Source organism: Sebastes umbrosus, chromosome 9 (assembly GCF_015220745.1).
Source record: "Sebastes umbrosus isolate fSebUmb1 chromosome 9, fSebUmb1.pri, whole genome shotgun sequence".
In the NCBI taxonomy this organism is placed as follows: Eukaryota; Metazoa; Chordata; class Actinopteri; order Perciformes; family Sebastidae; genus Sebastes; species Sebastes umbrosus.
Window position 1 is genome coordinate 27,674,079 of NC_051277.1, and position 276,638 is coordinate 27,950,716.

Here is a 276,638-nt window from a genome sequence, read left to right on the forward strand (position 1 = left end):
GAGCCGATTGCTGCGGCATCAGAGATGTTCTCACAATTTATTAGGCATTGTTTAGGACAAGACTGGACAATTTTTTGAGTGGGTTTTCACTCACAGAAAGACTGTTTTCAGACAGAAGTAAAGAAAGACCCCAATTTTAAAAATAGAATAGCATAGACTGATACAAAAATAATCCCTCTGAATCATCACATCTGACCCACTAGCAGTGTGGTGCCTGGACTTTCTCTTTTCTTCTTATTTTGCTGTGTTCAGAACGTTCCTGAGTTTCAGCAATAACCCTTTATTTTTCTGATTCACTGCTTTGTTCTCACTATGGCCGCTCCCTCTCTTCATTCACCCTATAGCTCGCTCCACCATTGCTGCTCTCTCTCTCTCTCGTTGAGCCGAGGAGGAGGAACTTTGAATGCTGTGTGTTTACACAGATCAACCGACAACGGTTACATATTATACCTTTAAATAGGAGGAGAGAGGCACTGTGTCAAACCACTGTGTTTTCCACTATCAGGAGAATTTGTCCTCATATTTAAGCAGCGTACATAGTTCGGGACTGAATCAGACTTCAGTAGAATGCTGGTTTCCCCTCAGGCCCGGTTGACTGATGAAATTTTTTAAACAACAGATATTGAGTCAAATTAAATGAATACATTAATCAATGAAATATCTGCAGAAATAAGTACTCGAGGAATAACTCAATAGGTGATCATAATTCATTCGTCTCATGAACATTCATCATATATTGTATCAATAATGGTAGATGCACTGTATTATTAATAACCACATACATACATATTGAGATCCAATAATAGAAGTTAAATCAACACTCTCTCTTAATGTGCTGCATGACTCATATTTAGATGTATGTGAATTACAACCCATTTGTTAATGATAATATTAATGCTGAACATGAAATATAATGTATTTTTTTTTAGACCTATTATTTATTTATTTATTATTAATTTGTTATTGTGTTGAGGATACATGTCAACTGATTCATTATTATTATTATTATTATTATTATTATTATTATTATTGTTATCCGATTCAACCACCATCCCACCCAGATGACCATGTCCTTGTTCATTCTTCTGGGCTCTTATGTAACCTTCTGTTTCTGTTCATGTTTTGTGAATCACTTTGTCAACTCTTGCTTAGTGCCACATCAATAAAAATTATTATTGTCATTAATCCAGTGTGTTGGTTTGTTTGTATAATCCGTTCTTACCCTAACTAGAATTTATATGACAAAGGAGACTATTATAGCTGCTCTCAGAATGCAGTGATTAATGTCACTAAAAAGAAGAGACAATAATCCAGACCAAACGGGAAAAGTCAGGATCTTTTCAGATTAGGTAGAATTCTTAGATTAAAGCTACTATATGTATATTTTATGCAATAATTCATGGTAGTTGAATAATAGTGATCATTCTGATTGAGACAACCCCGTAGGTCGTTTGTGCAAGCAGCGTATTACGACCCATATTTACTTTTATTGGTACGTGGCGACCTCTAGTGGGCGTAGTAATTATGATGGGAGCAAAGGAAGAAGTCAGGTGACGTAGTATAAAAAGCGACAATGTCCGCATAGGGAGGAGGTCGGGGTCAAATAAACACAGGACTTCGATCCAGGAGACCGCTGTCCTGTGTGTCCTGTCAAAGTCTTTTTAACTCAACGTTGACGTTGACGTATGTCAGTTAAGTTACGTAACAAACGTACTTATTTTAACCCAAACCATGATCTCTTCCTATACCTAACATAGTAGTTTCGTTGCTTAAACCTAAACAAACTGCGACTGTTTCAGGACGGGAACCACGTGTTTAAAACTGCAGGAACAAACAACCTATGTAGTAATATGGGTTGGAGGACTTGTTGTCCTGCTGGTATACAGGGTGGGTATAGATGGTGTGATAATGCGTCCCTTTCACAGCGTTTCACATTGCACACAGAGTTAGGATTCTGACAATAATATCAGATCTTGTGATTTAAATATATTACAGTGAAATATATCACATAGTTCTGACTATATGTGATATAAAGTCAGAACTATGTGATCTACAGTATGGTCTATGGCAGCTATTCTCAACCACTGGCCCGGGGCCCACCTGTGGGCCTCAGAGCACCACCTAGCGGGCTGCGGAGGTACTGTAAAGTTCACCAAAGTTGAACTGCAAGCAAATTATTTGCTTCGCAACCGGAAGCAAATGTTTTTTCGCCCCTTCGCTTGCGGAAAATGAAAGTGAGTGGGAGGCGAATGTTGATTTCACACGTGTGCCTTAAGGCAGTAAGTGGAACGCATAGAGTAGAAGAAGCTGTCAGTATGGGATGACAGAAAGCGCTTCTGACTTCAGCTGTATTTTCATATTTCCAACAGAAATTAAATGTGTTGCACCAGAGTGAGCTTTGTGTCATTCCTGCCTGCGTAACAGTATAATTGATTCTTCTGTATTGTCATACAGTAAATGATCAAACTGTGACTGGTATGGATCAGTATTGCCATCTGAAATAGTCACACGCCATATCATTGCTAAAGGGCATAATGAAATGTAATCCATTTATCCAATTCACTTCTAAAAGTTATTTATACATCACTGCCCCATCTAGACGACTATATCTGATTTTTGAGTATTCTGTTAAATTCACACATCAGCAGTTTTTTCTTTTGCCAGCTGTCTTTCCTGCATTTGGCAGCTTCAGCTGTGTTACTTCTAGCTTGAATTATGTGTTTAACTTCTTCGTATTTGTCTAATATAGTTTGCTCTTCCTTTGTAAAATGTGCCGCTCTGCTTGTCTGTCTGCAAGTCAGTAGACTTGTCCATGTTTGTGATTGGTCAGATGCTGCACACACCGGCCCTTTCATGTGAACGCGCTCACAGCCAGACTGAGAAACCCTGGGTTGACTTACGGAGTTGATAACCAGCGTTGTAGGACTGCTTAGCGGGATCTCGTTTGTTAGGGTAAGTCAGATAACGAGAAGATACCCTGGGTATGTTGAACTCGCTTCGTGGTACAGGCCTCTGGTCTAGGGCTCAATATCTCATTAGAGTTGTTTATTTTGGGTCCTAAGTAGAACGCAGAGCAAAGATTCCTCCATGTGTTGTTGATATTGAAAACTTACAACTGGGGCTGTTCTATAGAGAAAGGTGGTGCATTAAATGATAGCTTTACATGAAACTCGTGCCACTGTAGAGGGAAACTAACACAAAGTGAACATTTGGTACCAAAAAGTAACTTTTTAAACTGTAACTGTGGAAGAACACACTTGATTTGTCGAAGTCACACTGCTGAAGCCTTGTATTAGCTTCAGCTGAACTTCTTCTGAAGGACTGCAGATTTTGTCCCCAATCACTTACATAGGAATTGCTTTAAGGGGGTCTTTGTGGCCGGTATGACCACAAGAAACAATTACAGCAAACAAAAACTCTGTCATGGGCATGTGAATATTGTTGTAGGACAGACATGAAAAAATGTGGCCACAACCTTTAAACAAGTGCTGTGTTCTGTTCAAAGCAACATGGTGACTTGACCTATTCTCTAATGATAGAGCCACTGGACTGTGCTGCCCTCTGTAGGCTGCTTTATCCAAGACAGCACCACAGTGTGAGAGAGAGAGAGAGAGAGAGAGAGAGAGAGAGAGAGAGATGCACATGTGCATGGAGCATGTGAAGATATTGAGGAAGTAGCAGTACAGTAAGGTAACATATTAACAGAGACAACAACGGACACTATATCAGCATCCAGCTATGCAGCCACCTCCCAGAAAGGTAAGGTACTGTAGTCTACTGTGGAAGAAGAGTTCATGTTAATGTTGAGAGTGTTTAAAGCTGACTGCTTTTGTGTCTGTACTTCTCTGCTACCTTCTTTCTGTTTCTCTTGCACAGTTTTTAAAGTTAATACTTCTTCCAAATATATGATAATAAATGCATTTTTCATAGTATGCTTCCAAATATGTCTGAGAGATACAGTAGGTGAGATAGGTTGGATGGTGGATGCATTTTCTATGAAAAGTAGCTATTTGTCTGCAAGTATTGAAAATGCACTGACTCTTAAAGGTTTTTGTTATATGTTGTAAATAAATGTACTGTAGAAGCTCATTTAGTGCATACTGTATATTGTAAGTTAGCTATTTTAGGCCTTGCAGACTTTTGATACGTTGCATTTTGCACTCCAGTCAGAGTTGGACTTAATATTATTCCCTTAAGAGCAAATATTTTATCTGTTATAATAACCCATAACTCTTTTTACAATTTATGACTGGAAACATTTGTCATTTAGCTGCAACGTGTATGACTTTGATTTAGAATAATCAATTTAAAGATGGTTTTCCACTTGGTTGTGTTACTGGTGACCAATTTCAGTCAGGTCCAGTATAGACAGAGAAACGTTTCTTTGTTGTTGTTTGTTTGTTTGAAATGATGAAAAAGGAAAACTGTTAAAGACTGATGATATGAATTTGTTAGAACATCTATTTACTCTCTGCAAATGTAAATCTGTGGTGTGTGAGGGTTCGTCTTTGACTTCTACCATCAACTAATACAACTATCTATTACCTAAATGAAGACTACATCCGAGCCAGGTGTTCAGGTTCAACCCTACAAAGTCTCCTACAAAATTACGTTCCCATACGACTACACTGCATTCTCAATTATGTTTCGAGGGAAGCGTATTTTCTCCCGGGTTATGGTTGCAGTTTCAAACATGTGATTAATGTTGTAAAGTGAAACGAAACAAAATTGCAACAAAATTACTTGTTTATGTTTAGGCAACAAAAGTCCTTGGGTATAGGTTTAGTAAAACATGGTTTGGGTTCAAATAAGTTTGTTACATTACGGATGTAAATTAAAATGATGAAATATAAAATAATAAAATATAATAAATAAAGTCTACGTCATTTTATATTTTACTACCAGCATCAAGATATACTTAAAGTACCAAGTAAAGCAGTCATTATGCAGAATGGCTTATTTCAGAATTATATATATACACTGTTTGTATATATATATATATACACCACTGATCAGCCGTAACATTATGACCACCGACAGGTGAAGTGAATAACATTGATTATCTCGTTACAATGGCACCTGGCAGTAAGTGGGATATATTAGACAGCAAGTGAACATTTTGAACTTTGAACTTTGTGTTGGAAGAAGAAAAAATGGGCCAGCGTAACGATGTGAGCGACTTTGACAAGGGTCAAGTTGTGATGGCTAGACGACTGGGTCAGAGCATCTCCAGAACTGCATCTCTTGTGGGATGTTCCCGGTCTGCAGTGGTCAGGAACTACCAAAAGTGGTCCAAGGAAGGAAAACCAGTGAACCGGCGACAGGGTCAGACCCGAGGCTCATTGATGCACGTGGCGAGCGAAGGCTGGCCCGTGTTGTCAGATCCAATAGAAGAGCTACTGCAGCTCAAATTGCTGAAAAAGTTAATGCTGGTTCTGATATAAAGGTGTCAGAACACACAGTACATCGCAGTTTGTTGCGTATGTGGCTGCGTAGCCGCAGACCTGTCAGGGTGCCCATGCTGACCCGTGTCTACCGCCAAAAGCGCCTACAATGGGCATGTGAGCATCAGAACTGGACCATAGAGCAATGGAAGAAGGTGGCCCGGTCTGATGAATCATGTTTTCTTTTACATCATGTGGATGGCAACAAGTTCGAGATGTTGACTCGGCCTCCAAATTCTCCAGATCTCAATCCAATGGAGCATCTGTTGGATGTGCTGGACAAACAAGTCCGATCCATGGAGGCCCCACCTCGCAACCTACAGAACTTAAAGGATCTGCTACTGACGGCTTGGTGCCAGATACCACAGCAGACCTTCAGAGGTCTAGTGGAGTCCATGCATCGACGGGTCAGGGCTGTTTTGGCGGCAAAAGGGGGACCTACTCAATATTAAGCAGGTGGTCATAATGTTATGGCTGATCGGTGTATATACATTTATGAATTATTGATGCATTAATATGTCCATCACTATAATGTTACAGCTGATAAATGTGGTGTAAAGTGTAGTGCAATAAAGTGACTGTTACAATAATATAATATAATAATATAACATTGATGAAATGCTCCCTTGTGTGTGTGTGTGTGTGTGTGTGTGTGTGTGTGTGTGTGTGCGTGCATGCGTGTGTGCAGGTAAAGGAGAGCCAGCAGGTGAAACTGGTGTTCTCAGAGCAGCTCAGCAAATTGCAGACCAAACAACATCAGGACACTGAACTGCTGGAGGAGATCAGGTACAGTTCTCACCAGACTGTGGATATCTGCATGAAATCCTCCCATTCAATGAGACAGAGGGTGATAGGCAGAGAGATCAATACAGAAGCGGAGAGTGAAAGCATGTTAAATTACATGTCTGTTGATGTTGTGTTGTCCTGTGTTGTGTTAATCTGTCTTCCCCAAGGACCTTCAGTAAGCAGCGAGCAGCTATAGAGAAAGAGTACGGTCAGGTGAGTACACATAAGCTATTCCAGTCCACTATTAGTCCTTTTACTGGAACTTTTCATTTTGTTTTTTACTGGAAATGCTCATCATTTATTGATTTGAGATCCTATATCAGTACCTGAGTGCTGTGTTGTTGTTGTTTGCCGCCTCTTGTGACTCTGTGTGTGCAGCATGTGTGTGTCGGTATGTTTCAACACAGATGCCTTCCTAGATAGAGACTGATTTGGATTTGTGTTGTGAAGTCACTTGGTGGACCGAAGCGCAGGACACTGACACAGAGGTATAGGTCAAGTTTAAGAAGATTTCATTGTAGGACAACAGAGAATGGAGGGGCGATGGTGGATGGCAGACTATAGGCATGACGGGTGGATGAGGGCGAGTGGCGTGGTCAGGCTGAAGTTGCTTGAGGGTTTGCAGGCATCAGTGGAAAAGACCGATAATGTCGAGCTAGAAAAACAACACAAGTAAGACATCAGTAGAGTGGGCAATCCTTAATGTGGCCCAGGACACATTTGCGTACACACTGCTAAAAGAATGTGATCATATGTGGCCCAGACCACATTTTTGTGTCTTCATATTGACAGAATAAGAAATAGATAGATAGTTTTGTGGTCTTTTTATTTACTTATAGCCTAATGATATCGCACACTCTGTCCACACACAGTTAAATATGCACTTCTGTTACGCCATCTAAACAAACCACATGGCATCAGCTGTGAGCTCCAGATCAGACTAGAGATGTAACCACTTTAAAGATGGGTGAGTAGTACTTGCTATCTTCTGAAGTTTGTGTTTTTTAAACAGAAAACACAGGTTTTGTACTGCGATATTTACTGAAAATGACAAACAACACAGCCAGTAGCCTCAGTAAACTTTCAGCTGATCTCCCTCCAGCCTGCTGTCACCTTATTTAGGTGTTTGTAGTGAAATGAGGAAGATATCATACGGATAACTCCTCATTTCAACTTCACCAATCAGCCGTTCCTCGTCCATTGCGGCGCTTCCAAAGCGAGTGACAGGAATAGATAGAAACATGGCGTCTGGCAAAAGTTCAGCTCAAAACGGCGCGCTGCTCAGCACTATGGAACCAGGGCGATGCTAACTTCCTGGTTGGCCGCAAGGCCTATAGAAAGGAGACTGGGTCACGGGCATGTGTTGTTTGCACCATGGTGGAGAATGTGTCATATTTGTGTGATCATCTGTGTGTGTGTGTGTGTCCAGTCCACACTAATACTTACAAATCATTTCAATGAACTAACTGATTCATGAAAATGTCTGACACTTGAAATCCTTTGCATTGAAATACTGGTATCACTAATTTCAGATTTCATTTTTGTTGTTTGTTACAAGCAGACAGATCTAACCAGTGCCAAAAGAGGAATATATATAAGACAAATTGGGAGGTACTTTTAAGCAAGTCTACAGCCACGCTAGCCATTCTGTGAGGCTGGACTTCGGCACCTTTGTGATTTGAGCTAAATGCTAATTAACTCATTTGGACTAGTGGAAATGTCAGGTTTTGGTATTTGGTCATGAAACAAAATATTGAATGATAATGAAATTTTGATCTGATAATGGTGTGTGGCTACAAAAATCTGTTAACATCATATTAAGGCAAAGTCAACAAGGCAAACAATAGCAAGTCAAAGAAGTAACAAATAATACAAATAGAAAACAAAAAACGATGCAGACAGCTTAATGCCAGTTTAGAGACAAAGAGGTCAGAATGAAATAACATGAAAACCAAATATTCTCCATCATGAGACCTTGCAAGATGTTGGATGTAATCTTAGACTGCATATAAGGATGGAGGACGCGTCTCCACTTCCTTCCACTGTACTACAATTTTCTTGGGGTTGTGATCTGTGCATCTTCAGGCTCTTCAGAGGTTAGCTGTCCAGTACCAGAAAAGAGACTGGCAGAGAGGAAATACAGATGCTATCACTTCTGGGTAACTACACACACACACACACACACACACACACACGCACACACACACACACACACACACACACACACGCACACACACACACATAACTGTACACAGCCTTCTCATCAGCAACCACTAGACGGGTATTTCTGGCTGCTCTGATGTCATTTTCATTAAATACGAAAAGTTGCGTTAGCCAATGTACACTTAGTATTGATTTAATAGGTTTGCTAAGAACAATGGTTGATGTTGAGATTACATAATTGTTTAAGCAAATACAACATGTTGCTTTAAGGTGATAATGCATGACAGTGTCTAACTCCATGACACTGAGTTTTTTGGACACCTTGGAGGACATTCTTGAACATCTGCAATGTCATCTTACTTAGGACATAAACAGTAGAGAAGGTTGTGTTTAAAAAGCTATAGCGCAAGACAAATAACTGAACATAGATGCATGACTTCAATATTTATCCTTGTTGCAGGTCAAAACTACAGCAGGATGGTCATAGCCAAATCTTTAGAAGACTACTAACAAAAATAAAGACGTTCCTCATGAGGTCAGGACCATAGGAGGGCAAACAGGGCCCTACTTAGCTAACTCAAAGCACAACCCGATCTCATGGAAAGGCCATGAGATGCAGCAGTTCACGCCAGTTTTGTGTCCTGTGCTGTGTGTGCCATATCAGGACTACACAGGCAGGGTTTATTGTTTTCCTATAACCTCCTCAAATTCAGCCATCGACAGGAGTTATAAAGCGTGAGACAGGCAGTGTAGCACATGTCAGTGTCACACCTCTTAATCTGTAGACTACATCAGAGATGCGCCGTTTGAGAGAGACCGCAACCAGGCTACTTACTGTATAAAGAGAACAAACAGAAGTTATATTAGATGGATCATCATTAAATATGTCTGATTTGTCTTTTAGTAATTGAGTTGGAGCAAGGGCCTTTTCCTTGACAAATTTAGCAAATGCATGGTTCACATTATCAGGTGTACAAATTGAAGTATACATAGATTATGAGCAAGAATATGTCCAAATGTGCATTGTGGCTATTTACATTATAATATACTAGGAATATAATACAGGGGTCTGTCTTTATGGCACATATTAGAATTAGTATTATGTTGATTATGATCAGTTTCAAACATATTTACAGAAAGGTACTTAGATGTGCACTGTTAGCTTTTAGAGAGAAGAAGTGTAAAATACACTTAATCAGTGATTGTCAGTCCATTGGTGTGTGTGTGTGTTTGTTTTCAGGAGTGTGTTTGGTGTGTGGCGGTCAGTGGTAGATGCTACAGCTCAGTCTGCCGCATCACGACTAGCCGCTGCAGAGGGATACCGGCGACTGATTGGACAAGCCTCCACAAGTCTTCGCAATGCAAAGGACGTCCGAGCTAAGAAAGTGAGAGAGCTGCACACAGTATACACACACAATGCTCAACACTTAGGAGCTCATTGGATGTTTTATCATCATTGTGTGTGTGTGTGTGTGTGTGTGTGTGTGTGTGCGTGTGTCTGCGTGTGTGTGTGTGTGTGCGTGTGTGTGTGTGTGTGTGTGTGTGTGTGTGTGTGTGTGTGTGTGTGTGTGTGTGTGTGTGTGTGTGTGCGTGCGTGCGTGCGTGCGTGCGTGTGCGTGTTAGGGCCTGGATCAGCTCCAGAGGGTGCAGGGGGAGGTGGTGGATGCTCTGCGGGAGCTTCACAGGATCAAGAAGAGCTACCACCAACTCAGTCACATCGCCGGTGTGGCCAGAGAGAAAGCTGCTGATGCACAGACCAGGTTGCTGTGTGATGATACTAACCCATGAAAAAGATCAGTGGCTTCATTTAAGGAGAGGCAACATCCATTTTGTACACACAAGCAATATGTGAGCCACTGCTGTCTGTATGCTGAAAAAAGGGAGAGTTAAAGAGGTCTGTAGATCTCAAGCCATACATTAGAGATGTACAGTAAATTCTGTAAAAAGCCCAAAAGTCACCAGTGCGATGCTAAAATGCGGTGTGTGGGAATACAGAAAATCTGCATTCAAATATTCCCACGACAACTATGCACACCCGGTCCAGTTCAAATTATCCGCATTGCCGTGTTCCATTTTCATCACAAAAAACAAAAATCCCTTATTTTGTATAGTGCCTGTGTCCATTCCACAATTACACTGTACATAAAGTAATCAGACCCCAAATACTAGCTGTTGTATTTCTAACTAATTTACAGCTACATTAAAATCTCAGGCCATATATTGTTCTTTATTAGGTAGCCGTCGCGTTGTTTCTCGTACAATATCGGGTGTTGAGAAACTAAATTGATAAGACGTTCCTCCATTTTGGCAGCAAGCTACCTGGAGCTATAGAGGTATGACATCACTTGGAACAAAGGATTTCATTGGTCAAACATACAGTATATTTCCGCAGGCGGAAATCCGCTGAAATCGAGGTCTGTCCGAATATTTCTAGTTCTGCAGGTGTGTGCAAATATTCATAAGAACCCACAACATTATTTTCGCAAATTTCCATGCCAATTTTTTTGGATGAAAATCTGTGCTTGGTGTGAAATTTTTCAAAACATTTCTAAAAGTGTGTGTGAACAGAAACAAATAAAGACATCATGTCTGGTGCCTTTACTGTACATTCTAAATAAGCTAGAGAGGTTAACTGGAGGAACGTTTTTCGACTGGATGGTAAACACTATTTATAACTAATGAGGACATGTGGGCAATAAAAAACATTGATATGCCCTGATCTGTTCGGTGACACCAAAATATGTGAGCTTTGCATCACATGCTACCTACCACTGAAAATATGCATGACAGGGTTCAACTGTTTATTCAGGGCCAACACCTTGTTTGTGTCTTTGGCAGTGGGGCAACCTGCGGGTCTGAGATGCGAAGCCAATTCACCATATTCACACAGCGGCCATTTTGCTCAGGGCGGGAAGGAAACTCCCGGAAACTAGTGGGACTGATGTAGCTGTGGTGAAGTGGTCCAAACATCTGTGTACTTGTGTACCGCAGCAAAGTGTTGAAACAATCAAACGTAAACAGCCCCAAAAGAATACAAAGAGATACAGCGACTGGATTGAAGTTTTCATCCAAGATGTTGAAGGAGAGACCGCCAAGTATTGCTTTTTAAAAATCAGCAAACTGATTACTGTGTTGTACCTGTGGGCAACATTGCCAGAGAAATTGTGAAGTTAAATGTTATCTAAGGTTAACAAAGTTTATACAGAATAGAGCTATCGCATTATGTGAAATGGCAACACTCTTTATGTCTTTTGTTATTGTATGTTATTTTATTTATGTCTTATATGTTTTATCTGTCTTCCAGAGCCAGAAAGAGTGAGCATGGGCTCTTCCACTTTAAATCAGGACTACACAAGATGACCACCAAGGTATGAATCTGAAATGAACTATGTTAGATCGTGTATGTAACAGAAATGAGCTACAGACACAGACCAGTAAGAAAATCTTGTTTTTTGCAAAGACCATTTTGTCCTGTTTGTCCCCTTAATCAGATGTTTGAGTATTTCCACCGTCATGTGAAATGGAAATTACAGTAATACCCTCCTGTCTCACGTGACATGAACTCAACATATGGCATGATATCAATATTTCATTTTTAAACATCACGGTTATCGTCAATACCAGTATATCTGCTGTAGCTGCGAGTTAACCGTTAGCTCAGTCACAATAGCTCTCTGCATTTTATCCGCCATTGCTCATCATTTTGTCGAAGGCAAAGTTATGGTAGAGGTCAAATAAAGCTCTCTGAGCTGATATTGCCAACTGTCAGGAAACTTTTTAGCTTGTTTGCTATTGGGACAATAATTTCAGTTTTTTTCAAAAGACGTATTTGTGCCATTGACTCCTATCTCACAAGTGTCTGCAAACCATTGCTGTTTGGTGGAGCAGTTTCTACCCCAACACCTACCTCTACCTCTTCCCTACTTTGATTAAAACATATTTCTGTTGAACCTGGGGAGTTGTGTGTCCACCACCGGAAAGGATCCTAATGGACTTTCCATTGGCATTGTTTCATTGTAATGCACTGTTAAGAGGGCATAATGGTCATTTCACATATTTTTGTGAGATCAGGCTGGTCCCGGCCTTTAGGACAAAACAATAAGCTAAAAGAGGCTACATTTGCTGTCAGAGCCAGATATGTTTCAATTATGTGGCAGCTTAATACATTGCATTCACACATTTTTTTCCCCATTAGTAATTATCCCACTGTAAGATTTATAGAGGTTTAGTTTTTAGTTTACAGTGGTCTATACTCTATTTGTTCCCTTTTTCAAGCCAAAGTCTGGGATCTTTTTTGCATGTTTCACTTGAACTGAAAACTATAATGTTGTGTGTACAGCTCAGCGCCAGGTTGAGAGAGTGTGACGACCGTTTGACTGAAGTTCGTAATGAGTATCTGCTGGCATTATCAGCAGTCAACGGCCATCACCAACACTACTACACTAACGACTTACCACATATTATGGAGGTAAAACACACACACACGCACGCACGCACACACACACACACACACATTGATAACTTGGCACATAGAAACTAGAGAAAAGGAAGCTAAAAGCAGTTTGAGTAATGAGATCTGATAAAACGCTAACCACATCATTTCCTGACATCTAACAGAATGATGGTGTGTTGAGTTTGCTCTGCACAGTGTGCACACAGCCGACTCTCCTTATTCTCTCAATCTGTACATTTCTGTTGCAAAAAATCAAATAGCTGTCAGCATGTCTTCCTTCTTGATGTTAAATTTTCAAAACAAACAAAAAACAAATCCCTATAATTAGCTGTCACCCACTAACTAAAGGTTGAACTAAAATGTAACCTGTATTAACCCTGATAGTTGAGATCATGGCATCTTTGGAGAATCTTCTCCGAAATGTTTTACAGACAATAGAAACAACACTATAGAACAAACAGTAAAAATAGCAGACACACCACCATTGTGTGAACTAACCAAAAAAGGACAATATACAATAACAGGTTAACCCAAGATGCCCTCACCACAAAAATGTCCCTATAGGTCGCCTGTGCAAGCAGCTTTTTATGACCCATATTCATGATTGTTGTTAGGCGGCGACCTCTACTGGCCGTAGCAATTATGACGGGAGCAAAGGAAGAAGTCGAGTGACGTAGTATATAAAACGATAAAGTCAGCGTAAGGGAGGAGTTTTGGGTTGGATGGATGGGTCAAACAAACACAGGACTTTGACCCAGGAGGCCGCTGTACGCATCCCGAAGTCCAAAGTCAACAAGTTATTTTAAGTTATGTACGTAAGTTAGTAACCACTAAAGTAACCATGTCGTACGTCGTAACAAACAGTTATTTTAACCCACACCATCTTTTCCTAAACCTAACCAAGTTGTGCCATTTCACAAAGTTAAACAGAACGGTCATATACACCGATCAGTCATAACATTATGACCACCTGCCTAATATTGAGTAGGAGCCCCTTTTTGCCGCCAAAAAAGCCCTGACCCATCGATGCATGGACTCCACCAGACCTCTGAAGGTCTGCTGTGGTATCTGGCACCAAGCCGTCAGTAGCAGATCCTTTAAGTCCTGTAAGTTGCGAGGTGGGGCCTCCTCGGATCCGACTTGTTTGTCCAGCACATCCCACAGATGCTCGATTGGATTGAGATCTGGAGAATTTGGAGGCCGAGTCAACACCTCGAACTCGTTGCCATCCACATGATGTAAAAGAAAACGTGATTCATCAGAACGGGCCACCTTCTGCCATTGATCCGTGGTCCATTTCTGATGCTCACGTGTCCATTGTAGGCGCTTTTGACGGTGGACACAGGTCAGCACGGGCACCCTGACCGGTCTGCGGCTACGCAGCCCCATAAGCAACAAACTGCGATGCACTGTGTGTTCTGACACCTTTCTATCAGAACCAGCATTAACTTTTTCAGCAATTTGAGCTACAGTAGCTCTTCTATTGGATCGGACAACACGGGCCAGCCTTCACTCCCCACGTGCATCAATGAGCCTCCGGTCTGACCCTGTCGCCGGTTTACCGGTTTTCCTTCCTTGGACCACTTTTGGTAGGTCCTGACCACTGCAGACCGGGAACCTGCTCGTCTAGCCATCACAATTTGGCTCTTGTCAAAGTCGCTCACATCCTTACGCTGGCCCATTTTTTCTGCTTCCAACACAAAGTTCAAAGTTCCAAATGTTCACTTGCTGCCTAATATATCCCACACACTGCCAGGTGCCATTGTAACGAGATAGTCAATGTTATTTTCTTCACCTGTCAGTGATCATAATGTTCTGGCTGATCAGTGTATAGTCTGCTGTGTGTATATAGATAATGAACATAATGCACTGAGGACTGTAGATCAGGGAATAAGGGGTTGGGGGTTCAATAGGGGCCTCCAATTATATTCCGGTCATGCATTATTGGATAAAAGCTTTTGAAAATGGTGGTAAAACAATTTGAAATAATGAAAACTGACACCTGTACTCTCATCTCTCTCATCAGCAAATGGACGGTGATGTTTATGATGATTTGAGAAGACATTTTACCCTGCTGTGTGGGACAGAGATGGACACCTGTCTGGCCACACACAAACAGTATGGCACAATATGGGAGAGTGTTGCTAAGGTATGTGGAGTAGAGTTATCGTAAACACCAGTTCAATAACACAAACTGCTGACAGTCATATTGGAGGTTCTTGATTCAAAAGTATCAGAGTTTATTTCAATATCTTTCCAAACCTTTTGTTGACTTTGTTGAGTTTTATCCATGCAGAGTATCCCACGGTGGCTCCTGAGAAACCAGACATAAGGCATTTCTCACCTTGTCTCTTGAAAAGATGGGGGTGGAGGGGTTACAGGGAGGTTGGCAGATGGGGAGGAAACAGGAACAGGGAAAGGTAGAAATTAAGAAACAAATTAAATATGGGCAAAAAGGTCAAAATAAGAGCATGTTTGAAAGTAAGGACAAAGGGAGATGCAAGAAAAGTTGGAAGACAGTAGCAGAGAGATACGTGTTTTGAATGTTCAGGGAAAAGAGAGCTAAAAGGCTTACTGAGGTTCTACTGTAATTTTACAAGGAACAGAAGTTTACAGAAGGAAATTCAACACATACACACAAAATGTCTGAACTAATGTAGCAACTCAGTGAAATCTGTGGAGGGTCAATCTCATAAGTTGAGTGGGTAGAAAGCATTTTAACACCAAGGTCTTTATTTGTTTGATGTTACAACAGTTACAGATGAAAACACTGGGATTGTGTTCACCCACACCCAAACTGTTCCGGCATTACCATGCATGGAGGCGTGCTGATTTGGTGGTCTTGAAAATGATAGGATCTGTTTGCTCCTGGTTAACATTGATTGGTTGCTGTACCGTCAGGTGACCAGAGAGAGAAATGTTCTGCAGTTTATTCAAGAATCCGTCTCCTTCAGCAAAACACCTGTATTCAGCTTCCAGCCAGCTCCACGTGACAAGGTTTGTTTCCATGTGTTGTAATATTGTAATATCTTAATATTATAAAGTCAGTAACAAACACTAAAGGACAAACTCACAGGAATGTTCATCATTAAGTCAAAACAATAAATACGTGTGTGTGTGTGTGTGTGTGTGTGTGTGTGTGCGTGTTTGACTGTACAGATTAAATACACATTTGTTTGGGTCTATGCATCGTATAAGTCCAATATAAACTGAGCTATTAAAGGTATTACTACCACATTTAGACACAGGGCCTCTTTACTAGACAGAGCCTAATCAATAAACCAATTAATCAACATATAAAAAACAATAATGCACATGGACCAGGGGTTTCCTGTGAACATGGGGTAGTTCCCCGCTTTGCCCAGTAAGCAATCCAGCACTCTCTGTGATCAGTGTTTGCTAGGTCCTCACTATAGATGGGGAGATAGATATATACTGTATATAGATATATACAGGTAGGTAGCAGGTTGCCTTTGGGGTGGAAGTTTTATTGATTTTTATAACTGTCTGCAAAGCATTGGTGTTTGGTGGAGCAGATTTTATCATGTGGGCAGCTGTGGCTCAGAGGGTAGAGCAGGTTGTCCACCAATCGGATGGTCGATGGTGAATGAGTATTTAGATTAGATCCTGATGGGCAAAGTTGGCACCTTAGTAGCCTCTGCCATCAGTGTATGAATGTGTGTGTGAATGGGTGAATGCTGACATGTAGTGTAAAGCGCTTTGAGTGGTCGGAAGACTAGAAAAGCGATATATAAGTCCAAGTCCATTTATCATCATCGTGCTGACTTCGATGTTTCAGAGTAAATATAAAACAAGTAAGAATCAATTGCTCTGTGTTGATGAAATCAGCATACAGTGTGATGATTGATCAGTCATTGTTACCTGTTTAATCAGAGCATCTCGTCCGGTGGTTATTTTAGTTTCTGTTTGACCGTACAACTGCTATTTTGTTCCTGAATTAATAATAATGTAGCTTGTGAAAAAATTCAGAGAGACCTGAAAGACGAGATGTTATTGCAGGGTTGAGCCATGCTCTTACATAAGGGAAATATTGTGTTAGTTACTTCCTCACAAGCAACTATACATCTGTGGAATCCAGGATATAAATATTTAGTGGACATAATAACATTTATACTATAACCATATAATACAATGTATGTCAGTGTAACAACACCTGTGTCTTTGAAAATGTGACCCGATCATCTTCACTCAGGGCTGTTTGTTGTATTGAGTTTGTATTGAGTTACATGTTGCTGATGTATACGAGAATGAAGAACAGAGGGACGCTTGTCTCTGGTTTGTGCAGGTGTCGGCTCTACAGGAGGTCTGTGCTTCAGAAGCAGAGGGCTGTCTGGTTAAGGAGGCCAAGAAATGGGCTACAAAAGCTGCTAAAGACTACAAGATCGTCACCCACGGAGAGAGGGTGAGACTCTGACTTCAATGTTGGAAAGTCAAGATACTCCTGAGCTAATGAATGCTTGAAGCACTGGCCCTCAGTCTTTCTGTTATTCAGGATCTTATCTTAAATAAATAAATACAGCTTTCTCAAAAAGTTAATATTATTATTATTATTATTTCTGGATTGATGTTCTTTGAGCAGATCATAAAATAGGAATGCATTGTTTATCTCTGTCTATGTTTCTGTGTCAGGCTCTGCAGACGTTAGAGAGTCGGTTGAAGCTCTTGTCGGGGGAGACGGGGCTCAGTGTGGAGCAGAAGATAGCAGAGGTGCAGGACAGTGTCAGGAAAGCCAAGGTACTTATTTTAACCAAAGGTAAAAAAAAAATCCAATATGTGAGTTAGTTAGCCACAACTCCGATCGAACCACCGACCTTCCGATTGGTGGACAACCTGCTCTACCCTCTGAGCCGCCCCACAATGCATTTCCCACATTTACACAGTCACTGCAGCTCCTAATCTGTCACTGCAGCTTTCGTTTTAGTATAGAAGTAGAAGTATTGTCAGGTTAAATCATATCCAGCTACAATCTGGATATGAGACTGAGAAGAGTAATTTTTTTTAATGGTAAAACCCCAGGCTTAATGCAACCATGCTCATTTAGTAATTTAGTTTTTATTCAAGTTAAAATCTGACGCAAATATAGACTGTAGTGCTCAGCTGTGGTGATGTTTCCTTAAAGCAGAGAGGACACAGTTGGAATAGAAGTTCACCAGAAAAATGGAAGAAAGTAAAAAGTTTATATACTGTAGTATTGGACAAGTGCTAATATGACATATCAAAATGTTAAGCACAGCTGCTGTCTGTGTGTGTGTGTCTTGTTTTCTTCCTGTCTCAGCTCAGCAGGGTGAAAGCAGAAGCCCGTCTGGCTCTGTTGTCAGACAGCGTTACAGGAATTGAACTGTGGCTTCACAACGCCATGAACCAGGCGGAGGAGGAGCTGGAGAGAGAGAGACGCCTCAGTGAACAGAGGAAGTCTACTGAGGACTTTTCAGTATGCAAACACGCACACACACACACACACACACACACACACACACACACACACACGCGCACACACACACACACACACACACACACACACACACACACACACACACACAAACATGCACACACACGTGCACACTACACACACATACACACATCTGCACACACACACTAAGGTCTCGTTTGGGCCCTAACTTCATTATAAAATAAAAGCACAACATCAACATAATCACTTCCTGTATCAGATGGTTTTGTCCACCTTTACACCGTCACTGTGTGTGCTCCCTCCACCTTGAGTGATGGAGATGCTTTCCAGCTCTCTCACAGTCACTTGTTGACCTGGTAAACTCACCTGAACCTGTCTGCAGAATGTGGACAGCCGTGGTGTCCCCCACATTTATAGACTTATTGAATGAACTAATGTATGAGTTATCTTTACACTTAAAAACACACGTCCCCTTAAAATAACCTCATTTATTGTCATTGAATAAGAGTGCATTTATGTTTCTAGTAAAACAATACACCATCATTGTGATATGTCTTGATACACCTTACAGTGAAGGTGTCAGTAAATAAATATATAAACATAATAAATAAGGTTTAATGATCTTTAATTACAACAGTTCTGATCGGTCAGGAATAGACGTGGTTTTAAATATTAATAGCTATTTCCAGACTGTGTGAGCTAATACAGACAAGAAACCTGATTCTCCTTTACAATAACTCTCTACATGTTTACAGTCAGGCAGGTAAACTCATTAAAATTAGCAATAATTAAGATTAGTGTATATGATGGAAGAGACTTTGTACTTCATTTTTGCACTTTATAAAAATTCACTGAATCAGCAGAACTTCAGTCTGAGTTGAATATTTACAGCAAATGATGAGAGAAATGAGCAGAAATTAATTCATATTATTTATTTATATTATTATTTATTGTATTTAATTAGATGTCCATTATTATGCACTGATTGTGGGAGAACTGGATCACCCAGATCGAACCCGTGCGTAACACAACAGTAGACAACACTGACTACTGAGGTGGCGCTGAGAGCTCAAGCCCTCGCATTCATTCAGAAGGAAAAAGTCAATTTTTCCTTCAGGATGAATGACACATTGAAGACGTTTTTTATATATATATATATAAAATATATATATGTGGGATAAACCGGAGCCCCCGGAGAAAACCCCATAAACCACCTTAACGCCTCGTCACGGCGGCAAACATAGAAGAGAAGAACCTGCACATGCAGGACCTCTGTCTCGGTGGTGCCATCAGGTGACCTTTGACGGCGGAGGCGATACGCTCTCCAAGTGCCGGTTTACCCCCTTTCAAGGACACCAGCACCCACATCGCATTGCCCCACGTCTTAATCAGGTCCCGGTAAATTGCCTTTTCGAGGTTTTCCCATGTTTCCGAGCTGGAATCGAAATCGAGACCCTCGACTTCGGCCCACGTTTGTTCAAAAAGGCGCTGGATGATGTCCTGGACATTTGAAAGGGTCCAGGTCACTTTTGCCTTCTTGAAGATGCGCGTGACCAGCCTCTCCAAGAGCACCTCTACGCAGTTTTTCTTTTGTTCGTTCCGCGCTAGCCGTGCAGAGTCATCACGACTCTTCGTCACGGATACCGGGGCAGGCGATGCAGCGATTGCCAAAGGTTTCTTGGCCCTGGGCTTAGTCCCCAGTATGGCGTGTCTCATATTGTCGACGAGGTCGTCGGACTGAAAGATCTGCCACCATCTGGCCAGACACAGGAAACCGAGCACCTTCCGCTGCAAGTCGGCGCGCATGTTGGCACGTATCACCGGCTCGGGGATGATCTCTGGCCCATGTGTGATGTGTGTGTAGAGGATATCACTTAAGACCTTTGTGAACTCCAAGACTCGACCGGGGGGAATGTTTATGAGTGGAGCGCCGAGTCCCAGAAGATCGCGGTTTTCTGGTTGTTTCATCAGATCGTTAATCTTCTTTGTGAGACACTTTGCCGACTCCCGGCTGTGAACTTTGGAGCCCCGGTTGAATCTTTTCCTCATCTGTGCCACGATGCGATGGATGCACGATTTGGCAAAGCACTTTGCCAAAAGCTTCTTAATTTTGCTTTTGATGCTTTTCTTGGAGCGTTTGCTCTTCTGCGCCGACGGAGTCGTTCTTACAGCATCTTCGGCGATACTCCGAGCAATTTCTTCCGCGACGTCTTCAATCTCCCGAGAGTTTTGAGACTGCAGCAGCGTGTACTCGGAGTCCGGCACGTCAACCAAGAGAGGTTCGGTGATGTCGTTCAACTGCTTCTTGATGATGATTGTGACATTCATGATGTCTTTCATCTCAATCACGACGTCCGACGAAGGCGTTGCCGCATGGCGGTCTTCGGTGTCTGAGGGTTCCGGTTCCACATCTGATTGTTCGCAGATGGTCCTCTGCTTGCGCGGTCGAGCCAAGAACACTGACTTCATCTTGCCGATGAACGCCTGGCACATTTTGCAGGCATGCAGAATCATGTTGTTGAGTCTGCTGGGAGGAGTGAGGCGCTGAACTATGCCCTCGGGGCTGGAGAGGGCACTTCGGACGCTCTCCGAAACCTCTGCAGAGATCAATGTCGTCAAGCTTTTGGAGCTCGGACACTGAACCGAGACGTCGACGCCCAGAGCTTCGGCAAAACCCTGAGAGATTGTGTCGCCCAGATTGATTTGGACGTCGTCCTCAGACGCCAGGGTCGTGCTCCCGAGATATTTCAGGAAAGCTTTTGTCAAGGCCGCTGTGATGTCCAACAGCAACTCTCCCATCATGGTCATAGTGGCGTCGTCAGGGCTGCCGGATTTCAAAAATCCCCACTGATCCGCCGTCATCCCCTTAAAGAAGGAGTTGAGCAGCTTGGAAACAATGCGACTGACGTTGAACTCGGGCATGATGGCTTCTGGCTGGGAAGTTCTTGATGATACCATAATGATGATTTACGGTCAATTCTTGTCGATGCTTCGTGGTTTTTGGAGAGAAATTCACTGCTTCTCTCAGTAGATAGTCTGATGAGTGAAAATAATCGTTAGTTGCAGCCCTAATTATTATTAACTAACATGTAAGCTGCATTTAAATGTTGAGGCTCATTTTAACTGCTTCATATACTGTTGGGAGGTTTAATCTAAAGCAATGCATTCATAAAATTCATACCTCTTTCTCTTGAGACAACTGCTTCTCTCAGTCGATGTGTTTCGTCTGATCGAGTCTTCAGATTCAACTACAGTTATGTCATTCTGGGACTCTCTCCTGAATGTCACTCCTTTATGATGTCACTGCTCCTTTAAGATGTCACAACTGATGTCACCACTCCTTTAATTCATCACAGTGTTCCATCTGGTGATGTCACCATGCAGTGATGATGTCACCACTGCTGTGATGTCACCACTGCTGTGATGTCACCCAAACACACAAACACACACCTGCACACACACGTGCACACTGAACACACACACACACACACACGCACACACACACACACACACACACACACACACAGAGACACAAAACCAACTTCCTTGAATTTCTTAGTGAAAAGGTGGAGAGCTCGGTGGTCCAAGGTCGAGCTTATCAGGGCCTACATGGACCTCTTTCACATAATTTTCCACGGTTGGCTTATCTTCATCTCCATAAATGAATATGCACATCTGTACATACATATTGTACATTGCTAGGCCATCAGTTCCCCACTGGGGCTCCGCTAAGATGAGGAGCTCAGAAGGAAAATGCTCCTCTGCCTGTCAACTTGTTCTTGATTCTCAGGCCAGTAAGGGACATTAAAGCATATATTCTGAGTAACAGGCCATATATATATAATATAATATCGTCTGTCAATTCAGTGATTTATAAAAGGAGCGGGTGACTTTGTCAATATTCTCTATTTATATTATTGTCCATAAAAGTAGCCGGTCTGTGGCTTTCAGCCCCAAGCCCATTGGTTCCTACTGGAGACATGAATCTTTAAACATGGTTCACAAATATATAGTTTCATATTTTTTTTTAAGAAAGGCACAGTAGTGTCCTAAAACAGGTGGAAATAGTTCATTTGTTGGGGACTATTTTCAGCAGCGGATTAATCCAAATTTGGTGCTCTAGTGAGTATAAGTGGCAGCAGGACGGTGCGTGTAGGGTCGAGTCAAAATAAACTACAGTGTGTGTGTTCATGGCGATGAAGGAACATGTCACCCAGTGACACAGTGAGGCTCACTGTTTTTAATGGAGCTCTATGGCTCTATGGTATCTATTAGATACACACTTAATACTTGTTAGTTAACGGGTGATTTGTTGATAATAAGAAACAGAATTTCACCACCAGACATATCCTTTAAAAGTCTGATCTGTCAAGAGCTGATCCAGTCTGAAGACACATACAAGTCATGGAGGCATGAAATATTATGATTGTTGGATAAATTAGACTCTGTGACATTTGGAGCATGAACCATATTGAGAAGTATATGTGAGAAATCTTACCTACTCATGTCACACTGATGTGTTTCTTTTTAGGAGGATGAGTTTGAGCTGACTGACTTTGAGGACTACGATGATGAGAACGGAGATATCTTTGCAGATCCAGTGTCAGCATCTGGAGTGTGTATTTACCCTGCGGCCTGCAGAGTTATCTACAGCTATCAGGTAGAGATCACTGAAATGTACACGTGTATAGTTTGAGAGGTGGTTTAGAGTTTTCCTGCAAAAGTATGACAAAAAACCTTTTCTAATCTTGGGGTCAGGGCTTCACATGGTGCCATTCAGAACTTCCTCCATGCTTTTGAAATAAACCAAGCAATTCTCAAATATGTCAACATGACAACTTGACAACTCTTTAGTCGTTGTGGTCATGAGCTGTTTGGGGAAGTAAAGTGAAGTGAACAGGCCAGACAATGTTGAGAAACGCTGTGTTACACATTGACAAATGAATTAGGAGGAAGAGGACGAAGTCAAAATCAGCATCTGCCAGCAGTTTTAAAATCCTGCATGGTAGTTTGATCTGTCTAAATATATATTGTCCAGATAACTAGGTAATTCAATAACGTAAATGGACAGTTATATCCTGTGTATAGTACTGCAGTTAGATCATGTTTGAAGAATTCATAATGACAAAAGCATGTTACTTCCTGTCCAGGCTGGCCAGTCAGATGAGCTGTCAATCATGGAAGGAGAGGAGCTTCAAGTGATTGAGGATGGAGACATGGAGGACTGGCTGAAGGTAACGTCTGGTTACATTATAACCTTTGTTCTCTGAGCAAAGAGACTATAGCTCTCCACTCCGTTACATATTCCATATGTACGGGGAATGATATGGCGTTTTATTAGTATCAAAACCCGCGCGCGCACAGAACAGTATCCGCGAGCGAAGAAGCATCCTCGCGAGGGAGCATTTCTGCTCCACGTGCACAAATGCAGTCCCGCGAGCAGATGTATCCCAGATACAACATTGTGATATTTGGAGGAATGGATGGTCACGTGTTCTGTGCTCTATGATTGATTGGACAACGGTGTCACGTGTTCATGAATCATTCATGTTCTGCCTTCGCCGTCAGAAGCTGTTCTGTGCGCCCGTGGGTTTTGATACTAATTAAACGCAATAGAATGATCCCCTGCTGTCAGGGTACGTGGATACTTCTTTAATACGCACTGACTTGTCCAGCCACACCCTACAGTTTACCCATAAGGCACCTGTGCTGGTGTGGAATCACTGATAGTTTGATCGTAATCTGTCTCAGAGCGGCCTGGAAAGTGGAGAGATTCTCTATCATATCAAGACTATCTCTCCACTCCGTTTCATATTTCATATGTAGGCCTACGAGGTTACACTTTAAGAGTCCCTTAAGAGTACTAGGTCAAGGCCTCGCAGACGCAAAGACCAAACTTTACTGCCTGCCTCGTGGGGATGAGCTCAGCGTGCCGATACAGCTAGCAGACAACTTTATTAATGGGAGAGAGGAGAGGCATCCACTGTTAGCCGACTTGGCCTGCGCTCAACACAGACTACAACTGAGCATGTTAGGTTGCGAGAACCGCAAAGCATCAACCAGACATATGGAATATGCAACGAAGTGGAGACATGTTGACATATCAGGACGTTATCAACCTTTTTTGGGGGTTTTGAAGAATGCGTTAAAGAGTTAATAATCCCTGTCTATACCGAGCATGTTTTCCAATGTCTCGTCTGTATCTCCATATACCTGTTCATGTCTCTGTCCAGGTGTGTAACTCGTGTGGTCAGGTGGGGTATGTCCCTGAGCGTTATGTGCAGTATGTGTGTCTACCAGCAGAGGATTCCACTCAGCTAGACAGTTCTTTCAGCTCCACCTCATCCATCGGAAATAAAGAGAGGGCAGGGAGCAGAGGTCAGTTGTGTGTGCATGTTATTTACGGTACCACTGTAGCGTCTCGTGAGTGTCTCTGAAATCCCGTTCTATCATCAATGTGTAGTGCTGTTAGCTAAAGTTAGTGGTTTTAGTGGATAACTCTGTGCGGCCCTCTAACATATGGAGGCTCCCTAAATTGGCTCTCGGTCATCAAAACTTTGAGAACCCCTGATGTAATGTGTATGCACAAATGATTGATAATAAGGTGACGTCGTGTCATGTGAGTGTGTGTGGTAATAATCCATCTTGAATTGAATCCCGTGACAGGTGTAGCCAGAGCTCTGTACTCCTACCAGGCCCAGAGTGCAGAGGAGCTTTCCTTCCAGGAGGGGGCACTAATTCACCTGATCCGCTGTAGACACGCAGAGGTGTGTATTAGAGACGACCTATTGTGATTATTTTCAGGTGCATACTTGTATTTTTTGGGGTTTCTACTAGAACATGTTTACATGCTTTAATGTTCTAAAAATGCTTCACTTTTCTCATACTGGCTGTGCTGCAGCACCTCTTTACACCCTCTGTCTGAAACGCTCTGTTTGAGCTCCAGGTCAGCTGGCCCTCTGTTTTGATTGGTTCAACCAAACCCAACTCTTTGGACTCCACTCTAACTAACTTAGTTCGAGGGCGTGCCAAACTAGCCGCTGGGCAAAGTGTGTTACTTGGTGACATCACCACGTTACGGAAGAAAAGGCGGGACTTGAAGCAAGGTGTTTCAGGCAGTTCGGGAGCAGTGTTTCTGTGGAGGAGAGTAACTCCCTTTGGTCTGGATTTTTGGCTTTTTGACTTTGCAGACCTTTTACATGCACAAGTAAGGGATAATGTACAGCAAGTCGGTCGTTTTTGTGGTAGAAACCCCGACAGCCGCTTATTACACGGCTACTTACTGAAGAAATCAATAATTTGACACAAAAACTGTCCCCCAGAGTCCGACATAAGAACTGCACCCATAGCAACGGTCTGTTATACATAGCAACGGTCTGCTATAAAGAAATAACAGACTGAACGTTGTGATTGACCAATCAGAATTGAGTATTCAACACAGCCATGTAATAAAACACTATATAACACACTAAAGTAAAGGGAACAAGCACAAAGGCATAGTGGGTCCCCTCTAACTGTACCATAAGAGCTGAAGCCTCAGAGAAGTGCAGTCTTCTGTTGCCTAAAGGACACAACAAATCTTTACGGACTTCAAAATCACACAACCCATTGTGCTCCGGTAAATTGTAAAGACGTAAAATGACTTATCAAGCTACAGTGGCCTGTCAGGTTCAGCTGTTCTGAACCCGGATTCACTTCGGCTCTCTATAGCTGTACTTAGACTGAGCTCCACTTTCACCAGTTTCAGCTTGACTTCAGTATTCTGGCTAACCGGGATAATTTATAGTGTATTATTACACGGCTTTGTTGAATACTCAATTCTGATTGGTCAATCACAGCGTTCTACAGTCTGATATTTCTTTATAGTAGACCGTTGCTGTGTATAACAGACCGTTTTTATGGACGCATGCTGATGTTGGACTCTGGAGGACCTTTTTTTGAGTCAAATAATTTATTGTCTTAAGTAAGTAGCCTTGTAATAAGTAGCTAGCGGGTCATTGTTGTGATATAAACCCATTCAGGGTGATGCAAGACCTTGCGTTTTGCGTAATTGTTCATATTTCAAACCTGTTCTATTCTTACTTTGTTATTGTATCTCACTACATTATCTAGGGGAATGCTTTGTTTTACAGGTGGATGATGGCTTTTGGGAGGGAGAGTTGAATGGACGGATCGGGGTCTTCCCGTCGTTGGTGGTAGAGCTCGTCAATGATGAAGGAGAGGGGGAGGATCGGGAGGAGGAGGTGAGTATTTTCCGGATCATTACATGAATAATCCTGTTAATCATGAATTCTCTAGATGATGTTACAAATATCATCATAAAAGTTTTATCCCAGTTACTCTTTGACATCTGTCCAACTCATCTTACTGTTTACTTCATTTCTGATTGACTTTGTCACTCTTCTTTTATTTTCTTCCAGCCTCTCCCCACCCAAACCACACCTCCCTTTTCTGCCTCCATCCCAATCCCTTCCAAACCCGCCTGTAGTTCAGCCTTTAGTGCTACTCCCCCTAGCTGTGTGGAGGACAAACAGCAGGTCTTGCCTCCGAGGTTCGCGGACAACACAGTAGGTGAGTGGTGTCAAACTTTACTCCAGCTTGAGCCGAGTTTTTGTCTCTTTAACTGCTTCCATTCTAATGTCAGTTTTTCCTTCATGAAATGTGTTATAAGTTAAGATGCTAATGTCTGTTGTCCCATCAGAGACTGCAGGCAGCAGCCACAATTCTCCAGACTTCTCCAGCAGTCGACTAAGACCAGTATGTGCCCTTTGAAAAAAGAATATTCTCTGTATTTATGAATAGTTTTGGGCATAACAGCATGCCTTCAATGACAAAATGGATAAATAAGGATTGGTGAATGCTGATTATAATTTTAGAAATCATCTTTGAACCGACAGGATCAGTGATAATCAATACATCTCTCTCCTCCATCTGTACTGTTTCAGTGTCGAGCGCCTCCTCCTCCTCCAACACAGAAGCCTTCACCTCAGCCTTGAGACAAACGCTGGAGTCACTGTCAGTGTTCACAAGAATACATGACCTGTCAGGACCAAAGGAACTCTGGTTTTGTGCCTTTTATTGTAGTATTAAACAAATAACTTGTATTTGTTAGGTTTTCCCATTGGTGGACTTAGTCGTAAGGTGATGTGAACTTACAAGCAGATCATAATCACTCATGTGAGCAAACACAAACTGTAGTTGCTTATACAAATGTATTACCCTGCTGTGTTGAATACTCGATTCTGATTGGTCAATCACAGCGTTCTGCAGTCTGTTATTTCTTTATAACAGACCGTTGCTATGTATAACAGACCGTTGCTATGGGTATGGGTGCAGTTCTGATGGCGGACTCTGGAGGACCATCATTATTGTGACAGAAGCATTGCAGCATCACCCTGTCTGGGTTTCTTTCACAACAATGACTGGCTCGCTGTGCATTATCCCTTACATGTGCACCAACATTCAATGCAACAGCGATATAGCATTTAACATTTAAGTAGAATTCTAATTAATTTCTTATATTAATATCTCATAATTGGAGGAAAAAATAATGAATATTTTCAATTATAGCACATAAGAAAGTCAAGTGTTGTGTAGCTTCAGCTTTACAGGCAACTGAGCATTTACTAATTTAAATGTGCTATATAAATAAAGTCTTACTTACTATGTAAGCTCTCAGCATATGACCCCTGAGGTTAAATAGCAGCCGGCACAGCTCAGATCCTAACAGTTAAGTATGTTAACAACATTCATGTTGTTAACATACTTAATTCATATAACTTAACCCTTGAGCATCCCTTTGCTCTGATGACACAGCTTTGTTGAATACTCAATTCTGATTGGTCAATTATGGCATTCTGTTATTTCTTTATAGCAGACCGTTGCTATGTATAGCAAACTGTTGCTATGTATAACAGACGGTTGCTATGTATAGCAGACCGTTGCTAGGGGCGGATTTGGCGGACCGATTTTGTGTTAAATTATCGATTTCTTGTGTAAGTAGCCGTGTAATAAGCGGGATAATGTACAGCGATTATCTCTTCCATATTATTTTCCACTTCCACTGAGTTAAATCTTTTAACCAACATCAGTCTTGATCATAACTACCAAATATTCATTCATTTTCAGAATGTTTGTTTACATAATGCCACTGTTTTGTTTGTTTTTTTATGAAAACACAAAAAATGAATTATTTTCTATAGACTTAATGCTAGGTGTTTTTCACAGTCTGGGTTATGTCAATGATTAGCAACATTGATTCTGATACATTGCATCAAACCCTGCAGTGCTCCATAATACAGCAGTAATGCCCCTAGTGGAAATCGGGAGAATAGCATGTATTTGCCCCATAGAGCAAACAGGAGAAAATGAATCACTGTGGCAGGAAACAGTAAAAACTACAATTTTGTCAGGGCTCTAGATTGAGAACCTGATATAACAGAATGCATGATTTTTCTGTAGTGGTCGCGGGATCAAGCATTGTGGTTTTAATGGGTTTCAATGGAGAGATTTTTGTCTGTATTTTGGCTACCTAGTTTATTATTATTATAATATATAATATATTATATATTATATATATTATAATATATAATATATTATAATATATATAATATATAATATAATATATAATATAATATATAATATAATATAATATATAATATATAATATATATATAAACAAAACAAACAAAAACCCTTGCCAAAATGTATTATCATTATTTATTTTTCATTATTATATTTAACCCCATTGCACAATGTTTGAAATAAAATGTTTGTGAATGTTTCTTTAAATTTTGTGGCTTTGGAAAAATTGCTAAAATACTATCTTAAGGAATATTGAAAGAATAGTACAGTAAAGAAAACATGTAGAACACACCAGTTCACACATTAATATTCTCATTTTGTGAGGGTCACTTTCCACTCAGCAGGCTGGTTGGGTTCATTATCTCTGAGCAGAGGCAGCTGTGGAGCCTAATTGTCCCTGATGAGGATCAGGTTGTTGAAGCCTTTATCTACTCCTAGTAGCGATTTAAAGGGAGAGGGGAAACACCAAATGAAAACGGGCCAAAAAGGAAGGCTCCCTACACTTAATATATCTTGAAAGAAGACTAAAACTAAAACACCGCTGCAGAGCAGCTGACTAGAACATAACTGAAATAAAAGAACCAGCGAAGGCAGGCCACACAGACCTAACCCACTCTAAGAGACACCAGCGCTGAGAAGAAGCTAAATGGTGAATCCCACAGATAGGTTCACATGGTACTTCTGCAGATTCACACACCCCTATACAGCTGGAGCAAAAACAGGACAGCACTCTCACTACCTCTGACAATGAGTCAGCCCCTGAGCACTGAAACCATAGGTAGGTATAGGCTTCAACCACCTGATCCTCATCAGGGACAATTAGGCTCCACAGCTGCCTCTCCTCAGAGATAATGAACCCAACCAGCCTGCTGAGTGGCAAGTGACCCTCACACATTTCTTGCAGAATAATATATAAGTATGTATTCAATTCTGACTTTAACAGTAAAAGTGCCAATCCAAATAAACTGTACATTACATTACAACATGAGAATAAATGTTATGATGTGCCTGCAGGGAAATCCAAGGTCTGTTGATAGTCCATCTCTACAGAGATAGAAGTATTATTTTGCATTTTAGTCAAATTGAACCATTTACCGGTAATCTTTTTTTGTGTTATTATACCCCGTGACAACGTAGTCGGGGGTATAGCGCTGCGCGTGTCCGTCATTCTGTCCGTTCACGTGTCACACTTTTATTTGTAAGCAGAGCAGAACTCTGAAACTATTTAACTTAGGAACTTAAAATTTGGTATGATGGTTGACAGTGTGTTCTAGTTGTGCCTTTTGGGGGTCCAGGGTGCCCAATACTTAATTAGTTAATGCCCATTAATTCCATTAGTTCCAAAAGGGCAAAACCTTTAGCCCTACTTCAGTAGGGGTTAAGCACTGAGCGGGGGTATTTGAGCCATGCTCACTTTTGCCTTGTTTTATCGTTATGGATTTAATTAAGCAAGCTTTATAGTGCATTATACCAATAGTACGGCTATTAATGTAACATGTTGGTGTGATATAGTGCTAATGATCCAGGTGGTAATGATCCTTGACTGATGTCATGTTGTGATGACATAAAGGACCCACAACACGCACTCGCACAGGTTTGAAAAGCATAGTTTGGTATTTATTTTATTAGAGTAAATGATGATACATGTGCATATTTACTGGAGCGATGGTGGGTGATGTGTGAAGTGTTTGGTGACCAGCAGAGGGAGACACACAATCTATCTGCATCACACTTTCCCAAACATTCCTAAGAAAAATGTACAAACATGAACAGATCATGAAACTATCTAAAAGTACTGCAGAGGTCTGGATACAGGTAATGTACTGTGGTTTACCCTTTATTGGATGGAGACATTCTGTCCACACATTAGCTTGAGAAGAAAAGAAAAACAGGTCACACGGTCAAACAGAAAATGGTTGAAATGAAAATTTGGGGGCAAAAGAAAGACATGCAGTGAGAGGAAAACTGGATGAACAGACTCCAGACCTCCTGGTTGCTTTCCCATAAAGGCCAGGAAATGACGCTGACCTCTGACCCGAAACCTTTGAACTGTGTCTGATAAACTCCTTCTGTTTTAACCAGTCTCTGGAGAGGGAGTCTTCAGGGCCAGAGGCTCGGTTGTACTCTACACTGGGCTGAGTGCCAGCCAATATTAATAAACACAGATTCCCTATAGGGTTTAATAATATCACCATGTTGTTTCTTGTGAAAAACAAGAGAGACGCCTATACTCCCAGTCCCAAAGGTTCAGTTCCGTCAAATTATATAGATTACATATTTTCTCACTTAACCCTACGGTTATCTGGTGATAGCAGGGCGGTTAAACATAACAATTGTGCATTTTGCGATAAACGCAACAAATTTGGCACAGATGTAGGTTTATATGTTATGAAAAGATATAGATATCGGGGCGCCGCTAATTTGGCCGCCTGGGGGCCATGGCAGCCATTTTTCCACATGGCCACCAAATAGGCGCTAAATATTCCAAAATGTTGCAGAAAACAGATTTTACGACTCTTGATGATTTCCAAGATGTGTTCCAAGATGTCTAGATCAGATGTTAGAAGATCAAAGACATTTTTTTTAACCTTTTTTAAGGGTGTTTTTTAAAAGCTTTTAACCTGAGAAAAACACGAAAACCGAATAAAAGGAGCATGGTCACTTCAGGGTCAATCTTCACCCCCTTGCCCTTCATGATAGAATGACAACCACCGTTAGAACGGCAAGATCTTCAGCTTTCCATCAGTGTGTTTCTCTTTTCATTAGCAGTAAAATTGAAGTGTGTGAAGTTTGACCCTGAAGTGACCATGCTCCTTTTATTCGGTTTTCAAGTTTTTCTCAGGTTAAAAGCTCTTAAAAAGCACCCTTAAAAAAATAAAGAGGTAAAACAAAACATGTCTGTGATCTTCTTATATCTGATCTAATCAGCTTGAACACATCTTGGAAATCATCAAGAGTCATAAAATCTGTTTTCTGCAACATTTTGGAATATTTAGCGCCTATTTGGCGGCCATTTTGAAAAATGGCTGCCATGGCCCCCAGGCGGCCAAATTAGCGGCGCCCCGATATCTATATCTTTTCATAACATATAAACCTACATCTGTGCCAAATTTGTTGCTTTTATCGCAAAATGCACAATTGTTCTGAATATTTCAGCTTAGCTGCCCCACTATGAGGACATTTCATTGGCCTTCACTATTTGGGTGGATACAAGTTCAGAGGAAGATATCTCAAAACCTGAGCACATATAAAACCCAAACTATCTGCATGGCCAACCACAGAGGCTCAGCTATTGTCAGTGACACATTGGTTTTTTTTAATGCGTGAACAGATCGACCCGTTAAGAATTGCCATCATGCAGGAGGTAAAAGTGTCCATCTTGTCTATATATTGTAATCCTCAAAATCATTTATTGCTTTTTCTTCCTCTGTTTCTAAGTGCTCCTTTTTGTTGATGTTTTGCACTGCGGTGCCTGGGTCAGTACTGTGATTTCTTATTGTTTTGGACTTTTTGCGGATCAAGTTCACATCTCTTTAGCTGTTTTCTTCAGTCATGGTGGCTCACTCCCAGTAATTACCTAGCTCCTCCTTTTCTATGTATTCCAAACAAAACACACACACTTTATGAACTCCTTATGAAGTCTTCTGATACCAATTTTTGTGTAATTACTATTTCTCTGTCCACACATTTCATCCTTATTTCAGTTGGAAGTATAAAAATTAAACCAAGGTTGTAAAAAAAAATTGTATTTCCCTAAATTTAAAAAAAAAAATGGTCACCATGGAACACGCCTTTAGATGTTGGTATATAACGGCCATTGTTGTAGTTTTGTATTTAGAGAGTACAGAAACACAGTAAAGGTGAAAGGTGGAGTTTTCTATATATACTTTATGTATAACATGGTACACCTGTAACTATGATAGAAACCACAGCTCTTACTGCCTGTAACCAGGCTGCTCCAATGTTGGAATTAGTAGATTTGAAAAAAACAACAACTATAGAATGAATAGTTTCGCAGGTATGATGGATATAATGTTGTGTCTCAGTGAGTTCTATTGTATAATCACATGAGGGAGAACAAAATGCATAATATCAGTGGAGAGTTCCACAAGTCACCAATGTATAATATTGCTTGTCTCTTATCTGCTGTAGAAGGTTTACAAGTTAGACTTTAAAATACTCTGTTATACTTCAAAATACACATCATACTTTAAAATGCATTATCTTTAAGTTTCACAGCTTTAAGAACAGCAGAGTTTATTAGTAAGTAAGTAAGTTTCACGTCTCTGTAGTCTGAGAGCTTATCTCACATATGGGGCTCCCACACTGTCATGCCTTGGCATGTACTGCTTGATAATACAATCATCAGCACGGAGTACAAAGTCTATGGCTGTTCTCGCCATTGTAGCTATCATTTGCTGTTGTTTTATTTTACTTTCCTGGTTTAATTCATGTTGAGCACATTACAAAATGGCATAAGCAGAATAAGAGTATTGTGAATAAAAAGACAAAAAAAAGCCAACCTTTTACTGGATATTAATTTCACAATTCCAGAAAACTAGTCTGTGACTGGAGTGACTGGTACACAGGAAATGTAGTATATTTAGCAGTGGAAGTGCCGGGTTACGCTAGTATAAGAACTTATTACTACTATACTGGTATTAGTGGTGTGACTTCTCTATATGGTCACATCAATGACTGCTGACAGGGTGTTAGGTGGTGGCCACCACCACGTAAGACCCATGTTCAAAACAACTGTTAATGTTTGTGTGGTGGGAAGCCAGTGAGGGATCAAGTCCTTATTTCTTCACTAGCACTAACAGGGTACCTGTGCAGGGGAGGGTGGATCTGTAGGGGGCAGTGTGAACATTGATAAGGGTTAAACTCTCATGGGCAACACATTCTCCCTCCCAACTTGTGAAATACCGGCAGCTTGGTCAGTGGCCCTACGCTTCAAACTATGACGCTCTAGGTAACCCTCTAGCATTAGTTTTGGATGTGTCAGTTTCCGCTTGTTACCTACTGTAACATGCATATGCAGTGAGAGTTAAGTATGTAAGTTACGTAACAAAAGTAAGGTCAAATAAGTCAACGTTGACTTGGTTTCAAACGGGACATGAAGAGCAGTCTCCTGGGTGAAAGTCCTGTGTTTGTTTGACCCGTTCCACCCCGACTTCCTCCCTAGGTGGACTTTCTCGCTCTTTATACTACATCCGTTACTCTGACTGTCTAATAATGCTGCGTGTGGGTTTACATTGCAGTTAGTTGAAAGCACGATGCGTCTCATTCAGACGCTTAAGGGTGCCTCGGTATCCGACGCAGAGGATCACTGACCAAGCGTCGAGTTGGGAGTGTGAACAGGTCGTCGTGGGAGAGATGGCCGCTCCAAATTTAGAGAAAAATGGAATAGACTGATTTATGCACCTGGCAAAATACTGTGCTTTCCAAAAGCTGCCCACTACAGCATGGAGTCAAACATAATCACATTAACTTGTTGCACTAAACTGATATATCTCCGTTGGATAAGCTGCCCATCCAGCGACTGTTGCTCCCCTGTGCTTGGGCTGTTAATCTTGATTCACAATCAGCAGGATCAATAGATGAGATTAGAGGTTGCCAGCCCTTAGCACATTCATACATCAATAAATAATCATGATGGTTACCAAATCAATAAATTAATCACACAGCTCTGGTCAAAGACTCAAAGGTGATCAGTCCATTAGCAGGTCAATTAACCACCTGGACACTAACTAATCCATCAGCACTGTCACAAAACAATTTAGTCAAAGGAAAACTCAACTCTGACACGCCCCCAAAAGTAGGAAAAAACATTCAAAAATCGAAAACACAAAGGCATGGTTTGCAAAACGGTTAGCCATGATGTAAAGTATATGTGATCTGTGGTGAAAAGGCTAAAACATGCAACATCCATCGTATCATCCTTTTAAATCTAGCAGTGGAAGAGCATCTGATCATTCTCCATTGGTCAACCAGCTCGTCAGTTGTTCATGATTACTTCAACACTCAACACTTCTCGATATGAGACTCCACCATCAGTCCAGTGTAGACTAAATGTTCACATTCTTCTCCAACTCCTCCTCCACCCTCCCTGCTTCCTCCGCCTGCGTCACTTTGCAGTCCCTAATATCTTCCATCTGCACCATATCATCCTTCTCTTGGCTCACCCTCGGCCCAACCTCTGCTCCAGGAGTCTCTCCACTTTGACTTTCAGTTTGTCCAACACCTGAAACATAAACCTCTCCTCCCTGACCAACTGCTGGAATAGTTCCTGCTATTTCTGATTCAACCCTGAGTTCAGAAGTCGCCCCTTTGTGGTCTTTTATTGAAGTAGAGGATTCTTTCTCCTCCACCATGGTGGCAACAGAAAACTCTCTCTTGCTGTCAGGGCTGGCTTTGACGATGGTCACGCTACTTATTCTGCTCCCTATAGGTGAGGAAGGGGACAGTGGACTGGAAGGTGACAGAGGCAAACTGCTCAGTTTGTCTTTAGAAAGCTGATCAGTGGGAGAGTAAAGCGTGGAGCCTTTAGAATCTCCGTTAGCTGGTGAAAGTTTAGCTGTTTTGAGAATCCCCACCCTCATTGTTTCTGTCTTTTCTTCTGTCTTCGGGATTCTGGCTCCTTCCAGCTCTTGTTCCTTTAGAGATAATGGGCTTGAAATCACATCCCCTTTGGTCATAGATGTTACAGACGTCACACTTCCTGACTTCAAAGTCAGACGAGGTGAACTTCTGAAGGTCAGGTTTTGGTCAGCTGGAGAAGAAGAGGGGGTTTGTGGTGATGTTGGCATGGTGTCAAGTTTGGGGCTAGCAGGTGAGGGACTTGGGGCTTGTAATGGACTAGCACTTCTTCCAAAGGATGAAGATGGAATAGGGGATTGACTGGACATTGCTCGGCCTGATGGGAGTTTGGGGCTTGGAGTGGCCGCCATGGGTGAGATAGGAGTTTTTAATGAAGAGGATGAAGATGACTGTAGGCTTATCAAAGCTAAGCTAGCACCAAAACCTGATTCCAGATCTGGGCTGGAGCCTGGGTCAGGGGGAGTTTGGGTAACTGGAAAAGCTGTGCTAGAACAGGGTTCAGGTTGAACAGCAGGAATGACAGAAGTGAAACCTGGAATGGATCCATTCATGGGGGCAATGGGTGTAGAGGTCTGGACCGGCCCAGGATCAAATGCCTCTTCTCCTTGTTTCTCAGTTGACTTTAATGTCTGTCCAGAAGAAGCAGGACATGGAATGGGAAGAGAGCTGGGGGCGGTAGCTGCTGTAGTCCCAACGGAAGGTTTGATCGTACGAGGTTCAGGACTGGGCCCATGTTTAGAGCCGTCCTCATGTGCAGGATTAGAGCCATGGGCCCGATCCTTACTTTGGGAAGATGGAGAATTAACAGCACCTGAGGTTTTAACCTCACGTCGAGGTGAAACAGGCATTTGATTCTTTGAGGGCTCGCTTTCAGGTTTGATACCAGGTTTAGTACGATGTTCGGGAGCGACTTCAATGTTCTCTGCCTGCAACAGTTCCTCGAGCACTACAGGTTGCTTCTGAATAGCGAATCTAACACCTGCTGATTCCCGACCAGTCCCCTCTCTTACTTTCAAGCCAACGGGATCGCTGCCCCGCCTCAGCCCGAATATAGTTGAACTCTTCCTGCGTTTCCCTACATTCGGAGCGACCCCATTGGAGCCCTCTGAAGGCGCTCGGACATCCTTGAACATGCTTCTCAGATTGTACCCGCCCTCCTTCCGCTCCTCGCTGTCCAGTGATTGGTCCAGCTGGTCCCCTGAACCGACCAACGGATTAGGACCTCCATGGGGCTTCTTATCACTGTGCGTCACCCGGAACCTGAAGGGATAATGATTCAGGATTAAATATTTCTGCTGCTCTATCCCAACATGCACTCAACAGAGGTTCAATGGTTTGTTACCTGCCAACAGAGAAGACAGTCTGCTCTCCAGGTCGATGTTTAGAGCGGGGGGTTCGGCTTTGTCGTCGGCCCTTCTTGGATCGGACCTGTGCACAGAGGTGGCAGGAGTTGTGGTCGGCGCCTGAGTGGACTGTGTGGTGATGGGGAGGAACACCACCGATGGACTCCTTACGCAGCCTGGACATCAACATTATTATTAGTATTATCATCAACATTATTCTTACTATAGTGGCAGGTGTGTAGTACATTACTCACTATAGTTTGGTTCAATAAAATGTCTATGAGAAAACAATTATGCATTGTCAATAAAAGGCCTAATATTAATCATAAAAACAGTAGTAATAATAATGTCATTATTATTTTAATGAGTTCAAAATTGAACCCCGATCCCAACAAAGTGGTTCCTTGAAGTACCTTCCTGAGGGGTTCCTCAAGGAACCTTTTTGAACTGAAAAGGTTCCTCCACAGAAGCAATGGTGAGGAACCCCAAAAAGGTTCCTCGAGGCTCTTCTACTTCTAACAGTGTGTGTAATGTTGCTGCTAGTTTGACTGTCTTTTTCCATTTTGAAGTGGAGGCTGGCATCTTCCATCACCTTTTCCGACCTCAACATGTAAACTAACTTTGACGGCCGGCTCTTCACTTCTTTCGCTCTCTCTCCAGGCTCTTTCCCTGTTCCCTGCTTCCCTCCAGATACAAAAACACAGACCTCACACACCTCATTTGTACTCAATATTCGCGCCATTTACTACATCCCACGTAGAACAAGCCACAACACATTGGTTATATTCGATATATCACCCACCTCTAATTTGTTTGTGTTGTTGGGTACATTGAGAACATAATTTTTGCAACGTTAAACAAATCAAGATAGAACATCAATCGGCTTAGTTTGTCAGATGAAATCAGTGATTAGACTACATCAGTATTGTTTACCCTTGACATTGTTTGGATTCATGAACATGCAAAGTCCTTGAGTGCTGGTTTTAAAACGGCCAACTATATTGCATGCAGTAGTTACGTAGTGTGACTGCTCTGTGACATTCAAAATACACTGTTCATTTCAGGGGATTCCAGAATTTGTGAAGCTCAAAAAAAAAATGAGAAAAAAATGAATATATTGTTTTCTTGTGTCAGATTCATACAGACTCTGTTGGATGAGCTCACCTGGGGTCATGGCGCACACAGACATTCTGGTTTCCAAACATCTCATTGAAGGCTTCCATATTAGCTAGAGGAGACAACAGGAAGAACCCATATAAGAGACGCACTAATTGAGTACCGGTAGATGGATTTGCTGAGACATACTGATCTTATCTGATAATACATTTGCAAGGTATATATTTGTGTCATTTTCAACCATCACATGTATCAACACAGTGAAGGAGGAAAATAAACCAAACGATTAGAATAGATTCATGTTGATGAGTTTTAACTTTAACTTGAAGTAAATTAAACAGAATTCAATCAGCAGTTCTTTTGTCACCTTCATTTTCAATAATGCATTTGAGAATCTGCTCCACTGTGTCCTGGTTCTCCTCATCCGCATCTGAAACGCAGCAGAACAACAAACAGATTAAACCCACAACTTTTAAATATTGCAGTACTATTCAGCTATTTTTAAAATAGTTATTATGCCCCTCAAAGAAGTCCATGTTCCACCATAGACAGTTTTATGTATCACAGTGAGTGTATGTTTGAATAATTTTGAGCGTGTGAGAGTAACTGTAACACAGAGTTCAAAGAAGACCACATAGGTTTGTGAGTGTCTCATTGTACGGAGAATTCACAGCGAGCGAGTAGGCGTGTTGATGACATTTCTGTCATGCGGCGTGAAACCAGAAGAATACAAACACCCGAGGGTGAAGAAGAGGGGTCATTTACATGAAGACGCCAACCAAAATGTCAAACTGGAGAGACGCCGACATTCTGGGACTTGGTTGTTTATGACCAAATTACGAACCGGCTACGTGGCCACAGTGTTTTTACTTAATTTCCTGCCTCCTGCATGCTCAAACCAGGCGACACCCCTCGCCTAACCCAAACGCAGTATTCTCAGTAGCTGAGAAAGCGTCTGACACGGACAATCTCCTGTTGGCTGCTACATGTGTGAAGGGGCAACTCTGGACAATGTCCGGACCCGATTCTCTGGAAACTGTCTGCATAATGAAAAAATGGCTTACGATGACAAATGGTCAAAATGTTGAGGATCAAAACTGCTAAGTATTTTTACTTAGCAGTTTTGATCCTCAACATGTAGTTTTCACTAATTCTGTAAGAAAATGTATGTATATGTCTCTTTGTCTCTGACTTTGTGCGGGATGTTGAACAAGTGACTGTCCAGTACAGCCTCTGACCAATCAGTGATCACTGTAGTGTTTCAACTCCATCTTGGAACCTCGACCGAGATGATACCAAAAAAAGTACCAGGCACTACCCACAACTTTTGTCAATGGAAAACCCCCCAAAAATGGTTCCTAGAGTAGTGCCGTAACATTCAGTGGAAATGCAGCATGTGTTTGAGGAGAAGCCAGTATTTTCTTTGACCATGGTATAAATACCGTATTTGTATTTTAGTTCATGTTACAGTAACATGCATCCTCCCTGCCTGGTAGCCTAACTGCCCATTCCTTTCAACACGCAGACTTTCTGCTATGAAGTCCAAGATAACCCTGATGACATCACCAGGGTTATTTTTGACATTACAAAGCTCCTCCAGAGCCCAGAAAACAGCAGATGGTTTCGCAGGCTGAACATCACTCCCCAAGACGAGTAAACTGATGTATGTGTGACATCTGTTGGGTGCCCCTTTACTGTAGATACTTATGATCTCCTCGTCTATTCTCAACCCACCGTCTGTATTTCCCTCAAGCTTCTCCTCCTCCTCCTCTTCATCGTCCATGTCTCCAGTGCGGCAGCGGTATCCATTCTTCTTCAGCAGGTGGCAGACGAGGAAGCCAAGCAGTCCGGTGACGAAGAAGAGAAAGACCACCACAAAGATCATGTAGGGCGGGGTATGTTCCCCCTCCATAGAGGCTTCTGATTCAGTCATAGCGGAGGTTCAATCTGAGTCATGGAGAGAGAAGATTTAATCATTTCTGGGTACTTTCAGGATTTTTAATGAGAACACTGACTCCTTTAAGAGGATTTTTAAGGGCTACAACTTGGATTCAGGGATTAGGTTAGAATACAGTTTAGGTAAATACAATAATAATACTATAAACTGAGACATTAGAGAGAGAAAAAACACATTTGTGCCATGTGTCTCATCTGTATCTGTTATTGCAATGTTGCTTGGCTCTATAAAAGTTGAGAATGACAGCCACTCCCATTATACAGCAGCTAATACCATCCACATGTTACAGACACATTATATTTACTGAGATATAGAAAATGGGAAATGTTGTGTAAGATTTTTAATAACCAGATAAAAGCTATAGTGACCGAGTGATGATGAATGTCGCTGTTGTCTTTACGGGTTTGAGTCAGTGTGAGGATGAAAGAAACAAGAATGATAAGGAAGATTAAAGCTAGCTTACTTATAGTAATACCTCCCATCCTAACCTCAATTAAAAGACAAAGAAACACAGTGTGAGTTAACAAATATATATAAATATACAAGCCTCAAATCATCTCTGATGAAGTCTTCTGTTGCAGACTGATAAACATCAAGAGTCAGTCTGGGAAACAGAGAAAGGGAGGAAGATAAATCCATATGAACTAACCTGTCACTTCTGTATCTTTCTTCTATCTTTCTATCTTTCTAACTTCCTTCTTCTTTTCAGTCAGTTTGAAATGTTTGAAAAGAGGAAGAAATAGATTTCTTTTGAATAAATTGTGTAAATTGTTCTGTTAGATAAAAGCCAACAAGTCTGTTCCACTTGTCTGTGAACCGTGAGTGGTGCAACCATAGACTGTATATAAGAAGTGGACGTAGTCAATGTGACAACACCACAGTGGTTTGTGGACTACAGTTTTGAAGCCTCGAGTTCGACATTTAGGCCGTCACCATCTTGGTCTTTTGCAACCAGAAGTGACATGAGAGGGTGGAGCTAGGTACAACTGAACACTGAATAAGACATTTTTAGGCGACCATCATGTTACAATTAACTTTGATGACCTGAAAACACACTGTGAAAGGGTTAAAGTTGTAAGACGAAAACACAGAAAAAGCTCCAGACCGGACGACGCCGTGGTAGCGACCTGTCAATCACAAAGTAGCACCGCTCTAAAGCATCCCCTACTTTATCTTCTATTTGACTCTAAATGGGACCATAATTTACTAAATGAACATCATGCTGTTTTGAAGAAGATTAGAGATTGAGACCATAAACTCATGTTTACAATGTTTACTGAGGTAATTAATCAAGTAAGAAGTAGGCTCATTTTCTCATAGACTTCTATACAATCAGACTTCTTTTTGCAACCACAGGAGTCGCCCCCTGCTGGCTGTTAGAAAGAATGCAGGGTTAAGGAACTTCTAAATTGACTTCACTTTTCAGAACCAGAGGTTGCCCACTGATACCCCCAAGGTGTTCCACAGAGCAGCATGGGAGACCACCCCCCCCCTCGCTTGCTCATAATTACAATGTTAATGAAATGATGTGAATTAGCTGTTAATGTGAAAGCAGCATTAGCTTTGTAATGGTTGTATTAAAGTAGAATATTAACATGTGACATTTGGTAGCTCAAGTTAACGTTTCAGAATGCAGCAGTGTGTGTGTTTATCTTATTTTCTTCTTCATTGGGTTGTTTTTAAATTTTCTCATGCACTTCTATTCCTTCTGTAAAGCACTTGGAGTGACCTGTTTTTAGGATGGTAAGAAATTTTAGCAAACTTTCATGAGGTAATATTTCATCTTTTAGCACACAAGAATACAAAATAGAATATTAGTGTGCTAAGTAAGGGATAATGTACAGCGAGCCGGTCATTGGTGTGAAAGAATCCCCTTCAGGGCGATGCTGCACCCTGACGCAAAGCGGAGGTCTCTTATCGCCCTGAAGGGGATTCTTTCACAACAATGACCCGCTAGCTGTACATTATCCCGCCTATTACACGGCTACTTACTGAAGAAATCAATATTTTGACACAAAAACGGAACTCCAGAGTCCGAAGTCAGAGCTGCGCCAATAGCAACGGTCTGTTATACACAAATAACAGAACGCAGAACGTCGTGATTGACCAATCAGAATCGAGTATTCAACACAGCCGTGTAATAATATGATATATAGCTGCTTTAAATGAAAAGGGTTAGTTGAAACATTGATCATCCCAAAGCTCTGCTGACTCACTTTCTGTATTGAAAAGGTGGAAATGCCCCATCAAGGTATATGTCCCACTGTGGCTGCAATCAGACCCTGCTGAGCCAGTTCATGGTTCATGGTTACGACCGTGAGTCCAACAGCTCAGGGGTCTGTAGCAGAGAGGGAGACAAGGACAGCCCACGTTGAATGACAGAAACATAACCGTAAGTGACTCCCAAACACTATCTCACGGCAAAGTCAGAGACGCGGCGTGGTCAAGACGAGATTATCAACCAGGTCAAAGCAGGCGGCTGCCCCGGGGGCCCCAGCAGGCCAACACGGTGGCAGTTTGATTAAATGCAAGTTATTAGTTATTACTTAACTTCATAGCCCTGTGTCAAATGTAATTTCAAGAACTTAAATAAATGGTGCATATTCGTAAGTAAATGAGTTGTGTTCAATTATCAAAAAACGAATTTGACACACAGCAAACCCAGGTTCAGGTACTGACAGCAGTATTGACCAGCATCTAGGCAAAATACTGTAGAACACAGGAAACAGTTGTTAGCCTATCGATGGGCCAAACAGCATGAAGATCATCACATTAAAAAACGAAAATGAAAGAAAAAGACAACAGAGAAAATGAACTGATACCACACTATCAACAGACAACCATTCCTGAACACATCTGCAGACATCTGAACCACGTTTGAGCTTTAATTTCTTTATATTTTACACTTTTTTGGTGTTCGGCTTTTTACAAAAAATGAACTTCATGCATGTTAATGCAAATATGCACAGACCTGTATAGCCCATTTATCTTGTTGTGATACTTAAAGACCTATTTAAATATGCAATTTTTGTAATTTTGCCCAAGCTATATAATCTATAAATGCACAAGCTTTGCAAAACACAGTAACCTTGCATCTAACCTTGCTAACCTAACATATTTCTTTAGCTGACAAATAGTTAGTTCTTACCATTTTCCTGCCAGTCAATGGTGGACACATCCAAACATGTTAAGGTCAAAGTAGTGTGCCAACAAAAATTGCACAAAAAAAGCTGTTGAGATTTGGTTGATAAACAATGTAAAAATGTGTGCGCTGGATAAGAAGCTAAAAGCAGCAGACATACAGTGTGTGCCCCTCCTGTACCGTACGGGTTCCCCTTAGCCCCACCTTTCCTGTCTATCTACACAGAGGCACCTCATCCTCAATAGCTCAGCAATGAAAAAACACACTAGTTTACACCTGTAATACATTCTGTGCTCTACTTATGAGTACTGTACACTATACTATATGATATAGGTTCATATTTGCATATAATTATGTGTATATCACGTCATGATATTACGTATGTACATAATATGTAATGTAATCTACGTATGTACGTAGATTACGTATGTCACGTAACAGAGACTATGACTTAACATATGACATATAGCAGCTTATCAGTGTTGCCCTCCCGCTGGCTTATCAGCATCCATTAACGCCCCTCACGCAGGCACGCACGCATGCACGCATGCACGGACGCACGCACACACACACACACTTATCAGCACTTGATCCCTCTGAAATGTTTTAGGGTGGTTAGGCATTGATAGTACATACTGTAACATTAGCACTCACCACTAAACATCTGTAAAATAGCTTATTTTTACTTCACCATCTTTGAGTGCAAATACATTTTTGTGGATAATTCACCGTACAGCAAGTGGTATAATGATATATGAATAAAATTAAACACTCAGCTCCATTTATCCACAGTACAGTATGTCTGTAAGCGGTTACAGATAATGGATGGATGGATATATATATATATGGCCCCTACAACCTCCACCAAATCAGAGGCAACATGCGTGTATCTTGAGAGTCGAAACCCAGGGCAAATAAAGCCCACTGCGCTGCTGAGTGTATTTTTAGCCAATATAACAGCATGGCTCTAGGATCCACCACTTTGGTCAAGACTGAAATATCCCAAAAAATATTTGGTTGATTACGGCTAGGGCAGCTGTGGCTCAGAGGTAATCGGTGGTTCGATCCCCGGCTCCTCCGGTCACATGTCGAAGTGTCCTTGAGCAAGATACTTTACCCCGAATTACTCCTGAAGGCTGAGCCATCGGTGTGTGAATGAGTATTTAGATTAGATCCTGATGGGCAGGTTGGCACCTTGCATGGTAGCCTCTGTCATCAGTGTATGTATGTGTGTGTGAATGGGTGAATGATGACAGTGTAAAGCGCTTTGAGTGGTCAGAAGACTATAAGGAGCTATATAAATGCAAGTCCATTTACCATTGCCATGAAATTTATTTTTTCATGATACCAAGAGGACCAATCTGAATCATAGCACCACCAGCAGGTTGACATTTTTGGCTTTAAGTGAAATATCTTGACAACTATCACATAGATTGCCTTGAAATGGTTCATATATCCATGATGCCTAGAGGATGAACCCTCATAACTCTGGGGATCCTCTGACTTTACCTCTAGCACCATCAGAAGTTTTCACTTATCCTGGGAAATATCTCAACATCTACTGGATGTATTGGCACAAAGGCATTCGTGGTCCCCAGATGATGTCTGCTACTGATTTTTCTCTAGCGCCAACATAAAGTTGACATGTAGTTTTGAGTGAAATGTCTCAATACTTAACGAGCTAAATGACTAACTCAATTGAACTCCCAAGCCAACGCCCACACAGACACCACCGACACTCTACGGTGGGCAGTCATCTCTCAGCGGTGCGACGACCAGGGGACCCCCGCCCACACCGCCCGGAGCTCAGCCACCGAGTCGGTGGTGTCCGTGTGGGCGTCGGCTTGGGAGTATAACCGAGTTAGTTAGTTAGTTAGTTAGATAGTTCGGCTTGGGAGTATAAGTGAGCTAGTCATTTAGTTCGTTAGTTAAAGGAGAACACAGGTAACATTAGGCCAATAATGTTTGCTTTTAGTGGTGCTTATTTTCTTAGCAACCCTGTCTTTGAACGGTCTGAATGAGACAGCGGAGGAGGAGAGATAGGTGATCAGAGAGGAGAGAGGACGGGAGATGGGGAGACAGTCAGCTGCAGCTGGACTTAGTGCCTGTCGGAGAAGTTCTTTTAAATGCTGACATTTGTCCTGTTTGTTATATAATTGTTCATTAGATTGGAAATCCATTTAGTGAACCAGCTTGTTTGTGGTGTGTGTGGACTAGTAGCTATGTGTATTGCCACTTATATTGCCGATATATGTTTATTTATATTAAGTTATGATTGTTATCATTGCTAATAATCTGAGTTGAGGGAGCTACAGCATCGATTCATTTTGACAGCATTGAGCTATTTTGTACCTGATTTCTTGGTACATAAAATAAAGTAAAAAAATATATATTTCCTGTATATTATGTGTGTTAAAAAACGCAGGATTCACAGAACCACAAAAACTAAAATACTCTTTTCTCTCCCAAACCCCATTTTTAGCTCCAGTTTTATCTCTGTCCCACCCTCCCTTCCTCCCCTTCTCATGTAAGATTACTTCATGTTTGCTTTTCAGACTATACCTCAGGGAGAGAGGATACATGAGGAAGAATAGTTTAACTGTTTTGTTTCTCTCTTTATATATATATATACAGTATATATATGTATATTTCTATATGTGTATGTATATACATATATACACATACACATATATATATGTATATATATGTGTGTGTGTGTGTGTGTGAAATGAGCATGATGCTTTGAAATAATAATAATAAATAATTAAAATGCATGAATAGTAATAAAAGTCTGTTTTCCCACAATGAAGGGGTTATATTGAGAAGAAAAGACTATAAATGGAACATAAATAGTGGTTTGACATTGAATTAGTAATGGAACATTCCCGAGGGTGGAGATAATTTTTTTCCACTTGTCCCAACTCGAGGTTTTCTAACAACAAGTTTGCATCTTCTTATCTAACCATGAACAAAACCTTCAACTACTCTCAACTGTGTTGTTCTAACCTCGCTGGCCAAAGCTTCACTGTCACCTTATTTTTCACATGAGCTTCATGTAGAAATGCCTCGGCCTGTTGTTATATAGGATAGATTTATGTTCATGAGACCATTCAGTGCAAATACGTTATGCATTCATGTATCCCTGCTGTCACTGACAACCACAGTAAAAAAAACATTTCCTGTTTACTTTAAGAGAATAAAGGCTCTTTAAGAGAGCCATATGACTGAGCTGCTCTCAACCCCTAAGTGCAGCTCACCAACAGGCCTACACACACACACACACAGCATATTTTAGTATCTCACTCTAATTCATTTACTCGTAGTAAGAATGTGAAACCTTCTCTAGCAGGAACTACCACAGAAGAGGTTTACAGTACTTTACCTGGTGTTTAGAGGTCTGTCTGTCTGTCTGTGGACAGAATTTGTCACCGTGATAGCGTCACAACTGTGTAAGATGCAGTCACGAAACTTTACAGGTGTGTAGTTGAGATCAAAATGAAGGTCGAGTTTAAAAATGTTGGTGGTCCAAGCAAGGGAGCCGGAAGTAGGTGGGTAGGAAGTGGGCGAAGTGGGACCACTTTATGCCCCTGGTCTAATTTGGCGTTGTGGCTGGTGTGACCCCGTCACATGATGATCTCTAGTTAGTTATACTTTAAGCGGACATATCATGATAAACTCACTTTGTCAGTGCTTGTGTGCATACATTTAGGTTTATCTGGAGTACCAACCTACAAACTGTGAACTAAGACAACCCAGTCAGTTTTTTTTTGGGCTACGTAGATTAGAAACAACCCTGTCTCGTACCCTATCTACTCTATAATTTAGAGACCCAACAAGAGACCCCCCATGAGCATGCGCTAGGTGCAACGGTGGCAAGAAAAAACTCCCCTTTAAAAGGACTCTACGTAAGAATCAGAAACTGCTTGTTAACAGTGACACCTGTGGCCGTTAAGTCAACGAAGGTCAGCGTCCTGCTGCTCGCGCTTGTGCTCGCTCTACATAGACATGAACGAGCATCGGTCAAAACAGTGAGGCGACACACGTCAGCTAAAACCACAATATCACTCTATATTTCACCTGCTTGGCAGTAATGTTAGCTGACCAGATGAAGGTCTCTCCATGAATCAATGCTGTTCCTGTGTTTTCCTGCTGCGGCCTCCCGACCGCGGTCGGTGTAGGGACTGGGGAGACACCGCAGCCTCGGTCGGAGACGATAACGTTACTCGCTCCAGAGCCCTGTCCATTCACTCAGCAGCAGGAAACGGCACAGGAAACATCTGCTGGTCTGGAGGAGCTGCAGCATTCATTTCTGCACAAACTTTGCGGTTTTGCTGCTTCCGTGCAGTTTGTGTTAGAGTCTGGGTCTGAACAGCGTAGCCACACATGAGACACCGTGGGGAGTGGGACTCTGACCCGCAATGATTTATACATGATAGAAGTTACAAACAGTTCCTTTAACGGGTAGAAACCTTGGGCAGAACCATGCTCTGGGTGGGCGGACCTCTGCCTCGACCGGTTGGGTTGCACATACATAACAAACAGTTAGGAGGAAGAACAGACTAGCCATTAAAATAGAAGACAAAGTGTTGCCTCTTCTTTGGAAAGTGATCCTCAAAGCGTAAACTTTATCTTTTCTAGATGCAAAAACGACATCATATCTTTCAGCCAGGCAGAGATTGGAGGCACAGTAGACGACTTCCAGGTTAGGAGTATTCTCCGCCTGGCTAGAAGTGTTGCGAAAGCAATCATGTCAACCTCGTTGGAGTTGTAAGGGAAAGGCTCCGCTGGCGCCCCAAAAATGGCCAGTAACGGACAAGGCTGTAAACTGTTATTCAACTGTGTCAAAAAATACGCCAAAGATCGAAGACCAATATGTTCCAAGCTTCAGGCATGATCAGAACACACAGTATGTGAGAGGTCTGCCTGTAGACTGCCGCAACAATCACATCTGGGATCGGAATCGGAGTCAATTTCATGCAATTTAGATTGTTTGAAGTGAGCTCGGTGCACCACCTTTAGCTGGATCAATGAGCACAGGATGATGAAGAATCCACCCCGTCTAATGCTACCTCCTACCAGTCCTCCGCCAGTTCCGCTCCCAGTCCCCCATCCCATCTGGACTTTGATTGGGAGACTGTGTTGCTGTTCAGAGACAAGGTTTTTAGATACATTTCAGATATAAGCCCCGTCTGAGTCGGAGATAGCTTAAAAAGGCTCTCCCATAATGATTCTTTGTGCGTATACTAAGAGATGGACCTGAAGATAGCGGAACAGATTTGAACATGGCAGAATAAATTTAGGACATAAAGAGTCAAAGCTAGAAAAAAAAGTATCACCATTATAGAGGTCTTTGAAACAATTGATACCTTCCAAACGTGGAAGTGGACAGTTTTGGGTGCAATCCCAGCAAACCGGTAACCTTCCTGGAACATTCTCTAAAGGTTCCCGTTTGGTTATATTTATATTTTTTATTTCCACGGTTACTTTTGTAAAACCTTTACAGAGCCCCTGAGGAACGGTCCCTGCAATTTATTCTGATTGCTCTTATTGTTGTTTTCTCACACTGAGGGCACTTTACGTTGCGAGCGTGGGGCACATATAGGCCTCAGCCACTGACATTAAATTACAGAATAATGATAAATAACAGCAACAACCGAGGATGTTTTATGTTATGCATTAAAGTTACTCAGTACCACTAAAACCACACTTGTTTCTGCTGCCAGCAGGTTGGGCTTTTTTGCCCCAGTGGTTACAAACGACCCGTCGCCTCTACATGAATATCATAAAACTACAACACGTGGATAATATCAGTTCTTGTTATATCCAACTGACTGTGTGAAAGATACAGATGCAGGAAGAAACAAGACAGGTGTGATGCTGTGAGGAAGGTCCTTGATGTGAAGCTCAGCCTCTCTCTCCCTGACACACACTCACAGCTTAAAGAGGCACAGAGCTGAAAGAAGCAGAGAGAGAGATGACTCAGCATCATCATGACCTCGAACAGAATCATCTCCCAGTGACGTGTGTGTGTGCGTGTTCTGTGCTTTACGACTGCATTGTGCTGCTCAGCATATATACCGTGAACGGGTGTGTCATTACGTCAGAGAACTCTGACATCCCAGAGAGCTATAATAGTCTGCAGAGGAGAGAGGGTGGGATGGCTGAACACCATTGGCTGTAGTGATGCAGCAAACCCCTCCCGTAAATAAGAATGTTAAAAATAGAAAAGTTGATTAAAAGTGAATTTATCTTCCATTTCAACAAGGGACGTGCCACTGATTTACATTATGATGCTCCGGTTCAGACTCTATTTATAACCTTGTCATGGTGTGTTCAAATGTAATCTTATAAAGTAGTTTTTGTCGACAAACTTGAATAAATCCAGTTGTTTGAAGAAGATGTTTTCACAGCAATATAAAATCGATAATAGTGAATTATGACCTGTTTAACTTCCTAACAAAAAACAGTATGCAAATGGTAATAAATGAGTGGATGTTCATTGAATTTATTGTTTTACTTTTGTTTTTTACCGAGGCATTGAATTAGTATTTAGAGTTATGTGTGTATTGGTATCGACTACTAAGTTTCTGGTATCGTGACCTCCTTAATGGCCATATAGGCGTCTGAGCAATGCAGCAAGCGAAGCAGCTGCTAGGGTGAGGAAACATGTGTTTTTGCATCCCCCCTTTTTTATCATACAACTTTGCTATTTTTAAACATTTGAGCTAGTTTAGATCAATACTAGTTATATCTGTCTGTTTAAAATGTAGTTGGCTATATGAATTAAAAATTACATTGCTGGGTTTTTCCTGCATAGAAGAATTTTTGGCGACCCCCAAACAGGTTTTAGACGGCACCAAAGGAAAATCACTGGCGCCAAAATGAAAAACATTGAGAGTAAAGATAGCAAATTCTCTCTGAACCCCTTAACACTCCGACACTATTCTGTCTTTCAGAGGTTGTAGCGAGCTGAGTTTTCAAGCTAAAGTTAAGATACTCGAAGCTTGAAAACCTAAAGAATCCATTGGTACCAATCAAGTCATGCTTGTCAGGAAGATCGCTAAATAACGCTACGAAGTTACGCTAAATTTTGGAGAGGAAAAACTGGCATGGCGATCCGTCCCGAGTCCCGTCTTGATACACAGACCCCATCTCGTTTGCCATGCTTTGAGTGGGACTTTTTTTACTGTGCCAACACCATTCATGTCACGATGCCATCTTAGTGACATTTTCTTTCTGTCTGTGCGAGTTGTCCTGCCTGTCTGTGGCAAACAGGATCATCAACGAGGGGAGACGGTAAATATAAAACATTGATCCACAACATTTACGTTACTCAAACAGCTTTTTCTGTAACAGAAACAAAACAGTGGACTGATCTCCCTCCAGATATCAGAGGAATGTTAAAAAGGGTCATGTTGTCTCAGCAGGTGTCTCTCTGCTCCGTCAGAGGCTGCTCTTTCCCTCGCCACTCTGCTGCTCTCTAGCCGGTCTGTGAGCGTCAGTGGCCGGCTGGCGAGCGAGCTATGCCCGCAGGCGATTGTGGAGCTTTTCAACTCCAAAAACGCAGATAAACAAAGATTCCTGTTAATTTAGGATGAACATTTATGTTGTGATATTTAAACAAAATAAATAAATCTACACAGTTGATTTCTCAACTCAAAAATGTTCAGTAGTGAATTTAGTGATGAAATAGAAATGAAAAATGTAAAAAACGAGCCGTTTTTGGCTGCTGTTAGTTGTTGTAACCGTAGCCTGTAGCGTGGTCCAGCGCTTTGCATTGTGGGATACAGTAGGCAAGGTGGACTGGTCCAATGCATACTGGAGATTTTTTTCCGAATCAGTACGACATCTGGGTATTTTTGGCACACTGTCAATTTTGCTTTTGTTCGCATACTGCATACTACATACTACATTTTGGCCAAATCAGTACGTACTACTTGTATAGTATGAGGTTTGAATATAGCCTGAGTGTGCTTGTCTGTCTGTGTTCCTGCTGGTCTCCGCCGCTGCACTCTGTCATCAATCTGGTCTGCTTGCCTGCAGCGATCCACACCTGCTCTGCCTCAGCACTCAAGCTCACCTGGTCGTCATCAGTTCTTCACCACACAGTATATCTGCACTGCACTGATCTTCAGTCTCTGCCGGATCGTCTCTCTGTACAACTGTCTAAACTTTTGTCTCTGTCTGCACAGTTTGACCAGCCACGCCAAACCTCAAGCCTGCCAGCAGCTCACAAACCTGGACCTTCTCTCCTGCCATCAGCCTCTCCCTGGATGATCTCCCACCCCTCATCATTACCGCTCCTGTTCACTAATAAATATTGTTCATCTTTTGTCAAGTCGGAGCCTGCTTTCTGGGTTCTCCTGCAGAATCGTGACACTTCATATCTATACAACCAATGTGATTAAATTGTCTACTAGAGCACAAAGTTCTTCGTAGATCTCTAGAGCCTCATTATTTGGCTTTCAAAGTGCATTTGATGCATTTAACTTTTACAAAATATTCTTCCACCTACCACTGTCTCACTGGGAACCATACAGTATATAGGGCAATATAAACTGAGGTTATAGTGAAAGAACAGCTTTATTGGTCATGATTGAAGGCTCTATATTGCAGGAAATTACACTTTCAGGTGTTAATTAAATGAAAATGTTCCCCTTGCCTGTCACTAATCTTGCACCCCCACTTAAGTAGGCACCCACGAACATGGCTATTGTTAGTACTCGCAGCTGTCAAGATAGCATGTTAGTATTTGGACATTTTGGGAACTTTTGTTTGCCTGAGTGCACGGGCTAGGTGCGCAGGTGGACAGGTAGGTAGGACGGGCTTATTACAGTTCTGCCACAGCCACAAATACCAGATTGTTTTTCCTTTTTTTTTGTCAGATCATTTGATTTATTGAATGCTGTCTGGATGTGATGAGAATTTCAACAAATGTAACAAAAAATACATCTAAAAGAAGCAGCTCAAAGTGAGCTGTGACTCACAGTAGCCTATGTTTCTTTCTCATTGAAAGCTTATTTAAAGACTATCATCTATCTATCTACTGTATCTGCAGTAGGCTAGGGTATAGTATGTTTTGGCTAATTCCTATATTTTTAGATGGGATGTTTGGTGTGGAACTATGTAAAGCAGCACTTTTATAAACATTAAAGACTGATGATCACTTTTTAGAATATAACTTTTATAAACAACTGGACAGAATTACTACAGCAAAACTTCTGCTGCACAGCGTGAGCTGGCTATATCAGCAACAGCATGAGTGCCATGTGATGAATATTTGACTAACTTCCCATGGGAGGGCTGGGAACTTTGCAGACTACATTCCAGATGTTGTAATCACTGAAGTCTCTCAGAGACAATCTATCTACAACCTTATCCACATGTCTTTAATGGGCCTACTTCAGTGTTATACACTTGTACGCCCCACAGCATCAGCTCAACTTGCTACTGGTCTGTAGGCTATTTATAGTTGAGCGTAAGGTTTTCGTCCTCCCTTTCTATGGGATGGGCGAATCACACCAAATGTCGTTTGAAAAGGGTTCAATCCGCCGCGAATTTACCTGTCGGAAGCTACCAAGGTCTTTAAAAAAGTATTTGAATACATGTATTTAATCACACAGCGCTGCTCCTCAATTCGGCTCACACAATTTCCATTAATCACCATTTCCAAATGTACTTTACCTCACCTTTAGCACGGTATAGCACGCTGTTTGCAACTGGAGGGAGGTGCAGGATGCTTTGCTGGATTAGCATACTATGCGAAACATTTCTAAAGTTTATAACGTTGACATTAGTTGATATTGGTAGATCAAGTGAAGCCGAATTCACCAGTCGCCTCCATTCATTCCTTAAAAATATATATTTTTTATTTAGTAAATGTACCTTCCGACAAGTCAGAAAACACTTAAAGTGCGAGATTTTTCAATGGAGTTTGGAGTGTCATTTTTCATGCAGGATATACGGGTCACCTACACAGTAACGCTGATTCACTGCATCATCCTCCCATGCACCCAGTCAATAACATCACACCTTCATCATCTTCATCTCTAAAATAGGCACACTGCGATCAGCCAAAGGAAAGCGGTCACACATGAGACCTCATCTGGATCCTGAAGGTTAAATATTCTACTCAAGGAGTTAAGGAGTAGACTACTGGTCCCGAGACACCACAAAAACAGAGACATCTAGCCGGGATAACTCACCTTCAGTCCGGCAGGGACACCGCCCGGTCCTCCCCGGTGCTCCAGCTGCTGAGATGCTGATGCTGTCCCATGGCTGCAGGCTGCTCCGTGTCCTCTGCTCGGAGCTGGAGGATGTTGCTGTCTGCTGAGGAGGGCAGGATGTGCAGGAAGCTGCTGCTGGGAGGCATCTGTCTGTCTGCTCCATAGGCTGTACTCCTGCTGCAAATCAGAATTTAACCTTTGTTTATCCAGGGAGAGTCATCTGAGCTTCACTTGGACTGAAATATGCTGTGTCTGTCTGTTTTATTTATAGGTTTTCCACCCTCCACTTCATCCAAACAGGCTGTGTGCCCAGAGCACAAAATAGGTACAAATTGTTCCCCCACACATTTAAATTCTTTGAAAGTCAAAAGGTCCCACTTTTTTGCTGTTTTAGATCAAATTGATTCTGCTTTCTTATGGAAGCCCTACTGTCCCACCAGGAAAATTCACTGACATAAAAAAAAGACTAAGACAAACTAAACTAACTCGTGGGTATCTTGAGATCAGGGGTCAAGAGACCTGTCTGAAAATGGCAATGCCAGTTTTTCTTGCCAAAATTTAGTGTATTTGGAGCATTATTTAGCCTCCTCCCCGACAAGATGACAAGACATGGTTGGGACCAATGGATTCTTTAGGTTTTTTAGTTTCTTATGATACCAGTAGCTTTAAAACTGAGCCTGCTACAACCTCTGAAAGACAGTATAGCAGCCGTCAGATTTTGAAGAGGGTAATCTAACCATTTGGCAGGTCCTCCACGGCACACTAGGTGGTCCTCTGAGGCCCACAAGTGGGCCCCGGCCCATTGGTTGAGAATAGCTGGTCTATGGGGTCAATGATTGAAGGCCCTACACATTTATTTCAGAGGTGCTCTTATAGGCCATTTGAGCCAACAAATTGTCACATCACATAAGAACTCTATCAGAGGATCTACTGGAAAGCGGTAGTTTGAATCTGTTGTCACCATATGGCTATGTGCCAGCTCACTGTATCTCTATTTGTATTGTATCTATTCTATTCTGTTCTGTCCTTATCCTTCTTGACGTGTACTTGATCCCCCCTGAAATGACTCATTTGATCCAATTCCCTCAACAGATCTGATATGCAATTTTCTTTGGCCTTGGCCACCTGCTTAAGACTGATGACTAGAATGTCAATCATGTTTTCATGAGTGTTTGAGTCCTCAAACTCTTGGGCTTTTGGGCTCAACCTTTTTATTTCTTTTTTAAATGAAGCTCTTCACCCGCCTATCTCTCAACTGCTATTTAACAGACCAACCTTCGTAGTCTTCGCTGCATCTATCACTAATGCACAAACACACTTCCTGCTCCATTTCTATTCTTGTTCTTCAAACCTTCCATCGATTTGACTCAGCACAACACTCCGTCCTCGCCCATTCTTCCCTGCGTAGAAAAGAAAAGAAACCTGTAGCACCCGAGTCGTGACTATACTGAGAAGTTGCAAGCTGCATTAAAAACTTTATTTATAACCATGTCTTGCTCCAAATCTCACCGCTCCAGAGTCGCGTGATACACAGAGATCCCATGTTGTAAATATTTAGTAATAATGTGATGTGTTCTGCTCACAAAGGAATCAATCCAGCATGGTGTGCACTTTACCTCCTAGGTGTCATCAGCAATAATGCAACCAGCCAATGCAGCTCATGTCAGCTAGAACTACATGGTTAGTACAGCTTACAACACCATATAACATTATTATACTGTTACCAAATGAATATGATAACACACTAGTTCATATAGTTATTTTCCCCACATTAGCATTGTATTTCCTCACTTCTAGCACCATATGTCCCATAACAGGTAACAAAGGCTGAATAAAAGGTCACAGACATTCAGGTGAGTTTGTTTCTACTGCAAAACATCATATACATCATATGACATCCTCAGATAACAGTTCGCTTTGTATTTTTTTTTTAGAATGCTGTGCGGAGAAACATGATATTATTCATTATTATAGTTATCATTATTATCATCATCCTTATTAGGATTCATTTTTCATGATGTGCTTTTATTGTAAAAAACAAAACAAAAACATGTATATATGTCTTATATATGTATATGTATACATATATATGTATATATATATATATACATATATATGTATATACATGTGTGTATATATATATATATATACATATGTATATACATGTGTGTATATATGTATATATATACATATAAATAAATATAAAAGACATTTATACATGTTTTTGTTTAGTTTTTTACAATAAATATATATATATATACATATACATATGTATATACATGTGTGTATATATATATATATACATATGTATATACGTGTGTGTATATATATATATACATATACATATACATATGTATATACATGTATGTATATACATATATATATATACATATAAATAAATATAAAAGACATTTATACATGTTTTTGTTTAGTTTTTTTACAATAAATATATATATATATATATATATATATATATATATATATATATATATATATATATATATATATATATATATATATATATATATATATAGTGAGTTAGCACTTAATTTTGAAAAGTCGAACCGGAAGTGTTGTTCAACTTCCGCCGCTGGTAGCTAACTAGCCAGTTTGTTGTTGTTGCTTCAGCAACAGCTGCTAAAGGAGCTACTAGTTGGTGCTTCTGTGGAGTTTGACACGTCGGTGACTCTCCGTCGGACGGTGAGCAGCACTGGGACCTGGCTAACGCGAGGCCAGGCAGTGTCTAACTATAAAGGCATTGACGTTTATTTGCTAGATAAAATTGTGCAACCTCGCCCACTCTCCTAGCAGCTAGCGTGAGCTAACTGTTGACGCTAACCGGGCTGCTAACAGCATCTGAAGTGCAGCTAGTTAGCTAACTCAGCCGAGCTAGCCAGCTGTAACCTAGCACCGTTACCACGTCACGTGAAGTAATGCAGCTGAGGTATGTCGTTGGATCCGTTTGTATTAATGCCGGCAGCGTTAACAGAGTTAGGTTATCTCACTTCCGCTTTCGTCTTCCCGGTTTCTCTATTGACTTTGCTAGCAGATATATAATGTGTCACGCTCTTTGTTAATGTAACTAACGTAAACATTACAGTACATTTCTGTCTGCGTGTCAAGAAACTAGTAAACCCCGGCGGGGAACAGTGGAGCTGCAGTCTTTAGGATGGAAACACCCGAGCTGTCACTGTTACCAGCTAACTAACGTTACTGCTAAGCTCCTAGTCTTGTGACCTGCAAGTTCATAAGGTCCATAAAGGCTCTGTCTGTTCCTGCTTGGTGGTTCGATGAGGATTTTGTGTTATAACTCCGTCATGATACCCCGCTGTCTTCGTGTAGGAAATTAATTCAATGTCAATAAATGTAATTTAGTCGAATACAATTTAAAACACCTTGTTCAGTTTGACCCCAAAATGTAGAACACAATAGACTATTGATAGAAAACCTCTCAGCTTTATTGTTCATTTAAGATACATTATAATTCAGGATGTTTATTGTCACGCCGGTTATACAGGTACAATGGTGTGAAATACTTTTTGCTGGGAAGCTCCATTAAAATAATAAGTTATATTACATTTACATTACAATTATAAAAGGTAATACTTTGTACAAGGTCATATTGAGAACATATACAGGCATATTAAGAACATATACAGTATATACAGTATAAGATATGTTTTTGTGTGAGAAGGTATGAAGTCGTGTGAATTATCTATTTAAAAGTCTGATGGCCTGGGGGAAAAACTGTTCCTCAGTCTGCTGATAACCTTGATAACCTTGCTATACTAGGATATTTAGTACACTTAAGAAAACCTAAGAAAATATAAAGATGTTTTCGTTGCAATGATGTTGCTCTTGTCCTGTGTAGGTGTATCCATTGTTAAACCATCATGATGGCAGGTTCCCAGTGGGAGCTTCCTCCAGAGCTATGTTGTCGGCCTATGGCCTTTGTGGCTTTAACCGGTCTGGATGTGGTGTACAATGCCGTGCACCGGGCCATTTGGGACGCCTTCTGTGCCAACCGGCGAGCTGACAGAGTTCCTATCTCTTTCAAAGTCCTTCCAGGAGACCACGAATACCCCAAATGTCGCACTAAGGTGAGCAGTGGATGGAGAGATCTAGAAGTCCCATCAACAAACAAAGACAATGTAATATCCCAACAAACCCAATCTATGACATGGAATTGGAACTCAGTTTCAGTTTTCATTTGCTCACTTGCAGATTACTGCATCAATACTAAGATGTGGGAAAACAAAAGAGTTGTGAAATCTTCATGTGTGAGATCAGTGCTGCAGTTTGTGCAGTATGGATACCTTTTTTTTCTAAATAGTTTACTCTGTCTGCCTGTCTAGCGAACGTCCTATGAGTGGTACATCCCTAAAGGCATCCTGAAAACAGGTTGGATGAATAAACATCTGAACCTGGTACCAGCTTTGGTTGTTCTATTCTACGAACTGGACTGGGACGACCCTCAGTGGAAAGAGAAACAATCTGAATGTGCAACTAAAGTGGAGATTGTCAGGTAAGCATATGTTTTTATTATATTATTGGGTGACTAGCAGTGAGAGAGTAGGTAGATGCTTTAGGATTTAGTATGTTTTACTAAACTATTTGATATACTGCACACATTATGTTGGGGTCTGTTCCGCTGGTTGGTTTTTGTCATCAGATAGATATTTTCAACATTTGTTCTTCAGTTTCACTAAAAATAGTGTTAGTATTTCCATAACTACCATCTACCAACATACCACCATTTCCACTTATTACATTGACAATATAATAACTTAAAATAGATGCTAGGTCATGCAACTCTTACTGTTATTGTTGTTGTAGCATAGTAAATGTGTTTCTTACTCCATTTTTCCAAAACTTGTTAAAGTATTCAGTGACTTTAGTAGTGAAAGCGTTTCTCAAAGCTGTCATACCTGGAAAAAAGAAGGAAAGCATTGGGAACAGACAGGGCTTTATATAGCTGACACTATCCTGCAGATCAGGTCTTGACACCCCTAGCAGAAACATAACTGCAGTAAATCTCATCTGCACCCATCTGTGTTGTGTTGTGTTTGTTTTTAGGACGAGTCTTCAGGGCAGGAACACCAAGACGGCTGTGGTTCTAATCCAGAAGAAAACTCCTCTACCTCCAGGTAAACACCTATACTACTGAATCATATTAGGTAATGCATATGTATCATATCCCATCCACATGAGTTTCAACATGTATCTTCAGTATGTCCTTACCTCCGTCAGCAGTACACAATTGTGTTGTACATTTTATAAACAAGGGTCCCACATGTAAAAAACATTTGAGCAGTTTCTAATTATCTAAAAATTCTGTAAAACTTGTTCCCAGTTTGTTCACTTCATTTTTTGTTTGTACAGGAGAGGACCTGGTAGCATCAGAGAGAGCAGCAGCTCTCTGTAGCGCCTGTGATCTGTCTGGCAAGAGTCTCTTCGTACTGCCACACACCGACCACTTAGTGGGCTACATTATAAGGTAGTTACCAATTCACTAATGCCATAAAGATATGTATTTTTGTACATATAGATAGATATTTTGCAATTTAATTGCATCCACCATTTGGCTCTCCAGTTTAATCTAATTGAAGTTTCTGTGTGTGTTCTGTGATTAATTGATATGCAATCGTGCATACATTTGCAGCCCTAATATATACAGTGTATATATATATATATATATATATATATAAATAAATATATATATATATATATATATATATATGGCGAGGAGAGAGACATGAGTCTGAGTCCACTCTGCAGACCGCTGTATGCAAAAGACTTCATATCCTGTTTATGCAACACCTTTTGTGACAAGAACTTTTGAAGTAAGGTCTTCACGACGGACTTGAACTTTAAAACCAGTCTGGAAAATGAAACACCTTTTATACACGTCGAGTGTCAGCCGATGGATGGATTGAAAACTGAACCTACAGTAGATGTAGTGCAATCTAATGTAATGCGGTGTTAATGATTTTTAAGTATGCATTTGATACTCTCGATTCTGTCTTCTAATTCCACTGAATCAAGTAACTGATTTGAAAGAGCTGTATTGTAGTAACTAGCCTATATATATATATATATATATATATATATATTTATATTTTTATATATGTATATATTTATTTATATTTATATATATATATATATATTTATATATATATATATTTATTTATTTATATATATTTATATATATATATTTATTTATATATATATATATTTATTTATTTATATATATATATATTTACATATTTATTTATATATATATATATATATATATATTTATGTATATAATATTTATATATATTTTTATATATTTAGTACACTTAAGAAAACCTAAGAAAATATAAAGATGTTTTCGTTGCAATGATGTTGCTCTTGTCCTGTGTAGGTGTGTCCATTGTTAAACCATCATGATGGCAGGTTCCCAGTGGGAGCTTCCTCCAGATATATATATATATATATACATATTAATGTGGTGGAGTCTACACACGCTGAAATGAATCAAATGCATATCTAACAGGTGCAGCAAATAATACCTGGAAATCTCGTCCAAACATTGTGTGTTTATTAGATTGTATTTGTGATTTTAGGTTGGAGAATGCTTTCTATGAACATGCTCAGACATACTACTACACTGAGATTCGTCGAGTCAAATCGCATAAAGAGTTCCTCAACAAGACTACACATCAGGTAGGATGGTGTGCACACGCACACACACACATTTACTTATTTGGAATGAGTCCTAATATCCAGAAATGAGCATTTTAGCACGTCCGGTTCCCTCGTCCCTCAAGTGTGACTAAACCTTTTCATTGGTCACACTGGTGCCTCTGACATTTAGCAGGTCTGTATCTGTGTGTGTGTGAAGACCTGCCCTGTACTGTGCCTCTGATTGACTCCGACCCTGATACTCTTCACTAATTATGGGTGGGGAAAAAAGCCTACCACATACAAAAAGGCCAAAATATATGACTTTTGCTAAGAATAGCGTGCCGTGTCCAAATTTTGGGTGCACCTAAATGAATTGCACCAGTGTAAAAAGAAAGTCTGGAGCCCTGCGTGTGCACAAATGAAGCTGCTTGGGATGAAAGGCATAAAAAATACTTTGAAATACCCTCTCCTCACACCGCCCTCCTCACACCGCCCTCTTTCTCTTCTCTTTTTCTCTCTCTGATGTTCCCAGTTGCTGTTTGTCAGACACCAGTTTAAAATCGCTTTCTTCAGCGAGCTGAAACAGGACACCCAGAATGCTCTCAAGTAAGTGTGAGCCCATAGATTAATAATGGATATGATTATAGTTTTCTTGTTTATTGTGATCAGCTCGTGGACTTAAAAGGACAATTCACCCCCAAATCACAAAGAGACTTGTGCTTGTGACATCGCGAAATCTAAACATTAATGGCGTCCTCCTTTGCTGAACTGTAATGTTAGTTAGCTCAGTGGTGCTATGTGAGCTTGCAGTACCGGTTAGCTATGAGCCTCTCATTCATGAGTTGATGCACGCTTCCTTCTGCGCAGTGATACGGTTGGTGGTGAGTATAGTTGGGTAGAAAGAAAATAGTTCCTACATGAAACTGCTCACAACAAGGTCTGTGGATTATCTGGAGTAACCGGGTCATGATTTCTGGAAAGAGACAATGCTGTTGAGTTTTTCAAATGTATTTTTTGGCACTTTGAGCACCACAAGCCGAGAGCCATCTAGTTCCATTATATTGGAGAGAAGGCAGAAATCTCTACGGCCGACAGCTCCAACACTCGTCTAATCACACCAAAACAATCTAAACTGATAAATAGCACTACAAGTAAGAGGAACATATGTATTTTAGATTTTGGGGTAAACTGTCCCTTTAATGAGACATGATATTTTCACCTAAGCATACAATTTAAAAGGTTGCTGGTAGTATAGACGTGTAGACCTGTATGATGTACTGCTGTCTCTGCTATTTTGTAAGTTTGTTTGTGTCCGTAGGTACTACAGAACTGCATACAGTCTTGTTCATGAGCTCAGGGCCCACGAGACCAACATGTTGGAGATCAAAACTATGGCTGGATTCATCAACTATAAGGTACTAGGGATGTTAATAATTAACCGTGTAACCGTTAACCGATCTTAAGAATTTTAGCCGATTGATGCTATCGGTTAAACGTCACCTTGCCGGCTGTCCCTTTTACACAGACGTCGACAGTAACTGACCATTTACCACCTTTAATTTCTCTCCATCTCTCCCTCTCTCTTTCTCCCGTGATGTCTCTCTCCTTTTTTTTGTCTCTTTAGATCTGTCGTCTGTGTTTCCAGCACAACACTCCTCTAGATGCTATTGCCCAGTTCAGAAAGCACATTGACCTGTGTAAAAAGAAGATTGGCAGTGCAGAACTGGCATTCGAGCACTCTGCATGGATGTCTAAACAGTGAGATACACACTACCTATCACACCCTGTGTGTAACAAGTTGTAGTGATTAAACCTTAATTAAGAATACATACTGTATACATTTATTAGAAATGGTAGATATAAAATAATTACAAATAATGTACTTATTATTACTTATTTACTTGATTTAAAACAATACTTTGATAAACTTAATTTTTCTACAACAATGAAGCAGGAAGTTATTAGACATTTTTGAGGATGCCAGGCTTGTTCTTATTGACATGATAGATGTACCTGTTGGATGTATGCAGTGTTTCCTTGGTTGTGTTTTGTACAAATTAGATTGAGACATCAGAGTCCTTTTGTACTAGGAACAAATCTTTATCCCTGATGATGGCTGACTTGTACATCTACTGTATAATGCCCATATGTCCTTTGCTTCCTAACAGGTTCCAGTCATTCGGAGAGCTGTTTGATGAAGCGATAAAGTTGGGTCTGACAGCCATCCAGACACAGAACCCTGGATTCTATTACCAGCAAGCTGCCTGTTACAGCCAGGACAGGAAACAGCTGGCGCAGCAGCTTTGTCAGGTGATAATAATACAGCTATAGTTACATCCATCTTGTAGGACCAAGTTGGAAATCAAAAGGGGTTTATACTTGATGTAAACAGCCAGCCGTCATAGAGAGAGGGGGAGACGCGATAACGTTTAAATACAGTCTCCCTCTCTGGAAGACATTCATAGTGTCCCACATGTTCACATGAAGAGTGACAGAAATGGTTGTGTAAAGAATGAAAAAAGCACAATTTTCTGTTGTAGTTCTAGTAAGTGCTGTTGCAAGGTCTTTGCTTTATATGAACTCTTAATAAAATCTTGATAAATTAAGTTGCAAAAAAGAACTCCAATAATATGAACCTGGCTTTCTGTTAGGAAGCCTATACAGTATGTACTATCTTACCCATAAAACACCAGTGAATGGTTTAATTATACCCCCGCAACAACGTAGTCCAGGGTATAAAGCGCTCTGTGTGTCCGTCCTTCCGTCCATCCGTCCATCCGTCCATCCTTCTGTCTGTTTGCGTGTCACACTTTCGTTTCCGGAGCAGAACTTGGAAACTATTTAACTTAGGAACTTCAAATTTGGTATGACGGTCGACAGTGTGTTCTCGTTGTGGCTTTTGGGGGTTAGAAGTCCAGGGTGCCCAAAAGTTTTGAAATTTTGGCCAAAAACTGTGATTATTTTTTTTACTTCAATTTCGTTTCCGTAGTAGGGTCAAGCAGTGAGCGGGGGTATGTGAGCCATGCTCACTTTTGCCTTGTTTAATTTGATTGGTTGGTTGTTCTAGACTGGAGCAAGTTGTCCCTCCCCCGAACCAGTGGACACCCAGAGCGGGGGACTGGACTTCTATGGCCAGAGACCATGGAGGCAAGGACACCAGAGTATGTACACGCACACACAATGACGATGACAATGATAATAAATGAAGTGCCTCGGACAGTGTTCGACGTGTTTGGGTAAAACATGGCTTCTGTACTGTTGTATTTCCAGGTATTGATCCTCCAGATGCAGAGAAGGAGAAGACAGGGATTCTGTCTCTGCAGATTAAAGAGAAAGATGTACCACATTCTGTAAGAACACACACTTGCTGAACACACAGCTGTGGCCATATTGTAGCTCACTATTTCCGTGTCCCATTGCTTTGAGGCAGCAGTTATTAAATTTAAAACCACTAGTGCTATAATTCATATGGGATTATTATAGCATCTTTCAAATCTTTATTCTGAAGGCTTCTGTTTGTAGAAATTGAGACAATTCCTGTGGAAATGTGTGTAGTTTCTGGTTAATCCCTTGCTTTACCATCTGTCTCAGTGTCTTTTTTGATCCTACCACTGGGGAGCGTCAAACTGGAAAATGTTTCAAATTCCACACAAAGTGATTTTAAATGGGACATATCATGATAAACTCACTTAGTCAGTGCTTGTGCACATACGTCTGGGTATCTGGAGTGACTGCCTACCAACCCACAAACTGTGAAATAAGACAGCCCAGTCAGTTTTTGTGTGGGCTGTGTAGATCAGAAAACATGTGATTCAACAAGCCATTCAGATCTGCTCCCCTTCCTATGTCACATGCAGGCTCATTAGAAATACCGCCCACTGCTTGAGAACTACCTTTGCACCATAATTTTTCTCACAAGCCAATCAGAGCAGACTGGGCTTTTTTAGTGGGGGTCTTAAAGAGACAGGTGTTAAAACGGAGCGTTTCAGACAGAGGGTGCATACAGGTATATTCAGGATGAGAAAAATAATGTGTTTTTAGAACATCAAAGCATGTAAACATGTTCTAGTAGAAACCCAAAATACAAATATGAAGCTGGAAATGAGCAGGATATGTCCCCTTTAAATACCAATATGTAGAGAATTCTTCAACCTGTGTGCGTGTGAACAACTGCTTACCTTCTCAGTCAACAGCAGAGGAAAGAGAGTCAGTTATGTGGTGTGATTTTATGCTGGGAAAGTATCACAGTAGCAACGGTTTCAATTTTGTGAAACAAGTTGTTTTCAGCACCAAATGCTCCACAGTCTTCAGCGAGATGTCATCACAGCACCATATTCAAAGACTTGTACTGCTGTATTAAAACATGCTTCTCTGTGTCTCTGCCCCTACAGGAACTGATAATAGCACTTCTCAGTAATGCTGTCGCCCAGTTTAAGAAGTACAAGTGCCCTCGAATGAAGAGCCACCTCAGTGAGTATGATTATGCTCTTTTAATCTCCACAGGTCCTTTTAATGCCTCAAGCCTAATATGAACATTGTTGACATTATGTTATGTGATCACACAGTGAGGTGAACTCATCAAAGCATCCTTTTTTAAAAAAATGTTATTTAATTATTTATTTTTTGACCCCTGTTGTTGAACCTTGTCTCTCCGTCTCCTTCGTAGTGGTGCAGATGGGAGAGGAATACTACCATGCTAAAGACTACACCAAAGCCCTAAAGTAAGTCAGAACACATGCTGGACTCTCTTAAGGACAGTTCCACTCTCAAACTTACATGTCGATGCTCCAAAAAGTCTTGCATGCACACTGCACAGTTTGTCATGAAAGAGAAAAATGTACACTTTTTGCCTTTAGGTTAGCATAATTAAAAGATGGAATATATACACCTTGTGTGGAAACTGGATGGTAATGACTCGAGTAGACCAAATCTATTTTCCAAACGGCATTATTTCCATCTGCCGGTGGAGTTGCAAGGACATAGTTTCCTTAATCTGTGTTTGTAAGCAAGATATCTGACTGTTTGTATGTGTGTGTGTGTGTTACGTTATCAGGCTGTTGGACTATGTGATGTGCGACTATCGCACAGAGCGATGGTGGGGCCTCCTGACAGCCATATTGACCATCGCTCTGCGCTGTGCTTATCTGATGGCCAGTGTTAAAGACTACATCATATACTGCATGGAGCTGCTGGGCAGAGGTAAGCAAGAAGTTATGCCTGATCCATTATTAGCAAATAGGTGTCGTCCACCTCTGGTATGATGAAGCTGATGCATTTTTTATTGATGATGCAAACTTTCCATTTTATTTCAACTTCAATTGATTTCTGTGATATTTTGATGAGATTCCACAACTATGGCCACCAGTGTAGATTACTTTATTATTAATATTCCCCCAAGTTTCATTAGAGTTATATTGTCCCATGGTCAGAGGCCTTTCTAACCTGACCTGTTTTGTTTTGGGCAGAAAAGTAGAACATTAAGTGTGAAGCAATATGGCTGTAAATCACAATAAAATGTCCGTATAATACACCAATGATTTATCATGTTTCTATGGCTTATGGACTTTTACTCGTTGAACCTAACCCTAAAACACATGAGAATAACTAATGAAATAGAACAAGTAGATAACAGAACACAAGTAATTCTTGGTCCTGTAAAGATTTTAATTATTTAATTTGTTAATCAGAAGAACCTGCTCTCTGTGGTGGGTGTTAGCCAAATGTTCACCAAATGAAGAGGTAATGTCTCGGTCATCTTGTCTTCCAGCTTCAACCTTGAAGGAGGAACAAAAGTTGAGGATTGAGAAGAATCTCATCAAAGTCCTGATGGTGAGTAGAAAGATTGCAGCCGGCTCAACACAGCATGCTCAGCAGGGTTGGGCCAAACACCGGACCGGACCAGTATATCAAATCTTACCACTAGGTGTCAAACTTGACTCCGCAGCCGCTCCTTAGTGGTACCCAGTGGCCCAATTGCAATCCGGCCCCTACACCCTACTACCCTACACTTCCTACTGGGGTGTGAATCTTTTGATATCTCACAATTTGATTCGATTCTCGATTCAAAACGATTCCTGATTCAAAATGGATTCTATATTCAGTACATATGGGGGCTAATTTCAGGATGTCCTCCAGTTCGCTGTGCAGTAATAAAGGCGGTGTGGCAAATTATGGCATGAATGGCAGAGTAAAGATTATTGAGTTTTTATTCTTTTTCACACAGTGACGTGGTTTGCATGCAATCAAACCGGTTTAAGGTTGTACACTGGACCGGACCCGGCAAAACCGGAAATTGACCCAACTCTATTGCTCAGCAAATCAAGTAGCCATACAGTGGCATTGAGCCATGTCAGAATGTTCCTATGTGCAATGAGGGTATGATTTGACAGGGTAGCCATAACAGTAATATAAAGAAACAAGTCCCATGCACTTTGTTGTTGTACAGTGAAATTAGTCACACATTAGCTGGTTCACAGTCTGACCAGCAAATGATGAGCTGAGCCCCGAGGTCAACCAGGTCACACACCTGCGAAATCTATTTTAATTTCATTCATACACATTTTAATGATCTCTTCTGGTTTTCAGAACGAGGTCCCTGACGCCGAGCCGGAGTGTGATCCGTCCTCTGTCGGCACAGCCAGGTCGCTGTGGAACGACCGCATGGCTTTGGCCGGATCAAATGAGCTCGCTATAGAAGTACAGGACTACATCCCATTCGGTTAGTAAACACACACACACACACACACACTCACTCAAGCTCAACAAGGAACTGTTCACACTTAAAAGTAATATTTTACTTGTACATGTTCATTGTGCACATGGAGAGCAATGCTCCATGTACTTCCAGTAAGAAGAGAGAGCAGATATTGAGTTTAAAAAACATGTAATGTCATAAAAACTGCAAACAATTGGATCATTTTTTTTTTTTTACATTTGAAATGAAAGCCTCAAACATTCAAAACTTCAAGCATGAGGCTGATAATGAATCTCATAAAGCAATGTTCAGTGTGGAACACATGAATCTCATAAAGCAATGTTCAGTGTGGAACACATTCCCAGTAAGTACTGTAATATGTCCGTTTTGTTCTAAGAGTATATAAGGATGTTTCCATTCTCTTTGTGACTCCAGTCCAGTGTAAGGCCAAATTCCAGTCTCCCAGTTTCCATGTAGACCAGCCCATCCAACTCCAGGTTTTCCTCCGAGCCGACTGCCCTCATCCTGTATCATTCAACAAGCTGGCTGTCAGCCTCAGTAACCAGGTAAGCTCTACACAAATGTAATACAAGGCAGAAAGCATTTATGTTCTCCAGCATCAGGCATAGTGGCTGGTTGTAGAATTTTCACATAGACTATAGCTGGACGACGCATGTCCACTTCCTCCACACAACAACTAACTATAATATCTCTATAGCAACGTACTGCTGTGGACGGGGGCAGCAGCTAAATGCATTTTAGCCACGTTGCACACATAACACATTGCTCTGCTCCCGTGCTGGTACTCCTGTCTGTTTCTTCTTAAAATGACAAAACAATAACGTTTTGTGTGTGTGTGTGTGTGTGTGTGTGTAGGAGTACAACCAATGGTGTGTGGTGGAGTCAGGTCAGGAGAGTATGAGCCTGTTGCCGGGAAAAACCAAATGCTTCAACTTCAGCTTTGTAGCGAAGACTGAAGATGTTGGCAAGAAGATTGAGGTGAGGGTGTGTGTGTGTGTGTGTGTGTGTGTGTGTGTGTTTGTGTGTGTGTGTGTTGTTTGTCTGTCTGTCTGTCTGTGTCTGCAAGAAGATCGAGGTGTATGTGTGTCTGTGTCTGTCTCTGTGTCTGTCTCTGACAAATGGAGAGAGAGAAAGATGGTTACTGATTGTGTGTGTTGCTGGTTATACACCTTTAGATGACCGGTATTGAGGTGATGCTGGGCAGTGACAGTGGCCGCTGTGTGTTTGTGAACTGGAGAGGGGCGGGTGGAGATGCAGCCTCTACCCATGAGGCCTTGCAGGCCAGCAGGTCATCACGTCGATGGGGCCGGGGTGTGGAGGCACGTCAAGAGCCGGACTGGGACAGCCTGACCATGCAGCACAGTACCATGTAAGGCTTTGTTCAGACACAGCACCATCCCAAGTTCCTGGATCGTCTGTCAGTTACTACAGTATCACATCTTATCTGCACTGAAGTCATCAGAAATGTGACGTGTTTGGTGTGTTTGCTCCTGTTTGTTGTTCAGGATCATCTCCAGAGTCCCAAAGATATCCGTTCAGCTGAACCACCAGCCTCCTGCACTCAACAATGAAATGTACTGCATCAGCCTCACTATCCAATCACAGGAGGGGGGCGTGGCAAGGGATGTCAAACTGACAGCTGGCCTCAAACCAGGTACACTATACAAGTACAGCACGAAACTCCTGCTATAACCACAAATGGTTGTTTTTACATTTCTCTTTGTGTACGGATTAAAGCTGCATCGGGTAGAAACGGAGCAAATATGATTTAAAAAAAAAAAAAAAAGTTATTTTTATAAAACAGTCACTTTATTCTAAAAGAAGCGCATGAGACAGGGAATCTGAAAAAAATCATGTGTCTCTGTGTCCTCCGGTGCTCCCAATGGCATCTACAATATTTCATAGACCGGAGGAAAACAACCAATCAGAGCTGATCTGGAATCACTCGCAAACTCCGATCAAACGGTCAAACTAGGCAGCGCTGATCAAATATGAATCAATATTTTGTTACTGTAATGCCTATTTCTCTCCTCAAGTGTTTTCATAAACATCTTGTAGTGTACTGTTTAGCTGTAAAATGAGAAAGTTTGTGACCCGGTAGCCATGTTGAGATCAGCTGAGGAAATACCAAGCACCGCCCACCAGCCAGAGCACAGCCAATAGGAACGCTCTCTCTCTGAAATGACCTGTGATTGGCCAAAGTCTCCCGTCACAGGCTAGATTTTCTACAGCCTGAAAACAGAGCCATGAGGAGGTGCAGAAGTCTAGTTATCTCTCAGAACACTTGAATTACAATATGCTGAAAGGTTATTATGGAAGTTTTGCCCAATGATGCCAAAAACATTCTGCCTACTGCAGGTTAATCAACTGAGAGTGTTTTGATAAGTGAGCTCTAGGTGTTGGTAGTTTTTTTTCCATTTCATTTAACTTGGTCATTTTGTGCATTGCCAGACTCGCTGCCATCCCCTGCTTTCAGTATTAATGCTAAGCTAAGCTAAGCTAAGCACAGCCAGACTCTACCTCTGTATTTCACACACAGACATGAGATTACTATTGATCTCTTCATCTCACTCAGAAAGAAATGTCATACTTAAAAATAAAATGTTGAACCATTCCTTTAATCTTCTCACAACATTAACACCATTAAAAGTTATGTTATAGTCCTCTGTCTGGTATAGCAGCTAAATAAGCTTTTGGAATGGGAAAACTTGGTAGATCAAATGTGTGACATAACATATCAGTGTATAGTTTATGGTTTTGTGTTTGTCTTTGATTGGTCTGTCCAGGCCAGGATGCCAATCTAGGCCAGAGCACGCATGTGACACTCGATGGCTTAAAGGTTTGTGATGACACTGCACCTGCCCTGCTCCCTGACGTACCTCTAGGAGATCTGAAACCAGGCGAAAAGGTACACACACATTCCAAAAGAAGTGTGTTGGATTAACTTTCCAGAGAGACTCGCACAACATTTTCTGCATTGTAAATTCCTTATATACACGCCTGCCTCCGCTTCTCCAAAGTAGTAATTCTAGCATCTATGGGATGTGTGTGTGTGTGTTTGTCTGCAGTTGGAGAGATGCGTATATGTGAAGTGTGTGTCAACTGGACCAAGGGTTTTCCTGTTCCATGTGGCCTACAGCATCGATACCACAGTGGAAGGACGTCAGATTGTCTGCAAATGTCATAAGGTAGAGGAGCTCATCTGACTTGCACACACAGTTAGCACAGTGTCTGTGTTTTTCATGTTGTAGAGTACATGTTTAAACTATACATGCCCAGGGATTTTTTCATCTTTACTCCTCTCGTTGTCTTTCAGGATGAGACGGTTACCATAGAGACGGTGGTCCCATTTGAGGTGTCTGTCAAGTTTGTGTCCACAAAGGTTGGTAGCTGCTACTTTATTAGTTTAAAGCAGTTAGTGTTTTAGAGAGCTGTTTGGCTAGTTAGGGTTATTACCAGCATGTGGAAGTGTTTTCACCTTGTGAGTCTGTGTGTGTGTATCCTCATGGCAACGTGTAGTCCTGGAGACACCTACTGTAGCAGGAAGTACCACAGAGGAGTTTTACAGTACTTTACCTGGTGTCTGTCTGTCTGTGGACAGATTTTGTCACCGTGATAGCGTCACAACTGTAAGATGCAGTCACGAAACTTTACAGGTTTGTAGTTGAGATTAAAATGAAGGTGGAGTTAGAAGATGGGTGTGGTCAGAGCAAGGGCGCCAAAAGTAGGGGGGTAGGAAGTGGGGAAGGGGCCATTAGCCCCCCTGTCTTTGGATTTGACACTAATACCAGTGATTGTGTCTTCACTTTGCCCATGACAACAGTTTTAAACAGGCAGATAATTACTCCTTAAGTATTTTTTATTCTCTTCAGTAGCAACTGACTTTAGCAACAAGCTTTAATGTTAGTTTACAGAGTGAGCCTTGAGATTGTGGCGGTGCAGTAGCAGGTATTATGGCTGGTTAGATTTTATGACGTGTTAATGTTTTTATTTGTATTAGTTTGAGCCACTGGACCGGGTAGCGGTGGACATCCCCTTCCTGTTGATGACAGACATCCTGTCATCGTCTCCCTGGCCTCTTCTGCTGGCCTCCTCCTCTCTGCAGCTGCTTACTATGAGCACAAACACACCACAGCTTCAGTCACAGCTACAGGAAGGTACCTGACTAGTTTTTACTGTTATCTTACAAAGACTTTTTTACTGTCATAGTTGTAATGAAAAAAAAAAAAAAAAATGTAAATCCTATGACTATACTATGTAGTGTGTAGGGCTGCCCCCTCCTAATCGATTAGTCGACTATTTGGCCGTTTTGGTCTTAGTTGGATAAGATTTCTTTAGTCGATTAGACATTTTTCTTTGTCATGCTGAATGACTTTTTTTTTCTAAGAAAATTATGAGCAAATCTCTTATAAACACAAGATTTAAAATGGTGCTTTTGTGTGATTCTTTGTGGGGAAACTTTAATCTATCGATAAAATCAAGATATCGATTAGTCAAAATAATCGTATGAGTGTAAGTTGACTATGTTTTTTTTTTTTGTCGAGGACAGCTCTAATTGTGTGTGTGTCTTCAGTTGTTTTGCAGACAGACGAGTGTGCCAGTGAGTGTTTTTGTCTCCGGTGTCCACCACTGACCAACGGCAATAACGCTGTAGCTACAGGACAGTACCTGATATCATGGAGGAGGTATGTACACACAAACACACACAAACATACTCAGTTTGAGAGCAGTGATCAGTGGCTTTGAGCAGGCTTGTAAAGCTCTTAAATTTGCCACCTTTGTTGCGATGTAGACAACTGAAGCAATAGATTTCCTCAGTGCTGCTATACTGACCCAGAAACCCTGTTTGTCGCTGCAAAATCTGTTGTTCTCCCTGCATCTGGCGCCGTCATTTGATGTGACAGTGATGTAGTTGGTGATAGAAGAACTACAGGCTGTTGCAGCTCATGGATGTATTAAGAGGACTGGATACAGCGTTGGAGGCGGGCTTTCGTTCATTCCTATGAGAGTTGTTCAGTGGCACATGATGCCAAAATGTCTTGACTGCCGAGTGATTCAGTACCCAGATCATCCGGCGATCTTCGGCATCCGTTGGGCCCATAGAGCAGGCGCTATGTTTCCTTTAACTCCGCCTCCCAACCCTCGCTCCAGCCTCAGTTTGGGTCTCATTCACATGAACGGAGGAAGGAAAATAACTCTGGATTCAGTTATTAGTGGGTTTTACAACTTTTAGGACCTAATGATTTAAATAAGGACTATTAGAGTATTCATACTGGGAAATGAAAACAAATTATCTGCTGATTTACAGACGTCTCTTTCCAAATATAAGTCTATAGGAAAAGTCATTTTAGGCCCAATGGCATCACGTGATGGACACAGAAGTTTTAATTCGACCGTTTGGCCACTACGAAAATTGGCCTCAAAGTCCCGCGCTCTTCCTGGGGGGCCTGGTTCAGCTTGGATTTCTAGTCTCCGCCTCTGGGTAGCCAGGGGGCGTGTTCTAGATGATGCTCAAAACAGGACTTCTTGTTCTCTTCGCTACGTTTCCCACAGTGAAAACGGCATCTCAAAATATGAGTGCAGAGGATGTTATGGACAAGGATACATTTTACAGTGTTCTGCCTGACTCGGATATTCAGCCTTATTTATTTGAGTATACGGCCGATGAAATGCAGCAGAGAGAGGCCCAGGCTGCGGCTACGTTAGCTGTGCAAAAGGATATGGCCCTCCAGGCGTCTTGTGCACAATGTATCCTGGTACATGTAGGCACTGCCGACCTGGCTCCACGAGCCGGAGAACTCTGCTTTCTGGGTCAATATAGCAGCACTGAGGAATTTATTGCTTCAGTCGACTACATTTACCATCAACACTGATTGAACATCTACATAAAAGGTGGCGAATGTTCCTTTTAACTCTGTTCTAACTCTGTTGTACAGAAAATCCTCCAGTGCAGACAGTCCACTCGTCCAAACTACAGTCACTCTACCTCATGTCATCCTGGAGGCAGTTCCACTTTACATCCACGCCGGTCAGTCAAGTGAATACACACAACACGTACATCATACACATTTGTTAATTGAGTGTCTCTGAACTTTTAAGCGTTTCTTTGCACACACTATGCACCCATTTTCCTTCTTTTCAGTCATTTATTTTCCTGATGAATTTCACCTCCAACAGTTGTATGTTGTCATTTTATATCTATATGTCTTTGTTTTGATGTAGATTTACCATCATTTGGGCGAGTCAGAGAGTCTCTTTCAGTTCGCTACCACATAGAGAACAGAACAGCTCTGGTGCAGGAGGTGGAGATGGCCGTTGAACCGTCTGATGCCTTCATGTTCTCTGGACTCAAACAGGTACAACTGTGCTCACTTTTACATTAAGATTTAGCAAATAAAGGGTGATGTAGCTGTGTTTCCATCAGCTGGGTCAAAACTAATAGATTGTGTTCCTGAATACATCTGTGGTAATTTAACTGAACCAAAGTAAAATTGTTAGATTGTTGCTTTCTAGTTCAGGTCACTTTTGTTTTCACACTGACTTATTAAAAACAAACAATGGTAGAAAAAGTATTCAGATCATAATGCTAATACTACACTGTGAAAACTCTCTACTACAAGGAAAAGTCCTGCAGTCAATACCTTACTTAAGTAAAAGTATTTAAATATTATCAGCCGTAGAAGAATGATTGTGTCAGTAAAATGTTCCCTGTCAGTGTTTTCCCATTATATCTGCTGTTTCTGGATAAATGTTACTGCTGCATTAATGTATATGTTGCATTTTAACTAACTTTATATCCTGTTGGCTGGTTTAATCTACAGCAACATATTCTATAAGACCATCATTATGTTTGTAGCGTCACCGTCCTGTGAGAACCACGTATCTCTAATGTTTTCAGCTTTGTGACGATGCATTTTCCAGCTGATCCAAGAGGCTTTTTAAAGAGTTTCTTTAGCTACGGAAGTAGGAGGATTTTCTCAACACATAAAGGAACATTTCATCCTTCACTTTATCACAAACATTCATCATCAGCACACTAGGAGATACATGGTTTTCACTGGACAGGAAGGGCGTGAAGCACTGTCATCTGTAAAGTAACTAAAGCTGTTAGATAAATGTAGTGGAGTAAAAAGTACAATATTTACCTTTGAGATGTAGTGAAGGAGAAGGATAAAGGAAATACTCAAGTACCTCAAATTTGTCCTTAAAAGTGATAGTTTGGGTGTTTCTCAGTGGGGTTGTATGAGATACTTATCTACAGTAGGCGTATTACCTACAGCAAGCCCCCAGCATTGAGAAACAGACAGTAATACCGACACTGGAGCAAATAAATACAGTGCTGTGGACGGGACCGGCAGCAAAACGGCTGTTAGCCACCTAAAAGAAATGCTCACCTAAAAAAATGTATATCGGTTTAAGTGTACGCTTTCTTTTGAATATTTTCCGATGGCGAACTGAACTGAAAGTGAAACGTGTCAATACTGTTTTTATCATCCGAGTCTGCTGCCTTTGGAGAGAGCAGAGATAAGTTTAATTTTCAGTTCAGTTCTCTGTCGAAAAGGAGAAGGAAAGGGCTGTCTGGCGGCAAGATAAAGCGCTGAAAATATTCTAAATATAGCTTACACTTCAAGCGATATCTCATTTTTTAGGTGAGCCTTTCTTTTAGGTGGCTAAAATCTGTTTTGCTGCCGGCCCCGTCCACAGCACTGTATTGATTTGCTCCCGTGTTGGTACTCCTGTCTGTTTCTCCACACTGGGCGCACGCCGACCTTCATCTACCTTAAGTAATACACCTACTATGGATAAGTACCTCATACAACTCCACTGAGAAACACCTGAACTATCACTTTAAGTACAGTAATTGAGTAAATATACTGAGTTACATTCCACCACTGAAAACAAACCACTGCAGGAAGATGGGCAGAGAACCCCTTTTCACCTCCCAAAGAAATGAGTATTAACTTGACCTCATTTCATAAATCACAATGAAAAAGTTCAAAACACTGTTTGGCCTACATTTCATTGACTTTTAATGAGGAACTGCTGAAGTATACAGTATGGAGTAGGACACAAGCAAACCACACCACTGCTTTAACTCCTTTACACTCCTCTAATGGAACAGGAAAAATCCCTGCACTCATGTATAGCACTCAATTATATAGATTACTTATACAGAGGACAGTGCTTTCTCTGTGATCAGCTGATGGATACAAAAGTAGATTAGCTTTTTGAATTCATGCTAAAATCACAGAACCGTACCAGAGTTTGCTCTGAAGCGGACCAAGACAGGTGGTCATACCAGCCTAACAGAACCACACCAGTAAAATTTGTATTCTTTATTGTCATCTAATGCTGGCAACATATTATGTTAGACCGATTGCTATAATTTATAAATGTGTCACAAAGTCCAAGATCATTACTTAAGCCAAGCCTACTAACACCTGAGACTAGTTTCAGGTTTGAATATATACTGTATCTCTCCAGAGGCCAATTTATGCTATCACTGTTGAACTGGCACACACCTTTTATTCACAGAGTTGAAAATATTCTACTTGTGCCTGCAGGTGCGTCTGCGTATCCTTCCTGGCTCAGAGCAGCAGATGCTGTATAACTATTACCCGCTGATGGCTGGTTACCAAACACTACCACAGCTCAACATCAGCCTGCCCCGCTGCCTGAACACCAACACACACTCACTGAGACGCTTCCTGCCCCAGCGCATCTTTGTCAAGGTAACACACTCACAGAAATGTATCCGCACCACTGAGTTAGCAAGTCATTGTTATACGAATGTGAACATTATTCAACGCCTTCTTTTCCTTTCTCCTCAGCCTCAGGGTCGACAGCTGGATGATGCCTCCATTCTTGCAGCTTGAGAAGAACACAAACTGTTTACTGTACATATGAGAGCAAAGCAACATAATGTAGGTTGTTGTAAATGTATGATTCCTCACAGATGACAAAATTAACACTATTTGTTTCACATTGTTCTGTAAAAACCCACCAGGAAAACCGTCTGTTGAGTAAACACCAGGAGACTATTGTTTGTGTTCAGAGTCAGTGTGATTACTTGACGAGCATAACAGACTGCCGGTGAATGAACTGGTACACTGATGTTTATTATTTAACAGTGAAAATCATGTTTGAATCTGATGTGAGCTATATGGAAATTTGGGTAGAGTGTAATACATGGAAATTGAATGTGATGAAAGTTGAATAAAATTGAAGTGATGTAAACTAGTTGTTGTCCGTGTGCATGTTATATAAACACTGTTAACAGTGTTTTAGTATGTAGTCTGGTCGTGTGACAGAATGTACACTTTAAAAAACACAGTGCGTTTCACCACAGAAATGTAAAAGTTACTTATTGCTGTGAACATGGGGGAATATGGTGGTGTAGAGGTTCTGGTTCAGGTCCAAAAGCACAAAGTAGTTTAGAATCTGACCACATTATCTGCTGTGACGTAGGAAGCAGCCACACTACACTACCATGCCATTTAACATGTGCAGCGCCATGTTAATACTTATGTAAGCTATGAGTTTTTACACAATTTGTTGTTCACCAATATTTAATTTATTTTTTTGTGTGTACCTACTGTTTTCTATAACCCAAATAAATTAGAAAATGTTGACATATATTTTAGTAAGCAATTATATACCAAGATGGCACAACATAGGAAGAATAACAATAAAAACAGGACATTGATAAAAATGTCATTATGTTATCTTGTCTTCCAGAAAGCTAGTGTTTTGCATCCCTTAGCTGAAATATACATTCATACCTTATCTTACATCTATTTTTGGGTGAAATGGGCACACAATCATACTAAACACTAAAGATGGAAAATGTTCTGTGTTGAAGCCAGACCCAACTGGGAAATGCACATATTGTAATCAACTAGAATCTGTTGAACATGTACTGATACACTGCAGGAATTACAGTATCCAGAGGAATCACCTTTTACAGTCACTAAGGAAGGCAACACATCAGGACTCTTCATTGTCAGGTCTATTGGGGAGTACAGCAGATAACATATACTGTGAAATTATTCCGTTTTTAAGAGAAACTGATTTAGTTAAATTAATCTAGAGTTTTCCTCATTATTATTATTTAATATATATATATTTTGTTTTTATTTTGTTTCTGCACAATCTCCAGTGCAGATGGTGGCGGTAATGCACCTCTAAGATGGTTTGCCAACCGCCAATAAACACCAAAGAAATGAAGAAGTGTGGATCCAGCCCGAACGAGCCCGAACCGACCCGAACATCAGGGCGGTGCCCGAAGAACCAACTCTCGTTGAGCTAAACTGTCGTGTCGCGATAGTTCGTAGGAGGTGGATTCAAACTGTGGCGGTTTGTTTGACAGACAGACAGACCCAGCACTGATCACTAATCAAGGTGAGTAAATGCGTTATTCTCCTCATATTTTGTCCCTTTTATAGCCGCTGTTGATATCAACTCAATAAATGCTGTCTAGAGTTCATTAGTCGCCCACCTCAAGGACATTTCTCGAGTGAACTGTGTTTTGTCTGATGAGAAACAAGCTAGAGAAGAGGTTCAACGACATTGTTGTGGAAATGGTTCTCACGTTAACTAACGTTATAACGAGTCAGCGTCTCGTTAACTTTACTAAGCTAAGCTACGTCTTATTTCATCAAACATAAACCCTCCTCTGTAGTATCAGAGAGTATAGAAACAATACGTGTTTTGGTAGTATCAAGCAGTTTGTGACCATTTACGTCAGCTGTACCGTTGAGTGTGCTTTACGGCTGCTTCAGTGCTGTGTGACGTAAATCGGATAGATGTTGACATTAAGTTTAGTTTCATTAGTTGGCGCTGCACATGTTAAATGGCATGGTAGTGTAGTGTGGCTGTTTCCTACTTCACAGCAGATAATGTGGTCAGATGCTAAACTACTTTGTGCTTTTGGATCTGAACCAGAACCTGTTTTTTTAAAGTATACATTCTATCACACGACCAGATTACATACTAAAACACTGTTAAGTCTTTGTATAACATGCACACGGACCACAACTAATTTACATCACTTCAATTTAATTCAACTTTCATCACATTCAATTTCCATGTATTGCACTCTACCCAAATTTCCATATATCTCACATCAGATTCAAACATGATTTTCACTGTTAAATAATAAACATCAGTGTGTTAAAGACCTGCACAAACATCACCACTAAGCTAAAAATGACCCTGATCTGATAGATCATGTGCAACGTAACGATATAAACACTTGGGGAAAACAACCCAGATAAAAAAGGGGAATATAGACACACACACAAGAACCACCACCACCCAAAATGAATCTTTAACCTGTGGGAACGTGACATCACAGGGTTCCCCCCCACTTACAGCTGGTCTTTGCACCTTTACCACAAGAATACTACCATCTGATCTGTGAAAGATAAAACCCAGACACAATAGATGTATTTTGAACATAATTATAGACAATAGAACTATTACAGTGAGTTGACCAAATGACTAATAAAAACACAATACTAAAATAATAGATATAATAATAATAATAATAATAATATATCTCTCCAGAGGCCAGTTCCAGAAGCAAAATGCTATCTGTTATCCTCAAATATGACAAATCCATAAAGATCATCACTCTCTTTAATATGTGAGTCACGTGCTGGGTTCCTGAAGGTTTTTACAAACATTCCCCCTCCTCCTTTCCAGATGGCAGCAGAAGAGGAGATCCAGAGACTGAGGAGCCGGCTGAGGGAGAGTGAGGAGCAGGTCCGTCAGGCTGCCCAGGCTGGTTTGGATCTCCTCAACCAGCAGGTGGAAATGCAGAACAGTCTGGATGAACAGAGAGTGGAGATGACCAACGCACTGGAGGTATGATACCGTACTTTAGAGGGTCAACTTACCCAAAAACACACTTTTCTTCTGTCTGAACATAGCAGTATCTATTCATGCATTGCTTTCAGTATACAGGGACAAACTGTCTCCCTGGACACCAATCTAAAATGTAATTAAAATAAAATGAATGATAATGTCTCCTCCGCAGCCTCTCTGCTCTGCTGTCCACTCTGTGTGTGGTGGAGAGGAGAGGCCGACAATGAATAACACCAAAACAAACCATATTTTCTGCTCTGCTAGTCTCACTCATTGGTTTCTTCAAGTACCAATAAAAGAACCAACCTTAAAATGACTGGGTTCTTAAGGATTTACAAGCAGTTCCAGTCCTTTGCACTAGTGTGCCCAAATATATTTTCACATCCGCACACTCTAATTTTCACTCACAAATGCTTGCACTGCAGAGCCCTGAGAAGCTGTTCACAGTGAGCTCTGTGGATCATTCTGCATTGTTTCAAACTTCTACACCGGTCTTACTGTATGTGTGATGTGTTTGTGTCAAAGGCCCTCGAGCAAGACAAGTACTCCCTTCAGAAGGACGTGGCGTTAAAGACTCGGATGGTTGAGTCACTGCAGTCAGACTACGACTGTGTAAAGAACCAGCAGACACAACAGCTTGAGGAACAACAAGTACATCTGGAGAGGAGCCACAGCGCAGCACTGAATGAGCTCAACAACAAGGTACAACAAACTATGGTTTACTGTCTGGTCTAAGCAGAAACAGCCTGTCTGGGTTCACAACATCATCCAGCAGCGTTTCACCAAGCTGTATTCACTGTATCTGGTTTACCACAGCGGTATGAACCCAAAATAAACAGATTTTGCTGTAATTTAATTGCAATAAACGGATCAAAAGGATGCTGACATAACTACATCATGATGCCGATTTGTAAAAAGTCTGAATTCATACTTTGTCACGTCTGTCCGCAAGACGACAAGCAAACAACTTTTAAAATGCTTGTTTTCTGAATGGAATTTGGATTGATCTGTGCTAGGCTATGCTAACATTATAGCTGTTCTATCAGCAGACAGCTATAATATTTTTTTCCTCCATTTCTGATTCAACAACGTCAGAGACGACGGGAGGAGAATCTCAACGCTGATAGGCTTTCGCGATGCCGTGTCACGCACATTTCTCAAGTTCCGTACAGTAACGCTTAATGGGTCTTCCTGTATGCTGTCCCAGATGCTGAGGTTGCAGTCAGCTCTGGAGGAATCCCAGCTGAACGAGAAACAGCTGAAACACAAAGTTGAGGTGCAGACCGAGACTCTGAATAACAAGATGGAGGAGCTGCGAGCTCTGAATGAACACACTCAGAGTTCCATGACATCTGAGATGATGGAGGTGCAGATGAAGATCATGGAGCTGGAGAGTATTAAGGTGAGTGGGAGCAGAGCTAAAAGCAGGCATATGTGGAGTTCATCTGTTTATTCTCTTTTGTACTGTTATTCAGTGAGAATGTAATCTTAATCACCTACTGGCTGGGACCTTAAACCTTCTGTAATCTGCTGCTGCTTCTTTCCAAGCCTGATCTCAGCGTGTTCCACATGGTGCCATGCCTTCCTCCATCAGCTGGAGTTGTACTAATAAGTCAGGCGAATGGTTTTTGTCTACCAGGTGGAGTTGGAGCAGACTCTGCAGGAATCTCAGTACAGACAGCAGCAGCTGGAGCTGACCAATAGCAGCCTGCAGCGTCACCTGGAGAGAATCACAGAGGAGAAAGAGGATCGAGAGAAAGAGGCTGTTTCCTGTTTTAATTCATTAGAGGTAAACATACCACCATCGACTTTGGTCATCATTGTGCTTTCTGCCAGTGTATTGCAAGGCCTGGCGGCCCGCCGGGCCTGAGCTTTGGGGAATTATGTATTTTCTTTGCATCTCTCCGTCTCTACAGAAATCTCGTGAGGCGAACCGGGACCTCCAGATCCAGTTGGACCAGGTTCTACAGCAGGCCCAGGATCCCAACAGCAAAGGGAACTCTCTGTTTGCTGAGGTGAAAACCAAACTGAGCTACAAACACTGCAGGAAACCAACAACAAAAAGTCTTTGCTGGCATAGAAAACTAAATAGCTTAAAGTGAACTTATGTTAAAGGTATAATATGTAACCGTTGCTCTTTGTAAACACACAGAATTCAAAGTTGGCCCCTCCTCCTCAGCTCAATGAGAGAGAGAGAGAGATAGAGAGCAGCGATGGTGGAGCGAGCTATAGAGTGAATGAAGGGAGGGAGCGGCCCTTGTGAGAACAAAGCAGTGAAGCGAAGAGAAATGAAACGTTATTGCTGAAGCCCAGAGACACAACAACACAGCAAAATAAGAGAGTCTACAGAGACCACCACACTGCTAGTGGGGCAGAAGGGATGATTGAGAGGGATTATTTTAGTATCAGTCTATACATAGTTTTTTAGAATGTTCCTGCATACATTATACCTTTTAAACTCTCCTAGTATAAACTCCAACGTTATACAGTTGTGAACATCATTATGCACCTAAATATTTGGCGTACAAGGGAAACTAGTTTTAGAGTTTAAATGAAATGCAAAGTCCCATCAAAAATCAGTGTGCATACGTTTCCTTTTTGTGTTTCAGTTGGAGGATAAGCGTGCTCAGATGGAGAGACAGCTCATCAGCGTGAAGGTCCAGCATGTGTCCCTGCAGAAACAACACGCCTTCAGCAAACAGCAGCTGCAGAGCATGAAGGTACCGTGTTTCACGGAGGGCAATAATACATCGGCTCTAAACGTGAGCTGTTTGTTTGTTTGTAACTTGAATGACAACATGGATGTGCATGTGTGTGTGTGTGTGCAGGTCCAGATAGCCAATCTGATGCAGCTCCAGGGTTCCAGGGCTGATCCTGCTCAGCTGGAGAGGCTCCAGTCCATGCTCTCAGAGAAAAATGGAGAGATCCAAAATCTAATGACTAAACTGCAGAGACTGGAGAAGGTGGAGGTGAGTGCTTAAAACCTACAAGTGTTGTATATCAATAGGAAAAATAAGTGAAAATCAAATGAATAGATGTGCAAAAAAATTATAATATTTCAGCTTATCAACAACTTAATATTTATATTTTCTAGGTGTGAGACATCAAAAATATCATGATGATAAAAGAAATTATTTTGGATAAAATATACTATTATTATTATTACTATATAAGGATTATTATTACATTATATTAGTATTACATTTGTGCGTGTGTGTGTGTGTGTGTGTGTGTGTGTTTATAGATGATGTTGAAGTCTCAGCCAGCTAATCCTGCTCCAGCGGGAAGCGGTGACGGCCAAGATGAAACTTACTACACTGACCTGCTCCAAATGAAGCTCAACAACACTGTGTGAGTTGAACCTGCCTACGTTATACGACAGTATTTGTAAAGAAAAACACCACCAGCCACATCCTCCCACAGAAACACACTCTCACACGCCGTTGCAAACTCCTATAGAATTCATTTGAAACATTGAGGAAGTTATTGTTAAACTTGTTCATTCATCACCCTCTTCCTCAAAGAGGATTCTGATCTCCTGATTCAAAACAGCCTGGATAAAACCTTCCCACATGACAGCCATCGGGACTCGCTGTGAAACAAACAAACAAACAGCTGATCGGATCCCATCTCCTCGCACAGTGTGGAAAAAACCCGCCCTTTGATGTGTCTTATTGTGATGTATTTTACTGCAGCAATAATGTCTGTCATTACATTGTTCACCTCAGACTCAGCTGTTTAGACACTAGCACCTCTCGGTATAGTATACCATACAGTGTGTCCACGGCACATTGGGGGAAACGCGCTTGACTAATGCCTGCAGCCCTTCTCGTTTCCCAGCCTGAGTCTGAGCCCCGTCTGTGCAGATCCCCACACAGTCCTCCCATTTCAGATCAGTCTCAGTTATTTAGATTAATTCGTCTGCAGTGGCTCCGTTAGTTACAAGTCTTCAGAAAAGAGACAAAAGAATTTATATTTAGCCATGCCCATCCAGCTTGGGAATCACTGGTCTAGCTTACAATGCAGTTGGCCTACTTAGACAAGTCTTGCTGGGTTTAAATACTTATGGCCCATAGTGATAATGATAATGAATAGATAGGATCCATACTACATGAACCACTCTTCACATCAGCAAGAAAAAAAGGTCACCTTTAAAGCTAGTTCGCCTGTTACTCCCGTTATTTCCTTCTCCCAAAACAGTGGTGAAGAACAGGACAGGACCAGGGGTTGAGTTTTCAATAAAACTATATTATGACTGGTGTGTAGACTTCATGCTAAATGAATCAAAGCACACAAGGCCAAATTGCCTCCTAAGTTGCCTTATGAAAGGCTGCTGACAAGCAATGTAGCATTTAAATGGAGTCTGGCGCGGTGCTCACTCCACATAAAACACACCGGGGTTATATTACATCAATTCCAACAAACTTCACAGAGAACAGTGAGGGTAGAACAGTGTCAACGATCTGTTTTAACCAAATGTTCTCTGGTCTAGCTCAGCTAAAACCACAGAATGAATATAGGGGAAACACCATTAAACTACTTTTGTAGTTGAAAGAAATCCTCTCAAGATAAAGTTATATGTAGCAATGGCAAGAGGAGCGTCTGTATTTGACGATATTGAAAATCATACCCTCATACCCTGGTATACCGTAATACCTTGATACCGCCTCAGCATAGAGAGGGGATGTGAAACTGCCTTGACTCAAATCTATATTGTGGCACAAGTTATGTCAAATAGCCGGTTGTTTCCCCCCAAACACATTCATCAGGAGACAAATTCAGGCCAGTCATTCTGTCAGTCAGATGGTTTTATATCCTCATATTAAGTGATGGTTCATGAACTAGTGTTATGTGTAGCTTTGCAACTGTGGGGTAGGAATTGAGTAACCAAAGTGTATATATACAGTTGTAAATTCAGTTCACAAATTCAATCTTGTAATTTTGCAAAGAAGACAAATTACTGATGGGTTATAGAAACACATGCAGCTTAAAGGAGCGTGTCTTGGATTCACAATGGATTTGTGTCTGTCTCTATGCATGTTGTCCTTGGTGTGTGTGTGTGTTGTCAGTAAGGATGCAGAGCGTCTGGGAGATGAGCTTTCCCTGCAGAGGATGAAGTCTTTGTCAGAGAGCCAGAGAGCTTTAGAGCTGGAGAGGAAACTCTTCTCATCTGAACGGCAGCTCAAACAGGTAACACATCTCTGACTGCCAGTGTTTCCTCCATAAATACTGTATCTAAAGGGAAGCAGCACTCACACCACTAGTATCACCCAATAGATTTTGATTAAAGAACAAAAGTGATGACATTTTTTGTTTTTGTTTTTTGCTGTCCGATACGGAAGACTTGAGAGGCAAGTGAGAAAAAAGCAATTCTGGTGATCCATTTTCTGAGTCTGATCTAAATAGTTTTCTCTCCTGTGATTACGACTTAAGAACAGCTGAAAAAAGGTTTTGCCAGGATAATCTTTCTAAGTTCCTTAAAGGTACAATATGTAGCACTGACAGCTAGCGTTTAAAATGGGTAACAGCAGTCCAAATTCAAAACATTGGAGCCATGGCCCATCCGCTCCTCCGGTGTGACTGATAGCAGCGAGTGCAAATCTTCGCAATTCGACGGCTGCCTTCTAGACACGACTGTGTTAGCTTCTGGCCAGCAGTAGTCGGAATCACTTCACCGGCTGTGTGTCTCAAATACTTGCTAATAACTTGATAACCCAGCTGCACACGGACCACAAATCAATTTATGATTTATTGCAGTACATATATTCCATATTGGTCCTTTTAAATTATTATTTTTTTCTGTGAAACAGGTGAAAAAAAAAAGTTTTGTCAGGATCAACGGTTCTAAATAGGACTAAAAGCGTGAGTTTTAATTTACATAACTTGTTAACACACAATATATGTACCTTTTTGTTTGGAGTTAATGGCAAAATTAAACTCACCTGGTAGTGGTGCACTTCAGCCTCTTGTGGCCAAAATGAGCATTACAACAACAAACACACGACACAAAAATTATCCAGACCCCCCTCCCAAAAAAAAAAATCACCTGCCAAAACTTTTTTTTTCACAGATGAAAAACAAAACGAAGATTATCCTGACAAAACCTTTTCTTTCATCTGTTCTTCAGTCATAAACATGGGAGAGAAAACAATTTAGATCAGTCTTAGAAAATGGATCAACAGATTTTTTTCCCTCACTTGCCTCTCAGGGCTTCCGTAGTCCAAAGTAGTAAACTGCAAAGAGATAGCAGACATTTCCAAAGCGGGAGAGAGGGCAGCGTTGTACTATAGTGAACTACATGTTTGAGGTCAAGCAGCCTATCTTGGGAAGTGAACATGTTTAGTTCACCTGTGTGTTCTGTCAAGCAAGCCTACAGACAGCAAGTGTTTCTGTCTGCCAGTTATATAAACAAGATACACAATGATCCATGATGTAATGTTACAAAACACAATAACTGAAAAATGGTAACTTGGGAAGTTTCCGAAGTTAATAAAGCACATCCATATTTTAGCCCTTAGCTATAGTTAGTGACTATGCTAACTGTTGACAATACTGCTGGCGAGATGCAAACATAACATTGAGTTTGCCTTTGTGCGGTTTCATTGTATATTTCTGTTCCCTGCTACAGACTCAGAGTGACAAGATCAAACTGCAGCTACGAGTAGAGGAACTACAAAACAAGTATGAACCAAAAGGTAAATAAAATACCACCAAACCTATATTTGCATGTTGGTCATGACTCAGACGTCTATGATGTTATGGATAGAAATGTGAGGACTGGTTGCTTGTAACGACAGGGATGCAGGTACATTTTGTGTCACTGTATGACTGTAACATCGCTGCCTCCTGCAATATTTGTCTCTAGAGGCAAAAAAGAATCTGATCCAGAAGAGAAAGAAAGAGAAGCTTCCTGTTGACATCGTACCCTCCTCTGAGGAAACCACGCTTGACAAGGGAGAGCGGGTTGTTGTCGTGGAGATGGATGTCACAAATACTGCTAAGACAGCAGACCCTGAAGCAGATACTTCTCATACAGCCGAGGCAGTGAGCTCCACACAAGGTGTGTGCATTAGAGGTCAGTAACTTTGTGGGCTGCAGCAGCATGAAAGAGTCTAGTTACTTTACATAAGCAATACACACGACAAGAGAAAGGCAAAGTATTAAAGGGATAGCTTGGGTGTTTCTCAGTGGGGTCGTATGAGGTACTTCTCCATAGTCAGTGTATTACCTACAGTATTCACCGTTAATCATTGCCATTTTGTGTTCTGGGTTCAGAGCCTGAGCCACGGCCTGCCAAGTGTGTGAAGATCAGTGGAGATGAGCCTGTTGTGATTCCCAACCCCAGGTCAGTATGTGCATGGAGGAGTCTGTAGATCTCTAGACTAAAAGTAAAAAGAGACAGGTGTTAAAATGAATAGTGATTTATTATTGGATTGTATATTTGTGATTATGCCCTCAGATCTCCCGTGACTGACCGTAAGGAGAAGGAGATAGAGGAGAACCAGCAGCAGAACAAGAGAGAGGAGAGAAGAAGAAAACAAAAAACAGTAGAGATGATCCATGTCAGCTCTCAAAGCAGTATGGAGAACCAATGTGCTCAGCAGTAACACTCAATATCTCAATATGCTGCTCTCTCTCTTTGGAAATAGTCTTTTCTTTTTCATTCAAATATTTCTATTTTTTACCAAATCCCTGTACGTTGTTTCTGCTGACTACACTGTGTTTGCTCCATACTGTCAATATATTTAAATCTTACAGTATTAAACATATTTTGCCACATACAGTATTCTGTGTTCAGTTTTCCAAAACACATCCATCTATACACTTAAATTCTTTAATGCTGTAACGATATATTTATCTTAAATATTTTGCGAATAAATTAAATGATGATGTGTAACTTGTGCTACTTTAAATTGCAATGAGTTATTTTGCAAAGTGGCGGCTGCAAATGCAAGCAAAAGGTAACATGTGTTATATATCGTACTGTATATCTGTGACCCAATCTGCTTATCAAGCAACTTCAAGTAGGCCCGGTTTAAAAGTGATCTTGAGTTGGATCACATAACTTTGATATGTGACTTCTGAGAGCAGATACTGTAGGTGTACGGAGCTTTGAACGGTGACGCTTTAAACACAAAAATGAACAACACCCCTTGTGCATCACTAGAGACTTTTTTGGCTTTTTAAATACATTTTTGATCATTTTGGCTGTGTTAATACATATGGCATAGATTTTGAGGTCCAATCTTCCTACAATAAGTCTATAATAAACTATGTAGCCAAAATACAGACAAAAATGTCCCCATTGAAACCCATTAAAACCACAATGTTTGATCTCACAACCATTAAAAGTCATACCTTCTACAACATCAGGCTCTCAATCTAGAGCCCTGACTTCAATATTGTAGTTTTTACTACAATGCTCTAAAAAAATGAAGGCAACATTTAATCATCACAGTATAACACCAAGTCAGTTAAACTCCAGGGATATCAATCTGTCCATTTAGGAAGCACAAGTGATTGTGATTCACTTTCACCTGCTTTGGTGCAAATATAAGTGACAACAGGTGCAATGGAGAGGCAAAAGCAAGACCTCACCACAAAAAGGGAATGGTTTTGCATGTGGTGGCCACAGACAATTGCTCTCTCCTCATCCTTCCTGATTCCAGTTTTGTGTTCTGCTGTCTGTTATTAAACTTATGAGACAATGTTTCTCGCTTTATATTAAATGTCTAAAGAGCTAGATTAGATTATATTGGTCTATTACCACTCCGTACCAGCTGGTGGCAGTAATGCTCACTGTAGTTTCCCCAGAAGAAGAAGAAGAATAAGAAGAGGTCCTCTCATTGGTCCTACGTGGACCAATGAGAGCTGAGCGAGCTGAGTGGGAAGCGACAGAAGCCTTCAGATGGATGTTTGTGTATGATGGATGTATGAAGAGAACCGCTGGTGTGTTTACGTGCCTTCTCTTCTGTCTGCGTCTCATCTCGTCACTGGAACAGGTGAGTTGTTGTCTAACGGTCGGTAGATGTTACCTAGTAACCTGATGAGGCCTGATGGGTCCCGGCTGGCTGCACCGTGAGGTAGATCAGCTGACAGGTGTAGTGTCATATGTGTCAGTCAGTGCATGTGAGGTAGCTGTCACACATGGGAAGGTTACATCAGTCTCCACAAACTCAGTTGAAATTCTGGACTCTTATCAATCTATTTGTCATCGACTGATCTGGTGGTCACACATCTAACTGTCATCTCGTGTTTCAACAGTCAGTGCTTAAAGAATAAGGAAACATTAAAACATCATGTTTGTGCATGGAGTTTGGCCTGGTGAGAGTCAGCAGGCCAAACTGATGTCTCTCTGATGTCCCTATGATGTCCCTATGATGTCTCTCTGATGTCCCTCTGATGTCTCTACTGATGTGAATGAATGAATGATCTTATTTCGAACATAAAAATAAATAAAAACAGATACAAAATAATAACAAACAAAACAAGAGTAATAGAGAAAAGAGAAAAAGAGTAGGTAGAAGTAAAACTTATATTTTCCTACCCCTTTCTCACTTCTCTATTAACTCATATATCATAGAATGATAATATAATATAATATAATGTAATATAATATATAAACTGTCCCAGATTTATTTACATCCCAAATTAAATATATGAACAACATCCCAAGTTTATTTACAACCCACATATCCATCCGGAGTTAACATTTTTACATAAACCAACCCTTAACACAACCCTTATCACAACTCTTCCTCAACCATATACCTCCCAAAAATATCTTTTTTGTATAGCTTTTTAAATTGATTTATATTTGTGCTCCGCTTCAACCCATCACATAACCCATTCCACAAATCCACCCCACTGACTGAAATACACACACTCTTCTATGTTGTACGAACACAATGCTTTTTAAAATAAAATTTTCCTCTTAAATTATAACCCCCCTCCCTGTCACAAAACATTTTGATGTCTCTACTGATGTCTCTCAGATGTTTCTCTGATGCCCCTCTGATGTCTCTCTGATGTCCCTTTGTGCTCTGTTGTATGTCAGTCACCATGAAGCTGATCCCCAGAGCTGCTAGAGGAGCCTCATTCAGCTGCTTCACTCTGGCTTTTCTCTTGTTGCTGCACTGCTGTCACATAGCCAGCATTCTGGGCCATAAGGTGAGTTATATTGGATTATATATATATACATATATTTTCCATGTGTTACATTACGTTACATTTAAGGTGGGCACAGAGCATGCAACAAGCTGACATGTGTTGAGCCACTGGATGGTGTTCTATGTGTAGTTTAACTTTAATATTCGCGAGCCAAAAGTTGGAACTTGAACTTTTAATTATCACGAGGTCTGGTACAACAGCAGGAAAAGACCTGACAATTTAGATTTTAGTGTTAAAGTGAAATTAATGCGTCAACTAATGTGAGACGAGTGATGGTATCAGTCATGAGCTTCAGTCTGACCAGAGTTCACTAATCACACATGTGGGAAGTCGTTGCAAAGAAACCTGCTGCCTTTTGATTTCTTAACGTTTCCCTTGATTCTTTGGACAACAATGTAGTCAGCTTTCTGCAACAGGAAGATGCAGCGGGGTACACATATGATGGGATGATGTATATATGGCATGAGGGACGGTAAGATTTCAGACACTGAGAAGGATCCAAGACCATCGCAGGGAAAGGAAAACAGCCCTTGTCCCAAAAAACACGATGCAACTAATATGCAAGCATGGCCCTGTGATAGTCTGCTGACCTGTTCAGGGTGTGCCCCGCCTTTGCCCAATGTCAGCTGGGATCGGCTCCAGCCTTCCCGCGACCCTGAACAGGATAAGCGTTTACAGATAATGGATGGATGCATAATAAATATAGTCTTATTAAAAGCAAATCGTTTTTTTTTGTGTGTTCAGCATCACAGCTTCTAGAAAGTTGTTGGTCTGTGCACCAAAGATGCAATGATGCTGTTTTCTGTGTGTGTGTGCAGTCTGACTCTGCCTTAACTGTGGTGGAGAATACAGAGGAAGGAGAGGGAGTTGTCGGTGATGAAGAAGATGAGGTGACGATTGATGAAGATGAAGGAGATTTAGAGGTGGTCCAACCTACTGAGGAGTGGCAAACACTCAAACCAGGTAATGTTCTGCTGGAGGGTGTTCTGGTACTTTCTCATCATAGTCCAAAAACATTGTATTCCAGTTTTGGACTTACTGTGTGTGTGCGTGTGCGTGTGCGTGTGCGTGTGCGTGTGCGTGTGTGTGAAGGCCAGGCAGTGCCAGCAGGTTCCCATGTGAAGCTGAATCTGCAGACAGGTCAGAGGGAGGTCAAACTGGGAGAAGAGCAACTTAAATACTGGACACAGGAACACAGGTATGGGTCCGGAAAACAAAAAGCGAGCTGTTTCAGATCAAGTGACTTCAATAAGTCGTTTATTCACACTTTGCAGAAGCAGCAGAGACAAAATCTAAATATTCCATCAGCAGTAAAAAGCCTGTCTTTGCAGAGAGACAGAAGAGATCCAGTCCTCCTTCAGTCCTGACGAGTTGAAACGGGCCATGAAGAAGATCAAGGAGGACCTGAACCCAGTGAACAAAGACACGGACCAACAGGTAACAGGACACCATATTAGATATTACATTAAAGGGATAGTTCGGCTGTTTCTCAGTGGGGTTTGTATGAGGTACTTCTCCATAGTCAGTGTATTACCTACAGTAGATGGAGTTTGGAGAAACAGACAAGAGTACCAGCACAGTCTTAAGGCATAAATCTAAAATAGAAATCTCCTAGTACTTTGTATTTTGGTGAGGTGTATTGTGCTCTGGTCACACACAGCACACTACTGGGCACTCACTTCCAAAAATATATAACACATAATATTGTAATATATATTGGAGATGCATTTTTGTACTTTTTGACGTAATGATGTTTGACACAATATGTTTCTTAACATTAAAATGTAGTAATATTATTTTTTAAGCTTGTACTAAATCTTAAAGAGCATGCACCTTTATTCATAACTATAACAACATATCACAGTCAAACTACGCTGTATGTGTCCTCACCTTGTCATGTGTGTTGTCTGTAGGGCTCTGTGGCGTCTCAATTTCGTCCCCTGGAGGAGTTGAAGAAAGACATGGCTCAGCTGGACCTGCTGGTGGAGACGGACTTTCAGGTGCATCACAGTAGTCTAAGTCATTTCTTCGGGGACCATTTCTGCTCATGTTGCATTACATGTAACAAAACAAACAAAACCTGAAGAGTCAAAAGTATTCCAGTTTTTAAAGATTTCACATTTACTGAATATAGACTAGACTAAAACTCTGAGCCTGAGCCGAAGTTGTCGCTAACTTCATGGCTAACCTGCTTCACTTAGATCAGCAGGTGGCTAAGCAAGACGCAGAAACTTGGCCTGGGAGTTGAGGAGTTGTAGCATTCATTCACCGACACACACTGCACTGCTACGTTCACAGCTAAGGTTATAACATAACTGCTAACCTCATATTCACCATCACACACACACACTCTCTCTCACGCTGACACTCGCTAACATTAAGCACACACAAACTACACAGTTATTCCTTAAAGGAGTTTACTACTTGTATAACACATTTTAGTTTAAAAAACATCTTAACAAAAACATAATTCTCGATGCTGAGGCCCGGCGAGGAGTCAGCTTAGGCTCTATGTGTGTGTGTGTGTGTGTGGAGAGGCTATGTCCTGCACTGGGTGAAACACCAGAGCAGAGGTTATTAATGATCGTGTGCACCGCTGCAGATTGAATATAGGAGAAACGCTGATTGGCATAGCCTAATCTTTATCTGCAACTGTGCAGAAATACCGGGTTTAAACAGAATAAATAGACAAAATGCTGCGCCACATTTAAATGTTGATTTAGGATTCAAATGTCAACGTCATGGATGAAGCTTGGGACTATTCGGTACAGCCCTGTATGCTATAGTTTTAATCATGCAGACGGGTCAAGTTTTGCCTGAAGACATTCAACCTTTTCTCAGTAGTCAGAAGCAGCTATGTGCTGATATAGTCTTTTACTGTGAAACAGCTGCAGGACATGTTCTAATCAACTGTCAACTATATGTTAGCTGTTTGTTAAGCTGAATGAAGTGTGCTGTGGTGCTGTGTGTGTGTAGATAATGCGGCGCCTGCTGGACCAGTATAACAGCAGCAACTCGACTACACAGCAGAGGCTGAGCATCCTGCTGGAGCTGGAGTATCTGGTGCATCAGGTAACGGAACACATACTGTAGGCATTCAGACACATTACAACCTACCTGTTAGCTTACAAAAGTCTTCAGTTTCTAACTGTGCCTGCATGTGTGTGTGTGTAAGGTGGATAACGCTCAGAGCCTGTGTTCGATGGGGGGTCTCCAGCTCATTCTAGAGGGCCTGAACAGCTCCGACTTCAGATTACAGGAAAGCTCTGCCTTTGTCCTGGGATCTGCTGCGTCCAGGTACAAACAGCCGCACGTTCATTGTATTTAGTTGAGATCTGACTGATGTGCTTAACGTCATACCAATTCAGCTGTATCACACAACATCAGAACACGTCACTCCTATGTTTAATATCAACATACAGTAGTTATGTAGCTGTATATTGTGATGCCACATCACCTCGTGTAGTTGCACGTCTGATAGGACTGATAGGATCAACACAGGAAGTGATGGATTTCATGTTTCCACTTTGTTTGGAGTAAGTAATAATGACTAATAACAAGCAGACAACAGATTAAATATTAAGAAGTAATAATGACTAATAACAAGCAGACAACAGATTAAATATTAAGAAGTAATAATAACTAATAACAAGCAGGCAACAGACTGAATCATAAGAAGCAGATGAGACAAGACAACTAAATGTGAACTGTACATGAATGTGCTAATAGAGTAGAAGTAGCTGCACACTTGTGTAAGTAGGTGTTTCACATCAATGTCACTGTGTCCTCTTGTTTAAAATCTGAACTTGTGTCTTTGTGTGTACACGAGTCACTCTACTACCACTACTACTACTACTACTACTACTACTACTACTCCTACTAGTGTTCATCAGTATCACTGTCAGCTGTTACTATCGGTTGCTCACGGTGCTTGTGTCCTGCAGTAACCCGGTGGTCCAGGTGAAGGCTGTGGAGAGTGGGGCTCTGCAGATGCTCTTAACCATACTGGCCACTGAACAGCCACTCCGAGTCAAAAAGAAGGTACTTACACAAACACCCACATTATCATTTATTGTTGTGTACAAATTGAATTCAGCTGTAATGTTGTCTGTGTGACTGTCCTCCTGTCAGGTTCATTTTGCAGTGGCCTCCCTCTTACGGAACTTCCCCTACGCACAGCGCCACTTCCTGTCACATGGAGGCCTGCAGGTCCTATCAGAGCTGTTCAGGGCCGACGGAGGTGGAGTTCTGCGTACGCGCATTGTCACCATGTTATATGACATGATCAGTGAAAAGGTACAAACAAACTGTATTTTAAGTTAATCGAGGAGGTTGTTTTTCTAGATGGAGTGAAGAAGAATGCTTTTCATTTCCTGGCTCAGACTTCAGAGGGAATATTCACCACCTTTAATGTGGACGTCCAATCAGTGTTGATGGTAAATGAGGAATCTATTGCTTCAATCAACTACATTTTCAACACCGATTGGACATCCACAGAAGAGGTGGCGAATGTTCACTTTAAGGGTTCCACTGGCCCTTGTTGAGGATGCAGAATATGACCTCCTAGAGATGATGCTGGTCTCTTCTGCTCCACCAGGAGCTGATCTCTCAGGCAGGTCTGGACCTGGTGCTGGATGCCTCCCATGAGGAGCGGGTGCGTCAGTACTCTGAGGTGTCTCTGCAGGGGGAGTTGCTGGAGAAGGGCTGGTGCAGTCTGGTCCCACAGCTGCTGGAGTCCACTGAACACGACTACAGAGAGAAGGTGGATTGACTTTGATACATTGTAGATGAATAGCAAAAAAAAAAATAATGTTGATGATTAACACAAATTATAAGCAGCTTTAATAGTAAATGATCTTTAAGAAACCAAGACCGGCTAAACAAATGAACTTGTCGTTTTTCTCTCAGGCTCTGCGGGCTTTGTTGGCGATGGCTCCCGTATGTTTGGATCAGTACCGCTCAGACAGCTCTCTGCTGGGCTCTCTGCTCTCTCTCAGAGGCCAGTACCAGGAAATGGCCCTGTCAGAAATGATTGTAGGAGAGGAGAATGACTACTATGCAGAGATTGTAGAACTTATAAATGCACTTCAAGTCAAAATAAAACGATGAGAGGATTGCACAGTGGCATTTTACATGGCCGGACAATGCAACTACTCAAGCGAATGACTCCACAGAAGGACAAAGACATCATGACAAGAGTCTACTGTATGCAATGCAAGGTCAAAGGATGCACCTTTGAGGATACAAATGTTGGGCTGACCCTGTAGGCGGTGGATTCATTGATGTGTCGGTGTGAACTTGAGATTTGAGACCAAGATTTCATCGATGGCCTCACATCGTCTTTTGGACCGGTGTGGGGATCAAAATAAAGATTTCTTTTTCTAATGTCGTCATTGTAAAGTATTTTTACTTTATGTTCAGAATTTAAGAATAAATTAATTATTCAAAAATGATAGTGTTCCGTGTGTGTATCTCCTGTATGGTGACCTTTAAATGAAACCAGAAATTATCGTGTTAAAAGTTAGAAAAGCTATAATCCACAGGTCCATCTGGTTAACATACTGTATATGTTCTGTGTAAACAGTACGTTTTGTTTTCTCCCTCCCATCTATTAATCTGTTGATAATTAGCCAGTGTCAGTAACCATAACTTTATAATATATCAACCACACATTGTATTCTTGTTTCATCATGATATGACTGCATTTTAAGATGGGACAGTATTTTATTTGCTTTAGTACTATTTCAGACTTGTCACTGCAGCAGTTATGATCTGATGTGATCTGATAATACCAGAATACCACTGAATTGCCATCAGCCACAAAATAAGAGTTAAAGGTCTGATGAATGTCCCTGTGCAGCCAGGAACACAATTTTAGATGCACCTCTCCTTACTTATATACCCGTGACTGGGTCAGTCAATTAATGCAGTGCCACCTAGTGTTCCTAAAAGTGAATTACACCAACCTCTGTATACATCATACATCATGTTTTGGCTCTTACTCCTTTTGGAATATGTAAATCAAGGCATCAAGTGTTGACAATTTATTTTTCTTACGCTTTTCATTGTATTAAATACTACTTATTTCTGACTGTCCACTTGTTGGTACGATCATTCTCTTTTTCTTTATTTTTTATTTTATTTTGTTTTTGTATTCTACATGTTCGATATACATTTTGAAATTAAATGAAATTTGGTCCAATACAGGAAGCGTGGCCTTGTCGGTGCTTTTATTGTGAAAAGTCGAACCGGTAGTACAAGCAGCTGACCGGATATGAGTGTTATTCGATTGGAGAAAGGAACATAAAAGGTTGTTAATGTGTAAACAGCAGCCATTAATTTAATATCTCTGTCATGGTGGACTACTGGTTGACCCGCTGACTTGGAGCTAACAGCTGGAACATGTACTGAGTTTCAGACAGTAACGTTATTTAATAAAACAGGCTACCAGCTACTGGTGAGTTAAAGAGACAGGCTGCTGTGTTTACATCTGTTAGCATTGTAGCAGCTAGCAAAGTGCTATAACAAAGTGCCTACTTCAATACACTGACTGTCTGCTAAAGAGACCATGTCGGTAGCATTTGTATAATAGCTTGTTCTATTTGTTTTCCTTTTAATACATGGCGTGTGTAGCTCCAATGCCTCGCATGTATTCTCATTATAGTGTAATAAACATATGGGTAGATGACATGCCTACATAACCTCTATCATACTGCAGAGTACACTATGGTATACTTCATAATGTACTGAATATATTATAGTATGATGTAGTTGTTTTTTAAGCATCAACATTAGTAGTTTGACCTTCTATAACAGCTTAATAACCTGAAGTATTTGTTTTGATATTACATGACAGCCCTCAGTAACCATCAGAGATGCAGTATACAGTTTAACCATTTGATAGAGATACACCACTTCCATGTCATGTTGTATATCCCTGTTCACAGGTGTGTTAATGAGCAGTGATGGAGTTGTCTCAGAGGGACAGGCTGTCAGAGCTGGTGGAGGAGCTGACCACATCAGGACAGCCACAGCTCAACCAGGCCAGGATGAAGGAAATCAAGAAGATCTGCAAGTATGTCACTAACTGAAGGGCACATGCCTACCCAGAGGGATAACTATGGTATAAGTAACTGAGTACTGTGGAGTACTGATATTAAGCAGGTTTACAAGTGATTTGACTTACAAGTACTCCTCTCTGAAAGAAGCCACAACTTAGAAACACATATTTTTAAACAGAAACAGTAGTGCATTAAACACTTGTACTAGTTTCCAAATAGTGGTGATTTGATGCAGTTCTGAATCTTTTTCAAATACTTATCGGAAAGCATCAAAAGATTAAATATGAATTACTGACACGGCAAAGCGTGTGACAGTAGATACTAAGGGCTCAAAAAGTTCAAGTTCAAGACCTTTATTTGTTGCAGTAGCAATAACAACATCTCATCACAATAAGACAATACACACATACATCCCCACATACTAAAACACTAAAAAAGGTGAAACCTTGAAGTACAAAAATGTTAAAAGAGTTACAATATTACCATATAAGTTTGTGAAAAAAAGAAAGAACAGGCATGGATGGAAGTGCTGATACTACCTATACTTTTCAGAGTTGAGCAGTGAAATGCCAGAGGGTATGAAAGAGAATTTATATCGGTTAGTTTTGACAGATGGTCGTCTGAGGCGGGAACCAGAGGGCAGAAACTTAAACTCTGAATGCAGGGGGTGGTTGGGTACGGTCTGAAATTATGGATTCTGCTTTCTTTATCAGCTGTTTGTTGTACAGTTCAGACAGACATTTCTGCTGAGTGCAAAGGTCCCACGTACACTGCGTTGCAAATACTTTGTAGTGATGTAATTAATTCACTTTAATCTCAGAGAATATCCACATTTTTTCTCTAAATATTACCCGGCTCCGTAATTACATTTTTCTTTACCTACAATGGCCCTGATACGCTGACATAGTGACAGTCACGGTAAAGTTAGAATTCACAGGATTATAAGAATACAAAAAAATATCCATACATGTTATATGGAATTTAATGAAAAATCATGAATACCACTGTGTTCACTCTGTGTCTATGATTCCTCCCAGAGGGTCCGATGACTGCATAAACCACGTGTACCACTCAGTGATGTCTCAGCTCAACCAAGAACATGCTGAGGTCCGACTGTCTGCCTTCCAGATAGCCGGTGAGCTCTTCTCCAGATCACACCAATTCAGAACGCTGCTGGTGGACAACTTCCAGGTACTGGCATCATGTAGACCAATAGCTCATCTCATGTATTTATTTCACACCAAACACCACAGCACCTAATTGTACTGGTTAGTGTGAAGTATTTGTTCAGAAAAAGAGAACAAAGTCATCATTCCATGCCAGTGTAACCTGCCAGTTTATCATACTCTGGGCCAGGTCTGGAAATGAATGCCTCTTTGTAACCTGGACAGTTTAAAACAAATTGGAATCTCAATTTAAAAACCTAAATACTGTATTTTATACATGTGTTATTGGGATTGTAGGTCAGTATGTCGTGTTCCCATCCTCTGTTCTTCTCTTTCTCCTCCTTTTCTCTCCTTATCTCTCTCAATCCTCCCCTCCTGGTCCTGTAGGAGTTCTTGGAGTTGACAGTAGAGACTGACTCGGAGCAGCCCCTCCCCCCTCCTAAGGAAGTAGCCAGGAAACTGAGGTCACTGGCCATCCAGACTGTTCAGTCATGGCAGGCCTCTTACGGGACAGCTTATAAGAAGTTAGCCCTGGGCTACCACTTTCTCAAACAGGTTAAGAAGGTGAGAAGGGATAAAACTATTACACTTTTTTCTTTCAAACCGTCCAACAGCTTCAAAAAAGCTGCATGCTGTAAAGTCTACATTAGAGTTGGTGTTGGTGATGTCATTCCTGTTTCCACAGGGAGTTTGTCTAATCTACAGTATTACAAATCATGCAACATTATTAATATTCCAGTAAGGCTGTTTCACAACAACCCGGCCGCTCTGTTTACTCTCACATCAGCTGACCAATCGATAAACAAATTCCGATCGATTGTTGCCATCCTGTAGAAAAAAAGGTCTCCATAGGATACACCTGTGGTTCCTCACTCCTCGCTCCAAATTAAACTTTTGACCTAATGATGGCACTAGATGATATAAACCTGCTATGTAAACTATAGCCGTGTTTTCTTCAACATATTTGTATGCACATTTTGAAGTATCGCATTAGAAGAGCTGTATGGAAATGGCAAAATTTGATAGAACTTGCTCAATTGTGTAAAAACGTTTTTATGCCCGCTTGAGGTGGTTTTTGCCTTTGTGGTGTTAGGCTGTCGTCGTCTTCCTGGATATTCCCATAATGCACATAAATATGGCTTATAGTAGCAACAACAGGTTCGTGTGGACCGATGAGGAGACCAAAGTATTCCTCGTCTCATCCATGAAAAAACATCTTAACCGTAACTCTCGCTTTCTCTCGTAGATGGTTAGATGGGTAAGCTGATTTGTTTTGCTTCCGGTAACCTCTACTTCTTCTACTCTGTTTACTGGCGGATTACAGCCATGCCTAGCCTATAGACCTTTTTATTGCCATTCTGTTGCTAGAGCAACAGCTCTGATCCAAGTTAACTTCCTGCCAGCTACTACATTAACAAACATTGCAACAGGAAATACAAAGGGGCCCATTTAGAATGTTTATGTTGTCAAGGTCTATAGCGTCAACTTCTGACCATACCACGCTTTGCGTCGCCTAGTTTATTCGCTGCACTCCAGTTGATGGAAACCCTCCTAATACACATTTATTTTTTACGACATTTCAAAAGTTTGCTTAAAATCTTCTTGACAGTTTAATGGAAACACGACTTATCAGTCCTTTCTGGCTACTGTTGCTGTCTTTGACTGTGTTTCCCATGTTGATTCACATGTCCCATGTTGTTGTGTGTGATCCACCTGTAAGTGATGTAATGCGTCCATGTTGTCAGGTGGACTTCCAGGATGCTGAGGCCAGGACGGTATCAGAGAGGAGGAGGGAGGAGGACAGACAGAGGAAAATGCAGAGGATCTACAAGGAGAGAGTGGAGGCTGCCACCAAAGACATGGAAGGTAAACACCACATCATTCAACAACACTACTGCTAGTGATAATGATAACAATGGATTTTTTATTGTTCAGAACTGAAGTCGTGCTCCTAAAATCCTACATGGTCCTGTGCAGATCGAGGATGAACCTTCTTTTTAGTGTCAGTTTCCCAAATGAAGCAAAGATTTAATGTGAGATTTCCGTATTGTTTCTTTGTCAGAGTCATTCCAGGAAATTGAGGCAACCTTGACAGAGATGGAATCCTGTATGAGCCTGCTTTTCCCTGAGTTTGACCTTACAGACGTCCGAACAACCAACAGCTGCCCTCCCAACTCCCAACCAGCCAATGAATGTCCATCAGTTGATGAACAGCCCTGCTGCAGCAAAGACCTGAAGGATGACACGAGAGAAGGAGTGATACAAGAGAAGGAGGAGAGCAGGGAGGAAAAGAAAAGCAATTGGGAGGAAAATAAGGGAGAGGAGGAGGAGGAGGAAGAGGAGGAGAAGGAGGAGGAGGAGGAGGAGGAGGAGGAGGAGGAGGAGGAGGAGGAAGACAATGAGGAAAGTAGCGAAGAAGAGGAGGGAAAGCCTCTTGATCAAGACTTGTTTATTCGGAACTCTGGGCTCATCTCTCACGCCTACAGTCTGGACCTGAACCTCAGTCCTGGTGGGTACAGCTCACACAGCTACATTCACACATTATAAAGCCACTAATGCTGTACTACGACAAATCCTACCTTTGTAAATCTTCTAATGTTCAGTATTTGTTGACAGCGTCTTATGCTGCGTTCACACCAAACACAAAGCAATTCCTATTGCAATAAACGGATCAAAAGGACGCCGAAGTCACTACATCACGATGCTGATTTGTATAAAGTCTGAATTCATGCTTTGTCAGGTCTGTCCGCAACACGACAAGCAAACAACTTTTAAAATGCTTGTTTTCTGAATGGAGTTCTGATCCACCAGGGCTTTATGCTGTGCTAACATTGTAGCTGCTCCATCAACACTCAACATAACATCAACTAAATCGTAATTAAATAACAGCAGCGACGTTGCACACATTATACACATCTTTGCATTGACTTTGTATGTAATTGTGCTGCGCGTTTGGTGTGAACACACCATTAGAGGTGTGGTGTGGACAAAATAATAAAGACACTTTTCAAGTATCTTCACTCTAGCTTTAAAACTGAGCCCGCTACTAAAAATTGCAAGTTGCGTTAATGCGTTAAAGAAATTAGTGGCGTTTAAACAAATTTGCGTTATTATCAGGTTAACTTCGACAGCCCTAAGAAATTGATATTCTCCATGTAGGGTATTGAAAATGTATTGTTTTGTTTTTTTATTGGTACAGAAACTCAGGTGTCACATTGGCTCTAGTGCTGAAAACCAGTCAAACATTACCCAGCCTTACGAATACACTCCACCAGTTTGTTAGATACACCCACTAGTCATGTACAGTAGTAGCATATAGCTGTTTGTAACTTAGTATACGAAGCATGCAGATAGTGTCAAGACAACTTTGACACAAGGTAGGTGATTGTTAACAAGGGGTTCCCTCTTGTTAATGTGAAAGCTTAGCTAGTTAAGTGGTATCAGTGTATACATCCAACAGTATGTATTCTAGGAATGAAATACGTATGAAATACATTCTGAACTCGCTGTATCAGTGAATCTTTGCTGTTCTTTTCCTTCTCTCTCTCACAGGTCTTCATGTTAAGGAGACAGAGGACAACGAGGCAGTGGTTTCCACAGTGATAGACCTCCACAGACTGATAACAACCAAACACCTACCAGCCGTGCAGAGCTGGGTTCAGGTTAGTACAAACCCACAGGGATCAAATATGTAGACATGTAATAAATGATCACATTAAAGCATGTGGATAGAAATGAATATACAAGATGAGAAGACAACCTACCAGTTACTGATGCTACTATTATATCACTCCTATATAACTCTACTGCTAGTACTGCTACTCATGGTGCTACTACTGCTGTTATGACTTTAGAATCATAATTAAATTATATTCTACAAACAAATGCTTGAATACAAACCACCCTCAGTGTGTTTTTCTTTCTGTCTTATCTTATTTGTCATTGGTTCTTGAGGACAGCCCTGGTCTGCCCAACTGTCTCATTAACAGGTTTGCCTGTTTGTCTGTCTGTGTGTCTGTCTGTGTGTCTGTCTGTCTGTCTGTCTGTCTGTCTGTGTGTCTGTGTGTAGGTCTTCACTAAGTCAGGTGCTGAGCAGCAGCTGTTAAGGAGAGCGCTGGATCTGAAGACGTCTTTAGAAGCTGCCCTGCAGAAACACAAAGAGCTTCACATTGACTACAAGACCAGGGTTCGCAAAGTGGTGAGTGACACACAATAATTCATTCTAACTGGCGGTTGAGCTGATTCAAGGTACATCAAGTAAATGTGACTGGGCGTTTACCTCACTTTACCTTACACATGGAGGACAAGGTTCCCACCCATGTAAACTTTACATGTAGGAAGATGTTATCTTTTGAAAAACACGTGTATAGCAGCACTTCCGAGTGGAGGACAAAATGTGCCACTGTTAAAATGAAAAATAGTTCAAACTACCTTTACTTTGAAACAAGTTAATACATTCATTGTACCCCTCTGCTGACAGTTGAGTAGTTACATGTCAAATAAAAGAGCTATGGTTAGCTCTTAGTTCTTCTATTAGATACAGCTAGTCTCTCATGGTTAATGGTCTACTGCATGGGTTCCCAAACTTTCACGTCACGGACCCCTAAACTGAAACAAATTAGACCACGGACCCCCATTTGATAAGATTTTGTTCCAGGGTCCCCCCATCTGATAGTTTTTTGCTTTTAGATGTTTTATTACGGAAAATGTATTAAACCCATGACCAACATAGTCATACATTCTGTCATTGTGTTACTTATGGATGGGGTTATAGTGAAAATAATGTATTCTCCTTTTTGCTGGAGACCCCCTGGACCCCCCTCAAGAAACCCCCAGACCTCATTTTGAAAAACAGCTGGTCTAATGCACTGACACACTTCAGTTTTACCCATGTTTACATTTACAAGACAAGTGCACAGGCTGATGAGTGGCTATGTATATTTATATATATTTTGCTAGTATATAGCATGGCCAGCAGATGGCAGCATCCTACTACAAATCAAGTAGGACAACAACATTACTAGACAATACAGATGTTCCTTTTGCAGGAGGAGTGATTTAGTTAGAAAGAACAGCTATAGCAGAGTGAAGAGTTTATAACTGGGTCCCTCTCTATCTGATTCCATCAGCCTGGATAAACACAAGGTCTGAATGAAACACAAAACCACCACCACAAAGTACCACATAAGCTGACCTCTCATTCGCCTCAAAAGTCCCATCCTCTGTGGCCACAGCTGTAATATCTTTACAGTGGAACTGTGATTCATAAACGAAAACACATATTGAAATGAGTTAAATTAGTTTGTTCTGTTTTAATGGATTTCCTATACAAGCAGAGTTTTCTTCAGCATCTTGTGATTTCTGTATCTTAAAGGGTTTGCACCATCTGCTCCCTGCAAAGAAATAATTTTTTATTACATTGAGAAAAGGGCATTTTAATTCCAAATTGTAACTTTCTCAGGTACTGAGGTATGAAACAGACATAGGAATGTGTTGTTGAAGAAATAGTCTTTGTTCAGACATTAAGTGATGTTGCTACCAGCTGGGTATGTGCACACCTCCGTGACGCCTCCATGTCCAAGGCTCGAATACACATATAAAGGAATCAAATATACATGAAAAAGATTTTAAAAAAGGAGGAAAAGCTAGTGCTCTCCAAATCACCCTCAAAAAGAGGGGGGTTGGTTGAGAATTCTAGTCACAGTGGGGCCCCAGTTTTCCCTCGCACCACCTAGTGGCCGTTGAACGAATTGCAGCTTCAGACGCTTGTCACCACTCAGCAATGATGCTTTCTGCTTGAGTGGAACCATTCAGCCAGTCTTTAAACTGTGGAAAACTGGAGGACACGCCAGCTTACAATGAAGTCCACTTCTGACTATTACTGAGCTGCCACAAGACATATCTTGAAATATAGTCTGACTCCTAGTAGGGCTGTGTATTGGCAAGAATCTGGCGATTACGTTCATACGTATCATGATAACAGGGGTTACCATTCAATATATTGCGATATATTGCAATACTGTAAGCAAGGTGATATATTCAGATTTTTTTTAAATCTAATTTTAGGAAAACATAGTCTTAGTATAACTAACACACCATCTGAGTAAAAAAGTTTACTTTTTTTCTGCAATCAAAACAGTGGGATCTGTATCACAGTCCCTGTAACAGCCAACATCAGGGCACTACTTTGTGAGGGCGCATACACTGAGAGGGTGCATCTTTTTTCAAATGAAATACAGTATTGACTGAGTTCATCTTTACATGTGAACTATTTATTAAAATAAATAAAATTTTCTTATACGCCTAATTCCTATTCCAGCAATATTAAGTGTTCAGGCTGAAATTGATTAAGAAATAAATGAATCCTTTTTGTTTGCTTAAAGATAGATAAAAAAAAAAAAAAACTAGTAAATGATCACATCCCATTGCAAGTGTATTTGGTCTTTTTCATTATGAGCTATGCACCTCAGACTCTTCCAAACACCCCGTTGTTGTTGTTCTGTATTCATTTGAGTGGCTCTAAAAAAGTGTCCTCCTCTTTTTTTTCTTCTTTAAAATGTCTCTGTTCATTCCTGCATTTCTGTGGGCTCCCAGAGGGAAGTCTCCCGATAGAGACAGAGAAAGGGAGGATGGAAATATTAATAGTAAAGACATTTGGGAGAGGTGAGATAGCAAGGCACGGCTATAATGCATAATGCATCAGAGACGGACAGAAGAAATTGGGGAGCAAGGGGGAAGATGTACCCATTCATTCACTTCACTACCACTAATGTGCCCCATGGCTTGACAGCTGATATGTCTACCTGGCTGCCTCTATATCTCAGCTTAGCATCGCCATCCTGCTGTAGTTTGAGCCGGCGGCCCCAAAATGGAGGCCAACCAGAACCAGTGTTGTCGAAGAGCTTGCCATTTGGAAAGCTTTTCACTCAGACTTAATTGCTTATTTGAGAGGGTTTAATTGGTGCCGAAATGTCTGTGTTTAAGAGATGGGTGTACTTGCTGCATACTTACAGTGCTGGGAGAGAGAAAAAAAAAAAGAAAAGACGAAGAAAATCCAAGAGCAATGGACAGCGGCCTGCAGTCGCAGGTTTTAAAGGACCAATGAATGCAAACTGCTTTATGCTTTTGGAAAAAAAAGGCATAAAAGTTGTAGTGTGTGAATCCATCTTTAGCTGAACAGAGCGGCAGAGTGACAGTGACAGAGCGCCGGCCGTCTCGCTCTGCCTGGTTATCACTGTCAGGGACCAGTCTGCTGCACCAGCAGGCCCAGCACTGCGATAACCACACAACTTACAGCCCCTTTATCATAATTAGCTTTTCCTTTTTGCCTTAAAAGGCCTTCCATTACCGGGTCCTTCTCTATCGGGCGACTGACACACCACACGATTGGTTTCTCTCTCAACGGGCCTCTCAATATAGTCTCCCATAACGGGGGAGCTGGAGAGAGAGAAGGGGAGTGTTATGGAGGCAGATAGAGGGGGCTTGTTTATTGAATGAGAGAATTAGACAGAGGGAGGGTTGAGTGAAGAAGCATCTACATGAAGTTGGAAGACTGTTGAAAATAGAAATGCACAAGGCCATTTTTTCTTCCTGTTTTTCTTCGTGGCTGACTGTTCAGTGCTTGGGCTCTGAATATTTGAATGTTTGGTGTTTGCAGAATTTCATAAAGCTAACATACAGCGTGGGAATGAACTGTTGACGATCTTAGTTCCAATCCAACGCTACTTTACACTGAGACGACTTGACTTTCTTAATGTGCTCTCACCCAGGGTAGGGTGAAGCCAATGTTTGACAGGACATCTCTTTAAATGACACCATCTAGTGGCTGATCTGAGCCATAGCTGTAAGTGATGGCTGGGCCTAAATGGAGCACAGCATTCCTGACACCCTCTTGATTCAGGCATGTTGCTAAATGAGATGATGATCATTCTGGTCGCACACCAAACATTAGCCTCTCGGTCTGGGCGAAGGGCAAACGGCCAACATTGGCCAACCCCTGATGTCTGAATAGTTTGGGTTATGGGGTTACCTCCCATACAACATTTGATCCACCATTTCCACTACGGTAGGGTTGTAAGAAGTGGTGTGACATTGCAAATTGCTGGTGTGCCTCCAGCTTCTGCTGGACTGGATGTTGTTACACTGAGCTAGTAGGTAGTCAGTAATGCCTTCCCTCAGTAAAAACTGTTCTCAGAAGGTGTGAGGTGACAGCAGCCAGTACTGTACTAAAGAGATTTTTGCTATCCTGGTCTATGACTTTCCGTTTTGTCTGGTTTTACCTCCAGGACATTTCAGGTAGAGATGTTCCAATATCATTTATTCCCTCCCGATACCGATTCTGATATCTGAACTTGCGGCCAATACCGAGTACTGATTTGTAACCAGTGTGATAAAAAACAAATATAGTTATTATTATTATTATTCAACAGCTGTTTACTACTGACCATGTGTGGATATGATATGATTACTAACTTTGTTGTAAGGCCTGGCTCAGGTTTTGTAAAACATGAACAAATACTGTACATACAGTTTACTGGTTGGATTTTCCACTGTGCAATGTTGCCAAATGGCTGACATTTTCCTCGCTCTGACTACCATTACACTCTCCACGAGCACTGCACTGTTGTTGTTTGCTATCGTCACGTGAAAAACTACCTGCAATCAGTTCTTCTTTGCTGCTCTAAAACAGTAGTTGCCAGTGGCAACCGTGATACATCCAGGGCGACAGCACAGTGAAGGCTACTGTTTTGGAGCGGCGAAGAAGAAGAATTGATTTCCAGTTAAAGAAGTTGATTTTTTCCTGGGTTAATAAATTATGGGATGGATTAGTGCATAGACTGACATACTCTCCGATACCCCAATTTTGGGCAGTATCGGACGCATTTCCGATACCGGTGTATCGGTATCGGAACAACTCTAATTTCAGGTCCCTTTCCAGTAGGGATGAGCCAATCTGACTTTTTTTTCTGCTGATACTGATTATCAACTCATCTGTTGATACCGATACAGAGTACTAATCTGATACCAGTGCTTTCTTTTTTCCCAAATGTAAAATCTGTGTAATGATCTCTCTGTGACACATTGGGATGCTTTTTTTTATATAAAATAACACAAGGCCAAGGATTGCTGTGACGAAATGTAACTGATAGCTGACACAAGCTGAAGAAACTGTAATGTGGATCATTTTGACGTCTGCTGTCGATACCAATCCAGCAGATTGGCACAGCCGACCTGTAGACCTGTGGGTGCTGCCGAGTACATGGCAGCTTTAACCTGATCTCCCTTGATTTGGACATTGATTTCTGTTCATAGTCCTACTTTTCTAACTCCACGACTATGTGTCCTTGTCAGTTCAAATGTCACAACCAGCAGATTTAATCAGCTTTTCCATGCTGTAGATTAGTGTGGTGGAGGGCCACTTCATGTGCTCATTTATGGGATTGGTAGCACTGGTTCACATGATACAAACATTGCCACTGGTGATGTTCCTTTGGGGTCGAGGTCACAAGGTCTTGATCTTTTTTTTTTCTTCATTCTTCACACAATTACTTCTGCAGTTTTTTGTGTGGATAACAGAGTGCAACATGTCTTCAATACAAGGAGAGGCTGTCTGAAGGTGGGTGCCGTTATACTCGTTTGTTTGATTCATCACATCTCATCCCTCTCTGTGATTACAGATTTTTGCTCTGCCAGCCATAGATACTTCTGCCTTTAGCCCAGGGTTGGAATTTGACCAACTTACCAGCCATAATGGCGGGTAAACAAAGGGGGCATTTAACATACGTCAGGCGCCGTAGCGGAGCAGAGCGGAGAGCTGCCTCTAGGACGCGCTGCGGTGTGTCTGGTGGAATCACAAGCATTGCAGCTTGTAGTAGTGTTGTTACTTATGTGGCTGCTGTCAGGTAAAAGTTAGCAATGTCTCCTCCTGTATGTTCTCGACCAGAGTATTCTTCTTCTTCTTCTTATTCTTATTCTTATTCTTATTCTTATTCTTATTCTTATTCTTCTTCTTCTTCTTCTTCTTCTTCTTCTTCTTCTTCTTCTTCTTCTTCTTCTTCGTGTTTATGGGAGGATCACAAAAAATTTGTAAAAAAATAATTTATTTTTCAAAGCAAGACAAACATTACACAAATGTGCGATTACAAAATAGTGGCTGGTAGAATTTAGAATTCAAAGTGGTTGCTGGAAGAAAACGTTAAAGTCCAACGCTGCTTTAGACGTGGTCTTGGTTTGAAGCGTACTGAGAGCTTTACTTTGTAAACCACTTTTGTATCTTAGGGAAAGTGTTTCTGTAGTAACACTTTTCACAGTCTCAGGAAACAGGCAGCTTTCAGAGTTCTTTCTCACGCTCTTTTTGGAAGATGGAATAATGTTTGAAGGGACTTTTCAGTATGAGCTATGACCAGGAGAATCCCATATGCATCCGTTGAGTGCTGCATACTGAAAACATGGGCTTGTGTTTAGGAAAGGATAAGACATGCAGACTTATTTGAACATATCTGTTTTTAAGAGTGTATTCAGTCACTCCGGGCTCCATTCATACAGGCCCAGGCCTTGTTTACTGCTGATAACCCATCTTATCACAGCACAATGGATGTGGCCGCCTGTTTCTCACTAGAGATAAACAAAGAAAGACTATCCCTCTATTTCTCTCCTCCAATGCTCCCTCCTTTTCATTTGTACATTCATTCTCTGAATGTGTATCATTCTCTCAATTGTACACCAGTAATAGGTTTTTCCTGCTCTCTTTGCCACTATTTCTCTATTCTTCCTCATTATGCATTATGTTCATAGGGAGTCGGGGTGTTGTGTTTATTGCACTTCAGAAACTTGATCAGTTATTCTTTCATTAATTGAGTAAAAAAGGAAGTATGGAAGCACATGTAGTGAATAAAACATAGAAAAGTAATTGCAATAGAGTAAAGAATTTAAGATACGGGTGGAAAAAACCCTCAACCAAGAGTGAATAACCTCGCCCGAGAACTAAATAAATTGATGAATATAGGGATGATCTGATCGTGTGGATCAGGGGTGCTGACCTTATTAAGTGGATCAGGGATCGACCAGACGTGACCAATCCACATTAAATAGAGTTACAGCAGTTCTATGCAGTGAGTTATATGCAGTGAGTTATATGCAGTGAGTTATATGCAGTGAGTTCTATGCAGTGAGTTCTATGCAGTGAGTTCTATACAGTGAGTTCTATACAGTGAGTTCTATACAGTGAGTTCTATGCAGTGAGTTCCATGCAGTGAGTTCCATGCAGTGAGTTCCATGCAGTGAGTTCCATGCAGTGAGTTCTATGCAGTGAGTTCTATGCAGTGAGTTCCATGCAGTGAGTTCCATGCAGTGAGTTCAATGCAGTGAGTTCTATGCAGTGAGTTCAATGCAGTGAGTTCCATGCAGTGCGTTCCATGCAGTAAGTTCTTTGCAGTGAGTTTTATGCAGTGAGTTACGTCCAGTGAGTTCTATGCAGTAAGTTCAATGCAGTGAGTTCCATGCAGTGCGTTCCATGCATTGAGTTACATCCAGTGAGTTCCACGCAGTGAGTTCCATCCAGTGAGTTACACGCAGTGAGTTCTATACAGTGAGTTCCATGCAGTAAGTTCTTTGCAGTGAGTTTTATGCAGTGAGTTACGTCCAGTGAGTTCTATGCAGTAAGTTCAATGCAGTGAGTTCCATGCAGTGCGTTCCATGCATTGAGTTACATCCAGTGAGTTCCACGCAGTGAGTTCCATCCAGTGAGTTCCATTCAGTGAGTTCTATACAGTGAGTTCCATGCAGTAAGTTCTTTGCAGTGAGTTCTATGCAGTGAGTTACGTCCAGTGAGTTCTATGCAGTAAGTTCCATTATGCTCAGATGTGCTAAGGACAGTGCAAGCATGTATTTATTGTTAAACTGATTGTTTTACAGGTTTAATCGCACATTGATGTGTGAAAATTGTGAAAATGATAACCCAAAACTTGACTGAACCAGTACATTTCTTTTTATGTCATGTCATCATGTTTCTGACTGACATTGTTGTCTTTCACCTCCCTTTTGACTAGTCAAAACTAAAAGCATATGCACTGCACAGATAATAATAATCCTCATGCTGATTCTCATCATCATTACATGAGGAAAAACATGTAAGATTGAAAAGCACTGTTAAAAGTCTGTGGACATAAATGCAATTTGAATATACCAAAATGAGGAGAGGAATGCCACTTACGTAGGTGCAAAGAAAACTTCTCTGAATGCTGACAAAGTTTGATGATCGTGAGTCATTTGTTTGTTGTTTACAAAGTTTCATTTGATGATAATCTTTCATTAGACCACTTTGGTGTCAGTTAAACAATCTAGGACAAAAAACTTGAGATGTCGTGATTTTAAAAACGAGACCCTGTAGTGTCATCATGCGGCTCATTGAGGGGATGGAGTGGTGGGTTTCTGCTGCTAAATCATTGTGGACGCAGCCTCGTTCCATCAGGGCTCTCTGATAAAGTGAAAGGAGATGGTTTCCAAATTGGAACTGATGGATCCACTGGGACTCACATGGTGTGTGTTGGGGGGTTGATTGCTGGTTATCCCTGAGATCTCTGGAACCGGTCTCATATCACTGACCACAGGGCCAAACTGGGCTGCTGTATGGGGCTCCACTATCTCCCAAGGGTCTTTGAAAGGCCCCCGCACCTTCTCGGGACATTCCAGGTGCCCTCCCAGAGCTCTCAGAGGTCCTCAGCAAAATGAAGGATAGCACTGTGTAATTTCACTTTGGCAGTAGGCGAGAATGTATAATAATGACTGTTTTGATCACAGATTGAGACAGTGCCGGGAGGGGGAACTGAAGTAGACAGCTGAGAATAAGCTCGTTGACAGGGGAAGGTTTGGGAAGCTCTGGGCTGGCTAATAGACCTGCCAGCCTAGGTTAGTGAAATAAAGATGTCACCCTATACATCATATAAGCTGACTGCTCCCCAGAGACAAAGGGTGCGTCTATGCGTGTGTGTTTGGGGGGGGGGTGTCGGGGCTGGAGGAGTATAATGGGGTAAAGCAGCGGAGAAGAAGCTATGGAGCGAGAGTGAGGGGAGTGGAAAGCTTTTTTTTCTCATTAGCGTGGGATCCCATGGGATCCTTTTCTGGGTAGTAATGAACAGGAGTGCAAGGTGGTAATAGAGATGTGGGATGTTGTGGCAAATCAAGCCTTGAATAGGTCAGACTCTACTGGAAGCTTGAGGCCTAATTAGTTTGTAAATATGTTGAAATCAATCAGTGGCAGTGGACTTCCTTTAGCAGAACAAAATATAGCAAAAGAATGTATTGTAACAGTGGTAATAATGAAAACAGGGTCACAGTTTGACAGTGTATATGAGGGCAGGAAGTTGGGAGCTGGTATACCATAACTGCCCAGTCCTTAAAGGAATAGTTCTGGTGTTTCTCAGTGGGGTTGTATGAGGTACTTATCCATAGTCAGTGTATTACCTACAACAGTAGATTTATTTTATTTATTTAACCTTTATTTAACCAGGTAGTACTCATTGAGATTAAGAATCTCTTTTGCAAGAGAGACCCGGCCAAGACAGCAGCATTTAAACATACATTAAAGTTTCAGACGCTACAACATAAGACAAATGCAAAATAAATACATAGCATAATATCATACAAAACACATTAAAATCAAGTGTTTGAAGCTAAACGTTAAAGTGAAAATATACATAAACACAGACAGCTCCCGATTGACTCAGCTTCTAGGTCTTTCATTAATGTTTTAAATTCAACAAAAGCAATCAGATTTTCCAGTTTCAACTTAGCTTGCAGTGTATTCCAGGTAAAAGGGAGTGGAATAGCTAAAGGCCATCTTACCTAGTTCTGTGCGGACCTTAGGTACAGATAACAAGTACAGGTCAGATGAGCGTAGGCTACAGCTGCCAGTGTTGTGCAAGATGACGGTCGGGTAAGTACCTCATACAACCCCAAATTATCTGAACTCTGCACTGAGCTACAGCTAGATGTTGGTCCAAAACCTGCAATAAAGATGATCAGCATTCAAAATTCAAATCACTCCTGACATAAGCCAAATGTAACCTGCATTTAATGGGAGTGGTTATCATGATAATCATCGTCATCAACCATCAAAGACTAATCAGACAAGACTATGAGTCTGACCAGACATTAGATGCCAGCTTCCGGTACTTGACAGTATTCAATACCCAGCACTACGCACATCCACATACTGTATTTTGGTCTGTACCAAAAAAGTATTGAGGTATACATTACACACAGTAGATTCCACACACAGGTTCTTAACCCTGTCCTAACTTAGCTTTTGTCGCCATCTTTTGAGATCCACCCCTTTACCTGTCAGTCATCTACTGCTGGCCAGTAAGTTCTGGATTGACCTTTGACCCCCCCACCAAGGCTTTCGAAGTCAGGTTAGGTGTTTGAACACCATAGCAATCACTGCAATGTTTTTAGGGGGTGCTGCAGAACACCTGTCCTCTGTTCAAATGGCACAATATCAGGTTCAGGGAGCAAGAAAGATCACACAGTAACCGCACGTTGTCCACAGTCCAGTCTTCAGTTACACGTTTACTTCTCGTGTGTGTAATATTCTCAGGAAGATGAAGATGTGTGTTTATAAATGCATTTGTGTATAATGTGTTCATTAAGCTAACTGTTTGTCACTTGCTCTCTCTTAAGGGAAATGTCTTGTGATAATGAAGGCATTAGAGACACACCGTATTCCCAAAAGACATTTTCCATTTCAGCCTTAAATGTAGAATGAAATAATCTAGTCGGTGTGTGTGTGTGTGTGTGTGTGTGTGTGTGTGTGTGTGTGTGTGTGTGTGTGTGTGTGTGTGTGTGTGTGTGTGTGTGTGTGTGTGTGTGTGCGTGTGTGTGTGTGTGTGTGTGTGTGTGTGCGTGTGTGTGTTGCCAGGTGGGGTGCTATATTAACTTGTCAGGGGAGACAATGGAGACATCTCTTAAGGCTTTTTCACCTCCTTGCGTTCTCCTCTCCTCCTTCCTCCCTCCCTTCTCCCTCTGCTTTCACCTCCTCCTCCTCCTCCTCCTCCTCCTCCTCCTCCTCCTCTTCCCACTCTGTGTGAGTGTGTGTGATGGTTAACCTGCCCCCTCCCCTCTCTGCCATACACCTGACTTATGGCTGTGCAGTAATAATTTGCCAGACCTTGGCAGGCTGAGTGTACATTAGCATATAAATAGCAGATGCACTGAGTGCCCATCACAGTCGACTACATTTAATTTTTGGTTTATAAGATTGAATGGGTTTTTAAACGCAGCGCCATCAAACTTGCCAAGAGACAAATGAAGTCAGGGGAGCAGTTGTCCGAGGCGGCGCCCTCACATCATTTTTATAAAGGATAAGAGTCTTATTTAAGGGAGAGGAGGAGGAGGAGGGGGAGGAGGAGGAGAGAGGGTGAGATGCTATAGAAGCTGAATAAGCAAGACACCTGTGGAAGCGGTTTAGTTTCTAATCCTGTTCAGACAGATATCAATCTTTCTCCCTGCTGAAGATACATTATATGACCAAAAGTATGTGGACACCCGGACATTACACCCATATGTGAACTTGCCATTCCAAAGAGGTCCAACAGTGATGTTGGTTGATCAGGTCTGGCTCACAGTCAGTGTTCCAGTTCATCCCAAAGGTGTTGGATGGGGTTGAGGTCGGGGCTCTGTGCAGGCCAGTCAAGTTCTTCCTCACCAAACTGGGAAAACCATTTCTTAATGGAGCTAGCTTTGTGCATGGGGGTATTACTCCTTGTATTCATGTTCATATTCTTGTCCCAAAACTCCTACTCCTTTTCTAAGGTTTGCTTGTACAAGTGTTCCAAGTCAGATTCACCACAGTCTCTTAACTGCATGAAATGGGTCAGAGCATCTCCAGAACTGCAGCTCTTGTGGGATGTTCCCGGTCTGCAGTGGTCAGGACCTACTAAAAGTGGTCCAAGGAAGGAAAACCGGTGAACCGGCGACAGGGTCAGACCCGAGGCTCATTGATGCACGTGGGGAGCGAAGGCTGGCCCGTGCTGTCTGATCCAATAGAAGACGCACTGTAGCTCAAATTGCTGAAAAAAGTTAATGCTGGTTCTGATAGAAAGGTGTCAGAACACACAGTGCATCGCAGTTTGTTGCATATGGGGCTGCGTAGCCGCAGACCTGTCAGGGTGCCCATGCTGACCCGTGTCCACCGCCAAAAGCGCCTACAATGGGCACGTGAGCATCAGAACTGGACCACGGAGCGATGGAAGAAGGTGGCTCGGTGTGATGAACCACGTTTTCTTTTACATCATGTGGATGGCGATGAGTTCGAGCTGTTGACTCGGCCTCCAAATTCTCCAGATCTCAATCCAATCGAGCATCTGTGGGATGTGCTGGACGAACAAGTCCGATCCACGGAGGCCCCACCTCGCAACTTATACAGGACTTAAAGGATCTGCTACTGACAGCTTTGTACAAGATACTACAGTAGACCTTCAGAGGTCTAGTGGAGTCCATGCATCGATGGGTCAGAGCTGTTTTGGCGGCAAAAAGGGGCTCACAAAAATGTTACCGAAAAGTAAAAAGAAGAATTTCACACTGCTGAGCTTCAAGTCCTGCTGTTAGTAATCTCAATAAACACATATCTGCATATAAATGCAAAACTGAAACTTGAAAAACTGTAGCGGGCCTTTTTTCACCATTTTATCACATTTTATAGGCCTAACACTGAAATGTTCAAATTCAGTCGTTAAAATCGAAATGGGAAAATATTCAACGATGAAAAAGAAAATACAGGTTAGTTGCAGCCTCGTCCCGCTACCATGGCTGTCGATGCACCACCACCATTGAAGCTGTATTGTTGTCCATGTAAAGTATGGCCCTTACTTTAGCAACCACTTCCAACAGACCTCTTCTTCATTTAGTTGTTAAAGAACTCCTTATTTTTCTTTCTTGCCTATTTCCCCTTTAGGAACCTGTATGCTGTATTTTATCTTTGAGTAAACATTACAGTAACACATAGTCCGACTTTACTTAAACAACTTTTTTTTATTTATTCTGCTCTGTTCTGTTCTGGAACTATTTCTATTTCTATCCGGGCCTGTTTCTAATGTTAAAAGTTACCAATATTTGTTTTGTCTTTTTCCTATTACAGTGACACATGGCCCGGCTTTACTCACACCATCACTTCTAATTTGTCTGGTAAATCTTGAGTTTCTGTTAAAGAAGCAGTTTTTATCTCCTTGTGGGGAACTCTGCGTTGCTGTGTGATTCTCTCCTCGTGTGTGTCCCGGAGAATAAACCAAAGCTCTGTTAAAATGCAAAGCAGCGCCCTATGCAGCCATGTGGGGGAATAGAGGCCATATTTTAGCTGCGCTCCCCGTCAGCAAAATGTTTCTGGAGGAAAGCTAATTCTACTGTGAGACTTACAGCTCTGCCAGGCGGGCCGACAGCACTCGATGCTATCAGGATTAAATTAAGGTGAATTAGAGACAAAGAGGCAGAAAGAGGGGGAAAAGGGATGATGTTAGGGCAGGATTTTCCTCCAGCTGGGTGATCACTTCTTAGTCTTAGGTCATTGATCAGAGCAGAATAAACCAGCCGGGATTAAAGTAGACAAGCACAAAACCTATAGAGACTATATCTGTGTGTATACGTGTGTGTACGTGTGCTGTGTGTGAATCCATTGTGCCGTGAGGATTAATAAGCGTAGCAGTGGAGTGGAGTAATGGAGAAAGTTTGGTTTGGTGTTTAAAATGTTACTCTTCTGTTTAACAGCATCCTCTCAGCTTTTCTTTGGGGAATAAATCAAACGAAGTCTCAGTATCTCACACTTCAGGTCGGCCCCTGTGCAACATCCTCTCTTAGTTTAAAAGGATCATTTGTAGTAATAACAGCTCTGTTTGTATCAGTCAGGGGGAACTTTACCTTACTACCTTTTGCTTTCTGTAGCATTGCATTTCACACAGATAGAAGTCACAAGTCACTTCAATTTTTACGTAGTATATAACAGTGGAATTCACTTGTTATTTTTCCTACTACTATGAAAAATGGTAAATGGACTTGCATTTATATAGCGCCTTTCCAGTCTTCTGACCACTCACAGCGCTTTACACTACATGTCAGCATTCACACACACATTCATACACTGATGGCAGAGGCTGCCATGCAAGGTGCCAACCATCAGGATCTAATATAAATACTCATTCACACACCGATGGCTCAGCCTTCAGGAGCAGTTTGGAGAGAGAAAGAGACACAGACCGCAAACATACGCAACTATACGTGCACCCCTCTCCTGATTTTAGAGAATCGTTTGTGAATTAAAAAAATATGCTAGATATTTAATTTAATATAAACCACTCTGCTAGTGCCACTGATTAATAAATGTATCCTTTAGCCTTTCTGAGGTTATCGCCAAGACGCTGCTCCGATGGTGCCGCAGATTTGGATAGTGCAATATAGTCTACATGGTGATTTATTCATGCACACTAAGGAGATTGATATATATATATATATATATATATATCATATATACAATATACTTATTACACGGCTACTTACTGAAGAAATCAATATTTTGGCACTAAAACGGTCCGCAGTACGCAGTGATTGACCAATCAGAATCGAGTACACTCTAAGAAGAAATCCGTAAAAAAACAGTTAATGTCCCGGAAGAAAATTACCAGGAAATTTTCCAATAAGTTTACGTACATTTTCTTCAACCCTAAAACGGAAATTTCTGTTGATTTACAGGATGTCCTCCATACCATTCACGGACACTTCTGTTAATCCTAAAATGGAAAATTCTGTAAATTTAGAGTATATCTTCTGTACCTAGCCAAATACTAGGCCCAGCCTTTACCTTCTGGAGGGAAAAACAGACGCATGTACGTTACCTATCGGTCTTTGCGGACCGCCTGAGGCTAAATCCGGGGCTAACTCTACCTGACGTCCACTGAAGTCTAAAATATACAGTAAGCATTGGTAAAACGTAAATTACAATACCAACTTGCGTTAGTCTCAAAACGAGTCAGCAAAATATTCCTGGCGTATCTGGTAACGTTAATGGTCGACAACAGCTGAACTAAACAACAAAACAGCTTTCCAACTAAAGTCCCTCTTTCTCAAAATTCGAAATTTGACCTAAACTTTGCCGTGTGTGATGGTCTCTGCCTCTCCCAACTTTCATGCTAGCGGATATATATATGTATATGCATAAAGCAAGCATATTTGCCCACTCCCATGTTGATAAGTGTATTAAGTACTTGACAAATCTCCCTTTAAGATAAAAAAAGGTAAAGAATGTGCGATTAATCGCAATAAAATATTTTAATCGATTGACAGCCCTAGTTAAAATTGATAATACATTTTTAAGACAGAGGAGGAATACATCCAGGGTAATGCAGTATTTAAAATGTCATGGGACCTAAAAAGAAAAAAGGTATTTAAAATAGAATTCACTTCACTCATTGCCATCTTCTTCTTCTTCTTGTATGTTTGATATCAAATCTTGTTTTTACATTTCCTGACTGAGGCCTAATTCCTCTCCCTCTCCGACCACCCACCACGTCTCAGTCTTTGTGGCTGCATTAACCACAACTAATTAGCCTTTAATTGTTTAGTCGCTGGTTAACTGAATAGTGAGTATTGTCATATGAAGTGTTTTAATTGGTCTCTGTGTGCTGGATCAAGAGGTGTGTTCAGGGTTGTGACACGGTTAACTGACGCTGTCTTATGGTTCAGTTGGGAGTGTGTGTGTGTGTGTGTGTGTGTGTGTGTGTGTGTGTGGGGGGGGTGCTTTAGTAATCATCTAAGGACTCATCATTTGTAAACTAATTCAAACATTCTAATGGGCTTTATCAGCAGTAACACAGCAGCCTTTATATCGCTCTCTCTCTCTCACTCACACACACACACACACACACACACCCACACACACACCCCCAGCCACTCTATTATTACACCCTAATGAAAAGGAGGCCTTTGGGAATAAGGGGTTAGTTTAACGTTAGGTTTTACTGCTCCTCATAACGCTAATCACTGTGATTATTATGCTGCTAGACTGGAGTGTGTGTCTGTGTCCTCAGCTGTTAAAGACATAGCAGCCACCACTCACACACACACACACACACACACACACACTCATCTGTGTTATGGAAATGACCCCTGTGTGTATGGAGTGTTGTGTTCTGCATTGTAGCCCAGCCAATGGCTAACAACCTCACCGGGAAATTAAAAACCATAAATTCTGCTTAGCCGCTGATAGCAGCTCATCACACACACACACACACACGCACACACACGCACACACACACACACACACACACACACACTCATTGCCATTCCTTGCTCCCCTAAGCCAAAGAGATCACACAGCCCTGAGGAGAAGAGTACAGGAATGAGGGATAAACTGTATGGAACTATATACCATTATAATATGTGTAATCTGGCTGATGTTCTGCACCTCACTGACAGTTTATCAGCGTGTGTAGTTTAATTTTGGTTGACAAAATAAAGTACGGCCACAGCTTGTCAGCATGAGCCACATAGCTGCTACATTAGCACCACAGTAGCTCACCATAATATCTCTTTAAATGCATTCCTGATCAAAATGACTCGTGTTCTGTCGTACAGACTCGTGATTGATTTGTGTTTCAGAAACATCATGCTAAATAAATTAGACTTCTATTTCAGGATATGGACACACTCGACGGTCCGACAGCGCTGGTTAACCTTTTCTTAGTCAGTGGAAATGTTGCTAAGTTAGCCAGTGACACCGTCAGTGACGGCACGAAGCATAGACTGTACATAAAGATCTTTATAGTCTATGTTAAAACAGACAATCACAGTTATGGAAAGTTACAGTTACAGCTCATCTCTCGTGCAATTCCCGATCTTGAAAAATGAACATTGAAGATACATCGGTGTGATAACTGAACGACCTATTAAGACAGAAACCATCTTTGGAAAAAAGTTCTTTGAGTTTTTAGTTTTTTGTTCATAGTGAGTTGCCCTGAAGTCTTAGCTCAGAAGTAAAAATAACAAAATAGTAGTTTGACAAACTAATCTTAACTCAAGATCTACTTACTTCCTTTTTTTTGGGGGGACTTTTCAACTGCATCTCAAAAACTTCATTAGCTGCTGCTGGAGTTTGCTCTGTCCTCTGATGACCTTGAAATGTGGTGAAAAGCAATGATGTCGGGACTATTTTGTCAAAACAAATACCAGATTTGGACAATTGGACGGTTGTTACACATAACACAAAATGCATTCGAAATATGCCCTGAAATATGTAACCTTCTGTACAAGTTAATTGTACATTTCTGCATAGTTAAAATGTGTTTTGATGTGTTTGTAATTTTGGTATTACAGTTTTTCTCAATTGTTTACACACAAATACTGGTACTTGACACACAATGACCACAACATGTAACTCATGCACCAACCCCCTGAACCAATTCTGCTAAACTACAAGCACAATTCCTGCTTTACACTCAAATTGCAGTTCTAAAACACACTTTTTTCAAAACACTACACACAATTCTCTGCATTTGGCACAATTTTCATGAAGAAAATCTCGTTTTCACAAGGAACACACTGTCATTCAAAATTCTAAAGTCAATTGCCCTACTATGCACACTGACTCATCACATGGGCAAACACCTGTCACACAGTGTTACAATTAGCAATCAGTTGATGCTTTTCATGGCTGGATTCGACATGCTAAGCGATATTTCCCCCGCTGCTTGGCCAGGGAAAACATTGCTTGTGATGTGGATGAGGTGCTGTGGCCAGACCGAAACAGAAGAGAGGATGCAGCATAGTTTTTTTTTTCGTTTTTTTTTTACTGTAACTGTATACAGTAAAATTCTTCTGTTGTTTTGTATGTAGACCACTGTATGTGCAACTTTGTGTTGGTTGGGATGTACACTGTGTACATTGTTTTTGTGGGGAAAATAAAATATATTTGTTACCGTGTATTTGTGTGTTCTGAGTATAAAAACAATATTCTAAAATATTTTACAACACACTTATGTATGTACTGTCTGTAGTAAGTGTAACACTGAACAAAAAAAGGCCTAAGTCATCATGATGAATGGAGAAGAAGTGTTTTCCATTCATCATAGTGTTTTACATTGAGCACATCAGTGTTCAACTGGTTCTTATAAATGTCTATTCATATGATGGTTTGTGTGTGTCATTTGAAAACAAAATACCATTTTGAGAAGAAATAACATTGTTTTGAATGTAAAGTTTCATTTTGCAGGAGAATTGAGGGGTTTTGCCCATTGTGTGTGTGTTTTTTGATTTGTGTGTAGAGTTCTGAGAGTATGAGACATGCTTTCAGAAAATGTGTGTAAACAATCGAGAAAAACTGTAACAAGATCTAAACTGTACGTGCTCTTCCTCAGATGAAGGTTTCTTCAGACGGAGAGGAAGATGATGATGACGATGATGACGATGATTTTGATGAGGTTCCAGAAAAAGAGGGATATGAGCCGCACATTCCTGAGCATCTACGAGCCGAGTATGGTATGAGTTCAACCTCACACACACACACGTGCGCACCTCAAACCTACAGACACGTGTATAAATAGTGAGGTTAAGCTACAAAAGAAGACCTGCTGCTGCCCTAATCTTTTAAGATTCACACACACACTCTACAAACAAACACACACACACACACACACACACACACACTTCAAAGAACCAGCCTTCAGCAGCTGGTAATGTGCAGGTGAAGTGCTTCTTAAGTGGGTTTATTTATACAACCATGGTTAAAGGTGTGTGTGGGTGTGTGTGTGTGTGTGTGTGTGTGTGTGTGTGTGTGTGTGTGTGTGTGTGTGTGTGTGTGTGTGTGTGTGTGTGTGTGTGTGTGTGTCTGTGTGTGTCTGTGTGTGTCTGTGTGTGTCTGTGTGTGTCTGTGTGTCTGTGTGTCCAGAGACACCAAAGGGAAAGCCACTTCCGCGTGTGTGTCAGTGTGTATGACAGAGTGCTTGTGCACTCTTAAATTGTGCACTCTCTCGCAATTCGCAAATGTTTTGTTTTTAGGCTAGGTCTACCTTCTGTCCTGCGACCATCCCAAAATGTATTTTCGTCCCTGATCTTTTTTTTCCGTCCCCGAGACAGCGGGACGGCCTTTGGTTCCAGCCCTGAATCATGGAATGAATCTACAGTACACTGGTTGTCTGTGGCAAACCCTTAACATGAGCTACAGTAAATCTAATGAGACATACAGTATGTCACAATCGTTATTAAGCATAATCACACAATCTAGTTGTCAGTATAGGGCTGTCATTTTGTATTCCAAATTCAACATTATCATTCATTTGCAGTCGTGTTTGTGTCCACCTGATGATTATGAGTTCAATATTCACTCTCTTTTAGTTCTTATTTTTGGTCTCTACTAACTCTTAACTCTTAAAAATATCTGTCTCTCTTTAGCTATTAAATGCTCCACTATGTATTACCAGCTAGTCTCTGTCTGCTGTTTGCTGCTGAGCAGGGAGTGAACAGTGGATTTATCAAAGTGTTTTCACTGAAAACAGCTGCCTGCTGCTGAAAATGAGGTCAATCACTGTAAATGTAAACCGGATGTTAATTTTGGGGGCCGTAAAACCGAAACAATGAACTGACAGATGCCTAAATGCCCTGTAGAGCTGAGGGGAGTTGGTGATGATTCTCTGTGGATTCATCAAGTTAACCATTTAACATACACACATCACTCATTTGAGAGATTGTTTGTGTAAAAATATCACTTCAGATTACTGAAGCTTTTAAAAATCTGAAGCAGAAACCAAGCACAGCCTTACAACTGGTGTGTTTATACACTCGGGTTGACGTTACAGTGAAGGCAAGCTGCTGATAGTCACCTAAAGTCATTCTGGTGTATATATACCCAGGAATGGCACCGCCATAAACGCCTATTGAGCCTAATCAGCTCACAAAGAGTGCGATAGTGGTCTTGCTTTCACACGCTGGGTTCTGACTGCTAACTGTGTTTTTGTCTGATTTGGAATGCAGCACAGCCTTGTAATGGAGACAGATTGTTTCTTTTTCCCCGAGCATTTTCCCCGTGTATCTTTGATGGATATTGTCCTGTCAACACATCCATTTGCCTTCACACACAGTCACAGTCATCACTAGCTACATATGAATGGCTGTAGTATTGTTCCTTCTTTGCGCTGTGGTTGCATTGGACTGGTATGGATCATGTCTAGCCTCCAGGCAGCACGCTGGGCTAAAGGTCAAATGTTCAGGTCGTTAACCAACTGCCTGCTCATCTTATTGCAGCGACGTCAGCTATATAACAACATGTTTTTTTTCTAAATATTAGATGGAATTTGAATGCTGTTTATATCATTACCAGCAGCCATGTGCGAGCTCCAGGCAACAGTTAACACTAAAACTCTCACGGTGCTGCTCTGTCAGCCATATTCAAGCTTCTCACCATCACTCATATACATTCATATGTGAGCTTTCTTAACTGTATGTGTGTGTGTGTGTGTGTGTGTCTGTATTTATGTGGCTGCGTTAATGACACCATAATAGAACATGTTGCAGACAGTGCTGTTATTGCTAGGTCAGCCATGTTGTTGTGGCTGTGAGATGACCTTTGACCCCTGGCGAATACTCCCCGCCAGCCTCCTGAGTCATTATATTCACACTGAGCCTCTGCTTTACCTGCGAGCCCGTCCCTCTCTACTCCCACCTCCCTCCATTACTAATCAATTAGACGCTAAAGTAATTAGATTGTATCTGATGCGCCCAAAACAGCTGCGTGTGTGTGTGTGTGTGTGTGTGTGTGTCAGGGTGATTAGTGGGCTAGGTAATGATCTACAGGGGCCATACCAAATTAACAATGCAACCTCTTTAATGAGCCCCTATTAGCCCTGCACCTACATTTTACCCCCCACACACACACATATACACACACACACACACACCCTGCATACTTATCCACCGTTTGCTTGTTTTTATTTTGATATCAGTCTTCAGTCTGTACATTTGCTCATTTAAATGAATTAATCAAGTTGTAAAGGATAAGGCCCGTGTCATCCTATTGTCAAGAAATCAAACGGAGACATCCAAACCCAACAACTCATTAGTCCGTCTCTCAATACTCTCTGACTCCCCCACTCTCCAAGCCCATTGGTTCCTACTGAAGACGAAAAAATGGTTTACAAAGATATGGTTTCACTTTTTAAAAAAAGGCTTAGTTATGTCCTAAAACAGCTAGGCACTGCAGGTTTTGGCAAACGTCACTCAAACATTGATAAACTGTTTTTTTTTTTGTTGGGGACTGGTTTCAGCTGTGGATTAATACACAAATTGGTGTGCTCGTGAGTACGTACAGCACCAGGACAGTGTACACATATAGTTAAACAATAATGTGTTTCCATTTCCATGCTTCACAGAATGAAAAGCTGCATTTTGTTTTAGCAGTTGGCTTGAAGGTAAAATGGTTAAAAGGCTTTTCTTATCTTGTTATATGCTTGGCTAATTAATTTGTGCCTACCTTGTAAATGTTATTGAATCTCATTTAGGATGAAGCACGGCCTTTACGGTAATTACAAAGTACAATCCATTGAGGAAATTTACAAGTGAAAGATGTAAGCAAAAGATAGTGATAAAAAAAAAAAATCATACACCTCGTATGCAAATGAAAAGTTCCTGACTGCAGAAAGGGCGTACATAATGTTGCCTGATACATCCAGTCTTGTGCTGATGCTCCTTCCTGCCTTCCTGTTTAGGTCCCCAAAAAAAGTTCTATATTTCAGGGAACTCACAAACAGCAAGGATCAGTCTCCTCGTTCATTGATTTGCACTGCGCGTCGCGACGCGTAGAAAATAAGTTCAAGACAATTCAGCTCTGGCAGCGGGTGCGCGCGTGAGACGAGCACGACCGTGACAGTTCCACGGGATTGCACCCACTTGTCGCTCCGCCTGTCAGATCACCTGCACCTCCTTACAGTACCTGCAGCATCAATCGCTCTCCATCTGAAAAGCCCTGAAGTCAGTGTGCACGCTTATCCCAACTTTCATCTGAGATCTTGGTTTTGTTCACATTGGAGGACCTAACTGAATTTTGACATGCACATTTTTTGCCTTTGAGGGATTGCATCTCTGGAGAACCCAAAACAGACAATGCTAACATCGGCTGTGCTGCACAATCCGTTTTTTATATAACCCTGCACTGCCCGAGCATGAACATCTCCATATCAGCTGGGAGGAATCAGTGGTTTCAATACATCAAGCTATTTAGCCTGCATCTATTGTGGCAAGCTAGCGCCAGTTTGTTTACTGGTTAGCTGACCAGCCACAGTAGCTCACCAAGTAGCCCCATTAGTAGTCACTAACTACTAGTTATCAAGCTTCCTACTCCACCTATTTCATGAAGATGCACAAATGGTTTTTCGCTGTGTCACTTTCTGGTCCGACCGGCACACCTTCACCATTTAATAGCTTCAGCTGACCGTGCAAGACGAGCACCAGATGGAAAGTGTGTCGAAAAGCACCCTGTATGAAATTAGACGGCTTTATTAATGCTATAGTGTTTCCTGCTAGTCGGAGCTGTTGATAACATCTAATAATATATTTGATGGAATTATAAAAAAGAAAAATGAACATTACTAATTTGGACAACGATTCCCAGTATGGAAGGAATCCATAGGATTTCAAAAGCTCTTAAATATTTTCCTGTAGTCCTCAGTATGTCATTGTTCCTCTCCCTATCTCGTCAATTCATCTGTCCTCTTTCAGTTTCTCTGATTACAATAGTCTCTCTATTGCTTTCTGTCTTCCTCTGACTCTCTTTTCATCTCAGCCAGTGGATCACATTCATCATTTCTCTACATTTCCTCTTCTTTTTCTTTTCTTCTCGTTTCTCCCAGTGCTCATTCATTCAGAGTAAGCCTGGCTCTGCTCTGATCTCTCCTCCTTCTATTTCCTCTCTTTCTCTATCTATATCTCTTCCCCTCTCTCTCTCTCTCTCTCTCTCTCTCTTTCCTCCCCTCTGTCCTGTTCTGTCATTCTGATTATCAGTCCTCTTATCCCTCTCTCTGCTGTCAGGACACTATCTCTCTCTTTCTCAAATTAACATTTTAATTACAGGCCCTGCTTAACCCGAGAAAATCAATACCTCTTTCTGTCTTTCCTCTCTCGCTCTCTTTCCCTCAAACCGCCTTAACCCCCTTTTTCTCTCTCTTTCTCTAACAACCCCCCTCACACACACACAACTATACACATTTCCTCCCATTGATCTGTGTGTCTTACCATCCACAACATCCAGACAAACCTCCGCCATGTGGTGGTTTGAAAAGAGCAGATTGAGTCGGTATTTCACCATCCGACAGAGAGGGAAGGAGGGATCATATAGGGAGGAGAAGATGAGGTTGGGATAACATGCCATCACTTCACTATTGCTGTATTTGGTTTAGTTCTTGTGCAACAGTGCCAAAATGACTGTGACTATCAAGAAATGATGTAAGGCATTTAAACATTTTAACATGTATTGCTGGAACCTATGGACAGGGCCATAACCAGGATTTTAGAAATACAGAGTTCACGAGCATAGGGCTGCAACTAATGATTATTTTCATTATCGATTAATCTGCAGATTATTATCTCGGTAATCAATTCATCTTTGGTCTATAAAAATGTCAGAAAACAGTGAAAAATGACCTTAAATGTCTTGTTTTGTCCATCAAATTAAACCTTAAAACCCAAACTTTTCAATTTACTATAATGTAAGAGCAAACAAAAGCAACAAATCCTCACATTTGAGAACCTGGAACCACCAAATGTTTTCATTTTTACTGGAAAAATTACTCTTAATGGATTATCAAAAATAGTTACTGATTAATTTCGATCGACTAATAAATTAATCAACTAATCATCAGAAAATTTTGACCAGAAACCAGAAAAAAAAGGTCTAAAATCAATGAATACATTAAAAAAGGTGCTCCATTCAGAGCATTCCTATTGCCTTTGCATGGCTCTCAACATGGCGACAGCTGAGCAGGCGACACGCAGCTAACAGTGCTAACAACGGCAACACTGCTGACAGAGCTAACGGTGTTAACCTGGGGGGTACTGGAGGCTGGGTGCTACACTTATCAGATGTAACCGCTGCCAGTGTGGCACGCTCACATGCATGAACATGCACCAAAAGGCACACGCGACCGCTCGGCTACATCAACAAAGCACAGAGAAGCTCTAATTCCAACACACACAGAGGGAGAGAGACTTCATTCTCTGCTCAGGTAGACATTACTCCTCTAAATCATTACAAAGACAATAGTTGTTTGCTGCTATATTAATGCTCTCGTATACAGAACCTTTAAATGTAAAATGTCAGTCAACGATGAAAATAACGAAAAGTTGTCAATTAAGTTTCTGTCAGTTGAATACTCTGATCCAGCTTCAAGTCGTCACCATTTAAAGTATGTTGTGTGTTTTGTTTGTTACATCCATCTGAGCCACACCTGTCTGAGATAGTGGATGTTCTTCAGGAGAATATCTTATTTGGTGCTAACAGCAACAAAATCTTGACCAAATGTGTCCTTCTGGAAGCCAGCCTTTTGACCATGAAATCCCCTGTGAGTCTGTCAAGCTGGTGCCAGTAGATCTCTGATCTCAGAAACAGATTTAAACAAGGCTTGTATTCAACAGACAGGCCTTTTTCCTGTTTGTTTCTTCTACACTTTTATACTTCCACAACTTTCTGCAGCAGTAGCGTTCAGACAGATGTCGTCCGCTTTTACTTTTTTTTTTGTATGTAAATTGTTTTGTAATTAAAGCAGTAGAGAGAATATGCTAATAGGCTGTCTTCCAGTTCAAACAGAAGGAGCGTTCAAGTGTACAAGGCATATCCTTTGCGTGGTGTACCGTGGCAGTGATTGAATCTCTGAAGCATCCAGGTCAGCCCTAATAATGTGTGGGATCAGCATGTTGGCAGCTCTCAGCTTACTGGTTTCCCTCTGATCTCACCTGCAGTGTGTCTGTGTGTTTAAGTCCTGCTCAGTCCCCAGAGACCATGGTTTAACCCAGTGTTTGACCACACACACACACACACACACACACACACACACACACACTCACACACAGACAGATGCAGCAGCCAACGACTGACATAACTGATATCCTGGACGTTTGAGTGCATATTGCTGCAGTTCTATTAAGACCCAAATAGGTCAACCTGACATTATTTATAGAAAGAAAATCCTTGTAGTAAATTTAGTAATGATCTACAAATGTATGGATTGGTTTTGGGACACATGTTTGGGACGTAAGAAACAGCAGACCAGTGAGGTGTGTTACATTACACTACAGTGTTCAGAATGACCTGACTCCCTCTCGTCTCTGTTGGCAGGTTTGGATCCAACTCCTTCCACCTCAACAGCACCAGTCACGAAAAAACCTCCTGCTAAAAGACCTGCAGCTCCACCACCTCTGTCCACCTCCTCCTCTTTCTCCACCAGGCGGCTGAAGCGACTCATAGAGGAGGAGCAGGATCCAACAAGTGCAGCCGCCACACTGCTCAGCCTCAGACAGAAACTCCCTCTGCCAGCACCATCCAGGTACACCTACTGACAAGTCCTATCACTCTACCTTTACCCTCCCTTCTGGGAGGAGTGAACGGAGGGGTTATCAGTTGGTTGCAATCTGCAACCTCACCGCTAGATGCCACTAAATTCTACACACTGGTCCTTTAAGCCTAAATGGAGTAATCATGTTGTTAATCGTTTAAGACATCATTAGAGATACGCCATATTGCCCCATGATGTTGCCAAAACCACTCTGGCTTCTGAGAGCAGGAACTAATGTGGGCCTCAAGGGCCCATCCCCTAATGACCAGGCTCATTAGATCAGTCTTATTGCCCTAGAAACTGGGATGTTCAGCCACAGTCACTTGACACATTTTTCGTCTTTGGGTCATTTAGAAACTAGCACCACAGATGTGTGTTTGACTCATGCCCTCACAGAGCTACTGCTACTGTGTGATACCTCATACAATACAACTTTTTTAGAAATGAAAGGGGTTAACTGCATTGTTAGTCCTTTGTAAGGATCAAACACACAAGCTTAATTTGATTATATAAGTGCTGTGTAGGTACTCTGACAGTACTCTTTCTTTCAAGCCAATATACATAAAAGGTGTCTGTCAAATGTGAGTTTTGCATGAAGTTGGTTTAACTCTCCCTCCACTCATCTCTCCTCCAGCAGCAGCTCCTCAGGTCCCAGTTCGTCTCAGTCCAGCTCAGACCAGAAGGCTGCTGATGTTCCTGTGGTTCCATTTGGTTTGGACCTGTACTACTGGGGAGAGGAGCAGCCCAATGCTGGCAAGATCATCAAGTAATATACACACACACACACACACACACACAATGTATCACTAATAGACATAAAGGCAGCCATACACATGACTGTACAGTTCAGTGAGTCGTGTGTTTGTCACTCAGAGTGCTACATCTTTATCAGGAGAAAACAGAGGTATACTGCTAATAAAACAGTAGAATTACAATCTTTTGAATTAATTCTTTATTAGAATGTCTTAATGAATGTCGGTGCATATTTAAATGTCATGCATATGGAAGAATAATTAAAGTCGCACAAAACTCCCACAACATTTGTGTGCATGTTCAATCAAATATATGTGTTTTATAACAAATTGTTTTATTTTATTTTATTTTTTTACATTTAATTCCATATAGCAATATATACAGAAGCCCTGAGAGGCAAGTAAGAGAAAAAACATTCCGGTGATCCTGGTGTGTTTATGACTAACGTGACTTCTGACGTCTACTTCTGACATCCTACTCATAGACAATACATGTACTGTATATATAGAGTCTATGATCCCACTGCACAATGTTAAAACATACGTTTGACGTGGCGGTTGTGACGTCAGCTGCAAGGCATCTATAGGACGAAAAAGCATTTATGTCTTCTTCCAGGTTAGTATTAATTTATATAACTTGTTAACACAAAATATATGTACCTTGTGTTTAGAGTGCACGGAGAAATTCAAACTCACCTGGAGGAAAACATTCATGTTTCTTAATCCTATTTAGAGCATGGGGTAGTGGGGCACTTCCGCCTCTTGTGGCTGAAATGAGTATTACAACAACAAACACTTTTGATCCTGACACAGCAAAATTTCACCTGCCAAAACTTTTCTTTTTTCACCTGTTTCACATATGAAAGCATTTAAGGAACTTGAATTAAGGAAAGATTATCCTGGTAAAACATTGTCTTTCACCTTTTCTTAAGTCATAATCACAGGAGAAAAAACACTAGATCCGATTTAGAAAATGTATCACTGGAATTTTTGTCCTTACTGGCCTCTCAGGGCTTCTGTAAAGAGAACTGTGTAAAACGGTCTTAGATGTGGTTTTCTGAAACCTGCATCTAACTTGTGGTCCTATGTCTTGTCCTTGTGCAGGTCGGCCTCTCAGCATCAGTTCTGGGTTCCCATTGATGTGGACGAGGAGGTGGAGAACAAGGAGCTCTTGGCAGAGAGCAGGAGCAGATACATCACCTTCCCTGGGCGCTTCACTCCTGTCAGCCATCACTGCAAAGCTCCACTGGGCAACGGAAAGCTGTGTCAGAGACAGGATCGCCTCAAGGTACCAGGACAAACACAAAGTGCTTTTTCCAGACGTCGTTTTTTGTACTGTTAGTGAGTGTTTGTTTGAGCTGCGACTGTGTGCCCTTCAGTGTCCTTTCCACGGGCAAATTGTTCCTAGAGACCAGGAGGGTCGACCCTGCAGTCGGGAGGACCGACTGAGGGAGGAGAAGGAGGAGTGGAGGAAGAGGGAGGAGCAGCCTGGTGAGCAGTGACACACTCACACATTCATGCCCTCACATACTTCCTGAATTCTCCAAAATTCTCAGAGGACTGCATTAAGATAGCTCCTGTGTCCTGTAACAGTAGCAAAGAAACAGTAAGAGCTGCATCCATACATACTAATTATTATGCTGGGGTGGGTTGATGGTGGCCAGTGTGTGCAAACACACAGCAACATCCAGAGGCAACTGCATTCAGAGCAACAGGTAACAGCTCCAAGAACACTGTGAATTCAGAAATTCATTTTAAAATGTAAAAGTAAAACAACAGTGAAGAGGTGCTGCAAAAGTTGTACAGCAGCGTGCTAAAGCAGGAAAATACTGATGCTGCTAAAAGTCCCTTAACATAATGTTAATAGGCTTTTTTCACAGAGGACATTTTGACACGTCACAGGAGGAAAATCACAGGTGTAAATAATAAAATGAATTGATGGCTGAATTCCATTTAGCTGCTTTGATTGCAGGATCCTGTGCTGTGCATGTTGATTTACTGTCACTTTCACTGGAACACTTGAATAGAGCAGAGCCATCGTTTTCCCACTATAACGAGTCAAAATGTCTGCTGTGAAAAAAGGGGATTCTCCAAAACTCACGAAATATGGCACACACTTCAGAACTGGCGAATATGTCATAGTTCTGCATTGATGTGGCTCCGGCGTGGCCAGCGAGCTCCGTAGGACCCTAATGTGTGGAAGGCCTTAGTTGGGACATAGTTGCTCCGATATTCATGAAATCTGGTACCCACATTGTTCTCATCATTTCAGACATATTTCACATTGGCTTTCATTAGCTTCACCCCATCAGAAGTCAGACATTTAACATTTTGTTTGTAGAAATTTGTGCTTTTATACAAACTTTTTCAAACTCCTCCTTGAGGGTTTATCAGATCTAATTCAAACGTGGTTGGTAGAAACCCTCTTACTAATGGGACGCTAAATTGTAAAGGAATAGTTGACAGGAAGTGGCACAAAATTTGCAGTACGTATTTCCAGCGCCCGAACCACACGCAGGAAATTCTTTCTTAACTTGTGCGTGCATCGTCCAATGGTCAAGGAAATGCACAGCTGCCGTCCAGCCAGTAACCTCGACGTGCACAAGGGGCGAGGGCCCGTTCATCGCTGCTTGCAGCTTTAATTGTGTATGGTGTTTCAATATTGACCAAATAATATCCAATCAAAGTAGCTACTTATTTATTACACTGACAAAGTGTAATAAGGAATTAGCTTTTAAGTGCATCCCACGGTCTTCCTCAGTGGATGGAGGTTGCTCGCTACACAAACAGCCGTCAGAGTGAAATCTCCAACAAAAGCTAGTAAGTGGAACTTAAGTTGCATTTTATTTGTCAAAAAGGTGAACAAGCTTAATCCACAGTGGAAGACCAATGAGATGTGTCCAAATAGCTTAACTGTTATTAGCCAGTGGTCAATTTCCCCAGAAGAACGACGTGTCACTGGTCCAGTGGTTTTGGTGGTTTCTGCTGCTGGTGTGAATGCTTTCCATCAGTTTGTGAGTAACAAACTGTGAGCTCTGATGGATAGATAGCTCTATATTATGTTATGTATATACTGTATTTTCCTTTTTGTGCACCAATAATAACCATAAACACACCAAGTTAGCTGTCATGGTCTGATAGTGTGTGTTTGTTGTTGTTGTTGTTGTGTGTGTGAGAGTGAGAGAGAGAAAGAGAGCCACCAGTCTGCAGGATGTCCACCGGCTGCCTGCAGTGTCTTGTTAACCACTGACTCTGTGTGTGTGTGCGTGTGTGTGTGTGTGTGTGTGTGTGTGTGTGTGTGGTCATGGCATGCAGTCCAGTGAGTTGTGAAATAGCATCTTTTGTTACCAACTACGCTATCGATCCATGAGTCAATCTCACACCTAGACACACACACACACACACACACACACACACACACACACACGCATCAATCTCACAGTAGGGGGGACAGTGGCCTGAATGAGTTGATGGACCATTGGCCTCAGATCCCTCCACTATTCAGTCACACATTCACACACCAACCCCCACGTGTATACAGTGAGGTTAAACAGGCAGTGAGGGACAAACTTCATAGAGTTATTTTTTTCTTTTGACGGCCATGGCTGCACATGATAATAACCACGACTTTATATCAGACTGGAAGCATCTGTGCTAACAATCCTAGCAGAGAGGCATTCAGTTTGGCTAAGGGCCCCATCAAATACAATCGTCAGCGTTGGTGGGTGGGAAGCAGGTGAGGGATCTGGTCATGTGTTGCTGGTCATCTTACTCCTGCTGGAGTCACTAGTGCAGCGGGGGATAGTGTGACACTCTTGATGAAGCTGATGAAGCTCCTCACTGACAGATGAAGAGAAGCAGGTGTTGATATCATCAAAGTAAGCTCATGGCTGTCTGCAGCTGACTGTAGTGCAGAGGAAAGTGGTCATTACAAATTCAAATAAAAAGGGAAAAAAACTCCATCAGCAGAGCTGAATTTCTCTGTGATCATTGAATAAATACACAACGTCTTAGTATGTTTCTCCCAGGTGCCTTAATTCTGAGAATGCAGCTCAAAGTCAGCCGAGGAAAATGTGTTGAGTGTGTTTAGTTCCAGTGACCTTCTTCTTATAGTGGCCGTCCAAACATGCTGGCACTGTACGATAGCCAGCACCGTTTATCTAGAGGGTGTTCAGTCCAGTACACTCATAGGAGACTTTATTCAAATGATAATGTTAACTGGAAAGTATAATTCCACAATTGCATTATTTATAGCAATATTAAAATTTTCCCCATATGCATGTGTTATTTGAACACAAAATAAATAAATAATAATAAAAAAGGCAATAATCTCCTTTTCATTTTCACATACTTGTATGGGCGTTCTATGACCATATTTAAATGAGAATGGAAAAGCAGTCTCATTCAAATTTGAAAATTAAAATGCGATATAAACAATGTAACCTGATTTTCCATTTATGCAAGCAATATTTAGGTCCAAATGAAAATGAAAATATATTTTTTTAACAATTTGAAAATGAAAATGAAAGACATTTTCAAATTGGATTTTTTCATTTTTATTAAAATAACACATACTGTATCTGTGGAAAATGATAATGCTATTGTGGAATTACATTTTCAAGTTTACATTATCATTTTAATAAAGTCCCCTACGGGCTTCCATAGCACTGCATTAAAAAAAAAAAAAAACGCAAGGTGAGCGTGTTGCTTCAGGTTCGAAACTATGATCCAGGAAGTCCAGGGGGGACATCAGACGCTAAAACACTATTTTTGTACCTTTTACAGTAGAAATATGGAGTTCACATTACAAAGTACTCTACCAGTAATGTGTACTGTAACTTTCACCCTGTGATAACGCGGCTGTACTGTGTGGTACTCTGGAACATGTCAGGCTGTGACAGTACACGCTGCTGTCCTGTCTTCCGTCATCAGTACCTCTGAAAAGTACTAATACTGTATCTTGACTTCTTCTCTTGTAATATTACGTCTTCTTCTGTGGTATACTAAATCTGTCATAATGGACAAGGAGAATCTTTGAGGTAGAAAATACCCAGAACTCCACAATCACAGGATATTTTCCGAGATCTTTGCTATTTTGTTGTTGTTGTTGTTGTTATTCACCTTTGAATCCGACCCTCACACACAGACAGCGATACCAAACATAAGAGTCCAAGCAGCTGAATGACAGACAGGGATGAGAGGAATAGATGCTCCACTACACTCTGGATTCAGTCTGTCTCTCTCTCTCTCTCTCACACACACACACACACATCCATGTGCTTAGTGGAGCGTAGCTGAGAGACGTCTGAACAAACCAAAGACCCCAGATGCCTGAGTGGATGTGTGTGTGGCCTGGCCCCTGCCCTGACACACACACACACACACACACACACACAGACCCCAGCTGGAAGGGCTAAGAGGTGTTGACAGAGAAAAGAGCCCTGCTGCAACACTGATTAAACTCAGAAGATTGTCTTTCTCTCTCTCTCTTGCCCATCTCTTCTTTCTTTTTCCTTTCTTTATATTTTCTTTATTCTTTTCTTTCATCTGTTATTTTTATTATTTATTTTCTTTCTTTCTTTCTTTCTCAAACTCCTCTAAGATCACAAGAACAAAGTGATAGAGGACACACACATCCACACCCAATGTAAATGCAGCTGTTCCTCTTTTAGCAATAATGATTCTCCTAAATACACCAGCTGCTTTTCAATTACTGCTCTTCTCACCGTGTGTGTGTTTGTGTGTGTGTGTGTGTGTGTGTAATGAGGGATAGTTGAAGGTCCAGTCAGACCCAGGGTCAGACTGGCTGATTAATACCCCCCCCGCACACACACACACACACACACACACACACACACGCACACACTGAGCTAGGGTCAGTGTGTTGACAGAGTGGAGCTCCCGGCTTCAATCCCATCACAATCACAGTGTAATTACTTTGCATTACTGCAGGTTTATCTCTAATTCCACCGCAGTACGTCATTAACTAGAAGTGTCTCTTCGTTTAGACCGTCATTACTCTGCATTACAGACGCTTTTGCTTTATCACCCAGAATTATGACATTACACTTTTCATTAACACCACAATTGGATCCAAATGAGCCCGCACGACACACTGTTTACTACTTACGCTCTGTAAAAACTGGACTCGTTCACGTTATCGGATTGTAATTACTTCATTACACTTTTCATTCACAGGACTTTTCGTTAAAGTTTCAGTCTGTAATTGCAGCAGTGTGAGAGAGACATTACATGACATGCATTCATATCATGTAAACTGACACAGCGGCTCTGTGTTTGTAACCAAGTAAAGCATTAAGTCAAGAAGGTACTTTTTGAACAGATTCAGTCCAACCTGAGATTTTTATAAATAGCACAGCACAGCTCTGTTGTGAAACTTGGAAACGAAGCTGGCCAAACACAAGCTTATCCAGTATTGTAGCACCTGCTGAAACTACGACATGCTGGACTGGGTAAAATAACAAAGATTGGTAGTGGCTCTTAGACAGCCCAACATGAGAACCATGGAGCTTTAAATTCAGCTACATTTTACAATACTAGTGCAGGTAGGTCTATCCAGTAACAGTACTATAGGACACTCATAACCGTCACAGTTTGGTTGGGTTTAGGCACCAAAACTACTTGAAAGATTGTGGAATGGGTTAAAATATGTACGTTAATCCCGGATGTTGTCTAAGGGGTGTGTTGTGTCGTGAAGTGGGCCGATTGTTTGACCCCTGTAGGGGCTGCTTGCAGAGTTGTCGAGAACAGTTTATCACTCGTTGACTCCAAGGAAGTGAAGAAGAGTTTGGTTGTAATGTTAGCGTAGACCGTCCATCCATTCATTATCTGTAACCGCTTATCCTATTCAGGGTCGCGGGGGCGCTGGAGCCGATACCAGCTGACATTAGGCGAAGGCGGGATACACCCTGGATAAGTTTGTGTAGACCGTTTCACCAGAATGGCATTGTTAGGCAACTCTGGTCCATGTTTACTTCCTGTCAGTTGATATCATTCACATTCACTGCAACAGAAAATTAACAGGCACACAGATGGAATGTTTATATTTACAATTATTTCGTTAACAAAAACTGGCGAGGATGGCGAGATGGCACCGCCGTCATCAAACACTAACGGTGACGATAACAACATGCAATAGCGTTGACGAAAGAAGACGAGACCAAAATGTAGTTTTAAAAAGAAAAACTCTTAAAAACGTATTTTCGTCACCTTCTACGTTCTTTTCCAATCTGTCACTCTCTCTCTCTCTCTCTCTCTCTTTCTCTCACTCTCAAACACACACACACACACACACACATGGCGCCGCGTTTTGCGGGTCGGGCTGGGTTTGGTTGGTTGATTAACACATATTTTTACATGTTGGCTCTCATAATGGACCGGTGGGTCATTAATGAGCAGTCAGGAGGACTTGGAGTAGCAAAGCTGCATTCTTAATCATTCAACCTGTTTTTCATCAGATAATGATACGATAAAATCTTATGTGAAATAAGTTTGACTAAAGCGACAAAATGATTGGTTTTGGCTACTAGATTGACTGAAATGTTTAATATAATCTGACGACTAAAACAACCAATAAGCATTTTTGTCTAAAGGGAGACTACATCTAAAAAAAACTGCCAAAATGAACACTGAATTGCACTAAAAAACTCACCACTGCACGTCCTTTGGTCCCCGGCAGTACACCCACCAGGAGTGAAGTAGATGGGATGAACGGTCCTCGAGATGTGTGAAGGAAACACACCAACGTGCATACAGAGATTCTTGCTCTATAGTCAGATGTTCTTGTGCAATTTATCAAGAGCCATAGGTGAGATGTGGTAAAGGAAACATCATCTTCATTGTTCAAATGATTTTTTTCTTACCGTTGTAGACTGGCGTGATGCAGAGCTGATGCGAGACATCGAGGCGGCAACAGGAGAGGACCTGGGTTCTGACAGGGTGGGTAAAAAGGGAAAAAGGAAGAAGAAGAAGAAATACCCCAACCTCAGCGATCTGAAGCAGAACGCCAACACGGCCCGCTCCAGGCTGGAGAAAAAAGTCCTCAACAAGTACGTCACTTCCTATCCCAGCAGGAACAGCATTCTCTGAATAACCGTCTCGCTTACTGCTCCAATATTGATGAATATACAACGTTTCAGTGTGCAAAACTTTATATCAACCAAAACACAAAGTTCTGTTAGAGCACATGCTGTATGCTGAGCTGTATGAGGTACACAGTTAGGGTTACACGTGGAGCTTTAAAGGACCAGTGTTTAGCATTTAGGAGGATTTATTGCCAGAAATGGAATATAATATTAATAAGTATGTTTTCTTTAGTGTATAATCACCTGATAATAAGAGTTGTTGCGTTTTTGTTACCTTAGAATGAGCCGTTTATATCTACATAGGGAGCGGGTCCTCTTCATGGAGCCCTACAGTAGCCCAGAATGAACAAACCAAACTTTTCCTGCTAGGGCCGGAGTGGATAACGTTACTCGCTCCAGACGCCGCCGCTCTCTCTCTTGCTTCACCACTCACTTCCCACATACACACACTCTCTACGCACTGGTTCTACTCCAAATGACCTACACTAGTCCTACAACAATTAGCTCCAGAGAGTCGTTTTTCGCGTCGGCCACCGTAGCTCTCCAACACGCTTGGCACATGGGAGAGGCTTCAGTTCGTCTCATCACATCACCGCTAGATACCACCAGATCCTACATACTGGAGCTTTGAAGCAGCAGACCACTTCCATTTGTAAAACTGCTCATTATCTCCTAACACTCCCACCCAGCTAAATGTTTATTCACCAGATATCCTTAGAGATGTGGAATACAGTCTGTAGCGTTATGCATGATGGTGTATTAGGCTCATAGGTAAAAAAAAAATCAATTAAGGAGCCAGGGGAAGGGGGTAATATTCAGAGAAAAAACTGAAGAGTTGGGCGGATTTTTTTAGGTTCTGAGATAAATGCTAAAGATTGCTGTTTGTGATGTCCTCTCTGACGGCGGCCTCTGAGCGAGGTGAAGGTCCCGAAAGATACATATACACGTTTTCTTTCATGTTCTCATGTTCTGTGTTCTTTTATGAACATAAATAAATACTAATATAATTAATATATTTTGCACTCAGCGGCTCACGTTACCGCAGTGTTTAACGGTGTGATGAGTTTGATCCAACCTTGCAAAGTGATGCATTGTGGTTCGTTGACAAAAAACAAACAAACACTATTTCCGATTTTTTTCCCAGGATATAACCGCCCTCCCCCGACTCCATAATTTTTTTTTTTAACCTACAATGGCCCTGATATGCCGTCCTACATATGCCATGTTTCCTGAGCAAATGTTTTTGTGTGAACTTTTTTACCATTAATGTTTTATCTGATTTCTTACTTGAATCTCTCTCATCTCCATTCTCTCATTTCCTGTCTTCCTCCCCTCTCCTCCTCTCTGCTCTGTCCTTCCAGGAGCGCCATGCGCAGAGTAGCTGAGGTGATGAGTAAAGCTGACAGTAGAAAACACGACAAGTTCTCCAACCAGTTCAACTACGCCATCCACTGACCTCCAGCCAGCTAAATATGCACTCTGGACTGAATGCTTCTGTTAGACTTCGACTTTTTTGAAAGAAGGAAAGATTTAATTTATTGATGTGCACATACGGTATATGGATCTGGTTAAGAGATTAACACGATTAAATGAAACTGATTTAAACTGCTTATAACTGAAAAGTCTTGTCTGAAAAGCTTTTGATGAGAAGGAAATGTACATACAGTGTTGTGCCTCTTCTGGCCATACATGTGCAGCTTCTAATACAGAAAATTACTTTTGGTCTCATTTATCGGCCAAATTGTTAATCTTAATATTGCCTTTATATCAGCCAAATCCAGTTTTCCATTTTGTATAACTGATTGACTTTTTTTTACTCTTGTTATTCTTGTATTTTCTAGTTGAATGTGTTGTTTGTATTAGTTTTGTGTTTTTGAGGATTAATTAAATTAAAGTTGTGAATGAACGTGATGCAGGTTTGTACCAGAAGTAAACTGTAAATCTCTCTCCTCAATCTGCTGAGTTTGTGTCTTTGTTTGTCCTCCACTTTCATAATCTTAATTCAGGGTTTCATTCAGCGCCATGATGACTGTGAGGAAGTTTTATTTTAAAAAACTTTTAATTTGGTCAAATTCAAAGTAAAGGTGTTTTTTCTATACGTCGCTATTCATTCAGATGGGATCATTAGGATGGATGTTCAGACTCTGAAGTTAGTGAATATAACGGATGTTCTGTTGCGTGTCAGTGTGTAATCTGATTACTGTAAAGTGATTAAGATGGAGAAAAAAATACCTACAAATCACAATGCACACTATGAAAAGAAAAACAGAAATGTTTCCACTTCAAATACATGCAACAGAAATCCAGCCTCTACACTTAAAGGAATACTCAAACAAATTTAGTTTCACAAGAGAGACGCTAGAAAAAGAAAGAAGCAGCAGAGACATCCTGACTTTAAGTCTCTAGTTTGGATCAATAAAAAAAAAAACCTGGATCCTACATTTCCCATAATGCAACCAATAACTTCTTCTTAATAAACTCTCCCTGCCTGGAAAACACCGACATCATTTAAACTCCACAGCCCAGGCTTGTACCAGGCTTTCTCCTAGAAATGTGTAGTCTCCAAGCCCAAGCTGGGGATACCCTGATGACATCATTGTGACATCATCTGGGTTATTTTCTCTCCCTCCGGAGCCACAGGAGGCGTCATACGTCTTACAACTGTTTTCACCATGAATGCATTAAGAAAACTGGATACAGCGTTCAAGGTGGGGCCCCGTTCATTCCTATGAAAGTTGCTCAGTGGTGCATGAAGCAAGTTAGACAAAGTATAAAGTTACCTGGATCTTCCTCATTTTTGGGGCCCATAGAGGAAGAGCAATAGCGTTTCCTTTAACCCCGCCTTCCAACCGCTTGGTCTTGGGCTCGCTCACATGATCGACAGTTTGCGCACTTGTAGCAGCACCGCACGTGCAGGAGCTTGCTTGCTTGTAGAAGCCTAGCAGCCGCAGCAGCTAGTGTTTGTTTTTGCTGTGTACATTATAATGTTAATTATAATATTATAATAATAATTATAATATATTTTCTATTCCATTTCTGCCAATAGATCCCCTTAACTGTTATACACTGTTCCTTTAACCCGGCGACATATCATCATACATGTTAAATTACGTTGAATTCCTTTTACAGTATGTCGTGCTACCTGCGCTACAAGCCAGTTGTTTGGGAACAGAGACGTTAAAAATGACAAGATAATAAAAGTGATGAATTACAATTTACAACAATTTTACAACTTTTACCTTGATTTTAACGATGGCTAAAAAAGTGTTCGTGCGGGGAAGTTGATTTACCTCAAAAAATTATCTTCTGATTTGCAGACGTCTCTTTCCCAATGTATGTTTAAAGAAAAAAGTCTTTTTTGGACCCGATGCATCACGTGACGGACCCGGACGTTGTAATTACACGGTTTGGCCACAATGTCAAATTTGCTTCAGAGCCCGGCGGGTCGTATACCTCTCTGTGAAGAGTATGTAACACAGGTCACAAAGAGTTAACACACGGAGGTGCCTTAGCCAATCAGAGCGCAGGTTTGCACCCCAGACGGGCTAGACAGTGTAGCTACTCAAACGCTAGAGGACACTGTGAGGAGAGGAGCTGCTGCTGAACGGTACAAATATAGCTCAGATAAAGTTGTAAACACAATATAACGTTGTCAAATCATAATGGTAACAGTCTGTACTCTGTTATAAGCTCATAGATGTGTGTGTGAGAGAGGCCCTGCTCACTGAAAGCTGCTGAGCGACACAGAGAAACTCCCGGCTCGCTGAGTCGCTGTAGTGAATAAGAGCTGCGCCACTAACTAGTTCAAGTGAAAAGGCCCAGAGCTAACAGACCAGGCTTTAAGCTATGAACAGTGCATTTAGCTAACTGTTGTAGAGCTCAACTAAATTAAAGTTGCACTGGGAAGAATGTAAAATGTGACATAAAGAGTGTTTAAAGGGACTATTTGTAACTTTCAGAAATGCTTCTTAACAGCGACACCTGTGGCCGTTAAGTCAACGAAAGTCAGGGCTCGTGCTTGCTCGCTCTAAATATACCTGAACGAGCAATGCTCAAAACAGTGAGGCGATACACATCAGCTAAAAGCACAATATCACTCTATATTTCAGCTGCTTGGCAGTAATGTTAGCTGACCAGACGAAGGTCTCTACATGAACATGATTTAGATCTGATCCTAGTGTTGGCTTTTCCTGCCTAAGTGCAGGCTGATGCAGCGGGGCTCTGCAGCATGTCTCCCTGCTCTCTCCGCCCGCAGCCGGAGAGAGCAGAGGAGACACCGGCACCCGGTCGGTAACGAGAGGGTAACGTAACTCTCTGAAGAGCTCCGTCACTTCACAAGACACGGGAAAGCTCTGTTGGTCTGGAGGAACTGCAGCATTTATTTCTGCACAAACGTCCACTGTACATTCACTAGATATTCTCAGAGCTAAACTAACTCTTCTGCAGTGTGGAGTGAGCGCGCGTTCACGTCTAGAGGTGGAGCGAGACAGCGAGGACGCGCGCACATTCTGAGTGAAGGAGAGCAGGCAGCGGAGACGAGGCTCCAGCCACACGCGAGCGCGCATATGCGAACACGCATGTGTGGCGACCCGCTACATTTATACGCTTAAAAAGTTACAAATAGTCCCTTTAATTGCTCAATGTTTTCTCTGGCTAGTAAAGCTACTGAACTGTTTAATATTGAAGCAATATGAGTTGTGTTTTGTCAGGTATTTTATTTCATGGTATAGTGAATTTGATTTAAATAAAAAGACAGACATAAAAGAAGACAATAGTAATGTGTCAGGTTTACACTGTATAATTTATAATTCATGCAACATTATTTGCTTTAATTTAAAAAGTATGTTTAGTTAAGATAGTCTCATTTTACCACAGTTTCATTTGTAATTCATGCACTGTGAAGGTTATTTAAAATATGTTGATTGTAAAATCTAAGTTATATAAATATGTGTTGTAGAAGTTAAAGGAATTATGAATTCCTGATGAATCAGAAATGCAATTGATTCATGAACAATTCTGGCCATGTCAATAACTGCAGGTCAGATTGTTTGGAGAGATTCAAAGTTGATGGCGAGCGAATATTTCGTTGCTGAGTTGAAACTGAAGCATCTTTGTGCAATTTATCTGTATACTGAACTCACTGAACTATTCATTTTGTTTGTTTATTATTTTTTAAAATACAAGCTACCAGTTCACAGCTTTTTGTCTATTGTGGTCATTTGATATTGCAAATAACTTTTTCTGCCTCCTGTTCGAGTTTGGTATCTTCTGATTCTAGTCCAGTATAATTATAGTGATAGGAGCTGTGTGCTACAAGTACATTTCTGTTCGTGTGTAAAATTGGTGGAGGAGCCCTTTATTAAACAGATAAGTGAACCATAATGAGCTTAAATTATGATCTCACAATGATCATTGTGTTGTTTTAGAACCAGAATGGAAGACAATGCCCTCTGATGTTCGCTATACGTGTGAGGCTGGTAATTGAACCTGGGAGAGATGACAGCTGGCTCGGGGCCGTAACAAGGTACAACTATGGATTACCATGCATGTATGTGTTGGAACACTGTGTTGCACTCTCGCCTGTCCAGAGTAGTTAACTAAATACACCCACTGGTGTAAAAGCACACCGGTTCTGTGGACACACTAGGATTCTCTATCAGATGTCTCATACCCATTTAGAAACTGGACAGGGCCAAATGGGCAGGTGCCAAGGACCTCCAGCTCCAGCTGCTTTTAACAGCTATCGATGACTCCTGCTCTTTAATTACATGCTGGATTATTTTGTTTAGAAACTGCTGATGAAAATCATACCTGGTTTACAGGGGTGGTCCCAAGGGGGGGCACAGCTTACTTGTCATCTTTATTACTGAAGGAAGTACTTGTCACCTGTTTCTTTCATGTGTAAATCATTGCAAACACATCTACACCTTCACCCTGCTGATTCTAGGTAAAACATCTTAAATGTTGTATTGTGTTTTGTTAATCAGCGGTTTAATGTGAAGAGAAACGTTTGTCAAGCTCTATGATCAAAGCTTCTCTAGAACATGTCGCGTGTCCTGTGTGGGATTTAATGATAGTTGCCAGAGGATGCAGACATTTTTTGGACGGGTGGGGTGTGGCACAATGAACAATTCATTCGATTTTGGTGGTGATCCGGCTTCAGGAATTTTTTTTAATAACTCCGCTCAGCCTGTGCATTAACACCACAGGCTTTAAGACATGCGCGGTGTAATTGATGATGCGTTCATGACGCATCACCCTGCCTTTTTCCTTCTGCCTGCAGAGAGAGTTACAGAGAGAGAGAGCAGGGGGTGGAGGGAGGGCAGGACACCTGTAGAGTTGGCGTTTTTTCACATTAAACTCAGTGAAATTACAGTTGAGTTCGACCAAAGCACACTTGGTGATCGTTGGAAAGAGTAACGACGACGGTTTAGGTGAGTTTTATTTTGTTTCTGTCCAGTTTGAATGAAGTGTTTTAAGATGCTCCGCTACGTACAGCTGATCTCAACATAAACAAAAATACACGTGGATGATGGCGCAAGATGCGCGGAGAGGTGGGGACATCGTACTCGGGCAGCTTGGCGGAGGTCTGCGCTCTCCGAGTGCCATTCTAGTTCACATTGTTACTCACCACTTACATAACTGAAAGGGGAACTCCACATTAATTTTACACATCAAAGTCTGTTTCCAGATGTTGGGGAGTTCTAGTTCTGCATTATGTGAAAGAAAGAGGTAGTATAAAGCCTTTAGTGTCTGCAGAGGGAGCTGTGTGAAGTCTGATAAATGTCCTCAAGTGATGTCACTTGAGTCAGCGTCGGCTGGGTTTTCTACAAGTTAGAAAAGTCAATAGATCTGGAGGGTGAACTGATGTGGAGTTAGAAAGAATTTATCTAACAAGACCTCATCTGTGCTGCAGGCTAGAGGCTCCAGGATACAGTAGTTACCGCTAACAACCAATAAGAACTGGATACCAGATGCCAAGATGGAGCCTATGAGAACTGCTCGCCTGGCGCATACACCAAAAAAGCTAAATTGTTTGAGTACCAAAAATGCAGAATAGAAAGAGTCATAATCAACTTTGTTTGCAGTTCAATGTGTCCTGTCAACGGTTTCATAATGTTGGTTTGTGGGGAAAATGCTTTATGGGCCGTAGGGGGATTTTTTGCTGCAATACTGCAAGCGGCCAATGGAAAAGAAATTGGAGGCAAGGCTGGGCGGGCGGCATCCAAGTCTTTGTATACATCCATGAGTATAACACATCGAATCTCTAACTGAACTGTCAGCAGTTGCATTTTGGGGAATGTGGGCGCCAAGTAGAAAGAAGAATATGTGGAATAAAAAAGACGATATCTCTGGTTCTGCTACATGTATTTTAAAACTGTCCATCATGAGTCTGACAAAGTTATAGGAGTGCAATCCTGAATCTGTGCAGTGCTCTTTTGAGAAAACTAACTTATTGGTGTAGTGTGGGCTGGCATTAACACGGCTGCAAGCTGCTTCTCACTGGAATTCCAGCTGAAGTGAATTAAACTAAATGTTTTGCTCTGGAGCACCCTGGTAGCTAACCAGGTAGAGAGGGCGCCACATGTACTAAAGCTGAGTCCTTATATATACCGCAGCAGCCCGGCCTTCAAATCTGACCTGCAGCCATTTGCTGCATGTCATCCCCTCTTATGCCATCATCAGGTCAAAACTTTACCTTGTCCAATACGACCAAATACAAACCTCAGCTTCGTTGTCCCTGTTTTTAGCTGTATGCCTATTTCTGTGCACTGAGACTCACATTCCTTGTGTGTGTGTTCTCACTTTGGCTACTTGGCCATTAAAGCTGCAAAACTAACTTATTTTTTCTTTTTAAAAACATAGAAATCAACTATTTGTCATCACTTTGTTTTCCCGCTAATTAACTAATGTTGGTATGCTAGCATGCTAAACTAAAATGAAAAAGCCAAAGCATTTACTATATTAAAACATTGTCATTGTGGACATGTTAGCATTTAGCTCAAAGCACTGTTGTGTCTAAATAGGCCCACAGGCTCACCGAGCCACTTGCATGGCTGTTTCCCACTGGACAAAAAAACCCACTAACCCCCACTAACATCTGGCTTTTGTCTTCAGTGGGAAAGGTTACGATCGGCATTCATTCCCGGGACAAATGACTCTGCAGTAGTCACAGGTATTTATCGGCTCCGGCTCCGATCGGCAGTGATGGAAACATGACACCCAGGTGGACCCGCTAATTTTCACCCCTTTTCTGACGCTTTCTTTGTCATCTCAGCCACAAAAATGTGTCCGTCTCCATCCGAGCAGCGCTCGAACATCGGTCCAAATTAGTCGGCACCGAGTTTGAAGAGAGACTGAATAAGTAACATAACCACTTTAACATTTTCACTGGCCTCAATACTGCTTTCTACTGTTTACTAACCCTGCTTTCTGGCGTGTTCGTGACTTTGAATGTAACACACCAGAAATAAAAAAATAAATCGGAAGGACATACTCGTCTGCTGGCAGTGGGAGAAGGAGTCTATCACCTATTGTTATTTTGAATTTGACCTGTTGGGGGTTACAGAGGACTAGTGCATGTCCCAGCACACATTCAGTTGGTACACCTGCATGTTGTGGGACTGTGGGAACAAACCAACACAGACTTCCTGCTGTCCTTGTTCCATTAGAATGAGTTCACTGGGCTGTTTTTCACAGTTTTAATTGTCATTACTTTAATATCAAAGGACGATATCATGTTGAGCTGAGGATTCAGTACATCCAAGGATTTTTATGGAAACTGTCAACAAATTCAATAAATAACAGAAATGAAATCACAGCTGGAGTTATACACGGTACTGACAATAGATCAAGCCATTCCTTAAGTCATAAATAAACATTCAATATTCATACAGACTTTTTTTGTTGTTTTTTTAAAAAAGGAAATCAACTATTTGTCTATTACGTGGTTTTAAAACAGCATTCGGAATAGGGAGCTAGAACATAGATTTATGTACAGTAGTTTTCTGGTAGATATTCACATTCTATCAAAATAATCCATTGAAATTAAAGCCTTCAAATTGTTGGTAGTAAAAAGGAGAGCAGAGCTGAACACTGACAGTCTGTCTGCTGAAACATTTCAGTCTCCCTGGGCTCAGAGTGGATGGATCTGTCTGCTGTGTGTGTGTGTGTGTGTGTGTGGTGTGTCTCTCTACAGGTGTGTGCTGTAGAAGGCGGGTGCAGCGTAGCCTTGTGTCCCCAGCATGAAGGGGGACAGGACGTGGCTGGCGGTGAGGAAAGGCAGCTGGACCAGACTGCCGGCGGGGGGGTGATGGTGGCTGGCGTAGCCAGCGTGCATGGCCAGGTGCCCGCTGATGGGAGGGGACGGGCTGAGAGGGCTGAGGCCCCCCATGCCTCCACCTGGTCCTCCTCCTCCTGCGCCGGTGGGGGCCGAGGTGTCCGCTCCGGGGTTCTGTTTCTTCCACTTGGTCCGACGGTTCTGGAACCAGATCTTGACCTGGGTCTCAGTGAGGGAGAGTGACAGGGCCAGGTTGAGCCGCTCGCACACCGACAGGTAGCGTGTGGACTTGAACTTGTTCTCCAGCGCCACCAGCTGCTCGTAGGTGAAGGCAGTCCGGGCCCTGCGGGGCTTACCCGACTTGGAGTCCGAGCCGGAGCGCTTCCTCTTGGGTTTGCCCTGCGTGCCCTGGCCCCCGTTGGTCTGGGCATCGGTGTTGTGGCCCTCGGTGCTTCCTCCGGGGCTCTTGGTGTCTCTGCTGGCGTCCTGGTGGCTGTGCTGGCCCTGATCTCTGTCTCCGTTGCTGGGCAGAGCCGAGCTGCTCTCCTCGCTGCTGTAGGGCCCGTCTGGAGCCTCTGAATCTGGGGTCCCGGATCTGTGGTAGTCATCCTCGTCTGGGCTTCTGTACACAAAGCCTTCCTCTGGGAAGACACACAATGAAGACAATGTCAAACATCCATTACATTATCACAATTTACCTGCATGAAGCAAGAACAATCACATCTGTATGTGTGTGTGTGTGTGTGTGTGTGAGTGTGTGTGTTGGGTTGCAGTTCCTCTAATGGCCACTGTCTGGTGGCCTCAAGAAAACTACTGTGTGTGTCATTAGATTTTGCCTCGTGCCCCAGAAACTGGAGTGCTAGCTTGCCCAGGTTTGTGTTGTGTCACTCAGTTTGGTAGTATAGTTTAATTAAACACAAATATACACAACAGATGCACCGTGTCAGCATTAATATCAGCTGAAATAATGAAGGCATTCAATCTAAATGTTGAAACGGCCCTTCTACCACACAGGGCCTTTATCATTTTAATTTATATTTTTGCTGTATTGGTGTTTATTACCAAATACATCTGCAATAAATCAAAGTGCCACACGGACTCACCTTTGTCCTATAGTATAATCTAGTGTACTATACAGTATATGGCAACTGTGTATTATAAAGATAACACTAATAACTTACGGAACATGGTTGATTGAAAAGTAAGTTAACAAGACATCATACAATATAAAAAAAAAATTATAAAATGAACCCGCCACAATAAAAGCCACTGAGGCCCAAACTCCTACTTAATGTTTAATTTGATTACTCAAACTTTCAAAATAGTTCCAGGAACTATAATCACACAATTATGCTCAGTGAAAATACTATTCTCAATGAATTCTTATCATCCAAACATTTGGAGATCATATAATTAGGAGGAGGAGTAAAAATGCAGGAGACACATTAACACCATTATCATTTTAGTTTATATTATGATTTGGTGTTTTACCAAACTAATTTCAATCACTGTAAATGTGAAATTCTATTACAGCAAACCAATTGCCACATATTGCAACTTAAGGGCCACAGAGGGTCCGGGGGGCCCCAGGGCTGGTAGTTCAGCCTGGCTCACGTATCTAAAATTCTATCAAATGTTCATTAAAAAACAAAAAATACATTTAAAAAAAAAAATAATCCTAAAAATATAAACATTTGTGGCTCAAGTGCAACATTAAAAACTGTTTGATAAAAGCATTCCTTATTAAATCTGTGACTTTAATAATTCTGTTTCTATCACCCTACAAATAGCACCTGAAAATCCATTGTGAGCATGTGTCATATTCTGTATGACTACAATAAAACAGAAATAAAAATAAGAATGTATAAAACTTCAAACTCTCTGGTTTAGTTGGCTGAAATGAAAAACCTTCAAGTGGAAAAAGTATTGCAGATTTAAAAGCAAAGAAACAAGAGAAGGCAACACAGTGCTCCACATTTATTTTTTGGCTGAAAAGAAAAGTAATTTATAGAATTATTATTCTGTTTTTGGCTGCCCACAGATTTGAATTATTTTCCTTAAGAAAAAAGTAAAAATGTTATCATAAAAATTCAGCTGGTATTGAAATGGAAATGTTAGTCCAGTGTTTTAAAATATATATTTTTTTAAATCTTATATATTATTTGAACAAGACTTTAAATATTAGCTGAGTTGACTGTTGGGCCCAAACATGCTGTTATAAATACATTCATTAGTAGTTAATGGTAATTATTATAATTACAATAAAAAAAAAAGTATTAACATACAGGAATCAATGAAATTAATTTGATTTTAAATATGTTTACAATGTGGAGCTTATTATTATTATTCAGCTTTAATTATTCCACAACATGTATTTATTTATTAATCATCTCTACAGTCTAGTGGTGTAACTGAAAACTGCATTTAAATACAAATAAACTCAACATGTGTTTGATGAGATTGGAGTTATTAGTAAAGGGTTATGATCACTATTTATAGTGTAATTAACAGGATGAAGGCTGCTCCTTTATTAGATTAATACATGTGGGCCTCATGTTAAATGTTAAATCTCAGTATTCTCTGCTCTGCACAATTTTTAATTAGTTAAATAAAAACAGTTCTAAAATTCCTTAGATTGTAAAGTTAATGTTAAACCTTTTGTTTCCTAATGTTTCTCCTATAAAGTGCTGTGTGGGCCTATAATGAGCAGACGGCAGAAAAAAAAGGCGAAATGAAATGTGAAGATTTAAGAATTGAAAAGGAGAGAAAACACAAAGAGTGTATAAAAAAACGGTGGTTTCTAGTAAACGGACTATAATGACTGAGGATCTGCCGGTATAATATCATATAATGGGTTTGAATAGAAGCTCACAGACACAATTCAGACTGCTGTTAGAAACAGATATTCACCGATCAATAATACCGATCGCACGGACCGCCAATTACCTCATCTCTCTCTCTCTCTTTAACTTCTATTTTAACTGAGCTTCAATTAAAGTTTTTTTATTTTCTCTTCGTTAACTGTCAACTATAAACATTTAAGGTTTCCTATCAGAAACTTCTCTTTTCTTTTCGATTTATTAAAAACTCAGATTTGGGTTGTGAACTGTTAATCCATGGAGACGCTTCTGTTCTATAGTTATTAGTCAGTTATTATCTAGTTATTATCGGTGTGTTGAACCATCACAAGATTATTATAATAATATCAAACACACTTTAGGATTTAGACTCTTCCCAATAAAATAGACACGTGCCCAGAGAAAAACGGATTATTCCCTCAAACCAGTGTGCGCGCACACAAATAAAGAAATATATATATATATATATAAAAAGAGAAAAACAAAAATTAGCAAATCTAAATAGCGCACACAAGAATCCTCTAAAAAAAATAAATCGAATAAAAAAGGAAGAAAAAAAAACCCGGGTTTCACCACAATGAAGGGAGGTTAAATATACTGTCTCAGAATAATCAAATAAACAGACAGATTAAGATTTAGTGGAACGAAAATATTAAAATAAACAGGCTGAATAAAAGCAGTTCAATTGAATAATAACTAAACTAAACTAAAGAGCCTGACCCGGGTCATTAAGGGAACCCGGTTTTAAAGGTTAACCCCTTTGTAAACTCGGAGGACTTACTGCTCTGGTAGTCGTCCGCACCGTAGCAGCCCTTGCTGGGCTCGAGGCTGGGCTCGCGCTCTCTCCGGTTCTCCGCTCCATACGCGCTCAGCTCGCGCTCACCTCGGTGGCTCGCGTGCTGCTGCGGTCGTCGGCTGCTCGTGAACTTGTTGGGGTCCAGGATGTCCAGTACGGAGAAAGAGGTGGTCCGGTGCCCGGTGGGGCCCTGCATGGCGAATAACGGAGACGATTATTGGATTATTCATTTGACGGGATTTAACGGGACCATAGACTGGGACCACAGACTGGGAGGGTCCCAGGACTGGACTGATGCAGTCTCTAAGGCAACATGACTCTCTGATTATGTTGTGGACATTTGTTTTTTTTCTCACTTATCTTTAATTGAGTTATGTATTCATTTATAATGGGCTATTAGTATTAACTGATAACACTCGCAACACTTATTTCAATGATCACAATTAGAACGATAATAATAATAATAAATGAAATACAGTAATTACATTATTAGTCTCCATATCAGTAAACTGGGTTAAAAAAATGAAACAAACTGTGAGCTGAAAGCAGACAAATAGCTGAAGAGAGCAGCTCACACACAGCCGGTAACACAGCCGGTAACACATATCTAACATGCATACAGTATATGTCAGAGGGCCAACCAATCAGTCCCTTTTATTTATTTTATTTATTCTATCTGGTGTTGAAGGAAAAGCAGAGTTTTGACAAAAAAGGAAATAAACTCTTATTTTTTATTATTTCTGGATGAAAATAAAATAAACATGCGCATTTTTTAGAGTTTAATGAAAGCATTAATTTATGATTTTCCATAAAATCCCCAATATTATAACTTCTATCAGTCTGAGCTTGTACACCGTGTTTACCAGCTCTATGATCTATACACTGAATAGAGTTCTGTCCAGATGAAAAGGTGTCCATACACTGTATGAGGCAGATAAAAGCTGGGGCGGTGTGTCGGTGGGGATCTCCTCCTGCACTACATCCTGATTAGGATCATTCATTTATTAATGAGGCCAGTCTGGAGCATGTCGACATGAATAATCCCACATTAATAATATTATAATCCTCTCTTTAAATAATCCGAGGGAGCACGCGGGGAGGACCCAGGGGCCCATTAACATCTGATGATAAGAAGAACCATAATAACCATAATAACCATAATACCACGATAATAATCCTTTATTTAAGATAAACGGAAGAGTTCAGAATAAACCCCAAAATAATAAACTCTAATCTATTACATTTAATCCACTGATATATGATATCATGTACAAGAGGGATTTCTTCAGAACTAATAGGACTACTTTTTTTTTAATTAAACGGTTGTTTTTTTTTAAACTAATTGCATTTTTTTTCTAATTTTCGTTTATTTGAGAAAAAGTATGTTTTGTTTAAATATGCTGCGATTCAGATTAAATTACATAATTCTAAAATTCGTACGTTTTCATTCAGTTTGTTTATGGATAGAGGCGAAATAAAAATATAATACCAGATTACTTCCCTGTGATTTGATCTATAGGTCCTTATAGTTTATTTGTATTGTTTCAATCACATAATTGTACTGCTGTATCTTAATAATTAAGGCCTCATCTGCCTCAACATGACAACAGGCCACAACAACATGGCCAAACTATCATCAATATCATCATGAGAATAAAAACTAATAACTAATAATAAACATCATCTGAAATGACTCTTTTACATATTTTTTTCTCAGTCACAGTTAATTATCGGCGGTTTATTTGCGCGCTCTGGTGAAGGCTGTAATAGTTTACTTATAGGCTACTTTTCTGCTACTTTTCACACCGACCTATTTACAAAAAAAAAGCCATTTATTTTAATTTGCATATACAAATATGTCACTGCATCACGTCCAGTGATCCAACTGGATCTCTTCTTGTTTTAACTCTATATGTCTATAGTCTTCAAGCTTCTGTCCTACAGTGGGACTATATCTGCTGCTAAACTAGACACAGAAAACACATGAAGTTTGGTCCCGTGCCTCTACCTGCTGCGGCGGGACTAGCACCGGGTTGGTCGGCGGAGGTTCGGATTGGTTCTGGTTCTCTCCGGCCGGAGCGTCTCTGCTGCCCGGCACCGCGCTGGAGAACAGCCGCTTCTCTCCGGCAGCAGCTCCTCCGTCCAGCAGCATGTCTCTGTCTCTGTCTCTGTCTCCGCTGTCCGGCCCCAACATGGTCTGGACCCCCCCGTCCCCCCCTCCGGGACCCGCCGGTACCGCTCTGTCCCGACTCATCATCATCACGGCGGCGGGCTGGACCGGGTCTGTCCCGGGCCCTGCAGCAGCTCCGGTACCGGCTCTGTCCCGGCTCATCACGGTCTGGACCCCGTCTGCTCCGGGCCCCGGTACCGGTACCGCTCTGTCCCGGTTCATCACAAAGTTACTCTCCCTGTTGTCCCATATATTAATATATTAGAGGAATCCGGATTAAAAAATGGAACCGAATCAGATGAAACCGTTTTAAAGGGACTGCTGGACTAGATCATGTGAGAATAAGAAGTTGACACCGGGCCGGTGTCCAGACTGAGAGGAGGTTTGCAGCCAGGTCAAGTTGTCCATATAGGTGAGAGAGTCTGGACCGGGTCTATATAGACCGGGTCTGTCTGGACCAGGTCTGGAGGGCTTTTCACCGGATCACCCGTCAAACTTTAAACTTCTTCTTCTTCTTCTCCTCTCCTCCTTTGCTCCCTTCATCCTCCGCGCATCCACCGGCGGGTTAACGCAGCGCAGCGTCTCCGGTGATCTCTACCGGTGATCTCTACAGTCTGTCTGTCTGGTACGGCTCCGTTATCCCGTAGTGTTGTTGGCACGCGCACATTTAAACACACAGCGCACGGCAGTCCCGACCTCCAGCCTCGATCGCGCGCTCTGTCTGGTCACCGGTGGGTGCATGCGCGCTCTGGAAGACCTGACAGGAGTTGAAGGCGGGACGCACGCTCATCTATCTCTCTAATAGTTCTCTCTCTCTCTCTCTCTCTCTCTCTCTCTCTCTCTCTCTCTCTCTCTCTCTCTCTCTCTCTCTCTCTCTCTCTCCATTAGTTAAGCGAAGCCCCCCCCCTCTCTCTCTCCTTCTCTCCTTTTTTGGCTTTTAGCTGGCCCCTCGAGGACCCACTGCCATATACTCACGTGCCTGGGTGTGCGTGTGTGTGTGTCCGTCTCCCTCCCTTATTTATGCATTCCTATTCAACTCTACAGCTTGTAATTGGCTACAAATGAATCCCACTTCCACTAATAGTCTATTATCTCGGGGCTGCGCGCGCGCGGAGCAGTGCGGTGCGGTGCGGTGCGGTGCGGTGCAGCTCGCTATCGGAGCACGAGGGAAGCACGCGCTATGGCTCTTCTTCTTCTCAGTTGATCACATACCATGTTCATTATATGTTTACATAGCAGGTGAAACACTATAGCCTGTATGGACCAGGTGTACAGGTGTACAGGTGTGTACAGATGTGTACAGATGTGTACAGGTATAGGCTGATAGTTACTCTGCAGCCACTGATGAGTTCTGACAGTGTAGAATCAGTGTGGACTATAGTGTGCAGCAGTAATAGTATAGCCGGTGTGTTGCAGGTTAACTGTGCGCAGTAATTGATGTGTAGCTGATGTGTGATGCGTCGCCTCGCTCAGCTTTACTTGTGCATCCACACGAGAGAGAGCAGCAGCTCTTATCTTTAATGCAGATTCCATGCAGGGTATAGGGCCTCTCTCCTCAAAACTCAATTACGGCCTGAATAAAGCCGGTAATGTCCCCGCCGCAGTGAAATATTGATTCCTAATCCTTGGCAGTCATTACTATGCCAGAAAATAATAGACCACAGAATTGGATTTTGATTTAACACGCGACGTGTTTATTCTAATGCTAGGGACTTAATATTCCGCCGACTCTCATGTTGAGGAGAGGAGGAGAGGAGGAGAGGAGAGGAGGGGGGATAGTGATGGAGGCTCTGACGCCACACTTTTTATATTGTTGTGGAAGAAATTAAAAAAAGAAAGAGGTGGTGGTTGGTGGTGGTGATGGGACATCCCTCCTGTCCTCCTCCCAGGCCCCCTAATACACAAGGTCAGCTCCATGTAATTGCCTTGCTCAATGATCCTTAGGAGGAAGAAATTAAAAGTTGAGCAAAATAATGACTGAAACAATGAGACATGATTAGCCAATCAGAGAGCTCAACCCATTATAGGCAGCCTTTGATCTACTTCCTGCTTCCTGCCTGGAGGCTTTATGGCTTTATTTTAAAACAGTCAATATATTAATACCAGATTTTAAAAAGATCACAGCAGCTTATTCACCTTGGGAAATATTAGCATTTTAACTATGGCGGAAGAACACTATAAAGCACTGCCAACACACACTGCTACAGAGAAGAAGTGGTAGGGAAAATCAGCCCAGTGAGTGTGCAAGAGTATCAACTATTGTTATTATTATTATTATTGTTATTATAATTATTGTTATTATTATTATTATTATTATTATTATTATTTTATTTGCAGATGTCCAAGCAGTCAGACAGCCTCTCCTGGATTTCGCTGAGAGTAAATAAATATCAGGTTGTAAACCCCCCCCCCAAAAAAAACAATTTATGAAAGATGTAGTGTCAGTTTAAACATCAATCTAACTATAGTCTACGTCACATTTGTGACAGCACAATAATATAATGACATGTATGTAATGAATGAATGTATTTTGGACTTTGACCCACGTACCATTCAGATTGAGCCCTTAGACCACTCGGACTTTCTGAAGAATTCAGTTTAATAAGAGTCATAGATATCGTACAGTAGAAGCTAGAGTAATAATAATAATGATAATAACTGTAATAAAATTATTATTATTATTATTATTATTATTATTATTATTATTATTATTATTATTGTTAATAATAATAATAATAATAATAATAATAACATAATAATAATAATGATGCCAATAATGTAATAATAATGATAAATAAATAATACTGAGTATAACAACAACAATAATAATAATAATAATTGTCATAATAAAATGTCAAACATATATAAAAACAACCCAAAAGGTGCAGTATAATATATAAAAGTCAGCAGTAAAATGTCATAATGTACTGCATGTGTGTGCACATATGTGTGTGTCTGGAGGGGGTTATTGAATCATAATTAATAATTAACTTCAAGTGAGGATCTGTAAAATGTTCTCATTTTTTATTATTTTTTACAGACACACACACACACACACACACACACACACACACACACACACGGTGGCTGTCTCGGTTCCCACAGTGTGTGCCAGCAGACACACTGTGGGAACACTCCCTCCCTCCAGTCAGCGTGTGTGTGTGTGTGTGTGAGAGAGAGAGAGAGCGTGTGAGCCTGTGTGTGTCTTGTGTCTATAATTATTCTAATGAAGGTTAACGAGCTCTGCTCAGCCTCCTCTTTATTAAATTAATCTCAGCCAGTAATGAATCATAATTACTATAATTAGCAGCTTGAGCTGCCTGATCTCACACTGGTGGCTGGTCAGAGTGAGGTGATGATAGCGAGGCTTCAACCTTCATCTCCTCATCATCTCTCCACTGTCTTCACTGTCTCTGCTTGCTTTCAACCCATATACCCAACATCTTCTCATCCCAACTCGTCACATACTGATGCTTTATCAGACCTCTGGACGTCACAAAAAACATGTCCTTAATGTTGTGAATTAAACAAAAACACCTGCTTAGGTTTAGGCTACAAAACCACTTAGTTAGGCTTAGGATATACAAGGTCCACACTGCACATTTATTCAAATTATGTCTTATTGTTTTTCTTGTTCACTGATATGATGCTCTATTAATTTTGCACAACTGATCAATATTTATTGAATCTGAGACACATCACACAAGTTTGCATGAATATGTCCTCTTATTAGTATTATTTTTTTCCTGTCAAATTCTTCCCCTTATTGGTATTGCATGGTGTATTTTGCTACATATACCGGTCATATATATATATATATAAAAATACTTTAAAAAAGTGTCTAAAATGAAGCATGTATTAGAATATGACCAGTGTACGTAGCAAAATACACCATGCAATGGCAATAAGGGGAAGAATTTGGCATATATATACTGTGTATATATATACACAGTATATATACTGTATATACAGTATATATAGGCCTATTAGTTATATGCTAAAAGCTTAACTCATGTTAAACATTTGAGAGCCAGTACTTCCAGTACTGCATAGTTAAAGGAATCCTGTATGTTTTTATATCATGATAATGTCAATCATTTTCAAACACTACAGCAGCAGAAGAAGAATCATGCCAGTCAGCATCAGTGCTCACAGTCACATATATAATATATATATAACAGTTTCAGCAGTTTTAGTGTCTCACAATCTAAATGTTGTTTGTGAGGCCTGTCAGAGCAGGACAGGCTTTACTCGATACAGTGACAGGAAACACTGAATACTCAGAAATAAGAGTTTAAAAAATGTAAAAAAATATATATATTGAATACTGACGCAAAAATGTCTGCCATCAATAAAACTGACATCTGTCCAAAACCACTGTCTTTCAAAACCTATAGCCTATTTCATTTATTATTTAACATATAGTTCAAATAATTTTTCCGTCTCTGACTCCATCCCCGTGTCTCTCCTGTTTTCATCCGTCTCTCTGCTCCCTCCGTCCCTCCTGCTTTTCTATTTTGTGTCTGTTCAAGGTTCTATATTTTAGATTAGCCCTCCTCCTCTTCCCCATTACAGGAGTAATAGCCCCCCATCCTCCACTCACACACACTTGACCCACACACACACTACCCCCCCACCCCCCCACCCACCTTTACGCACACACACATACCCACAGTTAGACACTCAGATAACATCTGACCTGAAGAATTAATTAAATATGATAGCTGATTAAAAATAGCATAACTAATAGTGTAATATCTCAAGCTGTCGTCTTTAATAGTCAACATTGTGTGTGTGTGTCTTATCTGCTGCAGACAGACGCTCTCACTATTGATTCCTGTTCATTTCAGTTGTCAGGCAGACCACTCAGCTCATCTGGAATCATTAAACTCTACTGTCTGCCTGTCTCTATGTCTCTCTCTCTCTCTGTCTTTCTCTTACCTGGTTTTCCTAATTTTTTTCCATCCATATTTTACTCATTTCAATTCCAGCACTTTTTAAAAATGAACTAGAGTGAAAATGGTGTAACAGCATTGCAACCAGGCAGTATTACAACCACTGACTGACTATTAGCACTATTAGTAGGATCCGGATATCTTCCTCCTCTGTGCCATCGAGATCCATTGTTGTCCACACACTATTAAACCGTACTGATCTCAAGGGAAGGCGTATACACAACATTTTTAAGGACATTCCATGTGTCATGATAACACATTTTAGGCTTTTCATCTGGCATTTCACACCAAGGGGTTGGTTAGAGGTGAAATGGCTTTTCACGTGTAATTTAACGCCACGTCATTACTGTGAAACGGTTGCGGTTATGTTTAGGCAATAAAACCTATGTAGTTAGGTTTAGGAAAAACGTCATGGTTGGGCTTGAAATAAGTACGTAAACTAAGCAAAATGCGTAGATAAACAACTTAACATAAGTAAGGGATAATGTACAGCGAGCCAGTCATTGTTGTGAAAGAATCCCCGACAGGGCGATGCTGCACTCGCTGCTCTCTCATCGCCCTGAAGGGGATTCTTTCACAACAGTAACCTGCTAGCTGTACATTATCCCGCTTATAACACAGCTACTTACTGAAGAAATCAATATTTTGACACAAAAACGGTCCGCCAGAGTCCGACATCAGAGCTGCGCCCATAGCAACAGTCTGTTATACATAGCAACGGTCTGTTATAGAGAAATTACAGGCCGCAGAACGCCGTGATTGACAAATCAGAATCGAGTATTCAACACAGCCGTGTAATAAGTGTGGAAAACACGCCACAAACATCACTAACGTAACTTCGAAATAACTCAACAACACTTTGGGACACAAACAACAATCTCCTGGTTGGGCGTCCTGTGTTTGTTGGACCCATCCACCTCCCCTCCCTCCATCCTACGTCACTAGCTCTGAGCGTAGCATATTCACACGGATGCATTTACATTGCTGTCAGTACAGAGTACATGGCTTTGAATGATGGCGCCAAAAGCAACAACAGCGTTCTTATTGCACGCGATATGACTTTAGAAAATAGAGAATTTGCCGTGTCATACACCATTTGATGAGACCGGGCTGATTAAACACACATCATTGAGCCACATTGTTGCTCTGGGGGACATGTTCCTTCATTATCATCATGAACTTTGACTCAGTCCCACTAATACACCGTCCTGCTGCCCCAAACACTCACATAGAGCACCACATGTGGATTAATCCACTGCTGAAAATACTCCACGACAAACGCACTATTTCCTCCTGTTTGTTTGATAAAAACAAATTCAACAAAATCAATTTAGAATCAAAATCGAAATGAACAAATCCCATGAAAAGACCAAAACCAACTATGTGCAGTCCGTCTCTCAGTACCGTCTGACCTCCCTTCCTGGGCTGTGGATCTCAGCCCTAAGCCCATTGGTTCCTTCTGGAGATCCAGTGATCCAGTGCGACGCTGAGGCTTGTTGTTTTTCTAATAGCTCATTGTGTTTAATAGTTTTTGAACAACAATGGAGCTCTTTAGCACAGAGGAAGAAGACATATCAGGCTTTGAATAGACACAGAATACTTAGTTAGTATTCAATTTTGGTTTGGGTCTGCACATGGGATTAGTTGACAGTAGGAAAAACATAGAATACTGTCCTTTAAACATAAATGATTACACATTAGTGCTATAATGATAAAAGCATGTCCCACACCATCCATAACATTTCACTCTTGATTTGTCTCTCTCTTCATCCCTGACAGTTAAAACTAGTTGTAAACCTGCACAAATCACCTCCGAGAGACACTATTTACTTTTTTCCCCTTCACAATAAAAGCCCCCTCCCCCCGCTGTTAGTGCTCTAGTGATCTATGTATTCAGTCGGAGGCCTTATGGACAGGCATGTGGGTGTTTGCTTTATTCCCAGTGAACGCCCTCTGACTGGGGTATTCAATCAAAGGCCTTATAGGTCACAGATGGAAAATTACACACTGGAAGTGTTGTCGGACCTGAACTAAATGTGACATACGTATTATTTAGAAAATGTTGAAGGATCAAGTGACTTGAGGAGGGATGAGGTCCATATCAATGTGGATATCAAATCAAATTAAAGTACGGTATATGAATTACTAACTCAAAAAACTATCCTCTATAACTACACTGTTCTCCCTTTTTATCTATTTTATTTGATAAAGTTTTGCTCTGTCGACTCATTAAGTTGAATTGGGAGAGGAGAAGAAGAGTGGGATGGACTGATGGATGGATGGACAGATAGATGGATAGATGGATGGATGGATGGCCAAAATGGCTCGACTTCCGAGTGGAAAAGTACCTGGATCCTCCTGCGATCTTCCGCATCCATTGGGTCACAACGACGGGGTCACAACGTCAGGCTGTCGTCACCGCTTGCTAACTCCGCCTCCCAGCCCTCGCTCCAGCCTCGGTCTGGGTCTCATTCACATGAACAGAGGAAGGGAAATAACTCTGGATTCAGCTATTAGTGCGTTTTACAACTTTTAGGACCTAATGGTTTAAATAAGGACTATTAGAGTGTTCGTACTGGGGAGTTGATTCACCTTAAAAGAAAAAAAATGATCCTCTGAGTTACAGACGTCTGTTTCCCAATGTAAGTCTATGGGGAAAAGTCTTTGTGGGCCCAATGACGTCACGTGACGGACACGGACGTTTTAGTACCGCCGTTTGGCCACTACGAAAATTGGGATCAACGACCGGCGCCCTTCCTGGGGGCTTGCCTTTGCCTCCCCACCTGACTGGAGGTCATGTAGTGATCTCTGTGGTAACCCTGAGGTTGGGCTGAGACAGTGGGGCCAGATGAGTTTTTATTGGTGGTCACAGCTCAGTGAAGCGCATGTGGACATTTTGGTGTAAGAGTGGTAAAGGAAAGAAAGGCCATAAGATCATCAAAACATATGGTGTGAGCATGAAGTTACATTAGCCTAGTTATCTAGGCTTCAGAAAAGCAGCCTATGGATGCATTTTGCTTCTTCTGTCTGTCATGTGACCCTCACCTTGCATGTCACAGCATCCCTCAAGAGCATCGCTTCCCTTCACCTTAGGCGCACCATATTTATGGACTAAGTTGACTGATTTGCCTATTGAGATCACAATATGATCTGAATTAACATAACAAGAACTCTTATTAATACTGGGTCAGATGTCATCATCCAGATAATGTATCGTCATTCCCAGGTCATCAAATACCGATGCTTTGTCAAGCGCATCCCTACACAAGGCCCCCTTTAGCATCTGTATGAGACTCAACTAACTCAAATGTAAAACCCTCCGCAGCAATATTAGACGCTCAGAGCAACTGCTCCGGCCGTCCATTCACTCTGTCCGCATTCTGAGGAGATCGTTGACTTATTTACGTTGACTACTTAACTTATGTAGGCTACTGTACGCAACTTAAATATACTTATTTTAACCCAAATCACATGTTTTCCTAAATATAACCAAGTAGTTTTGTTTGAATTAATTAAAATAGTGGAGCGTTATAGTTTGACGTGTAAGACTACCCGGTGAGTTAAAAGGTGAAGCCAAGGGGTCATGACCAAGCGTCCATATGTGATGATTTGGTAATGAGTTTATCGTACTAAACGAGACTCTCTGGCAGACAGCAACGCAATGTGATTTCCCTCGATGTATTCTTGCAGCTCATGGTCAAATCTCCTACTGTAAAGCATGGTAGTACCATGTTTTAATATTTCAATACGAGGCATCAGTATGGTTCTGCTCCATCTAACAAACAATGACATCCAAACTGCTGACCAGGCAGTCATGCGCACCTCCCTAATCCCCCCTCACACAAACATAGATGACCAGCAGATCAATATTTATGAGCTATCATGTTCCTGACAAAGCAGGAAATTATGGCAGCCAATCAGTACAGTCTAAAGCTCAGAAATGCCATTATATTGTCGGCTAATTGCTTAATCAATGGATCATTCATCAGCTTGTCCAGTTGCTATACTACTACTAATAATAATAATAATACCGCCACACTGGCGGCATGGAACTAAAGTTGCTGATTGGCTCCGTCTTGTCGTAGCATGTTACTGAGTGTTTCTATATTTCCCAGGTATTCAAGCATGGAACTCCACTAACTTGATGACAAGACAGATAAAGCTGTATACTGTAGTCACAGCCTGAGGAGCTGCAGCTTATTGATACCTATAGACTGTGGGTATAAACTTTCCATTGGCCTCCTTTTTCACACGGCGTTTTCCCCTTCCGCTATCTGTGCTGTTTATTTTTCAAGGCCATCAACGCTGCATCCGACTTAGTGCCTTATATGATTGGTTTAAAGAAATACAAACAAGCCAGAGCGTTTTTCCCCCGTAGCAGAATGATAATGTGTGGAGCCAGACCTTCCTTTAGCACTGACACAATGCTGTGGAGACAGGTCTGGCTATGGGAGACTAATAATTGATACCTATTATAGATACCTATAGATAAAAACACATGTAGTATCTAGAAATCAAAACATGTACTCAAGGCTGGATTACCAACCAGGCAACTGTCCCTGGGCCTCAGACTTTCAGGGCCCTGAAGTATCAGCTGTATGTGTAGTATCAACTGCAATGATGAATCAATTAGCACCCTATCATAGTTTGAATATGCCCACTTCACATATATGGGCCCATACATTTTGCTGTATGGCCCCAAGGGCAGGTTAATCTGGCCCTGTGTGGACTGGAAGCCAATGTAAAGACTGGAAGATGGTTGGTCTCTTTAGTCTGTGTAGAAATCCATGATACGTAGTTTATTTGTCTACATTAAGGTTGATATCTATACTGAGTTTCCAGATAATAACAAACACCTGCTCAATAAATCCTACCTTTGGTACAGCAAAAATTGAATGATAATAATCATACATCAACATACACCGATCAGCCATAACATAGCAGTGGGTGGGATATATTAGACAGCAAGTGGACATTTTGTCCTTGAAGTTGATGTGCTGGAAGCAGAAAAAATGGGCAAGCATAAGGATGTGAGCGACTTTGACAAGGGCCAAATTGTGATGGCTAGACGACTGGGTCAGAGCACCTCCAAAATGGCATCTCTTGTGGGATGTTCCCGGTCTGCAGTGGTCAGGACCTACCAAAAGTGGTCCAAGGAAGGAAAATCGGTGAACCGGCGACAGGGTCAGACCCAAGGCTCATTGATGCACGTGGGGAGCGAAGAATGGCCCGTGTTGTCTGATCCAATAGAAGAGCTACTGGAGCTCAAATTGCTGAAAAAGTTAATGCTGGTTCCGATAGAAAGGTGTCAGAACACACAGTGAGGAGCAGTTTGTTGCGTATGGGGCCGCGTAGCCACAAACCGGTCAGGGTGCCCATGCTGACCCATGTCCACCGCCAAAAGCGCCTACAATGGGCATGTGAGCATCAGAACTGGACCACGGATCAATGGAAGAAGGTGGTCCAGTCTGATGAATCATGTTCTTTTACATCATGTGGATGGCAACAAGTTCGAGGTGTTGACTTGGCCTCCAAATTCTCCAGATCTCAATCCAATGGAGCATCTGTGGGATGTGCTGGACAAACGAGTCCGATCCACGGAGGTCCCACCTCGCAACTGACAGGACTTAAAGGATCTGCTACTGACGGCTTGGTGCCAGATACCACAGTAGACCTTCAGAGGTCTAGTGGAGTCCATGCCTCGATGGGTCAGGGCTGTTTTGGCGGCAAAAGGGGGACCTACTCAATATTAGGCAGGTGGTCATAATGTTATGGCTGATCGGTGTATATATTGCAGCATGTTATCAGTATCAATCCAATAATATATTAGCATATATAATATCGTTCCAAGCCTGGCATACTTACGCTGAGTGTCATGCTGATTTGATATGTCGGTTATTCATGTGTTAATTACAATGAAGTGAGTGTGCATATTCATTTATTATTATTATTATTGACTTCCTGTTTGATTACAAGCTTCCGTTTGAACAGAGTTAATATCCACTATCTATACTTTTTTGTGCATTCCATATCAGTCACTAGTAACAGTCGCCATCAGCTGTCAAGGATCCACCTGCTGGAGAAAACAAGCAACAACAAAGACGTTGAAAACATTCCACCCAAATAAACGTTGCATTTTTTTTGCATCTGATTTACAGTAATTTGTGCACATCTCCTTCAGACACTTGGAGACAGTGTAGTGTTTAGTAATGAATTGGGGCATGTAGTAACAATGTGTTTATTAGATGTCCCTCATCGTCACCAAGCATCAGAGTAACAGTAAACTTAACTGTACGCACACACACACTAGTATTGCAATGAAATACACCATAAAATGACCATGAAAATGTTAATGTTAATACTGTGCACCACAAGCGACCCTCCCTCCCTCCCCAGACAAGGCACTGTGAGGTAATGAGAGCCGGTGTCCAGCTTTAAAAAACCTGAAATCACTTTACGGTCTTTGTGGGTCTTCAGGGCTAAAATGGTTAAACATAACACCTTATTCTCACACGGTAGCAATGATATCTCCGCTGCACAGTCCTTCAGTGTGTGTGTGTGTGTGTGTGTGTGTGTGTGTGTGTATGTGTGTGTGTGTGTGTGTGTGTTTGCGTGTGTGTGTGTGTGTGTGTCAGTGATTGGTTTCTGTTTTATGGACTGGCTAGCAGAGTGCTAGTAATCCGTAGAAATAAATCTGCTTTATTTGACCTTAGTGTTAACTCCAATAAAATACGCTTTACTGCTGGGAGGACACACACACACACACACACACACACACACACACACACACACACACACACACACGCCCACACACCGTGGCCAGCTATCAGGTCATAGCTGGCCACTTGACAGCATTTATAAGGACACAGAGAGGGAAACCTTCTCTCCACCAGAGTCCACTCACATTCCTTCAACTAATGAAACTGCGAGCTGTTGTCCTGTAGTCACACGCAGACAGAAACACTGGAGGAGTTAAGGGCACACTCTTAACGCACCATTTGACCACCTTTTCAGGGTGACATATCTCTGTATGTTTTCCATTTACTGTTGCAAATACTTTTGTGCATTCTGTGTTATTGTGTCACTTCATTGTTTCAATTACGGAGGCAGGACAGTGACAGTAAATGTTGGCATTGAAAACAAGGCAAAAGTGAGCATGGCTCACGATATACCCCGCTCACTGCTTGACCCCTACTAAAGTAGGGCCAAAGGGTTTGCCCTTTTGAAACTAATGGAATTAGTCTATTGAACACAATCTAGCTTGATATTAGCTCAACTTCCTCAGGATAAAGTCAGTAGAAGACAAGAGTTCGAGTTCTACTCTGGAAACGAAATAGAAGTGGAAAAAAATCACAGTTTTTGGCCAAAATTGCAAAACTTTTGGGCACCCTGGACTTCTAACCCCCAAAAGGCACAACTAGACCACACTATCAACCATCATACCAAATTCGAAGTTCACGGACGGAAGGACGGACACGCGGAACGCTATATACCCCCGACTATGTTGTCGCTGGGGTATAATTAAATGGGTCATTGAAAACAAAAGCTGAACCTAAAACAGAAACATTGTATTGAAACACTTGTATTGAAAAAGTTATAAGTTTCACTGAAAATAAAACAACACAGGAATAAAAAATATTCAGAATTTCCAAAATTAAAGTCATAAATATACGAAAAAAAACTCCAATCAGTATGTTGTTTTCTTCTGAATAGACCCAATTCACGGCACATTCAGGATGCTTATGATAATCTGGCTATTCTTGGCTAAAATGACGAGTATTTCCTTATTGATATATCCGATTGCAAAGTAGGCCTATAATTTGATTAGGTCAACCACCGCAGGCATAATACATGGAAAGCGGCGGCGTCTGTGGTGTAATGAGGTTGATCCAACGTGGCAAAGTGAAGTGATGTACTTCCTTGACAAAAAACAAAACGTTTCTGTTGTTTTTTCCTCGACTGCATAATCTCGGAGAATATTCAAGTTTTTTTCTTGTAAAGTTATGATTTTGTTTTTGTAAATTTACCACTTTAATCTCATAGAATATCTAGAATTTTTTCTCGTTAATCTTTAATCTTGAAAAGTAGTTTAATCAAGTTTTTTCTCAGAATATTACCCCCCTCCCCTGGCTACGTGAATTTTATTTTTTTTATAACCTATAATGGCCCCAATACGCTGTCATAGTTTTTCAATGTTTTACGCTGACAGTTTAGTTTTCAGTTTCAACTTTCTGTCTCTGTTTTGGTGTGGAGAGGAGGGCTTTGAGGGGAGGGGGCAAGGAGAGTGGCCACTCCAAAAAGACACACACAATGATTACAAAATAAATGGCTGTAAAACAATGACTACATTTTTCTGAGCATCAAAATCATTCCAAAATTAGTCTTTGTATTATCTCTCCTGGAAAAAAGGATGGATCACCAAATATGTAAAGTGAACTGCACAGAGGCCCAAGAACTCAAGAGACCCTTACTGTACAACTGCAGGCTCTTTGTGTGTGAACTGGTCTATTGACAATTCGTGAGTATGCACCACCAAAGCATAATATCATTTAGCATGATAAGGGTCTGGGTCCCCCAGGAAAGGCTGGAAATCGTTGCTGGGGAGAGGGACGTCTGGAATTCCCTGCTTAGCCTGCTGCCCCCACGACCTGGCCACGGATAAGCGGAAGAAAAATGGAGGGTCTTAAGGACGGTCCGAGATCTGAGGCCATGTATCATTCCAGCAGAGAAAGACTGTACACAATGCCCGGAGAGTGTCAGGAACAGGGGTTATTACAGGTTTGTTTCTGCCCTAGGGCCTCCTGCCAGGTTCATTTGGCCGTGTCTAGGGCTGATCCAGGTTCATGTTTGTTACCCCTTTGAGGGTCTTTGACAACGTCCACTTTGAAGGGTGTTGGTGCTGATTTACACAAAGTTGTTAATTTTTCTCTTTCAGACAAGTTGTGCTGGTCTATGAGCCCAGGTAGAGAACTCTAAACTTGTAAGGTACATGTATCATCAAATATATCATTCAATAAGTTTACTTGATCATCTGTTTTTAGCCATCTGGCCTATGAAAATGTTTTGTATCATAGTGGCAACCCCACAAATACTAGAAATCCCTACTTGACGGTTGCCTTGTCTGACTAAGGCATCATTCAGGAGAATGCAGCAGATTGGTTACATGTTCTTCGTAATATGGTAATTAGTACATTGAAATATATGACCATATGTAGTCTTCACAGAAAACATCACTAACTTCCATTTCTTGTCTTGCCCATTTCCTGTCCCTGTTGTCATTAGCTATCTTGTTCCTGTCACATCCAATCACAGTGGAAGGAAGACTTCCACTCCTCATAATTAGGACAAGATGTTCCAATCTGAAGAGCTCAAGCTTGGATAATTAAGTCAGATTCTCTGACAATTATAACACCAAGCGATGCCAGCTCCAGTTAGAAAAGTGCTGCCAGTGCCTCAACTTAACGACTTTATTATATGCTAAAGACTCATGGGATTGAAGAAGGAAATGAAAATTTGTAAGACGTTAGTAACAATGTAAGTAATCCTTCTACAGCTCTCAAAGGCTGATAAAGGGCGTATTCACACGTGCCTTGTTTAGTTTGGTTGAATCGAACCCTGGAGTGTTTAGCCTCATGGTGCAATTCGTTTGGGTGGGTGTGAACACAGCAATCGCACTCGGGTGCGCACCAAAACAAGCGAACCGAGACCTCCTTCAAGGGGATGGTCTCGGTTCGCTTCCAAACGAACTGCGGTACGGTTCCATACGCTTCGTTTGTTGTGAGAACATGATCCGACCTCGATCCGGCCCAACTGGAGAAGAGCATTGCGCCTTTTTGGATTAAACCAGCTCTGGTAGCAAGCTGTGCTGTGCATGTCAACACCAGACAATATTACTACAAAAGAGCCTACGCTTGCCCTCGCTATTCACATCAGTACTAAACAGGTGTAACGTCAGGCTGTGTTGAAGACCACGGGCATACATGGTGGATCTTCGGAAATATTTTCGTCCGATGTCACAGTTTAGGAGGGTTAATGCACGCCTCCTCCTGAACTGTCTTGATATGCGCCTTCAGTAACTCCAGTGCATCAGTTCATTGTTTTCCAGTCACAAGCCTCATTTTCAAACTGTATCGAAATGACTTGATTTCTTATAAATTCCTTTTGTATGAGTTGAGTGACTACAGAGTGATTACAGAGTTTGTAATACAGACGTTTTTTAATCACTAGTATCAAGGCTACCAAATTGTACTCCAGTATTACTGCCTTGGACTTGCAGGAGGACCTTATGAAGGCAGCAACAAATGTATCAGTACAGACTATCAGAAGGTCACAGAACAAGCAGGGACTTCATGGAAAAAGGGACTTCGGAAAAACCTCACCGCACACCATTCTTGACCAATGTCTGGTGTAAGAAGGGCAAAACCTACGACAAGAAGAACACCATGTCAACTGTTAACCATGGCAGTAGGTCTGTCCTGCTGTGTGTTTTTGTTTTTGCTGCTGCAGGAAGTGGTAAACTTCACTGTGTGACTGGCACCATGGACCTTTGAAACACCAGGCCATTTTGAAGAAGAATGTGATGCCTTCAGTGATTTAAATTGAAGTCTGGTAATCATTGGACTTTCCAGCAAGACAATAATCCCAAATCAACTAAAGCTTTGAATCCATCCTGTAATGTCCTTGAGTGGCTATCTCAGCCCCTGGATTCAAATCCCTTTGAAAATCTGTGGCAGGATTTAAAGAAAGCAGTGGCAGCACAGACACCAAATAATATCAGTGAGCTGGAAGCTTTTGCACATGAGGAATTTGTTAAAAGTCCAAAAGAGAGGTGTCAGAAGCTTGTGAGAAACTCCTGGAAAACTACATTGGAGGTGTGGTGGAGATACGTCATAAAGGGTAAAGGGTCGACAAAATATTGAGTTTGTTTGTTAATATTATGAAACTTTGTTTGACTGTTCAACAAGGCCTTAGTTCTCATTCAATTTTATTCAGTCATATTATATATTATTTATTTACCGTATATTATATAAATATATACCGATCAGCCATAACATTAGGATAGCATGGGCACCCTGACCGGTCTGCGGCTACGCAGCCCCATACACAACAAACTTGCGATGCACTTTGTGTTCTGACACCTTTCTATCGGAACCAGCATTACCTTTTTCAGCAATTTGAGCTCCAGTAGCTCTTCTATTGGATCGGACAACACAGGCCAGCCTTCACTCCCTACGTGCATCAATGAGCCTCGGGTCTGACCCTGTCGCCAGTTCAGCGGTTTTCCTTCCTTGGACCACTTTTGGTAGGTCCTGACCACTGCAGACCGGGAACATCTCACAAGAGCTGCAGTTTTGGAGATGCTCTGACCCAGTCATCTAGCCATCATAATTTGGCCCTTGCCAAACCCTTCCAACACAAAGTTCAAAGTTCAAAATGTTCACTTGCTGTCTAATATATCCCACCCACTGCCAGGTGCCATTGTAACGAGATAATCAATATTATTCACTTCACCTATCAGTGGTCATAATTTTATGGCTGATCACTGTATATATATATATATATATATATATAGTTGTTTAAAGGCTAACTCCGATGAATGGGGGTTTGAAAAAAAGACAAACTGTTTGTTAAAGCAGGAATCAGTTTTGCTGCTGACGGCTACTTGAGGTGAATTAGAGTGTAAAGCTGCTAAAACCAAATAAAACACAGAGAATTCTGTTTAAGAACAGACGAAAACTAGACATATCACTTTCTCTTAAGCCATTGAATTAAACTGATAGCCATCGCTATTGTTACAGACTGAACAAGGAACTAAATAACTCCCCAGATGCACACGAACGCACACACACACACACGCACGCACGCACGCACGCACACACACACACACACACACACACACAGTCCAAACCTACTCTCTGCATCTCTATACAGCTGCAGTAAACTGAGTGACACATCAATCAAAATCAAACATACCTACACGGATGTTACAGTTTTAACAGGTTTATAGTGTCACAAATGTGATGCTAGCATCTGATCCTACAAATGTTATGTATCAGTATCACTTATAATAATATTAGAGAGCACTATGCATGATGTGCAATTTACACAGGCTACAAGTCACAGTCACAGAAAATTAAAACTAAATGAGAAAATATGTACGCATTACGCAATAATACAAAAATTCAATAGACTGCAATCGAAACTCTAACGTTTACTCTTCAGGACCAAGAAAACTTTACCAACTTTGCAGGCTTTTTCCTCATTTTATTATCATTGTGAGGACATTATGAAAACATATAGGTACACACACACACACACACACACACGCACAGCTGTCAAGTATACCATCAGAGCTCCAGGCAGAGAAATGTGGCATGTGTGCAGCAGCAGAAAAAAGCAAATAAAGCAAATAGTGTTATCAGTAATTTAACAGCAGGCTGATATGGCCTATTGATCTGTCCACTGGAATCTTTTATCTCCACAACACAATGTATCCACTCTGCGGTTTATGACCCCCCCCCCCCCCCCCCCCCCCCCCCACACCACCACCACCACACACTCATAGTAAAACACAAGCCATGCGTCTTGAAACACAATCTGCAGAGACACACTGACCACAATATAAACACACACAAATATGAACACACTCGAAAGAGCAATAGAACAAGACTAAGCTTGTTCATCGCCCGGAGCTGTTGAGTTTTCTTTTATTACACCACTAGGAGTCGCCAAAGTTGAAAATTTGAATTCAGCAAATTCTCTTTTTAATACTTAAATACTTAGAAAGAGATTTATTAAATAAATACTTACAGTAAAAAAAAATAGCATATGACTTAATTTGTCATTTGCCCAGGGGCACTAATCAGCTGGATCTTTTCCTTTTTGAATTATTCTGGGGCTGGCTATAACATGGATTCTTTCACAACAATGACCCGCTAGCTGTTCATTATCCCGCTTATCACACGGCTAATTACTGAAGAAATCAATATTTTGACACAAAAACGGTCCGCCAGAGTCCGACATCAGAGCTGCACCCATAGCAACGGTCTGTTATACATAGCAACGGCCTGTTATACATAGCAACGGTCTGTTATAGAGAAATTACCGACTGCAGAACGCCGCGATTGACCAATCAGAATTGAGTATTCAACACAGTAATAATGACAAATCACGAGGGACTAATAATAATCAGGGCTGTCAATCGATTAAAATATTTAATCACAATTAATCGCAAATACATCTCATATTTTTTATCTGTTCAAAATGTACCTTAAAGGGCGATTTTTCAAGTATTTAATACTCTTATCAACATGGGAGTGGACAAATATGCTGCTTTATGCAAATTAATGCGTTAATTTTTTATTATAAATCAATTAACAACACAAAACAATGACAAATGTTGTCCAGAAACCCTCACAGGTACTGCATTTAGCATAAAAAAATATGCTTAAATCATAACATGGCAAACTCAAGACCAACAGGCAACAACAGCTGTCAGTGTGTCAGTGTGACTTGACTATGAAACACCGGACTTTTCCCGAGCAGACCGGTGTTCGTGTCCCGTGTGAAACCAGAAGTCAAAGATGATTTATTTGTCACGTAACTTCCGAACTTACTTAGGTGGCAGATGGGGATGGCTGTTTTAGTGTTAAAACTGCCAGAAAATGTTCCGCTGGCTTTGGAGTTGCTGGAAGGCACCTTTGACATAGCTGAGCTGAGTAAAGGAAAGTGATGTAACCAGTAATGTAACTAGTAATTCAGACGAGTTGGAGGTAATACCTGTTTAATTACACTTAACTAATTTCCATGAATTTTCGCAAAAGGGCTGGGACACGAGCAAACACTTGTCCATTAATCCAGTGTTATAGAACTTTGTTGCTGCTTTCAAGGGGCCCCAGTAACAGTCAGACAAGTCAGTCAGAGACAGTCACAGTCCTCTGTCTTCTGTCTTGTGTTCTCTGTCCGAGGCGAAAAACAGTTATTCTTGTTTTAGCTTTTTGATGACAGCTCTGTCTGCTGCTAGTCATAATACCTGACACACACACAAACACACACACACACACACACACACACACACACACACACGCGCACGCACGCACGCACGCACGCACGCACGCACACACACACACACACACACACACACACACTCACTCATCAGGCCTCCTCTCTCTTCACTCTATATTCTATCTGCTCTATTCGGCCATTCTATCCATCATAGAATTAAACGACAAGCACTGTAGTTAAAATGCCCAATAAATCCATGTTCATCAAGCACTGTGCAGCAATTACATCTCCTTTATGGCAGCCCTGTTGCCAGCGGCAGCCGCAAACCTTTTGTTAATTAAGATCATCCCATTAAGACACTAATTAACAATTAGCATAAACATAATTAGTGAATGCTGACATTTGGCGTGCTCCATTGTTGAAATAATTTCTAGAAATTGCCCTCGGAGAGGTTTTTGTCAGAGGGGGATAATGGCAGCACTTTGTCACACACACACACACACGCACACAAACACACAAACACTGCAAGCTGGCTAGCTAATTGTCATAGTGTGTGTGTGTGAGAGAGAGCTGGAGAAAGACAGAACGACATGGAGGATGATGACTGATAGCTAACACTAAGCAGGCTACAGCCTGCCTAACTGAAAAAAGTGAAGAAGAGGAGTTATTCTTGTCTTCTTAACATCCGTTTCCCCTGTTCCTTTCTTATTTTCTATCTTTCATCTTTATCTTTCCTTCATCAGCTCATAATATAATACTGAAATCAACACTCTAAATCTCTCACTCTTTGTCCTCCAAATTATCCTTTGCAATGCTCCGCTATGTCTAAGGTAGAAATGGTTTGTCTGTCTGTGTAGATTGGATATTTAGCCCCGGCAGCACCGTGATGATGATGAAGGGTGGTGGAAAAGAGCAGCAACATATTTTCCTGCACTTCACAGTTCACACATTTTTCTCCTGTGATGATTATGATGCAGAACATGATCAGTGCTAATAGTGACCTGACTCAGTTACTAGTACTGAAGGGACTTGTGAAGACCTCACCTTCAGGGCGTTTTCACACCTTTACTTCCTTTGCTCTGGTTCAAATCAGGGACCAACATTGCATATTGTCTTGAGTTTTGGTTTGTGTTCACACGGCATAATTTACAAACGGACCAAAATTTGTGACGCGCAAGGAAACTGGTCAGAAAGACTCCCGGAACTAAACAAAGAGTAAAAGAAGAGCAGACACCTGTTGTGTTCCAGAAACAGATTAATGCACCGCTTTCTCAACGGAGGGACACCTACAAGGGTTGATCTTGGCCCCATCGTTTATTACATCATTTGCATTCATTACTCTAAACAAATAAAGAAAATTAAGCGCGGCTGGAAAATAATGTGTTGATTTCAGGAGGAGGCGCTCATTAATCCTTCTGAACATGTGACATGCTCATCAGCCAAATTATTTTTTCGAAGGTCCATCAGGAATGTCCGTGACTTTCAACACAGACTACACCTGTAGGTGCTGGTCGGATCATGTTCTCACCACAAACGGACCATACCAAACTTTACCGAACCATACCAGACCACCTCTTCCACAAGGTCTCGGTTCGGTTGTTTTTGGTATGCACCCAAATGTGCGATTGCTGTGTTCACACCTGCCCAAACGAACTGCACCACGAGACTAAACGCTCCAGGGTTTGAGCCAACCGAACTAAACAAGGCAGGTGTGAGAACGCCCTAATTTACAGAGTCATGCTGCTGTGGTTTTTCTCTAGACGTTCAAGAGACCACCACCAACTACATCCTGTTATTAGGGTGTCTTTTTTTTTTGTGCATGACTTCCTGTACACCAAACCACAAAAAAGCCCTTTGAGCGTGATTCCACAGCTGCCATACCTCCAGTAAAATAACTCACTTTAATTCACTTGGTGACACAAAATGGTGCGAAAGACAGTAAAGCCTTCGTCTAAACAGCCACCAGCAGCTGGCTAAGGCCTTCAGACAGAGAAGCAGCTGAGTGATACTGACATCTCATCCCACACACACACACACACACACACACACTGACCAGTCTCCTATCATCTCCTCTCCTCTCCAATGGGCAGCAGTCTTTAGAAAATTAACTTTGAGAAGTCTGGAAGAGACATACAATTCATCACATACAACTCTGTCAACCACAACACTATTAGAGTGGGGGTGGGTGGGGGGGGGGGAATCCCACAGAAGCACTTACTGTAGGTTTGGCCGAGGTCTGTGTGTGCGTGTGTGTGTGTATTGCCATCTTCAGAGGCTTTGATAAATGTGTCTATTTGGTGGTGTGTTTCTGTGTTTCAGGCAGACTGGCTGTGTGTGATGGATGGATAGAAAGCAGCTGCTAATATGTGGGATGGGACTAAACACTGCTACACTGCTATCACCTACACCCATCCCACTATTAACACATCAGCTACATGCACAGTGCAGGAGGCCACCACACACTGCTGTTTATGTGTAACAGACAATATTGTTATTCCTGCTATTCTCTTTAGTTCTTGACTTTTTACTGATAGACCTTAATGTGATATCAATATTTTTTTAGATTGATGGTAATGATGGTTTTTATCCTGTATTATATTGTTAATCGGAGATATACAGCTCTTGCATGGATGGATGCTAAGATTTTTAAACACTGGCCCCTAAATTTGGTGGCTAAATTACATTTTTGGTGGCCCAAATGTAAACGTGTAAAAAACAATACAGAAAAGGCAATTTAACGCAGCTTAACACAAACTTCCTCAACTGTAACATTAACAGAATGAACATATGTAATTATTGTAGATTGAAAACTCACGTTCTTTGTTCTCGGACAGTCTCCCAGTGCACACACTACAACAGATACAGTCTTTCTTTTTCACATAAAAACCCAATTCAAATAATTAGGAAATAATGATATGTAATATGTAATAATAAATGATTGCATTTCTATTTAAATATTTGCTTTGATTTGATTGGCGTTAGTTTTAATGATGTATTATAAGCTAGTTAAACAGGTCATAATTCCCTCTCTGTTATCTATTTTATATCACTGTGAAAACATCTCCTTCCAACAACTGAAAAATATTTACCATGAGTGAGCACAATATAAACTAAAATGATAAAACTAGTGTTCAAACTAAGTTTTGACACAGACCCCCTTTACAAGACAGGGTCACAGACCTTGCTAATACTGTAAAGCCAAACTTAGCTCATATTGTGCTTTAGTGTTGAAAATTCCTTAACAAAATTGCAATTAATTCATCTACCAAATGAACTGAATCTGGGGGCTTTTATGGCCCGTGAGGGTCTGGGCTAGTTACCTGTTGGTACCCCAAGTTAGTAATCCAGCTGTGGCGCTCACTGAATTCAAATGTAGAGTAATTAACCATCAACATGACTACCACAGGTACATTCAGTCTCTATAGAGAACACTGCGTATTGTTAGCAGCACTGTAGAGAGGTCTCGCTCGGTACTGTTGCCTGTTGTGTATATATACAAAAGGTTTTTGTGTTTATCTTGGAGCACATCTCCAGGTCAACAAGGTCCCTGTGACCTTCTACCTCTTCTCCTGTCCTCCCCCCTTGTCCCCTCACCCCAAGCTAACAGAGACTTCACTGTCAACACTGGGCTTTATTAGCACGGACACTAACAGGTTTGGGGTTTAAACTGAAAATAGCTGTTTTTATGTGTCAGTACCGACCGTGTGATTCCCAGTGTCCGTCCAATGAGCCGTTCACAGTGAAAGCAGTGGAATTTGACGACAGTGAATAATATTGTCTGTTGGTGGTGTTGCTTCGTTGTAGCCGAACCTTCAGTGTCAGTCTGAGGAGACTATTGATTTTAATTAGCGTCTGCCCACAGGGAGCTGGCTGATGATTGGAGAAGAATAGGATGTCCTCAAAACTATGATAAAAATCACACACACACACACACACACACACACACACACACACATACACACGCACACACACAGAGAGAGAGCTAATTATTAGGTTTAATCAGCGGTGGAATGGCTGTAGGTCCTGTCCAAGGTGCTTAGAGGTGGAAGGAAACATGGAGAGAGAGAGAGAGAGAGAGAGAGAGAGAGAGAGAGAGAGAGAGAAGACACACTAATTGTCAGGTGAAAACCTCTTAAGTCCAGTTGGGTGGTTTGCGGGACATAGTCTTTATAATCCACTCTAAACCTCACTGTAAATTGGAGTAAGCACATACTGTAAATCCTCATATAAAAATGCATATAGCTTAATGGCATACTGACCATTTGCAGAGTTATACATTATATGTTTCTGATCAGTAAAACAGTATACTTTGTCATCCAAAAATACAAAGTACAAAGTGCAAATATCAAAATCTCAAACAAAACATGAAATATCAATAAGGTGCAAATCCAAAATATATAAACAGGTTAGTTGCAAATCCGGAGAAAAGTTGGTATGGTGTTGTTGGGCAAAGACGCAGCCAGAGTGACGTGGTTGAAGTCCCTGGATATCACGATGAAGGCATTTGGGTCGCAATGACCAAGTGTATGATGAAAAACATACAACAGGAAACATATTTTTGATTACTTTATGGATTACAGTTGCAGTTTAAACAAGTGGTTAACGATGTGAATTGAAACATAACGAAACAAATATATAATAGAATTACATTTAGGCAACAAACCTACTTGGTTAGGTTTAGTAAAACATCATAGTTTGGCTTAAAATAAGTACGTTTGTACTTGCTTCACAAGTTACGGATCTAAATTGAAATAAGTCAACGTTGTCTTTTGGTTTCACATGGGACACAAACAAGAATAAGAAAATATATTCTTACTAAAATATGATAAGATGTACTAACAAAACAGGGGTAATGTGGTTTCTCTAACATGAGCCTGTTTCTACTCTTCTTTCCTTCTGTTCCTCCCTTCAAGTGTCATCATTTCTTTCCAAACTGTTTCCTGTTTTATGGTGTTCAGAAAATCCAACTCCGTCCATCTCTACCTCTTTCCATCCCTCCATTCAGGGAAAAACTGTGGGGATTTATTTTGACGTTATATTTGTGCTGTTAACCGGCAGGAAGTGTGACCGGTCATAGTTTGTGTGTGTGTAATATCCTCGTCCAATCAGAGCACGGGATGGACCGGATCGCTGTCGCTACACAATTACTGTCAAATGTCAATTTCATGGAGGCAATATTGAGGAGATTAACACTCACTCACACTTTCACACGCACACACACAATCTGACACGTACACAGACACGGAAACACACAGACTAACAGAATAACAGAAAGACAAACACCAATAAACACACACACACACATGGACAGACACACACACGCACACACATGGCAGAGATGGAGTGAATGTTAATGTATGGCCTGAGGAAGGGTGAAAGTGAAGGTGACTGAATGCTGTCCAGGCTAATGGAAAGCTAGCCAACCTTAACCCTATCACTGAAAATCACCTGCACACCACAAAATAGCCGCTAAACACACCTCATCATACACACCTCCACATACTGTAATTCACATCCCATATGACCTGCCCAGCCGTACCGCTGTCAGCCTGTCCTGGAGCATCTCCCCATTTAGCTTCCTGTTGATTCACTCACACTTGACAGCTAATAACAGGCTTCAGCTTTCAGACCAACTCAGTGACCTGCGATAAACTGTTTTCATCAATGTATCTTTATGCACATTTTGAAGTGTCACTTTGGAAAAACTTATATGAAATCTGGAAAATTAAAAAAAAAACTTCCTCAATTGCACAAAAAAGTTTTTATGCTTGCTTGAGGTGGTTTTTAGCCTTTGTGGAAAAAGAGTTGATTCGCTAAATGGGTTATGGAAACGCCTTTGAAGAACAACACGAAACATGGCCAGTACCAGCTGTGACGTGAAAGAACAATTCAGACGTACCAAAGTCAAACTAATTCCTGAAGACTTCTCTCCATTTTTCTGTTTTGTTTCTGATTTGCAACCCCTACTTATTCGTGCTGCGGATGGCAGCCATGCACAAAGCGTAGCATATATAGCGCCAACTTCTGACAAAACTAAACAGCCCAGTTAATTCGCTCCAAACCAGTTAATGGAAATGCTCTTAATTTGCATTTCTTTTTTGCAACATTTCAAAAGTTTGCTTATAACGCGTTAACAAATTAAAAATTAAATGGAAACACTGCTACTGTCGTGGCTATTAACCCCCCTCCCTCCCCCCCCCTTGCCTATTGCCAGACAATGAATGTTGATATTGGGCAATTCCGCAAAATCCCCAGACTACGTTCTGTGTGAAAAATGTTGCCAACAATTTAAACATGCTACTTACCAATCCACCACCCTGATATCTGCATCCTTTTGCATTGAAACAGACATGGGCCTATTACACCCAGACCAGGCACCAGCACCAGGATGAAGTGATGACGCAGCTGTTAAAAATTGTGAGCTCTCTCTCTCTCTCTCTCTCTTTACAACCATGAAAAGCAAGCAGGCTAAGAAACCAAACTAAGTGACGTGTTCTGAAGACAATGGAGTAGAAGCGCTGCTGGGTCTCTGTGGTTAATCACATACAGGTGCTCTTTGGATCCTTCAGGTGTATTGGGCTCATACAGTCTTGTGAAGGGCTCATTGCATGGGTGGAAAAAAGTACAAAATGCAAGTCTCCCTCAAAAATAATCCAAGGCACGCTGTAGTGTTTGAACAAAATTAAAATACCTTTATTTTACATGGCAATAATTGTTTAAAATGACCAACGCGTTGCGACCAACATAGGTAAATGACGTGTTCTGTCTGTCTATCGATTTCCTCGGCTCCATTTCAGAACCATGGACAGCACCGCACTGATAAACACACCCTCGGACCCGACACACACTTTGCATCTCGTCTCCTACCAACTGTTAATGTTGGTTTATTTTAAGCATGACCACAATATTTCTGTAACATTAACCAAGTATCTTTAGTTGCCTAAACTTATCTAAACCTTAACCGGTGAGATGGCAGATGAGAAAACGCTCCAATGAAATGTTCCTGCAACAGTCAAATTAGTTGCTTGAGTTTCTTTTACACAATTCAGCTGTAAGGATTAAGTTGCAGTCGTTGTTACTCTGGATAATCCACATAAAAGAACAGGACTGAACGACCACTGGTAGTGGCTGGTTGGCTCGGAGCAGGCCCACTGATCATTCTTTTACTACAACTGCAGTCATCACTCTGACACACACTCACACACAATCACTCTTTCACATGGTCTACCAGGCTTGACTCTGGGCTTCAGAGCTCCGTTCTGAGTGATTGACTGGCCACTGGACTGCCTGACAGCGTGCGTATGTGTGTGTGTGCGTGTCTGTTTGTGCGTGTGTGTGTGGTCTAGAGTTGTCAGTCCACCTGACAAACACACATTTAGAGTACCTGACTGATCCCACAATCCATTATTGGAGCTTTTGGTACTGAATAAAGTGGTCAGAACATCGACTGTGGTGTTAAATAGGTGTCAGACAGCTGAAGAGTGGAGGCTCAGGTCTCCTGCTGGAGGCCATTCAACACTCAACACACTGTATCTGCACGCTGTCAACACACAAGCTATAATAATAATAATAATAATAGCTTGGATTTATATAGCGCCTTTCATGAAACCCAATACACTCTATACACAATACTGTAATATTAATGCTGCGATGAAGTAGATTCAATACTGTTGGTAATGTTATCACAAATACACACACAGATTGCAACAAATTGAAACAAGAAAACAACACAAAAACATTTTATACAGAAAAATACAGTTAGGTCCTGTAGTGGAGTCTCTTAAAGGGAAATACACATATTGGCTTAACTCTCAAATTCTTTCTCATAATTTTAGACAGGTCGATCAACTTGAGCTTACTTTAAATAAACCAGACATTGTGTTGCACAGACATGAAAGAATTAACTACCTGTTATTTCAAAATAATAAAAAAAAAGTAATTACATTTAATTCATGATTTCTAATTAGTCATTTAAAGTGAGACTCTTTAGATTTTGACTGGTGGCCACTGAAGGCAAAAGTGATGATTATGGGTTAATGATAAATGGTAAAAATGTAACTGTAATAACAGTAAACACAAGTAGACTGACTCAATAACGTCAATTAGAGAGTAATATCTGTCTAAGACTTGCTAGCTAACATTGGCCCCCATAAGCTACTGGTCACACCAGACCAAATAAAGCTGGAGCAACAAACCCTAAGGGTGTGTGGTATTGCTTATTAATGCAGCCTTTCTTTTGTAGGATTGATATTTCATCGTTTGAAAGTTACATAGAATTATATATAATATCATATATATATACTGTGATTTTCCTTTGATTATTATCTTTTTTTATATTTAATTATAAAAAAATGTTTTATTGTCAATTATTTAATTTATTTATATTTATATTTATATTTATAAAAATATGAAATTTTCTTTTTCAATTTTCCTATTTTGGGGGAGGTTCGAATCCCATGAGAATTTATCAGCAGAGAGAAACACCAACACATGGGAAATGTGAAACTATGCTCCACCACTAACACTTCACATACATGAAAAAATTAATTTCAAATATTTTTCTTGTAAGGAACAACACATCTTTAAGTGTTTATCTGTTTTCATTTTGTTGCAAATAAAATCTCTGCTAAATAATAAAAATGAAACAATAAATGAATTTAAAACATAGATAGAAGAAACGGTGGCGTATCTGTCCACGGCCTGGTGTTGTTGGTGTGAAAGGTTGTGTAGTGAGTCAATGGGCAGCGGAGGCTGCAGGCTGCAGCTAAATCTGCTCCACATCTTGTCTACTGGCCACAGTCTTAAATCTACAACATTCTGTTGAGCACAGCTTTGCTAACCTCAGACAGCCACCTCTATGGCACCGCTATCACTCACTGTGTGTGTGTGTGTGTGTGTGTGTGTGTGACCAGACCATACTCCAGATAACCTGATGTTATTGATGCTCGAGACCACAGAGCCACCGCTATCTACATGTGCTGCATAACACGGGCACACACACGCACATACATGCACGCACGCATGCACACATATATATTAGAAGCCCACTCAGGTCTGAGACATTTTGTTGGACAGCTTCCTCTCCTCTCCTCTCCTCTCCTTCCTTCTTTCTTTCTTCCCTTTTCTCTGTTTTTCCTTTCAGTCCATCCTTCCCTCCTCACTTCTCCCCTGATACCTTTGTATTTCTTGTATTCCCTTCTTTCTCTTCTCTCTCCCCCTTCCCTCTGCCCTCCACTCATCTGGGTTATCCCCACAAATGTCCCTCCTTCTCCTCTTCCTCCCTTCATTCTTCCCTCTCTCATTTCTCCTGCTCCTCTAAACTATCCGCACAAGCTAATACTTTTCCTCACCCCTCTTTCCTCCTCTTCTCCTTCCCTCTGGCTCTCTCCTCTCCTCCCCTCTCTTCCTCCTCTCCTCTGTGTCTCCTGCCCATTTATCTAAATCTGTGCTCTCCTTAACCACTTCTTATCAGAAGTGGCGGTCGCTCTCCATCCTAAACGCACCGCTCCAGATTTTAATTTTCTTCAGATTAATGTCCTCCTCTCCTCTCTTAATGCCTTCAGCCTTCAGCTATCTAGTTTCCTGATGTCTATCAGCGTGCACACACACACACACACATAAACACACACTTGAATTGTTACGTGTGCACGCGCATGCACAGAATTTCAGATGCTTAAATACACACATTTGTCTCCTCCTCGCTACACCATCTGCACACCAAGATACACACACAACCGGCAGGCAGGCAAAATGGAATGGAACAATTTTCTCAAATTTCCTCTAAATTAGAAAGTGTCGGGCCACTCTGCTAAAGCGGAGAGAAAAAAAAATCACCCCAGAAATCTTTTCATTACAAGCGAGCCGACTGAACACAACAAGCTGACCAGAGCAGAGCAGATGAAACAAAACCGACCAGGTCAAATAAAACCAGAGGAAGATTCTAATGTTATGGTAAAGGCAGGTTCACGCCTGAGCCCATCAACTGCAACAGCCTCCAATAATATCAATCAGATATATAAACTATGATGTTTATTTAATCTCATACCCTAAATTGTCATGTTTTTAAAATTCTTATATCAGTGTATTGTTGCAGGGACACATAAAGACACCGTGGTAGTCGATGGTAGACCTTCATGTAAAAGAAACAAAGAGTTTTTCTTCTTATCCTTTGCAGCGGTAATAATGATGATGATGATAATAATAATAATACAACTTTACTTATAAGGCACTTTTCATACAAGAGATGTAGCTTAAAGTGCTTTACAATAAAAAAATAAAAATGCAACACATTTATTAATTTATTTGACAGCGACAATACATGTAGGCATTGTTCATTGATTGCATTGTGTTGATTGTTACACTTAATTAAAGTGCAACCGATGCAACGTATATAGGACTTCTATATAGCTAATTTGCAGACCTTGTCCCTGGTTAGGCTTTTAATAAAATAAATTTAAAAAATACATAATACAACATCACACATAAAATCACATATTACAACATCATACATTCCAATCAATTTACATATGTATGTTCCCATTCAATGATCAGTGATCACAGGTTTGGTTTAGTTTCAGCCAGTGTTTCACCTTTTCATTAAACGTTTTCAGATCAGGTTGTATTTTATTTCTGTTGGTAGGCCGTTTAAACGAGGGCAAATAGACAATGACATTAGACAATAAAAGACAGTAGATGATAAAATAGGTAGGTGAAAGTAAAAAAAAAAAAAAAAAGAGTAAAAATGAGGGAATTATTTAAAAAAATAAGTATGATAATAAGCCAAATTAAATGAATAGGCTGTTGTTTCAAAATTGTTCACACTCCCACGCTCAATGATGATGATGATGATGATGATGATGATGATGATGGTAACATCTCTCTCCTGTCCTTATAGTGATGGTGATAAACCTGTAACATCCTCTCCTCAGGTTGACAATACAGACTCAGCCTGGAAACGACACTTTGTTGAGCAGTAAGCAGCTCTATGATCCCTGAAGGTAAGCAAGGTAACCATTTAATGTAAGTCAGTGACAGTGGAAGCTTCTTTCATTATGCCTTAAAGCTGCACTCATCACTATTTTTATATATATATACAATGAACTGAATGAGTGTGTTATGTGAAAGGAGTCCCTCGTAGTGAAAAACTCACAAGTCTTTTAGTGACATCATTGTTTTGGTTTTGCCACCCACAACTTTACTGTTTTGGTTCAGTCTCACAGCTCTCATCATCCTGGGCTGTGTCCAAAATCATTCACTACTCCCCACTCACTATCCAAGAAGTTCTATTTGGAGGACTATATAGTGGGCTCATCGGAAAAAAAACAAACACTTTTGCACACTTGGGTCATTTTCTCTGAAGCATTAATTACATCATTAATGTTACACAATTAAAACGTGCCAGATCAACGTCAGCTGGTAGACCATCCATAATAAATACTGAAATGTGTTTTTGTGATAAATACATATTGTAAGCTATTTCGTTGAGTTGTCTCTTAGTGAAATGCTCTGAGTGAATTAAGCCCCCCCGCCCCCTGGTAAGCAGTGATGCAGCGTATATGTCTAGGGCTTTTATTGTGAAAGGTAAGAACGGAAGGAGTAGAGCGGTATGAGGTGCTGTTGTCAATGTCAATATTGGACTTACATCCATCTGGTGGACACAAACACGAATCCAAATGAAAGCTCTGTATTGAATAAATAAATAAAACAAAAGATAAAAATCATCATAATGCAGCTTTAAAGACATTCAGTTGTAGCAGTAGCTGATCAGACAGAGTAGACAGTGCTGCTATATTAAAGAGGTTGCACTAAATTAATTACATTTAATTATGCCCGAAAACTCACAAACTCTGATCAAACTAGGCAGCGCTGACCAAAGATGAATCATGATTCTGTTACTGTAATGCCTATTTCTCTAATCAAATGTTTTCAGAAACATATTTTACTCTACTGTTTAGCTGTAAAATGAGAAAGTTTCGCGAGCAGTGATTGACAGCTGCTCAGAGACTGTTCGGCTCTGATTGGTTGTTTTCCTTCGGGCGCAGTGAAATCTTGGAAATGCTATTAGGAGCACTAAAAGGAGGACACAGTTTATCTACAGTCAGGATACAGTGACAGTTTTATAAAGAATAACTTTTACTTAAAGTTACCAACTGCAGCTTTAACTAAATTCAGTTGCACTGCAGTGATTAAATAAAATATTGGATGCGTATTGTTCTTTACAGAAAGGAGAGAATATATCCACTAATAATGACGTGTTAATAAATAGCAAACAGTGAGTTTGTGTCAATCTCTCAACAAAATTAAAAAAATAATGATACAAATAAATCAATGAATGTGCCTTTAAGGGCGTGCACATTTGTTTTTACTCATAGATGGAATATAAGACATGTAGTGCAAACATAACAGCTGATCTTCAGCAGTACAGGGATGTGTGAAAAGATGATGTGGAGTGAGTTCAGCCCGAGCTAGAGAGGAGGACACAGCAGAGCGGAAATGAACAGCTTCTAATTCTCCCTCTGGAACTCATTAAAGCCGTTTTAAAGTCATTAAAAAGTGAAGAAATGCCTGATTCACTCTACTACATTAAGATAACACAGTGTTTCATTCTGTTTGTTAAAGGATCCTCTGCCTCACTAATATTTTATGTTCCAGTTTATTTGAAATGAAAGCAGCAGTAGGCGAGATTGGAGCAAATATGATTAAAAAAAGTTATTTTTATAAACGGTCAGTATATCATGACAGTAGTGTATGAAACAGGTAATCTGAAAAAAATGATGTGCCTCTGTGTCCTCTGGTGCTCCTAATGGCATCTGCAAGATTTCACAGACCGGAGGAAAACAACCAATCAGAGCTGATCTGGAGTCTGCCGTCTCTGAGCAGCTGTCAATCACTCGCGAACTCCGACCAAACAGTCAAACTAGGTAGCGCTCAACATCTTGTAGTGTATTGTTTAGCTGTAAAATGAGAAAGTTTGTGACCCGGCAGCCATGTTGAGATCAGTTAAGGAAATACCAAACACCGCCCACCAGCCGGAGCAATGCCAATAGGAACGCTCAATATGAATGCTCTCTCTGAAATGACCTGTGATTGGCCAAAGTCTACCGTCACGGGCTAGATGTTCTAAAGCCTGAAAATAGAGCCATGAGGAGAAGTGTAGTTTTCTCTCAGAACACTTGAACTACAATATGCTGAAAGGTTATTAAGGAATTTTTGCCCAATGATGACAAAAACTTTCTGCCTACTGAGGCTTTAAGTGATGAGAAAAAAAATAAAAAGTCTTCACATCTGTGAAGTGAGTGGACGCCTAATACACAGATGAATAGAACGGATGAAACTATGTCAGCCTTTAGGTGTGATTTGGACACTGCTGATTTATGCAGTTTTTAATGACCAAGTAGCCTGATTGGTCAGTTTGTAGCCATGATCTATTCGCTGTAGACCCTTTTCACTTGGCTCTACTTCATTTAGATTTACCAGTGAGCCAGCATGCAAAATACCAATCAGTTGATATGAATTTTATGAATTTATAAGAATGGCAAAGTGTGTTAAAGTCGTGTTGTGTCCCCGCCACTATTAAACCGAACACTTAACGTCACTAAACCGGTGACATTGGGACAGTTGAATGATCAGCACCATGGACAGCACCACACTTAAAATCTCTCTCACATATCTATTACTCCATATTGGCAAACATACCCTAAAAAAGACCCAATATTTTAACCACCTAAAAGTATTCAGGAAAACAACTTACACAAAAATTATACGATATGATTCTGGCCTACTTACTTTCATTTACCAGGAGAAAGCACTTCTTAAGGCACAACAATACTATATCGCTTCTTTGCTTGTGATGTTTTTGGGGTTTTAATTGAAAAGACTGATCTTCTTGTGCACACAGGTCTACTTGGCTGAGCTTTGTCCTGACTTATTGTTGTATTATTGCTGATGTATTGTCTTATATTGATTAGTTTCATATTCTGTTTACTCATTGGGAGGGCATCCCATTTAATATTTGTCTCTGTCCATTGACCGGGGCTCCTGAATTAACAATATCTACAAAACGTCCTTAGCCCATGCAGGGCCTAAAGTAATATTAAGGTGCTATATAAAACTATTTTTAGGAGCATGTGTGTATTAGCAGAATTTCAGTTAAAACTCAACTCAGTGTTTCTGTTATTTTGCAGTTCTTGAATTCAAATGGCAGCTAAACTGTCTCACCTGAATAAATCCTGAATGAATAGTGTTGTAGGTCTTTATCACACATTTGTGACATGGCACAGTAAAGCACAGGTGTAAATAATATAAAATAACATTTAACACACTGGCGATTTTCTATATTTTTCTTATAGTTTTAAGATAATAAATCACATGAAAAGACCAAAAACCAACAATGAATAAAAGTATTGTGTGTATCACAGCCTGATATCTCTTCTTCCTCTGTGCCATAGAGCTCCATTGTTGTTAAAAGCACATCAATGAGCCTCACTGTGTCACTGGGTGACCTGTTCCTCCATCACCATGAACACACACACTGTAATTTATTAGGACTCGATCCCACATACAGTGTCCTGCTGCCTCACTAGAGCTGTGGTTTTTAACCTTTTCGGGTCGCGACCCCCCAGTTTTGTTTAGTTTAGTTTAGTTTTAGCAGCTACCACCTCGGCATTGTCCAGTGTGCTCCAGGCACTGTGGATGTTTTATGCGTTCTGTGACTTTTTCTCTCCTCCTGATCTGCTGGAAGTGCCCCATCAGAAACTCATGCGCATGGACACTCTGACTTTCACTAATACGCTCAATAAAATGTGTTCTGAGGCAAATTATATAACTGGTACTGTACAGGTGATGTAAAAATACATTTCCCAGTCTAAAATTATTTTATTTTTAATATGTTATTTTAGGGCAACCCTTGGAAATTATCTGGCAGCCCCCCGGGTTGAGAACCACTGAACTATAGAGCACCAAATGTGGATTAATCCACCGTTGGAAAAAGTCCCAACAAATGCACTATTTCTACCTGTTTGTTTGATTAAAAACTACAGTGTGACTAGCTGTTTAAGGAAATTACTGAGCTTTTTTTGGAAATGACACTACATAATTTGTAAGCTGAAGATTTCATATACGTCTTCAATAAGAGGATTAATGGATTTAGTGCTGAAAACGACATAAAGTGTAGGCTAGTCAGACAGTATTGAGAGACGGACAGTTGACGGTATAGGAAAAATATAGAATAATGTCATGTAACGGGACATTAAAATCATCTGCTTTCTCCTTTTCCCATATTTCCTGCCTTCTGCATACTTTAACAGAACAATACTATGTTTCCACACAGGATATGTTGTGCTAACCTTTAATTTATTGCCCTAATATATATTTTATCTAATTTAAAAAAAACAAGTAGCCATTGACGACAATGAAATAATAGCATATTTATCTACTGAACAGAAAGGAGTTCAAATCAGATTTTAATAATTCCATTTGGAGTGCTCTTCAGTAGGGCTATTATTTCTGTAACGATGTAACTGTATAATTACATGTAGGGATAATTATTTCTTAAGAGGTCTCGTAGCAGCGAATGTAGCAGCAATACATTCTAATTAAGCTGGAGGTCGACGAAAAGCAGCAATAAAATTAGCTGGCAATCACTATTAGCAGAGTCAATTACTAAACATTAGTAAGCCAAGGACACACACACACACACACACACACACACACACACACACAGACTTATATTGTATGCGAACGGATGCAAGTAGGCTGCTCTGTCTCTCTCTCTCCTTCTCTTAACACATGCACGCACGCACGCACCCACACTCATACCCACACACACACCCACACACACACACACACACACACTCACTGATATCCCAGGCCTCTATAATTATTTTAATGGGATTTTCTCTCTATTCAGCCTGAGCTTGTTGCTTTAATAACACCATTACAACCTGAATATAACCTCAATATATTACTGGCTGATATCGCTTTGCAGCCCGCCGCTGCGCTCTGTGTGTGTGCGTGTGTGTGTGTGCATGTTGGGGTTAATAAGCTGCTGTGTGTTTTAGAAGAGGCACTTGGCCCCGCTGCTCTCCCTCTTTGTCTCTGTGCATTGTGCGGCCGGGGAGAGAGAGCGCTGACAGCGGCAGAATAGCCTCTGGAGAATAAAACACCGGTCATTGTTTTCTATTAGCTAACTCTCCTCTCTGCGTTCCCTAACCTCGTCTCCTCATTTTACATTGAAATGAAATTGGCTGGGGAAATGTGAATAAATGTATGTCCGTCACAGAGAAATACACTCCTCCTTTTATCTGGGGCTACATATTAAAAGCGGCTCCCACCGGCGCGCTCTTTTCTCCAGAATAATGTTTAATTCCCTTAAACATGAGAATTAATTAGCGTAGATCTGCATCTCAATGGGAGCGGTGGCTGCATGCTGTGGCCTATCATTACAGCCTCCTCTGTGGCTCTATCACAACACGGCCCTGTAACTGCTACAGATGTTGTTGAACTGAATCAGCACAGAAGAGATGGCAGAGAGTTCAGAGCAGAACACACTCAGAGAAGTGTCAGTGAAGCTGTGAGGTTTCCACAGGACAGTTGTATAATACAGTAGTAGGAGGTGTTACGGAAGCAGCCTCTAACTCCGTGGAAATAGCTTTACTTTAATCTCATAATATACCATACCTATATCATCTCCGAGGCCATGATGTGCTTTAGCACTGTAGGTGTGTGTCATTGTGTAAACTATAAATATTAAAAACAGTAGGACAGTAGGCTACTCTCCATTAGGTAGGCTAGTAGACCTTTGTTAAATTGAATTGTGTTATTTACTCAGTGGTTTATTAGGACACACATTTAGTGCAGGGAATAAAGCTGAAACAATCAGTTGATCAACAGAAAATGAATCGATAACTACTTTGATAATCAATTAATTGTTTTATTGATATGAATACTCTTTTTGACTTTTAGTTGAATAAAATATTCTATAAATCACCTCGGGCTGTGGGAAATGATAACAGACATTTTTTCACTATTTTCTGACATTTTATAGACAAAACAATAAATCAATAAAAGAATCTGTAGATTAATCAATAAAGAAAATAACTGTTAATTGGAAGAATTGTAGGGTCTGAGTATCTGTTAGGGCTGCACGGTATAGCTAAAAGCTACAATCTCCATTTTTTCACGATTTGAATGATTTTCCTGCTAAAATGGACGAACAATTGATCAAGGCTGTTATTGTTATGCATGACTGTTCACTTATTTATCTGCTCTCACATTCATGACGTCAGTCTGATAGCATTAGCTACCCAGCTACATGGCGTTTTCACTCCTAACTCTTCAAATATGGCAGCTTGGTCAGTGGCCCTATGCGTCAAGCTATGACGCTCCACGTACCCCTCTAGCGTCAGTTTTGAATGTGCAGGGCTGCCTCTAGTGGCCGTAGTGATTATGACGGAAGTAAAGGAAGAAGTCAGATGACGTAGTATAAAGAGTGACAAAGTCAGCGTAGAGAGGAGGTGGGGGTGATGGATGGGTCAAACAAACACAGGACTTTCACCCAGGAAACTGCTGTTTGTGTCCCGTATGAAACCAACTTATTATGTGTAAAACTGACTTACCTAACTTGCGTACGTAAGTTAACTTATCTAACGTACTTAACTTATGTCACATATATAACATACTTATTTTAACCCAAACCACAATCTTTTCTTAAACCTAACCAAGTACTAACATAACACACTTAACTTACATCACATACACGTGTAACGTAACATTAACCACGTATTGAAGTTGTTAATAACGGAATACCCTGCACATTGAAAAACAATGCTAAAGGGGTACCTAGTGGGTTAAAGTGGTCTCAAATTACCAATTTGTTAAATTGCTGAATTGTTTTGTCTTGGTTGTTTTCACGGTCCACACTTATTTTCAGCTTGTCAGTCATCTGTGAAGCAGTTTGGACTGCACTAACCTGTATGAAAGGTGCTATACAAATAAAGTTTAATTGATTGATTAAAAAGTGGTGCAAATGGGTCCTGACCAAGTGTCTGTGTTAGGGGTGTGACGGTACACAAAATTCACGGTTCGATAAGTATCTCTGTTTTGGGGTCAAGGTTCGGTACGTTCTTGGTACAACAGGGAAAACAAAGAAAATGCAGAAAATAACTTTTTTCATTCAGTTTGAAAATTATGAGCATTTTACAGTTGTTCATTGGCCATAACTCTTGCTTTAACAGTTAAGGCACTCAAATACTGGTATATTGTCAATAAAAAAATAACAAAAATAAATAGCATAATTATCTGTAATGTAAATGTAATAAAATGTAATGTAAATGCAATCCCCCCCAGGGATCAATAAAGTATTTCTGATTGTGTAATGCTCCATCATCAGACTCTGACCTGTTGATCATTCTTGAACTGAACTGCAGCTTGTGCTTGTTACAGAACCGGCACAACAGACTGATTGAAATACACACATGAAGACACATTGTAGCTGGTCTCAAAACACTTTGACCATATGCTTTTATTCTTTATTGTTTACCAATGAGTGTGGTCGCATACGTAGCGATAAACACTATCATTAGTTACTTTGGCTCGGTCTGAATCTGCAGTGGGAGGCTGCCTGGACGCTGTGGAGACATGGACTCGCCATCCAGTCTGTTTTTGTTTTGTTCCGTGAATTCACACATTCGGGTGATGCAGTCTTAAATCAAATGTTTAAAGTGCGTCCACAGATATACCCGACCTCAGTTTAACAGTAAGCTTGATTAAGCTCTGGTGCGCTGCCAATACTCGCACTCCATAATTTCACAGGGTCACAGGCCGTACCGAAAGAATGTTTCATACCGACCCGTACGTCCTTTACCGGACAGTTCAATACGAATACGCGTAGTAGCTGCACTCCTAGTCCGTACGTGACGAGTTGGGAGTGAGAACCTGCTGACATGAAAGGGGCAGACTGAGTCGACTCTAATGGCTTTACCAAAGATAACAAGAGCCAGTAGCCATCCTGAGTCACTGCAATAAACTTTGTGACTGTTGTGACTCAACACAGCTAATGTAACCGGCTATCATCTATGTTACTTTTTGACTGAAAGAACCATTTCTTTTGCACATTGTAAAATGTTCACATTTTTAAAGTTTACAAAAAACAAAAACTAGAATTAATCAAATTAGTTCAATGTATCTCCCAGCCCTATATGCGATTTTTCGTGACTATTTTAGATGGATCATTATGTATTTAACTCTCTGATTGGTCCAGGAAGCTGTATATCACCTGGTGGTAACCCTTACTTATCTAAAGCTCTTTGCAGACATGGAATCTGTGACAATGCTGTCTTCATCTATCTGTAAAAGATGTGAGTTTTAGGCTTTTTAAACGTAAGCCTCCATAATATAAATGTTCTGTTACGGCCATGACAGGACCGCTACTGAAAGAACCAAAAAATGCTCTTGCCAAATTTGATTCCAAGTGCATGAGAGGAGGCAGAGTCACGGCTGGAGAACTGCAGTCAGTTGAAAAGTAAAGGTGGAAGGAAAAGCAATATTTCCTGTTCTTTCACTTATTTAAAAAAAACAATCTGCTGATTTTTCAGCACAGGTACAAATTACATGACGTTTTGTAGAAACAGCATATAGTTCAGGCTTGAGCCGTATTTGAAGTGTTATAAGTGAATAAGATTGCTGCTGTCACCTTTCAAAACGGTGACCCAGGCACTCAGACATGAGACCAACGTGTAAAATTGCGATTACATTTACGCTACGAGATGCATGTCTGAAAGGGGTTAAAAAGCTGTCACATAGCGACAGTATTAAATTCGATATTGTTCCAAATCCAATGAATTCATTGTTTTGAGATTTGTGCATTTCTTTTTATAATGTGTAAAAATGGTGTTTTTCTGGAGAGTACAGCTCACAGAGAGAGATAATTGAAATCATAGAATGAACCGCTACATCCAGGAACACTGCACTACATTTCCATCCACATCTCCTTTACATAGTATTACAATATAATTTGAGCTGCCAGTTCTGCAGCTGTAATTTAACAGCCTGGCTGTCATTCTGAATCAGAATTTATTCTTAAATGCCTGCCTGCTTAAATAAAGGTTAGATTAAAGGAGACAAATTAGAGGAAAATGTTAAATTAAAGTAGAAAATAATAAAGTTATTCATCGGTGAGTTGTCAGTGTTGATCATCTCCTTTAACTGCAGTTTTATTGTCCGGATTCATTATTACTGCAATCATCTCACTAACTCAGCCTAGTCAAAATACATTATCTACCTGGAATGACATTATCACTGTCTACTTCAATGACATTAGCATGCCAGTTTGACTGAGAGGCGTGCAGCCAATCCAACGCATGGCTGCGTCCTGAGGAGCCTCTGACAGCCAATCAGCTGTCAGAGCCACAGATGTCTCCTCCTCTTAGGCTCATGGGCAGCCAGTGAGTCAGAACCTGAACACAGGTTAGCTCAACATAGGCCAAGAAGACATCTCATTTCCATCAAACCTCATGGTCTTATGTAATACTTCCTTATGCCAGTCAGTGTGTATTAAAGGACAAGTTCATATTTTTCAAGTCTGTTTAAAACTATGGAAGAAAATGGAAAATAATTCCAGTGATCCATTTTCTAAGTCTGGTCTAAATTGTTTTCTCTCCTGCGATTATGATTTAAGAACAGGTGAAAGAAAAGGTTTTGCCAGGATAATCTTTTCTCATCTGTGAAAAAGGTGGGAAAAAAGTTTTGTCAGGATTATTTTTCGAAGTTACCTTTTTCTGAAAGAATTTCCTAAAAAATATGTATAGACTGGTACAAAAATAATCCCTCTCACTGGTCATCCACTAGAAATGTGGGCTGGTGCCTGTTTTTGTGTGTTCATTTGTGCTTTAGGATGTAACCGCCGTGAAACAATCATAAAATAATGTTTTATTTCTCTGATTCGCTGCTTTGTCCTCACTAACGCCGCTCCCTCTCTTCATTCACTCTATATCTGCTCTCTCTCTCTCTCTTCCTCACTAGCTGAGCCGACGAGGTGTGCCCAACGTTGAATGCTGTGTGTTTACAAACAGCAACTGGTTACATATTTATTATACCTGCAAGTGTTTGTTGTTGTAATACCCATTATGGCCACAAGAGGTTGAAGTGTACCACTACCCCACGTTTTCTTCCGTGTGTTAACACGTTATGTAAATAAATACTCACCTGGAAGAAAACATGGACGCTTTCAGTTTAGAACATGGTAGTGGTGCACTTCATCCTCTTGTGGCCAGAATGAGTATTACAACAACAAAAACTAAATTATATATATATTTAATCTTTTCTTTCACCTGTTCTTAAGTCATAAACACAGAAGAGAAAACAATTTAGATCAGACTTTTTTTTTTCTCACTTGCCTCTCAGGGCTTCCATAATACTGGAAATGGTATCATTTTTCTCATCTCACTCATCACAATACAAATAAGCGTACAGAATGTTGAACTTTTCTTTTAAGAAAATATATTTTTAGTGACGGTAAAATGCTCTTTTGTTTAATACAAAAAAAAAAAAATCGAAAATGTAAAATTGTTGTAAAATTTCCAGTGACTACTTTCAGGAAATAGCAATTAATGATTTACTCTCACACATAAAACCCGCTTGCTTTTTTAGTATTAAATCCGCAAAACAAAAGGTAGTTTAACAACAAGCTCAAGTTGTATCTTTTTACTGCTGAATCTCCTACAGCATGATATGGATTTCACATCAAAAGGATGGTATAATGTAAACAGTATGAGGTGAAATGAAAAGTATAAAAAATGTACCTTACACATGTGTCGTAGAGGGAGATAGAGATACACAGCTAGATAAATACATATTTTGTTCTGGTTCTGGTTTAATTGTAATAAAATATAGTGAAAATAACAAGAATGTAATTATTAAAAGGTAAAAGTGTGTCCTGCCCTGTGAAAAAGTCCCATTAGCTGCCTGCTGACTTCCATCTCAGCACACTGATGTCTAACTAATGTCAAACTCAGCAGGTGGCGAAATCTGGAAAAGATGAACAAATTGTTGTGATCATAATTCATTTTTAGCGTGTAATATCATCTCAGAGAGTATACTGCTGGTGGGCTGCACAGCTATGAACCATTTAAAGAATTGATTTGCAGATTTTACCTGCTGAACGTTTTATTTTGTCGAGCAGACGGATGATGACACACATTTGGCGAGAATGTGGTCAAATTGGATGACAATAATAATTATTTATGGTGTGCTACTTTATTGATTTTGTTTAGCTGCAGCTGATTTTAAGAGTTTAAATGCAATGCAGTCCCTTGGAAAATTCATCATTCATGATTTATTTAGTTCAAAACAATTAATAATTTTCATTATACTATTTTGTATTACTGTCTAATGAAATACAATTTGTGCCAGTACCCATAAAGGGTGATGATGAATCATACAAATGAAAATACTGTATGGTGCACACTTTCAGTCTCTTCTCGAAGGCATTTACAGTATGTAGTTGTACTCAGCTGTAAACATGTAAAAGTGTAACATTTAAAATAGAGAGCTTGAGAAAGAAGTTCAAACCCAAACACATCCCTCTTTAAACCAAAGCCAAAGGTTTTTTATTGCATCACTCAATCCATCACTCAAATTCCATTGTTATAATTGTTATACCACATCTTCTTGTGTACTGACCTTTTATTTCAAGAGAGACGTTTTCACATTCACTTTAATACATGAGCGTTTTCTTGAAGTTAGTGTCTCAGGGCTAGACAATGGTGTCTTGTACAATGTTGATAACACTTAATAAACATAAGATAAACAGTATTTTACCCCTAAATATGGGAACATGCTGTCTGGAAGTTGTTTTTTTTTATTGAAAAATATCAACAAACATACAGACATCATTCAGCAGCTAGATACACGATACAGTGCTGTGCAAATAAACAACAATTTAAGTTTTTTTAATTGTTCACATCTTGTTGTCACGTAACGGTGACATGGCAGTCATGAGACAGTCATCAGAGTAACATGCATGAAGGTGTGAACCTGCCTGGGAGCAGTGTCAGGACTTTGTTGAAAGTAGGTGATAAGTTGCGTTACAGCCTTATTAACTTGTAATAATAATGTTTTATAGTGTGTTATATTTTCTAATGCATGTTTATGTGTAACCAGCCCGTTCTCAGTCCCACTCAGCAAGTCGTCAAATGCGGCAGCTTTGTCAGTGACCCTATCCTTCAAAACCATGTCGCTCTATGTGGCCGTAGTAATGGCGGGAGTAAAGGAGGAAGTCAGGCGACATTAGTATAAAGAGTAACAACGTCTGCAAAAAGACTTTCACTCAGGAGACCGCTGTTAGTGTCCCGTGTGAGACCAAAAGTCATTGTGGACTTATTTTAAGTTACGCACGTTTCTTTTTATTCCTTTTTTTCAAACATAGCATAACAAACATAACAGAACATAACACCGGTGCCATAATACAAAAAAATGATATCTTACATTTAACATTTAACATGTACATACATATATATATACACACATAAACATCGCTTCTCACTCCCACACAGAAACAGGTCCAGCCTGCCTCCCACCCCGAGAATTAGAGTTACAGAAAAAGTTAAATTACAGAAAAATTAAAAATTAAAAAAAATATTTTAAAAATATTTTTAAATAATTTAATTGATTAGTTAAAATTAAAGGTAATAAGTACTACAACAATATTATACATGGTAGTAAGATAGAAACCTTAAAAAAATAATAAATTAATTAATTACTTAATTGTAAAAAAACAAAACAAAACAAAAAAAAACAGCACCTAGTTACTCAGTTACGTAACGGAACGGAAAACTACGTAACAACATTAACAATGGTACTTATTTTAACCCAAACCAGGATCTTTTCGTACACCTAACTGAGTTGTTTCCTGTGAACACGGAACTTTGCAGTAAACATGTTCATTAATGTTAAACGAACATGGAAAAGAATATCATGTTTGGGCTTAAAAGTACTACATTTGTAAAGTGAAAGTGAAACTTAATGTTGCGAACACAAAGACATACAATGAAGTGTTGGTTTCACACGGGACATGAACAGCGGTCTCTTGGATGAAAGCCCTGTGTGTGTTGGACCCATCCATCTCCCCTTCCGCCCAAAACTACATCACCACACTCTCTGACCACTTTCATACCAACGGGTTTACATTGAAAGCCCTGTGCATCTCATGAAGACGCTAAAGGGTACCTTGTGCGTCGGCATCACATCCGTCCAGGGGCGTGACAAAGTGTTGGTATTTGATGCCCTGGGAATGAGAATGGGCTGACTGATCCCAGGCAAGATTCTCTCCAGGGCCCCACGTAAGCCTTGGTTTGGCCAGTCACAGTCATATCTGTAATCTTATGATTTTATAGCTTTTGTTACATTCAAAGAAAAGTTGTTTTCACCCTTAAAAGTCTTCTTCCATTCATTGTAAATGACTGATGTACCCTTCCTAGCCACCAGTGTTTCTCCTGTTACGACCCCCCCCACACACACACACACACACACACACACGCACACACACACACACACACACACACACACACACAAGGGTAATGTGGCTGTTTGCAGCAGGTACTGGTATGTAATAATGAGCCGGTGTGGTGAAGCCTGACAAGCCGATACTGTAGCGTTTTAACAAGGCGAAGCTTCAGGTCAGGGCCAGAGTGGCTTTGCGGGGACAATTCACTCAACTGTGCAAATCAATACACAGAGAGAGAGAGAGAATACTGTAGATAATAATGGAACAAATGAAAGGGACTTCCCAGCGTGGCCGTGGCTGCATCAGGATAGTGAATATCTGGAGGGGAGCATGATACTGGTGCTTTGGGTAATAGACTTAGCCCTGATATGCTATTCCAGTTAATAGTCTAATCCAGTCCCATGCCTGCTCTTGCCAGGTTATAGCCCTATCCCTGCCACAGCCTATTCACAGAGATAATAAACGAGCACGGTGATGGGCTGTATATCCCTCCTCAGCCTGATAAGACGCCGGCAGGGAAATGAAATTCTGCTTTTGCTGAAACATTATGATTTATGGATTGGGAGCACAGCACTGGTGGCCTGCACTGTGTCCACGAGCACTCATATCTGTGTGTGGAAAGAACAATGTGTGCATCTTTACGTGCTAGGACTGTATGCATGTGTGTATGTGCTCACAGCAATGCAGCATGTCCATTGTGTGTGTGTGTGTGTGTGTGAGCGTAATGTAAAGCAGTGCGAGCAGTTAGTTAATTCAATCCAGGCCTGCTTATACTATCTGAGTGTGATTGTAATTCCCCTCTTCCATTGAATCACAATAATAAATCCACTTTATAGTTTCTTCCATTGAATCAATTCAATAAACATACACATTCATTGGAAGGTCAGATGACTAATCTCTTTACAACACACTGCTACAACCAGGAATAAAGAGACCTCTACTACTGCTACTATCAATGATAATAATAATAATAATAATAATAATAATAATAATAATAACTCAGAAATTAAATGAGGATTCAATCACAAATTCACAGTTATTATAATTATTTGGTAACACTATACCTTAACCTTCCCTATTAAGCATTAATAAGCAGTATATAAACAAAATGTACAGACGCCCACACACAATAATGTAAGGTTTTTTTCGTTGTTTTTTTGTATGTGATTGTTCTGCCTTGTATGCACTTGTGTTACAAATAGTGCAGTGAAATTGGGATCTTAATGGATATTGTATATGATATATTGTCATTCTAGAACAGGAACTGGATGCTGCTTATTAAAGGTTAATAAAATGTTTATGACACACTATAATGTAGTTGTATGCAGATATAAGGACATTTTAAAGTCTTTATTAATGTGCTGCGTTTGTCAACAATTATAACTTCTACTCTAAAACATTTGTATTTTTGGTGTATCAGCAGTTAAAGGGCTATCCCAGAGAGTTGGGGATGTCTGGGATAGAGATAGAATCTCAACACTGTAATGCAAAATCATGTCAATTACATCTCTTTTTCAGGACAAACTGGGCTATCAGAATATGTAAGCTGCAGTAATGTCACATGAATGTATAAATAGTTAAATTACCATAAAGACAAGAGAAAAAAACAATTCAAACCACACAGAGAACAATGAGGAACAAGCTTTTGGGCTTTTGAAAAATGTTCTCCCAAGTCTTGGGAATCAGGTGGTAAATAAAATAATCATTCTAACCAACACACATCAAAACATATTACATTTTTTACAGAGAGGTCCTGGCATATCTGTCCGTTTTTCTACAAAAAGTTAGCTGTGTGATGCCTCAGAGCAGTTCCTGTCAGCAGTGAGACAGAGAACCACACCACGCTCCTCACACTTCCAGGGGTTAGTCTGATTTCCCTGCACTTCTCTGCCTACAGTGTACACAGGTGGATGCTCTTCATCATCACTGTAAAACAAAGAAAAATCATTAGAAATACTGAAGGTTACTTGAAGAGTATTTTTCTGTCGTATACGACAGCGTAGACCCAACGTCGGTTAAAAGTTGTGATTGGTACCTGTTCTGGTACCGCCTCAGTCGAGGTCCCAAGTGAGCTGGGCCGATAGAAGGTGGAGTTGAAACACTGCAGACCACTGATTGGTCAGAGAGAATCAACGCGGGACATCCTGCACAAACCCAACATTTTTAAATAACCAAGATACCGTTAATAGCAACCGCAATTTTTTTATTCTCCACCCAAATTTAAAAAAAGGGCAGCCCCCAAAACTACGACGTACTCTCTGCCGTCCGTTCACTACCATCCACTACACCGTCCGTACGCACGATCTGATATTGCGGTGTTGGTGTTGTTCCTACAACATCATCGTTAATGTTGCTCCAGGATCATCAATGCAGCTGACCAATCATGTTGTTGTGCTGTCGTGCGCGTCATAGCGTTGCGCCTCGGGGGAAAAAAAGGCCGGAAAGTGCGGGCCTGTGCCTACATGGGCGTGCTGCAGTGGGGAAACAAAGGAAAGCATTAAAAATACTTTATTTAATAATATGATAGGACATTTGAATTTCATTTGAGTACGTTTGCATCCTGTGCGGTGAAATCTAGTTGAGCTACGGTGTACGTTTAGAAGCTAAGGTTAGCGCTGCCCGTAAACCTGTCCGTCCACTACGGCGTCCACTACGGCGTCCACTACGCCTCACACTACGCATCACACTACGCCGCACACTACGCCGCACACTGCGCCGCACACTATGCCGCATGAAAGGATTCAGCGAGTATGGTGTTGAAGATGATTTCACTGCAGTTTCACGCGAGAATCCCGCCTACACTGAGGGGGTACTGTCTGCAGTGGAAAACGAAATAGAGAAAAACGGGATCCTACACCTCCCATGATGCAACTTAAGGGGCGGTCATAAGACACCCCTGTCCACTGTTTTAAGACTCCAAACCTCCACTTTGTTAAATCTCAAGCCCAAGCCAAGAAAACTGATGACATCAGACCTGACAAAGCTCACATGATGATACTGTTTCCTCTCGTCATGACGACTAGAGTGGCCGTTTAATGATAACACATAGCTGTCATCCTATTTAATGATCTGTGTGTGATATAAAACATTTATTAACTGTCTATAAACATGTTAAGATTGAAGGTTAATTCCTGATGTTGGAAATAATGCTTGGCAAAAAATCTTAACTCAAGGTGCACTCACCAGATTTCTTCTGGTGCTTTCAGACACATCTCATGGCCTTCATCGGCAGGTGCTCAGTTGTCATGGAGAAGGGGAAAAGTACTTATTTATAAATACATATTTAATTAATAAATCAAATTAGAATAAATAGTTAATTAATTAATTAATTAACTCAATAAATACTGCTAATATTGTATGATAATATGATAACAACTACGTGTTATGTTATTTTGTTAATCATTCATTATTTGTTTATGCACCAGTTATGGATGCTGTTGACAAATACGTGAAAACAAACACTTAGAAATGACCATATATCTACCTCCAACGACATTATAGTGTGTTATAAAGCATGTATTACAGTAAGTGTCTATAAAAGGGGATGGGGTTAAAATAAATTGTTACCAAATATTGTGATTGTTAATGCTGCAAAGATAAATAGTAAAGGAAAAAGGTGACGCACAAAGAGCAGGAAGGAAAGCAGCACAGCGATTAGAGCTCAGCAGTATTTTAAACACATTTTCAGCTCTTCATATCCTATTAAGGTGATGTGTGTCTCTGTGTGTGTGTAAAATGTTATAGGAGTGAGGGCAGCGCCACTCAATTGACCTTAGGGTCAAACCACTTGACCTCTGACCTCCCTGAGGTTCACCCTCTCTCACAGGCACCCACCCACCCAGACAGACAGACAGACAGACAGACGGATAGACAGAGAGACAGACAGACAGACGGATAGACAGAGAGAGAGAGAGAGAGAGAGAGAGGACATGGTGGCTCTACTGTAGATGTTGTTCCTTAAATCTTTCATTCATCAAATGATCACTTCTTTTCCACTTCTTTTAAATATATATATATATATATATATATATATAAATATATACATATAGCCACAGAATTTGAATTTTCTTTGTTTTTGTTTTTATTTTTTTAATCTTTTAAGTTGGCCAAGATGCATATATTTCATGCATGGTGGTCATTGTTTGCTTAAAATACAATTTATTTTATTTAACTTATTTTGTGTGTTTTTGCCTAGATGTAATGATTATAATTCATTATAAAAAATATTATAATGTAGTACAACCATGGGAATTATAATACACTATTATCCTTGTACCATAAATTAGGAAGTATTATGATACTTGACCTTTTAAGTCATTATAAAATGCTTTATAATGTGTTGTGATTATCGTTATAAAGCATTATGAATATTTATGAGTGCTTATTATACGGTGCTATAAGCAGATTTAACGCATTATAACTATGTTTATAATGCATTATAGACATAGAAAGTGTTATCAAATTATGTTTTTATGTTTGACAATGACATTAAACTTGAACTTAAATCCTTAAAAGTGACTGGATATTATAATCAGATGTGTGTTGGAGCCACGCCACTGCTGAGCTGTGTCCAGTGAGTTACAGTAATGCATGCTTCAGTTTTACCCCATCTAGTGCTGAGGAGAGGTAACACTCACCTGCTGTACAGTGTGTCCATCACTAAAGGAGGATCTGATATTATTCTTGGGCTGTACTGACTCCTATACAATAATAAACAAATCAGTTTCACCTTTATACTACTACTGTCTACCCTTTATCACTGCTATTCAACATTATATTTCATCTCTTTTTAAGTTAAATTCTTTAAGATGTTTCTCCTGGTGAAGTTCATACATGATCTTCTAAAGTTCTTCAAAAGTCCAGGGACAGTTTTGCATATTTATATGCCACCAGATGCATCTTTCTGCCCCTCTTTCCTGTTTGCCTCTACACTATCAGTTTTAGGATAAAATGTAAAAACAAATATATAATAATATTAGAGGAAAAAAAGGAATAGTCACACCCATTCTCTACTTATAAAACACTTTCTGATTGTCCATTTTTTTTTTAAAAACACGTCAGCTTGTTTAAATATATTTCTTTGGCACTGTGCCTTTATTAGATGTAGATAGAAGAGGTAGAGAGAGGGAATGCAGGGAGAGACGAGGGTACCTGGCCAGAGTCAAACTGGCTACCGGATGCCCCGTATACATTTTTTTTTAATATCTATTCTCTTTATAGCCAACACACAAGCTTGGCTCAAGCTGTTGTTGATTTCAATTCCCTTTGAGAGTTTCATCACATAGTCTTGGTGTGGTGTGTGACAGAGGAGACACGTCTTTGGAGGCTTTTGTGAAAGTAACTAGTTGATCCATGCACTCCTTCTCAAAGAGACTAAAATTTTGAAATTCAGGAAATTTCTGTAGAAGAAAAAGCTGAATTCATAAGGGGGGGGGAAAAAAGGCATTAGTATTTTTTTTGTGTTGTCAGGTTTAGTCACAGGAGCAGACTCTAACAGATTAGTCAGGTGAGACACCATTTTTCTGCAACAAAAAGTGTTTTAAGTTTTTTTTTGGAAACTACCTGTTTCCGCCAACTAAAAACCAAACATCACATCCCTTCTTTTAGAGGCCAAGCACATGCAGTTGATACAGTTATATTCCCGTTGATTTTCATTTTTCAAGAAAATTCCCACTTTCAAATTCTAATTGTTTGCTGTTTCAATTACGGGCAAATTACGGGAATTTTCCAGCCATTTGTTTCCAGGGTTATCATAAAAAAACAAAGTGTGTCAGTAAGGTGTTCCTCCAGACCAGCTGCAGGGCTTCATATTGTAGATTCTCCAACTCTACTGGACATATTCCTACATCTGCTGTTTAGATGATGGTGGAGAGCGCAGTCCAACACCAACATCCGCCAGTTGGGTTGGGATCTGATGACTGCAGTATATGCTTCACTTTTCTCTACTCATTTGTTTAAATCTTCCTTTAATTCGTCACCTCTCAGTTTTTAAGGTGAGATGCTGCAGGCAAAAACATAATGTTATATACAGATTTTGGGCTATTTGGCTTCGATAACATGTCTTCTTTCAGACTAGTGGAAAGAAAACAGACATTTAGATGTTTATTTTACTACACTGTGTCTATATCTGTCTGTAGAGTTCTCCTAAATTCACCAAAAGTTGGAATTAGATAATGCCTCATTCACATATTTAAACATAACATTTCAGAAAACATGTAATGCAAAAATAATTGTCTTATTGTAATCAACTGGGGAAGTTTCATTCATGGTGATATCTATCAGTTAATTATTTACCCTATACACCTGTAGTATCTTCAAAAACGTATGAAATTTTACGATCCATATCTTTAAAGGCTGTTTACTCTAAATTAGTTTTCTCTCAGACTCTGAGCCAGAAATCTCCACTTTCAGCAGCACTTACTGTACAGACACCAAACTTTCCGTTTTTATTCCTCTCTATATTCTGAAGGTTTTTTACCACATGGCATTTTTCTGTGGCTGTCGTCGACAGTATTTTCTGATTTATGGAGTGATAAAAAGAGATATCAATCCCCTCTGTAAAAACCTTTGACTCTAATGTGTCAACAAAATGAAACAATAATTTTGAACCTGGCTTTATCCAATGTTCAGATTTCTGTTCGAGAAATTTCAATTTGTATATTTAAACATAACATTTCAGAAAACTTGTCTTACAAAAACAATTGTCTTAATGTCAGTAATCAACTGGAGAAGTTTCATGGTGGTATCTATTCATTTTTGACCCTATTCACCTGTAGCGTCTCCCCTTAATAAAGTTGATAGTTCAGACTGGACTCCTGCTCTTTCCTCTCACCTCTTCATTACTCCTTGTGTTGAACTGCTGAACCTCCAGGTGTGCTGCTGAACCACGACACTCACTACACTCGTCGTGCACTCCCTGCTTCACCTCCCTCTTTCTCCTCCTCCTCCTCCTCCTGCTCTCTCGGTTTCACCTCCTCTTCCTCTCTCCGTGACTCGCTTCACTCTTCTTCTTACCCTCTCAGCTCCTTTTTCCTTCCCACTTCCTCATCTTTACATTTTGTCTCGCCTCCCTTTCCACTCTTCCCCACATTCCTCCTTCTCCTGCCTTCCCGCATCACCTCCCTCCCCTCCCTCCCCTCCTTCACCCTCCCTCCCCTCGCTCCTCATCTCTGTCGCCGTTGGCAGCCTATTTAAATGCTCCATTGGAGAAGGATTAAGGTTTATGCAAGGTCAGTGTGGGATGTGATAATTATAATCACAGCTTTTTGCCTGGCCAATGACGGCCATTTGTTATTCTCAGCTCAGTGGCTTCAGAAGCCCCTGGGGGGGAGCTGGTGGGAGGTGTTGACAAGAGGCTGGCTGATTTACTGGGCCTCCTCCTCCCCCCTCCTCTCCCAACACAGAGCTGGCTTCCAGCTCCGCATGTTTCCCCCTCTGTCTCCTTCTCCTCTTCTCTCCATCCCTCCATTCTCTCTCCCACTTCTTTTCTTTTGTACAGTACATCCATCCGTCTGTCTCCTCTTTCCCCATCTACACTTTACTTTTAACCCACCTTTACTTTTTTTCCCCTCTCCTCCTCTTCACTCTCTTCATTCAAGGGCATTTCTGCTGTATATGGAAGCTGTTGTACCTCTGAGGAGAGAGAATGAGAGAGGAGAGGTGCAAATGAAGTGACAGAAGAATATAGTCAAAAGAAAGCCCTAAACAGAAATATTATTATTATTATTATTATTTTATTCAACATGAACAGTGACTGTGACAGTTCATGAAGGCAATTAAGGACTTTAGGCACACTTTAATGGAGACAATTTACCAACATGTAAACAAATATAGGTTAACAAATCAGGTTCAAGTTGTGGCCCAAAACTAAATCACTGAATCCATGGCAACATGACACTTCCTGTTTACAGAGCAAAATTTCCATAAAATAGAAGTAAAGCAACATTATTATTAATTTACATTTTTAAAAATGTCTTTAGATTGACATGGTCTCATTCACCAACTTGTCACATACGGACGCTTGGTCAGGACACCTTGGCCTCACTTTTTAACGCACTGTCAAAGTACTTTATGTAAGTGAACTTAAATACATAGCTTAAAATAAGTCAGTTTCACACACAATAAGTAGGTTTCACACTGGACATGAACAATTTGTTTGACGCAATCAAAAGATATGTGGTCAAATGCTTCCCAGACCACCTCGGGAAGTGGTTTGAGTGATCGGATCACAACGTGTCTTGGTGGCCGTTTCCACTTGCCAGGTGTAAACAGGGCCATAGTCTCACTTTAAGTTGTATATACACAGGCTTATACCTTTGACTTTTTAAAAACTCTTTTATCAATCAATGAACCTGATATTTTCTGGTGTTTTGTACTTTATTGTTTCTCCAGGTCAGTTCCATGTCCATCCATGCCTCCTGGAAGAGCTCCACCTGACATTGTCTATACAGGAAATAATAATAAATACAGCCAAATGAGTCAAACAAATTAAAGCGATAAAGAACCTGACATATTTAAACTGTTGTAAATGGTGAGAGATGGAATAGAATGGTATGAAATGCCAACATTGCACAGCATTGAGCCCGCACAATCCCAGTGTGTAGCCTTGTCCACTGGGAGCTGCCCCCTACAACCCCAGTCTATACTGCTGCCTACTGGGAGCTGCCCAGAAAAACCCCAGCTTAAACCTCTGCACACTGGGATTTGGCCAGTACAAGCCCAGTCTATACCTCTGCCCACTGGGAGCTAACCAATACAACCTTCTCTGCTCCATGTGTGTTACTGGGGGGCCACCGCTGTGCTCTCGTCTCACTCTCAGGTTCTAACCTGTGATTTTGTAACCGCGGTCCTGTTCCTGCCTGCCATATGTGCACTCTTGATGTTCAGTACATGATGCAGGGCTAACCAAGCCTCCATCCATCATCCCTCCAGTCAGCCAGCACCACCGGCCATGTTTGACTGCTCAGGACTGCTGCTGGGGAATAGATTGGTAGATTTGTCCAGCTCACACACACACACAGGGGACTAGTCATGGCCAGGGATCAGAGTGTTTTCTAGTTGACTGGTGTTAGAACCTGAACTAAGCGCAGAAGAAAGAGAGCGAAAAGGCCAGGGTCAGATGGGGATTTGGGTGAACGACTCCTCTAAAGCTGCAGCACTGCAGCTGAGCTGTCAGTCTGCGTGTCAGTCACAGGGGAGGAAGAAGCTCAGAGGTTAGAGATCCTGCTGAGGGGAGGATGTTGCACGTTTGAAATATGTTGCATGGGAAGGTGATATGGAGACCGAGAAAGGCAGTGCTGCTGACGAAACAGGCTTTGTGCTTGTACCAGCGATGCACTGTGTGATTCATAATCCGCAGCACAGTGAAGCCACGGGTCAGGTGGGTTGGGTCATAGATAATGAGATACTGGCAGGTCAGCGGGTAGGCCAAAGAGAAGTGAATAAATCAAATGGTACATTTTGATTAATCATTGGCCTATGTTTTCCCTATCCATGCCACTATACGTAAAAAAAATGCCAGTACGACCAAATTGAACACAGCCGGTAACTTCTCTTCTCACTTCAGCCTGCTCTTTTCTTGACATTTATTAAGTGAATATTCTTAGATGTGTGTTTATATATGTTTTTAGGTTGATGTTTTGGTTGATTTGCATAGTTGTGGCAGTCCACATGTAGCTTCAACTACTTCTGGCAACATCACCTGCAGTGGCGGTTCTACACCATTTCAAAGGGGCAGGCAGGGGCCACATGCAATTTTAGGGGTATCAAAAATATTAAACACATCTATTACATACCTCAGTGGTTCGATCCCTGGCCCCCTGCAGTCTACATGTCAAAGTGTCCTTGGGTAAGATACTGAAACCCAAATTGCTGTGAGTGTGAATCATTATCGCTCCTGAGGAACAGGTGGCGCCTCGTATGATAGCCTCTGCCACCAGTGTATCAATGTGTGTGTTATACTTAAAGTGTTATATAAAAGCCATCCATTTACCACCTGTGACAAACAACTGCCAAGTACATCTCTGTTATCTGGAGAGCCTATAATATTATACTGAGAAAAAAGTCATGAGCTCACTGTTGAGTATCTACAACAGAATGTTACTGTATGATGTGACAAAGCTAAGGTAAATGACTGAGCTTAGACCCCATTTACACCAAGTCACTTCATGCGTCTTGGGCGCATTGGAAAGCAATCTGATCTCAAAGAAAGCTAAGTGTAAATGCATCCAAGACAAATTTGATTGGTCAAAGCACCTCTGGAGGAGGTTTGAGATTCATCTTATAGCCAGATGTTGAAAAGGTGTAGATGCATCTGTCTCTCCAAGACACATAGTAGTTGTTACTCCTGCCATACATTGACATGTATATTTATTTGATATGTATGTTTATTGTTTGAGATGTATATTTATTGTATTTTGAATGTTGATATTTATATCTATTGTATATTTACTGTTCCTGTGCATTGTTGGATAACCTGCTGCTGTAACACAGGAATTTCCCAATTTGGGATCAATAAAGTACATCTATCTATCTATCTATCTATCTATCTATCTATCTATCTATCTATCTATAGTGTAACTATGTCAGTAAGCAGTCTGTGGAAATATCTACTCACTGCCGATGTTCTTAGTACATCCGTGGTCTGGCATCAACACCTCCTTCTGGGCTGACTGTGATCTACACTTAGCCGAGAAAACTAAGCTGGATTGCAATCAGATGAATGATCCGGCCAACAGAGACTCAGAGACCCTCTTTACTCCTGGCATTAAAATGTTTCTTGTATCCAGATTGTATCTATAGTAGATATGAATTAACCCGACTGTCTCTTAGTGTGTCCACGTTGAGATGTGATCGCTCAGTCCAACTCAAACAACTAAACGTCACATCCTCTCTCTCATTTCATATAGTCATTGGCGGATCGGATCACAATCCGTCCTCAATGTGTTTTAGGTGCATTTACATACTTTTATGTGGTCAAGCAATGTCCGATGAAATGACAAAGGTGGCAGATTCCGTTTTGTCCACCCCCCAACCAATTGCTTCCACATCATCCACTCCTTGGCTGTGGCCCGTGACATAAGTAGTTGAGGTTGGATGGCAAAGTTTCCAAGACAATAAATCAAATCATTTAATAGTGATGTACTAACTCTTTGGAGATCGTCTTAGCATGGCACAATCTCACACATCTCCTCTTCGCGGCTCAACCCTCAACAATACCATGGTTTAATGATCCCACAAATATCTGTAGACATTGTCATGGAAACGAGTGCTGACTTTGATGGCCAATGAGAGTGCAACCTTTGAAATGTTGATGGTCTGTACTGTGTGGCCTATGTGAGAGATGATGCAAACCTTTGCTAAAGGATTCTTTACAGCACATTAAGGACTCTTGTTCAGTGTAGACGTGCAAACAGGCTCAAAATGACGCCAGGTTTCAACTTAAAGCAGTATTTAAACCGATGGATTTTGTTGAATGGAACTTGCCTGTGAATCCGATATGGTGTAAAGCTCGAGGAGTGGAGCCCCGTAAAGAAACAGGAGTGGCTGCTTTTTTTTTTGCCGCCGCCTCTCTAATTGTCTCTGCCAGTGTTCGACAGAGCCTTTTTGAAGGACAGGGTCTCTCATTAGGCATTCACACCCAGGGCTCGCTCCAATTGGGCTGCCTAAGGAATCTGAAGGCAATGCAATTGTGTAATTTGCACACAAAGTGGTCTGGATTGATCCAAAATAAACCTCTCAACTTTAAATGTGGAGGGGGAGAGGGAGGGCGTATAATTGCATCATTTAGTGAATTGATTGGCTGAGAGTCGATGGAAGGGAATCAGGAAGCAGCAGATAAACGGTGACAGCAGCGCCTTTTAGAGCGGGGACCCATCGACGCAAAGACACACACTCACACACACACACACACACACACTGGAAAAAGAACACACCTAGAGTCACAAACAGATAAACCAAGACACAAACATATAGAAACAGACATGAGAACACACACACACAGACACACACACACACAAACAGAGTCAGATTAGACAGCACAAAGAGAGCCCAGGTCCACATCACACAGCGAGCGCTGCAGGGCGGGACAATGGAAGGCAGAATTAGAGGTAACAATAGATTTCATTAAGCCAAACTAGACTTAACGAGACAATCGATACGTCATAATTAAAGCGAGGAGGCTGAAAGCGACTTAGACTCTAAATGATGACTGCTCTTATTAAGATGGAGCAGATAGAGAAAGGCTGTGTGACAATGGAGCTCTATAACTAGCTACCACGGCAGGCCTTTGTGCTCACTCCGGCCTTTCACTGAGACGGATAGATGAGGGGAGAGGAGGGGAGGAGAGGGAACTAGAAAAGAAGAAGAAAGAAGAGGAGAGGAGAAGATCAGAGACGAGAGGAGAGGTCTATGTCTTTCAGTCGGTTGCAGTAGTAGAAACCACGGGGCTGATGTGTGATGATGTGAATGATGACACAAGCACACATGAACACACACACACACACACACACACACACACAGTTCTACTCTGTCATACATACAGATCTTCCACTCCAACACTTTTTCTTTCTTATCATCTGTCTCCTGCAAAACTTGACAAAGATCTGTCATTTACATTGAGTGTGTGTGTGTGCGTGTGTGTGTGTGTGTGTCATGTCACACACTGAAATGTCACTGACCAACGATCCAAAAGGCATTTGTGCTGCATTCCTGTAGTGTTGGAATAATCGCTAAAATGAGTTCCTGATCATATTTTTGCTCTTTGTACGCAAATGCTGCCATCAACATGTTGTTTACATGCTCTGAGTGATAAAATACAACACATCTTCTTTGTAACATTCACGTTGTTTCCACATTATGAGTTGGGAAGTCGGAAGAACGACTTCCAAACTCTGGAAAAGGGCCCATCCGAGGAGCATGTGAATGCAACAGTAACCTGCCGTGTTGTCTGTCTCAACTGGAGTCCGAGTCAATCGGTCCTAGCTTGTTCATTCAGACACCGCTTCCTATGTTTTGAGCGTCTGCACCACCGTAGCAGCGTGAGCAGTATAGGCTACCCTACAATAACAGCAAGAGGGAAAAGTCTGGGATTCATGAGCACTCAGTACGTTCGACAGGCTGACCCAGTACGTACCGGACACTAAAAGGAGTCATTCAAAACGATTTGTTTGTTCATTTTTGCACATCTCTACTTCCAATGATTGTTTTGAATGATTTGCATCGTGCTCGTTGTGTAAAAGTGTGGTGAGGTGAGTTTACCCTTCACTCTGTCCCTGCTCCCTGTCAGCCTCTGATGATGAGGATGACAGATGAAGAAGAGGAGGAAGAGAAGAGACAGGAGAGGAAGAGGAAGAGGAAGAGGGAGGGGGTATAACTGTGTCAGACACAAGTCAAACACCTCAACCCTCAGGCTAAGGCTCAGGCTCTGCACACACTCACAGGCCTATCTGCTTCATCTGCCTTGATCCTCAGATGAATTAGCTCTCAGCATTAATAGACTGTTTCTGTTGACCGTGGAGGTTTCACAGGTCGCCATTTTAGGATTTTTTTTTTTATGTGTAAATTTGATCAACTATGTGAACATCTGATCATTACAGATGCCAGAGTACAAATAAAGAGACGGCTTTGATATTATAGATAGAAATGGTAATCTGATATAACGGATTTGCTGCAGGCTAATAATTGATCTATTTTAGAATGAATTGATCAATACTACACTGTTGCCCTTAACCTTAGTTGAATGTAAATTGGACATTTTTCAACACCAGCAGGAAATTAGCAGAGCGCCTTCCATCTGAGGACTTTATTTTCTATCTACTCTCCTTCTGAATATAACATCTGGCATCTGTCTGACTGTCCTCCTCTGGACTTTACGTTAGAGGTCTTCACAGGTCCAAAAGGTTGTGCCCGAACCCAGAAAGTCCTGGACATGTACTATCTGGAACCTGTCTATTAATTGAAAGCTGACTTGCAGGACCTGAAGGCCACCGTAGTTCTCTGACATACTTGTGAAACTGCGGTTACGTGAGCCGCAGAGTACAAAACCGTGGTACCGCCAGCTGCCGTCTGACTTAAGTAGTGTTATTATGGTATGGATGGCCTCTGACTGAGGCGAACGGCGTTTCCGCAGTTTTTATATCCTAAACAATTTAAAGAAAGAAAGGAGGATGGACTCTGTCTTGAAATGATGAGCAGCTTTGGTAAGTTAAATTAATTTTTATGTATCCTTTTCCGTTGCTGCTGGTGTGAATGATGTTCAGATTCAGACCTGGCTGTGCCTTTGAGTGTGTGCATTTTGGCATGTGTGTTTTTCTGTGAGATCTATGGGGAAGCCCGTTGTTCTCCAAGTCTGACCTCTGCTCTCTGACCCTTCACCTCCTGAGCAGGGGCACTCACTCACACAGGTCATTTGGTTCCACCTTGTGGCCACAAATTCACTTTGCAGTTGCGGTTGCACTACACGTCCGGGTCTTCTTGGACCAACTCAGGTATTACACATAATGTAAACAGAACCGGGACCCACGGGTATAGAACGGGACCTGACCCGGACCTATATTGACCATATGAACCGTGGATCCCTGTTCCCAGTGTCCCATTGGACCGAAAGCTACTACTCAACCTACTCTGCCTCTGATTGGCTTACCCTGATATTCTTATCCTAACCCTAACCAATCTCAGTCCTCATGCCTAAACCTAACCAACCAACACAATGACTTCATGTTGCATAACAATTAGCCATGTGCTTCTGTTTGTTGCAGGGAGAGTGTGTACTTCAGAGCAACAGCTGTTTGTTTTTGGCATAATGGGCTGTCGGACAAACGGGCTTTCGGTCCAATGGGACATTTTTCGGACTATTGGGGTTTCGGAATAATGGGCCATCGGAACAATGGGCAGTCCCCACAGACATTACCTGTAGCAACACATCAGCGTCTTACTGCTTTAAGAGTGTACAATGTTCCTTTTCCCTCTTGTCTCTGTGTGTTTAAGAAGAAAACCTCAAATACAAGTGTGAATTTTATTCTCTGTTTTGTGAATCTGTTCACTCTCTCTTTCAATTGACTGCCCGGTCTTTTCAGCACAACATGCCATGTATGAAAGCACCAAGAATTACATTAATACGTAATAGAACTGTTTAATTTCAACCACTCATTCTTTTAAAGTGTGTAGAATCCGCTGGCCATTTATCTTGATGTTCTCCATAATAGGTAAAAGAACACAATGGGCAGCCTAGTGTGGCCGGTAAGCTACATTTAAAGTATGACTTCCACTCTCACCGGATCTAATAAGATCTGTTTCACCCGTCATTGACTGGTACATGAAGGCCAGCTTTCAATGTGAGCTGCAGAGTTGTGCTGGGAGGAGAAAAGCGTGCTATTGTCATACTGCAGCAGGTGAAGGTACAGAATACATCAATGGATTAAGCTGCATAATGTGGCCTATTGAAACCCAGTGAACACATTAGAATATTAGTGCAACTGTGTCTGCCTTTTTCTCCCTCTTTCTCTTCTTTCTTTCTTTTTTTACGTGTATGATCAGTATATATTCTCACTATGTTTTTATTAATGATATAAATGAGATATGAGAGAAAAGTGAATGAGATGGAATCACACCCTCTCTCTGACTCTATGATATTACTGTAGTTGTATCAGTTCAATGGGGCTTTATTAAACTACTTTATTACGTTTCCGTGGTGATTTGCTGCCGAATCAGTGAGAAAATAACAGCTGTCTACAAAGTCTTAACTAACTTTACACGGCCCAATAATTATTATAACAAAACTATATTCTATATACAATATAAAATGTTGATAACATGTTACAAAATGTGAAAGAATGCAACATACACAAGACGTTGATACTCTGAGTGTCTGTGAATTGTAAATTTGATTTAGATTATACTTACATTTTCTGGGTTAAGGGGTATAATATAATAGTAGGCTACATGTTCATTCTGAAAACTGCAGCCATATAAGTGAAACATTGTTTAGGTCCCTAGTTCAATATACAACCTGTGTGATGACCCCATACCCTGCAAATGCAGTTCTCAAATGATCTCCATACAAGGTCTGTTACTTGTATACAGCAGTGGACAGTTGACTCAGAGTCGGACTGAGGTCATGACTCTGATGACTTTAAGCATGACAGTAAAGGGCACTAAACTGTATTTAGTGGATGCATTCACACACTCAGAATTCAGACAGTGCACTATGTAGTAAATAGGGAGTGATTTGGCTTGCTTGCTCCTTTCCATTGCCCCCTTTTTATTATCACCTCTCAGTCAGTGCTGATAATCCATCATCAGTCCTTTCTTGACAGGATTTTTATCTCTAGTCTAAAATATTATATAAGATATTGGAGATGCTATTATAAATACAATCATCTATTAACCAATTTGTATAATGTCTAAATCATATTAAGTCTACAATTCAGGTCAATGAAGAATAGTTGGTATATTATTGTTGAGAAGAAGAATATTTTGTACACTTTCCCTTTATACTACGTACACTTTCTTTATTACCTCGTGAACTTTACTTTTATACTAAGTACACTTTCGCTTTATGCTTCGTAAACTTTACTTTTATACCACGTACACTTTCTTTATTACCTCGTAAACTTTACTTTTATACTAAGTACACTTTCTTTTTATGCTTCGTAAACTTTACTTTTATACTACGTACACTTTCTTTATTACCTCGTAAACTTTACTTTTATACTACATACACTTTCTTTTTAGACTTCGTAAACTTTACTTTTATATTACGTACACTTTCTTTATTACCTCGTAAACTTTCCTTTTATACTACATACACTTTCTTTTTAGACTTCGTAAACTTTACTTTTATATTACGTACACTTTCTTTATTACCTCGTAAACTTTCCTTTTATACTACATACACTTTCTTTTTAGACATCGTAAACTTTACTTTTATACTACGTACACTTTCTTTTATACTTCGTAAACTTTCCTTTTATACTACGCACACTTTCTCTTTATACTACGTACACTTTACCTTCATACTACGTCTACGACCTGTTTTTACCTGCACACAACACAGTTTACATATATATTTTTGTCTACCACAGTATTATATTTTATATTTTATTTAACTTCTGCACTATTTCATGTTCATGTCTTGGATTTCTAATTTTTACTTGCATGTTTTTCTCTTTATATACATTTATATAGTAGCATTGTTGGAGGGAACTTGAGAACAAGCATTTCATTGCCAACAACTGCTTAAGTTTAATTGTTGTGCATATGACAAATAAAGACTTGAAATAATAATCTCCAGTCCATTCGAATATTGGTATCGGCCTTTAAAAATCAGTCTAACCTGAATGTCATCAAAAGGAGTTGTCAAAATCAACAGCAAGCTGTGTGCTACATCACCATCAGAGAGACTATCAGCAGTTTCTGTGATGCTGAAACAGTAATCCTCGACATCATGGTCACATCATCCTGCAGGTTAAACATCGATTTGGTTTGTGTGTAAACCCTGGACTAGACTAGAGCTGGCTGTCTAACTGTTTGACATATTTGACATAGTCTTCACATAGTTTGTGCCCAAAACATGTGACGTGTTATTTCAGAAGCAGTTTTGAACCCGTGTTGACCCGGCTGTGCAGGATGGAATTTCTCAGGCTACTGGTTCCACTGTGAAAAGAGAAGAAGAGATATTGCTGATATGGAAACACTGCTGACAATAAACTGTCTTTGTCTTCCTATCCCTCCATCTCTCTCTCTCTCTCTCTCTCCCTCTCCATCTCTTTCAGACGACTATCATTTCTGAATTATATTTTACGGCTCATTAAGCATCCATAGTGCTGGCGTGCAGAGAGTGAAGCGGAGGGGAGGAGGAGGAGGGATTGATGAAAAGACTGGAGAAACATTGAGAGAGGCTGCGGGAGGTGAAAACCTCCTCCTGAAAACATACAGTATTTACGCTAATGAAAAGATGTGTTTAATTAGCACCAATTAAACACACACAGATGGTTCACAGCATGGACTGACACTTGTTTAATGTGAGGCATGTCGTACTGATACAAAAAGGAATTCCAAGGCCTTTCTCAACCAAAAACAATTGGTTTCCAATTCTTGGAACCTGTTTTTCGTTACCAAAAAAAGACCAACAAGGACTTTCTAGTCCATAGACACATTTTTGCCATCTCTCTCTCTCTTTTTTTTTAAATGTTATAGTGTACAGTACACCTGCAGCAGCATACAAGGGATGCAATGGAAACTTACCTGGTCCAGTTTTACCAGTGTACAGAGAAGCAGTAAGTCCAGAATGTGTTTAGCCTATAGCTTACCACAATCACTGGGAGCATGATGGGGCATATGCTAAACTAGTTTGGTCAAAATGTAACGAACAGCTCCAAAGCTGTCTTACTTACACCTATAAAGTTATTTAACACATGTAGAAATAGAAATCTAAGAGATAATGATGAGCCACCAAAATAGATATAAAATAAGATTTTAAAAATAAACACGATATACAGTTTCTCATACTGGGTAACATGGGAAATAACCAATTTTCCAAAATGTTGGAGTGTACGTCTCAATGGTTGTTCCTCAGTTTGGAGACAGAGTGCAGTCCATGTGTTGCATTAGCCCGGCAAGCTAATGGGGTCCGATCGGGTCTTAAAGATGGGGGTACGGGCCGGGTTCAGGTCTCAGTGTGAGACCCATTCTGTACTCTCCTACCAGTTGAGCACGGTCACTTTTTGCCAAACATATCCTGTTCACACAGCCTTTTTTAGACATGGGAATACAAAATATTGATCGCTTCATCATCTGTCTGTTAAAGTAAAGGCTTTTTGTAATTCAGACTTACAGTAGGTGTACATTGTGTAAATGTTAGGTCTTTATTGAGACATGCAAGAGGAAATTATATTTTTTTAAAGGTTGATGTGAAGCTCATTCACAATGTTTTCTTAACCTAATTTGATTGTCTATATAAGAAATGATAATTGAGTGATTTAATATCTCTATCTGTGTGTGTGTATTTAACCTTGTGCTGCTGCATGAAAGTGACTCGGACGCTGTTTAAGACATGAAATGGCACCACATCAACATAACAAAGTGCATGTCTGACAGAGGCGTTATATTATAATGGCAGTTGAGAAACCATCAGTATTAGTAACTCCAGCAGTAACCAACTCTGATACTTTGATGATGATGATGATGATGATGATAATGGCTGTTGAAGGGCAGGATACCGGCTGCTGCACCGTCCTGATGTGTTTCTTCTCCCTGTTTAAATTTTCCACCTCTGTAGGTCCTTCCAGCCACAAGGTCACAGTGTGTTTTTAATTGTGGTGCCCCTCAACCCCCGCACCCCCGCACCCTCCCACCGCATCCCACCAACCCCCTCAGCCCAAATGATGAACGACTGCACCTTGTGAAAAGGGCCCTCTCCAATAAACAAGCTTATCTCTCCTCTCTCTCTCGCCGCTGCCTGTGAATAATGAGCTCTGGGTATCACTGTTAATCACTATAATTGTTAATGTTAAGAGGGGGCTGGTTGCTAGTTGCCCGACGCCCCACGCCTTTATTGATTTCATTTTTTTTACATTAAAACGCTGCATGCCTTTGTCAGGGTGGTGGGTCACCCCCGCACCCCCACCCTCCAGAGAGAAGCTAATTAGTTATTTAGTGGCCTGTGTGTGTGATGGTGTGTACGTGGGACGGCAGAGCAGAGCTAAAGCCTGTTATCAGTAGCCTGATAAAGGGAATTGGTTGTCCCGCAGTAGCTGTGAGAGGCTATGGCTGATAGCAGCGTGGCTATTATAGAGAGGACGGGCAAGTGCATGCACACATACACACATTTATTCACACACTGCTAGAAACATACACATGTTAATACACCAGAGCACATAAACCTACATGTAGAAGAAGAAGAAATCCACTTGAACACTTTTTGTAGTGGATCATGTTCACTGAGGACCAGGGGAACATGCAACCACTCCACTTTTCAAAATCCACTTCAGGTGAATGACTACAATCGCTCAACACAGTGTATTACTTCATACTCTTTGTCATTCTAAACTCTTGTTTACTGTAGAAAGTGTTATGAATGTTCCAAGGGCAGTTGTGTTATGTGCTTCTTCATTGTTTACATTCCTCCATGTAAAGCACATGTAGCCTCGATAAGCAAGGCTACGCAAAACTAGCCTTCTGTCGCCTTTGGCCAACAGTGTAACATAACTGTGATTGTTTTTCTTGTGTGTACACACAGGCACGGACACACACACACACACACACACACACACAACCACTCCAGACAATTGCTATGCCACCATGGAGAGGCTCACCATGCAACTCCCATCCTGCAAACCAGCCTTAGATCAGCACCACGGACAGCAGCCAAATTTATCAATGATAATTTAACAGCCTGCCCTGGACTCAGCAGCCACATGTTCTCACAGACAAAGATTACAGTAAGTGTGCATTTTCCAACAGAGGTAACAATTCCATTGTTATAGATTTAAATCCATGATCCCACTCCATAACTAGAACGGCACTCGGAGAGCGCAGACCTCCGCCAAGGTGCGCAACTTTAAAAAACAGATCACAGCTCACAGCTGGCGGTACCGTGAGGTGGTCGGCTTATTGTTATTAACACGATGTGTTTCCGTGTAATGTATCGGTGGATGCCTCTCTCATTCAGCAGCCTTGTTATATCGGTATAACGTTACACTACGTTGTCTCTCATCCCGTCATCTACCGCTTTTTTCTTTCTAACCGCGGACGACCAGCAGCTCTCGCACCTCGATGTCTGGCCACACATCCACACACGTATCTCTCTGCCTTCAGAAGGAGGAAGAAAGCGGGGTCATGCGTCATCAACGCGTCATCAGTTATACTGCGCATTTGTTATAGCCTGTGGTCTTAGTGCTTAGGCTGATCGGAAATCTTAAAAAAATTCCTGAATCTGGATCATGATCTGAATTGCCACCAAAATCTAATGATTTGTTCATTGTGCTATTCTCCACCCCTCCATAAAATTTATTTCAAATCCATAACGGACTTTTGGAGTAATCATGCTAACAGAAGGACAGACAAACAGACAAACAAACAAACCAACGCCAGTGAAAACATACCTCCTTCCAAAACCTTTGGCCTTGGCAACACTCCGGCTGCTGTCTGTGGTGCTGATATAAGGCTGATTTGTAGGATGGGAGTGTCATGGTGAGCCTTGCTATTATCTGCTTTGCAATTGTCTGTTTTTGTGTCCGCGCGTGTGTGTGTGTGTGTGTGCACAAGCGTGTGCTCGTATTTGGGGTGAAGCGCCAAGAAAAAAATCTGTAACGGGACCAATCACATTACGCTTGCTTTTAATGGTGCCAATTTACCAAAAAAATGGTTGTTTACATCCCCAAAAGTCCCCGAATTATGGGAACTGTAGTTAGGAAAACTTAGAGAGGGGTGGGGGTTGTTGAGGGGGCGTAGTTTTCTCGATTTTGTCTGAGGGAGGGCCCAAAGAGTCAGACTTTGATAACCTCTACTCTGCTCTACAGCAACTGTAGTATAACTTTAAAAACAGCTGTGCATGCTGGGGCATTTCAACATGTACAAACAGCCCACATCAGTATTAACATTTTTTAAATTACCTTGCGAGAAAGAATCCATTTTGCAATTTATTTATGATCCATGTATTTTTATGCTTAAAGTATGTCTTTTTATTTTGTAATGTTAAAAATTGTGTGTGTTTTGTTTATTTTATTCTTTTACACTAATTTCTTCACTGTTCAGCATGTTGACTGTATGTGGGATCGTGGCACAGGTCCATTGTTTATCATAAACTGACTGCTGCTTTTCATGTAATTTACTGTACACTGTGTGTTTGTGTGTGTGTGTGTGTGTGTGTGAGTGTGTGTGTGTCAATTAAAGCTGTAAGTATGAGCGGAGACGCTCCCAAAAGGGAACTTTAGTTTTAGTGGAACCATTAACCTTTCAGATGACACAGATCATGCAGCCAGAGCTGCAACGATGACAGAATGATGATGAGAGAGACACCGTGTGTTATTAGTGTGTGTGTGTGTGTTTTGTTAATTAGTGGCAGTAATCAGATGGTGCTCATTACATCCTCAACGCATGACTAGAGATCCATGTATGTTCATGTCTGTGTGTGTGTGCATGTATGTGTGTGTAAGCTAGGATCACAGAATTTGCCCCTGTACCAGCTAACAGTGTTGTGGCACAATGTACAACTCATTCATCCACACACGCACACTCCCACACACACACACACACACACACACACACACACACACACACACACATCGACACAGCGATCGCGACTCCAGATCTCTCATAATTAATTATCTTGCCCTGATCACAGGAACGCTCTAATTAGACAGACTACTTCAATTACCTGCCAGGAATTAGTCTTCTCCACGATGCACCACACATTAACCACATCAACAGGAATTAGTGTGCGCCATTACACAGCTCACACCAGCATACACCAATGGGAAAGTGTCTGTTTCATGAAGCAGTGCTCCTGAATGAATTCAAACTGCAGCTGTCATCTCCATAATACACCTCACTCAAATATTATGCTCCAGAACATGCCTCACTGTGATTATCAGAAAAAAAGGTTAAGGGGTAAAAGACTACACCCCCCCGGACATTGACTGGAATCAGTCTGCTCTACGACCACTGTCAGTGACATCCTGCGTCTGGACCATAGAATGTATATAAGAAATGGATGTAGTCACCGTGACGTAACCCATTGGTTACAGTAGCTGGCTGTCGTTTTGAAGCCTTGAGTTCGGCATTTTGGCAGTCGCCATCTTGGTTTTTAACGTCGCCATCAATAAGACAATTTTAGGCGACCAGAATGTTACAATTAACTTTCACGAACTGAAAACACACTGTGAAAGGGTTAAAGTTGTAAGACGAAAACGCGGACCATTCCCAGACCGGACAACGCCGTGGCAGCAACCTGTCAATCACAAGGTATCACCGCCCCAAAGCATCCCCTGCTTTATGGTCTATTTGACTCTAAATGGGACCATAGTTTACTAAATGAACATCACACCAGTTGTTGTCAGCTGTAGCATGTTAGTTGGTTGGACCCGGTTAATCAAGCTCAATAGACAACGATTTGTGTCAAACTGTGTGCCTACACTGTTAAACTGAAGTTGGGTATGTCTGTGGATACATTTTATGATGGCGTCACGCAAATGTGTCAATTAGCGGAATGAGACATAAGCGGACTGGACGGCGAGTCCTTCTCCCTACAGCTGCAGCCTCCCGCTGCTGATTCACACTGTGCCAAAGTAACTAATGCTATAGTGTTTTTATCGTTGTGCATGCGACCACACTCCAGCATAGACAATACAGAAATAAAGCTTACGTTGTTATACAACAAGTTCAGAATTGATTTCATGATTGAAACTCTAAAAAAAGTTGATCCAAACCTGGTCAAATGTCAAGTCTTTTGACAGGTTGTTAAACTGAAGCATACCATGGCTTCAGTTCCTTCTCCCAGAACTGTGAGGATTTCTTCTGTCTGCGGATGAAGCTGACTCATCTGATGGATGACTGCCAGTCACCATGATGCTGAGGGGATGTGTCCACACAGGAGGGTTTAACCTGGGATTATCAAACTGGCAAGACATGGTTTGACAATGAACGACCTGCAATGCAGTCTCCTGCAGTGTAATTTATAACAGGAAGCCCATTAAGGAAAACAGCTAGTCCACTAAAAATCACGTCGGCCCCATTTTCCAATGATTTGAAACTGAAAATGACATTTCATTCCATTCCACGATCACTGAAAGCATCTTTCCTTTCTTTCAAGCAGCCATTTGTTACAATTTGTTTTTGTTGCCATTTCAGCAGAACCTTCTATTTAAGCTCATTTGGGTCGAACCAAATGAAGTGGGGTTTGGTGCAAACCAATTATTTTGGTTCATATTGAGCGTTAAAGCAACACATGATGCCAATCTTCAGTCTCAAAGCAAAACATTGTATTCCCTACGGATTTACTGTATATATTATTTATTTATTATTATTTTACTAAATAAGCTAAACTTCAATCGGCGGTGTGATCGGCTTTCTAACGGTCAGTATTTACTACCTGAAGTAAAGGATTATGTTTGCATAGTCAGGATGTTAAATGGACCAGGGTTTTTTGACCCTTCTACATGCACAAAATCAAAAATGGTTTTCAAAAAGTGAAAGGACTATGACTTTTTTTCTCATAAGCTTAAGACTACTGACTGGACTGACTGACTGAAAGTAATGGTAAAAGTTGAAAATTGTAATGTTACACTTCTTAGTACAGTTTGCTTTCAAACGTGCACGTATTGCAGGGAGATGCCGCCGCAGTAATGGCGACTTGTTTACTTCCGGTATTTCCCAGGATTTGTGTATACTGAATGATAAGCATCTCCTTCAGTTCATCAAATGTTGATAAATGTGCGGCTTCTGATTGGAGAAGTTCCGTGTCAGAGCGCAGAGCCATTATGCATGGCCGTCCACAGTTTTTTCCTTTATTAAATTACATGCAAATTCTGCAGAATAACCACACACACACACCTCTACACACACACCACACTGGTCAGTTATAGCTCGGTATTCTGCTTGTTTATGCAGGAGACATCAGATTACCGGAGCTCATTAATCCTGTGTGTCATTGCCTCCTTTCCAACTTTCTTTTCAGCAAAAGTGATGTTTCATGTTTTATTCTTGAAATGCATTACGGTGCAAACGCTGCTGTGTCACATTTTACGATATGATGTGACCATTTGCAGATTTGAGGCGCTGTGTGTGTTCACATCCTGCTGCTCTGCACCATCCAAACAACAACAGCATTTCCTTAGAGAAGCGTCTTCCATTTGTTGAGCTGTTGTCATGCTTCTCTGTGATTGGCTCAGCTGTTTCACAGCCATGACAGAGAGAGTGTATTTACTACTCACACCCTCCAATATGTACTCCACTTCACCCAGCCCTTTTGCACTTTGCCCTGCTGCACATGGAGTGTTACAGGAATGAGTCCTAAAACCCGGAAGTTTCCTCGTCTGGAAGTCAATGGGTTTTTAGTTAGATGCCTTAAATAAGGTCTGTGGTTAACACAAGCTGTAGAGATTTTACCGTTTTGTTCTATGATAAAAAATACGTCAGTAAATATCCCACTTGTGAATTTTGAAGCTTTTATGTGTCTTAAAAAGGTGGTTGCTAAATGAGACTACTAAACATCATCATGCCGACTCGTCTGCCTTTACAACCTTGTTGTGTTTACTCACGTTCATACAACTGTGGTGTAGTTAGTCTATAGCCTAACGTTAGCTTTGAAAACAGAAGTTGACAAAAGCTCCGCTAATCTCTTTTTGGGAGCACAGAGCAGTTTGGTCTATTGGGATTGTGTCATGTCGATTCAAACCAGTCCGTTCTCATCCCCAGGGCGTCAAATACCGACGCTTTGTCACAGCCGTCGGCGTGTGATACCAAACAAGGCACCCTTGTGCGGCCGTATGAGGCTCTCCGTTAACTACGATGTAAACCCATCCACGGCAACAGTAAATGCACATGGAAAGTGCTGTGGTGACGTAGTTTAAGGAGTGAAAGAGACACACAGGGCGGGTGGGAGGGGAGGTGGATGTGTCCAACAACACAAGGCTTTCATCCAGGAGACCGCTGTTCTTGTCCTGTGTTACATTTCTCTCTCACTTTACAATCATCTGACCGTTCCTATCCCGTGTTCACAACGTCAAGTCACATTTTCACTGTAAAAATATAGAAATTTTAAGCTCAACCTTTTTGTTTTTTCTAAAAAAAAACAGAGCGACGTCTTGGCGTCAGTATGTGACGAGTTGGCATGAGAACGTGCTGGTGTTCAATTGGGTTCAGTGCAGTTCGCTTCCAGGGGATCCTGTCTAGTCCAACCCAGCCCAGACAGGTCCAGTCCAGGTTCAGCCCATTCCAGTCCAGTCCAGTGAAGTCCAGTCCAGTGGATCCTGTGAAGGAAGTGATTTTAATTAAAGATAAGTTGCTCAGTGTGCGGCCATACTGAGCCTGTTAATCTGAATCCAATAGGCTGGATGTAGCAGTGAGGAGGCCCTTGTAAAGCACAGGCTCTATTGAAGCCCACTGCATTTCATTTGGGTGGGAATCAATGCAGATTGACACCACTTAACATGCAAATGGTGCTCAGGTCAACCGGCGGCTTCCTGCCCGCTGGCGGTGGTCCAACATCTACAGCTTAACTCTCTTTTTCACCTCCCCTTTCTCCTCTTCACACCTCCTCTTTTCTCTTTTGTAACCTGTTTTCTTTCCCTTGAAAGGTTCTTCTCTTCCCTTCTTGCCCTTTCCGCTTCCTTGTCTTGCCTCACTCGTCCTTTTTCATCTTCCCTTCCGTCTCCTCTCCCGTCTCCCCACCTCTCCTCTCCTCCCTCCTCCCTTCTTTTCCATCACATTCCTCCCCTGCTGTTGTAAAAATCATATTCAGGATATTCGTCCATTTAAAGATATGAGAAAATAAAAGACTATTGATTGCTTGATAAACTGCCACTGATGGCAACGGAATGGGAGTAAAGTCAGTGTAACCCCTCGCTGCGGCTGTGTGTGTGCTAGCTGGAGGCTCTATGAGGGAGACGCTGTGGATCAATAAAGTGTATTTGTGTGTGTCGGCCCTTAGCTATCCTTCCAATTACACATTTCCAGCAGCGCGGCCGAGCACAGCTCTTTGTTAAAGCCTTAATGGATCAGCTCAGGGAAGTGTCCGCACGCACGCACTCACGCACGCATACACACACACACATACACACACACACAAATAGATACAGCTTTACAAGGTAAGCATTCTCAAATTGATTTGTTAAACAGCGTTTTGAGCCCCGGCGCTCTCTGCAACTGTGTAATTACTGTGAGAGCTGATGCTGTGTGTGTGTGTGTGTGTGTGTGTGTGCATCAGTGTGTCTGTGGATAATTTCATGAAGCGCCGTGCGTTTGTGTTGCCAACAGTTTCCAGATGAAGGAAGCTCCATGTGTCTGATTATCGAAGAAGAGAGCGTTTCATTAGGAATTTAGCTCACAACAGCAGACACATTACTGCCAGCAGCACCTCCTCATCTCCTGCACTCATCTCCTCTTCCTTTCTTCACTCCTTTCTGATCTAATGAGCAGCAGAGTATATGGAGCTTTATTCAATCTGTTGAACAAGCACTAAACTAATTCAGTTTGCAAGTCAAAAATAGAGCACGCAAGGATGTGAATTGTGAGCACAGAAATTTGCAAAAAGATTTTGTGTGCGCTATGTTCAAAATCTGCTCTCGCTGTTTTCACTGTTTTTTGGAAGAATCAGTTGGCAACTCTTGCTCCATCTCCTTCCAGGTTCTCCTTTAATTTGCCTCAGAGTTTTTTGTGTACTAATCTCTCCTGTCGCTACAGACACTACCGTGCCTCATCATCATTGAGCTTTTCCACCTTTGTAAATAACTTGTTTAAGATTTGGGTTCACTTGTTCCTCTGAAAATCAATAGTTATTCTCAACCCAGTCACCAGAAAACATGTTGGCATTGTACGTTTCTGCAAACCATGTATATGTTGAATGTAGACATTTCTGAACCAAAAAAACATTTCATAAATACATTTCATATCAGTCTCGTATCACGCTTGCAGAACATGGATGGACGGATACTGTGATACTTACGTACGTAGTTAAGTTATGTAACAAACATACTTATTTTAACCCAAACCATGATCTTTTACTAAACATAACCAAGTAGTTTTGTTTATATTTACAATGTTAACCACGTGTTTAAAACTGCAACCATAATCCGGTATGTTTCCCTCAAACCCTTATTGACAATGCAGTTTAGTTGTATGGGAACGTCATTTTTAGGAGACAGGGTTGAGCATTCATATGTGGATTTATCAAACAAAAGAGTAGCACAGAATGGATTTACAAGAGCCACGAGCTAAATTGTGGTTGAGAAAAGAAACATGAGTTAACTTTTAATCTACAGGCATATACAGTAACATCAGACATACAGGGAGAGCACCACACAATTATCTAGAGAAACATAGTTTACTAAAATAACCCTGATAGTGTGTGATACTACCTCTGGGGTCTGCGGGGACTCCAGTCGGTAAGATGAGGGTTAAGCTTGTTTCGTGACTCCTATTATATTAATGATATGATTCTGTTTGTGTGTGTGTGTGTGTGTGTGTGCGCTCCCTCCGGTTTCCTGTGAGCTCTCATTGGATACGGTCCATGCGCTCTCATTGGTTACTGCTCTTTTCTTGTCTCAGACTTGTTTCCAACGTGCCCCAACTACAAGCGCATCTAGGTTTTGGCCACAAGAAAATCAAGCCTGTTTGTGAAGACCTGTCTCTGAACTGCTTAACTGAGACTTTTAGTCTCAGATCAAAGAACTTTGTGTGAGACAGGCCGGGTGAGGGGGTGGTGGGAGGGGGGGGGGGGTGATCATCAGGAGGTGAGACATGAGGGCAAAGTGAAAACAGAAAGCTCTAACTATAATCAGTGTGACACAGAGTTTGTCTGCCCAGACTTGGATTTTTATCAGTGTGAAGGACTTTGTCCATCCAACCATGACACCTCCTCTCTCCTCCTCTTTTTCTGCACTTTCTGCTCATTTCATCTTTTCCTCTCCAATCTCACTTTACTGTCTTTACTCACACTTTGTCCTCTCAACTGTATAGGAGTGGATCCATGTGTTGTTTTACTTATATATCATGCCAACATTGTATAAAATAAAATAAAATAAAATAAAATAAAATAGTATTAGTAATGCTGTTAATATGATCATAAGCCAATCATTGTGACCCACCATTGATCAGCAATTCCATGTGTTGTAGACAGACTGTATATGTAGCTGTGACCCTGACGCCTCATTTAAAGTTAATGTATGCCTGATTTTTATAAAACTTTTTGTTTAATTTTTTTCTGGCATGTAATTGTTATGTGTGATATTGATATACATATATTTTTGCCAGACGTAAGCCTGTGCTAAAAGGCATTTCCAGCAGTCTAAAAACAAGCCTCACCTAGTCTGTTGCAGGCCACATGTTGGCCTTTGTCGTGACTCAAAAACCGACATCCATAGAAAAGTTTGGTCCTCATTTTGAACCGTAGCATCTGCACATTAATTCCATACCCGATATATTGTGATCCACTAAAGGTAGGCACGATACCAGATGAATAAATCCCCATTTTTGTTATCTTTGCTGAGAGCAAAACTGATCGAAAAATCAAAACATGTCCCTAGTGACAAATAAGGGTTAAATGGTACTTAGAAAAGTGACAAAAATGGACGTGTACATGGATGTATGTGTTGACGTGTCCCTGTGTGATCGGCCCTTTAACAGCAGGGATTCCCCGAGCTAAATCCGTGGTGTTAAATTGATGCACTTTTTGTTTCTTGTTGGTTAATATTTAACATGTTCTCCAGTTAGCAGGGGTGGTGGGTGTCAAAGCTGACTCCTCCTTCCCTGTGGCCCTGAGGGGACCTCCTCCTCCTCCTCCTTCTCCTCCTCTTCCTCCTCCCATTAATGTTAAATCATTCCAGTCACAGCTTCATTAGACCCGTCCTTCCGTTTCTCTCAACTTACCAAAGCACAGAGAAGTTCTCAGCTCTCACACTCGTTGTCCTCCAGACTCCACAACGGTTCCCTCCTACAACATGGCAGAACACAGATGAGCTGCAGATACAGCACAGTACAGTCCTGGGAGGATGATCCACTGTGTGTGTGTGTGTGTGGGAGAAAGAAGGTGCCTGATATACTGTGTGTGTGTGTGTGTATTATGAATGGGTTTATGTCTGTGTTATGTATGTTTTTTTTGCCCGTGTGTCCATGTTTTTATCTGACCCGCTGTGTGTGCGTAAACATGCGTGCATGTGTGTGTGTGTGTGCTCATGACTCGGGAAAAGACAGCAGTCTAAAGGATGAAATTGAAGAGATTAGCATGGTCTGCTCTGCTTTTGATTAGTTCTGACTGGAAATCTGCCCGAGCCACAAGGGGCCCCTCAGCAGCCCTCTCTCTCTCTCTGGATGTGTCCCTCTCTCTCTTCCCCCCCCTCCACCCCTCTCCTCTCGCAGCGTTTCGCGCTACGCCAGAAATTGAATTGATATTTTGTAAACCTGATTTGTGGATAACGTGATGTGACAGCGACAAATGCCTGGCTGAGAATGGTTTTCAAAGCCAGTCCAAATGAAAGTTATTACAGGGTAAATGCGCATTTCTTTGTCTCGGCGGCGGCAGCAGCCCCTCCTGGCTCCGAGTATGAGTTTATATGGGTTGAATATGGATCCATTTCCTGGGTAATTGAATTGATACTGTCATGCACGGGGGCAGTGCCACATTGCTCTGCAGGGCGGATGGACTGTCTGATTGAATTGGATAGGGGGGGGGGCCCCGGTGGATGTGTGTGTGTGTGTGTGTGTGTGTGTGTGTAAGGGGTTGTCAGCAAGCAGTCATAAGATAGACACACCTCAGTGTTCTCCTGATTACTGCCGTACAGCCAATTGTCTCTCCAATAATCTGCCGCCACAACCTCCTGACACACACACACACACTCGGGCACACACACACATGCGGACGGATACGGGTCAGGCAGCACAGAAGCCATTTCCAATTCCAGGGTAGGCGAGCGCGCCGCAGATCTGCTACATATTAATTTTGTCCCGGCTGAGATTTGCTCCCATTCAGTTAGAGCCGATTGATGAGAGAGCAGAGAGGATCGGACGGCTGCTCATTCGCTCTCCTCACCTCTGATTAGAAACACTGCCGCTGTCACCGCGCTATTAGGACGGAGGGAGGGAGGGAGGGAGGGAGAGAGGGGGGAGAGGAAGGGTGAAAAGAGATAAGAGAGGGACAGTGAGAGGGGAAGGAAAGAAGGCGAGATAAGGGGAAACGGGGGGAGAGAGAGAGAGGGAGGACAGAGGGGGAGAAAAGGAGGTAAGAGGGAGAAAAAAGGACAGGGATGAAAGGAAAGACATGAAGAAGAAAGGGATTTGGCCAGGTAGAGGAAGATAGGAAGAGATGGAGGGATGACGGAGGTTTAGGATGTGTGGATGTGGAGGAGAGGTACGGAGAAAGGAGGGAAAGAGGGAGATTGGGAGGGAGAGATGGAGGGCTGAAACAGAAAAACAGAGAGGAAGAGATGGGTGAAAGGAGGAAGGGAAGGATGGAGGGGTGAAAAGGGGAACGCAGTAAGGGATGGAGAGAGAGAAAGAGACAGGGAAGGAGATGACGGTGTGTGGTGGGAGAGAAGAAAGCCAGAAGGGTGCAAAGAGTCGAGGAATGAGGGATAAGATAGAAAAAGAGGGAGGATGAGATGAAGAGATGGAGGGAAACGTGGGAAGGAAAAAGAAGGATATGAGGGTGTGATGTGAGAAGGATGAAAGAGCGAAGGAGAGGGTAGAGGAGTGAAAAGAGATAAAGAGAGGGGGACAGCAGTATAGGGCAGAAGAGATGAAAGGAACGGAGTAAGGGATGGAGAGACATAAGGAGAAAGAAACAAAGGAGGAGATCAAGTGTGTGGAGGGATGAAAAGAGAAAGGAGTGACGGAAGGAAAGAGGGATATTGAGGTGTGGTTGGAGAGAGAAAAGGGATGGAGGGAAGAAGGACTGGAGATATGAGGAGGGATGGAAGGAGAGGGACATGGGTCTATGGATGGGGAGCATGATGGAGAGATAGCAGGTGGAAGGAGGAAAGGGAAGATGAAGGTGGGAGTAATGGAAAGAGGGAGCAAGGAAGAGAGGGATAACAGCTGGAGAGAAAGGAGAAAGTGAGGTTGAGGTAACAGACTGACTGAATGAATGAATGTATGAATGAATGAATGGTGGCTCACTGTTGGTTCCATTTACTCTTAGATTGGAAACACAAAGGTTTGTACTCGGTGTACTCGGTGTATACTCGGTGACGGCATGTTGTATGTGTGACTGATAGTTCAACATTTTGGAAACAATATTCACTTGCTTATAGTCTGGTGACCTGTCCAGGGTGTACCCCGCCTCTGCTCAATGTCAGCTGGGATCGGCTCCAGCCCCCCCGCGACCCTGGATAGGATATGCGGTCACAGATAATGGATGGATGAATATTCACTTTCTCTACAAGAGTGAAATGAGAAGATTTATACCACTCCTATGTGTGTATGTATGTTAACTGATGTTTCAGGCATGTGTTAATACCCAGCCAAAGTTCACACATCTGCCTACCAACACCTCTAAAGCTCACTAATTAACACAAAGCTATGGGGTAATGTATTATAGAAACTTTTTTGGTTATGTTTGTTGAAATTCTCATCGCATCTAGACAGCAATCAATTAATCAAATACTCTGACAAGAAACAAAAACAATCTGCTGTCAGGACTGTAATAAACTGTCCAATCATTTAATTTGGCCCAAATGTAATGATTGTACGGGCTACCTACCTTCCTGCCTGTCTACCTAACTGTCTACCTACCTTCCTGTCTGTCTACCTAACTGTCTACCTACCTTCCTGTCTGTCTACCTAACTGTCTACCTACCTTCCTGTCTGTCTACCTACCTACCTGCCTGCCTGTCTACCTACCTACCTGTCTACCTAACTATCTACCTGCCTGCCTGTCTACCTACCTACCTGTCTACCTACCTGGCTGTCTACCTGTGTGCACCTTGCCCGTGCACTCATTCACCAGAGTCTTCCACCAGCTGCTAGCTTGACAGTTGTGAGTACTACCAGCAGCCATGTTGGTTGTTTATGTTCATAATGATCATTTTGGGGGAGTGTCTCTGAATACTGACAGTCCGTACCTGAAGGGACAGTGTTGATGACTTGGTGACCTTCTCTCTAGATTTCGGGACTTTTGTAGTTAGTGCTGCGAGCTACTTCCATTGGAAAAGAGATAGCAACACTGCACTGATCAAATATTCTGCTTGATGTACTTTGAAAAATCAAGGCAACTTTTTGCATCGTAATATCATGTAGATCCATCAAGACTAGTCTTTGTATAAACTACTTCATTTTTGTACGCAAAATATAAAGTCAACTTCATTTTATTATGTTTTAGCCATATTTCTTAGTGGAACCACACAGCTTCAATATATTTTCAACATCTGGACTGGTTGCTGTTAGAGCATTTATTTTTCCTGCAGTGCAACAGATGGGAGACATTTATCCACCTGAAAAGTGATTCTGGTCTGACAGCTTAGTCTGGAGCCACTGATGTTTCATCAGCCTGGACCTATCAGAGATTTAGAAAGAGCCAGGGCTGATGTGGTGCAACGTAACCCACCACACTCATGGTTTTACTCCTCCCACTTCACAGTTACACTGGACCATTGAACATTGAAGTAAATATAACAAGATCATTATTTGTTGGTTGGGTGTACCTAAGACTATTGACTGGGATTATGTAAATACATATTGTTAAGGGAAAAAATGCACAATTTCAATGTAGATTAACTTAAAACTAGATATTTTCATGTAAAAATACAAACTTAATTTGTATTGTTAATATCACAGATTTTAATTGTGCTACATTGTGTGGGCTAGGTTTTGTTTCAACACCAGCTTTTATCTAAAGAAAACTTAACATGTAAAAATGACAATTTGTTGGTTTTGGGGAAGGTCCATGCTGGAAGCATTTCTTGGCAAACAGCCCACGTTGGCAGTTGTATTAAACTGATATTTGTGATAAAATAGTTCCAGCACCTGACTCCCTATATAAGAAATAAATAAGAGCTTGTTTCTTCTCTTTTTTTTTCAACATTTCTGCTTGTGTACGCATTAAGCTATAGACTAACCACATCCTGACTGGCTTCATACTTGACACACAGACATGGACATTGAACTCAGCTCACTCTGAAAGACAGCTACAAGCATATTTCCCACCATATTGAACTATCCCTTTAAAGCTGACAGCTCTAGACGCCTTATTTCAGCGGAGACATTTAAACCTCTCATCTGTAGCCCCCTCTTAAGTTCACATTTCTTTTCCAAACCTTGTCTTTCACGCTGCTGTCACCACTCCCACCTGAAAGCATTTTATGAGACATTTAGCTTCTATGCTAGAAAGCATTTGATCTATTTCATCTGCTCTTGCAAACTAGAATCAGATGTCTCACTGTGAGACACACTTTAAGGATTAGCCACCCTCTAACTCTTCGAGCTAGTTAGTAAATACACATATGGATGGTTTGTGTTACATTCTAAACCCAACAGATTGTTTTACTGATTTCAAATAATTCAGTCCGTTAAGGATTTACAGTTGTGTCCTTCAAAAGAGAAGACAGACAAATTGGACCACTGACAGAGAGACAAAAGGTTCATTAATAGTGTTCCCAGCGGATGCAGTCAGCATTGTCCTAAACTTCAACACATCATTAACTCTTATCAGCTAAATGCTCCCAGCTTTAACTTAAACAGTCCTCTTCATCTAATAGTCTCCTCAACTTTAGACCTTAATTGTGTCCATAGCAGCTAATCGGGTGGCTGTAATAAGAGCGTGTGCATGGTCAAAATGGCCCACCACCACCACCACCACTACCACCACCATCACCACCTAATGGTATAAAAACTTAACGATCGTTATCGTCCACCTCTTTCCATTCTCACGACTCCGCCTCTTTCATCTCTCTCTTTAATTCCTTCCATCTCTCAGTCTGTCTCCACCTCACTCTCTCTCTCAGTCGTTAAAGAGTTGCCCATTAACACAGTCCTTAGGTAGACTTATTAAGTTCACTTAACAGTTAATGCTCCATTCAGAGGATATTACCATTTAAAGGTCTGATTTGCTCTGTAATGTTTGATCATAGCAGAGACACCATTAGCCAGCATAATGAGCAACATTTACACCCCAACTAGTGCAGAAGTTTGGGATTCCAGACATCTGTTGCTGAAGGACTAAATCATTGATAAGGATTTTATAATATGATATGGACTTTAAGAGTTGTTTACTCAAATTTTTAGCTTTTAGAGAAAATAGAAGGCAAAACTAGACTCACTGGGAAAACTGTGGCAGGTTGGGAGCAATAATAAAATGACGAAACAGGTTTGAAATAAGGCGGCAATTCAAATTTATAACCAGAAAAGTGATTAACTAGTCAGCTCCACACATTTAGGGTGTTTTCATATTAGGTACGATTGATCCGTACTGTGCCCTCGCCGTTCAGCTTTCACATTAGTAAAGTTGTTCCGTACCCAAGTACACTTGCGTCATCATCTACGTGTATTTGTCTATGTTGAGATCAGCTGTTCTAGTGTCGGAGCATCGTAAAACACTTCATTCAAACTTGATAGAAACTAAATAAAAGTCACCAAAACCATTGTCGTTAGTCTTTCCAATAATATATTTTAATGAACCTCTTGCCTGCCTTCCTGCTTTATCAATCATCGCCGTGCAGTTCAGATGATCGGCGCATGCTGCGCGCATATACAGATTTCGGAGGAGACCGACGGCGTTGAAAAAAGCCTGCCCTTTCACAACTACTCGTTGACTGCAAAAGTTACTTACGTTAAATAGAGGTCCACTTCTGTGTTTTGGTACACATGTACCGTACTACAGACCACCTTTTCAAATGGACTCGGGCACGGATCAACGAACCATGCCCGAGTACGGTACGGAGCGTTCACACTAATCAATCGAACTGGACTTTGGGGATAAGTGTACTCGGATCTGGGCCCAGGTCCCTGATGTGAAAGCACCTTTAATCTAATTACAATTCCCCTCTGGCTCAGTGAATCGCGTCACACGCACATAAACCACGCCCGTAGACGCCAGTAGCTCCACACAGGAAGCTGATTGGTCCGAACTACTGTAGTTCTCACGTGATGTCGTGATATCACGTGCAAGGTAAGAACTATATTCATAAAATTCATAATTGGTGGTGGCAGCTTAATTCAACCATGGCGTTACATGGTGTAACTTTTCATTTCTATGGAGTTTTGAAGTTTTTCGAAGCCAGCACTGAAATGTTTGTATAGTAGCAGCTGGTCCACTAATTTGTATATTATTCAATATCTTAATATATTCATTTTCATGCAACAAACAAATAGAAATAATGGAACTGAATTGAATCTACGATAATAATATTCTGTGAATACTGAATTTTAGAATTGCCTCAATAAAGGTTTGCATCTTCCAGGTGACCATCAGTATATTATTGATCAATTCTATAAGATATGAAATCAATCAAACTGCATCGTAACCCCTCCTCTTCCTCCCTCCCCCCCCTGCCCTCCTCACCTCCCTGCAGTTCTCCCATGGATCACAGCATAATTAAAGAAACCAGCCAACAGATCCAATTTAAGATTACTGTCTATGAAGAATGTGTGCAGTAGCTGCTGTAGCCCCCTCTCCACGTTCACCCCCCTCAGTAAGACCCCCAGAATACCTATTATACAATCTGTGATCAGTGATAATAAACCTGGAGGAAATCGAACACACTGCCACTGAACGGACTAGCTGCTGGTTAAGAGTTAAACCAACACACAAGGCTACAATTTTCCTTTAAATATAAATGGTATCTGATCCAGTCATGACCTCCATGGCTGTTTTGAAAGATATTGTCTGATTCCCTTATGATTGATTTTTAAATGTCTTGCATTGATCAACGTAAAATAACATAACCTTCTTTCCAACCTCTTTGGTCATAGAAATGACACTACGAAATGGTACGAAGATGTTGAGACATAAGTCTAAATGGAATGGGTGATACGCGGTGGTCTGATTAGAACAATTATTATATGACTGGAATCCATTCTGAAATAATGCGATTAGAATTGGCCATTCCAATGTGATGACTAAGTAGTTCCTCCTCTTTAAGCTGCACTAATCAATATTTCTGTATTAGCAGTGGGTCAACTGACTACATGTAATGTGAAAAAGGTCGCTCGTGAGATGAACCCACAGAGAATTATCACCCAGCTCTGCAGTTCCCCTCAGCTCTACGGAGCTTTTTAGCATCTTTCAGCTCATTGTTTTGGTTTTTATAGCCCACAACTTTACTGTTTTTAGTTCACTCGCACGGCTCTCATCAACTTTGCAACTGTTTCAGTGAAAAAAAAAGCTCCGAGGTTCACTACCTGCTCAGCAGCAACAGCAGACAGACACAGTTAGAGACTAGCTGGTGAACATCGTGAAGCATTTAGCAGCTGGAGTCAGATATTTTTCCCTCAGGAGTTGGTGGAGACCAAACCGGAGCTAAAAGGAGAGGGAATATTGGACTTATAGGTGGACACAAACAGAAATTCAAATGAATGATAATTTTGCTCTGTATCTGTGTAAATAGGTTATTGTTTGCTTATGTGTTAGTGATATCAACTTAATGATAATAAATACATGATAATGCAGCCTGGTCTTACCAAACGGTGAATGAATAACCAATTTCTTAAGTAATTTCGCCTGTTATCGCTAAATGTTTTTTTGCTTTTCGCGTGTCATTTCATGCCGCTGCAATGTTAGACGCTCAGAGCAAGCCCTCTGGAAGTCAGGTGACGTAGTATAAAAAGCAAGAAAGTCTGGACTTTCACCATGGAGACCGCTGTTCATGAAACCAAAAGTCAACCATTGACTTCTGTGAATGACTTAATTTACACAAACGTTCTTATTTTAACCTATAAACCATGATCTTTTCCTAAACATAACCAACTAGTTTTGTTTGAATTTACAACGTTAACCAACTGCGATCGTGCATTCCGTATGCGATGAGTTGGGAATGAGAACGGGGAATTAAATGACGGGAGAAACGCTTAAAATGCGTTGACATGACACACAAAATGTCCTTAAAAGTGGAGTGCTATTAATACGCCTTGCCACAATATTGTGTTTAGAGTTTCTTTTGCTGCCCCCAAGTGGCCAAAGATCAATTATTTTTACTTTAAACTTTTTTTCTTTTGCAGAAAGACATTATCAGTCACATGTTATGCACATTATTTTAAAAGCTGGTGATACTTTATTATTTACTTTTCTACTAATTTGAAAAGTGACAGATCACAAGTCAGCCTGAAAGGTGAATTTATATTACAGTCCTTTTATCATCACTGTTAGACACCTGGTAACTCTGGAATTACTGTTTTCACCACCTGTCCAAACTTTGTAATTCTTTGCTAGCTCATACTGTATCTCCTAAGGCCTGCTGCATTTATCTGATATCTTTATTTATCCCATTATCTTTCACATTGGTACATTGGAATAATCAAGAATTCAAGGGAATTGAATTCTTGGAGTAAGAGCTCCTTTGACACACACACACACACACACACACTGTAAATGCTTCATTTGATCAATCAATCCTGCAGTACAGTAACTGAATGTTGGCCCAATGGACTGAAGACACCACTATATCTCTCCAGGTCCGCACTCTGTCAAACAACTCTCGGCAATCACTTCACTTCATTTGAAAACTCGGCTTTCTTTCACTGAAGCAGTTCACACTTAGAAAAACTCCTTCTGTATTGCCGCACTAGCTCCATTTCACTTCAGTAAAAAAAAAAAAAAAAAACTCCACTCCTCCACTTCAAAAACTCTACTTCAATCAGCGCAGAATAATACAAAGGGCTTTCAGATTACAGAGGGCCTGCTGTACTTTAAATCCTGTAATACAGGCTGAAATGAAATCCATTTTTTGCTCCGATGATCTTTCTAGGCAATGTTCAACATGGTCAGAGAGAGAGAGAGAGAGAGAGAGAGAGAGAGAAATGGCCATCTGTCTGCCACTGTTACTGTGCCACCCGCGACTACCACACACACACATGACCCGGGCTGAAAAAATGAGCTGCTAAAAAACCCCAGAGAGAGGAATGAGATGCCGTTTTTCCATTTGTAGCAGCATGATAGCACAAAGGAAAGAGACAAAACATTATTTGAAGATAGAAGATACACACACTCTGATAAGGGAGAAAGGAAGAGTGTGTCTGTGTGTGCGGGTGTGTTCGGGAGTGTGTGACTATTTCATCTTCCATGGTAACTTAAATGGTAGATGGAGGTCCCACACACACACACACACACATACACACACACACGCACACACACACACACACACAGACAGACAGGCCTCCCAGTGCTGCGGCACCCCAGATGCCTTACGGGATTGTAATAATTCATGGAGTTAGCCAACTGCTTGCTGGACCAGACAAATGGAATTATACTGCCCAGATGAGATGGCTGCATACATGTGTGCGTGTGTGTGTGTGCGTGTACATGTGTGTGTTGTGTATTTGCGTGTTTGTGCGGTCTGTGTGAGTGTGTGTCTCAGGGCCACTCGGCCAGTCAGTGCGAAAGAAAAATAGCTGCTCCACTCCATAACCTTCTCCACACACAGTGGCAGCGGGCCTGCATCTGTGTGTGTGTGATTGTGCTATGCAGCAGAAGGCCGAGACACCGTGACATTGTTAAACCATGTTAGATTTCAGGGCCTCTGGCCAGGGATGTCACTGACACACACAAATGCACACACACACACACACACACACACACACACACACAAACTATCTATCTATCTGCTTGCCTGCAGGCTCCAGGCTGACCATTAGATAGGGGCCCATTAAATATGACAGTCAAACTGCACTGTTTTTGCATCCCAATCAGACGGCAACCTGAAAAGTGAAGCCAATGCTGAAGTGCGTTAAACCTGCATCCTTTCTAACGGCCAGCAGGGGGCGACTCCTCTGATTGTATAGAAGTCTATTAGAAAATGACCCTACTTCTCACTTGATTTATTACCTCAGTAAACATTGTAAACATGAGTTAATGTCTCAATCGCTAGTTTCAAGTCTTCTTCAATACAGCATGATGTTCATTTAGTAAATTATGGTCCCATTTAGAATCAAATAGACCATAAAGCAGGGGATGCTTTAGGGCGTGGCTACCTTGTGATTGACAGGTTGCTACCACGGCGTTGTCCGGTCTGGGAGTTGTACGTGTTTTTGTCTTAGAACTTTAACCCTTTCACAGCTTGTTTTCAGTTCATCAAAGTTTATTATAACCTTTTTAATCACCTGAAAATGATTTATTCAGCATTCAGTAGTATTTAACTCCACCCTCTCGTGTCACTTCTGGTTCCAAAAAAACAAGATGGCGAAGGCCAAAATGCCAAACTCGAGGCTTCACAGAGGCAGTCCACAAACCAATGGGTGACATCATGGTGACTATATGTTCATTTCTATACAGTCTATGGTCCAAATCTTCAAAGGTAATTTTGGTTTTATTTTCACAGTGTTGGCCATCTCCACGCACACAAATAGGTTCTCTAAAAATAATCTTTTGCACATTCTTGTGTGCAATGTGGGCCAGTAGGGCTGTGATGTGATGATCGGCCCAGTCGAATGAGCCAACGTAGGGAAGGGAGGGACTGCCATCTCCCTCCCTCCTCAGCCTATCACGTTTGGTTACCTGTCTGGGTCCCGTGGGTACACCCGCCATTTTTTTCCCCTCATTTCTGGTAATTTCTGTTAACATTATGTCAGAGGGCTACTCCTGCGGTTTAGTATTTCCCTTTCAGAAACTTTCTACAGACACATTTCAAAAAAGATTGGTTAAAATCGACGTAGCAGATGCTGGATTCTACATTTCCCATAATGCAATGCAACTCAATAGCATTTTTCATAAGGCCTTTCAACACCTCCTCACCTAAACGACAGAATAGATTGTTTGCTGTTAAAGAGTACCAGTAACAGGCGCACGTTGTGAAACAGTTTCAACCACTTGGAATTGAAACTGAAACTACTTGGTTAGGTTTAGAGATCATGGTTTGGGATAAGATAAGTGCATTTGTTACGTAACTTAGGTTGTGTATGTAAGTTAAGTATGTTATATTGAAGACATGGCCCTCCACATCACATCACTGTCCTGCGACACTTTCATTATTACTGGTCTCCAAAGGAACATGGAGACAATACAGAAGGCAGGGCAGAGGTAAAAGTTGATTCAGAGATGACTCCTATACTCCTATAGCTTACTGCTGCTCTTCTTCTCTGCTCCTTTAGTTCCTCCTCTACACTTCATCTCACCTCCTCCCTCTTCATAATTCCATTCATCTTTCTCCTCTCTCTCCCCCCCTTAAAGCTGCTTGTATTCATCTCTTCTCCTTCCCCTCTCATTCTTTCTTTATCCTCTTTCCACCCTCATCCTCTCCCATCCCTTTCCCCTGTTGCCTCCTGTTTCCTCCCCCCTCCCTCCTCTGTCTCTCCATTCATCAGTATTTCAGCTCCCCAACAGATAGCATCGTTGCTTTACTGCTGCGCCGAGCTGACAGTCTGTCTGTCCTCGCTGTGGGCTTTAAACACACTAAATCAACGCCTGAAAGAAATAGATATTTTGCCACTAAGATAAGCCCATTTCCTGGCGAGTATTCATTGAAATGATATAATAACTGACATGGATAGGAGAGCGGCGGAAGAGAGAGGGAGAGAGAGGGAACAGAGATAAATATGCTATTTGCAAGTTTCCTTTTGTAGCGTGAAGGCGCCTCCCTTTTTTCTGGAGGAGGAGAAGGGGTGAGGGATCTAAACGTTGACAGGGGAGGTGGTAAATTGAATGCCATGAGCCGTCTGAGCCTCTCTGTCTCTAAAAAGAAATTCAATTAAAGTGTATTGGAGGGTTGTGAATGTGGCAGAGACTGGGCTCCCAGTGGCTGATAAGAGCTGCTTCTCTCAGCGAGTGGCGTTATAACTGAAGCCAGATCACTAGCTGCTAAACGTGTAATCCCCTGCAGCCGAACAATATGGGCCCCAGTCTGATTCAATACAGCAGCAGCCAATTCTCCACATTAAATCAACGCAGGGGGGCTGGAGTCGCCGCCGCCGCCGCCGCCGCCGCCGCCGCTGCACAGCCACTAACGCACTTCCTCTGGCTTAAGCCACACACAGAAATCAGAAAGCTAGGCCGCTGACAATGGCTGCTATCTACCTCTCAACACACACACATATACACACACACACATACACACACACACGCATTGTATAAAAGCTCCCTTGGGAAGTGATTTCAGTCTTTTCAGTGTTAAGTACCTGCCCCACTCTGGCTAATACCACCACTAATACTGGAATTATACTGTGTGTGCGTGTGTGTTTGTGTGTGTGTGCGTGTGTGTGTGTGTGTTGGCCTTTTCTCACAGATAAAAAAAGATGAGATTAAATGGTGCTCCTTGGCAGAAGCACACCATACAGTCTGGTTCATGACCTGTTAAGCTCCGGGTCTGTGTGTGCGTGCGTGTGCGTGCGTGTGTGTGCGTGTGTGTGTGTGTGTGTGTGTGTGTTTGTATGAAACCTGCCACACTAAAACCTCAATTCAGTCAATTTAAAGGGACACATCAACTTTTTTGTAAAGAAGCTCATTGATCAACGTATTGCTTTGCAACGATCAGTCAGGCAGAGACGCGTTGCTCTGGAGAGGTTCTCCAGTAGCACATCAGTGGAATAATGTGACTATATTCTGATGGGGCATGTATTTTTCTGGCTTAAAGAAAGCTTTCTGATTTTCCCCAATTTTTTGCGAAAAACAAAGCAAATTGTTGTTAGTGTTGTTTTTAGGCCAGGAGAAACTGGGAAAATTGAATATATTCCAACATAGTTAATATTTTCAACATGTTTCTATACAGCTTGATCTTGCATAGTACAGAAGTAATCCAGTAATTATGTCAACCATAACCGTAACCACTGATTTTTTTAAAAATTAATTTTATTTAACCTTTTTTTTACCAGGATATTCACATTGTCAATTCGATTAAATTCAAGCAACTTTATTAATCTCTCTAGGGCCAATTGGTTTGGAGCAGCTTGTACATAAAAAACATATATAAAACACAGTGACACACAACGACAACAACAATATATGTAAACTAAAAATATAAAACAGGACCTAAAACGATTACTGATGTAAATTAGACGAACTAATAAATAAACAGACTAAATAGGAGGATCAGTCTAATAAGGGATAAAAAGGATCCGTGATGGTAAAAGGATAAAAATCAGTAACAAATACAAAACCTAAGGAGCATTCAATAATGTGATTGCAGAGGTGATAAACGATTTAGAATAGCGGGTAGTTTTACAAACCGGTAAACTGTAACGACGTCTTGACGGCAACATAGAAAATTCACTTGAAAGCACATGACCAGAAGATGCTAAAATACATTCAGCCTTACGGAGGATCTGCTGGTTACAAAAGGAATTCAAATCTCTCTGTTTCACACCAATAAAACAGATTTTAACAATACTGTAATACTGTAACAAACATTGTATTTGAAGTCTAATTTGAAGTCACTGCTTCTATTTTCACTTCCAAGCATTTGATGTAGATTTGATGTGGATTCAAATGTTTTAATAAAATGAAGCATGTGGTTGTTGCACTCCAAAAAAAAGGAAAGATATAAAGTGGATTATTGGTAACAGGCAGGACAGTCCTATTGATGTAGAGTGGAGAGAGAGAACTTCAAAACATCCTAAAAAAAATCTGAATGGAACAGCGAGTTATAACCAACCAGTTTAATGTGAACAAAAGCATAAAGGTTTTGTCTATTTTATTTCTTTAATTACATGAATTCCAATCCAGTAATAAAGCCTTAAAAATGACACAAAAAACAGTCTACCTGGTATCACGAGCTAGTTTCACTTTATTTTATTATTATTATTTATTTTTTTACTAATGATGAACCAAAGTGTAGTCTAGATCATAAACAAACGCAACCTAACACAGAAACACACACACACACACACACACACACAGATTATGAATGACTAATAAGTTGCCTGGGAATAAAGCTCATTAATTAATAACAAGAGATACACAATAGACCCACATTAACACTGTCAGCCAGACACGCACACACACACACACACACACACAACCAGCACCCCCTCCAATCTCCAATTATTAATTAGTGAAAGTGAAATCTATGAATTACTTGCTCCATTATGTACTTTAGTGGCTTCAATTTGCATTGTGGCCTGTTTCCCCCTGGCCAGCAGATTAAAGTGGCTATTTGAAATCAATTTCTCTAATAACAGATCTTAACGAGCTCATCAATTAAGGCTTCGTTAATGGCTTGTTACCGTCCAGTGTGTGTATGTGTGTGTGTGTATGTGTGGCCCTGTCTGCCTGTGTTACTCCTGACGAAGACACACCGCGTACATATATCACTGTGATTGGTCTGAGTGGGCCAGGCTGCTGGGTATTGATAGGAGGAGGCGACATTGGGGGGGTTTAGGCTTCACTTTTTTGTCTAAACCCTATAACTGGAAGCTTAAAGGAATGTTTGACACGCACACACACACAAACACACACATGTTTAGGGTAGGGATTGGGGGGTGGGGGCGTGTCCTGGCCTTCAGGAACCTATTTGAAAGAGTCTTTATGCAAATGAGTCTGATAATGGCTTCCAGCGTTGAGGTTATGATTTCCATAAGTTAGGCTGCTCACTGGGGCATTTCCCAGGCTGGAAAGACCATTAGCACGCCTCACACACACACACACACACACATAGTTATGAGCCTGTGACCTCCTCCCTGACCCCTCTTCTCTTTGACACACACACACACACACAGTCACGCCCCCCTCTAAATGTAAGTGTTATATATGCATGGGTTAGTTTAACTGCTCGGAGCGAGGCCTGTAATAAGCAGTTTGTTTATTTAACCTCTGCCTGGGCTCTTTCTTTAAGCACAACATACGTCCACTTCAGATGCATACTGTGGACTGACTTCTCACAGTTAATGTTACATTCACTTAGATCAACAACGCCACCTGAACGCTTCAGTCAGATCCATGCAGGCTTAAAGGTCACGATACACATTTCATTTTAGAGGTCTCCAACTGTACAAAAGCTCGTTAAATGTTAAATGTTATCTTCTTTGACTTCTTCTTTTCTATTGGAAACACATCTGGCTGTAGCTGCTGTAACCGAGCTACTAACGGAAGTGTGTGTGTGTGTTTGCAGAGTGTTGCTGTGCTGTGTTTGTGTGTCAGCTCAGACTCTGACTGATCTCACATCTAACCAGGAACTTCAGCTCTTCCTCAGCCTGTCGCCGAGCGTTCATGAAGTAGAGTCATAAAGCTTCGGGATATGCACACATTTTCCACTCAAGTTGGAACATTTTCAAAATGCAATCACATTTTTGTGATGCGTTTCCCGATTATAAGGGAAAAACTCAGAGTGAGCACACCAGGGCCAGGATGAAGTGACTGAGGGGGGGCAGTTAAATATTGTGAGGGGGCATTTTTTTTTTCATAAAATAAAATTAATTGATTTAACGATGTAATAGCCTCAGAAAGGCTAAATAATAACAAGGTTGGTTAAGGTTTTCCTTTCATCCGATGAGGGTCGCACTGTAAAGGACAGAGGGTGTGGTATGCTGTACAGATTGTAAAGAAGAAGCATTCACAGATAAAGGGTCTTTCTTAGTTTATTATGGGCAAAAAGAAACTTAAAAAAAAAAAAAACTTAATCAGTGCAGCACCAAAGCCTGGCGGAACCAGCACAAGAACTAACCAGCCAGCTGTTCACTAGCAAACTAGCTTGCTAATTCCACCATGTTTCAATGCAACACTGCTTACAGAAATTGTGCCGAACAAAGTTTGTCACTCATCTGGCGATAGCAATGTGCTTTCCTCCGCTGTGACAAGAGTGTGTGGATGAAGCATTGAGTTGTTCATCCATCCATCCATCCATTATTTGTAACCGCTTATCCTGTTCAGGGTCGCGGAGCCGATCCCAGCTGACATTGGGTGAAGGCAGGGTACACCCTGGACAGGTCTCCAGACTATCACAGGGCTGACACATAGAGACAGACAACCATTCACGCTCACATTCACACCTACGGGACATTTAGAATCAACAATGAACTTAACCTGCATGTTTTTGCATTGTGGGAGGAAGCCGGAGAACCCGAAGAAAACCCACGCTAACACGGGGAGAACATGTAAAGTCCACACAGAAGGGTTCCAAGTTGGGATTGAACCTGCGACCCTCTTTGCACGGTGCACCGTGCAGCCCTTAAGTTGTTCAATTTGACTTATTAACATTTTCTATGTGCCTCGTGACGTTACTTACCTCAGCGACTTGCAACAAGTCTTTTTTTTTTTGTGCAGAAGTCAGCCCGTTGGCAACGATACACATAAAAATGACCGTCGCTCTGACCATCCTGCTACGTCAATTTGAATGGGAATGTCCATCCTATACTTCTATATTCTATTTCTATGTGCTGGTCAGATATAACTGAAGCGTAGTCGAAATAAATAGCGTAAACCCCAGCTCATTACTGCACATTTAGCGCTCTTATCATGTGACTTCCCGGCAATAAGAGCAGGAGACTCTCAGCCATGTCTCCGCTCTCATCAGTTGCCTGTTTATCAGCAAACTTGCACTTTAATGATTGATACTGGGAGAACTAATTATGACACCTCAGTTCACTCATTAAGCTACACAGCTACAAATGATTAATTGATTTATCACATTTTCCCATGGCTCCATTTATAATCTCATGCTGAAATGAGTTTGGAGAAGGAGGGGGATGAAAAGAGAGAGACGATTCAGAGGGAGGGAGAAAGAGAGGGAGTGGAAGACAGGATAAGACAGGGTTGTGGGAGAGAGAGGAGGAGGAGGAAGGGTGAAAGCCGGGGATGATGAAAGGAGGGAAGGTGAAAAGGTGGTGGTGGGATTTTAAGGGTGGAGCGGAGGTTAAGGAATATTGATATACTCCAACTGGTGCTATTAAACTATATTAATGCACTGCAAGCTCAGAGATAAGTGCTCCAATTATTACAGCGGTGAGGGGCCAAATCAAAAACAAGCAGACTGACATGAGGGGGTTGTTTCATGAAGGCTCCACAAGAGACGCTTCTGGGGAAATAGGGTCATTTTAACTTTTAGGATTTCATTTTTCATCTTCTTAGTTCATTGGAAAACATTTTTAGGACTTGGAAATAATACTGTATGTCTTAAATCTTATATTTTTTATTAAAAATCAGTTATAACATACACTGACATAGTCGAATATAACAGCAGAAGAGCCTTCATGAAAAAGGAAATACAGTTTTTATTTTCTCAGGTTTCATGGCCCATGAAAAGAACTGAACATCTAGAGGCTAGCATTCAATCCAGCAAGGAAAATGGAAAACATGAAACTTGGAGTTATGAGGATTGGTTGAGTGTACGATATAAACAGCTCCAACTTCAAGTCTTTGTTTTTATACCGTCCGAACATAATCAGTGACTTTTAGTTTTCTTCCAGCCTGAGTAAGAGATCTGTGGAGGATCAGTCTATCATCAGGAGAGGAGGAGGCTGGTCTATCATCAGGAGAGGATGAGGCCGGCTTATCATCAGGAGGAGAGGAGGAGGCCGGTCTATCATCAGGAGAGGAAGAGGCTGGTCTATCATCAGGAGAGGATGAGGACGGCCTATCATCAGGAGAGGATGAGGCCGGCTTATCATCAGGAGGAAAGGAGGAGGCCCGTCTATCATCAGGAGAGGAAGAGGCTGGTATATCAGGATGAGAGGAAGAGGCCGGTCTATCATCAGGAGAGGAGGAGGCCGGTCTATCATCAGGAGAGGAGGAGGTTGGTATATCAGGATGAGAGGAGGAGGCCGGTCTATCTTCAGGAGAGGAGGAGGTTGGTATATCAGGAGGAGAGGAGGAGGCCGATCTATCAGGAGGAGAGGAGATGGGCGGTATATCATCAGGAGAGGAGGAGGTTGGTATATCAGGATGAGAGGAGGAGGCCGGTCTATCTTCAGGAGAGGAGGAGGTTGGTATATCAGGAGGAGAGGAGGAGGCCGATCTATCAGGAGGAGAGGAGATGGGCGGTATATCATCAGGAGAGGAGGAGGTTTGTATATCAGGATGAGAGGAGGAGGCCGGTCTATCTTCAGGAGAGGAGGAGGCCGGTCTATCAGGAGGAGGCTTGTCTATCATCAGGAGAGATGGAGGCCGATCTATCAGGAGGAGAGGTGGAGGCCGGTCTATCAGGAGGAGAGGTGGAGGCTGGTATATCATCAGGAGAGGAGGAGGCTGGTATATCAGGAGGAGAGGAGGAGGCTGGTATATCAGGGGGAGAGAATGATGTTGGTCTATCATCAGGAGAGGAGGAGGCTGGTATATCAGGAGGAGAGGAGGAGGCCGATCTATCAGGAGAAGAGGAGGAGGCCGGTCTATCAGGAGGACAGGATGACGTCGGTCTATCATCGGGAGGAGAGGAGGAGGCTGGTATATCAGGAGGAGGCCGGTCTATCAGGAGAAGAGGAGGAGGCCGGTCCATCAGGAGGAGGAGGTCTATCAGGAGAAGAGGAGGAGGACGGTCTATCAGGAGGACAGGATGACGTCGGTCTATCATCAGGAGGAGAGGAGGAGGCTGGTATATCAGGAGGAGGCCGGTCTATCAGCAGGAGGAGGTTTATCAGGATGAGGTGTAATGAGATGATAGGACTCGGCTGCCTAACAATAGCTGCTGTGTGTCGCTGCTTAGCCTGCTGGAGGCTGGTCTATCATCAGGAGAGGAGGAGGCTGGTCTATCATAAGGAGAGGAGGAGGCGGTCTATCAGCAGGAGGCCGGTCTATCAGGAGGAGGTCTATCAGGACGAGGTGTAATGAGATGCTGGGACTCGGCTGCCTAACAATAGCTGCTGTGTGTCGCTGCTTAGCCTGCTGCTCTCCACCTATTTGTCATAATCACAGCCAGTTTTCTCATTAGTGGAAACCATTAGCCCTTAAAGCTTTATCTGCCTCTTATCAGCCCCAGCACCACCACATCACCAGGCTCTGTGCTAACACACTCTCACACATCAAAACACCTAAAAACAATCAGAGAACACAACGTATGCGGTGCAGTCTAGCAGAAACAACACCCAGAGTGCCATAGCGCCACTGGCCCACAATGCTTTGCTCAGGTATCTTATAAAGAAGTCACTGACCCCACACATCTAACTGAGCAACTCCGGCAGTGCCAGCACGAGTTACAAAGCACACCCATCCTAATCTGGCTCCATTAGCGGCGTCTGTCCCTCCCCACTTCCTAGGCTTTGTTCGGCTGTCAGGATGACCAATGACGTCGCACCGCTGCCTGATTCATGGCGGCGACCCTGAGATCACATCTGATGGGAGCGTCAGGCCAAACGACCAAACGCACCCCCAGCAACCCATTATAGTCTATTTATCTAGCTGGACATCTAATGGGAGCGCTTCTTTTCCACTCCGACAATGTGATGCTATCACTGAAGGCTTGGTTAAGACTTGGACTGCTTGGCCGGGGCTATCTGGAGTGGTGCAGGTTAATAACTGGAATAGCTGTTAACTTCTGAAACCTATAAAAAGGAATTAGACTTGACTGAGGCCTGTGGAAGCGCCTGTTTTTAAATCAGCACAATGTAGTCGGAGATGTGTCTAATCGTCAATCATCCTCTGAAACCTTTCATCTACAACAAGCTGATGAATAAATCTACATGCAGTGGATGATGGTTGTTCAGAGGTTTCAATACAGCTCGAAGCTACAAGGCTTCAACAAGACGTATATTAAATTGTATCTGTTACTCTAAACACAAGGCAGCTCACATAGAATGATGTCATCCACGCTGTTACTCGTATTACACACTAGAAAACCATGTTGTTGACTGGATAGAGTTTGGCTTGTTTCAATGGAAAGGACATGTTACCAAAATCAAATAAATAAGCCAAAGGCTACTTTAGCATTGAACTTAAAGGATACTTCCACTTTTTTTTTACAACCTCAGTTTTTTTCTTACTTTTGGACATCATTTGGTAACAATAACATGGTACTTGTTAACTTATCTGATGATTGTTTTTCCTCATTGTATCATAGTCGTGTTCCTAGATGTCAGATATTACCTGAGTGAGTACATACAGTATGTCATCACAGCTGATAGATTGACTTCAGACTTTCAGACCATTTCTTTAGTCCACAATGATGACCTTGTTACACATAGCAAAACAAAATAAAGTAAGTGGACAGTGACGCATATTAAAGTTACTCCGACTCCTGAGGACAAAAGCGGTAGTGTTTCCAGGAACACCGCCCTCCGAATGTCGTAAAGATCTGCCGCTACCAGACTCCCTTTAGAAAACCTCTCATTTTACAGTCTACCCCACTCCCAGTCCTGGTCCTGGTTCTTCCGTGCCTCCCTTCCCTGCAGAGGGACCAGCAATACGGCCCGGCCTCCAGAAGCGTGGTGTCGGTGTTGGCTCCCAGGAAGTGGGCGGTGAACTCCAGGTCCTGCAGCTTCTCTCTGTCCGTCTGGGTCTGTCCTCGGCTCAGTTCAGTTCAGCTCCCTGTCAGAAAGGGCTGTCTGACGGAGGTGAAAATATTCAAAATATAGTCTACACTTAAACGGATATCGAATTTTTTCTTTCTTTTAGGTGGCTAAAATATGTTTTGCTGCCGGCCCCGTCCACAGCACTGTATTGCTTTGCTCCCGTGTTGGTACTCCTGTCTGTTTCTCTAAGCTGGGGGCGCTGCAGACCGCCATTTACTGTAGGTAATACACCGACTTTGGATAAGTATCTCATACAACCCCACTGAGAAACACCTGAACTATCACTTTAAAAGAAAACCATGGCTTGATACAACTTGGGCTTTTCGGTAGTAAAGAGACAGGTGCTAAAATGGAGCTTTACATAGAGGCAATGCAGCACAGATGGTATGAGAAAAATGTGTTTTTTGAACATTAAAGCATGTAAACACGTTCTATTAGAAACCCAAAATACCGGTATGAACCTGCAAATGAGCATGATATGTCTCCTTTAAGTTCCTCCATCTACTCTCAATAATCTCCTTCTTTTCTTCCTGCTTCAATATTCCACCTTCCTCCTTTTCTTTCAACCTCCTCTTCCTCATCTCTCCATGTCATTAAGCCCTCAGCCTGCCCGCGCACTAAAACATGTAAAAGAGGTTCCATTTTGGGAGAGATTTGTTTGTGGCATTAATAGTCTTTAGTTTTCCACATGGTTTCCCAGCAGCCGGAGACATTAGAAAGAGAAGTGAGGTGCAACACATTTCCCCTCTCATCCCCTCATCCTCTCATCCCTGCCTCATCTGTCAAACACAGAGGCACAGGGAGGGAGAGAACCACAGAAGGGGAAGGGAGAAAGACGGCAAGTTAAAGTGAGACGGGAAGAAGATCAACATTAAAGAAGAGAAAGAAAAGAGTGGCAGATTTTATTAGCACCTTTTTAGGGAGACAGAGCTATATTAAGACGTTAAAATGATTCCATAATGAGACATTATAGCGGAATAATCTTTTACAATGTCACCACTGATCATAAAAACACAAGGCAATCTCACTACTCTGTGTAGTGAGCCACAGTTCACTACTTTGTTAGGTTGACAAAAATGTTTTAGACTATTATTCAGTTAATATAAAAGACAGCGAAAATTAATGAAAGTTAGGGCCGTCAAAGTTAACGTGATAATAGCGCGTTAAAAAAACTAATTTCTTTAATGCATTAATGTAATCGGAGGTTGTAGCGGCTCAGTTTTAAAGCTAGAGTGAAGATACTGGTATCATATGAAACTAGAATACCTAATGACTCCATCGGTACCAACCATGCCATACTCATGGAGGAGGTTAAATAACGCTGCAAACTTACATTTTGAATTTGCTACATTTTGGTGAAGAAAAACTGGCATGGCCATTTGCAAAGGGGTCCTTTGACCTCTGACCTCCCCTTCATGTGAATGAAAATGGGTTCTATGGGTACCCACAAGTCTCCTCTTGCCCACTTTATGATAATCACATGCAGTTTGGGGCAAGTCATAGTCAATATATATATATATATACATATATATATTTGCATAAAGCAGCATAATTGTCCACTCCCATGTTTTGAACAGATAAAAAATGTGCGATTAATTTGTGATTAATTGCGATTAACTATGGACAATCATGTGATTAATCATGATTAAATATTTTAATCGATTGACGGCACTAAAGAAAATATAAATGAATATCACTCATGTCAGTGGTTATTTCTTTTCTCTTTCTGTTTTTACATTTATTGATTTATTTATCTTTTCACACAATAGAATAGATTTCAATAGAAAATATTTTATTGTCTACTTTTTGCATGCAAAAGATATAAATTTGTCCGTGGTTTGTATTTGCAAATCTGCCGTTCAAAAGGCTACATTAAAACACATCAAACTGTATCATATCCAAACAGGACACATTAAAACATGTTACGTAAAAACATAATACACAATAGAAGCTGCATTAAACGGTGAGGACTGAATCAAGGTTAAATAAATAGATTTAAAATGCTGTGTCATTAGGCCTCTCAGGACTAGTGGGTCTGCATCTGACAATTTCTATGACTTTCTAAAACTGACAACTCCATAATTAAATATACTTTATGCAGTAATTGGCCAGGTATGCTTCTCTCTCAAGCACTCTTTTTAAATCTTTCACTCAACTAAAGGCCTTTACGAATAAACAACACAAAAATGTGAAATACTCGCCAGCGGAAAAAAAATGCTCCCGTTATGTAAAGGCCTCAATACCATCCCTTTTTGTGTAAAAGAAAATGCAACAAGTCAGGTGAAGTTTATATTATATACATTTTTTTTTATTTTTAAAGCCCAATACCTAAATCACAAACTTGCTGCAAGGGGCTTTACTGTCCTTAAAGCCCTGATTTGGAAGGAAAAACTCCTCCAAAACCCTTTAACACCATCGATGCTCTCATGGAGAGACCGGCGTGTGTGGCCCAAATATGAAGAATTCCCAAACTTAACCTAACTTTATAGCTCAGGCCAGATGCTATGTTTTAGGAGAGACATCTCATGATTAGGAGATGGTTGGATTTACATAGAAGATATAAATATGAAAATGTAATTTTTCAAGCCATTTGATAAAAGCTATTGTGACCAGGAACGTACCAGGAAATGAGTTAGCATCAAGCACTTCCAGTTGATTTTAACATTTTGTTCTACAGTATAAAATTTGTCAGTAAATATCCCACTGGTGAATTTTGAAGCCTTTATGTGTCTTAAAAAAAAGGCGGTGGCTAACAAGTGGCTGAATGAGACGACAGATGTTGTCGGGGACATTAAACGTCATCACGCCGAACAAGTTACAAGTTGGAAGCTTAGTGGTGACGCTGAAGTCATGTGACCGCGGTGTAGTTTGTTTAGAGCCTAACGTTAGCTTTTTACTTTCGACGATTGCATTCATGCTTCAAAAATCACATCATTTGTGAAGATTATCTTGCTGAACAAAATGCATCATAAACATGTGTTTGCCACAGAGCTTATTTTCTGCAATAATCCAAATTCCAAAGTAAAAACCCCGATGACTTTTTGTCGAGCCGACAAAAATACATCATCCCTGCAGCACTCTGTTGTGGGGTTAGAGTAACCTTGGGGGAGTTTACATTCTACAGTTACAAACTTACTAATACTAACACTAATATTACTAATATTAATACTAACTAGGTAGTAATTATGGGGTAAATAGAGATATTGGTAATCTTCACTGATACTCTTCCAATTACTTCATTCCAATTAATTTCTCGACAACTGAAATATTTCTGAAATCAGTATTTTACTTCCCAGTTTAAGCTTTTAGTCTTGTGTTTAGCTTTTATTGTCACCATCTCCAGCTTTGTCTTTGAACAGCTGCACTCCATCAGGTCCTCCTTGTCTCCCTCCTTCCCTCCATCCTTCCTCTCATCTTTCCATCCTCTCATCCTCAGCTCAGCGCTCACTGTGACCATCGCTTGGTTATGTCACCTGCAGCCGACCTGTCTGCCTGTAATTAATACAACCAGAGTGTGAACATTTTCAGGCCAGCTACTCTCTCCTTCTTTCTTCTCCTCCACCACCCCCCCTCCGTCGCCCCCCTCAGTTAATCACAGTTGTTCCCGGCAAAAGGAGCCGTTAACGGCTTGGTGCGTCAGGAATGGTCCTGGCGCTCCCCGGCGCTAATCGGACCGTTACGACTGAGAAGCTTTGCATTATGCAAATCACTGGCCGGGAACAGGTGACATTTGTAGGGGAGCGGGGCGACAGGGCGATGGAGTCTGGCTGATTTAGACATTAGTCCCTGTCACAACGCAATACACACACACACACACACACTGCTCATCTGCATATGCACACAGCACACACTCACATATACAAGTAGAAAGAGCGTAAGTAACAAATGACATATAATCTGCTTTTGGTACTGTAATTGAGGAGCTAATTTGTAACAGCACTGTTTTTTGGAGTCAGTGTTTTACTTTGACTTAAACTGATAATCAACAAACTCTTTGCTCTTTACGTATAATGTGCTCACAGCTCACTGCTGTGGTTTCTTTCAGTCTCTTTTTCCTCATCTTAGCACACATTGCAATGGTGTCCACAGATCACGTAAAGTTTAAGTCCTCTTTCATTAGTCTGTTCAGCCGTGGTGGCTATCACTGTTCAAGTTAACTATCCAGGGCCTTGTTTCCCAAAAGCATCTTAAGGTTAAGCACTAAGCACAGGCCGACAACACAGGGCTTTCATCCAGGAGACCGCTGTTTGTGTCCTGTGCGGAAAGATTCCCTTGACAATCATCTGTTTAATCGTGTCCCGTGTTCACAACGTCAAGTCACATTTTTACTGAAACATAGTAATTTTAAGCCCAACCATGTTTTTTTTTCCCTAAACCTAACTATAAACCTAAGCGTTTTCGTTTAATTGACAAAGCACTTGTTTACTGGGAGCGAAAAGTGAAGCAGAGGGGTCTGACAAAGCATCAGTATGTGAAGAGTTGAGAACGTGTTTGCCCACGGAGTCACAGAGTCCGCCATGTTGCTCCGCCGTGTTTCTACAGTAGCCTAGAAGGGACAAACCAAACACTGGCTCTAGAGAGAGCCTTTCACATTTTTACGTTACCTGAAGGCCACCGCAGTTCTCCGACATGCTTGTGAAACTGCGGTAAAGTGAGCTGCAGAGTGCTAAACTCAGTGGCATAAATATCAACGGTGCAACCGGTGTTGTGCATCGGGGCCAGAATCTGTCAGGGGCCCAGAAATGACCTTCACCGTGTCCAAACTGAATCCGTTATGTGCACTTCTGTTACGTCATATAAACAAACCACGTACTGCTGGCTACTTATCAGCTGTGAACTCGAGATCACACTGGAGACGTTACCATTTATTTTTCTTTGTTCATTCTTTTTAAACATAAAACACACATTTAATATTGTGATATTTACTAGAAATGACATATGATATACAACAGCAGCAGGAAACTTTCAGCTCTCTGGTGATCTCTCTTCCAGGCAGCTGCCACCTTATTAAGGTTTTTGTAGTGAAATGAGGAGGTATCGCATATAGATACCTCCTCATTTCAACTTCACCAATCAGCCTCTCCTGGTCCATTGAGTTGATTTCAAAGCGAACAACAGGAATAAATAGAAACAGCTGGGTGTCTGACAAAAGTTCAGCTCAAAACGGCGTGCCACGTCACGCAGCGTCGCTCACGGCCAGGACATTCTAATAAAAAAGGACATGGTTCTTGAGCAATGTTGTTAATGACTTTGCTGAGCACAAGACCTGTAGGATAAACTTCTAAAGGGTGAGAACTGGTTTATCTTTGTTATTATGGAGTGATATCAGGGATTTAAATCTGTAGCACTGTGATTGTTACGTCTCATATGTTGGAAAATGCACACCTACTGTAATCTGTGAGAACATGTGTCTGCTGAGTCCAGGGCAGGCTGTTAAATTAGCATTGATAAATTTGGCTGCTGTCCGTGGTGCTGATCTAAGGCTGGTTTGCAGGATGGGAGTTACATGGTGAGCCTCTACATGGTGGCATAACAATTGTCTGCTTTGTAATTGTGTGGAGTGGTTGTGTGCGCACGAGCGTGCGCTTGTGTTTAGGATGAGGGCCCAAGAATTTTTTTTTAACTGGGGCCAATCACAATTAAGTTACACTGCTGGCTAAACTTTGGTACCACCAGCCGCCGTCTGACTTCCATTTCTCCTAAAGTGTTATCAAGGTATGGATGATCTCTGAGCGAAGCCAACGGCGTTACCACGGTTTTGTACTCGGCTGCTCACGTTACCGCAGTCTTGGAAAAGGAGGAGTGAGCGGAGGGCTACTCAATTGCAATCTGCAACCACACCACTAGATGTCTCGTACAAAATTACATTCCCAATGAACTAAACTGCATTCTTAATCATGTTTCGAGGGAAACATATTTTCTCCCAGATTATGGTCATAGTTTTAAACAGTTTAAAGATGTGTTTAACGTTGTAAATTTAAACACAGCAAAACAAAAAACACAACAATACTAACAGGTTAGGTTTAGTAATAAAACATCATGATTTAAATAAGTGAACATTGACTTTCACACGAGTTTCACACGAGACATGAACAGCGGCCTCTGGGAGAAAGTCTGCAGAAAAGGTTTGGGACCCTCTGGCTCCATGTGTGAGTGTTTGTGAGTATTAACGTGTTTAAGTTCTAACATCCTTGAACAAGTCAAAATCTAATTCTCTGTCAGTCTGCTCAGTGTCTCTGCCACTCTACCTCTCTATCTGTCTGTCTGTCTGTTTCGCTTGGTCTGACCCACACACACACACACACACACACACACACTGATATCTGTATTCATTGAGCATAGGCAGTAATAAGAGGCCATTATGGATGCTAACCAGATCTTTTAACCAATGACTAACTGACATTCCTTCATATACAACCAATGAGCTGTGAGAGATCTGCCAGGGCCTGAAGGAACACACACACACACACACACACACACGCACACACACACACACACACACACACACAGTGCCACGGTGTAATAATACATGCATACCAATCTAGACTGTGTCTGCCTGAATGCTCCTCAACTGAACACATAACCATAATCACTTTATCAGAGGGAGGAGAATAAAAGCCAGTGAATATGAAGAAGAGGAGGAGGAGGAGGAGGAGGAGGAGGAGGAGGAGGAGAGGGGGTGAGAGGGCGAGGGAGGAGGAAGGAGCAAATTAAGAAGTTAGGAGGGGAGGAATGAGAGAGGGAATAAGGGAGGAAAGAGAGAAATAAATGGAGAGAGAGAGAGAGCTGCTTGAAGAATACGTCTGAACATGAAAACTCATTCATAAAGGACGGAGTATTTCCAGTAGAATTACAGAGTACACTGTTAGAATTAAAGGTTAAAGCTATACAGTAGGTTATTATATTTTATACCATGAAAACACCCAAACCAACAATGTGTTGCTCAATACTTTGCTGCTTTCCTTCCCTGTCTGTGGCTCGAAAACAGCCGATTAGTTTTTATCAAACGTTACTCAAACAGGAGGAAATTGTGTATTTTGTTGGAGACTATTTTCACATATGTGGCGTGCTCTATCAAAATGAATCAATCAATTAAAGGGACTCTATGTAAGAATCACAAATTGCTTGTTAATAGCGGCACCTGTGGCCGTTAAGTCAACAAAAGTCAGCGTCCTGTTGCTCGTGCTTGCGTTCGCGCTACATAGACATGAACGAGCATCGCAGACAGACGGACAAACAAACCAACGCCGGTGAAAACATAACCTCCTTGGCCCTAGGCCTTTGGCCTTGGCAGAGGTAATAAAAAGGCGAGACATAAAGATGGCAAAAGGAATAGTGCCATGAGCAGCATAGTATAGAGTTACAAGTTGCTGTAGTGTGTGCCTGTCTGTATTCAGTAATAATCAGTGTTTATACTGTGTTGTAGTAATGATAATACTAGTAGGCTACTAGTAATTGTAGTAACAGCAGTGGACTAGGTTCATTCATTCAAACAGCTGAACCATTGCTCCATACTTCATGTCTGTAAACTGGTGTTGTTACACGATACACTGGATCATTCACAGCATCATATATCCACTCATTGGTACCCAGAAGAGGAGAGTATGATATTAAACTGGCCAATCGGATGATCAATAGCCTTGTAGACCCCCCAGGTCCAACCAATAGCAGACGAGAGTGCCCAGTGTTAATTAGCACTGGTACATCTCTGCTCTCCTCTTGTCTCTGTGTGTCTAGCTAATTCAGCCTCTCGTTAACAACGCTTATACAGCCAATTACCATAAATCCCTGTTAGCCGCGGCAATTAACAGTAACGAGGCAGCGCTGCATGTGTTTCTACTGTTGTAATTAAGCCAGTGTGTTGTTAATTAGCAAAATGTGAGTGGGAGGTTTTATGCTCGTTAGTATGGCCATTTCATTCAATTAGCACCGTCATTAACGAGGTGTCTCTGTTCTAACAAAGTTAATGCAGGGAGGAGGCGGCGACTGGGCGATTAGCCTAGACAAACATGACGAGGAGCATGGCACTGAGCCCAGGGAACGATATATGGAGGGAGTGTGTGTGTGTGTGTGTGTGTGTGTGTGTGTGTGTGTGTGTGTGTATGATGAGCTCCAGGTGGTGTGGCAGCTTAACACACTGCCACTGTGCTGCAGACATACATTAGATATTTAATGACACTGGTTTCTCATGCAAACAGACATAAACTCTAAACATTACAAACACATGAACATCCACCCACTTCTATTCTCTGACTACACTAATTCTAACAAAGCTCCTCCAGAGAGCCACAGAAGACATTATACAACTGTTTTTACTGGCTGAGAGGCAATACTCATGTTACTTGAACCGAACTTCATGTGTAAAAATGGTGGAATGCCCCTTTAAGACAGTACAGTTTACAAGGTTTTCAAGTAATTTGTTTCAAAAGTAGAAAAAGTACTTCGACTTGAAAAACGTGAGGTAAAGACTGTTTGATATTTGAGTGAACATGATTAATGATGAATAATGAACTGACATTCTTTACGTTGTAAACAAACCACCAGTGTCACTTTAATTCATGATCCTTTAGTTCAATAAAATGTATTTGAAGAGAGGGGCATACCAGTAAAATCAGCAATCTAAAGGCTCCTCAAAGACTGAACTAAAGAGTGGAAAAGGCAATATTGTTGCCATCCCCCCCCCCCCTCCTCCATAGGTGACTATTGGGCTTTTGCATTATAATGCAGAAATTCATGTGGCTTTTTTTGGGATATTCTAACATTATTATGAAAAGCAAGATAACCAATTTAATCACATTTTATTATTTATTAGATGGTATATATATATATATTTATATATATATATAAATAAATAAAATAGCATTTGTATTACTTGTTTAATATAAAATCTTGTTATATTGTTCTTGTTTCTTCTTCTAAAACCAAACCTGCACCCTTTTAGACAGTATTTAGAGAATCTTTTCTAAAAGAATTCTTGCCCAAGTATAGGTAAAAAAAATAAAATTACAGAGTTGGGGTAGGGAGGATAATATTCTCGGAAAACAACTCAGAATTTACAAGATTAAAGTCATAAATTTACGAGAAAAACTCAGAAATTTACAAGAGAAAAAATTAAATAATTTCTGAGATTATAAAGTCATACATTTACGAGAAAAAGAAACTTGTTAGTGTTTTTGTCAAGGGAGCACATCGCTTCACCTTACTAGGTTAGATCACACCTCATCACCTTAAAGAGTTTTTTTTCTCGTAAATTTGTGACTTTAATCTCAGAGAATTTCTGAGTTTTCTCTCTGAGTTTTATACCCCTACCCGGCTCCATAATTTATTTATTTTTCACCTACAATGGCCCTAACACGCCATCATAATGCCACAACATAAATATAGGAAAAAATATTGATAACAGATGACAAACCTAAAATAACTTTGCTCACATAGAGAGAACATGCACATCATAGACCTAACTATCTGAGTTAATCAACAGAATAGGTTGCAGATTTCTTCAGTTTGCTGGTTCAGTAACTACTGAACTACAGAAACCTCAGAGGTTATGCTGCCTTCTGAATCTTTTCTCCCGACTAAATTATAATGGAGACACATCATTTACTCCTCTATCTGTTTTATGTTTTCAGGGCTCACTCAGCCATTTAGTTGAAACACATGAAAGGAACGCTGAAGCTCCCGTGGTGCGTAACACACCAGACAGATTAACTTTAAATGGGAATTGCTCTGACATCCAAGAGATTACCAGGAATTATGATGCGACACAGCTGGGAAGAGCGGTAACATGAGCAGTGGGAGCACTGGTGGCTGCTAACATTTGGTTTGAGTGCGAACATCACTACTCCGTGTTGATTAAAACCTGAAGTGTTAAACATCTGGAAGCAGATGTGAACAGTGTTTTCAAGTAGCATTTAACCTCCTTTGTATAAAATAAAATAATATTTCTATTTGATAGGTTGCAGCCAAAAACATGGTGGGTCAGATCAGATATCAGATCAGAATCAGACATTCAGCAAAGAACAACAACAACAAACAAATAGCACATTTCTTCACTTTAAATAGTCCAACAGCAACTAAAACATAGGCTCCATGGAAAAAAGGGGACACAGCGTCCTGTCATGAAAGGGAGGCTGCATGTTTTCTGTACATCTATATTTGCATTTATGCAGAATATACACTGGTTTCTACGATGTCTGGCAGCTTTTAACCTGTAAATCCAGTGTTTTCTTATTTTGTGTCCTCTTGTGCACACAGAGTAGAAACTAACCCACTGACCTGTGGAGGCAAGAAGATCAAAACAAACCCTCTATGCAGAGAAAGTTCTGACACTCATTTTTAATGTTATCAGCCGACTGAATGAGCGTTATTAGTGGTTATCACGACCATTCTATTGCTTCAGACGGGCCAAACTGCACCTGTGAAAGTGAAAGTGAAACTTAATGTTGAGAATTAAAACAAGGCAACTTTAGGTTTAGGCAACAAAGCTACTTGTTTAGGTTTAGGAAAGATCATGGTTTGGGTTAAAATAAGAAAGTACGGTAAAATAAGGCAATGTTTGACTTTTGGTTTCACGTAAGTCACAAACAGCGGTCTCTCGGGTGAAAGTCTTGTGTTTGTTTGGGCCGTCCATTACCCCCGACCATCACCCTTTACTCTTTATACTACGTAACCTGACTTCCTCCTTTGCTCCTGTCATAATTACTACGGCCACTAGAGGTCAACGATGTCGTCTTGTATTCGTAATGGTGATCAACCATGTCAATAGATGATAACAGCCTTCTGAACCTACGAGGTGTATCAGGCACCTTCTAACCCATATCCGTGGGGCTTACAACCACCGATAACGCCCTTTCAATCGGCTGACAACATGTGGAGCATGTGAATCAGCCCATACGTGTCGCTGGTAACTGGTTGCTCTGTGCCTGCTGGATGTTTAAATAGTCAAATGTTTGCTAATATTTTCCCTAGCAACTTTAAAGATGATAATATGTCAACGTTGTTTTTAAATCAATTAATGCAGACGTTTCACAAAAAGTTCAGTTGTAACCAACTTGGATGCTGTTTACTCTGTAACTGGTGCTTCAAGAGGTTACATTACATTAATTACATTTAATGGAAGAAGAAGAAGAAGAAGAAGAAGAAGACATACTTTATTGATCCCCTGAGGGGAAATTAAATTTTTTCCCTCTGTTGTTATTTTTACACATTACACACAGGCCTGAAATACATACATGCACAAACAGGACCTATACACATGCATTAATGGAAAGATGTCAGAGCGAGAGGGCTGCCGCTGACAGGCACCCCTAGCAGTTGGTTGTTTGGTGCCTTGCTCAATGGCACCTTGGCAGTGCCCAACAAACTAGCACCTCTCAGTCCACACTCAGTTCTTGGTCCATGCGGGGACTTGAACCGGCGACCCTCCGGTCCCTAAGTCAAGTCCCTACGGACTGAGCTACTGCTAATTGTGCATACATGCAATTAAATTATGCTACAGTTATTTAATTGTGTAGTTACCATTTATATAAACACTCTTTACAAAATCTGAATAAATATCCACTAACAATAATGACTCGTGTTAGCTCTGAATAGGAAACAGTCAGTTGGTGTAAATCTCTCATGAACCATAATTCATGTTGCTCTCAATGCACTCACAGCGCCCTCTGCTGACTTCAATTAAAGCTCTGCCTTTTTTTTTTCTCGATCCCGCTTTGTCTTGTTTTATTTCCAAAGAATCATTCAGGACAGAGCTGCAGGCATTGATATTTCCATGAAGCTGTTGAAGCTCAACTGAACCTCGCTATATACTGACTTCAGCCGGCCATTTACAGGAGCCAGAAACAGAGGGATAGAGGGATAGAGGGATAGAGATATAGCAGCTAGGGGGAAGGGCTGCCGGTGTCGATGGGACACAAGATGAACATGCTCTGGAGTGAATGGCCTCTCTTCCTCATCTTCTTCCCCTCATCTCTTTCTCTCCTCCATTTCCTCTATCAAACATTTTTTTTTCCTTCGCCGTGTCTTTCCACCTCCTTCTCCTCTTCTCCTTCCCTACTTTCCAATTCTCCTCATCCCTTTCTCCCCCATTTCCCCATCTCTCTCTCTTTCACTCTTTCTGATAAGAGCCTGTTCTCTTTGACATCTCAGTCTGACTCCATTACAGCTAATAGAGAGAGGCCATCTTGCCACTGACACACACACACACACACACACACACACGCACACACACACACACACACACACGCACACACACACACGCACACACACACACACACACACACACACACACACAGGGGTATCAGGGGACCCCAGTGGATGCTGGGAAAATAAAACATTGTGTGAATGTCTCCGGAGCAGAGAAACACCAGAACATTTTGCTCATGTTTAGCCTTAGCTGATCTCTGACATACATAAATAATAGGCTATTTGGACCTTTAACCCCCTCCTCTAATCTGCACTCATCTGATCTAGTGTATGTTTACATTCAACGAACATCAGTTGTTGCTATTAGAAATTAATAATTACAGTATTATCACATATTTCATAGCTGGTGCATGTAGACAGACACACCTTAGAGTACTTCTCTGCATAGCAATTAATGTAAAAAGGTTCCTTTAATTTTTTTACATTCAGGGTTACAAACAATAAATACAATATAATACAATATACCATATACACTATATTTAAACTTCCTTGAGAATTTTGAGAGAGTTTTGTATAGTAAATGAAATTAGCCAACATGATATACTGTAAAGAGTTGAATTAACTCCACGTCAACCAGCTGACACAAAAAGTGATCTACTCCCTGATAACAGCCCATGTACAGTATGTACCTGTGTAGCTGCATGTTCCAGGGCCTCTTTCCAAATTTACTCCAAATACGGTGAGGCTCAATGCCTCCTAGTGGTGACGTGATATGGGATGTCCTGCTCGTATTTCTCACTCACTTGGCGTCATTAACTGCACATTTATTTTTCCACACAAAGATCACTTTTGTTTTATTCAGTCATGTCTACAAAAAGTGTGAATTCCAGCTGCAACTCATTTACACTTTGTCATCTAGTTCAACGTGTTTCAGTCTTCTACTTCCGATTCAACATGAATGCTCTATCGGAGTTTTTTTCACCCCGAGAGGAGTTCTCAAAGGACACTTCTGAAAACGCTCACATGTGAACACAGAAGTGAAAATATTGAGCGGCTTTAAACTAATAAAAAATATCATTATCAGTCGTTGGAAACACTGCGTGACTGTAGGAAACAAGATTACTGAGAGAATGTCTCACATCGTAAGTTGAATTCCTTCAAGACATAATAGGCTGCACACACACACACACGCACACACACACACACACAGTGATGTGACCGATACCCCCCCACCCCCCTTCAGTGTGTGCCATGACAGGGTGATTACAAATGGAGAACGGGGGCTCGAGCGGTCAAATGGTTCAACAATGGAGTTTGTGTGTGTTTGTGTTGTTATGTTTCAATATGTGTGTGCGCGCGTGTGTGTGTGTGTGTGCGTGTTGCGGTGTGTATCAGTGTATTGGCTGCTGATAAATGGCCGCCTCTTTAGGGAACTTATCTCTTTAAGTGTTGCCGCGGTGAGGGATGACATCATTTGGATCCCCCGGCTAACTGGCTGCCATGACGACACCTCACCAACCTATCCATTTACCAGATGGCCCGATAGTGTCTGCACACACACAGTCACACACGTGAACGCACACAAACACACTCTCACACACACAGGTAATAGGAGGCCACGTGGAAATTACAGCCAGAGACTGTGGCAGCTCCCAGCACTGATACACACTCTGCTGTGATAGGGACACACACACACACACACACACACACACACACACACACATGCACACACACTGATAATAAACACCCAGTCGCAGATGTCTTACAAACACACACACACACACACTAAAGCCCACAGCACCGCCCCCTTCCTCGTCTTATCACAGTTTAACAGAGAAAAAAAGCATGGAGGAGGAAAAATTAAGTATTGATCAAATTAGACGTTTTTTTAAAGCATCCCTCGCGGACGTCTGTGATGGTGGCGAGATTTAATGAACCCATCACATGGCAAACAAAATGGAAAGGCCAGAAGAACGCTTGACCTGCAACACACACGCACACACACACACACACAGGAGAGATAAATCTACATATCCAATACTATGAACACTAGCCACACACACCAGGTGACAAAGGTGCATCAGTATATCACTGAGTGACATCATTGTAGTCTGTAGTGATACAGATACCAGAACAGCACAACCAGTGGAGAGTCAGAGGTGTGTTTGGGTGCAGAATAGTGAGCTCTTTTTGCAGCAGATGTAGTATAGTAATAGTAGAACTATAGCATTGGGGGAATAGAGTTGGTCTTCCTGCCCATGTGAATTGATGGTGTTGGGTCGATAAGTCTTCATTTGGCTGCTAATTGGCCCTGTCTGCATGAGAACTGAAAAAGAACACTGACCACTAAAGGCTGTCAAACGCAGCCGAGAACTGATCAATAGTACACTGGATGTTTCTGGGAAACAGTTCAACATTTTGGGATGGTTTCTTTTTCTTTCTTTCAGAGAGTAGAGATGGTCAGATTCTTGCCACTCTGCTAATTTTTTTCGGTGCAGAGATGAAGCCAGGACGTGGTTAGGCTAGTGTAGCACAGGAAGCAAGGGGGAACAGCTAGTCTGGCTCTGTCCAAACAACTAGTCTAGTTTAGTTCTACTAACCATTCTGAGGCTACAGCTGTTGCCATCTGTACAGTTACCATGGTTAAAGGTGTTCTTCTCATCTATTGGTAGGTCAGCGGAAAATAAATTGTTCACCTGTTTGTACCGGACGGTATCTAGCATGTAGGGGACCCTAGAAGGCCCTGCGTCATGTTTTCTCCATTGGAAGGGCACCCTGTTCTTGGTCTCCTAGCATTACCACAGCTACCTGTTTTCTCCGCTGCAGAGCACAAGCTGGATTCACTCACTTAATACTGCCCACTGTCTGGATTGAGATGAGCTAATGTTGTATAACATTAACGCAATTAGATTCATAGTGAACATCTACAGGAAGGTTTAGATGGCTGACAGCTTACTGTTACTTATTGTTACAGCTAATGAAAAGGTAAAGCTAATGTTAATTACAGGTGAGTGAACTCAGAGGCCACAGGTCTGTCCACCACCCAGAGCTCCACACCCACACTCCATAAAGAGCACTCTACTTTTCTGAATTGGCCCTGAATGTTGAGGTGTCAAATTATCCAATATTACAGTTTTTCTCAATTGTTTACACACAAATACTAGTACTTGACACACAATGACCACAACATGTAACTCATGCACCAACCCCCTGAACCAATTCTGCTAAACTACAAGCACAATTCCTGCTTTACACTCAAATTGCAGTTCTAAAACACACTTTTTTCAAAACACTACACACAATTCTCTGCATTTGGCACAATTTTCATGAAGAAAATCTCGTTTTCACAAGGAACACACTGTCATTCAAAATTCTAAAGTCAATTGCCCTACTATGCACACTGACTCATCACATGGGCAAACACCTGTCACACAGTGTTACAATTAGCAATCAGAGCTTTAGCATAGAAGGGCAAACATTGCTTGTGATGTGGATGAGGTGCTGTGGCCAGACCGAAACAGAAGAGAGGATGCAGCATAGTTTTTTTTCCCGTTTTTTTTTACTGTAACTGTATACAGTAAATTCTTCTGTTGTTTTGTATGTAGACCACTGTATGTGCAACTTTGTGTTGGTTGGGATGTACACTGTGTACATTGTTTTTGTGGGGAAAATAAAATATATTTGTTACCGTGTATTTGTGTGTTCTGAGTATAAAAACAATATTCTAAAATATTTTACAACACACTTATGTATGTACTGTCTGTAGTAAGTGTAACACTGAACAAAAAAAAGGCCTAAGTCATTATGATGAATGGAGAAGAAGTGTTTTCCATTCATCATAGTGTTTTACATTGAGCGCATCAGTGTTCAACTGGTTCTTATAAATGTCTATTCATATGATGGTTTGTGTGTGTCATTTGAAAACAAAATACCATTTTGAGAAGAAATAACATTGTTTTGAATGTAAAGTTTCATTTTGCAGGAGAATTGAGGGGTTTTGCCCATTGTGTGTGTGTTTTTTGATTTGTGTGTAGAGTTCTGAGAGTATGAGGCATGCTTTCAGAAAATGTGTGTAAACAATCGAGAAAAACTGTAACATAACTTGGGATGCTTGGATGTTCATTCTGCACTCATTCCTACTTAGACATGAAACATAACCAACTGAAAATGGAAATGTTACACTCACAGCCATTGAAATTTTACATTAAGGTTAGCTTACCTTTTTATAAAGGTTGCCATGGTAGCCGGCCTTATTTGTGGTTTATCGCAGCAATTTGTTTCTGCTTCTTACCAGCTTCTTACCAGTAACCACTAACACTATACTGGCAGAGATGTAATATCACTGAAATGGAGTAAATCAGCTCAGAATTTCAAGCAGTTAAATTAGCCTCTGAAGAAGAGATATCTCTGGTGGTTGAGGAAACTGTTTAAACAATTGGTGAAGATACAATGTGTGATTCCACACATCCATGTGAGTCAATGAATGAGACTGAATCACATCAGCATATATTTAAGTTGTCTATTCATTCACCTTTCACATTATGGTTTAGGCTTTTTTCATAGTTTTCCTTTTCAAAAGTTACGTATTATTTGGTTTTCGTTTCGTTTCTGTCATGGATAAATGAATGGATCTCAATGAATATTTGCTTTCATTGAAGAAAGTTACACTAGTTCAATATAAAAAAAACACCCTCTGTCAAACCCCAGTCATCTCTGACTACTACACTTTTTTGTTTTTGTATGCTTTTTATTTGCATTTATGCGCTTCAGTTCTGTGGAATAAGAAAGAGCTTTTTAACACATATGACTTCCCTTTAAAACAGTCGCTCTCATAATGTTTCCTAATCCGTTCCCTGTGGGTGACATCCCATAAAGGAGAGTTGTTCACATTCACAGTTACTGATAGGACCGCTCTGCACTATCAGAGTGACAATTACTCATTCTTAAAATAAGTGGTTTGTCCCTTTAGAGCTCTCTGGACTGAGCTAATAGTTGCTATCAGTGACAGAATAAATCAGACAAATACTGCTGGTAATGATGAGCTATATGTTCAGCCTCTCTGGACCTCATACTGAATATTCAGACTGGAAACAATACAAACACACACTGACCTCACTGACCTCGCACACACACACACACACACACACACACACACACACACACACACGCACACACAAGGGGAAACTTATTAGGTTATTATCTTTCCGCCCCATAAAATAGGAATAACGTAAAGCGCCGCTGCAATTAATAACCCAACTATAAATCTGAATATTCCCCATGAATATTATTCTATATTACTCACACACACTCTCACACACACACACACACACAGTGATCAGCAGGGTGCATGGGAGCAGGGAGAATGATAAAGCCATCAGAGAACGTTCTGGATGAAGTGAGCCAAACGTCAATGTGTGTATCAGAGCATGTGAGTGTGTGTGGTGTGTGTGTGTGTGTGTGTCCCATCAGAGTGTGTTCTGCATGGTAGCTTTATGCATCAACACACTGAGGCATTCTCCACCTCCATGTTGTATGTGCGGGATGCACTGGTTAAATCAATGCTCGCCCCTAACGCTGAAACACACACACACACACACACATGCACACACACTACTGTCATCCGCCGTGACCTTGCTGCCTGTTTCCAGAACAACACACGCGGACACAGTAACAGTGCAGTGTAGGTGGAGGTACTTGTAATGTTAAGGATTGACATGAGTTTGACTAACAAGCACCACTGTGGCTCTTCAAAAAGATCTGGCTCTTTGTTTTGGCTTCTTTGCTGGACCATCTGTCTTCAACATCAAGAATCATTCATGCATAACCGTTCATATGTATTGACACTTTAATCATGTAAGCTGTTAATGAAATCCAACGAAGCCACCGATTTGCAGAATCACATTCTTGTTGATTGGATTTAGTGTCGAGGAAATACTAAATACTTTCTAATGAGTTACCCTTCATAAAGGGATTACAAGTTGTAACTATTAGTTTTATTAAGGGTGAATAAATATTACAGATTAATAACTAAGAGTTCACTCCCTGGTGTTCATCCTCCTCCAGACAACTAGTAAGATAAACAAAACTTTCTAATAGGCTAATTAGCTGGTAAATTCTGATAAATTCTGAACAAATGTTTCGTGGTCCAGATACCCAGAATATTAATGTTCACACAGTCCAGTGGAGATGTCTTCCTAGTGGTCTAATAAGAGCAAGTGTCATGCTGGAGGTGTAGAAACACCGGTCAAAGGGCATTGTCACACTCAGAAGTTGTTATTATGCTTATAACTGATATATGAAGCATTAGTAATATTTGATCAACTCTAAGTCCACTCACTAGAATAAATGCTCCAGAAAAAGCTAGAAAATTAACCTTGAGTAATATTAGCTAATCATTATTATTAGTGATTTATTAATTACAATATTATATTATATTATAACAAAATTAATTTGAAATTTGTCCAATACATAGACTGTATATGGACGCCACATTTCCACTTCCTCCCACTGTAAAAGTGAAGCCAAAATATTCCGGATACGGGAGCTGCCATCTAGGAACTTTGACATCATTTGGAGCCAGAGTCTGCGTAGTAGTGATCGGGGGGCCAGAGCTGCGGTATCGAGGTCCCGCCCACACACCCGCCCGAGCCAATCACGAGCCGAGTACGGCCACAGCTTGTACAATTCCCGAGCCCCTGGCTCCGCAACTACTTCACTCAGAGCAGCTGTCAATCACAACTGTCAATCATGACATCTCACCTCCTTTTCATAGCATCAAATAACTAATTAAAAACAAATGTATCAGAAAAATGAACGGTCACGGTGAGGAACCAAAACCATAATCATTGTAGCCGCTGTACTTAATACCAAAATGCACAATTTCTTTCAGCAGATTTAGCAACAAATTTGGTCAAAAAAGTGTTTTTTTTTACAATTACAAACTTTATGTTTTATGTTCATTTTATTTAAGAAGGGACATCAATTAACATTTGAGTCCATCATGATTTTGCCTGGTGTTGCCAACGCGATAGCATCACAACTGTTTGGAGTTGAGATCAAAATGAAGGCAAAGTTCGAAGATGGGGGTGGTCCAGGCAAGGGTGCCGGAAATAGGGGGTTAGAAGAGGAGAAGGGGGCCATTGGCCCCCACACTTTACGCCCCTGGTCCGGTTTGGTGTCGCGGCTTTGTGTGACCCCATCACAAGACGGTCTCTAGTTAACTGTAAGGTTAAAAAATGTTATAATCAGGGGTGGAATAAGTAATCAGATCCTTTACTGAAGTAAAAGTACTAATGCCACACTGCGAAAATGCAAGTAAAAGTCCTGCATTCAAAAATGCAAAATGTACTTAAAGTATGAAAGTAATAGTACTCATTGTGCAGTAAAGGACACGTTTACCCAAATTAGTAAACAACATTTTTTCACTTGCCTCTCGTGGTCTAAAGGCATGCAGAAAGGTTTACTTTACTTTATTTGGTTTTGATGTATCTGTCTTGCTGCTTCCACCGCATACTGCTCACAACAAATATGTTTCTTGTTATTTGGGTCAACTGACCAGCTCAGTTCAATGACAGTTATCCACCTCTAACCTTTACTAGATGTTAGATTCAGATGGGCCAAACATGCCATCATTCTCTCTCATTATCTCTCTCTCACACACACGATGCTGACAAAGTGGGGTCAAGACCGCTGATTACACCACCAGTTTATATGTTATTCTTTGTCTCTTCCTTGCGTCTTTCTCTCTCGATGTCTTTATGTCTTTGTCCCTTTCTTTCCTCCCTCTGATCTATGTCCTACAGCTCAATCTTTTAGCACCAACACCGAGGCTCTCCTCCAGCGTGGCTTCATTTCCCCCTAAACAGATACCATCAGAGGAGAGGAGAGGAGAGGAGAAAGCTTGGTTTCTTGGCATGACACACACACACACACACACACGTCGTAGCCACTCAGTAGGTTGACAGATGTGGTAGGACAATAAAACAGTTTGTAATGGAGGTAATATGATTTAAAATACTATCTATTAGCCTGGATAGGCCTGTCAGGTGTGTGTATGTGTGTGTGTGGGAGATAAAACAATGAAGATGGCAGAGAGAATATAGGGCTGCACATCTAAATCACAGTACACACACTCACACTCACACACACACAGTACAATTCATCCCATTAGACAACACAGATGTAACCCTCAAACCAATCCTGTGAATACAGATACACACACGGAGACGCACATGCACATATAGTTTATACAGTGCCAATAAGATCCATATGTCACATGAACACTCCTGATAAGAGAGAATATAGTGAGCAGTGAGAGACCTGTAATACATATCTCACTGTTACAGTAATAATGTTATTTATATAATACACACTGCAGTCCAAAAATATACTTCAAGATGCAGCTTAGAGAAATATTCATTTATAATTGCAATGTATTATATGCATATATTACATTATATGCATTTATGCATGCATAAAGTTGTAAGACGAAAACACGAACAACTCCCAGAACGCCATAGTAGCGTCCTGTCAATCACAAGGTAGTCCCGCCCTAAAGCATCCCCTGCTTTATGGTCTATTTGACTCTAAATGGGTCCATAATTTACTAAATGAACATCATGCTGTGTTGAAGAAGACTTGAAACTAGCGATTGAGACCATAAACTCGTGTTTACAATGTTTACTGAGGTAATAAATCAAGTGAGAAGTAGGCTCATTTTCTCATAGACTTCTATACAATCAGACTTCTTTTTGCAACCAGAGGAGTCGCCCCCTGCTGGCTGTTAGAAAGAATGCAAGTTTAAGGCACTTCAGCATTGGCTTCACTTTTCAGAATCAGAGGCTTGGTAGACATGCAGGAAATATGTTTTCAATAATTTGTTTACAATTATGTATCTTTCCCAGTTTGCTCCCCCATTTGAAAACATAACTAGGTGCCCACGTTCATGACTACTATAATATGATTGTCAGTATGTTTTTCAGGTGCCACTAACAGGGCTGTTAAGACTTGTTAATAGGAAAAGAAAACGTGAAAAAATGAGTTATGAATTACTAATAATAGTATTTATAAGCATGCATATTCCTAATTGCTTTATTTGCAAGGACACATCTAAAACCGATGGTCACAACTATCCAGCCAATTAAGAAGAAAATTGGGAATGCTTGGCTAATTTTTTCTCCAATCCAAGCATTCACATTCTCAGCACAGATAAGACGGAAAGTGGTGCTGTAGTCTGAGGGAGCCAACTGGTGAGTAAAAGGGGAAAAATACAGAGCCATAAGCATCAGCGACTCAGATAGCCTTTAGATGGAGTAAAAACCTCTCGGCAAGCCGAGAAGATAGAAGACATATCAACATGGACAGAGAAAATAAAGGAGCTGTGGAAAAACAGAGCAGTGTTTGCAGAATCCAATTGAGCTGACACTTTTTCAGCCACATACCATTTTCTGTTGTTTACGGCTTTATGAGTGGCTGACCCCCAGTGTGTCTGTGTTTTCGCGGGTGTGTGCGTGTGGCTGAGTGGCTGACCTGTGTGTGTTTGCGTCTGTGTGTGTATGTGTGTGTGTGTGTGTGAGATTGAGGTTGATAGATGTTGACAGCTGCGGAGAATCACTTTCCTGTTGGTAAAACACCATATTGACCCTGTAGACCCTCCACAGGCAGAGGTTAGCTGAGCTGAAGCCCAGCAGGCGGAGTGGGGATGACATCCAGCGCTAACCCACAGAGCACCCTGGACACACAACAACACACACCTCACATCCAAAAACACTATATGGGGCCAATATAGACGACTTTCAGGTGACACCCTGTGGCAGCCATATTGGAGGTCTATACACTACAGGTCATGCAACAGAGTATTAATTTATCTAGCCTGTGTCGACACAAATGAAAAGACATGGTTGAAGCTGTATTTATTGATTTTTAAACTGTAAATACAACAGTGACATATAATCTGTTATGGCTATTGTGTTAGCAAGTTAGCATTCAGTTAAAGTCATGTTTCTGGTGACCTGATGAATGCATGTCCTCTCCTTTTGGCTCTGTTTTCAACTCCTGAGGGAAATACCTGTCTCTTAGCTGCTAAATGCTAACTGTGTCTGTCTGCTGTTTGCTATTGAGAAGGTAGGGTACAGTGGATTTATCTTCTTTTTCACTGAAAACAGCTGCCCGCTGCTGGAAATAAGGTTGAGCTGTGAGAGTGAACCAAAACAGTGAAGTCGTGGGCAGTAATACCAAAACGACGATGCCCTGTAGAGAGGGTTAGACCTCGTCCACATGGTGGAAATCAGCTAAATATTCAGCCATGACACTGAAAAATCTTTTAGATAACACTAAGCTATACGCTTTCTGTACTCCAACACAACAAACTAAAAGACTTCTCCTGAGCGAAACTTGTTTAGACGCAATAACAAACAGACCAGATCAAGTGAAAGGTAAGAAAAACATTTTATTTTTCTGTAGGCTCCTTTCCACAATGTTGTCAGACACTTATATAATAACAATCTGAGCCTGTCAATGGCAAAAACAAACACTTTTAGTGGATGTACAGTGACAGTGCGGAATTGCCTGTTATGATTACGTTACAGCCCGTTTAGCGACTGCCGTCTTCAGCGTTCTCCCTCAATACTGGACCAGTTCCTAGAGTTGTTGTCCTCATTACTCACTTAGACACAAAAACAGAAGAAATAGTGTTGAAAAAGTTACCCTTTAAGGCTTGAAATGTGTGTGGCCACGTCTAATTTCTGCCCCTCCAGAGGCAGTGATGCCATGATAGTTCTTATCTTTACCTTCACACAGCCTGCAAAATGTAGTGTGCACGGTTTCTTTTAAATATTATTTACAACGGTACAATTAGTGCATTACTGATTACAGTAAATGGTTAAATCTGTTACTGTTCACTTAGCTAAGGTTAGTTTAGTTTAACCAGTGAGTTAACTGGTAATGATGCAGCATGAACAGTTCAATATACCCTGCACACTGATTTGAACTGTGGTATCCTTCTGATAGACAGGCAACATTGTCAAGGATGTAACCCTCATTCTGCCCAGTGCATGCTGGGATAGTCTCCTGCAAACAGCAACCCTGCACAAGACAACCAGATGTTATTAATTGATGGATGACGTCATTTAGAAATGTGGTTAAACTGTTGATAGGAAGCATGTTTGAGACGACAATTTTAATGAACAAATGGCAGCAAATAACAGTTGGTTTTATTAGGTCATTACTGTATGATTTACTTCCTGAGAGACTGATTTGTGGAGGATCTTGAGAAATGTGCCCGCTCTCTGCGTATTTACAGACAAAACTAATGGTTATAAAAGAGGAAACAGAGGTGCTGCTTCCTATTTCCAGACTATAGTTGCTGACATATCCCCTCCCCGTCAACAGCTACTTGTGAGGGGCCACCGAGCCAGACGCAGTAACTCAGTGGTAATGAAAGTTGTACTGGGCAGGTCCCAGGTCTCATGCACGTATACGTATGTAACCCTGCATCCCCAGGGTGCTGCTGGTGGAAACAAGTATTTGTTGTTCACCTGCTGCAGGGTTAAAATACATCAAGGTGTCACCTGGTGTGGCCTGGAGTGAAACAGCCAGCCCGCTGACAGGCTGCTGTGGGGCCACTTTAATTCATGTTACTGCTAGCTTGTGTTTGGCCACCCTGACTTAATAACAAGGTTGGTCAGCCAGCAGGACCCTGTTGTCCTCCATGTTTCTGTCTCCAAGCAGCAGCTCAGCCCAGCCAAGGCAGTGTGTGTGTGTCCCTTTTAAGGTGGCTAATATACTGTAGCGTTCATTGGCCATTGGTTGTGGTGGTGGTGGTGTGTGTGTGTGTCTGTGACAGCGTATAAAGTGTGTAGGTGAGGGGTTATTCACCTAGAGAGTGCAGGCTGTAATTTAAAACAACTAGAGCAAATCCCCTCCCTCTTTGTCTCTCTCTCCTTCTCTCTCTCTCTTTATTGCACAGACTAGCAGGCAGCTGATTGGTGGAGATTACTAAAACATCCTGCCTGTTTCAGCAGCACCCTGCCAACCCTCTGACAGGATGCGTGTGTGTATGTGTGTGTGTGTGTGTGTGTGGTTGGGGTCAGTCATGCCCCATCACCCAAAGTGACCACAGGGAGTATGTCCTTTAACCACACTCTCTCTCTCTCTCTCTCTCTCCTCCACTCGTTCCTCTGTGTCATCCCTCTTTCCTCCTCCGTGACTTCTCTGTCATTCTATCTTCTCATCCTGTGTTCTCTTACTGTCCCCTTGTCCTCTCAGTTACAAAGACCAGTCATTTTCACATTCTTATTACACGACTGTGTTGAATACTCGATTCTTATTGGTCAATCACGGCGTTCTGTGGTCTGTTATTTCTGTATAACAGACCGTTTCTATGGGCGCAACTTTGATGTTGGACTCTGGCGGGCTGTTTTTGTGTCATAATATTGATTTCTTAAGCTGTGTAATAAGCAGGATAATGCACAGCTAGCGGGTCATTGTTGATAAAGAATCCCAGACAGGGAAATGCTGCATCTCGCATCGGGGTCTCTCATCGACCTGAAGGGCAACTGAGCCAGACACTTTGCGTCCGGGTGCAGCATCGCCCTGTCGGGGATTCTTTCACAACAATGACCGGTTCGCTCTACATTATCCCTTACATGTCGCATGGGAAAGGTGATCAGGACCAACAACACATCTACAACACAGCTGTAAGCATGACCAGTGTGCGACAATTCAACTCCTTCTTCTCATTCCCAACTCGTCACATACGGACGCTTGGTCAGGACCCCTAAAAACGTCACGTTTTAACGTATTGAGTGACGTGTGTGGATTGTTGTTTGTTTCTATTCTCCTCTCCTCTCCTCTCCTCTCCTCTCCTCTCATCTCCTCTCCTCTCATCTCCTCTCCTCTCCTCTCCTCTCCTCTCCTCTCCTCTCCTCTCTTCTCTTCTCCTCTCCTCTCCTCTAGTCTACTCTCCTCTCCTTTCCTCTCCTCTCCTCTCTCGTCTCCTCTCCTCTCCTATCCTCTCCTCTCCTCTCCTCTCCTCTCCTCATCTCCTCCTCTCCTCTCCTCTCCTCTCCTCTCCTCTCCTCTCCTCTCATCTCCTCTCCTCTCCTCTCCTCTCCTCTCCTCTCCTGTCGTCTCCTCTCCTCTCCTCTTCTTTCCTCTCCTCTCCTCTCCTCTCCTCTCCTCTCCTCTCCCCATCTTCTCCTCTCCTCTCCTCTCCTCTCCTCTCCTCTCCTCTCCTCTCCTCTCCTCTCTCCTCCTCTCGTCTCCTCTCCTATCCTCTCCCCTCCTCTCCTCTCCTCTCCTCTCCTCTCCTCTCCTCTCCTCCATTAGAGTTGACCCCTACATAAAACACCAGTCTGTAATGACAGACTAAACTAATGCCATTCATCATCCGCTTGGCTTTGACACTGCTCTAACCTCACTGTTCTTTCACACACCCTCACACACACACATACAAGCCAAACCTAGTGGGTTGAATAGCTGAACACACACACCAACAAAGAGAAACACATAGAGTGCACATATATTCGGTGCACACACACACACACACACACACACACACACACAGCAGTCCCCCCAAAGACAGAGGTCTCCCTACAGAGCAGAGCAGCAAAGTGGAACCAGTAAAATAGCAGAGTGTATGAAGCTGTGTGTGTGTGTGTGTGTGTGTGTGCGTGTGTGTGTAGGAGAGAAACATGAGTGCGATTGCTGTAAAAGTCACTGGCCACCCTGCTGTCTCCTCAGGCTCTTCGCCTCTCTACTTTATTAAACCTCATTGGCTGCTTGTAGCCGAGCAGTGTTACAGGACTGTGACTGAAAGGTTGCTGGTTCGAGTTCTTGTCCCGCCTGGAAACACTACGCAACGTCTTCATTTTCACATGTACTATATGGGAGACGACATGCAGACTTGACTTCGTGGCCTTCACGTCACCACACTTCATTTCTCCCCATGAGCTATTGACTGGCCGCCTATTGATCTCCACACAATGTATCTCACAAATCATCTGTCTGTCGATCAATAGAGAAATCTCCTGGAAAATTCATATTGAGAAGTTGTGTGTGCTCACCGCTCGCCTGCTGAATGGGACTTATTGAATGTTTGGTTGATTAATCGGGCTAGTTTAAATTTGGCCGTGGCTAGCTCTATTAAAACAGTGGCCGGTGTAAATCAAGATGCTGCCATTTGTGATTGAAATGAGCTGAGCTCTGCACACGCAGCTGCTGAGGATAAATCAGGAGGTTGGGTTTTTCTATTTTCATTGGCAGTAATAACCAGTAATAACTGGATGGAAATCTGGCAAAGCCAAGGTCTTTGTTATGATGGATAATTCACATTTGATAGAGTGAATATGATATGAATGTCTGTTCATCTACTGTATGTAAATTAAAGTTAGACCGCTAACACTTTTCTTTGAGTTCCCCTATTTAGCATTCATAAGCAGTATATAAACAGTTAATGAATGGTTTATAACGCTCTGTACTGTAGTTGTCAGCAGGTATAAGTGTACTCGTATTTCGTACGATGTTTGCCATCTTAGTTTAGTAGCAGGAAGCACAAAGCACAGCTGAGGCTGATGGAATGACATTCCTTTAACAGGTAAAGTATTTGGAACATCATACTTGTATTTTTGGGTTTCTACGAGAAAATGTTCACATGCTTTAATGTTAAAAAATCATTATTTTTCTCATACTGTCTGTCTGAATATACCTGTATTCACCCTCTGTCTGAAACCCTCCGTTTAAAGGTCCTGTCTCTTTAAGCCCTGGGAGCCGTGAATGTGTCTACTAAATTTCACGACAATCCATCCATTAGCTGTTGTTAACATTTCACTCTAAACCATATATGTTAACCTGAGGAAAAGTTCACCAAAGTCATTAGGATGCATAATCTTGTGACCATAATGTCTGTACAAAATATCATGGCAACCCATGTAATAGCTGTTGAGATGTTTCAGTATGGACCAAAGTGGTGAACCCACTGGCTGCCTGCCTGCCCTATAGAGCCACGCTGCTAACATATAGTTAAACGCCCTCTGCAACTCCAAACCAAGCGTATAGTTGCACATTGAAAATATACTTGCACAAGCAACACAAATGTGAGATTTATGCTCTTTCGGAAGTGTTTTAAACAGTATTTTCAGTTATCAAGGAAAACAGCCTAGTAGAAAGCACAATTTACATCCAATGCCAACATGCAGTGCCAGTGCAGGAAGTATAGCGGAAAAAATGTAGAAATTGTTTGTGGTGCTGGGAGTAGATCCCCTCCAACGTGTACTTTTCCAAATAAAAAATGACTTGATGCCCCGCATACACTTTTCTCTGCTTTATTAGTCAACGTTTCGGTCACCAAGGACCTTCATCAGGACATTAGGAGGATGAAAATGGTGGTGTGTGTTCTTTTAAACACCACCAAATCAATGTGATTGGATGATTGGAAGTGTCTGCCGTCCCTATTGGTTGAGGAAGTGACATCATCACATATCCATTGCACCATTAAAAACATTGCTTGGTCAATTTACTAACAGCAACTTTAACTACAAGATCAAAATACAATTAAGTAGAAATACTATATTTCACAGACATACATTCAAATCTAGCTCATCATTGAGCCCACAGTGGGTCCCAAAAGTTTGGAGCTCTGTTATCCAAAAGGCTTCTCGTTTAAGAAGAGCTGCCTTTAGATCACCTTCACGTCTAGACAAGACCACTTTTTCAATCCCACAGTAGCTGGAAGCTGTTATTGGATGATTTGCCTGTTTGAAATGGACTGCTATTGAGTTATCTAAATTATTGTTGCGGATAGCTGACCGGTGCTCCGCCATACAGACTTTTAATGCTCTTGTTGTCATTCCAACATAAGCCTTAGTGCAGCTACACTTGATTAAATAGATGACTCCTGTTGTTGAGCATGTAATGACTCTACGTACGTTGGATTTCTTTCCAGTTTCCAGTTTCTTTCTTTGCAAAAAAGAATGAAAGTAAGGGTATTGTCACAATCTCTGGAATCCGGGTACAGCATAACTGATGAGGAGGCAGAGTTCAATTATTTAACGATGAAGTATTTTACAGCTGAAACGGAAGAAAATCCACAAGCAGAACCGGGGCTGAACGCTAGACACACGGAAAAGAAAGCAGACGACCTGACAACTGAAACAGGGAAAACACACAGCCTAAATACACGAGGGAATAAAAAATCCACTCTGTGTCACAAGACAATTTAGTACTAAGACTATAACATTTGCGGTAACACGACTTTTCTAAAACTAGAACTAAAGAAAGTAAACATTAAAAGTCTATCAAAGTATTGTGTCTCGTGTATTCGTGCCCCCCACCTTCCCCGACCTTTGTTACAAGACAATGGCAACACTGTGACCTACACACACACAAAGACACACAGAGGTATGTGTCAGCGAAGGGCATAAGGCTGGTGTTTTAATTTGGTAGAGTAGATAACATGATGTTATCAGGACAGAGAGATGACAGACTGACAGACGGAGGAAGTGGACAGAATAAGGGATTAAGAGATCCAGAAAGATATAGACAAAATGTCCAGATAATATTAATATTTGAATCACTGCATTTTCTTTCTTTTTTTATTATTTACAATCACTGTTTTATGCAGAAACATATTTGTATATATGTGACAGAGATTCAAGGTTTTTTGCAGAATACTACACAAGAGCCAGTAGAGGAATTACTTTTTTAGAAATGTATTTCTTTATAGAGAGACAGTCCAAGTATCAAAGTGTAGATTCAGAACCCTGAAGATACAGCCCAAGGCTTCTGCAAAACTGTTTGTGATCTGTGCACGTGTGCTTGTGAAGGACACCGGTCTCGGCGGAAAGGGAGGGGTGATGTTTGAAGGCAGAAACAGTAGAGACGATGACCTGATGAGAGATGGACAGATAAATGGACGGATAGATGGAGACAGAGACAGAGAGAGGGATAGGCCGAGAGGATTAGAGGAGCAGAGGTGGTGCTCTGTAGCACTGGGACATGATACACTACAAACACACACACACACGCACACATGCTTTGTGAGTTACAGCCAGTTGAAGGCAGGCAGAAATACAGCAGATTTACAGCTAAGGACACTGTTTCCTGTGAAGCAGTGGTACGTGGTGCAAAGCATAGTGAAGGGCACACAGCATGAGTGAGTCTGTGTACCCAGAACTCAGCAATTCACTCGGTGAGTACAATTTATTATATCTGATAAAATGATGACCAGAGCTATAGGAACCTAAAACCTGACTTTGATGCCTCATTTCCACTGCATGGTTCGGCTCGTCTCGACTCACTTTTGTTTCCAGGTCCTTTATATTTTGTTTTTTCACTGCAGATAGTAGCCAACCCCCTCAGTGTACAGAAAACCGATGAAAAAAAACTCTTTATGAGAGATTGAAGTGAGTCCCAGAAGCTACCAGTTAGACAGGAAGTAATGAAGTCATGACTTTGGTTCTTTATGACATCTGAGAGGTCCAAAAGTCTCTCAGTAACACGGAGCTCATCAGAGGTATACCTGGTCTATTAGTTCAAAGTTACAGCAGCGTTGTCACCGTGACATCAGAGCAGAGGGAGAAAACACAGAGAGGAGGCGACTGGCTGCTGTGTGTTCTGTTAATGACCCCGGGATTTATTCAATAAACCGTTTGCTTCTTAATTAATGCTCTAATTAGACTTCCTTCCTTTCACTGCCACCCAACGACACACACACACACACACACACACACACACACAAACACATGCAATGCAATTGAGGTGGTGACCTTGTGATAACCTGTGTTCATCGTTCAATGACCATGCCCCAGCACACACACACACACACACACACACACACACACACACACACACACACACACACCTTGGACATTACCATCCAGTACAGATGTGCCTCCCCCTGACATGTTGGATATTATCCACAAAGACTCAGATTGAATATATTCATCAGTGGTCCAGCCCACGCCGCCTTAATGGCCATTGAGAATTAATTAATGAGTGTGAGTGGTGGGAGACAGTGCAGGGAGAGAGAGAGGGGGGGGTAATGTAACAGGAAACACAAGCTACGCAAGAGAGAGAGAGAAGAGAGAGAGAAAGACAGGAAGGGGTCAGAGGTCAAGGAGTCAGATCTGAATCAGGAGAGCGAGAAAAGGTGACACACCCCGTTTGTCCTTTGTAGTTGAGGTCGCTCGTTGTTTGTTTAATTGAAGGATAATATCTGTGTGTGTTTGTGTGTGTGTTAGAGCCCTATAAAAAGGAAATAGAGTACAGGTTCGTTGAGCTGTTTAGCTGCAGGAAAGTGTCCGTCCTTACCAGGATGGCTAAACAGGCGACCTCCAAAACTATTGGATTTCAAACTGAAATGTAGAAGTGTATGACTCTTGTGAAGCACCTATTTATGGCATTTAAAGCTCGGGTTAGTTATCTTCTTCTTTTTTTGTTGTATTTGTTGGAATTCTCTTTACATCCCGACAATAAATCAAATGTTCTGACAAAAAACAACCGGCGCCTGCCTGTCTACCTACTGTACCTACTTCACTGCGTCACTGGTGTCTTGGGTGGAGCTAAGTACAACCAAACGCTGAATAAGCGTCGATCAAAAAAAGCGACCAAAATGTTACATTTAAAGGAGAACAACACCAAATGTAGAATTCCAATATGTTACTTCCATGGAAGGTTCAATCAATATTTGTGAACATGATCTCCTCTCTCTCAAAGCCAGAAACCAGAGAAGTAAGTCTCAAACTTGTGATGTCATCAGGCATAAAGTGTAGAGCTGCTCCATAGACGATGAATGGGAGACCCACAGCATGTTCTTTTTTATACCCGAATGAGCTTTATTCTATTGTAGTGTTGTCAGTGGTGAAACAGAAAATGAACCCATATACTCAGAACGTTCCCCTGCGTGCTCTCAGTTTCATCTAGAACATCTTTTCCCTATTTATTGTCAATGGAGCAGCTTCACACTTTATACCCTATGACATCACAAGTTTGAAATTTAGCACTCTAGTTTTGTTTTTTTTGGGAGAGAGTTGTTCATGTTTTCTAATATTTTTGGACTGTCTTAGACCGTAGGAATAACATGGATGAATCTGAAAAATGGGTGTAGTTCCCCTTTAACATTCATGAACTGAAAACACACTGTGAAAGGGTTAAAGTTGTAAGACAACAACTCCCAGACCTCGCAACGCTGTGGTAGCGACCTGGTTTAATAGTCTGGTCTGATTATGTCACTTTCACTCAGATATACCTTGATTTCTTGATTTCTCTGTGGACATAAATTAAAGCTTCATTAATCAATATCTTTATAGTAACAATATTTCAAATGATTGTGAAAGGGGTCAGCACTACAGTGTATTATCTGCAGAGCGTTTCAGCAGCTTTTAGCTCATTGTTTTGGTTTCACGGCCGTAAATTTACAGTTTCATCCTGGTGTCCAGCAGCAGCAGTAGCAGGCAGTGAAAACGCTGTTCACCACCTGCTGACAGACACAGTTAGAGACTAGCTGGTGAACATGGTGGAGCATTTAGCAACTATGGAGGGAAGTTGATTAGTTTATCTACAGAAATATATTTGCCAAAAACATGATAATCAATTAATTCATATGCATAAAGTCATGCATCAACTGAAAATACATGTCATTCTCTGGTTCCAGCTTCTCAAATGTGAGGATTTACTGCATTTCTCTGTTTTCTAGTTCACTGTAAATATGTGAATATCTCTTATAATAACACATGTTATAAACTGATAGATTACAATTTGGAATGCCACACCTTTGTTTTACCAGCTGGTCTAGACTTAATATGATGCTTTATTTTAGATCTTAAGGTCTCTGTAGTGCTCGCACACATGAAATGAAATTGATTTGTGGGATCAGCCGACCAATCAGAGTGACTTATAAAGCTAAAGCGGAAGTTCCAATCGTCCAATCGTTTTACTTCACATTCTTCCTATCCAATTGATCTATTATCTATCTATTTCTATTTTTTCTTCTGCTTTTTCTTCTTTTTGCCTCTATCTATCTATCTATCTATCTATCTATCTCTATAAAGAAATTATATTATAATAAGCATATACTGTATATATATATTATACACAGATGATGCTCATTATAATATAATTTCTTTCCTTATGTATGAAATTACTACTCTTCCACTCACCTACATCAACTCAACACTCAATAATTAAATGTAAAATGTTTGAGGTTTACTAAAATGATCCTGTATCATAAATATAGATGAACAATTACAGGACAAGTTTCCACCAAAAACAGCACAATACGTCAGGTTAACACAGCATATTAATTTTGTAGTAAATACAGCAAATTGATATCACTGTCGTCTCTTTAAGTAAAGCCGGGGGAAAGAGATTATGACTCCAGTAAACTGAAGTCTTC

At 41.3% G+C, this 276,638-nt stretch overlaps 8 protein-coding genes and 1 long non-coding RNA gene across 21 annotated transcripts; 6 read left to right on the forward strand and 3 right to left on the reverse strand.

The window, feature by feature from the left end:
- Positions 1–3,649: 3,649 nt before the first annotated feature.
- LOC119493770 (F-BAR and double SH3 domains protein 1-like) lies at positions 3,650–27,381 on the forward strand. 2 transcript variants are annotated; one of them, XM_037779202.1, is made up of 21 exons: positions 3,650–3,759; positions 6,133–6,230; positions 6,398–6,443; positions 8,316–8,389; positions 9,634–9,778; positions 10,017–10,153; positions 11,698–11,761; positions 12,733–12,861; positions 14,873–14,995; positions 15,748–15,843; positions 17,153–17,269; positions 17,497–17,601; positions 18,143–18,298; positions 22,809–22,937; positions 23,428–23,511; positions 24,511–24,655; positions 24,944–25,044; positions 26,410–26,520; positions 26,698–26,848; positions 26,979–27,034; positions 27,223–27,381. In XM_037779202.1, the coding sequence occupies exons 1-21, from the start codon at positions 3,739–3,741 to the stop codon at positions 27,271–27,273; spliced, it is 2,139 nt and encodes a 712-aa protein (XP_037635130.1). In that variant the 5' UTR covers positions 3,650–3,738; the 3' UTR covers positions 27,274–27,381. The 2 variants fall into 2 exon arrangements, with proteins under 2 accessions (XP_037635130.1, XP_037635131.1); XM_037779203.1 differs by lacking the exons at positions 3,650–3,759; positions 6,133–6,230; positions 6,398–6,443; positions 8,316–8,389 and adding an exon at positions 8,880–8,928.
- LOC119493771 lies at positions 19,197–21,535 on the reverse strand. Its single transcript, XM_037779205.1, has 2 exons — positions 21,459–21,535; positions 19,197–21,313 (listed from the first exon to the last, which is right to left on the reverse strand). The coding sequence occupies exon 2, from the start codon at positions 21,233–21,235 to the stop codon at positions 19,493–19,495; it is 1,743 nt and encodes a 580-aa protein (XP_037635133.1). The 5' UTR covers positions 21,236–21,313; positions 21,459–21,535; the 3' UTR covers positions 19,197–19,492.
- A 4,789-nt stretch (positions 27,382–32,170) lies between the features above and the next one.
- Positions 32,171–53,420, reverse strand: rell2 (RELT like 2). 8 transcript variants are annotated; one of them, XM_037780852.1, is made up of 8 exons: positions 53,224–53,420; positions 42,093–42,214; positions 40,340–40,359; positions 39,654–39,866; positions 38,287–38,349; positions 37,968–38,031; positions 36,803–36,979; positions 32,171–36,720 (listed from the first exon to the last, which is right to left on the reverse strand). In XM_037780852.1, exons 4-8 carry the CDS (start codon positions 39,850–39,852, stop codon positions 34,929–34,931), a joined length of 2,295 nt encoding a protein of 764 aa, XP_037636780.1. In that variant the 5' UTR covers positions 39,853–39,866; positions 40,340–40,359; positions 42,093–42,214; positions 53,224–53,420; the 3' UTR covers positions 32,171–34,928. The 8 variants fall into 8 exon arrangements, with proteins under 8 accessions (XP_037636780.1, XP_037636779.1, XP_037636776.1 ...); XM_037780851.1 differs by lacking the exon at positions 40,340–40,359 and adding an exon at positions 40,424–40,480; XM_037780848.1 differs by lacking the exon at positions 53,224–53,420 and adding an exon at positions 43,025–44,078.
- Positions 53,421–55,809: 2,389 nt separating this feature from the next.
- trappc11 (trafficking protein particle complex 11) lies at positions 55,810–75,868 on the forward strand. 3 transcript variants are annotated; one of them, XM_037780066.1, is made up of 30 exons: positions 55,810–55,944; positions 57,116–57,344; positions 57,600–57,769; positions 58,321–58,391; positions 58,627–58,741; positions 59,853–59,952; positions 60,446–60,519; positions 61,232–61,328; positions 61,538–61,671; positions 62,082–62,223; positions 62,981–63,074; positions 63,184–63,263; positions 64,305–64,383; positions 64,580–64,634; positions 64,967–65,112; positions 65,681–65,742; positions 66,499–66,631; positions 67,043–67,173; positions 67,484–67,606; positions 67,804–67,997; positions 68,134–68,282; positions 69,415–69,536; positions 69,697–69,816; positions 69,945–70,010; positions 70,629–70,785; positions 71,202–71,313; positions 72,565–72,656; positions 72,851–72,984; positions 75,193–75,360; positions 75,460–75,868. In XM_037780066.1, exons 2-30 carry the CDS (start codon positions 57,138–57,140, stop codon positions 75,502–75,504), a joined length of 3,372 nt encoding a protein of 1,123 aa, XP_037635994.1. In that variant the 5' UTR covers positions 55,810–55,944; positions 57,116–57,137; the 3' UTR covers positions 75,505–75,868. The 3 variants fall into 3 exon arrangements, with proteins under 3 accessions (XP_037635994.1, XP_037635993.1, XP_037635992.1); XM_037780065.1 differs by having other exon boundaries at positions 55,867–55,999; positions 75,460–75,601; XM_037780064.1 differs by lacking the exon at positions 55,810–55,944 and adding an exon at positions 56,027–56,188 and having other exon boundaries at positions 75,460–75,601.
- A 927-nt stretch (positions 75,869–76,795) lies between these two features.
- spdl1 (spindle apparatus coiled-coil protein 1) lies at positions 76,796–86,275 on the forward strand. Of its 2 annotated transcripts, none has more exons than XM_037780068.1 (14): positions 76,796–77,029; positions 78,335–78,496; positions 79,022–79,198; positions 79,704–79,898; positions 80,136–80,285; positions 80,413–80,511; positions 81,106–81,216; positions 81,325–81,465; positions 81,741–81,847; positions 83,566–83,686; positions 85,125–85,191; positions 85,362–85,556; positions 85,772–85,841; positions 85,956–86,275. In XM_037780068.1, the coding sequence occupies exons 2-14, from the start codon at positions 78,335–78,337 to the stop codon at positions 86,101–86,103; spliced, it is 1,743 nt and encodes a 580-aa protein (XP_037635996.1). In that variant the 5' UTR covers positions 76,796–77,029; the 3' UTR covers positions 86,104–86,275. The 2 variants fall into 2 exon arrangements, with proteins under 2 accessions (XP_037635996.1, XP_037635995.1); XM_037780067.1 differs by having other exon boundaries at positions 76,799–77,029; positions 85,362–85,571.
- Positions 86,276–87,338: 1,063 nt separating this feature from the next.
- Positions 87,339–94,116, forward strand: sil1 (SIL1 nucleotide exchange factor). The gene is made up of 12 exons (XM_037780069.1): positions 87,339–87,498; positions 88,554–88,666; positions 89,485–89,629; positions 89,759–89,864; positions 89,998–90,103; positions 90,580–90,666; positions 91,643–91,738; positions 91,842–91,963; positions 92,611–92,707; positions 92,798–92,962; positions 93,264–93,428; positions 93,575–94,116. The coding sequence occupies exons 1-12, from the start codon at positions 87,426–87,428 to the stop codon at positions 93,773–93,775; spliced, it is 1,476 nt and encodes a 491-aa protein (XP_037635997.1). The 5' UTR covers positions 87,339–87,425; the 3' UTR covers positions 93,776–94,116.
- An 829-nt stretch (positions 94,117–94,945) lies between these two features.
- On the forward strand, positions 94,946–137,277 carry uvssa (UV-stimulated scaffold protein A). Of its 2 annotated transcripts, none has more exons than XM_037780736.1 (15): positions 94,946–95,123; positions 95,614–95,741; positions 96,765–96,918; positions 97,281–97,457; positions 98,639–98,759; positions 98,956–99,402; positions 100,446–100,555; positions 100,963–101,091; positions 119,288–119,408; positions 126,250–126,457; positions 127,101–127,232; positions 128,323–128,506; positions 128,598–128,709; positions 135,110–135,287; positions 136,685–137,277. In XM_037780736.1, exons 2-15 carry the CDS (start codon positions 95,632–95,634, stop codon positions 136,776–136,778), a joined length of 2,277 nt encoding a protein of 758 aa, XP_037636664.1. In that variant the 5' UTR covers positions 94,946–95,123; positions 95,614–95,631; the 3' UTR covers positions 136,779–137,277. The 2 variants fall into 2 exon arrangements, with proteins under 2 accessions (XP_037636664.1, XP_037636665.1); XM_037780737.1 differs by having other exon boundaries at positions 94,947–95,123; positions 127,104–127,232.
- A 1,572-nt stretch (positions 137,278–138,849) lies between these two features.
- LOC119493853 lies at positions 138,850–144,657 on the forward strand. The gene is made up of 3 exons (XR_005208038.1): positions 138,850–138,930; positions 140,750–140,847; positions 144,523–144,657. It is a non-coding gene; the product is annotated as an uncharacterized LOC119493853 (long non-coding RNA).
- nkx1.2lb (NK1 transcription factor related 2-like,b) lies at positions 143,443–151,093 on the reverse strand. The gene is made up of 3 exons (XM_037779344.1): positions 150,266–151,093; positions 148,243–148,447; positions 143,443–145,244 (listed from the first exon to the last, which is right to left on the reverse strand). The coding sequence occupies exons 1-3, from the start codon at positions 150,647–150,649 to the stop codon at positions 144,517–144,519; spliced, it is 1,317 nt and encodes a 438-aa protein (XP_037635272.1). The 5' UTR covers positions 150,650–151,093; the 3' UTR covers positions 143,443–144,516.
- Between the last annotated feature and the right edge of the window lie 125,545 nt (positions 151,094–276,638).

Bases quoted from the DNA above. Each gene is read 5' to 3' on its own strand.
- sil1 (XM_037780069.1), top strand. From the start codon at position 87,426: ATGTATGAAGAGAACCGCTGGTGTGTTTACGTGCCTTCTCTTCTGTCT. The intron at 87,499-88,553 runs GTGAGTTGTTGT...GTTGTATGTCAG, and splicing joins TCATCTCGTCACTGGAACAG to TCACCATGAAGCTGATCCCC. The intron at 93,429-93,574 runs GTGGATTGACTT...TTTTTCTCTCAG, and splicing joins AACACGACTACAGAGAGAAG to GCTCTGCGGGCTTTGTTGGC.
- nkx1.2lb (XM_037779344.1), bottom strand. From the start codon at position 150,649: ATGAACCGGGACAGAGCGGTACCGGTACCGGGGCCCGGAGCAGACGGG. The intron at 148,448-150,265 runs GTAGAGGCACGG...TTCGCCATGCAG, and splicing joins TGCTAGTCCCGCCGCAGCAG to GGCCCCACCGGGCACCGGAC. The intron at 145,245-148,242 runs GTAAGTCCTCCG...GTGTCTTCCCAG, and splicing joins TGCGGACGACTACCAGAGCA to AGGAAGGCTTTGTGTACAGA.
- LOC119493770 (XM_037779202.1), top strand. From the start codon at position 3,739: ATGCAGCCACCTCCCAGAAAG. The intron at 6,231-6,397 runs GTACAGTTCTCA...GTCTTCCCCAAG, and splicing joins GAACTGCTGGAGGAGATCAG to GACCTTCAGTAAGCAGCGAG. The intron at 12,862-14,872 runs GTAAAACACACA...CTCTCTCATCAG, and splicing joins ACTTACCACATATTATGGAG to CAAATGGACGGTGATGTTTA.
- uvssa (XM_037780736.1), top strand. From the start codon at position 95,632: ATGGAGTTGTCTCAGAGGGACAGGCTGTCAGAGCTGGTGGAGGAGCTG. The intron at 100,556-100,962 runs GTTAGTACAAAC...GTCTGTGTGTAG, and splicing joins CCGTGCAGAGCTGGGTTCAG to GTCTTCACTAAGTCAGGTGC. The intron at 126,458-127,100 runs GTACACCTACTG...TCTCTCCTCCAG, and splicing joins CCTCTGCCAGCACCATCCAG to CAGCAGCTCCTCAGGTCCCA.
- rell2 (XM_037780854.1), bottom strand. From the start codon at position 39,852: ATGACTGAATCAGAAGCCTCTATGGAGGGGGAACATACCCCGCCCTAC. The intron at 38,350-39,653 runs GTGGGTTGAGAA...GCTGCGTTTCAG, and splicing joins GCTTGAGGGAAATACAGACG to ATGCGGATGAGGAGAACCAG. The intron at 36,721-36,802 runs GTAACAAACCAT...TTATCCCTTCAG, and splicing joins ACTGTCTTCTCTGTTGGCAG to GTTCCGGGTGACGCACAGTG.
- LOC119493771 (XM_037779205.1), bottom strand. From the start codon at position 21,235: ATGGTATCATCAAGAACTTCCCAGCCAGAAGCCATCATGCCCGAGTTC.
- spdl1 (XM_037780067.1), top strand. From the start codon at position 78,335: ATGGCAGCAGAAGAGGAGATCCAGAGACTGAGGAGCCGGCTGAGGGAG. The intron at 80,512-81,105 runs GTGAAAACCAAA...TTTGTGTTTCAG, and splicing joins GGAACTCTCTGTTTGCTGAG to TTGGAGGATAAGCGTGCTCA. The intron at 85,572-85,771 runs GTCAGTAACTTT...TTCTGGGTTCAG, and splicing joins ACAAGGTGTGTGCATTAGAG to AGCCTGAGCCACGGCCTGCC.
- trappc11 (XM_037780066.1), top strand. From the start codon at position 57,138: ATGATGGCAGGTTCCCAGTGGGAGCTTCCTCCAGAGCTATGTTGTCGG. The intron at 60,520-61,231 runs GTAAGTGTGAGC...TTGTGTCCGTAG, and splicing joins GACACCCAGAATGCTCTCAA to GTACTACAGAACTGCATACA. The intron at 70,786-71,201 runs GTACCTGACTAG...GTGTGTCTTCAG, and splicing joins TCAGTCACAGCTACAGGAAG to TTGTTTTGCAGACAGACGAG.